Source organism: Rhineura floridana, chromosome 6 (genome assembly GCF_030035675.1).
Source record: "Rhineura floridana isolate rRhiFlo1 chromosome 6, rRhiFlo1.hap2, whole genome shotgun sequence".
Classification (NCBI taxonomy): domain Eukaryota; kingdom Metazoa; phylum Chordata; class Lepidosauria; order Squamata; family Rhineuridae; genus Rhineura; species Rhineura floridana.
In genome coordinates this window covers 81,472,962-81,761,319 of record NC_084485.1, presented here as the reverse complement: position 1 = coordinate 81,761,319, position 288,358 = coordinate 81,472,962, and the positions used below count along the sequence as shown (strand labels likewise).

Here is a 288,358-nt window from a genome sequence, read left to right as displayed (position 1 = left end):
GCTTTATTAAAATAATGCAAACAGAAGCATATCAGCACAGGCCTGTAACCTGGGGGGGGGGAATGGGGATGCTGCCCCTGCTATAGCTGTGCTATGGGGGGGCAGGATTTTTTGGGGGGAAATGTCTTCTTTTCGTTAGTGATATGACAGACAATGACAACCTCCATTTAAAGAATAACAGCTTGTTTCAAGAACAGGAGCAATATAAGAATAGGACCCTCTGAAAAATTCAGTGAATAGGGCAGAGAGTGCACAACAAAAGCCTAATCTGGAAGAGCCCTCAAAAGTCTGGTCACTCAAGACTTTCCCTGAGGGTGGATTTTTCATTATCACAATCACCCTATAATAACTTAGGTGATTCTGAAAAAAACTGCCTGTATAACAACATGACCCTTTAGGAGTTAAATATTAGAACACTATATTATGGTCTAGTTAGACTCCACCGCTTGGACTTTCCTTTGCTCTGCTTTTCATTTTCAGTTTTAGTTGTGCTATCTACCCAGACAGCATTAAAGAAGCATGCTTGTTTGCCTTCACTAAGAAGTAAGAGTTTGTTTATTCTGCAGTTATAATGAGCAAAGCAGGATTAGGTGTTTATTGCTAAAGGGTCAAATAAAGAGACACAGTTATCATAGCAGCTATTTTTTCTTCTGTTTCTTGATTACTTGATGGCTGGACACCTAGGCTGCATCTCAGGTCTAATTTCTGGGTTTTTTTTTTCAATATGTGCAGCTCAGCATGAGGCCTTTTTGGGCAGAAAAATCAATCCAGCAATCAGTAAATTTAAAAAATCCAATTGCTTTCTACAATTAGTTTCCAGTTGCTTAGTTGGTGTAGTGGTTAGAGCAGCCTTTCCCAACTAGTGTGCCTCCAGATGTTGTTGGACCACAATTCCCATCTTTCCTGACCATTGGCAATGCTGGCTGAGGCTGATGGGAGTTGTGGTCCTACAACATCTGGAGGCACACTGGTTGGGAAAGTGTTGGACTATGACCTGGGAGACCAGGGTTCGAATCCCCACATAGTTATGAAGCTCACTGGGTGACCTTGGGCCAGTCACTGCCTCTCAGCCTCAGAGGAAGGCAATGGTAAACCACCTCTGAATACCACTTACCATGAAAACCTTATTCATAGGGTCACCATAAGTTGGGATTGACTTGAAGGCAGTCCATTTCCATTTTCATAGTAGCCAGTTAAAATGTTTCCCCTTAATTATCCAACAGGAAGGAAAATCTAAAGAACAGGAACAAGTCTAGCAGGGACTCTCAAGGAGGAGTTAACAAACACAGCCTATAGTATTTATTTTCTCTCTGCCCTTCCCCAAACTTTTAGAATGGACAAGTTTGTTTTTCAGGTGGAATCTAAAACTGAGCTATCTAATGCAACTTCAAAGCCAAGTTCAGTAGCTCATGGTCTTTACCAAAGTAGTTCATTTCATGAAGCATCAGAACATGTGACAGACCACAGGTGAAAGGGGACTGTAGCTACAAGCAAAACCAAGCTTCTGAGTCTGGTATTCCTGGGGTTCTCCCAAAAAAGGGTGAGACAATTCAACAGATTATACTTGATTCATGTAAGTTAACACACACTCCGGATTGAGGAGGAGCGAGGGGGAAGATCATTGCCTTTCCCTTCCCCTGGCCTGCCCCTCACGTCCTCTCCACCAGTGGGGGTGGGGGTGGCTACCGCTATGTGTCTCTACCCCCCAAATACTCCTCCTAGAAATGTGGCTGCCCACCTAAAAAGGAAGACTTCCTAAAAAGGAAGACTGGAAGGGCTGCATCAGGAGCCACTGCAGGTTGCCCAGAAAAGCAACAAAATTATGCTTTATCAGCTTCTTGTTACAAACAACCAGACTGCCCCCCTTGGAAATGTCATCTGTGGGCTCCCAGGTCTTCTCATTTTACTGCAGGAAAACATTCTACCTGGCACGAGTAGATGTTTTTCCAACATATAACTGAAACATTCATAATGAAACATTTGTAATGAGCATATGCTATTCTACCCTAAATCTCAAACTATAACAAACCATATGATTTCAAGCCAATTCTGTTTGTAAAAGGACATGCCGATGGCTACCTTTTGGGTTCCACCTTGCATACCTGAACCTGATACAGATAAGAGATGCTTGTTTTCCTTTTCAGGTTGTGCATATTTATGCATGCCTGGATATGTTTTAGTAACACTTGGATTGGTAACTTTCCTATATCTTACCATATGATCTTTCTCCTTCAGATCTTAGCTAGAACAGTGTGTTAGGGGAAATGCATTTTATGTTTCCTTTATTTTCTTATATATCTAATTTGATGTTGTCTTCTATTTTTTCTGAATAAACATTCCCCTTTTAAAATTACTCCATTTTCTGAGTTGTACAGAAACTCTAGACTAAACCCAAATGAACTTCACTACTTAAGACCCAATGGCCCCTGACACCCAGGAGACACGAGCAGGGATTTGAACTCACAGACTCTGGACTCCCAGCCAGGCTCTCCTCCCCACTGTGCTATACCCTGCTGTGAGTTACTGCAGTGGTTGATGCTTCCTCCACCCACCCTTTTCTCTGTGTAAGGTTTCCTTAGAGTGAGGTATTTGGTATGCATATGCAGAGTAATTCACTGTTCTGAGCTGCATGTGCCATTGTGTATATGTACCTAAGAAGCAGGCTTTTACCCTGCATTTATTTATTTATTTATTTAAAATATTTCTATCCCGCCCTTCTACCCTATAATAGGGCACTCAGGGCGGCTTACAAAAATAAAATAAAACACTTACATAATAAAATTGTAAACAGTAAAATCACAAAAACATTAAAATACATAAAATACAATATATGTAGATGGTATAAAATCTGTGTCAGGCTCTACCTTCAGTCCCTCCCAAAGGCTCTCCGGAACAAGATCATTTTCAGAAGTCTCCAGAAAACCAACAGGGAGGGAGCAGAGCGGACTTCTTGGGGTAGGGTATTATTATTATTTATTATTTATTAAATTTATATACCGCCCGACTAGCGATAGCTCTCTGGGCGGTGAACATAAAATAGTATAAAAATACAATGAATAACAAAACAATACTAAAATACAAGCAACAATCCAACACAATAAACATTTTTAAAATTAAATCAGTGTAACTTAAAATGCTTCAGAGAATAGGAAGGTTTTGACCTGGCGCCGGAAGGAGAGCAGAGTCGGCGCCAGGCGTACTTCCTCAGGGAGACTGTTCCATAGTTCGGGGGCCACCACTGAGAAGGCCCTAGATCTTGTCATCACCCTCCGGGCCTCCCTGTGAGTTGGAACCCGGAGGAGGGCCTTCGTAGCAGAACGTAGTGCACGGGCCGGTTCATATCGGAAGAGGCGTTCCGCAAGGTATCGTGGTCCCGCACCGTATAAGGCTTTATAGGTTAATACCAGCACTTTGAATCTAGCCCGGAAACATATTGGCAACCAGTGCAAGCTGGCCAGAACAGGTGTTATATGCTCGGACCGCTTGGTCCTTGTCAGCAATCTGGCCGCCGCATTTTGCACTAGTTGTAGCTTCCGAACTGTCTTCAAAGGTAGCCCTACGTAAAGCGCATTACAGTAATCCAAACGTGAGTTTACCAGAGCATGTACCACTGATGTTAGGTCCTCTTTACTCAAATAGGGACGTAGCTGGGCTACCAACCGAAGTTGGTAAAACGCATTCCTAACCACCGAGGCTACTTGAGCCTCAAGTGAGAGGGAAGAGTCTAAAAAGACTCCCAGACTACGAACCCGGTCCTTTAGGGGGAGTGTAACCCCGTCCAGGTATTCCAAAGCTTGGAGGCACAGCTGAAAAAGCTCTCTCCCGCGTGCCTGTCCGTCTAACATCTTTCACTCCAGGCATGCAGAGGAGATCAGAGGCAGATGTTCTTAAATCCCGGGCAGGTACATATGGGCGTAAGTGGTCCCACAGGTATATTGGTCCATGGCAGTTTAGGGCTTTAAAGGTCAGAACCAGCACTTTGAATTGGGCCCGGAAACAAATTGGGAGCCAGTGGAGTCGATAAAGCACAGGGGTGACATGCTCCCTGCACCGTGCTCCAGTTAACATTCTGGCTGCTGCATTTTGAACCAACTGCAATTTCCGAACCGTTTTCAAAGGCAGCCCCACATAGAGTGTGTTACAGTCATCAAGCCTTGATGTCACCAATGCATGTGTCACTGTGGCCAAGTCAACTGCCTCCAGGAACCGAAGCAGCTGGTAGACCAGTTTGAGTTGGCCAAAAGCACTCCTGGCTACCACAGCCACTTGATATTCAAGCAGCAGGGCAGGATCCAGGAGGACTCCCAAAATGCGGACCTGCTCCTTCAAGGGGAGTGCAACCCCATCCAAAACAGGTTGCAACCCCATCCCTGGTGCAGTTTTTCCCTTGACCAGCAGTACTTCCGTCTTGTCTGGATTAAGTTTCAGTTTGTTAGCCCACATCCAGCCCTTCACAGCCTCCAGGCACCGGTTTAGGATGAGCACTCCCTCCCTGCAGTCAGGTGGCAGGGAGAGATAGATCATTGAGACCAAAATAAGAAAAGCTACTTTATTTATAGAAATACATTTTTTGTTGTTGCTGTTATGTGCCTTCAAGTTGATTTTGATGTATAGTGACCCTATGAATCAGTGGCCTCCAACAGCATCTGGTATAAACCACCCTGTTCAGGTCTTGTCAGTTCAGGTCTGTGGCTTCCTTTATGGAATCAATCCATCTTATTTGATCTTCCTCTTTTTCTACTCCCTTCTGTTTTTCCCAGCATTATTATTTTTTCTAGTGAATCATGTTTTCTCATTATGTGTCCAAAGTATGATAACCTCAGTTTCATCATTTTAGATTCTAATGATAGTTCTGGTTTAATTTGTTCTAACTCCCAATTATTTGTCTTTTTCATGGTCCATGGTATCTACAAAGCGCTCCTCCAACACCACATTTCAAATGAGTTGATTTTTCTCTTATCCATGTTTTTCACTGTCCAACTTTCACATCTATACATGGAGACTGGGAATACCATGGTCTGAATGATCCTGACTTTAGTCTTCAGTGATACAACTATGCATTTGATTTGCATTTGAGGACCTTTTCTAGTTCTCTCATAGCTGCCCTCCCCACTCCTAGCCTTCTTCTAATTTCTTGACTATTTTCTCCATTTTGGTTAATGACTGTGCCAAGGTATTGATAATCCTTGACAAGTTCAATGTCCTCAGTGTCAACTTTAAAGTTACATTGGACTACGACCTGGGAGACCAGGGTTCGAATCCCCACACAGCCATGAAGCTCACTAGGTGACCTTGGGCCCGTCACTGTCTCTTAGCCTCAGAGGGAGGCAATAGTAAACCCCCTCTGAATACCGCTTACCATGAAAATCCTATTCATAGGGTCGCCATAAGTCAGGATCGACTTGAAGGCAGTCCATTTCCATTTTCAAATCTTCTGTTGTCATTACTTTAGTCTTCTTGACCTTCAGCTGTAGTCCTGCTTTTGTGCTTTCCTCTTTAACTTTAATCAGCATTCTTTTCAAATAATTAATGGTTTCTGCTAGTAATATGGTATTGTCTGCAGATCTTAAATTATTGATATTTATCCCTCCAGTTTTCACACATCCTTCATCTTGGTCCTGCTTTTCCTATGATATGTTCTGCATATAGATTAAACCAATAGGGTGATAAAATACATCCCTGTCTCACACTCTTTCCAATTGTGAACAAATTGGTTTCTCCATATTCTGTCCTTACAGTAGCCTCTCATCCAGAGTATAGGTTGCACATCAGGACAATCAGATGCTGTGGCACCCCCATTTCTTTTAAAGCATTCCATAGTTTTTCATGATCTGCACAGTCAAAGGCTTTGCTGTAATCTGTAAAGCACAGGGTGATTTTCTTCTGAAATTCCTTGGTCCGTTCCATTATCCAACGTATGTTTGTGATATGATCTCTGGTACCTCTTCCCTTTCTAAATCCAGCTTGGACATCTGGCATTTCTCACTCCATATATGGTAAGAGTCTTTGTTGTAAAATCTTGAGCATTACTTTACTTGCATGGGATATTAAGGCAATTGTTTGATAATTACTGCATTTCCTGGGATCCCCTTTCTTTAGAATTGGGATATATATTGAGCGCTTCCAGTCTGTGGGCCATCGTTTAGTTTTCCATATTTCTTGACAGATTTTTGGGAAAATTTGGACAGATTCAGTCTCAGTAACTTGTACATAACTTGTAACTTGTAGAAATACAGTTGGAGGTGCAATGCCCAGACATAAGTATTGCCCTCATGTTTTAAGAGAGAACAAAGACAAAGAAGTCTTCTCTTTCCTGAGACAGTCAAAGAAGAGTAAACAGGAAGGAGGGTCAGAAGTGAGGTTAGATTCCCTGAGAATATCAGTTTAAAATTGAAGGAAGATAGAGAAGAGCACAGGTACAGAGCTTGGAAGTAACTCGTTAGAAATAATGAGTTACTTGTAATTTGTTACAATTTTGCATAACGAGTGGGTAACTTCGTTACATTTTGTATGTAACAGAACGAGTGGTAATTTCACTACTTTTGAGCTGCAAATGTAACTTTTTTGTGTTACATTTGGACGTTACTGGGGGGGGAAGCAGGGGAAATCATCTGCTGCTGTGATTGGTGGAATGGTGGGGGAAAGATATGTGCCTCAAACTGGGCTTCTGCGCTGTTTAGCTCTTCCCTCGTGCTCTATGGAGTCCTGCCTCCCTCAGCCTGCTTGCCCGCCCCCTCTGCTCTTCCTGGCACCCCCTGCTTGTCCTTGCATCCCCTCCACTTGTCCTTGCATCCCCTCCGCTTGTCCTTGCACACCCTCCGCTTGTCCTTGCACCCTCTTTGCATCCCCTCCACTTGTCCTTGCACCCTCTTTGCACCCCCTCCACTTGTCTTTGCACCTTCTCTGCATCCCCTCCGCTTGTCCTTGCACCCTCTTTGCATCCCCTCCGCTTGTCCTTGCACCCTCTTTGCATCCCCTCCGCTTGTCCTTGCACCCTCTTTGCATCCCCTCCGCTTGTCCTTGCACCCTCTTTGCATCTCTTCCGCTTGTCCTTGCACCCTCTTTGCATCCCCTCCGCTTGTCCTTGCACCCTCTTTGCATCCCCTCCGCTTGTCCTTGCACCCTCTTTGCATCCCCTCCGCTTGTCCTTGCACCCTCTTTGCATCCCCTCCGCTTGTCCTTGCACCCTCTTTGCATCCCCTCCGCTTGTCCTTGCACCCTCTTTGCATCCCCTCCGCTTGTCCTTGCACCCTCTTTGCATCCCCTCCGCTTGTCCTTGCACTCTCTTTGCATCCCCTCCGCTTGTCCTTGCACTCTCTTTGCATCCCCTCCGCTTGTCCTTGCACCCTCTTTGCATCCCCTCCCCTTGTCCTTGCACCCTCTTTGCATCCCCTCCGCTTGTCCTTGCACCCTCTTTGCATCCCCTCCGCTTGTCCTTGCACCCCTCCAGAGAGGGTGAAAATTGGGAACTGGCAAGAGACTAGGAGGTAGGTGCAGTCTCATACTTCTGTTTGTGTGTTTTGCTTCAGTTATGTGCCTCTCATAGAGCGACTCTCACTAGGCAGCAAGAGATGACTACCCCAAGCAACTAATTTGGGGCACCATGCAACAAATTATTAGCTATTTTAATTTTTGGTTGTTGTATATTTACTGTCAGGAAGAGGTACTTGTGAGATTTTCTGCCTCAAATGCCAACATAACTTTTCAAGCTATGGTACCAAGACCTTGACTTGGGGGCAGGGCACCATTTGCTCTTCTGCTTCAAGTAGCAAAATGTCTTGGGCTGCACCTGCTTGCAGTCATTTCACATACTGGACAACTAACATGGCTTTTTGGTGAAGGGCAAGAGAAAATAAGACTGTTATCTCAAAAACAGTTGTGCTTGAGGAAAAGATGGCAAACCTATGTAGAACTGAACTTTTCTGCAATAATATAGACATTTGCATAGGGTAATTTTTTCTACTCATGGAATATTAAATCTTTAAGTCCTAAATCCTTTGTCATCCCCTCCCCCTTGTGCACATCCTTTACACTGTCTTTCTCCCTATGCATGTAGGTCAAAATGACAACTGGTGTAGTTTGGGAATTAACAGAACGAGAGCTGAATTACAACTCAAAAAAGAACTTCCCTGCTGGTGTCTGCTACTGATGTGGGGGGCATTTTGTTAGGGAGAAGTGATGAGAGGGGGTAATTTGCTGCTGAAACTTTTTATCTGCAACCCCTTCCCTGGCCACTTTTCCCTAGCTGATGGAGGTCAATAAGGAAAAACATGGGGCATTGCACTGGTAAAGTGGCAAGCATGGAAAACAGCCCCTTCCATCTATCTCCTGCTTCACCTACCCAAATGCACCCCAGCAAATGCTTTGCACATTGACACCACACATTTAGTTGGTTTTCTGGTATTTGCTGCTGAAAGTGTAGTTCCATGCTGGGTGCAGCTGGGATGTTCTGAGTTCATATCTTACCACAGCCATGAACTCGCTGGATGACCTTCTGGCCACACCCACACCAGACATTTATGCCACTATAAACAGTCATGACTTCCCCCAAAGAATCCTGGCAAGTGTAGTTTGTGATGGGTGCTGAGTGTTATTAGGAGACTCCTATTCTCCCGATAGAGCTCCAATGTCCAGAGTGGTTTAACAGTCAGCCCCTCTTCTCAGACAATTCTGTGGCTGGAGTTCTGTGGGGGGAATTGGCCTGTCAGGTGTGCTTTAACTTGGATTCCTGCATTGAGCAGGGGTGTGGACTCGATGACCTTAAAGGTTCCTTCCAACTCTACTATTCTATAAATTTCTGTTAGCTGAGACATCTCTCTCTCTCACACACACACACTCACTCACTCACTCACTCACACAGCCACTGAGCATTTCATAACAGAGCATGCTCAGTACTCATTTGGGCTGTTTTGGGAGTCATCCCCTTTCTGTTTTCTCTCTCACTTTTTTGTATTCTGCAATGCTTGGGGTTCCCTGTTGCCCACTAATATTCCTTATTATGTGTGGTATGGATGGTGATACCATGGCTACATAAGCAACAACACTTCCTGCCTGAGCTTCAGAAATAGAGGGAATGACACTCTGACCAGTTTAAGTGGTTAGTATTTAAATCTGATTGGAAACTGTTCAGTTTGACACAAGGTGGCTATTAAGCATGACCTAAAAGCTGCAATTCCAAGCATACTTACTTGGAAGTAATTCCCATAGCAGTAAATAGGATTTACTTCTGGGAGTATAGAATCAATCCGTAAGAGTCTCCCAGTAGACACCATACATGTAAGCACATGGCTTTTCCCCAAGAATCTTGGGGACTGTAGTTTACTCCTCACAGAGCTACAATTCCCAGCACCCGTAACAAACTACAGTTCCCAGGATTCTTTTTTGGGGTGGTGGTGGAAATGTGCTTTAAATCTGTCATGTGTATGCAACTTTGGTGAGATAATAGCTGAAGGTAATCAGCCCAAAATGATAACAAATAATCAGTAGGCATTCCCAAAAGACATTCAAACAGTGGGTAAAAAAAAGTGAGAATTACAGAGGCAAACACAATGCAGTTAAGCAATAAAGTAATCCAAGAGAGAGGAGACACCTTTGTCTCTGCTCTCTCCCTCCTGAGCCAGGAGGGCAACTCCCAAACCTGAGTGTTGCGCCTCCAAGTTAGTTAGAACTAGGTATGCCTTTCCTATCTACTATGTATTTCTATAAATAAAATAGCTTTTCTTATTTTACTAAGTCTTAAGTCTCAGTGATCTCAGTGCAGGGTAAAAGCCTGCCACTTAGGTAAACGCACACATTGGCACACACACATCTCAGACTGTTGACAATCTCTGCTAATATCTATACAAATTTACATAACATGCATCACCTGAACTCACATGATCTAGAGTTACCTTAGATCTTGCAACATTTGCAAATGAGAAGCAATAGGGTTTTATATTAGTTCTGATTGTCTATTGGGCTATCATAGGGTATGTATTTTTTGCCTTTTCTATGGCAAAAACTCCAACTTCAGTGGAATTTATGTGATGTGTTCTAACCATTTGAATGTGGCTAATGAATGCTTTATTCTTTCATCAGAACTTTAGCAGTAGTACTAAAATACTAATAAAAAAGGGAAAGAGAAAAAATACTTTACATACATCATTCAGCTGTATTGTTAATTATAGATATAGATATAAAGGATAAATGGCATTTTGTCAAAAGTATTTTTGCCTACATTTTATACCTCCTCCTTGGTTTTCCAAGCTTGGCATGGAATGCTTGTCATACAGAATTAATTTGAAATGCTGCATTATCATAATCATCTTCTTCAAAATAAAAAAAATAAATGTACTGCCTTCAAGTTGATTCCGACTTATGGTGACCCTATGAATAGGGTTTTCATGGGAGGCAGTGACTGGCCCAAGGTCACCCAGTGAGCTTCATGGCTATTATTTATTATTTATTTATTTTGTTCAATTTATATACCGCCCACAGCCCGAAGGCTCTCAGGGCAGTGTACAGCATAGGATAAAATACAATAACATCACAAGAACAATAGAACATAAATATAAACAATAAATAACCTCATATACATTAAAAGCTTAAAAGGTAGATTAAAATGCCTGGGAGAATAAAAGGTTTTCACCTGGCGCCGAAAAGATAGAAGTGTAGGCGCCAGGCGGACCTCATCGGGGAGACTGTTCCATAATTCGGGGGCAGCCACTGAAAAGGCCCTAGATCTTGTTACGACCCTCCAAGCCTCTCTGTGATTCGGAACTCGGAGGAGGGCCTTAGATGTTGAACGTAGTGAGCGGGTAGGTTCGTATCGGGAGAGGCGTTCCGCCAGGTACTGTGGTCCCGCACCGTGTAAGGCTTTATAAGTCAAAACTAGCACTTTGAATCTAGCCCGGAAACAAATAGGCAGCCAGTGCAAACGCGCCAGAACAGGTGTAATATGCGCGGACTGCCTGGTCTTCATCAGCAGTCTGGCTGCAGTGTTTTGCACTAACTGAAGTTTCTGGACTGTCTTCAAAGGCAGCCCCACGTAGAGCGCATTGCAGTAATCCAGTCTAGAGGTTACCAGAGCGTGCACAACTGAGGTGAGGTCGTCGCTTTCCAGATAGGGACGTAGCTGGGCTACCAACCGAAGGTGGTAGAACACATTCCGTGCCACCGAGGCCACCTGCGCCTCGAGAGACAGGAATGGATCAAAAAGAACCCCCAGGAGGTCCATTCCACACAATATAGGAAATGGACCTTTAATATGGCGGCACCTACCCTGTGGAACTCCCTCCCCTTAAATATTAGCTAGGTGCCATCTCTGTTATCATTTCAGCGCCTATTGAAGACCTTCCTCTTTCAAGAAGCCTTTTAAGATTAGACCCCATCCCACTCCACATCTGTGTTGGAATTGCCTTTTAATATGTTTTTAAACCTTTTTTAAAAAAAGATGTCTTGAAAGCTATGTGGGGATTCGAACCCTTCTACTACCCCCTGTGTGTGTGTGTTTAGTTTTAATATTGTTTTAGGCTACTTAGATGTGAAGCAGCCAAGGCCAGCACCTTGTAGGCATTTTTTTAAAAAAGTAACTGAAATGTAATTGTAGTGATTACTTTTGAGAAAAGTAAAGTAATCAGTTACTTTCAGAGCAATTGTAATTGTAACTGTAATTACTACTTTTTTGGCCAAGTAATTGTAGCTGTAATTTATTACTTTTTAAAAGTAATCTTCCAAGCTCTGCACAGGTAAAGGTAGGCAAGCTTAGCCAGCTGGATGACTCTAACTCTATCTTCCTTCTGGAATGCAAAAAGAATCCAAACAGGAGTTGCTCTTGCCGTGCTTCCAACAGCATTGTAGTTGAGGTCGCCACAGAGAGTGCCTGCTTTGCTGCAATGGCAGCAAACACTGTTTAAAGTTTAACAATCTTTGTTAAACTTTAAACTGCCTTTGCTACTGTTATGGGAAAGCGACAGTGGTGCAGACACTCTCTGTTCCACTTCAACCACAATGCCTCACTCTGAGGAAGGACCCATTTTCCAAATCACGCTGCTGAGGGTGAGGATGGCCTTGGATTGGAGATGGTGGCAGAAGGAGAGGAGAGGCCACAGCAGGCAGGAGGATGTAGGAAAAGGCAGAGTGGCAGAGAAGGTAAAAAGTGGTGTCAGCAACAGGGCATGGAGGAGGGGGAATGCAGCAGGTGTCAGCAACCATGACCTACCTCGGGTGATTATTTTGTTACACCAACCCTAACTAGGGTGCCTAGACCTCAGAACTGTTCTAGGTACTTGAGTGTTTGTGACAGTCAATATTTGCACGTACCTACAATTACATATGACAGAAACTGGTGCCTGCTACCCTTACATGGAGCAAGTGTGAAAGCTGTCCTACTCTTGTCCTATTGTGTGTTAAAAGTCATCCCAAGAGTCTAGATCAGTCCTCTATCAATGACAAACCCATTCCCTTCATCTAGTCCTTGCAAGCAGCACTCACTCTAGGTAGAATCCATGATAGTTGCTTCCCTATCAGAAGAGGAGTGCATCGTTTGCTTTAAATACAATGGAAAGTATATATAGCACTAGTGCAATTGTTGCAAGATGAGATCTTTAACAGCCCTTTTGTACATCTCCAATAGTGATATGTCTATTGTGGCAGCATGTCAGCCCCTCTCCATTTAGACTGTTTGCCCTGTACCAAGTTAGTGTTCCTAAGGTCCGCTAGAGTGAGTGGGTGTAACTGTTCTCCAAACTCTTCTCTGGGAGCAAAGTCGGAAATGCAGCTGAACACCTGAGCCTGGCGTGGCTTGCCTTCCCCATGCAATGTGCAAAAAATGGGGAAAGGTCACAGTTCCACTAAATACATCCAAACCTTGCATTCATTAGCATTAGACCAGCCAGCAAACTGGTTCTTCTGCATTCAGACCCTGGCTCCTGGCAGCTGGCATGTGTGGATTAGGTTGCACTGAGCTGAGAAAACTGCTCACGTGCTCAACACGTCAGCCAGAGCACTATAGAATTTGGTGCTGACCCCGCAGCTCGGCTGTTTAGTCCCTTGGTTGCTAGCAGCCAACATGCCAAATCACAGGAGGAAACAGCATGATAAAGGCCCAGTATGACCATACTGGATGGAAAATTAGGTCCATCTAAAGCTCTGGGGGGGGGGGAATATTCTAGGGAGGGTGAGGTAGCTCAGTGAACATCCAGCAACCATGAAGTGATGCAGGTTGTAGCAAGTCTTCTGGGCACTCACAACAACCACCTCTTTCTGTTTACTCACTTTTCATAGGTCCCAAATCAATCATAGGCTGACTGTTAAAGAACAAGCAAACACAGAACTGAGGAAGAAAATGAAAGTAACCACAAGAACAGCCTGAGGGTGGTGTCTTTAGCTCTTTGAGAAAACAACCTTTAACCCTTTAATTTTCTATTATGACATTCTTCCCTCTTAATTCACAACCTCTCCGGAACATAATTTTTCCAGTAACTAGGAGCTTTTCATCCCTTCTCAGAAGTAGATTTCTTGTCTGGCCTGAGGGGGGATATGTCTAACTCAGGGCCCCTCCAGACTGATTTTTTTTTGGTGGGTGTATTCTGCAACATGTCATTGATGCAATAATAGTGCATTAGTATTGGATTTATACTGGACTGTTCCAACATCATTCTGCTTTATTAGTTGTTCTGTGATGCTTCTCCCATGTTAGTACATTATTGCTGTCTGGAGAGGCACTCTTGCACTCTTTGTCCTACAACAAATGTAGGACAAAACATAAACTGGAACATTTGTGGCATTAAAAAGGTACAGAATTTCAGCAGAAAGCTGTGGAAAATGCACTTTTTGGAAATGAAGCAGTATGTCTGCCCTGAAACTTTTGCAGGTACAAACAATATTGAAAATGGGATAACATATAACCACCCCAATACCATCATGGGCACAAATCATAATGAATGCACAATAAAAAGAATATCTGGAGGGGCCCTCTAACACCTCTGAATTTCTGATCAGAGCTGCATAACACTTACCCATTCATAGCAACAACAACAAAATGTAGTTTTTCTCAATATAGAATCGTTCATGCCTGTCCTCAACATGCTGGTTTTAAGCTAGATTAATTGTAGATCCTTCCGTCCAGATAGATGGGTGTGGTTATTTGATATGTGTTTGAACCCCTTCCCCTTGTATAGATTACACATTTGAAAACCTTCCTCTGGCAATCTTGATATATGCCCACCCACAATGTCATTAGGCAGGTTACATCCCTTATTGCTGGGGGATGACCTACTTCTGTTTTCAAGTGGAAACAATGCAAGGTAATGCAGGATTAATCTGCAATGAGCTTTTAATTTTTTTAAAATAAGCCAGTTAGTCAAGAAGCACTTTTCAGGGGCAAAAGAATATGCAATAGGTCTAAGTTGTGTGTAGAGACAACCAGAAAACCACTTGGTAGAGAAAACCAGAATTCAGTCTCCAGGCTGTGTAAGTATGACAAAAAATTGTCTCAGGTTTGTTACACTTTGCCTCTGAGATAGTGGAATTCATGGTGTACACTTCCAAACATTTTAAATTAGCATATATTAGGATCAAAAAGATCTTGCTTATATAGGGACCAGGATAATCTAGATGGAGATGAAGCCAACACTGGCCCAGTCAGTTGGTGTACTTGACACCGGGGGCAGTGCTTGACCACCCTTTTCAAGCCTGCATCCAGACAAGGCCACAATTCATAATTATGAGCTAAAGTTTTAATGGGAAATTCCCAGATATGTCACATGCAATTCCATCAATACTTTCTGTTGTCCTTGTGAGGGGACCACCACTCACATGCCTCACAAAATAACATCCATCCTCTGTGCTCATTTGATTACTCCTGGTACAAACGGCGCAAAGTTCTTCTCCAGGATTCTGTCCTGACCAGCCCTGTAGAATGTAATGCATCACCATTTACTTATTTCATTTTGTTTGTGGTCTAGACATAAATCCTATAAGTTTGTTGTTGCTGCTTCCATGACAATTGCCACCTATACAGCTTTGTTCCAGGTCAGATCTGCCTCAATTTCCTTCTGGATTTTAACATTACCAACTCCACCAGGGGGGTGGGACCTGTCCCTCAACCTCTCTAGAACATTCCCAAAACAACAGTGTTCAGCTAGGTTTCTGAGACCAGCTGTATACCCTGATGGTTCTGTAGCATCTGCAGAACCATCTTGTCCTGAGGGGAGCGAGAAGCAGCAACAGCAGCATCTTCTTAAACAAACAAGCTGTCTATTCAATTTTATTGTAACTTTTTTAAAAAAAAACTTGTAACAATCTTATGTAAACTGCTTTATGAGGTGCTTCTGAAAAGTAGTATATAAATACCTTACATAAATAAATAATAAACAAATATAAATTTGTGTTCCCTGGTTATGGAATTAGAAACATTTCAAGTATGGAATTTGGAACATCCCTGTGAGCTGGGACACTTAGTGGGCTGGAACCTTGAGTGTGCAGAGTTCCAGCTCACTAGGATACCCTACCTGCATTTGACAGGTTTGTCCCCTTTCAGACTTTCCCCCAACATATCAACAGTGTAGGGGCAAGGACAGCATGAAGCACAACAGTGCACATGGGCTGAGTGTGCATGATCCCACTGTCTTTCAGTGTCTACATGATGAGATTGTGTGATGAGAAACACCTGAAGAGGGCTAAGAACTCCTGCAATTTTACCAAACTTTTATCCTCTGACTTTTGTGGCTGCAATGAACCTGTGATACCAATACATTTTACTGCCACATACACTAAAAGATATTGCTTTTTCGTGTTTTCATCAGTGACTAATAGTCAGAAAATAGTGGCCAAATCTCTCCACATATTGCTGCCATGCCCCTGTCTGTGGAATAAATTTCTCAGTTTTCTTATAGTTATGACAGATTTCCTCATCAACAAGTTCCTTGCTTTGAAAGAAGGCACAGTTTATTCACTGTTTCTTGGTCCCAAATAATAGGCTTAATAACCACAGATTTGAACAAGAAAATGCAAGTAACCACAAAAACAGTTTGAGGGTGGAACCTTTTATTTCCAGCCCAAATGTAGTGAAGGCTTAAAATGTAACCCTATCCTTTTCTATTACTACATGGAATATGCATGTTTGGATTGAAGGAAAGTAAGAAGGATCAGTGTAGATCAACTAAGGGCTTCTGAAGCTTGGATCGCTACTAGTTGTGTGTTCATGTTCATGTTCTCACTTATACCAAAATGAAAACACTGAGGAAAAAGCTGCAGTGTCTGGGAAATAGGCTTATCCACATGGGAGCATTACTTTGTACTACTAAAGATGTTGTTTTTACCTCTTTTTTCTGTTTGCATTGTCTATAGTAAGGGCTCAATGCCAGCTGCAAACAGGGTGTTTTCTATTCACACTGAGAAAGATCAATCACACATTTTCCAAATGACCACAGCCTCTAATTTAACATTTCCACTCCCTCTGGTTGCTTGGCAACTGAGCATGCTCAGTTCTCCCAGCTGCAGTGGGTTCCATTTTTTTTAAAAAAAACCTGGAAGTATGATTATTTGTATTTTCACTGGTATGATATAGCTGAAACACAAATCTTTCTTTGAGCAATGTTATGCTTTTGCTACAAGTTAGGGGGGAAAGAAAAATAATGGCACCATTTACAGCAACGTAAAAAAGGCCAGGAGAACAGAGGAGAGCAGCTGGAAGTTGCTCGTCAGCCCACATGAAATGAAATGAATGAAGGGAGGAGATAGTGGGCATGGAGAGGTGAACAATTGACACACCCACCTAAAAGCATCGGAGGAACGCAGTGCAGTGGAGATGGTTTTTCCTGCACTTTTTGTATTATCAGCAGATTGGGTTAGTACAGATTTACAGGGGGAAAACTGCATGATAGCTTTTGTTTGTCGGTAATGTTATGTAACTATGCAAAATAAAAGGAGATGTGAGTAGCACAAAGCACACAGTAAACCACCATGTAGATGAGCCCAAAGTGGATCAGAATGATAGGGAGAGCCCATTGGCAATGACTCCTTTTTGCTTTTGGGCTCTGCCATTGCACAAATCTGTGCTCTGGGCCTATGATACCCATTCTAAGGAGCAATTATATGATCTGCAATAAAGGACATCCTGATTATGTGATATGGATGATATTGGTCCTCCTTGACAATACATGGTATTAAGCAATCCTAATATTCATGTTCCCAGCTGTGATTTATCCCCAGTTGCTGTTCCTACACATGTGATATTGGGGCAGCAAGCAGGAGTAATGCAAGAAGAAGGAACTGAATCAGCTTAGACCAGGCCATATGGGAGTTGGCTGGCTTGAGATAGGCAGCCAAACTCTCCCAGCCTGCATCTATGCATATTAAGGGCTGGTTTTACAATGTTTGCATGTCCATGGTCAATTAACCTGTGCTATTTTCAATGGATTCCTTCACTGATGGACTTTGTGGCAGGGGTTGCTGGGGTTTGGAACCCACAGCTCTGCTCACAACTGCCCTAATGGTGAGACACTAGGATTACAAGTTGCAGCATCTTTCTTTCCAGTAAAGATTTCCAGATATTGGGGTGACTCCACATATCTAGGCTGGTTGTTGGAGGATCTCAACAGAAAGGGCCATAAAGGCTTCCCACAGCTCAGCTCTAACGCTGAGTCATGGATTTGATAAGTTCTAGTCCACAAAAGCATATGCCACAATAAAATTATTAGTCTTTTAAGGTTCTTTGTGTACAGAATGAGTTCACAGAAGGGACAGTCATCTCTGATGGTAAACTATTCTTGAGCTCAGCTTTCTCATTGGGCAATATGGCTCTGCATGTACAGCTGAACTTATTTTACAAGCTAGGTGGAGCTGGACTCCATGCATCCATGCTTTCTGGCTAGATCTGTTTGTGAATTACCTGGCAAACAGAGCACTGAGACACAATCTGAGAGATTCTGACCTTTTTCTTGATGTTCCATGCTGAGTTGGCAACAAAGTACCATTCTCTCTTTGACCTCACTATTTCTTTTGCAGTGATCTTTTTCCTAATCATGTACAGATGTTTTTTAAGCGGGCCTTTAATATTGTACTAATGAGAAAGATGCTTCCAGTTTTGGGCTTTGTAGTTAAACGATGACATTGTTAAACTGCAAAAGCTGTGGTAAGGATCTTCAGGAGAGATCCAAGGTCTGGATTGTAAGCTTTCTGAAAACAGACTGTACAAAAACAAAGAGATTCAAATAATACAGGTATTGTACTAATGTAAGTTTTCAACCATATACAGAAATAAATACTATGGATCACCAATAAAACATCTGTTTCAACAAACAGTCTTTTTCAAGTACCTACAGATGAATGATAACTTCTGATTCCTTGTGGCAGAGGGAGTTTCTTACCATTCATCTGTAGAAACTTGGGAAAACTATTAGTTGAAACAGACTTTAACTGGTGATTTGTAGTATCTGTAATTTTTTCTATAAGGTTGAAAACATCCATTAGTACAATACAAGTACTGTTTGGATATAATTTGCGTCTATTTCTTGTGCAGACTATTAGTGTGAGACTCTCAGAGGGTGTATTCTTAAACTTTGTGAAAATAGATGGGTGCTGCTTTGAATATTACAAGGGGCAGTGAGTACATTCATGCTTCTGCTTATAAAGTGTTAAGGAGCCCTTCAAATGCCCAGTCAGTGTGATTTTTCAAAAGCCCAATCAATACAAACATGCAAAAGAACATCACAGAATACTTCCTTTATAGAGTCAATATATAACTTTACATTTTTGCTGTACCGGTTTGTCAGCATTACAACACTGATTGAAACATTTGGGTGGGAGATACATTCCTGGTGTTCAGAAGGGAGAAGAAAAAGAAAAGAAGCTCTGTCTCTTGTTATACATACCTCTTCATGCCCACACTCAAGCCCTAGCACAGAAAGGTTACAAAGATGGGTTTGTGTGCTTATTTTTCACATCTTATTCTGCTTCCAAGAATTGCCAAGCTAGCATGGTCAGCACCATCACCCATCCTGTAGATTGTCAGCTTTGGGTTGTAATGGTGCTGTAGCCCATATTGCAGCAATTGTGAAAACATCCTGAATATACAGCAGGTGCTAGCCACAGGTTTCCAGTTCATCCTGGCAAGTTGTAAGTCTGTGTAAGTTCAGTGGTATCAGTATTGTTAACAAGCAGGTTATAATTTTTTTAAATCAGGGGCCACCAACCTTTTCGGCCTCAGGGTACATTTGGATTTTGAATGAGTACTGTGGGTACCACCCACTCTGATCACTTCTCTCCCCACTATCCCAGATCAGCCCCCCCCAAAGAGACAGAAAGAGAGAAAACATGCATGCACATACACTGTGCTTTCCCAAGAGATCTGAGTAAAAGTTGGAAATAGTAAAATTAATCTGAGCCTTGAAAAGCACATAGAGCTGAAAGAGGAAAAGGGAAAGAACATCACTCTTCCAACATCTTTCATCTCTATGTACTTTTTAAGGGAGAAAATACCCTCACTACCTCATGACAAAATGGGCAGTGAGTTGCAGGGCTCAGAGGTTTCTGTTCGGTATTATGAAAATACCAGAGAGAAATAGGAACTAATTTGGTTCATCCTATTTCTTAGCATAGATATAAAAACACAAGCAGCAGAGTGAGAATGTAACCAGCCCCACCTTTCTCTATATAAATAACAACAGACACAATCTTCTTAGGTAAAAGATAAAAACATTTACTCACGACCTCTTCATATATTAGAAACATAGGCTGTAGCTTAGATGAAAGAAAATAGAAGGTACTCAGTCCATGTTAGGGTTTGGTATCGATGCTCTCAGCAGAGAGCATCATTTGTCATGCTGCCTCTCTCAATGGTGGATAGATCAGCAAATGGAGAATATGCAAGAAATCCCCCAGGACAAAGGAGGAGGAAACCAGGTAATTAACCCCACCCACTAGGAAGTTACATCATGGTAAAACAGGTACGTGGGATATTCCCCAAATATCCCTTAAAAGGAACATGCAACATTTGCCTATTCCAACAGTTTCATGGGTGCCAAGGAAATGGGGATCACATCGGAAAGCCCTGTTTTAGATAAAATAAAATAAAAAATGCTGACATTCTTACAGGCCAAATTATTGGATTCTACACCTGTATACTGCAGGAACAGTGATGTAGAATAGACATGACTGTACCAATACGATACTGTTGCCAATTTAGTAATCTAGTATCTCAGTTGTGAAGAAAGAAGCAGAAATTAATGTAATGAAACCAGCCATCTGGAAAAGGAGAGAGGGTGATTTAACTATTGGCACATATTGACAGTGGCATAAGTCACCAATGCTTGGCCAGAACCAGGTACTATTGCCAGCCCTGTATATTCTGCCTTGTACAAAACAAATAGAACTGCCTTGTGGTCATGAACAAAAAGCCTTAATTTTCTCAGATGCCCTGAAAGTGTTTTAAACAGACTCACTAAAAAAAAAAAACCCTGTTAGCATTTCCTACCTCAGACATTAATCTTACTACCCCATCCTTCCCCTTTGAAACCTCTTCTTTTAGATGGTGACAATTATCTATCCTAAGGACCAAATCTGCCACCTTGTTTCCTAGGCAACCAGCAAGCTGTTATTGTAATATTGGAAGAGACAGCAATAACACTGCAGTAGCGACCACTTTTCTGAGAAATGTTGTGTTTGAATAGCATGTAGCAGCAAAAAAGAAGACATCCTAAAACAAACCAAATGCAGAAACTAATCCACAATGAGGTGGTAGCATGTGTGAAGGGCTATGACTCAGAGTGCATCAAATCTTTCTTTGTTCCATCACATTCCCATTATATAATGGAGAGAGCTGGCAGGGCATGTTAGCCTGCCATGTCTTTTCCTTTCTATATGCTGTCCTCTTCAAAAATGAACACATTAGCAGTGTTTTTGCACTGAATACAGCAATAAATACTTCCTGGAATATGGCAGCCACTATTTCCAAGCACTGCCACACATTTTCTGCATGCAAACATCTGCTAAAAAGCATTGCCCTGCAAAATCCCTTGGCTCAGCTAGCCAGCATGGCCTGTATTCTGAACACTACACAGGAGGAAATCCGTCAAGTGGAGCCATTTATTTATTTATTGTATTTGTATACCGCCCCATAGCCGAAGCTCTCTGGGTGGTTTACAATAACTAAAAACTTTAAAAACAAATATACAAATTTAAAACACATCTTTTAAAAACAATTTAAAAACACATGCTAAAATGCCTGGGAGAAGAGGAAAGTCTTGACCTGGCGCTGAAAAGATAACAGTGATGGCATCTGGTGCACCTCGTCAGGGAGATCATTCCATAATTTGGGGGCCACCACTGAGAAGGCCCTCTCCCTTGTTGCCACCCTCTGAGCTTCCCTCGGAGTAGGCACCCAGAGAAGGGGCTTGGATGTTGAGCATAGTGTACAGGTGGGTATGTATTGGGAGAGGCGTTCCATCAAGTATTGTGGTCCCAAGCCGTGTAAGGCTTTATAGGTTAAAACCAGCACCTTGAATCGAACTCAGAAATATATAGGCAGCCAATGCAAGCGGGCCAGAATCGATTTTATATGTTCGGACCATCTGGTCCCTCTTACCAATCTGGCCGCTGCATTTTGCACAAGCTGCAGTTTCCGAACTGTCTTTAAAGGCAGCCCCACATAGAGTGCATTGCAGTGATCTAACTTGGAGGTTAGCAGAGCATGGACAACTGAAGCCAGGTTATCCCTGTCCAGATAGGGGTGCAGCTGGGCCACCAACCGAAGTTGGTAGAAGGCACTCCGTGCCACCAAGGCTACCTGAGCCTCAAGTGACAGAGATGGTTCTAGGAGAACCCCCAAGCTACGAACCTGCTCCTTCAGGGGGAGTGCAACCCCATCCAGGACAGGTTGGACATCCACCATCTGGTCAGAAGAACCACCCACTAGCAGCATCTCAGTCTTGTCTGGATTGAGCCTCACTTTATTAGCCCTCATCCAGTCCATTGTCACAGCCAGGCACTGGTTCAGCACATTGTCAGCCTCACCTGAAGAAGATGAAAAGGAGAAATAGAGCTGCGTGTCATCAGCATACTGATGGCAATGCACTCCAAAGCTCCGGATGACTGCACCCAATGGTTTCATGTAGATGTTGAACAGCATGGGGGACAAAACTGACCCCTGTGGAACCCCATACTGGAGAGTCCAGGGTGCCGAGCAATGTTCCCCAAGCACCACCTTCTGGAGGCGACCTGCCAAGTAGGAGCGGAACCACCGCCATGCAGTCCCTCCCACTCCCAACTCAGCCAGTCTCCCCAGAAGGATACCATGGTCGATGGTATCGAAAGCCACTGAGAGATCCAGGAGAATCAACAGAGTCACACTCCCCCTGTCTCTCTCCTGACAGAGGTCATCATACAGGGCGACCAAGGCTGTTTCTGTGCCAAAACCAGGCCTGAAACCCAACTGAAATGGATCCAGATAATCGGTCTCATCCAAGAGTGTCTGGAGCTGGCCCGCAACCATGATCCATGAGTAATGGAATCCTCATCAGTGAAAAGACTGCATCAGTATGGTTTTCCCGCAGGCTCTGTGAAATACAGGATTGCATCTGCATTCTCCTGTAGGCATAGCCATTTTACATTGTTCCATGGGGAGTTGATCCCTACTATGCAAATGTTTCTGGAGAGGAGTTGGACCAGGGTAAAATAGATGCTGGGTAGACACACATACAGACCTCCACACATTATGTTCCATTACAGTCTGGGGCTCTGCTGTCCATGTTAGCTGGAAGCATGTGGCCCCTCAACAAGACAGGTTTCCGTAGTGTCCATTTGGATGGTTGATGGTTTTTGTTTGTTCTATTCTACAAAATTTGAAGGGGAAATTGTTTCTCACTTAGTTACAAATTTTTCCCTTCCTGCGGCACTCATTATTATGGAAAGCTCACGTACACCCAGTGGCAAATACAGAGCACTCAGGCTCTCCTTCGATATACAAGAGATTGTCATCCCAGGAACAATGGCCTCACAATCTTTTCACTTGGAAGGTGGACACATGACAGTGCTCCTAGGTGTTGTGCTTGTGGCAGAGAGTGTGCCATGGCTCTCTCTGCACTGGCTGTCATTCCCAGAGGGCAGCGCTCAGCTCTCTGTGCTGCCTTGGCAAGGGGGTGAGATGTGGCCTGGATATCATTGTTGTGACAGGCCTGTGGGCATTGTGAAAGCCTGTTTGGTGTGGGAGAAACCTTGAGCTCTCCAGGTTTGGACTGTTTGCATGGGAAGGTGCCAACCAAGGGGAGACCAGAAACAAGGGGTGGGGTCCCAATAATGCTATAATTAGATGAGGTAAGACAAGAACCTTTATTGGGTCAGTTTGCAAGAGTGTACAAACCTCACTGTGGGCTTCCAAGGGCAGAATGAGAAGATGAACATTAGTTTTGACCTTCTATACGATCATTTAGCAACGCTTTAATCTTATTGAGTAAACCAGATCCTCCTTACCGCAAACTTAGAGAGACACAAATCAATGGTTTCATCATGAAATATATTCACTAATAGGCAAAAAACCTTGCAGTTTAAGAACGTACCTATAGCCAGGAACGTACCTATAGCAGGGAAATTGGGCAGTTATAGTGAATGCAGCAGGGGAGCAGGAGACCTGACCTCCTTTCTAAGTTATTATACTGCCCTACAAATTTGTCAAAATGCAAACACAATTTGGGTTGGTCTTTCACAGTCCAATCTACTTCCTGTGTAGTTTGGAATAATTTCAAGGGCAGGATATAAATCAAATAATAAATAAATAAATAAATAAATTGGTAATGTGCCTCTGAGCATATGGTGAGTGGTGGCAACAGTTGCCATCTCCAAAGATGGATAATTACATTTGTGTATGTTTGTTGGTGTTCTTACTTTGCTTCTTTTCTGCGTTACTACTGTTTCTACAGAGAATCTAATCTAGAAAATTATATTTCTCTCATTATTCATGCTAGAAATCTGGGTCAAATTTATTTTTATTAATTTCAAAGCCTTTTTACTGGTCAGTGTCATATGATGGTGAAGACAGCCTTTTGTATTTCAAACTGGAGGTTATGCTCTATTTGTATTTTGGGTGCATTAACAGTTGAATCTGAAACTGCAGTTTGATGCAAAATCAGACTGATTACAATATGTTGCTACTTAAGCAATGACTCTAGCTGTTGGAAAAAACAAACTGGGCCTGCCCAAGATGCATGATTTCAGCCTGCTATGCTTAAACTACTCCACTTAAGGAAAGGTGGGCATGGTCAATTAAAAACATAGAGCACACCAGAATTTTGCTAGAATTTATTTCATCTCCCGCTGTTTTATCTTGTGCAAACTGAGATACTCCTCATGTCCATTGGGAACTATTCTGCAGAACAGTCAGTGCCATTATTCCACAATTGTTTTTGGAACTTTTTTTTAGTTTTCCAAAGTATTGCTGTACTTCACATATTCACAGAATCAGAAGCAAAAGAGAATGATTTACTATAGGAAACTTCAATAAAATTGTAAAGTAAATCAAATATATTTAAAGTGACTATCTGAACTGTGTCAACTGTTTTAATATTGTTGCTTCTTCTCTGCTAAAATAAGATCAGCACAGCACATGTCTTTTTTCTGTTATTTGGGCTGATTGCAGGTGTTGCCACCACTCACCATATGCTCAGAGGCACATGTTAGCAAATTCCTTCAAGCTACACAGGAAGTGGATTGGACTGTGAAAGACCAACCCAAATTGTGTTTGCATTTTGACAAATTTGTAGGGTAGTACAATATCTGAGAGAGGAGGTCAGGTCTCCTGTTCCCCTGGTGCATTCACTACAGCTGTCCAATTTCCCTTCTTTTTAAAGTTTGATAGAAATATCTCTTGGCTATAGGTACGTTCTTAAACCACAAGGTTGTTTGCCTATTAGTGAATTTCTCTGCTTTTTAATCCAGGAGGTAAGAAATAATAATAATAATAATAAATTTTATTTTTCAGCCGCCTATCTGTCCGGGTTAGGGACACTCTAGGCGACGAACAACAAGAATAAAAACAATCCATATACATCAACATAATCAAATTTTAAGCTAAAGAAACCATCCGTTAATTCAGTTATAACATAAAATTAATCTGTCCCAATCTTGTAGGCCTGCCTGAACAGCCAGGTCTTCAAGGCTCGGCGATAGCTGGACAGGGAGGGAGCATGTCTGAGATCAAAAGGGAGGGAGTTCCAGAGGGTGGGGGCCACAACAGAGAATGCCCTCTCTCTGGTCCGTACCAGCCTAGCTGTTCTCACCGGTGGGACTGAGAGGTCTTGCGAGGCTGATCTCGTCAGGTGGCATAATTGGTGATTCTGGAAATGGGATCCTGTGCAAGTTTGCTGAGAATGGATTGCCCATTTGCATGTTTATTGAGTTCAGTGAGATTTACTCCCCTACAATCATGCTTAGGATAGGTGAAACTGACCACAGGGGATGGGGAGGGGTGGAGGGGGGTGGGAGCAGGCAGGCAGGAGGGGGAGGAGCAGGGCAGGTTTGATCATTTGCATGTTTATTGAGTTCAGTGGGAATTACTCCCCTACAATCATGCTTAGGATAGGTAAAACTGACCATGGGGAGGGAAGCCTGGAGTGGGCAGGGGAGGAGGAAGAAGGAAAAGGGGAGGAGAGGAAGAAGGGAGAAAGAAGGGAGAGGAGAGGGGAAGGAGGAGAAAGGCAAGTCTGATCATTTGCATGCTTATAGTGTTCAATGGGATTTACTCTTGTGCAATCATGGCTAGGATAGGTTAAACTGACCATGGGGGAGGAGGAGGGGGAGGCGAGAGTAAAGGGAAGGAAGAAGGGGGGAAAGGGAAGCAGAAGGAGTGGGAGGGGGAAGAAGGGGATTGGAAGGGGAGGGGGAAGGAGGGGATTGGAAGGGGGGAGAGGGAAGGGGCAAAAGGGAGGTGATGGGAGGGAGGAGGAGGGGAGGGCAGGTTTGGTCATTTGCATGCTTTATTGAGTTCAATGGGATTTACTCCCGTGCAGTCATGCTTTAAAATGAAATGAACTGCCTTCAAGTCGATTCCAACGTATGGTGACCCTATGAATAAGGTTTTCATGATAAGTGGTATTCAGAAGTGGTTTACCATTGTCTTCCACTACCACTGAGAGACAGTGACTGGCCCAATGTCACCCAGTGAGTTTCATGGCAGTGTGGGGATTTGAACCCTGGCCTCCCAGGTCATAGTCCTAGGATAAGTAAAGCTGACCATGGGGGAGGAGGAGGGGGAGAGAGGGTGAAGGAAGGGGGAGGGAAGGGGCAAGAGGGAGGGGATAGGAGGGAGGAGGAGGGAAGGGCAGGTTTGATCATTTGCATGCTTTTTGACTTCAGTGGGACTTACTTCTGTGCAATCATGCTTACGATAGGTGAAACTGACCTGGGGGAGGGGTGGGGGGGGAGGAGGGCAGGAAGGACAGGGGAGGGGAGAGGAGGAAGGGGGAGGGGATTGGGTGGGTGGGCACTGGGCAGAGGGGAAGCCCCTTTCCAAAAGGAAAACATTGTGAACAGTATAATTCTTTTTCAAGGTTTCACCCACTTTTTATTCTACAGCAGGCACCTGTAGCCTCCCACCCAAATTTAACCCACCCAAAGCTGTGCTTGACCACATCCACACCAGACCTTTATTTCACTTTAGACCAGCCTTTCCCAGCCAGTGTGCCTCCAGATGTTGTTGGACCACAACTCCCATCAGCCGCAGCCAGCATTGCCAATGGTCAGAAAAAATGGGAGTTGTGGTCCAACAACATCTGGAGGCACATTGGTTGGGAAAGGCTGCTTTAGACAGTCATGGCTTCTCCCATAGAATCCTGGGAAGTGTTGTTAGTGAACATAAGAACATAAGAACATAAGAAGAGCCTGCTGGATCAGGCCGGTGGCCCATCTAGTCCAGCATCCTGTTATCACAGTGGCCAACCAGGTGCCTGGGGGAAGCCCGCAAGCAGGACCTGAGTGCAAGAACAGTCTTCCCTCCTGAGGCTTCCAGCAACTGGTTTTCAAAAGCATGCTGCCTCTGACTAGGGTGGCAGAGCACAGCCATCATGGCTAGTAGCCATTGATAGCCCTGTCCTCCATGATAGCCCTGTCCACAAAGAATCCTGTTTGTGAAGGGTGCTGAGAGTTGCTAGGAAACACCCTGTTCCCCTCACAGAGCTTCAGTCAGAACAGATGACTGTTAAATCACTCTGGCCACTGGAGCTCTGCCAGGGGACTAGGAGTCTCCTTTCAGCACCCTTCACAAACAGGATTCTTTGTGGTCTCCATGACTGTCTCAAGTGAAATCAAAGTCTGGTGTGGGTGTGGCCCCCTGATTAGGCAAGCCCAGCAGCTGGGAGTCTGGCTTTTAGAACACTGACAGTTGATTCTTACTGAGCGTTCCTGATGTTATCATTGAGTTCAATGCAAATTTTCTTAAATTAATTAAAAATCAGCCAGGTGTTTTTTCAACTTTTAAACTGCAGAAGATGAAGGTCAGAGTATGGGGCAAGGTCAGTAATAGGAATACAGGTACTCTGTGAACATGGCTGATATTTAATTAATTTCCACAGATTTTAAGAATGCTGACTGAAAAAAGTTCAAAAGGGGTCTGTTTTTTCTCTCTCTCTTTTTACATGTTGAACTCTTGATTCTCTCTGACTGTTTTTTGTATCACCATGAAAAATTTAGATGGTTGTTAAGCACATGTTTCTGAGTTCAGGACTATAAGTTTTGTATTGTTTTGTTTTGAAATAAGCTTATGATAAGCATCAGAATGGCATGGGGGTATTTTCAATTTAACATTGCGGAATGCAAAAAATCCATGCTGACTGTAGTATACAGCCACTCTTGTGGCTGTATAATGTTATACAGTGATGACTTGACTCTTGCATCTTACCTTTTTCTGCTATTTTACTTCATACAGTAATTCCTCAGTTAATGAAGTAGATGTGTTCCTGGACATTACTTCTTTTAACAGAAACTTACCAGAGGTAGGAATAATATGGAAAGAATAGGGATAGGTTCCTACACCACAAAAAAGAAGAGCCGTTCAACATATTTCAGCAAACATTTTATTGAAAACTAACAATGCATATGTCTGAAATGAAACAACCAGGACAGGTAAGCCTTGCACACAGACCACTTGAAGGCTTTGTACACTCAAGCAGGCAGGCAAGGGGCAGTCACCACCTCCCCTACACTTGAGCAGATGCGTGTGCAGTAAACAGTGCTTCTAGGACACCCAAAACACTGTTTACTGTGCAGGTGCTTGCACCACCTGGCAAGGAGCGCCCTTCCAGCCATTATTATTATTATTTATTATTTATTCAGCTTATATCCCGCCCGACTAGCAAACAGCTCTCTGGGCGGCAAACATAGCAACATATACAATAATAAAATTACAATGTCAGTATAACAAATATAAAAATACATCATCTAAAATAGAAATTACAGCATTTACATAAATAACTTAAATTAAAATGCCTCAGAGAAGAGAAAGGTTTTAACCTGGCGCCGAAAGGATAATAGTGTCAGTGCCAGGCGTACCTCCTCGGGGAGACTATTCCACAATTCGGGGGCCACCACTGAGAAGGCCCTAGATCTTGTTACTACCCTCCGGGCCTCCCTATGGGTCGGGACCCGGAGGAGGGCCTTCGTAGTAGACTGTAGTGTACGAGCCGGTTCATAACGGGAGAGGCGTTCCTGCAGGTATCGTGGTCCCGCGCTGTATAAGGCTTTGGTTAAAACCAACACTTTGAATCTGGCCCGGTAGCATATTGGAAGCCAGTGCAAGCGAGCCAGAACAGGTGTTATATGCTCAGACCGCTTAGTTCTTGTTAGCAGTCTGGCCGCCGTATTTTGCACTAGCTGTAGCTTCCGAACCATCTTCAAAGGTAGCCCTACGTAGAGCGCGTTGCAGTAGCCCAAACGTGAGGTTACCAGAGCATGAACCACTGATGTAAGGTCCTCCTTACTCAGATAGGGACGTAGCTGGGCTGAGAGAGCTGCCTGCAGCAGCAGCCACCATCCAATAGACTATGTCAGAGTGTGCACCCACACACACATGCCCCCTACACCCAAAAAAGACTTTGTTAAAAGGAGCTTCTTTCCTGGAGGATTTGTTAGCTGAGGTATTAGTGTATTTTGTTTACATTGTTAAATACTTTTCAAATTGATTGCCATAACTCCTGTTGGCTGATTTGGAAACTTTTTCTGAAAGGTTAGACAGAAATGGCCATTAAATGAATAAATTACCACCTTCTCCCAAGAAACCCAGTCTAAACCAACCAGCCTGAAATAAAATATGTATAGAGTTACTGAGGGGTAAATGACATTTGGGTTCAATTCTATACACACTTACCTGGGTACAAGTCCCACTTGAAAGGGGTAAAAAGCAGACATGTATACAGTTGTTCTGTTGGGGTTTCTTTGTGCTTTACACAGCAATAGTATTTCTCAGGTGCAGGAGTGGAAAGGAGGGTTCATAGCCACCTGAGCAATATTGTGATACCAGCCCAGAAAGCTAGGGTTATAAATTATAAGGCACAGATGAAACATATATCATTTCCTGTCGCATCTATTGGACCCAAGTGGTACAAGTTGTTGTTTTCTTCTTTTTTTAAGTAAAAAATGTATTGTGTATAAGTGTTTGGCTGTACAACTAGAAACTACCCAGTTGCAACCTGAACTTGGCCACAGAGCTCAGCTGCCACTGAAAACACAAGACCTTTTTAGCCTAGTAATAATACAATGATTAGAATTTACACAATGCTTTCCCTGAATACTCAGTGTGCTGTACATACACTGTTACAACAGTTCTTACAACAGCTTTGTAAGGTAGACCCATATTGCTACTATCCCAATATTTAAGATTGAGAGAGAGGTGAGACTGAAAGACTGTTAGACCATTTGCAGCACAATCCTTTGCATTTACTCAGAAGGAACCTCACTGACTTCAATGGGACTTACTCCCAGGTAAATGTGTGTCGGATCACAACTTCAATGAGTTCATGGCTGAGCTGAGATTTTAACTAGGTACAATTATGATTATTGACCGGATGAAAAGGGAAAGGTCTTCAGTGGTCTGAGTTACTATAGTATTTGTATTCACATACACAGTTTCATTAAGATGTAACGTTTTCACTTCTTTGTATCCAAATGAACATTCTATGCTGAGAAAGATGTAATGGGCTTCTTCCCTCCCTTTGTCTCTGCCTCCCTCAGTTCTGGACCACAATAAAGAAGGATGCCACTGAGCATCCTAAAAAGACCACTCTTATGAGAAGATATATGCTGAAAAGATAATGTATGTGAATTGGTTCTCTGTGCATGATCCTTTAATAACTGCTAAACCAGAGTATAACAGCAGAGCAGCTGTTTTTTAAAGGATCATTTCAGACCTTATTATAGAGAAGCTTATTTTTTTGTTAAATAACGTACTTCAGATTAATTTTTTTAGCAAATTGTTACTCCCAAACAAGCATTTATTTTAGTGAGATAGCATAACAGTGTTTTTCTTCTTCCTGATATTCACTCAGCAGAAAATAATGTGTAATATTCTCAGATATATTACACTACATACTGGTCAGAAGGATGTGGCGTGATCAGGGCTTAATTTGTGCCAGGTTTAGCCCCAGAATCTAATGGGTTTAATGAGGGAAAGCAGCTAAGGAGTTCTATCTCTTAGCAGAGTGTAGTTGGCAAAACTAGAATTGAGCAATAATCCAGCTGAACTTCCCCTCACACAGATTATTTATTTCTTTATTAAATTTATGTCCTACCCTTCCTCCCAGAAGGAGCCCAGGGAGGCAAACAAAAACATGAAAAGCACTCTAAAACATCTTAAAAACAAAAGACTTAAAAACATATTAAAATAAAACATCTTTAAAAACACCTTAAAAAGCCATTCCAACACAGATGCAGACTGGGATATAGTCTCTTCTTAAAAGGCTTGTTGAAAGAGGAAGGTCTTCAGTAGGTGCCAAAAAGATAACAGAGATGGTGCCTGTCTAATATTTAAGGGAAGGGAATTCCAAAGAGTACGTGACACAACACTAAAGGTCCGCTTCCTATGTTGTGTGGAAAGGACCTCCTGATAAGATGGTATCTGCAGGAGGCACCAGCAGAGTGCAGTGATCGACTGGGTATATAAGGGGTAAGGGTGTGAGACAGGGGTGTATTTTATCACCCTATTTGTTTAATCTGTATGCAGAACATATCATATGGAAAGCAGGATTGGACCAAGATGAAGGAGGTGTGAAAATTGGAGGGAAAAATATCAATAATTTAAGATATGCAGATGATACCATACTATTAGCAGAAAACAGTAATGATCTGAAACGAATGCTGATGAAAGTTAAAGAGGAAAGCACAAAGGCAGGACTACAGCTGAACGTCAAAAAGACTAAAGTAATGACAACAGAAGATTTGAAAATGGAAATAGACTGCCTTCAAGTCGATCCCGACTTATGGTGACCCTATGAATAGGGTTTTCATGGTAAGCGGTATTCAGAGGGGGTTTACTATTGCCTCCCTCTGAATCCCTTTGAAACGAATGCTGATGAAAGTTAAAGAGGAAAGCACAAAAGTAGGACTACAGCTGAACGTCAAGAAGACTAAAGTAATGACAGAAGATTTATGTAACTTTAAAGTTGACAATGAGGACATTGAACTTGTCAAGGATTATCAATACCTTGGCACAGTCATTAACCAAAAGGGAGACAATAGTGAAGAAATCAGAAGAAGTCTAGGACTGGGGAGGGCAGCTGTGAGAGAACTTGAAAAGGTCCTCAAATGTAAAGATGTATCACTGAACACCAAAGTCAGGATCATTCAGACCATGGTATTCCCAATCTCTATATATGGATGTGAAAGTTGGACAGTGAAAAAAGCGGATAAGACAAAGATAAACTCATATGAAAGGTGGTGTTGGAGGAGAGCTTTATGCTTACCATGGACTGCGCAAAAGACAAATAATTGGGTGTTAGAACAAATTAAACCAGAACTATCACTAGGAGTTAAAATGATGAAAATGAGGTTATCATACTTTAGACACACAATGGGAAGACATGATTCAGTAGAAAAGACAATAATGCTAGTAAAAACAGAAGGAAGTAGAAAAAGAGGAAGGCCAAACAAGAGATGGATTGATTCCATAAAGGAAGCCACAGACCTGAACTTACAAGATCTGAACAGGGTGGTTCACGACAGATGCTTTTGAAGGTCACTGATTCATAGGGTCGCCATAAGTCGTAATTGACTTGAAGGCACATAACAACAACAACATTATCTGAAAATGACCCTGTAGATAGGATCAGAACCACTGTGAAACAGTGCCTCCAATACCTATCTCACTAAATTGGCTCAGAAGGATACCATGGTCAATGGTATCAAAAGCTGTTGAAAGATCAAGTAAGAATATCAGGGTTGCACTCTCCCTGTCCTTCTCTTGATAAAGGTAATCCATCAGGGCGACCAAAGCCAATTCAGTCCCATAACCAAGCCTGAACCCAGACTGGAATGGGTCAAGATAATCTATTTCATCCAAGAGTACTTGCAATTGCTGTGCCACAACCCTCTCAATCACCTTCCCTAAGAAGGGGGTATTGGCGACCCGGTGGTAGTTGTCACAAACCAATGGGTCCAGGGCGGGCTTTTTCAGGAGCAAGCAAATCACTGCCTCTTTCAGGGCAGGTGGGACCACTCCCTCCTACAAAGATGCATTGACCACACCCAGGAATCACTCGGTCATATCCCCTCTGCAAGCTTTAATAAGCCAAGAAGGACAAGGGTCAAGAGGACATATTGCTGGCTGCATAGTTGCAAGCACTTTGTCCATATCATCAGGCCACATCAACTGACACTGATCCTAAGAAGTTGCAGCAAATGTTACACTGGACACCTCACTGTGGACTACAGTAGATATGGATGGGGCATCAGGATTTGTTATGGAGGCAAGCAACTTTACATTCAAAGTGTGTTGCAAACAATTCGCAGTAGGCCTTGGAAGGGTCTTAAACTCCATTTCTTGGAGTTGATGTCAACAGACGCGACAATTCAAAAAAGCTCAACTAGACGTCTACTTGAGGATGTGGTGGAGGCACAGAAGTAGGCCTTCTTTGCTGCTCTCACTGCCACACTGAAGGCACGTTTACGATGTTTTACTTGTGCCCAATCAACTTCATAGCACGCCTTTTGCCACTTGTGCTCTAGCCATTGTGCAGCCTGTTTCATTGCCCTTAGTTCACTGGTCTACAAAGGTGCAAACCATCTGAATTAAGACTAGCTGAATAAAGGAACACAGTCTTTTTAGTGAAAAGTATTAAAATGCTTACTCATGACCTTTCATATTGTAATGGACCAGCCCAAATATTAGCTTGAAATATGCATAAAATGTGCTGAAATCATTTACACTTGCTTTTATTTGCTTATAATGTCTTAGCTTATAACTTAGTACTGTGTAAGTGGCATACAGGAAAAATGTTCTCTTTTGAAAATGGGCTTCACCCTTCTGAACAAAATAGTGTTTTGCATGAGAATGTTGACATACAGTGTAAGATAAGACGTCTAGGCAGTCACCCTACACTCCGGCTGTTTAAGAGGAAGCTCCTTATAAGGTATGGTTAACACCACAACATTCAATAGTTGTTGACAAAAGGGTTGGTTAGTCACACTTGCCATCTCTAGGAGAAGGCATAGAGAAGCAGCTAGTGCTGCTTCTAGCAGGCAGCATAACTGATAATGGCCCATGGGGACACGCCTTTGTGACGCCCTTCCCTGGCTCTCCCTGTCAGGTTCCTACCTGCTCGTGGCTACTGCCTGTCACTAGGCACCACCAGGGACTCCACCAGTTTGGACTGTCCTTTTTTATGGTTTCTCTCCCCGCTCTAGCACAGATCTCAACAGATCCCCCTGCTAGGCACCACCACCAGTCACGTCCTAATACCAGTATTCCCAGAGACTCAGAATACTTGTGGTGTTATTCTCTTCTCCACGCTCTCCTGGCAAACAACTCTCTAAAACCCACCAAAACAACCCACTCACTTTCATCACATCACATCCACACTGATTCCACTGTCACTCTTCCTTTTATACGCTCAGCCATTTTAAACACTCAGCCAATCATCCAGCATTCTACTGCCCATTCACTCCCCCTCCTCTTTCATTCCACTTACAATGTATCTCCTATACAAACAGCACTTACCCTATTTACACTAATACAGGATCATCACATTTTCCCCCCCTTAACATAACGGCAGAGTATTATTCCTGCTCCAGGATTTATACGTCGCGTTAACAATTAAAACAAGTCTCTCTGGGGAAAGTGTCTTTCTTTGTTCTTCCGTCTGGTCACGTCACTGCAGTCCCAGCCACCTGCCTTGACAGTCCATCGGCCAATACATTGTCCTTGCCTTTGATGAACTGGAAGTCCACTTGATAGTCTTGTAGGGCCCAGGACCACCTCTGCAGCATAGTATTATGGTTTTTCATAGTCTGTAACCATAACAAGGCCCGATGATCCGTTGTTACCGTGAATCTTCGTCCCCACACGTATGGGCGCAACTTGTTCAGTCCCCACACGACTGCTAGGCACTCCTTTTGGACCGACAAATAGTTTTTCTCCCTCGGCGTCAGCTTGCGACTCAGATACGCCACTGGATGTCTGGTGCCTTCTCTCTCCTGCAGCAAGACGACTCCCAGCGCGAGGTCTGACGCATCTGTAGCCACGATGAATGGTTGCTGATAGTCTGGTGCTATTAATATGGGTCCTTGGCACAAGGCTTGCTTCAGCAGATCAAAAGCCTTCTGACATTCATCCGTCCATACCACACACTCAGAACACTTTTTCTTTGTCAACTCATGCAAGGGGGTTGCTATTTCCCCAAAATCTTTCACAAACTTTCTATAAAAACCAGCCACACCTAGAAATTCCCTAACTTGCTTTTTGGTTAAGGGGATAGGCCACGCTTGTATTGCCTCCACCTTGCTCCATAAGGGGGTGATTTTCCCACTCCCCACCCCATGTCCTAAATAGACCACCTCCTTCAACCCAAACTGGCATTTCTTCGCTTTTATTGTGAGGCCTGCCTTTCTTAATGCCTCTAATACTGTTGTCAGGTGTTGGACATGCTCAGGCACCGACTTGCTAAAAATGGCCATGTCATCTATATAGGCCACTGCAAAATCTGACATGCCTCGCAACACAGTATTGATTAGCCTCTGAAATGAACTTGGTGAGTTCCTTAGTCCCATGGGTAAGGTCACAAACTCATATAACCCATCTGGTGTACTGAAGGCAGTTTTGGCTCTGGATTGCTCGTCTAGTTCCATTTGCCAAAATCCTTTACAGAGGTCTAACGTAGAGATAATGGTTGCTGCCCCCAACAACTCTAACATTGCGTCTACCCTGGGCATAGGATACGCATCTGGGACCGTAATTTTATTGATTAGCTAATAATCAATGCAAAATCTTGTCGTTTCATCTTTTTTTGGAACCAGGACAATACTTGAGGCCCAGGGACTGATGGATTCCCTGATCACTCCTAATTCCAGCATATCTTCCACCTCCTTTTTAATCTCACTCAAAACTTTCCCATTCACACGGTACGGCATAGATCTGATTGGGGCATGATCTCCAGTATTAATGGAATGTTTGGCTATACTGGTTCGGCCAGGTTTATTACTAAAGAGATTCCCATAGTTTTTCAAAACTCTCAGAATCTCTTCTTTTACTTCCTCCTTCACCTCCTCTGACCATTCCACTTGAACTACCCCTCCTTTGTCTTTGCTTTCCTGTACCAGATCTGGAAGTTCAGGCCCACTTCCCTCAGGGAATAAGGTAACTTGCAACACCTGTGCATCCCTGGTATGGTAAGGCTTCAACATATTTACATGAACCACTTTGCTTTTGTTTAATTGGTCTGTGGTGATTACATACGTCACTGTGTCAAGCCTTTCTCTTATGGTATATGGTCCTTCCCAGTTAGCCTGTAATTTGTCATGTTTCCTGGGTATGAACGCCATAACCATATCTCCCACATCATACACACGTTCCCTGGCTGTTCTGTCATACCAGTAACTTTGCTTCTGCTGAGCTTGACTGAGATTCTCTTTCACAACTTCCATCATTGATGTTAATTTATTGCGGAATTCCAATACAAAATCTACTACAGATGTTTTGTACTCTCCCAGGGTTCCTTCCCATGAATTTTTTAACAGTTCCAAAGGTCCCCTCACTTTTCTAGTGAACATCAGTTCAAAGGGTGAGAAGCCTGTTGACTCCTGAGGGACTTCTCTGTATGCAGATAAGAAGCATCCCAAACGTTCATCCCAGTCTTGTGGGTGATCTTGAACATAGCTTCTTATCATGCCCTTCAAAACTCCATTGAATCTCTCTGTTAGCCCATTAGTGGCGGGATGGTAAGTAGTGGTCTTTAGATGTTTTAGACCACAACATTTCCACATACATTGCATCACTTCTCCCATGAATACACTGCCTTGATCCGTCAGCACTTCATGAGGGAAACCCAGCCTCATAAAGATTTTTAATAAAGCCTCTGCCACCACAGGGGCTTCTACAGATCTTAGTGCTTCTGCGTCTGGGTACCTGGTGGCAAAATCCACCACCACCACTAGATATTTCTTGCCATGCCTTGTGGGTTTGGAAAAAGGGCCCACCAAATCTACTCCCACTCTATAAAAGGGTTGTCCAATTATAGGAAGGGGCTTTAAGGGTGCCTTAGTCTTTACTCCACTTTTTCCCACCTTTTGGCATATACCACAAGATAGACAATGTTGTTTTACATCTTTGGAGATGTTTGGCCAATAATAGTGCGCAGCCAATCTCCTCTTGGTCTTTTTTATTCCCAGATGTCCTGCACATGGGACATCGTGGGCTACCTCTAGCAATCTGGTTCTGTATTTGCTAGGTACTATCAATTGCTTCACTGGTTCACATCCATCCTTTCTCTCAGCAGGCATCCACAGTCTATATAAAATCCCATTCTCACACACAACTTGATTCCTCAGCTTGTCAGTGAAAGGAATCTGTTGGGTCAGGGCTTGTTCCTTTATTTGGTTCAAACTTATATCTTTATGCAGCTCTTTCCTGAACTGCTCTGCTTCTTTATTATCAGAGACCACTTGATACAGTTTGTCTCCTTCAGCAGGCCTGCTAGTGGTTGCTATGGTGACCTGAGGCTGGCTAACAGATTCCACCCTGTTCTTTTCAGCCTGTGTTAACATGGCTTCTGTTTCTTTGCCCAGCTGCTGTCTGGTCACCACATATATTTTTCCTTGTGCCCCCATAACATCTCTTCCCAGTATCATTGGTTCTTGTTGTTGGGCATTAATACCGACTTTATATTCTCCCCCTTTTCCTCTCCACTCCATTTTCACTAGGGCCATAGGCAAGCTTTCTGGTTGTCCCCTCACTCCTTGGATAGTCACAGTTTCCTGAGGTAATATTTCCTCAGATTTTATTAAATCTGGCCTCAGTAATGTCTGAGCGCCACCAGTATCAAGTAATGCCCAATAATTTGCCCCTTGAACACACACTTCCTCTCTTAGACTCGAATCCAAGTCTGTTACTTTTGTCCAGTTTATCTGGCAGAACTGAACCTTTTTTGCTGTTTCTAAAGCCTTGGGCTCTGTTTTCACTGCCCTTGTCTGAGCAGGATTACTAATGGGGTTGGCAACCTCACATTGAAAACGTAGGTGCCCCGGTCTACCACATTTGTAGCATAATTTCTCCTCACTTTTAGGGTACACAGATCCACTCTGGGGTGTCCTGTGCCCTTCAGATTTTATTGGAGGACTCACTCGCTGTGGTACCACATCCCTTCTGCCAGCATTATATGGTCTGGGTTTAAAATCTCTTGATGTTTTCCCCACCCAGCCAGTTCTATTGGAGGCAAAGTGATCCGCCATCTCAGCGGCCTCCTGCACCGATGTAGGGGAACGGTCTTTGACCAGGAGCCTTATTTCTGGTGGTAACTGATGGTATAATTGATCCAGTATTATGAGGTTTTTCACCTCCTCCACAGACTGAGCTTTTGCACTTGTCAGCCATTTCCCAAATATGTCCATCAGTTTTGCCCCCAGCTCCACGAAAGACCTCCCTGTCTGTATCTGGCAGTTTCTGAAAAGCTTTCTAAAATAATCAGGCCCCAGTCTGAATCTTTTGTAGACTACCTCTTTAAACTCAGCATAGGTGACGGGCCTGTCTGAGGGGAAATATTGGTATACCTCTGCCAATTCCCCTTTGATCAGATTTGATAAATACTGCATGTATTTATCTTCAGGTAGCCCCCACAACTGAGCTGCCTTTTCAAAGGTTGTGAGATAAATTTGAGGATCTTGTCCAGGCTCATAGACAGCAAAGTCCTTTGGAGTAATTTTTATTTTTGCTCCATCTCTGTCTTTCCTTGTCTCCTCAGAGTGAAATTTCTCTCTATCCAATTTTAATCTTTCACCTTGTATCTCGGCATCCACTCTCATTCTCTCAGTTTCCATCCTCAATCTCTCAGTTTCCAACTCCCTCTGTTTATCTTTTTCCTCAGCTTCCATCCTCAACTTCTCTCTCAAATACTCTATATAAGCGGGATTGCTTAAGTATCTTTCTGGGGTCTCCTCCCTGACAGGTTGTTTTTGCTGGGCAGTTGCAAATCCTATAAGTGCTACCCTCAATTCATCTACCCCTTTACCCTCGTGAGGTAAATTGAATGTTATGCACTTCTCCACCAGCTCCTCTCTTTTCATTTTTATGTATTCAGCCATGGTGTTTGAGTTCGCTCACTCTTTGCCACACACTCTTTGCCACTCACTCTCACAAGTAATCTTGTTTTGTTATTTCTGTTTGCCACACCACTGTTAGGAATTCTCTAGTATTCGTACCACCGCTACAGCCAACACCTGTGACGTAGTCTCCTTTGTTCGATCCCACCGCTACTGCCACCATGTGTGACGCCCTTCCCTGGCTCTCCCTGTCAGGTTCCTACCTGCTCGTGGCTACTGCCTGTCACTAGGCACCACCAGGGACTCCACCAGTCCAGACTGTCCTTTTTTATGGTTTCTCTCCCCACTCTAGCACAGATCTCAACAGATCCCCCTGCTAGGCACCACCACCAGTCACGTCCTAATACCAGTATTCCCAGAGACTCAGAATACTTGTGGTGTTATTCTCTTCTCCACGCTCTCCTGGCAAACAACTCTCTAAAACCCACCAAAACAACCCACTCACTTTCATCACATCACATCCACACCGATTCCACTGTCACTCTTCCTTTTATACGCTCAGCCATTTTAAACACTCAGCCAATCATCCAGCATTCTACTGCCCATTCACTCCCCCTCCTCTTTCATTCCACTTACCATGTATCTCCTATACAAACAGCACTTACCCTATTTACACTAATACAGGATCATCACAGCCTTCCCTTTGATAAGAAAGTGTATAAAAGGCCAGGTTTTATAGCACTCATTACCCCTCAGCTCCAGCTGGAGTGGGGGGTCGAAGAAAGCAGGAGAACCATCCATCTATTCCATCCATGACATCTGATGGGTGATGTGTCATGACATGTATTTCCATGTACTTTGTAACTTTAGCTCTCTAATATGACTTAGAGTTTAACTTGGTCTCTCATCTTTTGTAACTTGTTTTACCTAAGATGTGCCTGCAAAGTCTTATACTTTGATGTTAAATGGATATCCAGCAACTTTTCATGTTGACATGTATTCCTATTTTTCTGTTTCTCCAATGATGGCTAAGGCCACGTAGAATGCATTTTATTACTTGTCGTATGTAAGATATGAATAAGTAGCATATATTATAAAGACTGTTCTCCTGTCTGAAGTCTGACTCCCACATAGAAAATTTATGGTACCTCCCAAGACTCAAGAATTCTTGAGTGGGCTCTCCTCTATCCTTCACCTGCACTGGATGGCTGCTATTGATAACCTATAAGCTTAGGTGAACTAACGTTAAACCAGAGCTTGGAAAAGTTACTTTTTTGAACTACAACTCCCATCTGCCCAATCCAGTGGCCAAGCTGGCTGGGGCTGATGGGAGTTGTAGTTCAAAAAAGTAACTTTTCCAAGCTCTGCGTTAAACATACAAGGACTCTATGTAGATATGGAGAAAGTGAGAAAGCAAGAACCCTTGACTCTGTGCATTCTCTGGCAAGGGGCCGGTCTTGCTGGAATCAATATGTTCAGGAAACATAGACTTTAGCTTGTAAAGAAAATAACAGAAGTAGGTAGTAGATTTTAGTCCATAATTAGGATGTTCTGACAGAGATGGTTTATCTCTCCTGTGGCTTAATGGAGAATATGCAAACTCAACTTACTCACAAACAAAGGGGAAGAAAAGAAGGGAGAGGAAGAGGAAGTTACATCACAGTTAGCAACCACAGAGCTGTCCCCAAAATCTAGCTGGAGGGGTCCCCAAAATCTAGCTAGAAGGGTTATCTCCCTACATTTGTACTAAGAAGGCCAGGCCACAAAGGAAGACAGACAGGTATCAAGGAATTGCAGGGATGGTGTCAAGAAGGCTAAAGCTGAGAATGAGCTGAGGTTAGCGAGAGATGCTAAAAGCAACAAAAAAGCTTTCTTCAGGTACATCCATAGTAAAAGAGAGAGAAAAGAAATGGTGGCACAGCTACTCAATGAGGAAGGCAAAATGATAACAGATGACAAAGAAAAGGCAGAAGTGCTCAATTCCTACTTTGGCTCAATCTTCTCCCAAAAAAGGGTCTATAACCCTCCTGGGAAACATGAAGTAGAAGGGGCAGGGTTGGAGCTTGAGCTTGACAGACAAATGGTCAAGGAATACCTAATCACTTTGAATGAGTTCAAATCGGCAGGGCCTGATAAACTTGCATCCTAGAGTATTGAAGGAACTGGCTGAAGAACTCTCAGAACCGCTGCCTATTATCTTTGCAAAATCGTGGAGGACTGGTGAAGTGCCGGATGACTGGAGGAGAGCTAATGTCCCTATCTTCAAAAAGGGCAAAAAGGAGGAACTGAGGAACTACAGACCAGTCAGCCTAACATCAATCCCTGGAAAAACTCTGGAGCAGATTATAAAAAAGCAGTCAATCTGTAAGCACCTTGAAAACAATGCAGTGATTACTAGGAGCCAACACGGATTTATGAAGAACAAATCCTGCCAAACTAACCTTATCTCAATTTTTTGATTGGGTAACCTCCCTTGTAGACTGTGGGAATGCTGTGGACATATATCTCGACTTTAGCAAAGCTTTTGACCAAGTGCCCCATGATATTCTGATTAGCAAGCTAGCTAAATGTGGGCATCCAGTTCTGGTCTCCGCACTTCAAGAACGATGCAGACAAACTGGAACAGGTTCAGAGGAGGGCAACAAGGATGATCAGGGGACTAGAAACCAAACCCTATGAGGAGAGACTGAAAGTACGGGGCATGTTTAGCCTGGAGAAGAGAAGACTGAGGGGAGATATGATAGCACTCTTCAAGTACATGAAAGGTTGTCACACAGAGGAGGGCCGGGATCTCTTCTCAATCATCCCAGAATGCAGGACACGGAATAATGGGCTCAAGTTGTAGGAAGACAGATTTCGACTGGACATCAGGAAAAACTTCCTAACTGTTAGAGCCATACGACAATGCAACCAATTACCTAGAGAGGTAGAGGGCTCTCCGACACTGGAGGCATTCAAGAGGCAGCTGGACAGCCATCTGTCAGGAATGCTTTGATTTGGATTCCTGCATTGAGCAGGGGGTTGGACTTTATGGCCTTATAGGCCCCTTTCTACTATCCTATGATTCTATTATTCTATAAAGAATACAAGCTTGTTTATTTGCAACACTCCTCCTCAAGGCTGTGAGCAAGAATCCTAAAGTCCCATCTTTACTCAAAGGTTCTAGAAGCAATCTCTTGGCAATGGTTTTGTCGAGATGTCTGCTGTCATCTCTGTACTTGGACAGCAGTTTATTTATTATTTATTTATTTATTGTTTGATTTATATCCCACCCTTCCTCCCAGCAGGAGTCCAGGGTGGAAAACATAAATGCTAAAAACACTTTAAAACATCATATTATTTATTTATTTATTTAAAATATTTCTATCTCGCCCTTTTGCCCTATAATAGGGCACTCAGGGCAGCTTACAAAATAAAATCAAACATGTACATAAAATTGTAAACAGTAAAATCACAAAAACATTAAAATAAATTAAAATACATAAAATACAATTAAAATACATAAAATATACTATATATATACACACACGTATATGCATATAAATAGGAAGTCATGAAAACAGATCTTAAAATACATTAAAACAAAACAACGTTAAAAACATTTTTTTAAAAGCTTTAAAAACATCTTTTTTAAACGGGTTAAAAACATATAAGAAAACCCACATATTAACAAGCAATTCTAACACAGATGCAGGTTGGGATAGGTCTCAACTTAAAAGGATTGTTGAAAGAGTTTATCTTGATACATCCCTTTTCAGTCAGCTCACACACTATGTGGTATTTAATTCCTATGAGCTTAGTGCATGGTGTGATCCTCTCAGTCTGAGAAAGTCTTAATACAACTCTGATTGTCTTCCATAATCAGAATTGGCCTTTGTACACTTATTCCAAAGTATTTTAGAAGTCAGTTAAGCCATAGCAGTTCTTTGCATGCTTCTGCTGTGGCTATGTATTCTGATTCTGTGGAAGAGAATTCTCTTATGTCTTGTTTGCAGCTGGCCCAGGAGATAGGTTCACCTCCACATGTAAACAAGAAACTACTAGTAGATTTGGAGTCTGAACTGTCTCCAGCCCAGTCTGCATCAGTGTGGCATACAGGTTATGGATTACCATTCGCTGGCAATCTCAGCTTAAAGTCCATAGTTCCTTTAAAGTATCTAGCCACCCTCTTGACAGCAATCCAGTCCTTTTGTGTGGGTGTGCTAGTTTTCTTACTTAAAATCCCTGTAGCAGCTGCTATGTCAAGTCTGGTATTACTAGTCAAGTACAGAAGTTTCCCTTTTGCTGTTCTAAATTGGCTGTTATTTGGTAAAGGTTCACTTACATCATTGTCTTTAAGAAAGTCTGTCACCATGGGCGTTGCTACAGGGTAGGCATCTTTGAGTTCTAGAGTCTCTAAACATTCAATAATCTTTTGGCTTTCATTGAGGAGGTATGAGCCATCTCCTTCCCTTTCAGTTTGGATGGCAAGGGAATATATTGCAGTGCCTAATTCTTTTATTTCCACTTCTTTAAATTATGTACAACTTCTATGTAGTCCTGATCTTGCTTAGTTGCTACAATCAGATCATCAACATAAGTCAAGATAAATGTTAAATGTCCATCTTTGCTTTTGGCATTCAGGCATTGGTCTACCTCACCTTGCTTAAAGCCTTGCTGCTTGAGCATTTTATCCAGTTTCTTATCCAGGCCCTTGCAGCTTCTTTGAGTCCATACAGGCCCTTGTCAGGTTTACAAACAAGATGTGCTTGCTTCTGGTTCACAAAGCCTGGAGGCTGTTCCATGTATAACTCTTCTGTTATTTCTCCATGCAAAAAGGCTGTCTTCGCATCGAGGTGTCTGACGTGCATCTGTTTGGAGGCTGTCACACTTAGTAGCATTCTTACAGTGCTGTGTTTGACAACAGGAGCAAATATTTCATCATAATCTTCTCCATATTTCTGCCGGAATCCCTTGGCAACTATTCTTGCTGCCTGTGTGAGGTAGGCCAATGCCTTGTGCTGACTTCACCAGTTTTCAGGTTCATTACTCTGTAGCCTTTGCTACCAGGAGCATAGCTAATCAAAACAGTATGTTCTGTTCTGGCATCTAGCTTCTGCCCCTTTTGTTTTGCTATGTATGCAAATACAATGCTCCCAAAAACATATGTTCTGTGTTTGGGACTCTACCATGGCATAACTGAAATGGTATATGTGTAGTGCCCTTGGCTGATAATCTGTTCTCCAGATATGTTGCAGTGATGATCACATCACCCCAGAATTTGCTGGGGAAATCACTGTCAGCCATTATCCATGTAGTCATTTCCAGGAGAGATCTGAGTCTCCTATCAGCAACTGCATTAAGCTTAGGGGTATGACTGACAGTTCTCCTGTGCAAAATGCTTTTCTCATTCAGGAAACTGTATGGTGCAAGATAAACTCACCATCATTGTCCATTTGTAGAGCCTTTGTTTATTTCTTAGACTTGGTGCTGACCATTGCAACATATTTCTTTAGTAGGTGTGTGATACAATACCTTAAAAAATCATCCACAAAGATTAAAACACATATATTCTTCCCAAGTGAGGGTATATTAAATGGTCCACAGAGCTCACTGTGTATAAGATCTAGCACCTTGGTGCTTTTCCTCTTAGTTCTTGGTAGAAATGAGGGCCTAGCTGCTTTTTCTTCTATACAGTTTATGCACCTGCTTGTGCTATTACTGTCCTTTGGGTTTATCTTGGTTCTGTAGTTGAAGGATTGCCTTTGGATCATGATGTCCCAGACACCAGTGCCAGAGATCTAGGCTGATCTCTTCCTTATGCACTTTGGCTGCATTTGCTTGTTTAGCTGAAAGATCAAATTCATAAATATCATGATTTTCAAAAGCTTGTACAAACAAAACATTGTTTTTGGTTACTGTACAGACCAGCGTTCAAATCCCCACATAGCCATGAAGCTCACTGGGTGACCTTGGGCCAGTCACTGCCTCAGCCTCAGAAGAAGGAATGGTAAACCACCTCTGAATACTGCTTACCATGAAAACCCTATTCATAGGGTCGCCATAAGTTGGAATTGACTTGAAGGCAGTCCATTTCCATTTCACACTTTCCATTCTGAAAATAATATTGCAAATACTTTCTTGACTAATGCAGATTCACTCAGCATGTTGCAACTCAATTCAGAAATGAACAAAACATTGTCTGCTATGTTTTCTATAGCTTTATCAGGTAACTTGCATTTTAGAACAACACTGCCGGCTCAGTGAATCTCCATGTGTTGGCTGTTTGCACTTTGGTTTTTTCCTCGAGTATTTCTATGTCATCAAAGAAAGCTTAAGAAAAGGTACTATGGCTTGTACAGCCACTGTCAATTATCCAATTGCTTAATTTTGGCTTACAGTTATTTGTCATCAGACCTTTATGCATTAAAAAGAAATTGCTCCCTTTGGGTCCTACTTTCTGAGACCTTTTGTTATGATCAGATAAAACATGCTGTCTTTGTTCTCTCTGTATGAAACTTGGAGAGTTACCATTGATTGCAGAGCTCTTGGTTGAGGGACATTGCTTAGCCAAAAGGCCCCTCCCACCACAGGAAAACAACATTGTGATTGGCTCATGGACGGGGCTTTCCCTCTGTCTTTCCCACTGGCCAGTTACTTGGAACCACTTGCAGCTGAAGTTGACTAAGGAGAGTATGTCTGGTCAACACATTCCTCTCTCAATCAGGCAACATCAAAATCCTGTTCAAATTTAATTTCATGTTTGCTGTCCAAAACAGAAATAAAAGTCTAAAATTTCTCTCCCAAAATTCCCATAAGGAATCCCAACTTCTGTTGGTCATTCAGTTCTAGTCCAGTTAACTTCTCTTTGTGAAATATAGTAATCAAAGAAGTTATATGCTTTTCACAATTTTTCTTTGATTTCAGTCTCTACTATCTCTTTGATCCATACAGTCTGAGACTTGAAGTTGTAAAGCCAAATGAGGCTTGAAGACTTTCCAGCATTTCTTTAAGTGACTATATTCTCTATAAAGATCAGCTGTTCATCTAGCAGAGAATAATAATGGCATTTTTCTTTTCCTAATCTCTTGCCTCTTGGCCATCCCCCTGTGGCCTTGAGTTATCAACACAGGAATAAACTTCATTTGCCTGTAGGGCAATAGTGATCCTATCTCTCCACTGTTCGTAATTAGATGTTCTTAACTGTGGCAGCTTTCTGGCAAAAGCCCTATTGTCTTGTGAATACATTCTTTATTGCTTATTTTATTCGATGACTGCTGAACTTACTCAGGAGTCTTTGGTAAGGTACTTTATCAAAAGCTTTTTGAAAGTCCAAGTCTGCATTGTCAACTGGATCACTTCTATCTATATATTTGTTGACACTCTCAAAGACCTCTAATAGGTTAGTAAGACAGGACTTACACTTGCAGAAGCCAGCCTATGTACTCATTGCAGGGAAATCAGGGAAAATGGAATCTTCCTCTCAAGATTTAATGTCGTTTGAAGAAAACTACATATTCCAGGCAACGAACTGCATTTTTTTACCATTAGAAATAATGCTTTCCCCAATCCATCCTCAACTATTTATTTATTATATTTATACCCCACCTTTCTTTCATGCTAGAAACCCAAGGCAGCTTACATATGGTTCCCAGGCAGTCTCCCATCCAGGCACTGAGCAGACCTGACCCTGCCTAGCTTCAGAAGGGTGCTAGCCTCATGTGCTTTCAGACCATAGCCTGAGAACTAGCATGTCTTCATCTGTTTGGAATGTCATGGGTACACTATGGTTGTGCTAACAATACATATATCCATTAACTAGCATTCTTGACATCAGTTATGACCATTTACACATGCCTCCTCCCCTGCAGCAAGACTGTCACTCACCTTCCCTGGAGGAATGCCCCACCATCCCGTGAAGCTTATTTCTTCTCCCCACTTTTGAAATTTCCCCCCCACTTCTCCCCTTCTCCAGTGCTGGGCCTTATATGATTTTAAAAGAAAAAATAAAATTAATAGGGACTTTTACTGCAGAATGGCTAATTCCCCTACACACAAACCCCAAATCTGAGGGTAAGATATTAGCATTTCTTAGAGTGAATAGTGAATTTTTGCACACATCCTTTTTTGGTCATCATCTGGAAAGACTCTGAGACTTTAATCTGTTTTTTTTAAAAATGTCAAGAATATGATATAACCTGAAGCACTGCAATGTTTATTCCTGTTTCTTTGCCTAATGCTTTTAACTGCCAGTCCTGCTAATGTGTTCCAAACACCTGGTTAAACAGTTTCCTGAGATTAAGATCTTATCTTTCTCACTCATAAAGTCATTATATATCCCATTAGTTGTTCAGAAGCCCCTACAGCTCCATTATTTGCAGTGCAGTAAGGTGTGTAGGCTTTAGAGCTGGATCCTTTGGGGAGGGATACAAATCTGCTAATGCATGAGGTAAACGTGCTGAGTATAATCTCCTCCATAGATCATATTCAGGAAGCAGCAGATTGTAACATTCTGTCCTAAGAATGCAAGAAAAGGTATTACAAAATAGGTACTAATGTGAGGGCTGATCAGAAATGTGGACTAGATGCCAAGCAATGGAAACTGTGTGGCCAGCCACACATTTACACAGGAAACCTTCCTACTATCATCAGGTCTGGAAGCCAAAGGATCCACAGCCACATATGTATGGCTGTAGCTTCACTTTCTGCAACTGCCATCTTGAAAAAAAGATAAAAGATCTGCTGGACTGAAAAAGATGATTAGGAGAAGTTCGCTACCCCAAATAGCTGCTTATGGATGGATTTCTGTGCATTTCCATGATAATTTGAAATGTAAGGTGCTACCTCTTCCATTCTTCCTTAATTTACTCTTAGATCAAGGGTAAAAGACTTACTTGTGCACAGGCTCTTTTTTCTTTTTCTTTGAGATTGCCAGAGATGTGAATAAGCAGCTGCTACAAGTTTCTGCATGCTGCACGCTTAGCTGTTTCTTAGCTATTTCAAGCACAATTATGCATTTACTTTCATGCTTCTTGCCCAGAAGGGCAAAGTTAAGGGCCCTGTACATGCCAAGCAGTGCCATTATCTGGGCCAACACACACCCAGTTTTGACCCCTCAACACGTAAGCTCCCATTCACACATGCACACACTTGCTGCCATATCTGGGTGTTGGAGAGTGCCTCTTAGATAGCATGTTAAATGTCTAAACACAGATCAGGCAACTTTCAACACCATGTAATATCTCTGTTGGGCTGACAACTGGGTGAGAGGTAAAAGGATGGGTTTTCCTACTTTCTCGACACATCCTTAAACTGGGGTTCTAACCTGTACCTGATCTTGTGAGTACCGATGTAAGGTGGTAGTTATTCTGCATAAGAAGCACATGCTGCATTAAACTCCAACAGTCCAAGCCTACATATGTTCACAAAGTCATTGAACTGTGTCCAACCAGGCTTATTCCCAAGTGCATAGGATTGCAACCCAAACCACTATCTTGGCCAGGTTGCTAATTTCCACCAGCTCCTTCAAACTTATTATTATTCTCAGTACCCAAAACAGTATGAGTGGGACTTAGTGGACACAAGCTGCTTCTCATGGGGACTGCAAGCATCAGGTTAATCACAAGCATGTTTGTAAATGCTAAATTAAGATTTTTCTTCTCCTGTTCACACAGTTATGGTTGTAATTAGATAGGAATACAATAATATAAGAAGAGATCTGCTGCATCGACTACCTAGTCCAGCATCCTGTTTCCAACAGTGGTCAAGCCAGAAGCAGAGAATGAAAGCAGCTGCCCTCCCTGAAAGTTTCCCCCACCACTGGCATTCAGAGTGCATCTTCCCAGAACCTGGAGGTTTCACTCAGTTATCGTAGCAATTGATAACCATAGCTAAATGGAACCTAGGGATCTTGAATGCAGAAGGAACTTCTTCAAACAGAACCAGCTCTGGATGTTGGAGAAGACACAATGGATGGCATCTCCTAGACAGACATCTTCATTCCATCAGGATTCAGCTCCTTCCATTCCTTCTTGCATAGTTTAGCTTGTCTTCTTTCTACCTTCCCACCATTGGTTGCATAGACTGGGCACAAAAGTGGCAATGAGGAGTTCCTCTAGAGCCCATCTCTGGGACAACTGATGCTAAAGACACTGGGAGCACAGTCTAGCTTGCAAAATAATAATCAGAAGGCCAACAATGCTACAGATCACTTTTCAGAATGATCCCACCAGCTATCTTACTGCAGTCACACTTTGAAAATTAATGCTGGTTCTCCTACAGAGTAGCATTGGCCACAGACTAGAGACTAGAATCAGAAAGGGTGGGGGAATTCTGGTTCTAATAAGCACAAAAGAAATGACTGTACAGAAGGGAGAGGGGAGGCAGCAAGTCACGCTATACTCCAGTGACTTGGAAATGAAATGCAAGAGAAAATTATTTCTTCCTATTTCTAGTATGCCCATCCACTGTGCATCTAAAACCCTGCAGTCTTCGAGGAACAGAGAAAAGGCTGTGATCCTTTACCTCCTCAGTTGGATTTACTTTCAAGTAAACATGTGTAGGATCGAGCTGCAAGCATAACACAGCCATAGAAGGGAATAAGAAAGCACAGGAGCAGGGGTCTGTCACAGCGGTGATTGCGGGCATACGCTGCATTCGGTATTGGCCCTTGTGGAGCCTGTCCTATAAAAGAAGTGCCAGTTCAGTATCATGATGGCTTTTGCATTTGTAGGGAGGAAGAGTCATCAGCACCCCCTTGAGCCTCCTGTCTCAGAGCAAAATGCCTCTTGCCTTTTGGGGGAAACCACAGCCAGTTGCCCCTTGCTCTGACTTAGAGGAGACATTGTTGCAGGCAGGGGAGCACTGACAGTCCGTCAGCCCCCCCCATTGGAAACTCATTGGATCGGCGTGATTTACAGAATCTTTGGCCAAAAGCTGCGGACTTCGCCCCAACGCTGAAGCCCTGTTTCCTGCCCCAAGCCTCCCACCCCGCTATCAGGCCGGCAGGGGGTGTCAGCGCACAAAATCCCGAGGTTCCCAAGGACACATTGAAAAAGGAGTGTCACGTAGCAACACCCAAACCTAGAGCAAATTCTGTGGACCAATTTAACTGCGCGGCGGGGTGTGTGTGTGTCAAACATCCTGGGGCTGTGGAGAGCTGCTTCATCCCTCCCCAAGTAGGTGATTAACAACATCTTGGAAGAGCTTTGATTGGAGGAGGGGCCGTTTGAGTGTGGAACTGAGTCCTCCGTATGTCTGAGGCGCAGAGAAGGCTTAGACATGCGACCCCCTTCCTTCCCGGACACATCGGGTTTGAGCTAGCTGGCAGAAGATCAAACGGTTCCAGGAGAGCTGGTTCGAGATAGGGCAGTGGCGAGGACGCTCTGTAAAGGTGCTGCGAGCAGATCGCAGCGATCGTCAGGTACGATTGGGCCAGAGGCAACAAAGTTTCCCGGGAGAGCACCTTAAAGACTTCACAAGCTTATTGTCGGCAAGAGCCTACTTCATTAGATAAATGGCTGGTATTAGGGCAGGACCAGAGCATCCACAGCTGCTGTGCGATGTCCAACCAAAATACCTATGTGTGTGTGTTTGTTTTTCCTCTGCGGTGTGACTGTCCATGGTGCTGCTTGGAGGTGAGATGCGCGGGTTTTCTGTAGTATTCTGAAACGTCTTCGTAGGCTAGCGTGTGTCCAGGGAGCGGGAGGGGAGGCTTGCGTATGTACATGCCAAAGGCACTGCACATGCTACCACGAGAAAATGTGCATTCGCCCCCGGCTCTCTACGTCTGCGAGCGCGAGGGCAGGCTACGCCAGAGTACGCGCGTAGCCACGGCTATATTTTTGCCCAACGCGATCCTTTCGTACGTTCACGCCCCAGTGGCTGTGTGTGTGTGTGCGCGCGCGCGCACCCCTTTTCTAAGACCAAGCCGGAGCATGTCCTGAGGTATATGTCCTGAGGTATACGGTTTCCCTGTCATGTGGGTGGCTGGCGACGGTATTTATTTACACTGCACGCGGGAGGAATGTGGCCGCCGCTGGACCCTTGCAAACCCTCTTTCTCCACCGCAACCAGGAATCTCTGCGGCCCCCTCCCCAGAGCCCCACGGCACGGCTAGACTGAGGCAGGGCGGGAGCGTATCGGAGAAACAAGACCGTCCCAATCAACGAGGGGGGCGGGAACGGCTGGGCGGAGCCGGTGCAGGGAAGGCGGGACGTGCCTGCGGCTGCCCACTCGGAATCCTCTACCACAACTTTAATTAAAGTCAGCGGCCCCCTCCCGAGCCCACGGCAGACCGTGAGTGTCGGCTGCCACGCGTAGACGCGATCTCCCCCACTTGGCGCACAGGCAAGCTCGGACGGAGCGCATCGACAGCTACTAAGCCGAACCGAGGCCGAAGGAGTACGGTTAGAAGGCTGATGCAATTTTCCTTCTAAGAGGAGCCACCTTGACAGCGTGCCTGAAAAGCCTGGGCGAGGCACGAGCTGCGATCGGCAGGAGGAGACGGGATCGGCATGGAGAGGGTAAGCAACGGACAGAGCAAAACCTATGGGGAGGGATTTGAGATGCGAGCTTGTGTGTGTATATGTCTGTACACGCAAGAGAGAGAGAGATCGAGGGGGCGGGGGAATGTGGTAATTTACGGAAAGTGTTGAAGAAAAACGTGTTGTTAGGGAACCGAAGATGAGGGTCCGGAAGCAATCCAACCTCCTTGCCGGTTTTCCAGTGTGTTACATCTACAGCTGTCACTGGGCAACCCAGAGCTGCCTCGAGCCTAGTCTTCTAGGGTAAGACCCACGGGAAGGGTGTTCGCAGCCCAAGAGATTGGAAAAGGGTGTCCCGGGGCTTACGGAAGCCGTGCTGGGGAATGAAGCGGTTGTTCAGACCTAGGGGGTATCTGGCCTGGAAAAGGGGTAGTCGAACGCTCCCGAGGCCGGGGGGGGGGGAATCCGCGCGCTGGAATTTTCCACCCCGGCATGTGCAGGGGCGGAGCGTGGAGCAGCTCCCACGTGGCGGCTGATGTAACCCCCCTTTTCTTGCCCCCTCCACTGCTTTTAAAGAGATCGCACACCCTCTCTGGCCAGGTGTTCTGGGTTTCTATGGGTTTGTGTTTACCCACTGGGAGGAGGCTGGGGGGCTTTCTTCAACCGATGCTATGGAGGCCTCAGCACTGTGACATCAAACCATGAACAGAGAGATGATGTCAGAAAGTATCTCACTGTATCCTTGCTCTAGTGTGGCCACAGTAATACTGTATAAACAGGCATTGCCAACCTGTAAAACTAGCAGGCTAAAAGTGAAAGGTGTTCAGAGAGTAGGAAATCAATTAATACAACAATATGCTAATTATATGGTAGAAGAAATTTTGCACATAATTTGCATATTATTAATTGCAACAACTTTGATGGCTGCAGACCATTTATACTACCTATAAATAAGTGTGCCCAAGAGTCCAAATTATGGATTCATTAATGAAGATTGGCTGAGAGGCACAAAGCGCACTCCTCACTCAGAAGTGGAGACGGTTCAGTTACAAGAAAGACTGAAACAGAAACTTTCTGTTCACAAAATTACTCCTGAACAATCAAAACAACAAAGACCCTTGTGACACCTTAAAGAGTGACATATTTATTGTGGGCCAGGGCTCACTTTGTTAAATGCATGATGTGATCACCTAAGTGGTAGATATACACACACTCCCTGAGCGTAGATGAAAGGGAGGAGGAAATATATCACTATTATTTTTTGCTACAATATTACTTTTTTTGTTTATGCTGCAACAAAACTAGAATGGCTACACCTCTGGAATTCTTAATTCCCCCCCCCCAAAAAAATCAGAATTTATACAGTGTTTTATTTACAAATATGAGGAGTAAAATTCCACTAAACCCTGTTGCACACTCCATTGCAGCCTGGCAGCAGTACAGAACCAACACTCATGAACTGGGATGAGCAAGAGTCACTAGATCAAATCCCAGATGCAGCCTTTATTCTGAGATGGTCCCATCTATCTTTGAGGAGATACCAGTACAGGTTGCCCTATTATACATAATGATACTTATGGAACATATTTCAGCATCAATGTTGTTTACATAACTGAGATGTGGATGCTGCCAGTGTGGTTGGGATGACCTCCAATTTCCAAGGATTTGGGTGCAGAAGCTTAATAGTCAGACACATTGGGCAGTCTTCATTGCATCGTGCTAGCCCTGGAGTAGTGAATCAGTGGCAAGTGTAGAGATCTGATTACTGTTAATTTAGTACTTTGGCTGAGTGAGGCCAAAATGTTTTCCATAGTATCAAGTGTGATATATTCCCATCATCTCTCAAAAGTTCCCTCCCACAAGTCATTGCTGACTCTTCCAAGGTAACTTTGTTGGCTTCCTCACAAGACTTCTGATCCACTTACAGTTGTGACTTGCAGCAGCTAAAATCTATTCAAACGATAAAGACTACGGTGTCAGGAGAGCCCCTAACATCAGGCCAAAATGCAGGGGAAAGCTCTTTGCTGTGTCATGTGGGCAGGGTGGGTGGTCCACTTGAGAGAGCATGGGGGATCTGGGTCAAAGTGGCTGTGAAACATGGCTTTCCCTGCTATTTTGCAGGGTTTCTTATTGCACTTCCTTGCTTTTGGCATGGCAGAGCAGGAAAACTTTCCTATATCCCAATTCACTAGGAGTTTGTTGGCAGGACAAGGACTGCTCAAGCATGAAAAGGGAGACATCATTCCGGTCTCTGTCTAGAGTGGGGACAACTCACTTGAACTTAGGGGTGGGGTTAGATCCCCTATCACATAATGCCTTCTGTGTCATCTCGTTCCTGTGCCTCCCATTTAGAGGATATAGTTTTTCTTGTCTGATTCCTGACAGCTCGAGGGAGCATCATTCACATTTTCTTCATATTTAGGACACTGGAGCAGAAAGGGCCTCTGTTCCAGCCTCTCCTTAGTGTGTCTGGTTGCACAACCTCTTCTGTAGCCTCAGAGTGTCCGTTGTGCTGCATTTTCACCTTGATTCCTTGACCAGTTGCTTACTGCAAGCATAAGAGTGTGATTATTATGATATCCTCCCTTGAAGTGAAATGGACATTTTATTTTCAAGTATGCCCTGGGCAGGATCCTGTGTTGTTTGGATATTTCACTGAGAGCAGTTTGTTTGCTGAACTGGTGCTTTGAATGCTTGGTTGTGAGAGTTAGGCTGTGGTGGTAGAGAAAATTATGTCTCATGTTTTTTAACAGGGCCTATTTCCTGGTTATAATGTTGTGGAGACTTCACCTTTTACCTAAAACAGGGCTGACCAAAACTCCTAGTAGCCACACACCCAAGACTGTGCCTACTCTTTCACTAAAAAAAACACAACTTTTAAAAAGGTTGCCCAAGTTTTGTGTTAGGAAGCATGTAAATCAGACACACCTTTTGTATATTTCCCCTTCCCTGATTTCCAAAGAGATTCACAGGGCACTATTCGTCCTGGACACAAGAAAGTGTGCTTATTTTCCTTTCTGGCTTTTGGGACTTTGCTTTTCAAGCTAATCTTTGCCTTCCAAACTGCCAGAAATTTGCGTTTCCTCTCCTCTTCCTCATTATCAACAACAGCTAAGTTTCTCAGAATGCTGAAATTTCTGCCACTTCTACACTGCTGCTTGCTGTTGTAAGTATTCCTTCCTCCTTAGCAAATTTCCTTATGTTGCCCCAAGGGGCAGCCCAAGACATTTTACTGCCTGAGGTGAAGGACATGAGAGCCCCCCTCCCCCATTTGAAGCCAACCAGATTAGCAACTGAATCTTACTTCAGTGCTGGTGACAGGATAACATCCTCCACTGCACCTGAGGCAGCAGCCTAGCTTAGGGGATGTATCCTTGCTGCTCCCCACATCCCAACAACTGTCACCCAAGGTGCCTGCTTCACTCTGCCGAATGGTAGAGCTGGCCCTGTGCCCTGCTGCTGCTGCATATCTTTTCCCCTCCTCAATACACAGTTGCTCCCTCCCTATGTTCTTCGGGAACTCACTACTCTGGGTCTAGAAATTGTTCCGCACTTTTTTTTAATGCTCTCCTTCCCAGTCTCAGCATATGGGCTCATAAGATCACACCCTTGTTATTTGTGTTCATCTGGAGTAACTATTACCCCTTCATTTCATACTGCTGATCTCTAGTGCAAAATGAAGTCTCACTTCATCCATTATAGCTAGTACAGTGTAGCAACTAATGACTGAGCTGTGAAATCTCACCCTTGCCATATAGTAGAGTTAGATGAGCCATGATCAATCTCTTTCTCCAGTCTGCAATACAGGGCTAATCATTCTGGCTAACCTAGGGGGCTGTTGTAAGGGCAACTGACAATGTGTATAAAGTGCCTTGAAAACTCTAAAATGCTAAATATTAATATCAGTATATATCAAAATAATGACAAATGCCCTGGTTATGAGCATATTTCATAGTAACTAATCTACAAGAAAATGATCTGGAGAAGAAATAGGATGAGAAAGGCAAGTCCACATACCTCTGGTGTGTGTATGTACTCCTAAAGCTTCTTTTCCAGTTTTCTGTTTCAGCTATTCAGGAGTTCCATTTTGAAGTGTCCAGGAACAAAATGCACCCATGGTGATGAGGTAGCCACCTTTGCCCTAGAGATCTAAAAACATGGTAGTGAGCACTTCCTGTTTTTCCATAGTGTATGCCATCTGTTTAGTTGTTTTTCTACAGTAAGTTATCCAGGATTCCATTTTATGTTCACCATCCTTTTCACAGAAAGTGTAGCAGAACTTGTTCAATTCTACACTTGCTGAATACAATCAGCAGCCATAGGATGTCAAGCAAAAGGACCTGCCCTTTTCCTGAAGCTAAAGTGAAGCCCTAGCCCCTATCCATCCCACAGCTCCACTGATTTTCCACCGAATTAGCAATTCTGCCACATTGTTCATAAGCGCCTCTCTCTTTCACCCCTCCCCTAAATCTGCAAAAACTAAATTGCACACATTTGCTTAATTATATTGGTTTTCATAATTTATATTTGATTTATGATCCTATGGTCTCGATGTTATTTAGTTCTCTGTGTATCAGAAATTGGATTTGGAATTTTAATTTAAGAATTTAGAGTGACTTAATTATGTCCTGGGTCTTCTTACTGGTCCTCCAGTTCTGCTTTCAGTGCCAGTTTGTCCTAGTGCTCAGCACCAAGTATATTATGGAAGTGAGGAGAGGATTGGGATGCTAATGTTCATGCTTACATAAGCAAATTGTTCTTACTGGAGCCCAGGTGAGGAGAATGAGGTGATGTTTGGTCCCTGATGATCAGAAATTTCTGATGCAGCCAGGTCAGCCCTCCAGAGGATAAGGCATGGCACGTGGGGCCCACCATTGTAAGGCACAGGCCAACAGAACTCCCAGAGCCCTTTCCTTACAAAAGCCATGACCTTGGGATATCTGTAAGTACAGACATAGTACATTAAAAGGATCTGTAGCACCTCCCTTCATTGTGTATATTTGGGGTGGGGTGCTCAGTCTCCAATATAACACTGAAAGTAACATTTGGGCCACTTGAGTTGAGGGGCTAAGGTCAAGGGTTAACAGAGGTTTGTTTTCTCCAAATCACCTCCTCTGGAGTCACGTCATCACAGAAGAAAGTGTCAGGGTTTGGGTTCCCATTATGTGAAACAGTGGAGAAGAGCTTGAGTACTTTGCTCAGCTCTTTATCTCACCGGCTCAGGCAGCGGCAGCAAGGGTCCCTGAAACACCCACCCTGTCCCTCCCCGCTCCACCCTGTTCACCATGGGCTACAGTTTATAAATACATCTTTTTATGTTGCATCACTCCAGGCTGTGACCAATCATGCCAGCAAACAATGCAGTTTCGTTGCTGGTATATTGCAAATTGTCTTGGGCAAAAATGCCCTTTCGTGCCATGGACAGACACACAGACATCATGGCTGTCTCTTTTTTGTTGCCTGGCCTTGGCAGTACCACCTGGTCTCTGGCACAATGGCAGAGCTAACCTGGCACATGACTAGGTGCATCAGAGTGGAAGACAACCACCTCCCATCTGTGTCCCTTAGTGGCAGTTGTGCCCCTGTGTGTGTGCAGTGCCCTGAAGACTTCCTCTCCCCTGAGCACTGGCTATGTTCTTTTCAGCCATGTGTGTAATTCTTGTGGCTTCTTCCCACTACAGAGATGGCAGAGGGCTGAAAGAACCAGGAATAACGGGTCAGATATAAGTGCTTGTTAACCCAAACTCTACATTCCCTTCAAGTCCTGCTCTTGTATTACCATCTTTGGACATGTGCTGAATGTAGGCTGGGAAACGACAACATAATTTTTGCCGTAAAAAGCGATGGCCCTTGTAGATGCACCAGTCTTGGTGACCTGTGTGTGGCTTCTTTCCTTTGAAGATTTAGAGGAGGGTAGTTAACCCTTGGCCCAGAGGCCTGATCCAGCACCTCCCTTCTGCAAAATTTTCTCCTACCACCAAGAACCCACTAACTTCAGTGGTGGTGGCAAAAAGGAAAACAAATGCCATAGATGCAGCGCTTGAGCAATTTAAACCTCTCCATCCAGCACCCTAATGGGGATGCAAACCCTTCTTTGGTCACCAGATTGGTCATTTTATGAGCAGGGAGGGGCAATTATGGATGGATCAGCTGAGTGAGGAGCTGTGTTTGGCTGCATACGCAGCATATACTTAAGGCACATTCCCGCACTACTATCAAGGAATCCTGGAAATGTTATCTTATTCCTCACAGAGCTACAATTCACAGAACCCTTAACAAAGTACAGTTCCCAGGATCCTTTGCGAACGGGCGGTGGAAATGTGTGCTTTAAATGTATGGTGTGTATGCAGACTGAGGGAGTGTGTGTTCACACATGTGTGCAAGAATGTGGAGTAACCACACTGTTTGCCACACCCACCATTGGCATGTGGCCCCTGGAGGGCTGACTAAGAGTGATTGTGGCTCTTGGGCCAAACATTTTAGCCATCTCTAATTTGGAGGGATGGAGGCAAGGCTTCTCTGTTGTTGTTTTCATTTTCTCTAACCAGTGCCCTTTTGCTTCTCCACAGCTTTCTGTCTCTTTGGTCTAGTTTGCACTGCCATCTGAGCTTTCTCTGTAGCCTGGGAAGTGTAGCCAGCAAGACGGATAGCGGGCAGGTGGGCGCCCACATCACGGCCCTCAACCATGGCAGAAAAATGTAGCGAGAGCTTGCTGGTGAGTTTGTTGGGATCCTTTGTGGATTCTGGAATATCAGGACTGGGTTGGAATATGTGACACCTTTTTGGGGGATGAGAGGATCCATGGGTCTGGGGCAGGGAGGAATTGTTGTTATTTAATTTAATTTGAGAATGCTGCTTTTCTACATAGATGTGCCCAAAGTGATTCCCAACACAAAAACAGGAATACATATCAAAGCAATGTTATAATAAACTTTTTAGGACCAGTTTATTTCAAATCATGATACAGCAGTCTACATGAAGCAATTTGTTTCATTAATGCTATTGTAACATAAAAAAATCATTGCAAAATAGACAGCACAAATCAATCAAATTCAATAACAGTTTATATCATTTATCCATTGTTAAAATTCATAAGCCAGAATCAGATACGATAAAGCTTTCCAGTGCCGTCAGGTATCAATAAACGATATAATCAGCAGCAGTTCCTCAGAATCGTCAAGTGCAGGAAAAAGCATCCCTATATCTTAAAGCAGTGATTCCCAACCTGGGGGCCGTGAACAGTAAAGAAATGAATTATTTATTAATTTTTTTAAAAAAAGTTTTTACTCTCTGGATGCTGTCTGCTCCCCACTGCTACTGCAGATGACACCTTCCCCTTGCTTCAAACAAGAAGGGAGGACTTTTGCTAAAGTGCCAGAACATCTCTCAGGCGTGCCGAGGGCAGGCATCTCTCTATAAAATTTGTGGCAGATGCCAAAGGAGAGGAGACTGAGGGTGGAACTACCAGGAAGAAGTGGGGATTACTATCGTTGACTCGTGTCTCCTTGCACTGCTGCTCCTGATGACGCCGTTACTCAGAATGAGACGAGAGGGGTTTTTGTGAAGCAAAAATAGGCAAGGCTGCAAGGAAAGGCTGCTTTCTCTTTCCTGATAGCCTGCCTGCCTGCCTTTCTTGCTGCTTCACTGCCACCTCCTTTTAAAAATTATTCTTATTTGCAAGGCTGCTCAGATCTTGCCTTTGGCCCAGACTGAGCCAAGGAGCAGTGAAGAAGGACTTGCTTGCCCCCCCATCTCTGGGGCTAAGTGTGTGTGCCAGCATCCCCTCTTTCTTCCACCTACATTCTGCCCCCCAATCACTCCAAGATGCTGTGGCAGTTGAGCGTTCCCCCCTCCCACATGCCCAAATGCATGCACGCCGAAGATGCTTGCAGGAGGGGCAGGTGTGTTTGTGTGTCTATGTGCTGATCTGTCTTCTGTCCCACTCTCATTCCCCAAGTGCAGGCTAACCAAGTCATCAGTTCTGATGATCATCCCAAGGCCTAAAAGCACTAACCTCCATCTGTCCACCCTTTTGTCTTCACAATCTAGCATCCCCACCACTACCACATTGCTGCTTCTTGATTGTTGTTGTTGTTATTTTAAAAAAACTCAGCAGGTTGGCTGAGAGTGGGGCCCACATAATGCAGCTGAAATGTATTTATTTATTTAATTATTGTATTTATATCCCACCTTTCCCCCAAATTGCTCAAGGTGGTGCACATGGTTCCCTCCTTTCCGTTTTATCTTTACACCAACCCTGTGACATAGGTCAAGCTGAGAGACTGTGTCGGGCGCAAGGGCACCAGTGGGCTTCATGGCTGGGTGGGGATTTGAACCTGGATCTTAGTCCAACACTGTAACCCACTGGTGTTAGGAGACAGGACTGTACATCTTCAGATTATGTGTGTGTGTGGGGGGGGAGGAGGATACCAGTTTGATAAACCTTTGCATTAAGAAAAGAAAGCAACTCCTCCCTATCTGCAGGGAGCTTTTTATGCAAAGGGATAATTGGAGATGTGATTTTGCCACACACCATTTTTTCAGTTAGCAGAGACTAACATTATAATTAGCATGGGGGGTGTCACAACATTTTTTGAGCTTACAAAGGGGGTTCCACACTCATAAATGTTGGAAACCACTGTCTTAAATTATAAAGAGTGCTAGATGCAGATGTGTCATAACAATCTTAAGTACAACAGAAGTGTTGTGGACATAGAATTGGAGAATTTCCAAAACGAAAACCCTCTTGGGGTAAGGCTTTCTAAACAACTCAGCATCACCTAGTCCCTAGACTTACCAGGTACTGTTTAATCTTTAAAAACCCAAGGTCACCCAGTGAGCTTCATGGCTAGGCAGGGATTTGAACCCTGGTCTCCCAGGTCCCAGTCCAACACTCGAACCATGACACCACAAAATCAGGACGGGGAGAACCATGTTTGTGTACGACCTTGAGCTCCTTGGAGGAAAGGTTGGGTATGTATGTATGTATAAATAAAAGAAATCCAGCCATCTTGGGCCACAGTCTCCTCATCTGGGCTGAGGCATGAGAATTTGCTGATTATCTTATACCTACCTATAGCAGGGGCCCCTCTGTTCCACTGGAATGCATCGTGCCATTATGCTTGGAGGGAGCATCTGTGTAGGCCCCTCCCTAATCCCAGTTCCCAGATTGTGCACCTGCCCTTATCAGGCAGAAGGGTGGGAAACTCCAGGACACTATAAACAGCATTTACCAAATTATGTCCCAACTGATTGCTGTTGGAAGGAGCGGAGTCAAAAAGTGAAGGAAGCTATCCTGAATTCAAGTCTTGCCTGTGCTGGGTGATACTTACTGCTACATTTGGGGACTGCCAAGTGTCTTTATGTATGTGGAAATATCAAAGGTTGGGTCTAAGTATTGGGGCATGCCCAGCCCAGATGTGGTTGGATATTAGGTTGTTCTGCTATTTTCCTGGGCTGTGTACTCTGTCAGTGGAAACTAAGACACCAGCTTCGCTGCCCCATTGCTTCTTGTGTCTGTCCCTTTCTTCTACCTCCCAAAAGCCTGGGAAGAGTAAGGCAGGATGTGCCTACCTCAGCTGTCTTTCACCAGAGTTATTTTTCAGTCAGAGGTAGAATGATGGTGCTCCCTCTGAAGTGCTGTAATGTCACCAAATATTGTGAGGGAAACATGCAGAGTCCAGCAGGTGGGGAAAGTTTGCCTCCACCCACTCCGCTACTTTGTTTGTATTTTGTATTTCCAAGTTTACTGAGAACAAGGTTCCCAGGAGATGCCTAAAATAGCATGCACCCCAGCCAGGGGGCACCATGCCAGTTTCAGGCCTGGAACATGTGGGGGAAGGGGAGCTTGGATAGCTGCAATAGATACACACACACCACAGAGTCCCTTGCATTCCATCCATAAAGACTGCAGGTCTTCTTTTCTGCAGTGTTTCAGAAACTCTTGCATTCCTTTGCATATTTCCTCTTATGCAGCTGCTTTATGGTTTTTCTTCATATTGTCCAAGCAAACACAGAGGACTCGAACTCTTGCTTTCTTTCATACAGTCTGTGATTCTCTCACATATATACACACACATCATTCCCCGCCCCCACTATACACACACACATACAGTATATGCAAGCACACAAGGCAGTATGCAACTAAATTAGACAAGCGCAAGTATTTCCACTTGTGCAACAGGACTTCCCCCTTCTCCTCCCCCCTACTCATGCCCTGTGCCATCCCCAAATGTGCTCCAGAGGATTGGGAAAAAACCCTGAACATATTTAGGGGGTGCCCAGGTACAGGAGAGGGAGAAATCTTTGTTGTGACTGAAGTTCACCTTAGCACTGCATACAACATGCACTCACAGGATGGTGCCCTCCACAGTGCTGCTTTCTGGATCATCTCCGTTCAACTGAACGTGGATCAGCTGATTAGGATAAACAAGCCAGACCAGCCAGCATCAATCCAAATAAAAGGTGGTGATGGTCACAAGGGAGCACCATCCCACGTGCTGTTCTGTGTTGTGCTGCAAGTTGCAACCTGGATTGGCTTGATCTGAGTGTGAAAGTACTCAGATTCACATGCTTGCCTGGCTGTGGGACACTCTGGACTGTGCACACTGCTTTTGGGAAGCATCCCAGCAGGCCTGCTAATGTATGCGTATGTTTGCACATGCACAGATACAAAGAGCACCCTCTATATTGCACTGCTGCTTGTGTGCATGGTGTGTATTGGCTTGCACACCCTTGCTTTCTTCCCTTGACATGGCTCTAATACTGCTGTGAGGCAGTGCTCTAGCTGCTGTTTGTACCGCTGGAGCCCTTTGTCAATGCCATTTTGTTCCCTGGGGTGGGTTGTACAGGGTGTGCAGCGGGAGAGCCCAGTGTAGCTTTGCAGCGCCAAATCTGTTCTGAGTCAATCTTTTATCAATTCTGGGAGTCAAATGTTGTTTTATTTTTATTTATTTATTATTTTATTTATATCCCACCCTTCCTCCCAGCAGGAGCCCAGGGCGGCAAACAAAAGCACAAAAAACATTTTAACCATCATAAAAACAGACTTTAAAATACATTAAAACAAAACATCTTTAAAAACATTTTTTACATAAGGTTTCAAGACTTTTTTAAAAAGGTTAAAAACATTGGTATTTTTTAAAAAAAGTTTTAAAAACATATAAAAAAGCAATTCCAACACAGAAGCAGACTGAGGAAGAGGGGGTGGTGTTCAGTGCTAATCCTACTCAAAGTTAACCCACTGAAGTTAATAGACATGAATAACCTAGGTTCATTAACTTCAGTGGGTCTACTCTGAGCAGGACTTAGTTGAATACAGCCCAAGAGGTTCGTAGAGGCTACTAGGACAAGGAAAGAAGGGGGTGAATCAGAAATGCTCTGCAGTTCTAACCTGTTGACCCTTCCATTCAGGAGCCCCTGCTTAGTCCCATGTAGTGTCTCTAGGTCACTGGGGCAGCAGAGCTTTCTGGCCACAGGAAAGAGGCTAATCTCCTCACTGAGCTGTCTCAACATTGTTGAAATAGCAGCACAAACTGATCACCCACTAATCCCCTATCCCAAGACAGGAATAGCATCTTGGAGTCAACAGCTTCTCCTTGAGGTTCAGGGAAAGAATGGGACAGTGCTCTTAGACCCTTCTTTATTTATTTATTTATTTAATATATTTGTATGCCGCTTTTCATCACCAGGTGACCTCAAAGTGGCTTCCATAGCAAGAACAAAATAATATCTTCTTGATGGAGGAGGAGGAGGAGGAGGAGGAGGAGGATCATTAGGCAGCTCCCTTACTTAAGGACCTTAAGGTCTGCTCTCACCTTACTTGCTAACATCTACATGCCTAAGCAAATAAACAGGACCCTGAGAAACTGCAAAATTTTCCAGAAAGAGACAATCAAAGAGGTGGTCAAAGGTGCATAAAACCCTGTTGGTCACCTCTTTCATCTCTTTGCGTCCTGGTCTTCATTTCCAAATCATCCTCTTGGGTAGTTCTTCTTTCCTGAGATGAACATTGGCCTATTTGTGGCTAGATGGGATTTACCCCCAGAAGAAAATCCTCCCTGGCTGTTTCCTAGATTCTCCATCATGAAGATATACTTTTTATATCTCACTACATGTTACACTTGTCATAATGCCTATTTCTGAGAGATATAGAGCAAGATAATGATGGTGTTGTGGGTGAATAGTTTTGGGGTACTTCTTTCTGGAGCAAGAGTAGACTCTTCCCTATCTTATTGCATGTGTCATCATGAAACTGGCTCCAGCAGGAACTCTTGTTTGGGGATCTTTCGGACTGACTGTGATCTGCAAACTCTGTCTGTGCAGCTGCACAGTCACTTTGCTCTATGTTGGCTGTGGATGGACATAAAGGCTGTAGACTAAGAGACATTGTTGACACACACTGAGATCCAGAGGTGGTAGTGATAAGTAGCTTTGGATGGACACTTCCAATCCTGTACTCCTCTGGCACTCCTTGGGTTGTATTCAGCTATCCTACACAGAGTATACCCATTAAAATTAAAGAGCCTAAGTTACTTGTGTCATTATCTTCACTGAGTCTACTCTGAGTAGCATTGCATACCACCCTTTGCGTCCAGCATCAGCTAACTGTGCCAGTGGGGGCACTGCTGTAAACATGGATAGAATGGCCAGGTACTTGCTATGCCTAGAGGTGCCTTTCACCAAAGTGACGTTGCTTGTATCAGTCTGACATTGTGGAAAATTATAGTTTTTCAGCCCATAGAGGAGACAAGGCAAGCTGGGCACAGAGCCACACACAAGATTGTCCGTACCAGCTATGTCATCCCCTACCCCCTACCAATTGCTCAGTAGTAGCATCTATTTTGTGGACTTGATTAGTGTTTCAAGAATTGGGTTTACATGTGTCTGTGGAGCAATCAGGTCTGTCTGTCTGGCCTCTGCCCAACTCAGTCAGCTACTGGGCAATCTGTGGGTGCAGAGATTTTCTGCCACTCGGGCTACTGTGTATTTCTTGCTTCCAAAAACTATTTTTCAGGGAGAAGGAAAAAGGCAGGCCATTGAGGAGCATCTAGGGTGGATGCCTGCCCAGCCATTGCTGAACTCTGTGTCTATTCCTCATTCTGTATGAATTTATTATGCTCCTCTCTGGCATTTCAGGTCAGCCCCACTTATTCCCCAAACTGGCATGGATGTTTCTCCTTGCATTTTCTTGGTAGTGGCACTTTGACTCTAGACATTTCAAGAATGCTACTCTAGGCCTTGTACTGGGCTTGTTTTTATCATCCAGGGAACTGCAGCAGAGCTTGCCTCAAACCCAGAGCCCTCCATGGTGCATAAGAAAAATGAGAAAAAGGATTGTAGCCTTTTTTTTCTTTTTTAAAAACCACACCCCTTAGCAACTACTGCTTCTTGTCTTACATTTTCATAGTGAGACTGATAGAAAAAATCATGTGTTCCAATGTCCAACAAGAATCTTGGTTTTTTTTTACCCATTCCAAACTCTTTTGTAAAAAGTAAACTTTCACACTATTATTGTCTCCCAAGTTTCCCTTCCCCATTCATTCTCTCTCTTTCTGAAGAGGTGAAATCCCTCAGAATTGAGCTGTTCACCTTAGTAGTATATTGCCCAATAGGCACTGTGTCTGTTTATAATAAACCGACAAGATTTTATAATGGAACAGATGTGCATCAAAATAAAAAAACCCTCACATTATCTAATCTACATTTGATTTCCTAATCTCATATTGCAACACTTACCTTCCAACGTATCGGTATGGGGGTGAAGGGAGCATCCTCCCATTTTAAGATGTCTGCTAAAACATGAAATGACAGATTTCTAGTCTTTGTTGTTGGTGTCCAAACCAGAGAACTCTTTCCCTTGCTGGAAAAATGCTGCTGCTAAGATCAGCTCAGCTCTGCATTCCCCTATTCTCCCCTAAGCATCAAATACATACCCTGCTTCCTGCAGGAAGATGCGTACATGCTAGCTTTAAGACATCTTTCACACGCTGGGTGGAAGCTCACAAAAAGTCTTGAGAAGATAATTGATTTAGTGCAGGTACTGGGGAGCTGGGATGAATTCCTGCAAATAAACTTGTTGAGGAGACAAAACACGAGGAGCCTGAGTCAGAGTCTAGTTACACAGAGCAAACATCAAGAGTGTGTATCATTAGAGCAGAGCTTGACAACGTGGTGCCCTCCAGATGTTGCTGGACTCCCAACTCCCACCATCTCCAACCATTGGCCATGCTGGCTTGGACTGATGGGAGCTGGCTACCCCTGAGTTATTGCATAGCTATTTCTACACACTTTGCCCATTCTAGCAGAGCACACAGAGGGCATTCCCATACTTGTTATTTTTGGGAGGGATTTAATCACATCCTGGCAAATTCAGGTTGTGAAATTATAGGTGCTTGGGAAGACTTGAGCAAGAAACCTGCTTCTCGAAAAGATCAGACTTTTTGTAATAAGAAAAGGTATAGGAAAATGTATTAGAAAGAGTGGGGTGACACTTGCTTTGATGCAGCGCTATCTAACCTCCATGCAAACAAGTCAGAATGAAATGTCCCTGCATACAATCTGGAATGAATTTCCAATAAACATGTTGTCTGGAAGCATCCAGAGATAACAGAAAGGCACAGTGGTGTAGTTATCTGGGGGTGCAGGGGTTTGTATACCCCTTACTGTTTGGGGAGCAGGATCCCAGCACGGTCCCAATGCACAAGCTGATCAACATGAAAGGGGAGCATGTGTAAGTGAAAAGTGAGCTTTGTGGCAAAGTATCTTGGTCTCCCAAAGCTTGCCCCACATTTGGCTTCATTTCAGAATTCTTAAAATCAAAACGTTTCTGGCACCGTTTTAGCCCCTAGAGCAGCCTTTCCCAACCAGTGTGCCTCCAGGTGTTGTTGGAGCACAATTCCCATCTTTCCTGACCATTGGCAATGCTGGCTGAGGCTGATGAGAGTTGTGGTCCAACAACATCTGGAGGCACACTGGTTGGAAAAGGCTGCCCTAGAGAGACAGATTGAGTGGGATGGAAGCCTATGCACACAGCAATTTTATTCTGGTTCTGTCTGTAAATGCAGAAGAAATGGTGAATCTTAGGGGTGTGGCTGTGAGGCGGCATGCTGTGACTATCATGCAGGGACCTTGCACTTCTGAATTTGCCATTACACTACTGGAAAGGCAATGGTATATTGAGATGGGAAACTATTATCTGTTGGGTGTTGGCTCTGCTTCTTGGGACTGTGCTCTGGAGCTGATTTTTGGAGCAGTTCGTGTCAGTTCTCACTGAGAAATTGATCATAGGTGGGAGAAAAACGTGGTATGGCATTTCTCCTTTTCAAGGGCTTGCTGCGGTGATGGAAAAGGCTTTCAAGTGCCTTGGTGAAAGGCAGTATCAACACTTTCGGAGCCCACTGAAGGGATGGCAGGGAAATGTTTAAAGCCTTATGTGCCAGCAGGATGTCTTTGAATGACTTGAATCCTGCTCTTCCTCCCACCCCCACCCCAGTTCTGCAAATGGGGCCATCTTAGTACAACTTGCAAACACCAGGATGTTGGGAAGACCTGAGAAAAACAGCTCTATCCCACTGCTTCCTGAGTCCGGATGGATAAGACTTGGGCTCCAGCCAGCTACAGCATTCCTCTGGGCTGTCCTCAGTGGGATTGGGGCCCAGACAGTGCAGGGGGGTGGGTAGAAGTTGCAATATTGTATAGCGGACTGTAGCACCTCTGATACCACTAGGAGCCCTGATTCCCAGGGAGCTGTCAGGAGACACAATGAATCCTGGAGAGGGTACTAAGCAGAAAAGAGGGAGTGCTGGGCTCTTGAGGCAGCTGCCTTTTTTACTGGAATGGAGATCCATTCACAAATTCGCTTTACTGCCCTGACACTGCCTGAGGGGTATGTGCGTGTGTGTGTGTGTATATATACGTGTGGTTTTCTTCTCCAGATGAGAGGATGCATTTCCCAACACCCCAGCACAAGTCAGTGCCAAACACTCTCTCGCTTGTTTTAAGGACATTATGTTTTGTCCTCGGATTTGCCGTTGCTTTGTTTGTACAGCAGCCCCTGCCAGCGCCTCCTGACTCCTGGGCAGATTCTCTGACTGTTTGGGGGCTTGCAGCATCTGCTGGGGGACTTTTGGGGGGGGCAAAATGGCAGGGGCATTTGTAGCATATCTTCCAGTGGTGGCCCAGGCAGTTGTGTTCTGCTTAGCTGTGGGGTACAAGCCTATGGGGGAGTTTTGCTTCTGATGTTGAGAGATTTAAGTAGCAGCCCCTGGCTCATGCATGCTGGCCTCTGGCCAAGACACCCCCCACCGTGGGTCCTGAGTCTTTACTAGACTGCGGAAGCTCCTCTGCCTAGAATAATAAGGGGGGAGCAAAAGGAGGGGGGTTGATGAGGATTTTCTGCCTGAGCAGCCCTAGAGAATTGAGGCCCAGCCTGTCAGCAGGGCCTGAGAAAGTCGCCTGAGGATGTATGCGTCTGGCACAGGCCTCTTTCTTCCCCACCCCTTGCCCCATGTTGTCCCCCAGAATGGAAGAGACAAGAGCTACCACCTGTGAGTAGGGCGACTAGATAGATCCCCATTTCATCCTTTTGAAATGCTCATACCATGCCCTGTTCCTGATATCCACAGTGTAATCCAGGATCGATGGCACTCAGCTGCACCAGCTGTCTTTCTGGTCAGGCATTGGTGTGTTGGGGGGCGAAGCAGGGCTTCTGTTACCCCAACATCTCAACACCTCCATTTGGGCCTGACGCTAGTGTTGAAGCCTTGCATACTGAGAGTTCTTCTCACATCAGTTTTAGCCCCTGTATTGCAGTGTGGTTCCAAGAGGTGTTCTGCTTGAAATAATATTTGTGGGATCACTCTTTCCCTCTTCCTCTCCCCTGATCTGCATGAACTGAATGGAAACTTAGAGACTGTTCCTTGAATCATAATCTGGTCGGTGCTTTCCATAAAACTCCTGTCCACCTATTTACCTCTTATCTATCTGTGTTATTGGTCGGTGTCCCATCACATTGCATAATCATCCTGGCATTCCAGTCAGGGGTTCTGCAAATATGCTTGGCTGTTGTCATGCAACAGAATACAGAATAAACAGTTAATATGCACAAAGCTCTCCTCCAGCACCACGTTTCAAATGAGTTTATTTTTCTCTTATCCGCCTTTTTCACTGTCCAACTCTCACATCCATACATAGAGATCGGGAATACCATGGCCTGAATGATCCTGACTTTGGTGTTCAGTGATACAACTTTGCATTTGAGGACCTTTTCTACTTCTCTCACAGCTGCCCTCCCCAGTCCTAGCCTTCTTCTGATTTCTTGACTATTGTCTTCGTCTTGGTTAATGACTGTGCCAAGGTATTGATAATCCTTGACAAGTTCAATGTCATTGTCAACTTTAAAGTTACATAAATCTTCTGTTGTCATTACTTTAGTCTTTTTGACGTTCAGCTGTAGTCCTGCTTTTATGCTTTCCTCTTTAACTTTCATCAGCATTCGTTTCAAATCATTACTGGTTTCTGCTAGTAGTATGGTGTCGTCTGCATATGTTAAATTATTGATATTTCTTCCTCCAGTTTTCACACGTCCTTCTTCTTGGTCCAATCCTGGTTTCCGTATGATATGTTCTGCGTATAGATTAAATAAATAGGGTGATAAAATACACCCCTGTCGATAACAAAGGTTAAAACAATTATAAATTGCACTTCTCATACAGTCCCATTCAGGTACATCCCAACCCCATATTTGTGCCAATATTCTTTCTTCTTCATCACTTTTGATGGAACTGTGGAGTTGAGGAACTGTGGAATTTTGCTTGCAGAATCCTTTAATGCACAATTCTTGATTCTACCTGTGTTCTCATTTGGGTTCTTCTTCCCTTCTGGTTGGGTGGTTGTGGTGATGGGCGATGGGAGATTCATTGAACTGAGTGGTCTTATTCTATTAGATCAAGTCCATGGAAACTATATCAAATGCCACTAGGGTATAACTGACTATCTGGAGAGCAGTGTGTGCAGTTAGCCAGTATGATGGGCACAATTCCCAGTGCTTTAAGACACATGCAAGGTTAAAAATGGTAACAACCTAAGAAGTCCAGACTGAACATGTGTGTATATGTGCATGGAAGAGGAATGTCCCTTTGCTTGTGTGTTGCTAGCTTGTTCTTTTTGGTTTTCTCTTGACCAAATTATATCCATGTTTTTCTTGTTATACTCGCAGAGCTGGATTTTAAGCTTTCAGCTGGCCATATCCACTTGTCTAGATGTGTATTACATAAAATCCATACACATTCTGTTTTGCTATTAGCAGTTTTTAAAAGCTGTTTTATTGAAGTGTGCAAAAATCCATGGTTCCAAATTGATGGTCTAAGTAATAATGTTTGATTGGCTAATTGCTGTTACATAGACATCCCTTCCAGATGCTCTCTAAGTGTTTATCATCCCCTCCTGGACAGTAGCCTTACATCCTCCATCATGGTAACTCACCCTTAAGCCTTTGTCCAGTGTGTATAATCAAGGCTGCATACACACCATACCTTTAAAGCACATTCCTCCCTGCCTGAAAGAATCCTGGGAACTATAGTTTGTTAAGGGTGCTGGAAATTGTAGATCTGTGAGGGATAAACTACAGTTCCTAGGATTCATTGTGTGTCTGTGTGGCAGGGAAATGTGCTTTAAGGTGTGATGTATACATAGTCAAAAATGTTTCTCCCCTCTGTTTATTTATGGGGTTTTCAAAGATACTAACAGTAACAATAAATTACTAAGTGTTGAGCCCCAGGTGACCCAAGGGGGGCTGGATCAGGAGGTAGGGGACCCCCAGGGCCCCTTCCCAGCGCAGAGTGACTCTGGGGGGGAGCTCTTCAAGGGCGCATCCCCAGCTCTGCAGATGGGAGAGTTGTCAGATGTGGAGGATGCTCCTGAAGATCTGGGGGGAGGAGACACGACCAACCACTCTCTGATTCGCACGGAAAATTTGCCCGCTAATGTGGAGACTCCTCCCTTGCCAAGCAACCCAGGAGAGCCGTTGGAGCAAGATGTTGCGCACGTTCCAACTCCGCCCCAGGATTCCTTGTCTGGCCCTTCAAACGCCTCCCTGCCAGAAATGTCTCCTCCCCCTTCAATGGAGCCGGCACCTGAGGAGTCTAGACTGTCCGATGAGCAGACGTGTGCTCTGTCACCTCGTGTGCGCTGCCGAGAAAAGAGGCTTGGCCAGAGGGTGGTCCCGCGCAGGAGTCAGAGATTATGAGCGAAAACCTTTCCTACTTCAGCCTGCGTCCCCCTGATGCTGCTGCTGAGTCAACTCCCCTTACATGCTGCAGAGTAAGACTGAGTAGTTTAGTTAGGAATTACAGTGAGCTAGTTAGCGAAATCTATGAGACGCCTTGCCTTCGATGTTACTCTAATAAAACAGGAATTAATTCCAGTCTCGCCTCCATTTCATGATTCTCACTCTGGGCAGGACACTAAGACACTAGCCCCTCCACTCTCTCATGCCCCTCCACACCCACCCACCCATTGTTCCTTACAGGCAGCCTCTATATTTCACTCCCTACACAGAACTTCAGGGAGAGTTTTAAATTAACTATAGAAATTTGAGTGGAGTTGAACTTTGATAATGGCTATGTCAAAAATGTTTTTTATTGTTTCATTGCGACTCATGAAGTCACTAGCTATGAGCTCCCCCCTCCAAAAAAAAGGATGTGGAGAAAATTGAGTAGATACCTGCATGGCTGCCCTGTCATTTTGCTGCCTGAGGCAAAGATGGCGCCCCCGCCACACACACTCTTCATGTACAGAAGCCAACTTGACTGGCAGTGGAATCTTCAAGCCTGGTGATGTGGTCAGCATTCTCCATTGCTCCTCAGGGCAGCAGGGCAGTTATGGGAGGTGCAGGCCAGGCCAGACACAGCAGAGGGGTATCTCCAGCAGAGGGGAATGGCCAGGGGAGCTCAGGAGGAGTGGTTGGGAGGGCTGCTGCCATTAGCTCCCAGCATCGACCACACGACTGATTCCCTCACTTTGCATAAGGATAGGGCTGACCTGGATACTTGTTTGGAATCCACCTTGAAAAGTGCTGCAAATGAGGCTTGTTTCCTCTGTAGCCGAGACACTATCCAATGCACATTTCCTTTGGAGTCAGTCTTGCTGAACTCATTGAGGTTTACCTCTATTTAAACATGCATAAGGGCAAACTGTAAGAATAATAACATTGTCTACATACCAATAGAATAATGCCAGCCCTTTACATTGTGATGCATGATCTCCTTGTTACTATGGAGGTTGTGTTGGTTTCCTATAAAGGGTTTTTAAGGGTAGGGTAGGGTTTGTTCAGATACTGTTGAAGATTGCCCAAATGTTTCTCTCAAGGGAAGCTGTTCTCCTGTTGCTGGCAGGACTCCAAGACTGAAAATAACCCCCAGCTAGGAGAAAAACAGTTGGGGAGAAGCTGTTTCAATAGAGGAAGCTGGATAGAAGCAGAGTTTTGTGCTCCCTCCTACCTCCCCTCCTGTCTACACTTGAAATGGGCCTCAGCCTCCTGCTATGTAGGAAATTAGTACAACGTGAATTGTGACACTTGACTCATGCTGCCAGAATATCTCATTTAGTATCATATTTTAATCTTTGTTTTCTTATATGCGTGATACTGTTACATCCCCCCCCCCATTAATAAACTTTATTTGCTCTTCAAGAGCATTCTCTTTGCTCTGGGATGTTGAAAAGGTCTTGCCTTCCAGAGCACCTTATCCACAATATATGCAAAGCATTGAACTGTTCTTCTGGATCATGGAAGATGAGATTTAAAAGTCCGTTGTGTAAAATCGGAAGGAGAAAAATGCATAGACTTTATCAAGCTCCATAGGATCCGCACCAGATATTCCTGCTTTGATGTTAATCAGATTTGTTTGTCAGACTAGATACAAATGTGTAAGGAAGTGGTGACAGCTACCCTGGTTGAGAACCATAGTAAAATTTGGTTACCTCACCATTGTCTCATTCATTAAAAGTCACCCCAAAGCTGGCTCTGTGTATCACAAACATGTTGGCACCAGCTGATCAGCCTTGAGTCTGCGGTAGCAAGTGATTTAGAGCATTTGACCTATGCATACAAGATGCAAACTGAGTAGAAACTAACTTTGGAAGTGATGTTTGTTTACATACATTCACATCTGAAAATTCAAAGTTTCCATCATGGAAGTTTGCTGAGAGATCCTCAAAGGTTAGGTCTTTCAGAGACGCATAAATTGGGACCCATAGATTGTTCCTTTCACCTGTATAATTGCTTGACTCTTTGCATAAGTGTGGTATATATCATACAGGGTGGTTAGAAACAGAATACTGACCTTGACTTCTATTTTAAGTTAGTGCCATCATAAATATGCTAATAAGAATAAGGCTGCAATCCTGTGCCCATGTACCTTGGAGTGAAAGCCGTTGAACTGAGTGGACTTAGGGTAGAGACACATTTACTACTCTGCCAGTTCCAGTGTGTTTCCACCCCTCTTTTCTGAAAACAGGGGCCTATGAAGCTAGTTGAACCCCGCTCATTTTTATTGTAAAACCTGGTGGGATCAGCTTGAGTGCGTTTTTTTCAAAAAAAATGCTTCAAAAAGATTTTGCAGCTGATCGGCAGATCAATCCATTGCCCTTCCAGGTGTAGCCAATTGCTGTAGTTGACTAGTGTACTCACAGCCTGAGCAGGCAGGTATAGACTGATTACTGAAATTAGAAAGTAACTGATTGAAATCATGGCGGCTTTCTGTAATGCTGTGGGACCAGATGTTCAGCACCAATATGCGTAAGTTCTTTGATGTTGCATGCTCAAGGTGTGTTTAAGGTGTGTTAAAGCCTGCATCCTTAGTCCCCCCTCCTTCCTTTAACATGTTTTCCATAATCACAGTGTATTATATCCTCCTACCCCTGCAGTTACATTGATTTGGGATCATAAATGGACTGTATTGGAACAGGAGTTTACCTTGATGATGACCTCTTTACATCTCCCAGGATCAAGCACATGCAGCTCTCCCTCTGTTGACTTCAGATTGTGAAGTTGTAGGAAAACACTGATAGCTTGAAGAGCTGCCACACATTTCCTCATATGGGAGACCAGGAATATAAAGTGCAGTTTTTTTTCCTGATAGAAGTAAAATAGATGGAAGTCAGGTCTTAGGTGTAAAGGGCAAAAAGCATCCTGGACATATTAAATAACTTTAAGCTGTTCAGGGTTTCTGATGGTCTGAAATATGAGTGGAAGATATTTTAAGATATACAGATCTGTCTTTATTTTGGCATAAACATCCACTGCCAGGTTGCTCCCAGAGAACTTAAAACATGTAAAAGTAGATAAGTTAATTGGATTGTTTTCTATTGATATAGCATCCAGAACTGTTCATCTGCCAGAGGGGAGGGTTGTGTTATCTTCAGAGTTTGCATACTACTTTACCACAAAAAGTTGCTCTAATAAAAGTCATCACTTTTTGATTATGGTCACTTCTAACTCAGCTTCCAAAAAGCTTGACTGAATTGTAGTTGCACATATGTCGTTTATCTAATCTCTATATGTGGCTTTGGTCTTCCTATGTTGTTAATATATGACAGTTAATTGTTAATATATGACAATATCAACAGTACTGGATTGGATCTAGACTCAGTCTTGCTTAGAGTAGGCCTGTTTATATCGGTGGAACTTAATGTTTACAAAATAACTGAATATGCAAATATACCTCTTTGGGTCAAGAGTTAGTGGAGAAGTACAGTTTACAACCATGGGTGACTACAGCCATTCCCTGACTTTTGACTCCAGCATCTGGCAGTTGGGAGCATGCTGCCTCCAAACATGGAGGCTCCATTGTTAGCTATCATTCCAAAAGCCACTTATAGATGCTATTCCTATTTTTCCAAATCTTATTTATAAAAGGCATCTACAGTTGTAGCCATCATCATCCTGTGACAATGATTTATAGAAATTAATTGTACATCAGGTCTGAAATCCTTTACCCACTTACCTAGGAGTAAGCCCCATTGAACTTGGTAGGACTTATAGGATTATTCTGCACCTTGTACTTTCTGACCAACACTATATAGAGACCAGTCCTTCTAAATCACTTTTGGCAAAATTTGCATATCTGGCCATGGCAAGGAAATATTACTGAACTGAAATGGAGCAAAGATTTCTAATTTTCTAATCCTATCTTTTTCCACAAGAGATTATGCAGACAAAAGGTTCCATAGCAGCCAAGCTTGTTGATAGATTTGTATTTGCTCCTTACCATTGACTTCTATGTTGATGTGTTGGTCATGGGCTGCATGTTTGAGCATTCTCTGGCCTGGCTTTCACCACAGTTCAGGAAGGCTCTGATTCATGGGCTGGCAATATGTTTGCATTTGTGTTTAGGTTTCGATCATGCAATGCATTGCTGGTTGCTTTGTTAAAGCTACATCAGAAATGGGAAACTTTTTTGTGTTGAGTAATTGTGTTGAAGGGAAGTGTCCTGAGACTCATTGTCAGCGGCTGTTGTGGGAGTTCCCATATGTAAGCCATTGCATAAGGTTATTTCAGTTGGTCCCTGGATTTCGCACCAATGAAGCAGTAAACCAGACTTGATGGTGCTGCTCCAACACCAGTGCTGTTGGAGGATGAGATACGTTTGCACTTGGTGATATGTATATTCAGAGCTTGGAAGATTACTTTTAAAAAGTAATACAGTTACATGGCCCCCAAAAGTAGTAATTACCGTTACAATTACAATTGCTCTGAAATTAACTGATTACTTTTTCTCAAAAGTGATCACTACAGTTACATTTCAGTTACTTTAAAAAAAAAAGCCTATAAAGTGCTGGCTTTGGCTGCTGCACATCTAAGTAGCCTAAAACAACATTAAAAATAAACACACACATACTGAGGTAGTAGAATAATTCTTTTTATTCATGATAGCAATGGTGGTCTCTCCCCTGGGAAGGGAGGAGGGAAGGGAGGCAGAGGCCACTACTCAGATCTTTGCACGTCAAACCAAGTGCAACCCTCCCCCTCACTCAGCCAGCAAGCATATAATCTCTCTCATTTAACCACCTCCCGGACCCTGTCCTGCCACCAACTAAGGGACACTCACCCAAGCAAACATTTTCCCCTGGGATGCAAAAAAGTTAAAATACTGCAAATGCAGCACAGTAGCCAGAGAGGGTGGTGGAGGCCACTTTGTGTGCCAAGTGCAAGCACACACATGTTGTCATCTTTCATCTCCACAGTTCTTTATCTCCATTGTGCTGCTGCCTCCTTCTCCTCCTTTATCCATGTTCTTGCCCTCCGGCTCCTTTTCCCCTCCACTCCATTCTTCACCACCACTATCCATTTTTTTAAATAATTGTTTTCTCCACTCCACCCTGTCTCACTCTCCACCTCCTCCCTTGTCACCTCCTACCCACCCACAGACCATGATGATAATGAAAGTTAAAGAGGAAAGCATAAGAGCAGGACTACAGCTGAATGTCAAGAAGACTAAAATAATGACAACAGAAGATTTATGTAACTTTAAAGTTGACAATGAGGACATTGAACTTGTCAAAGATGATCAATACCTCCGCACAGTCATTAACCAAAATGGAGACAATAGTCAAGAAATCAAAAGAAGGCTAGGATTGGGGAGGGCAGCTATGAGAGAACTAGAAAAGGTCCCGAAATGCAAAGATGTATCAATGAACACTAAAGTCAGGATCATTCAGACCATGGTATTCCCAATCTCTATGTATGGATGTGAGAGTTGGACAGTGAAAAAAGCTGATAAGAGAAAAAATCAACTCATTTGAAATGTGGTGTTGGAGGAGAGCTTTGTGCATACCATGGACTGCGAAAAAGACAAATAATTGGGTGTTAGAACAAATTAAACCAGAACTGTCACTAGAAGCTAAAATGATGAAACAGGTTGTCATACTTTGGACACATAATGAGAAGACATGATTCACTAGAAAAGACCATAATGCTGGGGAAAACAGAAGGGAGTAGAAAAAGAGGAAGGCCAAACAAGAGATGGGTTGATTCCATAAAGGAAGCCACAGACCTGAACTTACAAGATCTGAACAGGGTGGTTCATGACAGATGCTCTTGGAGTCGCTGATTCATAGGGTTGCCATAAGTTGTGATTGTCTTGAAAGCACATAACAACAACAAAATTTGCAAGGAAAATAGTGCCCTCATACTGATGAGGCTGAAGATTTTAACTAATGAATTCTAATTCCAAATATAAACTAATGAATTCTAATTCCTAATACAATCTTGTCATGGTTGTAATACTCAGTGGCATGTAAAGTGGGTGACTATTTATTCAAATGTTATTTTCTGGTTCAGATCTTAATCCACGCTGGTCGGCATCTCACTCTACCTCTCTCTCTACTGAATGTTGCCATGAAAGAATTCCAGGTATCTTGGGAGCCTGGTACACAATTTCCAGGGTGCCTAACAGGACTTCTTGTGCTTGGGATGCAGCTAAATTGCTAGATTACGGGGGTGGAGAGAATGCAGAGTTTAATTCTGAACTGAGATGAATACACCCTGACTAGTTATAACAGTGATCCTCAGAGTAAACAAGATTTTCCTTCCAGTTTATATAAAAATTCATTATATGGCCCAGGGCAGGGGTTACCAATACTGTGCTCTCCAGATATTTTGGACTACAACTCCCATCAGCCTCAGCTAGCATAGTCAATGGTGAGCAATGATGTGAGTTGTAGGGCGAGCGGGGGGTGGGTGAGCAGGCAGGGGGCTGGCAGAGTGAGCAAGGGATGGGCAAGCAGGTGGGGGGGTGCGGGGCAAGCAGGGGCAGTAGGGCGAGTGGGGGGAGGGCAGGGCGGGCAGGGCGGTGGAAGAGCAGGGGTGGTGGCAGTAGGGCGAGTGAGCGGGCAGGCAGGCAGGTGGGGGGCGAAGGAGGGCAAGTGGAGATCCACCATCCGGAGTGAGTCTGGAGTTCACCCCTGCAAGCCAGAAAGGGTCTGTCTGTCTGTCTGTCTGTCTGTCTGTCTGTCTCTCTCTCTCTCTCTCTCTCTCCCTCTCTCTCCCTCTCTCTCTCCCTCTCTCTCCCTCTCTCTCTCTCTCTCTCTCTCTCTCTCTCACACACACACACACACACACACACACACACACACTCACACACACACACACACACCATCATCATCACTCACCTCCATAGCTCTTCACCTCCATTCTGCTGCTGCCTTCTCCTCCTTCATCCTTGCCCTCCAGCTTTCTCCCTGCACTGTCGAGTTTCATAGCAATTTTTTTTCTCTCTCTCCCCTCCACAACCCATGGTCTGGAACTTCTACCCTTGTGCCTCCTAACACAGAGCACAAGGGAAGAGTGACGCTACACAGAAACCCAGTTTGAGGCACATGTCTTTCGTCCACCAATCAGAGGAGTAGAGACTTCCCCTGCTCCCCCCCAAGTAACACCCAAAAGTAACGCTGAAAATGTTACCGTTGCTGCTCAAAAGTAAGGAAATTACTAGTTGTTCTATTACTAGCAAAATGTAATGAAGTTACCCACTCGTTACTTTAAAAAGTAATAAATTACAAGTAACTTGTTATTTGTAACGAGTTACTTCCAAGCTCTATGTATATTCCACAAAAATTCACTATACCATTTTATTCTGGTGGGACGGATTTATTATTGGCCCCGCTTATATGTAATGTGAGGAGTGAGACCTCATATCTGCAATCTCTTTTGCATCTTTTGGAAGTTGATGGTTCCTGCCACTGTCTCACACTCACTCTCATGCACATGCACGCATGCACACACACAGTAATAGACATGCCACATCCCCCTACTGTCTCTCTTAGTGATATAGATCAGGAGTTCCACCAGCTTCATTCTCATGGTCTGCAGCATGTCCACATTAAATATTCCTGTTTATTTTTTAATTGAATTTTATTACTTCTTTTATTTCTCATATTCATATTGGAATTCAAATTGTAATACAATAAAATATAATATGAGAAATAAAAGAAGCAATAAAAATACAATTAAAATCATACATCTAGCAGAGTGCACTACGATTGCTACAACAGGCAGAAACATCAGTTAAGTTATCCACCAAGACTATCACCAATTTTCAAGCAGTTGGTGTGTGTGTGTGTGTGTGGAGTTTGGGAACCTCTGGTATAGGTGAAATTATGGCCTTACATACACACAGTGAGGAATGTATCCAGACCCCATCTGTCTTCAATTGAATAGTTCTCTTTTTTGTACTTCTGTCTTGAACATTTACAAGACTCCCCTCCCCCACATTGTGCAACAGAATGTCAGCCCCCCTTTACTGCCCCTTTTAATGGTATGGGTGAAATTATGGCCAGATTTTCAGTTGACAGCAGGAATTTGGTTTCTGAGTAATGGAATGGAAGCCTGGCCACAGCAAAATGTCAATTGGAGTTGCATACCCATCTTTCTTTGCTTTACTAGCTGTTGGCCCATGTTTATTTTATTTATTTTAATATATGTACCTACTTTTTCCATTTTATAGTGAAATACATATTAAAAATAAAAACCACATAATATCATAGGTTAAATTTTTAAAAAGATAATAAAACAATTTTGGGTGGAGAGAAGAAAATGAAATCATGTATTAATTATGCCAAAGGCCTGCAAGAGCAAAAAAAAAGGGGGGGTATTTAAAATCAGTAAAAACAGGACAAGGGAAAACTCCCAGGGAAAGGAGTTCCACATCCTGGGTGCCACGACAGAAAAGACTCTTTCTCTTATTTCTACTAGCTGTATTTCTGAACATGACAGGCCCTGAAGAACAGGCTCTCCTACAGAACATAGTAGCTGAGTGTCGCTGTCATATGGGAGGAAGTGGCCCTTTAGGTATATAAGAGCATAATCCAAACCCCCACCTTCTGCCAGCAGGGCTGGGCAGAGTGGCAGAGCCACTGCCACTGCCACATCTGCAGCCCAGCTGCTCATGGTGGCAGAAGATGTGTGTGTGTGTGTGTGTGTGTGTGATTAGGCTTAGTGCTGTCGGATGATGGCAGCAAAACCTGCTCAGTCATCCAGAACTGGCTCAGCCTCAGTCCCTCCCTGCCCTCAGAATGCCCCATTCCACTGGCCTTTGCTGGCGGGGATACTGGCTGCCTGGCAAATGTTACTCTGGCGGGAGGCCAGCTCATGTGGCAGCAGATAGTGGGAGTGCACCTCTGCTCAATCCAGCCCCAGCCCCTAAGCCTGGCTTGAGATGTGTGGGGATTGGATTGCTTTCTGAGTCCTGAACCATCAAGGGCTTTAAAGGTGATAATCAGCATTTCGGATTGTGCCTGGAAATGAATAAGTAGCCAGTTCACTTGGTACAAAAAAAGAGTCACATTGTCTAAATAAACCAGCTCCTGTTAAGTGTAGCTGCTGTGCTTTGATCCACCAGCTGGAGTTTCCGGATACTATTCAAGGGCAGTGCCATGTATGTGTTACATTAATCCAGTCTGTGTAAGTAAGACATGTACAACTGTAGCCAGATTCCTTCCCTTCCTACTCTTGCCTGGAAATCTCCTACTTGTCACTAACAGTCTTTGGTCAGGGCCAATGCTCGTTTGTTATATCCTGACCCTGAAAAAGAACCATGTGCCTAGGAGTTAAAAAAAAAACTTTTGAAGCTTGCCCCCACTCTTTCTGGATTCAGGGAGTATGTATCCCTTTCATGGACACAACTGGGAAAGTGAGGCTCAGGGAATAAGAGGGGCCTGCTAGAAAGAGTGGCCTGCTATAAGGCGATGTGCTGACAGGATGTCAGAAGAAAAGATTTTTGTGGTTTAATTCTTGCTTAATCTCTTGGGATGAAGTTGGTGGGTGTGCCTAGTTGTGGATGCATGGAAGCCAAAATGTACAAACCACATGTGTGAGGGAAGAGTTAGTAATTCTTTTGTGGAGAATTTTAGTGTACATTTATTTAGTTTTGATGTATGTTCATTAACAAGTGACACACATAAGCACACTCCATTGTCCCCAGTGTATTATTTATTATTTATTTAAAATATTTATACCCCACCCTTTTTCCAAAGAACCCAGGGCGGCTTACAAAAATAATCATGAAGAGTTAAAACAGTAAATATACAGAATTAAAATAGTTAAAATGAATTAAATCAAATACAAGGTAAGAGTTAATTACCAATTCAATTAAAAGCCCGTCTGAATAGGATCGTCTTCACCTTAGCACGGAAGGAAAGAAGTGAGGAAGCTAATCGTACTTCACTGGGGAGGGAATTCCACAATCTGGGGGCAGCCAGTGAAAAAGCCATATTTTGTGTCTTTACAAGAGAAACTTGTGAAAAAGAAGGAGTAGAAAGTAAGGCCTCACCGGATGATCTCAGAGTCCGGGCAGGATCCTAGGGGGAGATACGATCTAACAGATTAGTCATTGTAATGTACACACATAGCTGGAAATGTGTTTTATAGTCTAGAGAGAGGTGATGGATACATGGCACTGTAGCAGTTATTGTGATATAGATTGACGCAACACATGATACGACTTTAAGGAGATTGAGCTACAGAGAATAGCAAAGAGCACAGTTGTCCTGAGCAGTGATAGCAGGTGACATGGACTGGTACATCATGGCTCCTGCCTTGCATTTCTCTCCATGAGAAAGATGAGAAGTCACCGCAAAGGGGCTCAAAGTTAGAACCCCAAACCCAGTGTGAGGCTGTTTGTAATAATGTCGTGAAGACTTATGTGGTGGTTTCAAATCCACATCTCTCTTTTTCCTGCTTTAAGTTTGCTGTTGTTAATTATTTATGATTGAATTATTTAACATTGAAGACTGAACTGGAGGCATTCAAGAGGCAGCTGGACAGCCATCTGTTGGGAATACTTTGATTTGGATTCCTGCGTTGAGCAGGGGGTTGGACTTGATGGCCTTATAGGCCCAACTCTTACTATTCTATGAGTCTATATTTCTATGAATTAGCTCTATGTACATAATGCCACTTTTAGAAGAATGACTAAGCTTCTGCTCAGCTCAAAAGTTTATAACCAACCTAGGTTTCCCTAGACTGACCCATCCAGGATGAGGTCATGCATGTTCTGTGTGCTGGTCATAGGTAGCTCCCATAAAAGGATGTTGTCTCCAAGGTCCATGCAAAGTTTCATCTTGCAGTTTGGTACCAGGATAATGGGTTTCTGAAATGCAAGACACTACACTGAAAGCATTTTCATTCCGCTGACTGTATTTTTCCTTTTTCACGTGAGAATGAATATACAATGATGGCTACATCTCCCTTGGTCTTTGCTTTTCCCCCCTGACATACAATTCATATCCTGCCTAGCTCCACCATCTGGCTGAATTAGAATCTGCTGCTGGCATGACCCTCACTTTGCATTTCTTGCAGCAGTGGTGTGGAGTAGGCTTGCAGAGTGGGACATACTGGTTCTAAGTTTGCATTGTGTGCTGACTGCCCCGCATGTGCCAGCAAGTGGCAGCTCATCACTGGACAGTGCCCCATCCATGTATAGCAATGGCAGACTCCCAGACCCCATCTGGTCTCGCTTCCCTTTCCCTTCTCCACACTTCCCTGCCATGTTCTGCCATCTCATTCATGCCTCATTGGGCTCCTTGAACAGTTGATGCTCAGGAAACAGCTGGGGAGCATGAAGCCATAGTAGGGGAGATGGGGAGAGTTAGTATTCTATCAAAAACAGTAAGGGCAAGAGCATCCCAAAAGAACAAGAGAGGCCAGGCTGAGACCAAAAGGGAGAGTTGGGGCTTATCCAAACGGAGCAGGATAATCCATGGTTTCCATATTCAGTTTGTCATCTGATAGTCCTCACTTTGTCTTTTAGTTCGCTCTTTCCCAATTAAAAAAAATGTTTTTTTGCACCCGCACATGCAGTGGTAAGACCCCTACATTCTTTTTGCTTTTTCCAAGCTCCGCCTCTAAAACCTCCCCCTATCAACCAATTGGTCAGCAAAAAAATTACGTATGCTCCTCTCCCCCTTTGCAACGAAGCACAATATGCCTGTAAAGGAGTTCTCGCCTCGGAAGGAAAGGCTGCTGGTCGGTTTCACGCCTGCCTTGTTTGTATTTGCGATATTATGCTTAAATGAATGTATGCTTTTCTGCCTTTATTGATATTTAAGGAGATACACACGCTGGCAATTGCACTTATTTCTCCAAAAAAGCAAGAAATGTGTCACCGCCCCCTCCTTCTCCCTTTCCTTCCCAGGAGAATGAAATTGACAAAGCTTTCCAGAGCAGGTGTGAAACCGACCAGCAGCCCTTTTCTTGTTTGTATTTGCGGTATTACACTTAAACAAATGTATTCTTTTCTGATTTGAAGCAAAAACCCCAGCAAGTAGAATGAAATTGACAAAGCTTTCTGGAGGCAGGCTGAAACCGACCACTCCCCACTTTCTCGCTTGCTGTGCATTGCAGATCTCACCCAGAGTGGCTGCCCAGTTTGCAGGCCGGCAAAAAATAAAATGCATCTGCGCAGTAGTTGCAGACACCCCCCCAACACCCCACCATTGCGATGATTGGTTCAATTTTCCCGGGCTTATTCTCGCACATGCGCAAAAGTGCAGATACGTGATTGGCTGGAATGAGGAGAAGGGGCAAGGGGAAACGCCCAAGAACTGCCCATGAGCTGTAAAGTCTGCGGTATTGCATCCTAACTCCTGAAGGCACAGCGGATGTTTCCCGATTTTAAACAGCCAATCGCATTTTTGCCGGTATTGCAAGGAGTGGATTTAACCTGCGAAAATGCGTAACAGCACGAGACGTCATTTGGACGACCGAAAAATAATGAACACACATAGCAGGCGTGTCACACATTTTGCAGTCGTCTGGATGAGCCCTGAGAAACAAGTTTTTGGTGCTCCTAGAGGGAACTCAATTTAGGAGAAAATATGAAGTGTTTGTTGTGCCATCTTAATTTGCCCTCCTATCTGCTGCTCGTTGTTGTCACCAGATGGTAAATTCAGTGCATGGTGACCTCACAAATGATTCTGATGAAGATGGCTGTGATGGCATCTAGAGGAAGGGAGAGCAGCAGCAGGATATGGCAGAGGATTTGTCCTAGAGGAAGGACACCTGGGATGGCTCTGTGGGATCATGTGTCACTAAAGCAGCCTTCACTAACCTGGCGCCCTCTGGGTTTGCTAGCTCAGGAAGATGGGAGTTGTAATCCAAAACATCTGGAAGGCATCAGGTTGGTGAAGACTGCACTAAGGAATAGGCTTTCTTTCCCACTTAGAGAACTATGGAGATCACATTTCTCGCTCTTCTTCCCTCCCCCTCCCTGAATAAACTCTGGAAACAGCTCAGGATGGTGGAATAAAGGTTCAGAGTTTTCATTTAAGTGTTTCTGGTTCATCCATCTAAAGACCCAGTACTAACTATAAAGAAGAGACACTGTTAGAAAACAGGACATTCGGGTGTACTTAACAGCCGTGTGCCTTGACAGAGGAGATTACACCCTGCCTTCCTACACCCTAGTACTACTGTGATATAAAGTCCGGAGATTCCAGTGAGTTGAGTGGAAAGGTTTAAGGCTAAAACAGAAAACTGCCTTATACCAAGACAGCCCGTCTAGCTCAATGTCCGCACTGACTGACTGAGATTCTTGAGGGTTTCATACAGAGGTCTTTCTCTGCTCTACCTGGAGTTGTCAGGGATTGAAGCTGGGGCTGTGTGCGTGCAAAGCATGTGCTCTGCTACTGTGCTACAACCCTCCCCTACAGGAAGGAGAATCTGCAGGGGCATAGTTAGGGGGAGAACCCAGGCAGCAAGCTCTGGATCTTCTGCCCCTGTGTCCTTTTTTAAAAACTTTTTACAAAATTTTGCATATTGGGCAGCTAGGCATACTGCAAAGCTCACTTCTGGGAAGACCCTAGTCATCCATCATCTTAAATTCCCACAAGCATCTATACATATATGTTAGCATATGCAAATTGTATGCAAATTTGTCATGAGCCTGTGTCTCCAGTCTTTTTAGTACCCAGCAAAACCCACCAATCCTCCAGCCGTGACCTCATAATTTACAATATGCTCTCAGCAGCTGAGCTATCTGGCCAGGGCACGGCTATAGAACACACACACACGTATTCCAGAGTGGCAGGGGGAATGAGAAATATTGGCTCTCACAATCAGGCCTTGGACACCAGACCAGGCCCAGCTCTACACAGCTGCATACCAAACAGGTCATGGCACTATATACATACAAGTCCAAGAGCTGTCTCTTTACAACACCACTTTCACCTCAGTCTGTGACTGGCTGGGTTTTTTAGGATACTCTGCAACAGGTGTGTGCAGGCAGAAGTTCCTGTGAGGCCAGGGGTAGGCCAGGCCAAGACTTAAATAGCCCAGTTGCGGTGGGGGTATGTGAGCACTGTGAATGAGCTGTTATGCAATCAGATCAGGCCCATGATGCCGGTCTTTGCAGAATCCAGCATGGCTGCAATCCTCTGCCTGTGCCAGGTATTCCTGCCTCTGAGGAGCCAGACCAGGCTACAAACACAGGCAATGAGCCTGCACTGGGCTCAGGAGAGCTGGCTGGGGACAGTCGCCACCATAGCCTCAGTACAAGAAAATTGAGCCCTTTTTGGCTGCATTTCCCTCTTAGTGCCCGGCTGCTTGCCCAGGCACTGTGGGGTCTGAGCCCATCCTCCCTTCTAATGCTAGCTAATTGAGAGGGAGGGGCAGCCAACAGCTGGATTCTGCTAATGAGGCCTCATTAGGATGAGGTCAGGCTGAGCTGGCTCTTTCACCACAGCGAGTGCCTGCTGGGCAGATGGGAAAGGGTTGCGCCACTGTTGGATGCAAAGTGGAGCAAGAGGCCCCACTTAGAACTTCAGCCCTGTATCCCAGTGTTCTTGTTCTCTCGGCTTCCAGCTGGGGTTAGAGAGTCAGGGGGAACTTCATGTTATTGTCTGAGTTGGGATGCTGGCGTTCAGGGCCTGGCTTCAAGTAAGCCAGATTCCTGCCTTGGTGCTATTTCCCGCGGCTCTACCTGAAGGAGCTTATTGCCCAACTCTGCTAACTCCACAGATCTGGGGATATAATGGAAATTTTTTCTCAGCAATACAAAAGATCCCAGGTTCAGTCCCTGGCATCTCCTGGGAAAGCATCTTGTCTGAAACAGTGGAGTGTTTCTGCCAATGAGTGTAGAAGTTACTGAGCTAGATAGACCAACAGTCTGGCTCAGTATAAGGCAGCTTCCTATGTCCTAGTTCAGTGGAATCTGAATGCAGGACCAATAGCTGGGAAGGAGTGAGCCACACTTGGGAAGAGGAGGGGCATCAGCGCCTCTCAAGAGCAATTCCACATAGCAGCCTTGGAGAGCAAACAGAAGGGGCTGCCCAATTGGGATAAACTTCCATGTAGGTGCCTGCTCATTTTGCATGTTCTCTGAATGGGGCCTGGAGCTATTCCGGCACCGCCTGGCCAGCCCCATTTGTTTGTCACCTGGAGGCATGTGGGTTTTGCTGGGATCCCACACTCTGAGCCTTTACCTCCATTATGTTTGTTCATCATTTACCATGTACGTTTTCTGCAGTGGGGCAAATAACCTGTGCATGATTTAGATCAGGAAAATGGTGTGGAGGAGAAAGTTAAATGCTCCCTCTCCCAGCAGTTCTGTTCTGATCCACTTTGGAGGTCCCCATGGCTACATTTAAATGAGAATCAAAACACTGGGAGATCAAGCCATAGATCTCTTGGATGACATGAGGTCTGGCCTTGACAAGTTTCCCATCTAGGTTAGCACTTGTAGGGAGGAGCCACCTTTTGTCCATGAGAGTGCAGTCTTAATAACAAAGAAAATGGGTGTTGATAGGTCCTCCAGGGAGCTGAGAGTTCCTGTCAGAGAGAGAGGGAAGGGGCAGGCTGGGGGGGGGGAGAGAGGAGCAGCAGCAGCAGCAATAGAAGAAGAAGATAAGTATGTGGCTGGGTATAGAATGTTGATGGGTGCTGGGTAGGGCGGTGCTGGGCACTGGGCAGGCGGGGGCAGCCTGGTGCTGGAAGAACTGAGCTGAGAGTAATGCCAAGTTAATGAAGGAGAGGCAAGCACACTATCACCCCAGTAGCAGCGGGGCTGGATGTGAAGAAAGCAGCAAGCAGCAACAGCTCCAGCAGCAACACCCCAAGATACCAGGAATGAGCAGCCAAGGGGTTCCCTGCCCCCAAGAGCAGGTCAGTGGGGAATCTGTCCTGAAGCCTCCAGGGGCTGGGAGGGAGCCGTTTTCTGATGGGGAGGAAGGACTGGTGAGTTTGTGTGTGTGTGCATGATCCACAAAGAAGCAAGGCACCTCTCGAAGGGGTACTGTTGCTGTGGCTCCCACCGCAAGTTAAAAAGGGGATAAAGGGGAGATGTTAATGCTGGAGACTCAATGAAAGCTGGTAACCGCACTCTTTCAAAGCCTCTTTGTGCTGACTCCCGGGGAGACAGCGCAAAGAGGTGAGGAATTGCCAGACTCAATGTGGCTCACGCATCCCTGCCAGGCTTTTTATCATGAGGGTGGAGATGCATAAAACAGTTTGAGGGCTCCAGCACATGAACATATAGGGAAGAGGCTCTTTAGCTGCTGTGCTGTCTATTTTAGGAAGCCATGAAGTTGGCATTAAACGTTGGATATGTATGTAGGTGTGAACTTTCTGTGGATGCACATGCACATTACAACTCCACTGTGGACTCCAGTGAAGTGGCCTTCCTCTTCTTGAGGAGCCTGTGTCTCCTTGTAGGGCTCCCTGCTCTCACCTGGTGGATTCTCTGTGTGTTGCCTAGAAGCAGGAAATGCTCACCACCACTGCTCCTGCCCTACACCTTTGGGTTCATTGTTGTTACCCTTATTGCTTATATATTAAATTGCATCTGCCAGCCAGAGATATGGGGACCTGCTGTGTTCTTCCTTGGCCTCTAACGAGAGCCAAAAAACAGCAAACATAAATTGAGGCTACAAAATGAAATGAATGAATTTATTACAGCAACATGTGACACATCCTGCCAACATCCCTGTACAATGACCTTCCCCAGTCTGGTACCCTTCAGACCATAATTTCCATCTGCACAGCTGTGCTGGCTGGAGCTGATGAGGGTTGTAGTTTAAAACATCTAGTGGTCACTACATTGGGAAGGCTACCATATAAATTCCCACTTGTACTTCCAAGGCTACCTGGGGAAAATCTTTGGATCTGTTCTGGGGACATAATTTAAACACAATCCCTTCCCCAAACTAGTTCCTCTCTTAGGGTTGGTTGTTTTTGCTAATTTGCCCATCCCTTCCCTTTAGACAACTCCAAAGAAAGAAAACCTAAGAGATGACTGCATGGGCGGCCCATTAATTCATTCCCACTTTTTATCAGTAAAAGGATTAGGAATCACAATGGGTGGATTGTGCATTAATCTGCTTAATATGTTCTGATACCAGATTTTCTCTTGAGCTTTACATCCTCCCATGGCAATCACTTGTGCAGAAGAACTGTGTGCCATGTGAACAGGTACTCCTTTGTTTCATGGCTCTAACCAGCTGTGTGATAAGCAAACCTTCAGCAGATGAAGCTTTTCCAAAAATGTAGATGTAGCGAGGGTGCGAACTTTACCTGCTGAATGTCCTCTTGTCTAAACAGCTGTTAAAGGTAAAAGATGTCAATTTAAAAAGAACATAGCTACCCTAAGGGGGGTGGGGAATCAAACATCTCTAAAGTCATACAGATTATATGTTGTGCGGTTTTTTTGTGGGTGACTAACTTTTGTGGACTCATTAATAAGGCTGCAATATAATGAATTAAACTGAACTGAGGGAGAAAGACCTACTAAATAGAATGGGAAGTGAATTAATCATAGATTCATAGAACAGTAGAGTTGGAAGGGTCCTATAAGGCCATCAAGTCCAACCCCCTTCTCAGTGGCAGGAATCCAACTTAAACCATACTTGACAGGTGGCTGTCCAGCTGCCTCTTGAATGCCTCCAGTGTTGGAGAGTCCACTATCTCCCTAGGTAATTGGTTCCATTGTTGTACCGCTCTAACAGTTACAAAGTTTTTCCTCATATTCAGCCAAAATTTGACTTCCTCTAACTTCAGCCCTCTATTCCATGTACTGCACTCTGGGATGATTGAGAAGAGATCCTGTGTCCTCCTCTATGTGACAACCTTTCAAGTACTTGAAGAGTGCTATCATATCTCCCCTCAGTCTTTTCTTCTCAAGTCTAAACATGCCCAGTTCACCTAATCTCCTCATAGGGCTTTTTCCAATCCCCTAATCATCCTTATTGCCCTCTTTTGAACTTGTTCCAGAGGTGAAGGAAGACTTCAGTATCCCCCTTGTTGTGTAAATGGATTGTTGCATGACCTTGTGCAGTGACCAAAAATTCACCCCTTGTGATCAGAGGGTTTTAAAAATGGTAACATGTAGGGCAGGAATTAACTCTATCAAATGTATAAATATTTGCTGTTTAATTAATCTAATAATTCAGATTTCACACTCTTTGAACATAGGTGTCAATTCAATTTTCCCTTTTAAATTCAGACAATAAGAGTATAAGAGAGTAAACCCTACCCTGATGCACCTCAGTCCAACATTTTACCATTAGGAAAGCTACATGAGGGACTGTGGATGCCGCATAGCTGTTGGTGACTCCGCATCCTTCTCACCTCTAGAGCTTCTGAAGTTCCTCATGGAGTAAATGGGACGCTTCCAGCACTGAAGCACTCTGCTGGGCCAGTGCCTGGGATCAGGACTTTCAGCAAGGAGTTCAGCTGAGCCTTTGAAGAGGGGAATTCCTGAGCCAGATTGCAGGATCCATGCTCTCAGTAGCTTCTAGAAAGGGAAAATGAAAACAACTAAAACCAAGAAGGAAGCTTACACAAAGCCGACCCTACTGTTAGGCACAGTGAGGTGACTGCCTCAGGTAGCAGGTGCTGGGGGGGGGCAACCCCTTGGGTGTTCCTCCTGATGACGCCCCTTGCTGTGCCAGTTTGTTGGAGGACAATTCTGTGTGTGCCATATGGTTTGTCCTTCAACTCCAGAACTAGTCTGCTGCCCTCAGGTGTGGTGAGCACTGTCCTGTTGCCAGTACTGAAATAAGTTTCAAGTGCTGGTCCACTTGGCTTCTGTACATGGAATGGCGGGGGTGCCACTTTGTTCTTTGCCTTGGGCAGCAAAATGTCTTTGGCAGTCCTGAGCAAACAAACAATATTGTTTGTTTATTTATTTATTTATTAGATTTATATCTTGCTCTTTCTCCCAGTAGGAGCCCAGGGTGGCATGCGTAATATGTTTTATGTTTATGCAATGTTTTGCATGGCTTCTATCCCACATTATAGAATAGGCGGGATGATGGCACTTCTGGTAGTTTATCACCAGTAAATTTAAAGGAGAAGAAGCTGAATCTTTTTAGGAATACATCAATACTGGCCTGGTCATACCAGCGTTTTAACAAGAGATACTAGCAAGAAATTTCAAATACTAGAAATCAGTTGCAATTTATAAGCTCGACAGATTGTCTTTGAAGTAAGGGGAATGCAACATTTTTGCACATAAAAGAAGTCCCAGAGCCACCAAATATGATCTTTCAAAAAATCACATTCAGTTCCCTTAGATTTGTGTATAACCGGAAATTTACTCATTAAAATTATTTGGAAAACTGGTTATTGAATTCTTTTCACAGCATCTTCTAACTGATTTCAACTTTGTGGGAATGAAATCTAAGGGCTGTCTCTAGAAAATGGAATGCACACTTCACCAAATCCCCACACATGCTGTCTGCAAGCAAATATATGGTTTGCACTGGAACTAGTCTAATTTCCTTCCTTTCAGCATTTAAAGATTTTTTAATTTCTGTTCCCACTTTCCTGAAACAGCTCTGACTGCACTCTTCAGAAGACTAGAGGCTAAACCATGGTTAGAGAACCTCTGCCCTCCAGGTATTTGCTGGACTAGTAACTCTCAGCATCCCTGACCTTTGGACATGCTAACAGAGGTTGATGGGACTTGTAGTCAAACATCTGGAGGGTCATAGGTTCCCCGTCCCTGGGCTAAACAAACAAGTTATTACCACCCCCACCTACAATCCCTGGACAATCACAATATTTGTTTCTTCCCATCTGACTTCTAGGGGCTGTGATATTGCAATAGAGTTCCTTGTTGTATCCCTGAAGGTAATGACTGTCAAAGCTGATCTATCCTTTTTAAAGGAAGCATCAGGCCAGACGGGTTGCAGTTGCAGCCTGTGGATGGGTTGGGGTGAAGAGGAGTAAAGATATGTCCCTGGCTAATTCCTGTATGGCTCTTTGAAAGGCTTAGTTTGCCTATTTATTTTTATCCTGCATTTGATGGGTTGATGCATAGATTTAATCAGGTCATATGTTTTCCCTCAATTGCTTTCTGTAGCAATTTCAGGTTCAGCCTGGGTGCCAGATGGAGTCCAAAGTGTTGTTATAGTCAGTGAAACAAATTCAAAAAAGAAGTTTTCTTATCAATACTTTTGGGGAGGAAGGGGGAGAGGGATTCTACAGATGGTGTCTTATGTTCCAGGCTGGAGCAAATTCGGCTTTCAAAGGTTTATCTGAAATGGGATTTCTCATTTTATGAAGTTGTTATAGTTCGCACAGGTGATTCTCTACCTGCTTGAATTGAGGGATGGTCTTTGGGGTCACGAGTTGTGCAATGAATTCACCATACACCTGTGTCTCTCCCCCAATCCGGTCTCAAAATTTTGCTTTTATTGCATTGGGCTAGCACAATTTGATGCTGTCTTGTAGAGGACACACTTCTGTGGTACATGTGCGTAATTTTTGATGATCCAAAGCTTATTTTGGGATACACACCCTCTGTTCCTTATGCTTTTCTTTCTGTTTTGGCTATTATTCGCATGGGGGTGCCATGCTTGTCAGTGTCCTGTGCCCAAACAAAGAGCTGGATGCAAGTCAATACCATCTCATCGACCAGAGGACATTTTTTTCTGGAAGTGTGGGTGTTTCATGTGGAATGTAGAGTGCCCAGCCCCACTTTTTTTTGTAATTATCATCTGGGGTCATTACACATTAATGAGTATTGCACAAACATGATGGTTTTGATTGGTGAGCATTATTGTAGATCTCAAAGGGGATAAACCCTTGGTCATGGATATGTAACATACAGGATAATCCAAAGGTTATTTTAGGGTTCAGGAGCATATACATTTTATAGATTGAGCTGTGTTTCAGTTGTGCAAATAAGCAACTAACCTCAGCATAATCTCTTAGTAATTAGAATGCCCCAGCTCCATCAAACTGACAGCAGAACTTGAAACAATAACGTATTTTTGTTCAGTTCCATGCAAAGAGATGCTACAAGCTTTCAAAAAGTTATCTCCACACACGGATTACCAAATCAAAATGTCAAAATAAGGGGCATTACAGACTTCTGGTGTCTGTGTACCAATGATGCTTTGAAGTAAAGGACATTCATGTCAAATTGGGGACAAAACATAAGAGCTATCTTTGCGGGTGGTTTCATTAAAAAGTGTGTAAAGGATGATCTGGATAAAAGCAGCTGCATTTCTGAGGATAATAGATGTACTCATTGCATAATTCATAGAACCATAAATGATAGCATTGGCACCCTGGAAGTCATCTAGTCTAACTCTCCTGCTCAATGCAGGGCCTGCCATTTAAGATGAAGCTATGGCATCCATAGCAGATGGCCACCCAGCATCTGCTGAAATACCTTCAGCAAAGGAGAGGAGAGCCCATCACTTCCTGAGGCAGTCTGTTCCACTCACACAGTTTGGACTGTTAGGAATTTCTTGTAATGTTTAGCCAAAATCTGCTTCTCTGCATCTTCCACCCATTAGTTCTAGTCCTGCCCTCTGAAGCAACAGAGAGCAAAGCTGATCCATAATTCTCTCTCACCCACACTTGCCATGGCAAACCCCACAATCAGGACAGTTGTGTTAGCAAGGACATTAGAATAGGGTGGTGCTAGCTGAGTTGTGCAGTATCACATATGGATTACCTTAAAACTGAGTGAGTAATCTTGATATAAGACAGCTGTGTGGTATAGGATAGGACCACACTATTAAGCAGACTCCTGTTGTGTATTCCCAATCCTTTCTTTACTGTTTCCAGATGAAGCAGTAGGTTCATGCTGTTCACTGGACTGGACCCTTGCACAGAGATGGATTCAGCAGCAATCAGATTCTTTTTGGAGTATTTAAGATTTCCTGTCTTTGTCAATTCAACAGGTTCACCTTACTCAACATCCATTAAACTATACTGCATTTTGAATTAAGAGTGTGGTAATACAAGCAAATAATTCATGAAGGAATGCATAGAATAGAGTTTAGGTAAGATTACATAGAAGGAAGCAAAAGAGCTGGACCAATCTTGAAGCTGGCTGAAGGCCCCATCACAGGGGGTGAATATGAAGAGCAATTTAGGGATGAATGATTTTGTCCAAAATATGCTGCCACTGGACCCTAACTTTTATAGCTCCAGCCCCTTGAACTGACAGATGAGAAAGTGTCTTTGAGATAAGTACCAGGTGAGCACATTGCACGCAACATTGCATTTCTTTGAGTGCTCCATCTAGAGCAGCCTTCCCCAGTCTGTACTCCCATTACCCCTGGCCATTGGACATGCTAGCTGGGGCTGATGGGAGTTGTAATCCAACAGATCTGAAAGCAATTCATTGGTGGCACCAAAGGAGGATGAGATGGAGCAAGCATCCTTCCTAGATAAGTAGCTTGCCTCTTCCATTCCCCCAATTGCTGGATCCCTCTGTTTACTTGAAGGAAAGGCAACCCTTAGCCTGTTAATTGAAAATTAACTCTATCAAAATCAACAGGATTTTCTCTGAAGTAAAATTAATGTGAAATATGTTTATTTATGTTTCAAAAACTCTGATGTGTGAGACAAAATTTTCCCCTCCCATGTACTTTGCCCCTTCTGTGCCCCCTGCAGTATTGTTAGTGGCAAATGCCCAGCATCATTTTGGAAGGCTGCTCCTACTACAAAAAGATCCAGGTGCAATGGGAGTGAGGAAGACACTCACACACTGTGCTTATGCTTGATATGCTGTCCTCAGTGCTCAAGGAGGAGAAAGCCAATCGGAAGAATAGTGAAGGCAACTAAATTATTATTTTTATTTTGCCTTAAACAGCAGAAAGAAAGAAAGATCAGCCCTGTCCATCAGACACTGAATGCATTTGTATTTGTTACTTGGTTCCAATATTCTTAATGTTAACTTCTCACCAGCCTAACAATCCACTATTACAACATCAGCTCCCGATTCTGTCTCCAATGATAGATGCCTTCATATATTGCGTGGATAGGATTTATTTTATTTTATTACATTTGTATCTCACCTTTCTTCTATCATGGGACCCAAGGTGGTGTACATGTGCTCCCACTTAGGCACAGACAGGGCACAGACCTGTTTAACTTTAGCACATTGGTGACTTTGTGTTCCTCCGGCCCATACCCTGAGACCTGTGGACTTCTTGGTAGCCACACTTCTGGGGGAAATCCCATGTGACTTTACTAAAATGTATGGGCTTCAGGCTCAAGTGTGAAACCCCCACTAAGCAGAGAAAGGAGGCCTCCTCTCTGTCCCACTATATATCATGTGCAAAGCTGGTACAATACAGTAAAGGTGCATTGTGAGTGTGGGAACTCTTTCACCAGCAAGTGCTTCTATTCTGGACAAATTTGGAATTTTTTTTCTGGAAAGGTCTGACACTGTCTCCTTTTCTACCGAATCTCATGGGAGACTGGATATTTAGAAACATTAAATTAATGTATATAGTCCCTAGCCTGGGATGAATTTGCTCAACCCATAGCATATAGTTGGCACTCCAAACGGATGCTTCCCTGGTCCCTTAGGTACTGAGGGCATCATATTGTGAATAGTTTGGATCCAGCACATTCTAGTCTGCTTGTTGCCCATGTAAAAAATGACTAGCTCATTGTCTTCTGGCCTGCGATGCACCAGAGTTGAAGGCTTTGTGGGGTAATATGTGGGAGTTAGATGAGGCTCTAGGTGACCCAAGCAATATGTAAAGTTGGGATCAAAAGAGGGATTTCCCTTGGCTTCTGGCTACTCCCTGCTTGCCACCTGGATTCTAGCCCAGACCTTCTTCTCCTCCCTCGCCACTGCAAGGGCAGCATGTCCCTTGAGAACCACTCACCGGAAGGGTTTGTGCAGCTCACAGGAGCTTCTCAAGCTTAAATCTGGCCCTGATTGAAGTCTGCTTCTGGAAACAGCCCAATGGCCCTGCAAGCTCAACCGTGAGGTTTATCAGTTGAGCCAGCAGGTGAATTAGCACAAGAAAGGTAGTTCTGCCAGGGTGTCCTGATGGATTAGCATGGGGTAGCATAAAAACTTCCCTTTCATGCCTATGAAACCCTACTGTGTCTCTGGAAGAAACCACTGGGGACTCTCTCATCTGTGTCATCACCTGGGTCAAATTTAATATGAACTTGTACCACATTTCTTATGCATCTGACTTGATTCTGATGCACTTGATGAAGTGCACTCTAGTTCACAAACATTTCTGCCATAAGAAATGTGTTAAGTCTTTAAGGTGCCACAAAATTCTGCTAGTTTTGCTGCAACAGAGTAACACAGCAATCTTTTTTCTCTTTTTTATGGGTGTGTGTCTATAGGGATGTAGAAAGAGAAGAGGGTTTCTTTATTATTCAAATCCAAACATATATGTGAATGCAGATCCACGCACACATTTTCTTGAGTCTGTTAACATTGTCAGTAAAAAGTAAACTTTCTGGTACTTTCACCTTTTGTACTTTGGCTGACTCAGAAGAGAAGCAGGTTAACTGCAGCCCCAGTAATTGATGGTCTGGGAGTACTTGTGGGTAAATGGCTCTCCTAGTTCTGTCATCTCAAAACTATCACTCAGGATCAGTTCCAACACTGTTCTAGCTGTGTATGCTTTGTCCAATAAAGCACTGGGTCTCTTAGCAGTAGTCGCAAATTATAGTGAGGATAGGTATAGTGCCAGTCGTGGGGATAGTAGCAGTACCAGAAAAAAATATTGGACTTCACACAGCAGCGACAAAATGCACTTCTGGAGAGGTGAGCATGTAAAAACACATTTTCTTCAGGGTTCTAGTAGCAGAGGGGGGTGAGCTTTATGTCTGGACAATGGTGGCTGTCAGCATCCACCCCTGGCGTGCCGCCTTTGTGTGGAGAAGAAATTCAGACAGATACCACTTAGAGAAGGCTCAACATTCAGCTCAAGGTGGAATTTGGTTCCACAGCAAACCATGAACTTAGTAGAATCCAGGACGATTACCTTTCACTTTAAGAAACCTTTAGGCTTTTCTATTCATGCGCCTCTTGCACCAATATAACAAAATTATGTATATATACAGGAAGAGGAAAGGGTATGTGCTGTCACATCTGTGGTTTGTTGGACCTCGATTATTGTTTATTAATTTATGTATCACCTGTTTATGTCTGAACCAAGCCAGTTGGTGGAATCCTGTGACTCCACATGTGTAGTGTATGGAACTTTCTCCATAGAAGCTAGAATAGCTGTACCTTTCCCTGCTGGATTAACTTTGTGGTGAACTGCTGACTGTACTGCCAAGAACATGCACTTGAAGGAAAAGGATTCCATGCTGCTCCTAGGAACATCCAGCAGCTCATTCTTGACCAGGATCCCAGACGTGGTTCTACTCCTTTTTTTTTCCCCAGGAGGACCTTATGCATAGAGATCTGGAGGAAGAATGAGCTGTTAGAGCTCCCTGGGGAAGCTTGACAGACCTTGCTTAGAATGTGTGGCCTGGCCACATTGCTGACTGCCCGGGCAATGTGGTGACATTCTGTCACAGAATGGTGGCAAAATGGACAAAAGTTGATGTTAAACAAACAAACAAAATAATCAGAGAAACAGTGTTCCATCCAACCACTACCAGCCCTTGCTTCTGGAGAGTTTTATGCAAAAGTCTTCAACTAAGTGATTTTAATCATACATATAGAGAGAATGCCAAAGAGAGATCCTTAACTTCACCATTGCTTCCCTAAGTAAATATGAATTCTGCAGTGTTTGAAGGCTGCATGACCAGATTATACTCCTAGGTAGTATAAGGCTGAGTCAGTATTAAGTATAAAATATACACAATTACATTGGTTTTCATCTATTTAGTATGCACGCTTGTTCAGTAAATATGTGAATTAGGAAGCTGGAAACTTTATATGGACCATTGATTTAAATCAGCCCTTGTTCTTGATGGCTTAAACCAGGAGTGGGGAACCTTTCCCTCCAGATGTTGCTGAACTACAACTCCCATCAGTCCTAACAGGCATTGGCAAATGGCCAATGGCCAGGGATGATGGGAGTTGTCGTTCAGCAACATCTGGAAAGCCAGATTCCCCACACCAGGTTTAAACCTTGCTTTGAATCAGTAACTTAAATCACCTTAATTTAAATAAATCAACCCTGCCTGAACAGGAAGGGACAGGTTTGCACACTGTTCTATTTATGCTATCTATAGCATTTTATATCATTACAATATTTCCAGTCTGGTGACACATCCTGACTGGGCAGTGCCACAGAACAAGAGGGCAGGGAAATGTCTGGCACCAACACATGATTTGGCCACCTCCAAATATCTATTTTCCTGCCAGGAAGCTTTTCTTTAAGGAAAAGTTATTCCGGGCTCTTACAGAGAAAAAATATTGGCCAGTTGGCTTAATACCAAAAGCCACCTGTCTGGCAAAGAAATTGATCAGTCTAGTTCAGGATAGGCCAGGTAGTAATCCTAGGCCTCATCTGCTTTTCCCTTGTCGCCTGTGACAGAGTCATCCATTCTGTTGTGTGAATACTGAAGGGGAGACATTACAAGGCAATGTCTCTGGTATATGACCCTTGTGATGAACCGGGATGTGAATCAGGCCTGTAGCCAGCCTAAAAGTTCAGAGGAGGCACCCAAGGAAGTAGACGGGCCCCAAACAAAATCTGTAATAAATTTAATTATTTTTTTTGTAAAGAAATTTAGGGGTCACAGAAAAAAAAAGTAGAGGAGCAGTCCTCAGCCCCCCCCCCCCAGTATGGGTCTGGTGTGAATGACACTATGTGAAAAGGACTTGCTAGAGAAATAGAGTTGCCCACCAAGTACCTCTAATAATTTAATTTCTGGCCTGCTCTGGGAGCCAGTTCACGTTTTCCTGCATCCATGGTAATGCATGGATCCAATCCTGCCCTTGCTAAAGCCACAATTTGTCTTGGCTGCCAAAAAAGGCAGTGGTACTAGTTTCTTCTAGTAGCTGACAAAAGGCAATGATGGTTGGAGAGTGGTCCCAGGACTCACCTCCCCCTAATAAATAGTAACAAAAGCAGGAGGGGATTGATTCCCTGCATTTCCTCATCAAGAAAGTGAAATGAATTGGTCCCAAGTTTCCACAGATTGACTTGGTCTTAACAGCCTAAGAAGCAGCAGTGCATGCTATGAGTTGCCCAAGTCAATGCATTAGCTCCATCAGTGTCACTCCAGCCCTCTATTTTGTGCCTGTTGGGAGTCCTCTGCCCAGTCGGCTACCACGTGGCCAGAGAGAGCCAAGTTCCCATTAATTAAGCAGAACAGAAGCCTCATTTGTGCTCCCTTTGCAATTCAAGTTGAATTAGCCTGCTCAGAGCAGGCTCCTTTAAGAAGCCAGCCATGGAAGATTTTATCTGCAACCAACACTAACACTATCCATACTCTTGAGATCTTCTTTCTTCAGCCACAGAAATCAGTGTATCAGCTTGGGCAGCTGAATTTGTATATCAAACTATGACCCTTTTTTTCAGTGCTGATAGAATAATCATTTACTGTCAAGCTGACGCAGATGGAATATATAGAATCAGTTGCGTTTTGGGATACCCTGGAGCTTCTTGTTAGAGTACTACCATATCACAAACATTTCAACTACCTAGATCAGGACTGGCCAAGGGCCCTTGTGGCCCAGAGGGGCTCCTGAAGGGCCCCTCCTTAGGGTGGGAGGGTGGCACTCCTGTTCTGCAATCCAGGCAGCATCGGGTCCTGCAACCCGACCCTGTTGTGGAGAGGGAGCTCTCAGGCACGCCCCACCTACCTCTCCCATCAGTGTGAATGTCGTGTGTGCTGCGTGTGCATTCCCTCCATCACCCAAGATGACGGTGGGAGCTTTCCTAAGGGACTAATCTTGATTGATGGCAGGCATGCGTGCTACATGTGCACATCATTCACACAACACTAGAGGAATCTGGGGCACGCACATGGGCTCATTAGCACTGGTCTACCTGTATGGGGGAGTGTTGGGCTACAGTGCTGCAGGCCCAGGACAGGCCCAAGGGCCCATTCATGCTTGGTACCGGCCCTGACCTAGAGCTCTCTTACTGACCTTCAAGTGGCCATTTTTGAGCAAAGGAACTTCAGAGGGAGACTTCCAGCATGAAACTCATGAATTTATGAAAAGTTCAATTCTATCACCTGTGGCCAGAATTGAGATAAAAGTATATTATCCCAATACGGGGTTAATTAGTTTACCAGTGCCAGAATATTTGTGTTATGATAAATACTACTTTGTTAATGGTCACAGTCATGATTTGACATACATTTAACTTTTATTGTAATTATTAAAGTCATAGTCTGTACTTTTTGCATTTCATTTTCCTCTGATTTCACTGCTTACAGTTCAACTTCAACCCCCTCAACCTGTGTAGGTGTGGGTAGCCTGTTTTGCTGAGTCCAAAGCTGTGAGCACGCTAGTCACCTACAGCAAAGTTTTTCCATTGGCCACACCTGGAGGGGCAACAGATCTGCTGAACAGTTGTGAAATCTCTTTGCAGCTGATTTTTTTTAAAAAGTCAATCAAGCTGATCCTACTAGGTTTTACAGTAAAAAGCGGCAGGGTTTGACCAGTGTTGTGTGCGCCCGCTTTCAGAAAAGGGAGGTGGAGATGCACTGGAACTGACAAAACAGTAAGTGTGTCTCTACCCCAAGATTGGGCTTGTACTTTGTTTCTCTCCAAACAAACTGTGAGTGGTAGTCAAGTTTTATTCTTCACTTACCACTTGTTTAGAGGAAACAAATCACAGCTCAGGTTCAGACTACACGGTGGGCCAAGGCTTGTGGTTTGTTGCTCCCAGCATGAGATGACCAGGAGAAAAGCAGAGACTTTTGAGCAGCATGCTCCAGGTATGGTTTAACTTGACATGCAAAAACAGTCTGTATGCCTGCACACGTGCACACACACATCCCCATACACCTGTAAATACAGGATAACACTTCATGCATCTCACGAAGTGGACTATTCCGCAAGGCTTTTAAGATGCCACAAGATTCTTGCAGTTTTTGTTGCAACAGACTAACACAACTGCCACATCATCATGACCCTTTATGGGGTAGGCTACCAGGTTGTGTATGTTATCTAATTCCCTACAAATTTCTGTGTAGCCAGGCTGGCAACCCCATTAACTGCGCAGGTGAATGCAGTCACATGTGGCTGCTGTCGGAACATCTCGTCCTGAGCCCATGGTCAGGGTACATGAATGGTCACAAGCACCCGGCAGGGACTCAATCACTGCAGGAGGAATAGGGGACAGAGCAGAAGGGCAGCTGGGAATGCACTAGCTATTTGATTTACAGCATCTGGACTCCCTGCTTCATGGGTGAGAGAAAGGGAGGGGGGACTAGCACTTCCTCTCTGTGCCCCAAATTCCCTGCTGTGCCATGGTGAAAGGCCTATTGGTCTTAGTGGAAAAGCACTGAGGAGCCTCTGCTGTCTATTGTTATATGCATCTTACAAAGCCAAAGAAGGAAGCTACCTTCAGGTGCTTACAGACCCAGGAATAAATATCCTGTTATTTCTTGGTGTTTGTTTCAAAATCTGCTGGCTTGTGCTACAGATTGTCATCATGGGGAGACACACACACACACGTGCAAGTTGTGCTAAACATCCAAGTGAGCTGGAGTTGTTACTAGCTCGGGTCTGATATCTGTTAGGATCCACTCTATTTTTTGTGATGTTATGTTTTTAGGTTGTTTTTAATGATGTGTTTTAAAATTGTTGTAATCTGCTCTGGGACCTTTGGTGAAGGACAGGTAACAAATTTAAATAATAATAATTATTATTATTATCAGAAACCAGTGAGAGAACATTTCATTATCCTAGGACACTCCACCACTGACTTGAAAGCTGCTATTCTTCAACAAGAAAATTTTAAATGCAGATGCCAAAAACTGAGCACTGAATTAGAACTTATCAAGAAGTTTATTTGTTTGGGCAAAAATAAGAATCAGTAGTTTCCTGCCCCATACAGAGTGCTAATAATTTAACAATGCTAGGATGGTTGTGTTTTTACCAGTTTCTGCTGTTGTGAATGCTCCTTCCCACCCCCATAAATTTAAGTTCAACTCAATTGTTGCATATGTTTTTTGAAGTTCATTGCTATTTCACTCCACTGGTTACCATTTCTCTCTCTCTGTGTGTGTGTGTGTGTGTGTGTGTGTGTCTGTGTGTCTGTGGCATACATGACAATTGAGGATTACACTTTGTGCCATAATAAATTTGTTAGTCTTTAAGATGCCACAAGACTCTTTGCTGGTTTTGTTGCAACAGATTAACAGAGCATCCCCTCTGGGAGCTGCATTTTATGCAATAATAGCTTAGCTGTAACTGGAGGAAGAAAGATGTTTGGCTCAGAGTAGCCACCTGTATTAAAGGTCCGATGTGGCTGGGCCGATTTAGCTTTAGCTAAAAGACACAAGGGAGTGTTGCTGGCAGTGCTTGGACTGTCAGCCTTATCCCTCTGTAAGCAAACCCTGAAACATTATGTGCACATACACAGATGCATATTTATGCATACATATATGCATTTGTGTAACAGTTACACAGATACATACATGAAAACAAACATTCAGAGGAGCCTTGGACAAATATACATAAATACATACATACACTCACTGCTAGTCCTGGAATCTGCTGGGGCTGTGTTCATACTCTTTTTCTCAGATTAGAATAGGTGAAGGATCTCCTAAAGGTTGCATTATGCCAGGGCTTCGAATAAGCAAGCCATAAGCCCCTAAAACACAGACATCCCCATAAGAGTAACACCTGCAACTGCTAGGTCTAACGTGGCCATGGTACTGGACTGTCATTAGGGGCCTGACCCCCTTATCTTGCAACAATAGTTGAGGTGCAAAACATTCACTGATGCTCCCTCCCTGCACTCTTCCCCCACAAGACTTTCATTATCATGGGGAAAGTACTTCATGCCTCCCTTGTATCAAGAGTAGAGGTGAAGACTATGGAGAAAGATTGGGATAAGGATATTCAGGGCATGGTCTTACTCCCACTCTGCTATTGGTGAATGAATACTTTTGTTTTGGAAGCAAAGTGGTAGGATTAAGAGCTGAGCATGCAGGGGCTCCCTGTGCCCTGCAGACCAAGCAGTTCCTTGGAGGTAATCCTGCAGGTTGTCTCTGTGTCTCATGATTCGTGGCTCTGACCAGGCTCCATACACTGGGTCCCCAGCATACTGCAATCCCCCCCTCCCGTCTTCCACTACCAGGGCTCAGCAGAGGTCAGTTCTAGCAGGCATGGCTCTCCTGTACCCTGCCGGTCCCCCCAATTAGCGCAGCAGATGGCTCCTTGGCAGCACTGTGCTGGAAGGGCTGTTGGCTCTAATAGAATGACACGGTTAGGTGCACCACTCGCCAGCTGCCAGCTTCCTCCCATCCCAGTGGCTGGAGGAAGAGCTGAAATGGTGGCTTCCATTTGCTGGGTGCCTACAGTGATTGTTAGCTATCAGTGGGCAGCCATGTGTGTGTACGTGGAGTGTGCTGCGTGCACTAGGATGGGAGCAAAGGAGGAGCTTCTGCTGGAGAGGATCCTGTGAAATGGTCTTCTTGGGAGCGTGTTCATTTCAGAATTCCTGAGACATAACAGACCCCAGCAAGCAACACCCTCCTCAAACCAGCCTACTGGAATATAGGGCAGTGGCAGATCTCTGGATCCTCAACCAAGAACTGGAGGGCCCACAGAAGCCAAATGTACATTCCTATGACACCCACTTTTTTACAGTACCCACTTTTCTCTGTTCCCATAATGAAGCTGATCACTGTTGCAGGAAGAGGATGCTGCACTTGAGTGCCTAACACAGCAACAACTGTAGGTATCATTGACTGGGTGTAAGATGCAAACTATGAGAGGCAATAACTTCTATTTGTTAAGGAAAATATGAGCAGAGTAGCTCAGTGGTCTGAGCTGCGTGTACCAATGTGTCTATTTACCTAAGAAGCAGGCTTTTACCATGCATTTAAATCACTGAAGACTTTGTAGTCAAACACACTACCATCAGAACTCTTCTAAAGTCTCCTTTTGATCTCTTTTGTAAATCACACACAGTACTTAGCCTTTTTAGCTTTCAGTCACAACTCAGTTTAGCTTGTTGTTACGTGCCTGCAAGTTGATTTCAACTTATGGCACCCCTATGAATCAATGACCTCCAACAGCATCTGTTATAAACCACACTGTTCAGATCTTGTAAATTCAAGTCTGTGGCTTCCTTTATGGAATCAATCCATCTGTTGTTTGACCTTCCTCTTTTTCTAGCCCTTCTGTTTTCCCCAGTATTATGGTCTTTTCTAGAGAATCATGTCTTGTCTTTATGTCTAAAGTATGATAACCTCAGAGTCATCATTTTAGCTTCTAATGATAGTTTTGGTTTAATTTGTTCTAACACCCACTTATTTGTCTTTTTCATGGTCCATGGTATGCGCAAAGCTCTCCTCCAACACCACATTTCAAATGAGTTGATTTTTCTCTTATCCAGTTTTTTAGCTGCCCAATTTTCACATCCATACATAGAGATCGGGAATACTGTGGTCGTAATTATCCTGACTTTAGTGTTCAGTGATACATCTTTGCATTTGAGGACCTTTTCTAGTTCTCTCATAGCTGCCCTCCCCAGTCCTAGCCTCCTTTTGATTTCTTGACTGTTGTCTCCAGTTTGGTTAATGACTGTGCCAAGGTATTGATCATCTTTGACAAGTTCAATGTCCTCATTGTCAACTTTAAAGTTACATAAATCCTCTGTTATTATTTTAGTCTTCTTGCCGTTCAGCTATAGTCCTGCTTTTGTGCTTTCCTCTTACCTTTCATCAGCATTCTTTTCAAATCAGTACTGGTTTCTGCTAAGAGTATGGTATCGTCTGCATATCTTTATTGATATTTCTCCCTCCAATTTTCACACCTCCTTCATCTTGGTCCAATCCTGCTTTCTGTATGATATGTTCTGCATATAGATTAAACAAATAAGGTGATAAAATACACCCATCTCACACCCTTTCTGACTGGGAACCAATCGGTTTCTCCATATTCTGTCCTTAAGTAGCCTCTTGTCCAGAGTATAGGTTGCGCATCAGGACAATCAGATGCTGTGGCACCCCCATTTCTTTTAAAGCATTCTATAGTTTTTCATGCAAATGCTTTGCTGTAATCTATAAAGCACAGGGTGATTTTCTTCTGAAATTCCTTGGTCAGTTCCATTATCCACTTATGTTTGCGATATGAACTCTGATACCTCTTCCCTTTCTAAATCCAGCTTGGACATCTGGCATTTCTCTCTCCATATATGGTAAGAGTCTTTGTTGTAGAATCTTGAGTGTTAATTTACTTGCGTTGGATATTAAGGCAATAGTTCGACAATCACTGCATTTCCTAGGATCCCCTTTGTTTGGAATTGGGATGTATATTGAATGCTTCCAGTCTGTGGGCCATTGTTTTATTTTCCATATTTGTTGACAAATGTTTGTCAAAATTTGAACAGATTCAGTCTCAGTAACTTGTAGTAACTCTGTTGGTATGCCATCTGTTCCTGGTGATTTGTTTCTTCCAAGTATTTTAAGAGCAGCTCTCACCTCACATTCTAAAACTTCTGGTTCTTCATCATATGGTTCCTCTGTGAATGGATCTGTCATCCTGGCATCTCTTTTATAGAGTTCTTCAGTGTATTGCTTCCATCTTCCTTTTCTTTCATCTCGGTCAGTCAGTGTGTTCCGTTGATTATTCAACATCCCTGCTCTTGGTTTAAATTTCCCTTTAATTTCTCTAATCTTTTGGAATAGGGCTCTTATTCTACCCTTTTTGTTGTCCTCTTCTATTTCTATATAATAACTATTGTAATTGCTCTCTTTGTCCCTACATACTAGTCGCTGTATTACTGCATTTAGGGTTCTGACCATGTTTCTGTCTTCTGTTGCTTTTGTTTTCCTTCTCTCTTTAACCATTTTAAGAGTTTCTTCAGTCATCCATTGATGTCTTTCTCTCTTTTTAACTAGAGATACTGCCTTTTTACATTCTTCCCTGATAATGTCTCTGATTTCAATCCATAGTTCTTCTGGTTCAGTTTAGCTTACTGGACACATTAACCCTTTGTTATGGAAAATATGAGCAGAGTAACTCAGCAGTCTGAGCTGCGTGTGCCAGTGTGTGTATTTACTTAAGAAGCAAACTTTTATGCCACTTTTGAATCACTGAGTCGTAAGACTTAGTAAAATAAGAAAAAGCTACTTTATTTATAGAAATACATAGCAGATAGGAAAGGCATACCTAGTTCCAACTAACTAACTAAGTTGGAGGTCCAATGCTCAGACTTGGGTATTGCCCTCATGGCTCAGTAGAGAGAACAAAGACAGAGACGTCTCCTCTCTCCTCAGACAGTCAAAGAAGAAGACAAAGGAAGGAGGGGCAGATAAGCTTCCCTGAGTATATCACTTTACAATGGAAGGAAGTTAGGTAGAGAACAGTACAGGTAAAGGTAGGCAAGCCTAGCCAGCTGAAGGATCCTAACTCTATCTTCCTTCTGGAACACAAACAAAAGAACCCAAACAGGAGTTGCTCTTGCCCCACTTCCAACTTTATTAGACCAGCCTTTCCCAGCCTTTGGGTCCCCACGTATTGCAGGACTACAGCTCTAATAATTCCTGACCCTTGGCCTTGCTGGGTGGGGCTGATGGGAGTTATAGTCCAGCAACATCTGGGAACCCAAAGGTTGGGAAAGACTGTATTAGACCAATGGAAGTTTCTCAGAAGATAAAAGCAAATGTTTTGGACCCTCATTAGCAGCATCATTTGGCTGGGGTGGTTTAAACCAAGGGTGGGGGAACCTGTGGTTGGACTACAACTCCCTGCATCCCTGGCCATTGGCCGTGCTGCTGAAGATGGTGGGAGTTGTAGTCCAAAAATATCTAGAGGGCCACAGGTTCCCCACCCCTGATTTAAACAGTCAAGATACAAAGACTGTTATTGCAGGGCTGACCACCGATCTGTACAACAAGGGATTCCAGAGGGTCTCAGCTGCACCTCCTTGATCACTGTCTTTGGTTATTATTTATTTATTTATTTTATTTATACCCGCCTTTCTTTTCATGAAACCCAAGGTGGCTTACATATGGTTCTCAGGCGGTCTCCCATCCAGGCACTGACCAGACCTAACCCTGTTTAGCTTCAGCAGGGAGCTGGCTTTATGTGCCTTCAGACCACAGCCTGGAACCACAATTATCACAGTTCACTCCACAGTTATCACGTTTCATTCCTTCAACTGGAGGTAACAACTCTGTAATTGTTTAATTGATTGCTTATAGAGTGAGAGATGAGAAAGGAGATTGAGGAGCACTTGAGTCGTTTCACAAATTGTTGACCCTCTTATTGTATGTAAACAAGAGGCTGAAGTGAATTCAGGCACTGATATTTCAATCAGGCACTTAAGTCTCAAGCAGGAAAAATGAACTGCCCAGGGCCCAGAAGCATTTGCAGGTGATGTGGGTCACTCACCTCTGCCCAACTCCCAATGGGAGGAGAGGGCAGAGTGGGCACAAAGACCACCAGGGAAATGTTGCTCCAGAGCAGTGCCAGATGTTCATCATCTTCTCTGAGCAGAGGGAGGGGGAAGTCCAGGCTGTGTTGTTGAGAGGCATCTCCCATTCCTTAGATCTGAAAGCTGTTATTGTTATCGTTGGATAGTACAGGGAACTGGTGGTGCCAGGATGGAGCGAGATGCACAAAAGCTCCATTTTTGTCCTAAGGAGAATGGTTGTGTTTGATGTCAACATCCTATCCTATTTGGTGCTTGGGCTTCCGTGCAGGGCTGAACACTTCCAAATAGACTTGGAACTAGCACTTGCCAGGGATAACTCAGTGTGGCTCTGTCACCCCTGTGGCAAGTAGTCTCTGTCCCTCCTATTTTCTTCCCTAGGGGGATAGAGAAATTGGGGGCATGTCCAAGGCTTGGGATAGCAGTGGACGTCTTTGGAAAGGAAACTCCAGAGCTATGGGTCAAGACTGCTTAGTATTATTTATCTAACCGACCTTAATCCACAACAGCACAGCACTAAACTGTAGCAATTGGAGAGCTGGTATGATTAACAAAGACTGAGGGTCCCTCTTCCGGCTATGTCCTATCACTACACCCAGTAACAGACTTCCTAAGTTGGACTGTGTATACATCATACGTTTAAAGCACATTTAAAGCACGTGACTTCCTTTAAAGTATCATGGGAACTGTAGTTTACCACTCTGTTCCCAGAACCCTTAACAAACTACAGTTTCCAGGATTACTTTGGGGAAGTCATGCATTCTAAATGTACTTTAAATGTATAGTATGTATTCAGCCCTGGTCATAGATAAATACATTGTGGGCATTTCCATACAATCTGTTTATTAAGCATTCGTCCTGATTTGTTTGCAAGGAGATTTTAACGGGGCACTAAAAAGAATTCAGCATTGGTTACTACTGATTTTTCTGTTCTTCCCCCTGCTGCTTAGGAAACAGTGCCCTGTCTCTGCTCTGCTGGGTTTGTTGCTAATGCCAGATTTAAGGAATATGCCCTTTAACTTCAGGTTTATTGATATTTTGCCCTACAAAGGCCCTGCTTTGAATTTTGCCTCTACTGTGTACTCGTTGGGTTTCCTTAGCCATGACACTTTCTCAGACTGAGCACATATGCACCATCTGCAATTTGGAAGATAATGATACTCATTACTCACCTGTCTTCAAGGGCTGTTATTATTTATTTAAAGCACTGAAAATTTTAAAGCACTGTATAAATTCTTGTTAGTACTAAGTTGATCGCCCTAATTCCAAACAGAAATAGTTAATAGATTACGCTAGATTCTAACGTATCCAGCAGTGCTCTTCTTACGCTCTTAATAGGGTAGAATGGATTTTTCATTTCACTCCTAAATGTGTGCTGAAAGGCAGGGGCAGCTGATGCTCCATGTCAGCGAGGCACCTTGGACAGCTCCTTGAAAGTTCAGACTAAAACCCGGGGCGGATTCCACTGCTGCACTGACATGGAGCCACCAGCCACCACTGCCAAAAGAGCAGAGAAAGTCATTCACCCACTTTTGCTGTGAGTACAAAAGGGGGTTAGCATATATAAAAAGGCAACTCAAGTGATGGCATCTATGTGCCCATAGACTGTATGCTCTGTAGGCAGAGACCTATGTCCTGAATTAGCTGCTGAGAGCTGAAAAGAGGTTCCAGTTTTCTCCTGAGATGGCCAGCAACAAGCAGGAGTGTATTTGTGTTCCTTTTTCACACAACACATAATTAACCTGTGGAATTCACTGCCACAAGATAACAGTGTTGATCACTGGCTTAGAGGGCTTTATAAGGCAAGGTAAATTCTTACAGGATGTATCTCTCAACAGTGGTTGGTCATGATGGCTTAAATGGAACCTCCACATAGAGAATTCATCCATGAAGTAATAAAAAAATCAATATTCAGGTATATCTGTAAATGCAAGGAGTTGGGGACAAAAGAGCAGGCCCTTTCATGCCCTCTCTGTTTCTGGGCTTCCCAAAGCAACCTGGCTGGCCAATGTCGGGGGGGGCAGGAACAGAGGCTCCTTTGTGCTGACTCCTTGTATGCCTGCTTTGTATGTGCTGCAGCTGCCAGCTTCTCTACAGCCTGACCCAAGGCTATTCATTTGGGCAGGCAGGGGGTAGCAGCCCCCTTAGCATAATCAGACTCTCTGCCCTGCCTGCTTTTTCTCCAGCAAGGGACGGGGGAGTGACTTTAGAGCAACATAAGCACAAGCATCCTGAGCTGCAGTGGGGCGTGTACATGACTTATTTTGATGTCCATCTGTTGCCTGTTTTAGCCCCTTTTTCTTGGGTTATTAATTCAGCTTTGGGAAGATCTTATAGGACCAACTCTAAAGAAGACCCAGAGGACATGACAGAAGAAATGAGCTGCCTGCCCCCTCCCATTCCCACCCACCCTACCTGTAGTAATTGACTGTCCTCTTCTGGCAGAATGGTGCTGTCCCTGGTGAGACGGGTAAGCGAGACGAGAACATCAAACGTGGCAACTGGGGCAACCAGATCGAGTTTGTTCTCACGAGTGTCGGCTATGCTGTTGGACTTGGCAATGTATGGCGCTTCCCTTACCTCTGCTATCGCAATGGGGGAGGTGAGTATTGACTGGGAAGAAGGTGAGGGATGCAGCATGTGAGGAAATGTTTAGGAGAGCCTACTGTGTTTTGCGCTTGGTGGTAGTTGCTTGACCCCATCATGGTCTTTGGCTAGAGCGCACAGTGTTGCAAGTTGTCGGGTACCCCCACCTCCCACCCCAGGCAATGCTCAACCCAGTGCTCTGGCATAGCATTGGGTGCAGTAGGGATATTATGATGTTGTGTCCTGCCAGTTCTGGAATTCAGCTTTGTTCCCTTTGGCAACCTCATGCTGAGCACATATGCGATCTTAGGAACCTTATCCACAAATATTTAGTGAGTATGCAGCCCCCCCCCCGGCAGCAGAGGACTGGGATTTCTTGCCACAAGCTGGGGAGCTTACTCTCCACCAAGAATATAACACCCAGGGCACATACCTCTGTACTTCTTAAGAGTCTTGAAGCTCCATTTCTGCTCACTTGGAGCTTACGAATCTGCCTTGTACTATGTCAGACTATTTGTCCATCTATCCCGGTATTGTATGACTGTCCACAGTCTCAGGGAGATGTCTTTCCTATCATTTCCTACCTTGACTCTTTTTCACAGGAGATGCTGGGACTGAACCTCAGAGCTTTTGTATACAAAACATGTGCTCTACCTGTGAGCTATGGTTCCCCTCCAGTGCTCATTTCCTCTTCTCCTGTCTCTAGGTGCTTTCATGTTCCCCTATTTCATCATGTTGGTATTCTGTGGGATCCCTCTCTTCTTCATGGAACTCTCATTTGGACAGTTTGCCAGCCAGGGCTGCCTTGGCGTCTGGAGAGTTAGCCCCATGTTCAAAGGTGAGAGGTAGCACATTCAGTGCACACGCTGCCCGGTGACTGCCACAGACACATTCAACATCTGCATCCTCTGTTTCCCATGTGCCGGTAGAGACTTGTACACTGCACGTTTTGTCTTCACATACTGACCCCTGCACAAAGACTTTACTTTGTTGATAAAGGGCCTGATTGAAGGAGTGGTGATCAAATCCATGTTTGCATTTCATCCTGAGTTGATAAGAGTAAAATCAATTTTAAAACAAACAGATAATTGGTATTTAAAGGCAGCAAATCTGCAGTATCTCGGGCAGGATTAAAAGTAAAATACAGAACATCTGATACAACACATTGCTTCCTTTTTATCGTGCTTACTCTCACCAGTTATACATGTATGAAACAATGACCTTCTAGTCTGGGCATTCTACATTGACCCGTACAGCCATTGTGTTCCTCCCCCCATCCCTGGTGCCTTCTCGCAGTTTTGCCTCTGCTCTAATGAACCAGGAAGCACAGGCAGCAGCATAATATAGGCATGTGTGCAGACCTGTCTATGTGCCATAAGCAGACCTGTGAGCTTTCCTAACCCTGTCCAGGTATGCCACAGACCAAAACTGTTTGCAGGTTAACCCCTTGTGGCTTATATCCATAGCCTCAGTAGTTTCCCTACCTGCACACGGCATGTGTTCTGTTTGGCTGCAAACTCCCATACCCAAATGTCTTAGAATTCTGTCCCTTCCAACTTCTCATACTTTGCTTTCTCTCCAGGTGTTGGGTATGGTATGATGGTTGTGTCCACCTACATAGGAATTTACTACAATGTTGTGATCTGCATCGCCTTCTATTATTTCTTCTCATCAATGACACGGTTGCTACCCTGGACATACTGCAACAACCCCTGGAACACACCTGACTGCACTGGTGTGTTGGACGTTACCAATGGCTCAGCTGGGTCATCACTCAACCTCACCCATTTCTTGAACCAGACACTCAAGCGCACTAGCCCCAGTGAGGAATACTGGAGGTGATGATGGAGGGGGACAAATGGGTATGGGATGAAGAGGGAACTAGCTCATCAATGGGAATGGAGGGCCTGTCTCATAGAGGACAAGCTGACCACCTTGGAGGCATCCTAGCTCAAATATGGCAGATGGAGATCATGGCCCTGGTCTTTTCTTTCCCTATGTTATTAAGGATATAAGCCACATCCTCAGTCTTTCTGATGTTGCTGGTGTTTCTAAGGCAGGTTGCATATTGGAGAGATGTTGCCCCAAACATGGACCAAAAACAGGAGTTTGGAAGGCAGCTGTCCTGAAGTTCTATGTGTTGTCAGAATGAATATGGGGAAATCTTGGATTAGATTATACATGAAGAAAGAGTGTCTAAGGATTTGCAAACAGAGGCAAGCACATCTGGATCACTAGAAGGCAGACCAGTTTTTCATTGCTGAACCAAGGGATGGAGATAGCGGGTGTGAGAATGAGCTTGCAATATTGTCACATTAAAAGTTTGAAAGCCTATTGAATTACAGCATTAGAAAAGAATAATGCTGGGAATTATTTATATATTCATCTTCTGATTGACCTCAGCTCCAGTTGTGCTCTGAAACATTTCTTATACTGTGAGGAGGATTGTAAATGGACTGTTTGCATAGGAAGCTGCTTGTAATTTTTTTTCTTTTTGTAAGACTTATGATGCAAATGGTCTAGAAATAACCAAACCCTTGAAGCTACTGCAAAATTGTATGCATTGACTTGCTTGCTATAGCTTGCTTACGTATGCAGAGGATCCTATCTCCCATTTTCAATAGTCTGTTCAAAGCAGCTAACAACATAAGACTATTACGCCAACATTTAAAATAATAGACTGGCAATCCTGGCATTGTTGGTGGCCCTGCTTTCTGGGATAGGGTCTTTTGGTGGGGGCAGGTTGGGATAAGTAAGTGTGGTGGGTTATGTTTGCTAGAGCACCTGTGAACTGTGGTTTTTGCTCCTGTCTTCTACCCCAGGCGGTATGTGCTAAAGTTGTCTGATGACATTGGGAATCTGGGCGAGGTGCGGCTCCCTCTTCTGGGTTGTCTGGGTGTCTCTTGGGTTGTCGTCTTCCTCTGCCTCATCAAGGGCGTCAAGTCCTCAGGAAAAGCAAGTAGCGTTCCTTCTCTTCTAACTTCTGCCTGACCATCCAAAGCCCACGGACCCCTCCCTGCCTCCCAACATGACCTTCCCAGCCATCTGCAAACATTCTGTCCCTTCTCTCTCCTTCAGGCCTAGTTAGTCTCCTGTGCAGGAGCCTGGGAGAAACCTCTTTGTATATTTACCTCAGAACTGCTGCCCTGGGCTCCTTCTGGGAGGAAGGGAGGGGGGATATAAATTAATTATATAAATAAATAAAAAATAAACTGCCCTTCTAGATCCTGAAGAGGTAAGTTCCTCTTAAGAGGGAGAAGGGAGGGGGGAGTAGGAGTGAAGATGCAAGCTGACAGTGGCTAACACAGTGATGAAACCAAGGTCTCAGGGGAAGGAACATCTCTGGGGCCACCTTCAACATATCTGAGTTCTATCCTACTTTCCCTCTGTCTCCTAGGTTGTATATTTCACGGCGACCTTCCCGTATGTGGTGCTGACAATCTTATTTGTGCGGGGGATAACGCTTGAAGGAGCTGTTACTGGGATCATGTACTATCTGACACCGCAGTGGGACAAAATTCTTGATGCAAAGGTATTTGTGTGGAATGCCTTGACAGGCCCTAGGGTCATGATGCTTGTAGGGGTTTCACAGCTGCAACCACGCCACCTTTTCCCCTTCCTTCCTCACCATAGGAATTTGGGGTCAGTGTAAGCTAAGCCAGGAGCCATGCTGATAATCCCCCTTTCCTCAATGACATCTTTGTCTTTGGTAGGTATGGGGAGATGCTGCTTCCCAGATCTTCTATTCATTGGGCTGTGCCTGGGGTGGACTTATCACCATGGCATCATATAACAAGTTCCATAATAACTGCTACAGGTAAGGCTCGTTATATAAGCAATGGCGAAAAGATGTAGAAATAATTTGTTGGGGTGGCAAAGTTCTTGTCTCTGGAAGGCATCTACAACAGGTGGGGATCCTCTGGCCTCTGAGCCAATCAGGGTTCCCCAAAGGGCTGTTTGGTCTCCAAGACCATTTTTGCCATACCATGTCCATCTGCCCACCAGCTAACATCACTAGTGAGGGCAAGCATTTGAAGGTGTGCTTCCATCCGCCCATCATCTAGTGGGCCCATTGGAACATGCCTTTAATCCCCTCTGTGCTTCTCTAATGTGGAGGATGGAGCATTTGAAGGCATGCTCCCATCCTGGGCAGATTGGAGACTGTCTTCACATTTGCTTTGAAGTCCTGAAAATTGGGGCTTCAAAAGGAAAGCATCACCTGATGTCAAGTGATTGAGTGGTGGGCATTCCCCCTCCCCGACTGCTTTGGCCTGCCAAGGGTTGGGGAGACGAAGATCTAGCCCTCCGGCCAGAAAAGGTTCCCCACTCCTGTTCCACAGGTAGATGCAGGAACCACAGTAGATAATAGTCTTGACCATGGCTACTAGAAGCCCCATCTATCCCATTTTTGGGTTGCTCAGTTTTAGACACTTCACATGTCAAGTTGTTCCATGCAACCATGAAGGCTAGAAACTGTATTCTTTTGGCAGAAAAACCTGAGGTATGCAACTAAATTCTTAACCAAGCATATAAGGCAGAGGTGGCTAACCTGTGATCCTCCAGATGTTGTTGGAGTCCAACTCCCATCAGCCCCAGTTAACATGGCCGATGGTCAGGGATGATGGGAGTTGTAGTCCTACAAAATCTGGAGGGCCATAGTTTAGCCACTTCTAATAAAGCATGTGTTCAGAATTAAATAAGGCAGATTAGTTACCTCTTACATCAGCCACATGTTGTTACTCACAATCTGTCAAAAGAAAAAAAAGGTGAGTTTTTTCCTACTCTTTTTTAAAAATTGAAATGTTGTGCCTTATACTTTTGTATTCCTTCTTTTCTCCAAGAATCTGAGAGTTGCATACTTGGGGTTCACCAGACATCTTTGGAGATATTGGTAAAGGTTAGACATGCATAGCTTTCAAGAGTGTGAATTACATAAGAAACCTTGAGGCCGTTCTCTTGACTTTTTCCTCATTCGTTCATTGATTTTTCATGGCTGAAATAATGTCTCCTTCCCACCACCTCCAAGCCTCATGAAGTGACCCTGGTGTCTCACAATGTGGTATGTCCTCCCACTTCCTACAGGGACAGCATCATCATCAGCATCACCAACTGTGCTACAAGTGTCTATGCAGGCTTCGTCATCTTCTCCATCCTTGGCTTCATGGCCAACCACCTAGGTGTGGATGTTTCCAAAGTGGCTGACCACGGTCCTGGTTTGGCCTTTGTGGCCTATCCAGAGGCACTGACACTGCTTCCTATCTCCCCTCTTTGGTCTGTTCTCTTCTTTTTCATGCTCATCCTCCTGGGACTGGGCACACAGGTAATCATGGAAATAGGCACAAAGGACTTGGCAGAGTAGGAGAGCGGGCATAGGTGCCATTTGCAATTGGGGTGATTTGGTGCATCAGTGTTCATGGAGAACTGTAGTGTGGCCAGATACACCAATTCTCAAGGTAGATAGAAATGGCTTGGAGCATGAGTAAGCCCTAGTCATGGGTTGATGGGTATGTGAATTCTGTGTGGGAGAGTGGGAACTGGTATGCAGGAGCATTGCTAGGTACTCAGGGCACAGGCCCATGACACAAATTTGCATATGCTAATATTACGTGTAGATGTATCTGAGATACTAAGATGGTGGATGGGTGGAGCTCACCAGAACTGCATTGTGCAATGTACCCATCTGCTCTATAAGCAAAGGAAAAATAAATAAATAAATTTTACAAAGAGGGGAATGGATAGGAGATCTGGGGGCTGCCGCAAAAGACCTGGGGCTCAGAGCCTCTGGACCACCCTGTAACAATGCTCCTGCTGGTATCTATAGGACATATGTGTTGATGGAGAATGACATGCTTTTAGACTCAGGTGCTAGACAGCCTAGACCTTTCTAAACTTGTTTCATTGAGCTCAGTGGTAAGCGTGAATTACTAGTACAAGAGAGGAGGCAGAACTGGGTGATAGAGAAATCACAGGGGCCTGGAAGAATGATTTCTCCTTCTTCACAGCTGGGTAGAGCAGGGGCAAGTTGAGTTACAGTGCAGCTAGGACACTAGGGGTAGCCAAGCTGGTGTCCCCCAGATGTTTTGGACGACAACTCTTCCATGAGCCCCAGCCAATAAGCCCAATGGTTAAGGATAATAAGAGCTGTAGTATACATCTGAAGGGCATCACCTTGGCTGCTCCTGCTAGAGACAGAAAATTAATATTACATTTTTAAAAAATGACGTTATATAAACATTTATTAACACATTCTCCCAAAGAATGAATAAAGCATCGTTACTTACAGGCTGGGCTACTTTCCAAGTAGTACAGATCCTAACCCTTAAAAGTGTATTAGAATTGATGCAGGTGGAGAAAGACAGCAGGTCCTATTGCTAAAGGGAGGTGGGGTGGGGGAGGGAATGAAGAGGTTGGAGCCATGCCACCATTCCTCACGTTCTGTTTCTCCTTGATCAATTCTCTCCTTAGTTCTGCCTTCTGGAGACTCTTGTCACAGCCATTGTGGATGAAGTAGGAAATGAATGGATCATCCGTCAGAAAACCTTTGTGACTCTTGGTGTGGCTGTGGTGGGCTTCCTGCTTGGTGTTCCACTCACCACTCAGGTATGGAGCACAGGGGCATTCTTAGTGGGGTGGGGGCAGAAATCACTCCTTACCAGGGTCCTGAGCTGAAGGCAAAATGTCTTGCCCCAGTCCCATACTGATGGATTTCCTTCCCTCCAGGCTGGTATCTACTGGCTGTTATTAATGGACAACTATGCAGCAAGCTTCTCACTTGTCGTCATTTCATGCATCATGTGTGTCGCTATCATGTACATCTATGGTAAGTATCCCGACAGTTGTCTGGAAACCTTCTGGAGTAATGAATCACAGTACTGCTTATTCTGGAGCTAAGTAAGATACAGGCTCCTTGCACTTTGTCCTTTTCAGAAGCCAGGTCAAGAATAAGCCAGGCTGTAATTGCTTGGTGTGCCTAATCAGTATTCAGCCAGTTAGCCCACAGTCCAACAGATAGAACCTCTCACTGCTAGTCAAGATTACCAGGGTGTCTGCCTTCACCTACATAGTGACTGACAGCTAGGATGTGTTGGGGAAATTGAGTTAATTATATTAGAACAAGAATAATGGACACTGGTACCCCTGTATCCCACCTCCAAACTTAGAAATGAGAAACAGAGCACAGAGTAGGACGAAAGAGGACTCAGCAAGTTTTCTGCTCATTTTTAACTTGTGAAAGCTTCACCATTGATTAGTTTCTCCAGCCTAGTGTTGAAGGCAATGTCTCCCTCTAGCCCTCAAATCCAGGTAGGACTAATGGTACTTAGGCAGGGCAGTCAGGAATTTGTTGAAGATAATGGGCAGTATTCAACTAAATAATAGTGCTAGCACAAGGATTAGCACTAGTGCAACAGAACTTTCCCCCTCTCCTCCCCCTGCATGCCCCGCACTGTCTCCAGATATGCTCCAGAGGGTTTGGGGAAAACCCAGAATAGATTTAGGGGGTGCAGGGGGGAAGAGAGGGGGAGAACATTCTGTTGTGCTAGTGATACTATTTAGTGGAATACCACCCAATGTGTACAACGTGAGGCTCTTGCTGAGGCCCAGAAGTGAGAGGCCTTGCTGACCCATTATGCTGGACCTATCGCTCATTTCCCAGTGAATTAAATGGTTGTTGGCAACAAAAGAAACAGTATAAAAGCGAGCCCTGTGTGAGCATCTGACATCCTAGGACGACTGCTGAAGCCCCAGCATTGTGTCAGGGCCCACCAGCGCTAATGCCTGGCCTAGATCTCTTATGCCAGTGAGGTGGGACTGCAGGCAGCCATTTGCATTTCCCACAGTGCCCTGGAGCTACATCAGAGACCCAAGGGCTTTGTGGGAAATTACAAGGGTGTCTCCTAGCTGCCTTGGCATGCGGCTGCCAGGTAAGTCTGAGGGACCCCACAGATATGGAAGTGGGTCCACTAGAGAGCACTTTGCCCAGGGCCCTCTCAAACCTGGAGGTGGCTTTGTGCAAGAATTTAGCTCCATTGTCTCATCCAGGCCTCTCAAATGAAGCAACAGGAACTTCTGGGGCCAAGCTACCATGTGCAACAAAGGCAGGGAGGTACTGTGGAAGGGAAACATCATGATTCCTTTCTATCATAATGGTGGGGAGAGGGACCCATCATGCAGGAGAGTGTGCGATCTTCAATGTTGAGTCCCATAAACACCCTGCTAACCACAGGGCCCATGAATACCTTCAACTGACTCTGGCGTCCACTTACAATGTCTCTAGTTCACTCCACTCTGCTGACCCTCCTTTGCCTCTGCTCCACACAGGGCACCAGAACTACTTCAGGGACATTGAGATGATGCTGGGTTTCCCACCACCCATTTTCTTCCAGATCTGCTGGAGGTTCATCTCTCCTGTTATCATCTTTGTGAGTGTGTGAAGTAAACACTGCTAGAGAGAGGGGGTTGGAATAGGGCAGCTGTGTGAAGCAGAACTGGGAGTGAGGGGACTGGGACCAGCCACTTGAATGTTGGGTGGTGGCGGCGGCGGCAGGGAACCAGCATAGGAAAGAAGTTTCAAGAAAAGAGTCAAGGGAAATGTCACACCTGCAAAGGGAAGAGGGGCTTCCAAAACAGCAGTTGGTGAAATATTGGGAATGAGCACCACCGAGTGAAATGGATGAAGGACATGAGGGTGTGGAATTTGGGCAGCAGCCTGATTCCACCACCCCCGATCCCTTTGGGCTTTGTTTCAGTTAGTGTTGCTTCCTCTCTCTTCCCCTCCCCATCCCCAGTTTATCCTTGTGTTCACAGTGATCCAGTACCGACCTATCTCCTACAATACCTACGTGTACCCTACCTGGGCTATCACCATTGGTTTCCTTATGGCGCTCTCATCGGTCATTTGCATCCCCATCTATGCTGTGTTCTGTGTATTGCGCTCAGAAGGCGACTCGCTGCTGCAGGTGGGGCTGTGCATGAGCAGGCTAAGAGGGAAGGAGGCTGCTGCTTCCTAGAGGTGCTGGGGCCAATGTGCCTGCCTACCGGGGATCCCAATGGGTGAACAAAGGCTTTGAAACCAGTAACCTCTTCCATGCCTTCTGTTTCTGCAGCGTCTGAAAAATGCTACCCGGCCAAGCTATGAGTGGGGCCCAGCCCTTGTGGAGCACCGGACAGGCCACTATGCACCAGCCCTCAGCTCCTCCACAGAGTCACAGCTGGAGGTGCAGTTGCTGAACCCTGAAAAATCCAAGAGTGACGAGGCTGGTGTGCCTGTTGCCATCTCAGTTGGAAGCAATGGCTCTACTCACAGTCAGGACTCCAAGATCTGAACCTTAGCCTGGGAGGCAGGGCAGGGAGCCCGCCTTGCACCTTCTCTTTCCCACCTGCCCTGGTCCTCCAAACCCTACTCTGCTCAGATATATTTCAGCGCCTCCCACTGGGTGGGGGAGCCTTGGCTCCGAGGCTGTGCCGGACTCTGGGGGAGGGGGTTGTGAGGTCCCACCCCATCCACCTTATTTGTGCCCCTGTGCCATCTTGTAACCCCTTATGTTTACAGTAATGTTCAGATGGCCCCAATTCACAGCCAGGACCAGGGTCAGAGATGGGGAGGATGTCCACTGGCTGATCTGTTGTAGGTGCCTTGAAGAGCACCAGCAGCAGGATTGTGTGGAGCCTCTTTTGGTCAGCAGCCTATTTGGGGTGAAATCTGGCAGCTGCACCAGGGCCCAGTAGGACTGGAATCTACTGGGGATGTATGCCCTATACTGCCCTGGATTAGGGCTCTGGGAACTGGCTTCACAGGCAAGCAAATGGGAAATTTGTGGGGAAGGGGAGGAAAGAGGGTTGGTAGTCATCATAAATGTAATCTAGACATTCTAGGCACAGCTTGGCCACAGGCTAGGCAGCTTTCAGCTAGGCTGTTGCCTCTGTGAGAGCTCTTCCAGAGATGCATTGAAGACTATACACCACCCACCACTGCATATCTCTTCCTAGCTTCCTTACCTAGGAGATATAGCTTCCCCACCGCTGTCAGTTTGCCCTTCTAGTCATGGTCTCTATGAGAAGAAATGCTCTTGCTAGATACACTGTGGTTGGGTTGACAGATTAATAATTTTTGGGGGGTAGGGGTAAGAGAGCTCTCCTTAACTGGATTACAAGCAGGGAGGTAATAGAAGTATCACTGATCTATGAACACAAGCAGACATATTTCTCCTACTTGATCTCAAAATCAAGCCTTATTTGCACACCATCCAGAATCACACATGCATGCATACAGAGAAGCATAAACACACAGCATCTCCCATAAATAAATTTGCACAGCTGACAGCTTGGATACACTATATGGTTGTGATAGAAATCTAGTGCAGTGCCACAAGCTCTGGGCAGTGCATGCAACCCACTGTTCAAATTTTGTCCAGATATGCACTGTTGGTCTAGACAGCATCTTCTGGATCTCTGTAGGGGTGGGTGGGTGGTGGCTCTGAAGCATTTTTCTACGCTCTTCCCCTAAGAAGAGCAAATTAATTCAAATTGGTCTCCACATAAGCAAGAGACCACTGGGACCTAGCCCTGCCCTATTCTCTAGGGAAAGGGGCAGAGCCAACCATGGTGCTAAAGGCAGGCGATGTGCCAGATCCTATCCATACCATTTGGGGGAGGGACACACCAAAAACAAAAAGCACAACCTTTCCTAAAGGTTATCTCAGCCAGGCCTGGGTTCCATGTTGCCCAGTTCTCCAGTAGTAGGGGGATGGAAAATGTTGGCTTTATTCTGGAGCCATGGAGAAGTTGGCCAGAGGCACCAACCCCCATATCTAGCTGCAAGGCATCTCTCCCTAATGTAAAGCAGGGCCTATGCCGGCTCATATGGATAGAAGGTATTAATGGTTCCATCTTCCGGCCTCATCATCCTGTGTTTCCATTTCAGTGTTGCTGCCTGCACTTTACCCCTAGAAATGCCTGGGTAGAGGAGACAGGAGACCCTGGCAGCCACTATCCTGTCCTGTACCCTGATGCCATATCTCTTACCAATGCCAAACAGTGCATGTAGGGGGCACCCCTCAGCTCCCAACTATGCACGATTGCTGCAGTATAGCCATGGTGCCAACAGCAAGGGCACATCTGGTTCCTACCCACATGGTACCTGCTCCAGCCAGTGGCATGGGCCCAATGGCCAGTGTTTAAGTGCCAAATGTCTGCATCATGAGCAGATAAGAGGGGGAGGGGGACAGATGGCTCCATGCCCCAATGGTACTTTTGCTCTAAGCCTCCAGCTCCCCTATCCTTCTCTCCTCTGCGCCGAAGATGCACTATTTAATGCATGGTTCCCATGTCTGTCCTCCTCTCCCTTGTGAGTATGGCAACTAGCATTGCTGCCTCTCATTGTTCATAGCAATAATTGTGACGCGTCTCCCATACTGTGACTCTCCTAGTTGTAGATTTTTAAAGTCTGATAGATTTTAATGAAATTTATATTCCTGAACCTAGGATGGTACAGTCCTTTTTTGTGTGAATGGGAAAGGGGGGGTAGGGGTCATTATCTCCCCACAATGCTTCCGCGAAGCCCATTGAACCTTTTTTCAGATGAGAAGAAGAATCTCATTTGCATTGTTCCACTTGCAGGAGGATTGTCTGTATTAATGTGGAGCCGTTCCTGCCTTTTCACTTTCCCTGGAATCCCATGACCCTGTTCACAAGGATGAGCAAAGGCAACAGCGGCAACTCAGACCAGCTTAGGCACAGGATGCTACAGGGCAGGGTCCCCTTAAGACACTGCAGCAAAAAATGAGGTCTGTAAGGGAAGGAAGCAGCTCTCCTTTCCCTAGCTGGGCCCTTGGCATCGCAACAGCCTAGAGCGAGGGCAGAAGCGGGGCACTGGACATGGCTCTGTTGGAGGCATGGGGTGGAAGGCAGGGTCCAGCCCTACTACCATCCCATAGGCTGAAGCAATCGTGCCTGTCTTGGGAGATGTCAGGATCACAGGCCTGGGCAACAGAGCAGCATTGTCCTTCCTTGCTTGGTTAGATTCGTCACCATCTCTCTGTAGCCATCCCAAAGGGCCTCTTACTGAGTGGCCCCACCAGGCTAGGGTCTGATGGGATAAAGGAGAAGTCTGGTCTCTGGGATTTGGTGAAGAAACCACACTGGAAGCAGGACTGATCTCCCCAAAGTTTGGTCCTTTTGCTGAGCTTCTTGAACCACTGCAAAAGGAAGAGAAGGGGTTAAGAAGCAGCAGGAGGCGTTGCCTATGTAAAGCAGCAAGCACAGAGAAGCCTCAATCACTGCAAAGGAGCTAATGAGGCCCCCAGTAGATCCTGCATAGAACACACTGTAGACACTGTCTAATTATGACAGGTTTGCTAGACAGCAGGGGTAGCCAATGTTGTATTCTCCAGATGTTGCAGAACTCCAAATCTCATCAGCCCATCTGGCACGGACAAAGACTGGGTATGATGGAAGTTGTAGTCCAACAATATCTAGAGGCTAGCATTTTAGTGACCTCTACCATAGAGTAATAAACCAATTCTGAACTGTGCTTGTATCTCTCTACCACAGTTCCTTCTAGCTCTACAGCTACCTTTCAGTTGTAACCTGCAGCATCATGGTATCGTAGCTTTGGTGCTTCCTTGTTACCTGAGCTGCGAATGGTAGCTGCTACTCCCAAGATACTTTGACATCAAGGAAGGGCTAGGGTCTGGCTTGGCCTGGTTTAGGTGCAAATCTCGTTCCATGGCACGCTTCTCTTCTTGTAGTTCTGTGGAGAGAAGACCATTTCATTGGGGGGAAAGCAACAATCATGCAGAGCATTGGAGCTAGCATTCACAGAGACCATGCACTGCAAACACCACTCTTTCCTGGCAACACCTGCCTAAAGATGGTGACTGTAGGCACCGTGATGCTCTGTCCCTTCCCCACTTCCCAGCCCAGCCTTACATAAGACCTGGGCTCTGCATACCAGCCATGGTGGGCTCATGTGTTGCCTCTAGCAGCTCCGTAGTTCGCTGATATGCCTCCTCCAGCTGGCACTGCAAAACAAGGAAAATGCTATAGGAAACAACATTGAAGAAGCTGCTCCGTTAATTGCATGATTTCTCCAAAGGACTTCACATTGGAAGGCCTCCCCATATTAAATGCTTTATTTTCCCTCCCAATCCTGTAGTTGCCTGTCACTGCAGAAAGCTAATGGGATAGCATATCCATCCCTTTCAGTTGAAGACACCAGTTTCTTACTCCACTGGAAAATAGTTTGGCAATCTTCTGCCTTGGAAATGTGTGGGCTGTCCCTTGTTAGCAGCTTTTAAGCAGAGGCAAAATGCCCACATCAAGGATGATGTAGCAGTGGATTTCCTGCATTGGCAGGGGGCTGATGACCTTAGGAGGTGGTTTCCACCTCTAGGATTCTGCAGTTACAAGTCATTGTGGCAGAACTTTCCAGCTCTCAGGACTGCTGTTGTAGTGTTACAAAGGCATTTTTTGTTGTTGTTTTGTGAGTAGACACTGATGACAGGAAATACTGTTGCAGCAGTCCTGAACACCAATGTGATGGTATTTTCACATCCAAGATGCTATACAGGTTTCTTGACACACATCTCTCTCCTCAACCCCTCCCCCTGCCACAGAAGAAGGCAAAAAAAAGTTGGCCATTTAGGCAGTTGTAGAACTGGGATTGAAGCCAAATACATACCCAATCATTATCACTCATCTCCTGATGAACACAGGTGTTCTGCCCTAAGCGCACCTACACTCTTTTCTAATCCATTCGGGCAGGGCCATAGGAACATATGTGTGTGCATGTAGAGAAGGTATTAGAGCAATAATACTTGGGACCATCCAATAATTTTTTTATTTAACAAAATTTATCTACCACTTGATTGAAAAAAACTCTAAGCAGTTTGCAGAAAAACTGAACATTAGAAGATTTGGGACAGACAACTATGCAGTTTGCTCCTGTAAGGAGTAGTGATGGCCATCAACTCAGATGGCTTTAAAAGAGGATTATTTTATTGATTGATTGATTTATTTATTAGATTTATATCCTGCCCTTCCTCCCAGTAGGAGGATAAGATTATCAGTGACTACTAATCATGATGGCTATGTTCTACCTCCACTGTCTGAGGCAGTATGACTTTGAAAAGCAGTTGCTGGGAATCACAAATTGGAATTGTCCTACTTGTAGGCTTCCCATAGGCAACTGGCTGGTCACCGTGAGAACAGGATGCTGGACTAGATGGCCCTTCTTGTGTTTTTGTGGGGTATTTTAGAAGGGCTGAGGAAACGTTGCCCGAGAAGCGCAGCCTAAGGCAGAGTATAAACCACATACCCATTGGCCATGATCTGAAGCAGACTCTTGAAAGTGCATGGGATAAACACTGATCATGAGGAATATGCCTCTAGGCACCCTACTTGAAATAAGAGGGTTCAATCCTTACCTGTAAATAAGGGATGTGTCTTTCCAGAGCATGGCACTCATCCTCTAGCAGGGTCCTAGGAGAAGTAGAACGGCCAGTGAGATCCATGGGAAGTGAGAAATTTGGGGCAAAAAGCAACTTTGCAGACTTAGGGTCTCCATAGCTTCTTTGTGTTTGTTTCCCTTCCCAATGCAGGGACTGGCAGTTCAACTGTGAATTAGATGACAGGATAGCCATCACCTCTTTGCAGGGCTGCTCACTGTTCTTGGGATGAGAACAGAAGACCGCCCCACTTTTGAAGCACTTCATGAGAGGGCTCTTCATATGCAAGGGCACAAGCATCTCTAACCCTGACAGTGTTCCTAAACCTCATTCTATACTCTACTGGTTCAGAGTCTCCCAGGTTACTGGCTAGCAAACTCTTTCTGGGGTACCTGCCGGTGGAGTATAGTAAGTTCCCTTCCCTTGCTACACACACTGCCTGAAATCTGCACTAAGTGGCACAACGTGGAATAATCTCTACAAAGCTATTTGTGTGATCCCCACTGGAGACTGAGCTGGCAGCCAAGACGATGACTTAGACTCCACACTCCTGTGTTGCTGCCCTGGCTACAGGGTAAAGACTCTAGAAGGCATTCTGCTTCTTGACCCTTCCCCTTGAGGCTCCCAGCTTCATATGCTATGGAGATGAGAGAGATGCTTTCCCTTCCCCACCCCACCACATCCCTTTCTATACATAGGAAGGAGTGAAAGCTTACAAATTCTGCCAAAATTGATCTGATTCAGTCCTTGTACTGACACAAAGCAAAATCTGCAGCAGGAACTATGTGCACACCCAGAGGAAGTTTGGAAAGGGACTCTTGCAAATCTCTCTGGGCCCCTCCTTATTTTCATACTTGTTGCATAGGAGAGACTGGGAAGGAGCTGATGGAGGTTATATATTAGAATGTAGCTGCTTGGGCCCATCTGCACATTTTCACACACTGCCATCCTCAGCCCCCTTCTGTCTCTGCAATGAATTTACCATTCTCTGCCACTGTGTTCTATATTAAATCTGCCTTCCAGATCCACAATACAGACACCTGTAACCCTCTTGTGTCTTCCTCCCTTTTACAACATCTGTCACAAGAAGAAAATGCTGGAGCAGAGAGCAAAAATATATAATGGAACAAAACTTACTGCAGTTGAGAGGCTACCTTGCCAATATGGGCAATATTCAGTTTATTACAGAAGAATCCCAGTTCATTAGTGGTTTTGGAGGACAATGGCCTGAGAAAACAAGAGACTGGGTGAGCTACAAGCTCCAGACAATCTGAGAAGAACTTGCTGTTTCCTGTGGCCAGATGGTCTCTGTGCCTGCAACTGGGCATTCCTGCACTTTCCAAGGCAAAGCTTGTTATGGGACACTCATAAAAGTATCAGGAAACAGAATTTGGCTGGAGATGTCAGTCATTCTCTTTCCAGGACCCCTGGTTTCAATGAGTTCTACTTCCAGCCCCAATGTGTGGATGTCACAGCACAGGGGCTGATTAAATTGAACTAGCATGCTTCTCAGAACTCAGACTCAGCCCTGAAATTACTAGGCACAGGAGCAGCATCAGGATAACTGGTCCCAGTCTATGGTCTGAAGGTATATAAGGCCAGCTCCCTGCTGAAGCTAAGCAGGGTCAGGTCTGGTCAGTGCCTGGATGGGAGACCACCTGGGAACCATATGTAAACCGCCTTGGGTTTCTATCATGAAAAGAAAGGCGGGGTATAAAATAAATAAATAGCTTTCACCCAGGCATTTTGAATAACTATAACCATCTTGCCACAGCTTTGGATCTAGGTAGGCAAGCATATCTGGTAGGTACATACTTGCTGGTAAGTAGGAGTACTTGAAGCTGATACAAAGTTTCTGTGAATGTAATACATGGGGCTTCCGAGTTCACATCTAAACTTTTCATCTAGAGCTCAAGCATAGGGGTTTAGACCTAAGCTCTTGAATCCTCAAGATAAGTAGATTCTTAAACAAAAGGAAATGCACATTTTGAAAAAAGCAAGCATAAAAATCAGGCATATAAGAAAAACATCACATGCTAACTAATTACTGGCCTTCGTTTAGGCATTATAAGCTGGGGCAGGAGGATACAGCTGTGAAAAGGGTGCTCCATGTTAAGGATCATTAAGAAACAGATTGAAAATGAAACTGCCAATATCATAATGTCATTATACAAATCTATGGTGAGACTGCACTGGGAATACTGTGTACAGTTCTGGTTGCCTCACCTGAAAAAGGATATTGTAGAGCTGGAAAAAGTTCAGAAAAGAGCTACCCCAATGATCAAGGGGATGGAGCGACTCCCTGTGAGGAAAGGTTACAACATTTGGGGCTTTTTAGTTTGGAGCAAAGGCAAGTAAAGAGGGACATGCCAGCAGCATGTAAGATTATGCATGGTGTGGAAAAAGTGGGTTGGGAGGCTTTTCTGCCTCACTCAAAATAATGGAAGCCAGGACCATCCAATGAAGCGGAATGTTGGAAGATTCAGTACAGATAAAAGAAAAAAATCCTCCACATAACATATGAACAATGGAAATGACTCCCACAAGATGTAATGATGTCTACCAACTTGGATGGCTTTAAAAGAGCATTAGACAAATTCATGGAAGACAAAGCTATCAGTGGCTACTTGCCACATTGGCTATGTCCTGCTTCCACTCTCAGAAGCAGTGTGTTTCTGAATGCCAGTTGCTAGGACTCACAAGTAGGGAGAGTACTGTAGCACTCAGGTTCAGCATGCAAGCTTCCCATAGAGAACAGGATGTTGAACTAGATAGGCCTTGGGCCTGATCCAGCTTGGCTCTTTTTTATATAGTTACCACATGTGATTAGTCTAGACTGCTCATAGCTTCCTCAGCTAGAGATAAGAGGGAGGCATATTAGATTTTTTAAGAACAGCTGATTCCTGAGTCACAGGTTTCTCAAGGAAAACCACTGCATTTATCAAATAAAATCTTTCACCTCAGCTGTCAGAGAGAAAACAGCCAAAAGTACTTCAAATTAGAACAAAAGTTTAATTTAATATGCAAATTTGATCCCAGTAAAAATAAGAAGGGAGATTGGGAATCAGATCAGTGAGAAATCAGCCTTTCAATTTTTCTTTTTTTTTCTTTTGGAAGACTGAGCAGAAAGGATGGAACAACTTGATCAAACTAAGAAAAAGGGACAGATATGATGTGTCTTCAACATCAATTTTTGCTGACTGGGTCTGTAATTTCACAATCCATATGACCTGACTGTAAAATTCCATCCAAAATGGAGAGACTTATAATTAAAGTGGACACACCATAGCTAATTCTACACATATTTATGTAACCAATACAATCATATTTCAAGATTAATACCACAATAGGACTGAAACTACTTGCAAGCCCCCAGCCCCAGAGTTTGTATAAGGGTCAAAAATTGGATAGTAGTGATCAGCTCCAAAACAGCCCATTGAAGCAGCAAGAACCAATCTCTGCTAGGTTTCTGTGTGGTGTTAGGCTCTCATCAGACAGAATCAGTCCTGGATGCTGGGACCCCTGTGTTGATACAGTGTACAAAATCTGGATAGGAACAAGGCACAGCTCATCAGCTCATTCTTTGGAGGTCCTACTTTCCCTTGGTCTTACCTGATGACGGCACTGCTCCCAGAAGAAGGCCGACCATTGCCAGCATTTGTCTTCAATGCAAAGGTGACCACGTGAGGGCTGTATTTACCGATGGCACAATCTTGGTCCCTGTTAAGTAGAAATAGCGGAGCCATAAGGGAATGCCCCATCCCCAGTCTTTGGACTGACAGGAGAAGGCCAGTTTTTTCTGTAACACAGCAATGACACCATCCAGTAGCTAGAATGCATACCAGCCAGATAAACCTCTTCAACCTAAAAGGCAGAGCAGGCTGGACTAAAGAGGCCAACTCCTCTCACCTTCTAGAGTCATCACCTCTGCTCATGTCAATGTGGAGAAAGACAGTGAGAGGAGAACATTTCCAACATAAGTGCACAAATGCAAGGCTTCAGACTATGACTGAGGGATAGTGGCAAGCTTTGAAAGGCATGATGGCAATCCTGTGATAGGGCACATGGTATAAAGTATGGCTGAAACAATGAGAGAAAGGCCAATCCCTACTGACCAATCTGTTCTAATCCATACCCTCACTGAGCTCTCCGTTGGTTACACAGGGGCAAGGCAGGGAGCTAAGCCTCTGGCCAGGGTTCCTGCAAGTGCTGATCCCAGCTCTCACTTGGATGAATGGACACTTTGAACTTAGAGGGGTGAGGACATGATCCCAGCCTCAAGCTATGGACTGAACACACCAGAAAAAATAAAAGCAGTAGGACTAGCATTCCTGTGAGGAGTGCTTAGCAATAAGATTCCTGCACGGAAGGGAGCTAGGCAAGAACAACAAGCTGTATGCTTGATCCCAAAAGAATGGTAATATAAGACTGGGATGAATTACACTGATAAGGAAAAAAAACTAGAGTGACAAACAACCTTTATTTTCTGGTAACAAATTGAACAGGTGCACTTGAATAGTGGGGCCATGATACAGGTGAGGGATGTCACTCAAAGTGTTGTAAGCACTGGCCATTTGAGTGGTAAGCATGTTTAACTGATACTAGAACTGCCAATCAGATTGCATTCAAAGTGGCATTCCTTGTGAAGGATTTCTGGAACAGTCATCGTTTGGAAGATGAAACAGTACTGTGTGCATAGTGTAAATTATACAGTTTGGTCACAAGGTGGCACTGGACTTAGTTGTATCTGAGTGGCAACAGAAGTTACTTGTTCTTGTTCTGTCCTTGTTGGAGAGAGACAATGAAGTTCTTGACTAGCTTCTTGGCTGTTGTCTTTTCTACGTCTTCTATGACAAATACAATTATGGCTTCTCCAGCCTAGACTGTCTTGGACAAAAGATGAGAGAACTCACCCATTCCATACTCAGATACATCACCAGCCACATCGGCTGGAGACTGAAGGGTTATTCCTTCCCCAAAAAGGCTTAAGGCCTTAAGATATTCTGGTTCTTTTTCTTCCATCCCTACTACCTACTCCCCCGCAACTCAGCCCATAATTCTCTGAAGTCCCTTCCCTCCTGATCCCCAATACCTGCCCTCCTGAGATGCCTTCTGCTGTAGGCCAATCAGAAGAAGACGGATTTCCTCCCTCACCAACTCCTTGAGGTGGGGAGGAGCAGCCAGCAAGGCCCAGCTGTCAGCTGCTTGTAGTGGACTCTGTTCTAGTCTAAGGTGTCCTAACTGCAACTCCTGGTGGAATTCCAAGAGCGTCTGTACCTGTAAATAGGGAAGGGATTAGACTGCATTAGGGAGAGTGTACAACCCACATGCAAAAATTCACACAAATGCACATTGACACAAACTGCAAGAGCTTTCTCCAAGTAATCTGCCTGCCTCCCTCCCCCTCCCCAAATGATGGCAGGCACTTGCACAGCCTAGAAAGACAAATTGCAGCCCCTACACAACTTTATATATCACTGCCTGCTCAAGGGGATGTGATTTCGAACCACATCTGAAAATCAAGCTAGGTGCCTTTTTGCAACAAAAGAAAACAAAACCACTTTAGCCAAACTTATCAAGCAAATGTATTTCAGAAAGTCCTCGTCTTAGCAAGGCAAACAATGAACGTGTGCAAGTGAAAACCTAGCCATGGGTTTATCCCTAACTTGATGGCAGACAATTACATCTCATGTGCAGGCCACAGCATTTGTGTAATGATGATGGAGGCAGGGACCTGAAGTATGCCGTGCATTAAGGGAACAAGAAACATATGCCATGCCTCAAATTATGGCAATTGTGTGAGAAGAACTGAATGAGTATTGGCTGAATTGTGATGTGTCACAATTACATACTTTCCTCTCCAGCAATACACTATTACTATTCTATTAGTATTCTAGTAATACTACTCTAGCATATTCTACTAGAATATTCTAGTACTACTAGAAGCATCACTACTGCTCCTTAGCACACAATTTCTTTGTTCAATAGGTACATTTCCATGCTTGGCCTCAGTTCTCCCTTTTTTTGCATCATCTGCCCTCTGACAGTCTTTGCCTATGCGCTGCAATTCTCTCTCTTCTCTTGTCTATTTTCTGTCTCTTTGCTCCCTTCTCTTCCCAGACTTCCCTCACACATCCACACACTCTACTTCCTTTGTGTAATGTGATAAATTTCAAAAACTCAGACACTGAATTCATTTCAGTAAATCTTCGATGTTACTGCTTACACCAACAAAGATAATATGTATTTTAAAAAGTGTGCTAGAAAAAAAAGTGTTGTACATGTGATATCCTTTGGGGCATGTGTATCTGTCCTGGCCTGAACAAGATGTCAAGGAAGAGATAATGGTTTAAAAGCAGTATTCTTCTAAAAGTATGATCTACTTTATGAACAATAAAAGCAAGAAAAACTACAAGAACCAGGGCTGCACTGTATGCATAAATAAATATATATTAATAGTCTGCTTAAGTTTTACTGATTTCAGGTAACAGCCTAAGATTGCCAAAGCAGACTGCTGTTTGGTTATCTGGTTGGAGCACTATCCATTTATTCATTTTTACTTTTCTTACATTTATATCTCACCTTCTTTCTGCCATGGAACCCAAGGTGGTGTACATGGGTTTTACAGGCAATTGCCCCTCTTGGCACTGACAAGACCAAGACCTCCTTAGCTTCAGCAAGATGGTGGCCTCATGTGCCTTCAGACCCTATTCATTTGCCTATATACAATGCACTCCTAGTGCAGACTCCCTGTTTCCCCCCATACGTATCATACAGGAACACACCAAATTCAGTAAAATGTTGAATCTGCCAAAGACTTGGAATGGACTATGAGACTGTAAGTTATATGAAGAGTATTCAGGGTAAAGAGTGAAGCTTTTAGGCTCCCTGAATCCTTTAGAAGAAAGTGGGCAAAGTTGCCCTGCAGATGGCTTATTGACAATAGCATCAGCCAGGAGACTGTCATTCTACAATAGTTGTCACGAGGGCACTATATTGTTGCCATCTGTACTACAGACACTCCATAAAAGGTGCAAGGCTGAGGAACTCCCCCCTCCCCTGATGAGGAAAGTCAAGGTCATGCAGCAAAAATATCTGCAAGGTATTTGTAGGGCAAGCAAGCTCCAAAACTCCCTTTCCGGCCTCACACATTCACAAGAAGTTGGCTACAGTACAGCTGCTTCCCTGGGCAGCCTCTCAGATATGCACTTGGAGAGAGGAGGGGAAGCATACAGAAGAACACAGCAGAGAGACAGGCAATATCTGTGCCATTCATAAGGCTTGAGATGAAGCAGTAATACAAAGCCAGATGCGAGGTGGGGCTTACTGGCCACAATGGGGGTGGGGTGACCCAAATGCTCAGCTTTGGAAACATGGATCTCAAGCAAAGCCACAACATGAAGAGGTGGTAGAGAAAAGGGTGCCATCTGGTCAGGGTATGCTGCTCTTGCTCTTCTCGTTTCAAAGGGAGGTAAAGTAATTAGCATGTGAAAAGCCTCAGGGTATTGACTGTTCTTCTCAGCCGCAGTCAGGACCATGCTGAATAAAGGGCATAAATGGCTGGAGGAGAACAAAGGGCTTCCAATAGCATGGATAAAGACTCTGGCCAAGCTGTAGGAACTAGCTGAGCTGGGAGCTGGCAAATGGGGATCCAGCAGAACAGGGAGGCATCATTTCACACACATCTACAAACACCCCTGTCTGGCCTTCTGAGAGATGCTTTCCTTTTACAGGAACCAAAAAGCACTTAAAAAGCAACTGGGCTGCCGGATGTAAGTGGCAAACCTGAGCCATATGTCATACGAGATGATTTTCCTACAACAGTATCACTGTCTCTGAAAAGACATATATGTCATAAATACTGAGCAGCGCTTGAATTATGTAGAGAAAGGTGGGAGGGGAACTTAATAAAATTCAAAAGCCCTCCTCTATCTCCACCCAATTTTAGCTAAATCACAGCCCCCCTTCAGCATTCTAAGAACAGTTGCTAATGAGAGTACCAAAGAAAAGTCCCCCCTCTAGGCCTCTGCAACTGGTCACAGCTTCCTATCATATATGCTCACAGTGAAATGTATTAGTGTTTTCCTATCTTATAAATGGTAATGGTCTGCCTTCAAGTCGATTCTGACTTATGGTGACCCTATGAATAGGGTTTTCATGGTAATCAGTATTCAGAGGGGGTTTACCATTGCCTTCCCCAGAGGCTGAGAGGCAATGACTGGCCCAAGGTCACCCAGTGAGCTTCATGGCTGTGTGGGGATTAGAACCATAGTCTCCCAGGTCATAGTCCAACACCTTAACCACTACACCACACTGGCTCTCTTATAAAGTAGACATATTTGAACTACACTAGTATCAGTGTTAGAAATAATTTCTGTTGTGTATGTTGTACAGTAGGGGTGGGCAACCTCTGGCCAGTGGGCCAAATTTGCCCTGGCATGAGTCCTAATTTGGTCTGCAAGGCCATTTTTTCCAAACCATGCCGACCTGCCCCACACCTGACATAATATGTGAAGTCAGGTCTGCAGTGATAGAAACATGGCCGGGTTGGCTACATGACCAACTTCCCTATGGGGAACTTGACCATACAGCCAATCCCTGCAGAAAGCAGGGTTCAGCTGATGGGCAATGAGTTGAACTCTGCTGGATCGGCTGTGCAACCAAGTTCCCTGTGGAGAACTCAATTGCATAGCTGATCCCTGCAGAAAGTAGCTTTGCTAGCCATATGCTCCACAGTTGAGAAATGCTGAGTATAGGGCTTGCAAAGCACATTGCGCAGTGCTTCCCAAGTGTCAGATAGCTGGTTAGAGTCTAAGGAATGGTTTTCACCTAACTTTTTTTTAAAAAATGTCCACTTTCTTATAAACATTTTAAAACAAAACATGTAATCCATTTTTACCATTGCACATCAATCTTGAGCTCCTCCAGAACTGGTTAAGAAGGACAGGAAAACAGACAGATGTATACTTACCCTTAGGGGTAAGTGTGATATCTGTGGGAATCTATACAAGATATATATATTAATCTGGGTTTATTCTGGAAATTTTAAAAAAGTATTTATACTTGGCACATTTGCAGTGGATGTTTGAAAATTACAGCTAGATCATATCTTGTCCAGATCTTAATTATCTGATGATTGGAGAATTTGTCACCATATTATTTTCTTAAAAATCAACTGATGAATCAACATGTTTACTGTATAAGGGAGGGAATGTAAGTTTAAATCAGAAACATGTAGGTGCGGAAGTCAGTAACCTTTGATCTCACTCCTGAAATCAGTTATAAAAATAGAGATAATGAGAAATCAAGCTGTATTAGTCTGCATTCTAGTGACAGGAATAATGATGACAAAATTTCAGGAACATATCCATATTACTCAAATGGGTCTTTTAAAACAAAAATTTCTGGAAAGGGGTAGCAAAAGGACTAGATCAGGAGACAACAAGATGGGACACAAGAAAAAAATGTTCAGAACCAGCTGGCAGTAAATTTATTCCAATACACCTTTACAGAACTAGAAATAAAGGTATTAACGGAAGGTTTATTGTTTGAATTCACCTCAAGACATAATTTGTTTTAGATGATGGAGATATACAACAGTTATTTAGGAAAATTATTTTAGCTAATTGTAAGTAGCTACATGTAGCTACTTACATGAGGATTTGGAAGCCTTTAGGCCTAAGTAAACATTTAAACCATCTACATACAACTTTTTGTCTCAAACTGATGACAGGATGTCACAATTTTACATTCTCCCTTTTACCTTCTCCCTAAAATACTTAAGGGAATATACCCTGTTCCAGGCTGGCCTATAGTTTCAGGTTGCAGAACTGTATTTGAATCTTTATAGGCTGATTCATTTTTAAGTGTTTCATCTCAGAGACAGAATACTATTTAAGAGAGACTACCAATTTTTTAAAGTTTTATTGAGAATCTAGAATTGCATAGCACACTGCTAACTATTTTATTACTTATTTATTATATCCTGCTCTTCCTCCTGAAGGAGCCCAAGGCAGCAAACATATTGCACTATGATAATACGATGGATATACTATAATTGTACACTAACATTCCACAGGAGAAGGCAGTTACATTAATTGAAGAAGCAGCACCCCCTACTATTTTTTTATGATCTTTAGCTGAACTGATACTGAAGAAACATTTCTTTCAGTTCATGGATAAAGTGTTTTGGTAAATTTCAGGGACAGTAAATGAATGTAGCTTTTCTCTAGAATTGGCAAATATTTTTATGAATTGGTTTGAGCCACTGTTTATGTTATATGATAGCAATACACACACGCACACACACACACAGGGTATCTAGATAATATTGTACCTAAAAGTAGGTACACACACAGACACTGAGGGTACCTAGATAATATTATCATGATTTGAAATGGTACTGAAAACACACTTAAGGGGGTTGATATATATGTAAGCTCCAAACATAACAATACTAAATTTGACTTAACATACAATGGAGAGAACATATATTTTTTGGATGTTAAGATTAGGAACATCCATGGGCATCAGTTACTGACATTTGCAGGTAACCAACAGATGAGAACTCATGCTTGCACTACAAAAGCTGTCTTTGTCCTCCAGGTCCCAGGCGCAAACATCAAATAGAACGTGAGATCAATCACTGTGTACATGTATATATCCATGTTATGACTCTATAGACATGAAAGGTGAGCCCTTTCATCAATCAAGCCCCTTTGCCAAATTGGTGCTGCCTCTTTAGCTCATGAGACCTTGATTTGATGATTCACTAAGATGGCACTTTGCCACAAGCCACTTCTAAGCTGAGTGGTGAGAAGTTTTTTGCTCTCCTGTGTATCATTTGGAATAGGACAATGAAAGGCATACAACTCTGTGTCATACATTTGGCCTAAAGTCCTCATTCAGAGGAGGTCCAGTGTTTCTGTACCTAACCTCAGCATGAAGCTCCAAGCTCTGTTCCACAAGGTCATGACCCAAGATGGCTTTTACTTCGAGCCTCTCACTGGGTACCAGCTGTTCCTCTACCATTCTCCAGAGTGATGGCACTTCCTGCAAAGGTTCCCCAGGTGCACCAGACAAGGGAAACATGGGGGCCGTGTCGGATTCCAGCATAAATATCCCAGGCTTTAAAGAAAAAAGAGATATTGTGCAATGAGACAGCGAATGGAAGGTACACACTACAGAGATCCAGTATCAAATGCAGTGGTGTAGGTTGGTCATTTCAGAGCCAGAATGTAACGGTCTTATGCTCCCCTCCCCCATTAGGCAGCAACATATATTACGTCAACTGTGAAGCATGCAGTTAACATTTCTCTTCTACACACACAACACACAGCCATCTCTTGCTTTACAACTGCTTCTACATTCCTGATATATTAGAGTAATAGATACATAGAAAGATATGAAATACTCTGAGCATGTGCAGCTTCACATTCTAAACTCACTTAACCGATAGCACCATCATTATGGGAATGAAATGGAATTTGCTTCTGCTGCCCTCATACTAAACACATTTATTTGGGGGAAAGCACCACTTTAGTATAGAAAAAGATAATATATTTGAAAAGGGAAAATAACAAAATGAGCATCAGCAACCATGTACGTGTCTGGCCAACCCCCCTCTGACTAAATTATTTTATTAAAAATAAGGATACTATGGCGACTAGCATCAGCCCCAGCGGGACCCAACATGCCCATGGCAGTCCGGGTGCTGACAGGGGTCTTGTTTGTCATTGCTTTCATAACCTGCCACTTTCTGGGTGGTGATTTGGGGCAGGCCTCCTTGGTTGTGGGGCCCTGGACTTTGTCCCCAAAGTCCAATCCTAGTACTGACTACATAGCATATTACTTGCACTCCTGCCTTTACCTCAGATCAGCCACAGGAGAATACAATGATATAAAAAAATCCTGCTGCCTATATACAAACGTATCGCCTCACATTAACGTGGAGGATCATACTAACTCCCATGAATCCTTGCAGCCCGCTACGAAACCTATTGCCCATTGCCCCACATCAGTCTCTATGCTCTAGGAACACCTCCCCCTCCCACTACTCCACATTTTCCTTTGTGCTTAGCTCATCTACGCATAATCCCACCAAGTCTAGTTCTACCCCAGACTCCTGGTTCTCTCATATCTCACGCTTCTTCCGCAGACCCACGAATACCACTCGACAGTAGCCCTTACATGGAGCGCCTAGAGGAGGGACGCGCCGGCTGTTGCCCCATCCAATATCTCTCTCCAGCCCCCCGCCCGCTCTCTCCAACATAAACTCCCCGTCTCCATGGATACACCCCACCTCGTTCCTCGGAAACCGCGCCTCTTAAAGGAACCGTGCCCAGGAGGCTGAAAGGATGTCAGTCGAGGGTGGAGACAGGGATTCCGGGAAACCGTGTGGTAAAGCTCTTCGCGCGCCCGCACACGCACACAAGTAGCGATAGGTATAGAGCAGCGAGACGTCTGCCTGTTTTCTTTCGGAATGGATTCCACCCGCTTTACGCTTTGGCTACACTGTAGATAAACTTTTTTCTCTGCCAGTTAATATTCCTAGCAGGGAAAAATGAGATCTAGCGCCGGCCGTGCGCGCGCGTGTGTTTGAGGCCACAGAGGCTGGGAACTGGGGAGACGCGGCCTTCGCTATCTAGGCGAATGTTGGTTCGAAGGATTGACGGGGGCGCAGGCGGGCACGAGGAGGACTCTGGCAAGCTTTGCGGGAGGTGCAGTCAGGGGGTAATGCAGCTAGTCCCTCCCACCGCCGACGTCCCGCCCGCCCCGTTGGGGAGGGGGTGCTGTGTCCCTGGACGGGCTCGGGTTGCACTAAGGGGCGGGCCGGGAGGCGGCTGCACAAAGGCCGAGGCACGCCAAGACGATTATCAGTCCCAGCTTCAGCAAGCACCTTTAGGCTCAGGCGGGATCCTCCGGCGCTGGGGCAGATTGGATGCCCACTTTCCCCGCTACCTCTCCTTCGCTTCGCTCCCTTTCTTCGGCTCTGCTCCCTCTCTAACTTTAGCGACCAGCTTATGCCCCAGCCGCGGTCACTTGAGTTTAGCGATGCCCTTTCCGTTGCTACTGCTCAGCGTAGCTCTGCTGCTAACTCTGGTGCCCATCCCAGGGCTGGCAGGGCCAGTCACCACTTGCGATGCCAACGGGAGCCTGTACTACGTCGGGGAGTGGTATTTCCTAGACACTGACCACTGTACCCAGTGTGAATGCACGGCCGAAGGACCAGCCTGTGCTCGCACTGACTGCAGCGCTCTGCCACCTGCCTGCATTCACGTCAGCCACTACCCCAGCGATTGCTGTCCACGCTGCGAACGTGTTGGCTGTGAGCATCGCGGACAAGTTTATGAACTGGGACAGAATTTCCAGGTGAGGCATCCCTATGAACATTTGGCACAGAGGTGGGATGGGGCTGGCATGAGAAGTAACCTGCAGCAGGATGGGTGAGATGGCAGGGATGTAAGGTGATGGGCAGCACAAAGTTGGAAGCCAGACTCTTCATAAGCAGAAGAGGCAAATGCTGCTAGGTACTCTTTAAGAACTGAAAGCAGCCACTTCGGTTTTTTATATTTTGTTCTCAATGGGAGGGCCTAGGTGGGACAGTAAGGGACTAAAATCAGGAATCCTGGCTCTGTCTCATATTTTTTTTCTATACTGGCTGATGCAAAAAAAATATAAATGAAACCTAGAAATTACATTTTTCCAAAGTACTGTAGATGAGAAGCACCTTATCAAGAGTGCTTTATGAATCTGGAGGCCATATAAGGATGTTCCCTTAAAATAAAAGCTCTTTGATAATTCTAAATATTATTGTATGTAGTATCTTCTTTGACCAATTGCCTTCCATTTTTGTCTGTTTCTTAGGCCTGACATTGGCCAGTTCAGCACCTTGTTTCTGGCTATTGTCTATTGCTGCTAAAATTGTGTGCAGTTTATTTTAGGATCTGAGTCAGACCAAGCAATCTCTGGCATGGCTGACTTGGACAATAGGGAGTGATTTTTGGCACTAAGCCTTCATTAGTCCCAGGGAGTCAGATCCTGCCCCCAAGGCTTCATGTGGAAGGTCAAAGCCTGTTCCATTCCTGGGTTCCATGTTTCTTGCATTTGCAAAAATAAGTGCATTAATGTATTGGTGCACTTGAAGGGCCAGTGAATGGCAGTTGACTCTTTCCTAGGTGAATTGTCTGTTATCCAAAAGACCAAATACATTGGGTGTACATATTTGATGAGAGATGTCTCTTGGTCTGTCCCATCTAATAGCTGACTCACCCAAGCTCAGAATCCCACTGAAAGGCACACAGAAAGCAAAGGCAGACATACTGAGACATAAGAAAAATCCCCAAATCCATAGTAGGGCAATACTTTTATTAGGAGTACCAAAATTTCATAAAATAGCAAGCAAGCATTTTGAGTTATTCAGAACCCTTCGTCTGTGGCCTAACTTGCCCTGAGATACTTTGCTCAGACATGGATTCTCAATTCTGTGCTAGTGATGGCCAGATTTTGCTCTAGGTCCAAGGCCTTTGGGCTGTGGATAGAACAACATATGGCTGCTCACCAGCAGCTCTTGGAAACAGGGTATCTTGCATTTGCATGAGAGCAGACAGTGGGATTCAAGTAGATTTAGAAAAATAAGACTGGTAATGAAAAGGTGGAATTAACTGAGCTGGTTAGTTTCTACTATTACAAAAGTCAAGGAAGAGAGGAAAGGAACATATTAAATTTAGCGGTGTACTCTAGATTACAATTTGTAATAAAAACAATGTAAGAACTTGCCAGTGAAGTTGTGGAATCTCCTTCCCTGAAGTTTTAAAGAAGATCCTGGATAATTACATAATTTATGTACAATTTGGGGAGGGGAATGTTGAGGTCTTGCCTGGCTTTGTGATTTTAACAGAAGTTGTGTGGCAAGTTACCTGGACCAAGTGACTTTTTTTTTTTGCAAGCACTTGAATTTTAGTGGAATCCCAGTCTTTATCATCACTCATCCTGCAGGTGTGAATTCAGACAACCATCACTGGCTCTGGAGGCAGGGAATCTGACTCAAGAAGGCAGAATCTGGGACCCTTCCCCTTAGATGGGGATGCTAGCCTGCAGGCAAAGGAGAACAGAGAATAGGACCCAAGACTGGATAATGGCACTGGTAGCTGCTCTCCTATTTCTCTTCATTATTAATAGTTTGGCTTGGTCAGTATTCGTCTCCTGTTCTGCTAGTGAGGAGGTGAATGAGGGGTGAGGTGCTTAAAATGATACTAGTATCCTAGAGGTGATGGCTTCCTAGAGAGTTCAGCCCCCACATTCATGGACCTTTCTGGTATATTTGTATCCCTTGCAGTTCTGCCCTACTTTGAACAATGATAGTGTTCTCTCTCTCTCTGCCTCTCTCTCACATACACACATGTGAATAGGAAACAATTTTATCTATTCAAACTTTTCTAATAATCAGTAGATTTTCCCAGTGACCAGCCACAAGATTTGAGAGTATGGCTAGTGGGTAGTGTCCCAGTTGGCCACAGCTGGCAAGAGACAAACCCTAGGGAGACTGAGTTTTTATTTCTCATTAACAGAATCAATCAATTCTTGGTCGACAGAGCCCTCTGATGGTACAATCACAGTACTATCATGGCTACGCATTCAGTTTGGAATGCTCAACACATTAGCCAAAAAAGATGGACCTTAGATTTCTTTTGGGATTGCCCTCCCACCCAATACTTAAAGCAGAGATACAGGTATGTAAACATGCAGCCAATTTAGATCTCTGAGGCATATGTTTCCCACCTGCTTGCATACACGACTTTCTTTCCAAGTTACAGAAAAAACAGACATGATCGACACTATGGCACTGCAGAATCTGGTCTCTTCTGCTACAAGAAAATGTGAGGAATGGTGGCTAACCTATCACCTACAGCCCAATTTCATGCAGGTGGCAGAAGGGAAAAAACTGGGGAAAGGGGTGGTGGTGGAGAAAGAGGTGCTGCACCCAATTTCACTCTTTCCCTGCATGCCGTTGGCATGCAAACCCCAACAGATTATCCCAAGGGAAGGCAGCCCTCAACAGGAAAAAGGTTTCCCATCACTGATGTAAAATAATCCCCATGCCCATGTGCATGAACATGATGATTGCAAAACACTGTCCAGGAATGGGGAGCCCTGGAAATGTCAGTGGTTCTGGAGCTGTGTCACCATCATGATGCTGTCTCCATAGAGGTGACTGAAAGCTGCGTTTGCTATATTGATCAGCCTTTTTCTCTCACAGCCCTCAGAGTGTGAGCAGTGTACCTGTGACCTAGATGGCATTGCCCGCTGCCTAGTGGCAGACTGCGCCCCTCCACCCTGCGTTAATCCCATCTACGAGAAGGGCCACTGCTGCCCCACCTGCACAGATGGTAAGAAATGGGTCACACCTACAGATTAAAAAAGTACAAATGTGCCACTACAAGCGGCCCAGAAGGGGAAAGAAAACCTAGTATTCCTCTCTGTTGAGGTTCCATGTCCTAACAGAGCGGGGAGGGGGGGAGGTATCTGGCCAAGATGACCAGACACAAGTCTGTTTAAGAGAGCTTATCAACATCTTAACAGGAAACCTCATACTTAGCCTTGCCAAACACCTGCTGATTCCTTCAAGGTGAGGTATGAGCTACCAGCTGTTGGGGGAAGAGCTTCACAGAAAAGGAAAAAATGCCCTCCTGCCACAGTGAGAGCAGCCTCTAGCACACAGCCTGTGGTAGCATAAGCACTGGGTGGGCTCCAATTAGGGGACAGGGGTGCAAGGCTGGAGAACAGCCACTGGGGAATCATCTCTCAGGACTCTGAAGCTGGCCGCCAATGTTATTGCCAAGATTCATGATGAGACTTCTGTGAGGCGTCCTTCCCTGGCTCTCCCTGTCAGGTTCCTACCTGCTCGTGGTTACTGCCTGTCTCTAGGCACCACCAGGGACTCCACCAGTCCGGACCGCTCTCTCTTATGATTTCTCTCCCCGCTCTAGCACAGATCTCAACAGATCCCCCTGCTAGGCAACCACCAGTAACGTCCCAATACTAGTATTCCCAGAGACTCTGAATACTGGTATTGTTATTCTCTTCACCGCTGCCACCATTTGTTACAGTTCCCCTTCAGCCTTGGTCATTACCTTACCCTCCCTTCTGGTCTGTGAAACCCCAGCCAAGGATCAGGCCTTTGGTAAACCAAATTAAGTATTTATTACAGATAACAAAGCTAACAAGATTAACAAGATTTCTTCTTAAGGCACATAAGCATATGGTTTTACTCAATACTAATCCGAACTCCACCTCCCTCCTTCTTCACTCTCTCCTGGCAAACAACTCTCTCAAACCCCACCAAGCAATCCACTCTTTCTCTTCTCCCCCCCAGATTCCACAATTTACCACCTCACATTCACCCAGATTTACCTGTCATCCTTTCATTTATACTGTCAGCCATTTTAAACATTCAGCCAATCATCAAGCATTCTATTGCCCATTCACTCCCCCTCCTCTTTCACTACTTACCATGTATACTCTAAACAACCAGCACATACCATATATACACTAATATATAGGAACATCACATTCCCCCCCCCTTAAACAACTGCAGAGTATTATTCCTGTTCCAGGATTTATACGTCGCGTTAACAAATAAAAGTCTCTATGGGGAAAATGTCTTTCTTTGTTCCTCTGTCTGGTCACGTCACTGCAGTCCCAGCCACTTGCCTGGAAAGTCCATCGGCCAGTACATTGTCCTTGCCTTTGATGAACTGGAAGTCCACTTGATAGTCCTGTAGGGCCCAGGACCACCTCTGCAGCATAGTGTTATGGTTTTTCATAGTCTGCAACCATAACAATGCCCGATGATCCGTAGTCACTGTGAATCTTCGTCCCCACACGTATGGGCGCAACTTGTTCAGTCCCCACACGACCGCTAGGCACTCCTTCTGGACCGACGAATAGTTTTTCTCCCTCGGCGTCAGCTTGCGACTCAGATACGCCACTGGATGTCTGGTGCCTTCTCTCTCCTGCAGCAAGACGACTCCCAGCGTGAGGTCTGACGCATCTGTAGCCACGATGAATGGTTGCTCATAGTCTGGTGCTATTAATATGGGTCCTTGGCACAAGGCTTGCTTCAGCAGATCAAAAGCCTTCTGACATTCATCCGTCCATACCACACGCTCAGAACACTTCTTCTTGGTCAATTCATGCAAGGGGGTTGCTATTTCCCCAAAATTTCTCACAAACTTCCTATAAAATCCAGCCACACCCAGAAATGCCCTTACTTGTTTTTTGGTTAAGGGGATCGGCCACGCTTGTATTGCCTCCACCTTGCTCCATAAGGGGGTGATTTTCCCACTCCCCACCTTATGTCCTAAATAGATTACTTCCTTTAGTCCAAACTGGCATTTCTTAGCTTTTATTGTGAGGCCTGCTTTTCTTAAGGCCTCCAATACTGTTGTCAGGTGTTGGACATGCTCAGGCACCGACTTGCTAAAAATGGCCACGTCATCGATATAGGCCACTACAAAATCTGACATGCCTTGCAACACAGTATTGATTAGCCTCTGAAATGAACTTGGTGAGTTCCTTAGTCCCATGGGTAAGGTCACAAACTCATATAACCCATCTGGTGTACTGAAGGCAGTTTTGGCTCTGGATTGCTCGTCTAGTTCCATTTGCCAAAATCCTTTACAGAGATCTAGTGTAGAGATAATGGTTGCTGCCCCCAATAACTCTAACATTGCGTCTACCCTAGGCATAGGATACGCATCTGGGACAGTAATTTTATTGATTAGCTGATAATCAATGCAAAATCTTGTCGTTTCATCTTTTTTCGGAACCAGGACAATACTTGAGGCCCAGGGACTGATGGATTCCCTGATCACTCCTAATTCCAGCATATCTTCCACCTCCTTTTTGATCTCATTCAAAACTTTCCCATTCACACGGTACGGAACAGATCTGATTGGGGCATGATCTCCAGTATCAATGGAATGTATAACTATACTGGTTCGGCCAGGTTTGTTGCTAAAGAGATTCCTATAGGTTTTCAAAACTCTCAGAATCTCTTCTTTTACTTCCTCCTTCACCTCCTCTGACCATTCCACTTGATCTACCCCTCCTTTGTCTTTGCTTTCCTGTACCAAATCTGGAAGTTCAGGCCCACTTCCGTCAGGGAATAAGGTAACTTGCAACACCTGTGCATCCCTGGTATGGTAAGGCTTCAACGTATTTACATGAACCACTTTGCTTTTGTTTAATTGGTCTGTGGTGATTACATACGTCACTGTGTCAAGCCTTTCTCTGATGGTATATGGTCCTTCCCAGTTAGCCTGTAATTTGTCATGTTTCCTGGGTATGAACGCCATAACCATATCTCCCACATCATACACACGTTCCCTGGCTGTTCTGTCATACCAGTAACTTTGCTTCTGCTGTGCTTGACTGAGATTCTTTTTCACCACCTCCATCATTTGTTTCACTGGTTCACATTCATCCTTTCTCTCAGCAGGCATCCACAGTCTATATAAAATCCCATTCTCACACACAACTTGATTCCTCAGTTTGTCAGTGAAAGGAATCTGTTGGGCCAGAGCTTGCTCTTTTATTTGATCCAAACTGGTATCCTTATTCAGTTCTTCTCTGAAGGGCTCTGTCTCTTCTCCAGAGACCAGGTGATACAATTTGTCTCCTTCAGCAGGCCTGCTAGTGGTTGCTATGGTGACCTGAGGCTGGTTAACAGATTCCACCCTGTTTGTTTCAGCCCCCCTTAATATGGCTTCTTTTTCTCTACCAATTTGCTGTCTGGTCACTACATAGATCTTTCCTTGGGCGCCCATTACATCCCTTCCCAGTATTACTGGTTCTTGTTGCTGGGCATTAATGCCTACTTTATATCGGCCCTCTCGGCCTCTCCAAGTCATTTCCACCAGGGCCACAGGCAAACTTTCTGGTTGACCCCTCACTCCTTGGATAGTCACAGTTTCCTGAGGTAATATTACCTCAGATTTTATTAAATCTGGCCTCAGTAATGTCTGAGCGGCACCAGTATCAAGCAATGCCCAATAATTTGCCCCTTGTACTCTCACTTCCTCTCTCAGACTTGAATCAAGGTCTGTTACTTCTGTCCAGTTTATCTGGCAGAACTGAACCTTTTTCGCTGTTTCTAAAGCCTTGGGCTCTGTTTTCACTGCCCTTGTCTGAGCAGGATTACAAATGGGGTTGGCAACCTCACATTGAAAACGTAGGTGCCCCCGTCTACCACATTTGTAGCATAATTTCTCCTCACTTTTAGGGTACACAGATCCACTCTGGGGTGTCCTGTGCCCTTCAGATTTTAATGGAGGACTCACTCGCTGTGGTACCACATCCCTTCTGCCAGCACTATATGGTCTGGGTTTAAACTCTCTTGATGTTTTCCCCACCCAGCCAGTTCTATTAGAGGCGAAGTGATCCGCCATCTCTGCGGCCTCCTGCACAGATGTAGGGGAAAGGTCTTTGACCAGGAGCCTTATTTCTGGTGGTAACTGATGGTATAATTGATCCAGTATCATGAGGCTTTTCACCTCTTCCACTGACTGAGCTTTTGCACTTGTCAGCCATTTCCCAAATATGTCCATCAGTTTTGCCCCCAGCTCCACGAAAGACCTCCCTGTCTGTATCTGGCAGTTTCTGAAAAGCTTTCTAAAATAATCAGGCCCCAGTCTGAATCTTTTAAACACTGCTTCTTTGAATTCAGCATAGGTGACGGGCTTGTCTGAGGGGAAATATTGGTATACCTCAGCCAATTCCCTTTTAATCAGGTTTGATAAATACTGCATGTATTTATCTTCAGGTAGCCCCCACAACTGAGCTGCTTTTTCAAAGGTGCTGAGGTAAATTTGAGGATCTTGACCAGGCTCATAGACAGCAAAGTCCTTTGGAGTAATTTTTATTTTTGCTCCATCTCTCTCTTTCCTTGTCTCCTCAGAGTGAAATTTCTCTCTATCAAATTTTAACTTTTCTACTTGTAATTCAGCATCCAATGCTCGTTGCTTCTCCCTCTCCTCAAACCCCAATCTCATTCTCTCAATTTCCAACTCCCTCTGTTTTTCCTTCTCTGCACCTTCCATCCTCAATCTCTCAGCTTCCAACTCCCGCTGTTTATCTTTTTCCTCAGCCTCCATCCTCAATCTCTCAGCTTCCAACTCTCTCTGTTTTTCCTTCTCTGCACCTTCCATCCTCAACTTCTCTCTCAAGTACTCTATATAAGTGGGATTGCTTAAATATCCTTCTGGGGTCTCTTCTCTGACAGGTTCTTTTTGCTGGGCAGTTGCAAATCCTATAAGTGCTACCCTCAATTCATCTACCCCTTTACCCTCATGAGGTAAATTGAATGTTATGCACTTCTCCACCAGCTCCTCTCTTTTCATTTTTATGTATTCAGCCATGGTGTTTGAGTTCACTCACTCTTTGCCACACACTCTTTGCCAGTCACTCTCACAAGAAATCTTGTTTTGTTATTTCTGTTTGCCACACAACTATTAGGGATTGTCTAGTATTCGTATCTCACTGCTACAGCCAACACCTGTGACGTAGTCTCCTTTGTCACCACGTGTCTTTGGGACTCTCTTTGGTTCGTATCTGGATTCTCTGTTGTTCGTATCCCACCGCTACTGACACCACATGTGAGGCGTCCTTCCCTGGCTCTCCCTGTCAGGTTCCTACCTGCTCGTGGTTATTGCCTGTCTCTAGGCACCACCAGGGACTCCACCAGTTCGGACCGCTCTCTCTTATGATTTCTCTCCCCGCTCTAGCACAGATCTCAACAGATCCCCCTGCTAGGCAACCACCAGTAACGTCCCAATACTAGTATTCCCAGAGACTCTGAATACTGGTATTGTTATTCTCTTCACCGCTGCCACCATTTGTTACAGTTCCCCTTCAGCCTTGGTCATTACCTTACCCTCCCTTCTGGTCTGTGAAACCCCAGCCAAGGATCAGGCCTTTGGTAAACCAAATTAAGTATTTATTACAGATAACAAAGCTAACAAGATTAACAAGATTTCTTCTTAAGGCACATAAGCATATGGTTTTACTCAATACTAATCCAAACTCCACCTCCCTCCTTCTTCACTCTCTCCTGGCAAACAACTCTCTCAAACCCCACCAAGCAATCCACTCTTTCTCTTCTCCCCCCCAGATTCCACAATTTACCACCTCACATTCACCCAGATTTACCTGTCATCCTTTCATTTATACTGTCAGCCATTTTAAACATTCAGCCAATCATCAAGCATTCTATTGCCCATTCACTCCCCCTCCTCTTTCACTACTTACCATGTATACTCTAAACAACCAGCACTTACCATATATACACTAATATATAGGAACATCACAACTTCTGCAAAGCAAACAATGACAGATTCTAATATACAGTCATTATCTCCATAGGGCCCAACTGCTATGTGGACGGGAGCCAGCAACATGTCATTCCTGCTGGGGAGAGCATATGGGTGGGGCCCTGCACCCATTGTCGCTGTCATGATGGCCAGGATGCCGGCTACTGGGAAGGAAACCGTTTAGCCAAATGTGAGCGGCTACGGGGATGCTGAGCTACAGCTGCGCATCATGCTTGAGCTTCTTCAAATACCAAACAATCCCTTAACCAGCTACCCTTCAACCCCTGTAAGGCCTCTAATTATACAAACAAGCTTCAATGTTCAGCCCAGACCCAACGGGTTGTCTTCAGTGTAGAGCTAAGGTGAACATCCCATCAGCACAAGGATTTTTCCTTGTGCAATGGAACATTCTCCCCCTCTCCTTCTCCTGCAAGCCCCCTGTATCTGTTCTGGGGTTTCTCCCAACCCTCTGGAGCATATTTGGGGACAATGCGGGGCATGCAATGGGGTGGGGGAGGCAATCATGTTGTGGTAGCGCTAGTTCTTGTACTAGCCCATAGTTGAATATTGCCCAATATGTCCTGCCATATACAACAGCAATTGCCAATTCTAGCCACTTATCCAGATCTGCTCCCTTTCTTCTTCAATATCTTGAGTTGCTATGCATAGGAGTAGCTCATAGGACAAGTGTATTGCCAAGCCCCTCCAGACAGCAGTCCTTCGTTTTCCTTTTATTTAGGACAGGGGTAGGGAACCTGTGGCTGGCCTCCAGCTCCCATCAGCCTCAACCAGTATGGCTAATGGCCAGAAATGATGTAATCTAGCCACATCCAGAGGGCCAGGGGTTTCCCATCTGATTTACAGGATAACCCTCAATAACAACACCCCCATATTTTCCATTAGTTCCACTGCAGCTGTCACCAAACATAGTGTGTTTTGCAGATCCCCCACTCTTCTATTGGACAGTTTCATGTGTGTGTAGTCCTAGAACATGCATCAATAAAGGATCCTTGTAGAATCATTCTCTCGTTTCCGGGGCTGAGCCGCTATGCCCACAGCTTCCTCTCTCAGAGGACCCAGCCCCTGCAACAGGATGGGGAAGTGGGATGTGCTGCAATTGGTTTGAAGTGTCTCGCCTTCAGTTCTTCAGTTTGGACCTTGCCAAGATGAGCTCAAGAAGGGGAGTCATTAGTTGGCATAAACCTGCAGTGTTTTCTCTATCCATGGACCCCACCTGAATTCCATATGCAAGGAGACTTCCAAGTTTGGAAACTTTATTGAATACAAAAGTCTGATCATAGTAACCAATGCTGCATTCACCATAGGCTTGAAAAGGGATCAAAACATTCAAATGTACAAAAGTCACCAACACCTGGGCTGTGCAATATACTGATGCCTGGCTTCAAGCCTGGCCCAGCTACCATCCCAAAGTGGACAGATGTAGGAGATTCCGCCTGCCAGGCACCATAACCAGAGTTGAAGGACACCAGCAGCTTCCTAGCTCCAGGAATTAGGCACAGGACCACCATGTGTCATGAGCAGACAGTCAGACCCAGGGGCCTGGCCTGAGGTGGTGGCAGATGACAGCTTGACAAAGAGGGCAATATGAATGGTTGATGGCAGATTGACTGGCAGATGGTGTGTGTGGGTGTGTGGGGTAGGATGGCTTGGTGAGTGGGGGTTGGTACAGGAATGGTGGACCAGGGGGGAAGCAGGCAGCAAGAAGCCAACTTCACTTTCCTCTGTTCTGTAGCAATGGCCACAGGCCTATTAGTGCCTATGCAATTGAGAAGCCAGCTGACACTGGAGGAGGCCAAACTACACCATCAAGAATCCACCCTGCTAAGAAGTGAACAACACTGCCCAACCAACTTGCCTCATTCACAGACAGAAGAGTAAACACTGCTAGGAAGAAGTGCCTGTTGGTCCTTGACAGACAGGCTACATGCCACACTAACCCAGGAAGCACTCGAGTATTCTAATGAATATTTGTATAAAACACCCCTGTATTACTGGAGCCAGAAGTGACATCCAGGGCCCAGCAGGGGACAGCACCAAGCCATGAATGGAGGTGGGCAGTGGCCAGGCCCATTGGAGCTTCTCTACTGATGGAGCTCTCCTCAACTGGGCAGAAGGGAACCACCTCTACACCTTGTGAGCTGGCATTTGTTGTAAGACCAGGCTACCCCCTGGAAGGAAGGCTCAAGGGGCAGTAGTCTTGCACACTGCAAGGAGAAGAAAACGGCTACTATACTTCTGGGATCCTTAAGGGACGCCACCCTGTTAAAAGTTCAGGGACAGGATGGCGAGGGTCAAGTACCTGTACAAGGCTTCTCTGCTCTCAGCACCTTCCAACCAGGAATGGGGCTTGGTCTGCCCAGAATCCCCAAGCACTGAGCCAGGTGACATGACACACTCATATTTGCTTTCCGACCTATGAAGGGCACTGTGGAGAACTGATTAGTGATAAGGAGATCAGCTTCAGCCAAAGGCTGGGGCAAGGCAAAGATGTATTCTTGGCCTTTCCCGCATCTCCACAAAGGAGGCAAACAGGTCCTTCAAGCCAGGGCACAGTCCTCTGAACCAGTCAGGGCTGGGATCTGCACAGCTCCTCATGCATGGGGCCACAGGCAGAGCCAGGTAGCAAAGAGTCAGCCCCGAGGGGGGCGTGGTGGTGGATGGCCAATCTCCACAGTAACATTGGTGTACATAGGACGGCGAACCATTTCCACCAGGCGGTACTGCAGTGAGCCAATGCCATCACGTTTCATGGTCACCTTGGTATTCTGGATTTTGGTGAACCTGCCAGGAGAGCCAGAAAGAATGTCATCTTACACATTAAACTAGGCCTTAACAGTTAAGCTAAGTTCAACAGCTTGTCAACCATTCCTCAATGAATGGAAGATCTAGTGACAGCTCAGGTCACTTGGAAGGATTTTGAGTTGGTGCCTCACATGAGATAGCTAATACACAATAAAGCGATTTCTGATGTCATATTTCCATCCTACAAAGCACTTACACTGCATGGAAAAGCTGAAACATTTTTTTTCTTCTGAATACATGAACAGTCACCATAGCCACACAGCCTTCTAAGTTGAGAGTCCCAAGTAACGCATTTAGCATCTACCCACAGGTCTCAGTTGTAAAACGAAAATCTCTGTCAAGTGATATAGCATGGCATAATGGGATCCTGGAGGACCATGGATGGTGACTACATTTAGAGCTTTCATGATAGGAGATCACCCACCACCACCACCTTTTCAAGTGGAATGTCAATGCACTAATGACAGCCAAGGTTTCATAAAAGTTGGTTTTCTTAAAGACAGTCCAGAATACATGTCCTGCCAGCTGTGGCATGTCTCTGATTCTAGACAATAAATGCTAGGGCACAGGACAACAGCACCTTTCTAGCCCCAGCAAGCATAGGTTTAATCCAACACAGTGCAGGGTTGGGCCTAATTCATGCCTGTGGCTCTTAGAGTAACAGACAGAGTTGAAATTATGATGGGATCGGAAAGGGGAATGCAAACACAGCAGTAGAAAACAATCTGTGGGGGGATGCCAAGGACCTCATGGACATGCTATGAGGAGGTACACAAATGTGTGGCACCTCTCTTTTGAGGTGTACTGTTTGTGGTATGCCACAAAAGGGAAGAGGAGTTTAGAAAACTATTTTCCACTGGAAATCAGACCTGCAAACCACTATGTGCACCGGGAGATGATGCAGTAAAGTCGTGGAAACTTTCTATCTCATTATGTAGTTTGCAGGGGACTATGTAGGGAAGTAACATGCCATCTCTCTCACCGCTGAGGATTGGGCTCATTGTGCCGGTCACGCTCATGCTTGATCATGCGGTAGCGTCCAATGCGGGCGTCAGGACGTGACACTTTCATGCCATTAAGTGAGATCCTACACAAAGAAAAATTACAGCTCAATGATCAGCAAATGAGTGGGGTTCCAAACAATAGTCTTTTCTGACCTTATCCTAAATAAAAGCAAGAATTAGTCCTCATCCTCCAGTTGCCAGCACCCCCCTTCCTGTCTTTCAGAGTACTGACTCCACAGATCATAGAGACAAGCCTTGTATTTGGCCCTGCCTACTATGTGCTATGAAATTGCTACCTGCCTGTGTCCTCTGTCAGATTTGGGAACACAAGTTAAAAGGCAGCTATATTTCCAGGGGACACCACATGGAAAGTCATGGCTACTACAACCAACTTGCAGAGAACAAGTTCTGGCTAGATTAGGCCCAGGCTAGCCTTTCACGCACCGGTTAAAGATGTCATCATCTTCTCCACCCCAACCCCAGTACTCGTTAGGGAAGCCATTGATCTTCAGAAACTGTGTCTTGCTCAGGCCAGAGACACCTCCAAAGTAGCCAGAGTATGGCAGCCTGCAAGGGATAACCAGGAGAGATGGGGATCAGTCAGGCCAGGAATGGGTTCAGGAACACAGAACCAGAATGGTTCAACCTATACCTGCTACAGTTTAATCCCAGTTTCCAAGACAACCATGTGATGCCAGCCATGTCACCCATTGCTCCCACCCTTTCTAACCCTTCCTAAATCCTTCCCAGGTCCCTTCTCCTTAGCTGGAGAGATTCCATTTTACACGCATACCTCATCAGTCTTCTTTTGTTTAGTTTGGCAGGTACAAGAGATGCCAGTGGGCTGACCTATACAACATGGAATATTCATGTGGAGATCCTGTCTACATCACAAGCACAAGTACTTCCCTGGAGCATTTCATAAACTCACATACGAGGCAGCAAAGCCTATATATTTTTAATTAGGGGTGTGCACCGACCAGAAGATTCAATTTGGACCTCAAGTCAGCACTTCAGAAAAAAATCTGCCACAATTCAAAGCGCTTCAGAGGCACAGTCTGGTTTGGGAAAAATAAGGCTTCATCTCCCCTTCATTCACTATTGAGAAAGCAAAAAACAGCTATAACTTTTTTTTCTTTTTGACAGAACTGGTTGAAATTTGCAGGCACAGTAGTCCCTCCACAATGCATTAAGGCAGGGTTTTTTTTTCTAAATGATAGCATCACTGGTTTTCCCATAAGGCCAGGCTTTATGGTTTGGGGATGGGTAAAAAGAATTCACTTAATCTTTCCATGTGTTTTGAGGGCAATTGCTCTGAAAGCAAATATGAGAGAGGCACATAAGAAGAAACCTTTGCCAATTTCACACAAAATGGTCCATTTTTCTTTGGTGCTAAGTGCCTTTAAAGTGGATTTTGGGGAGCAGGGGGCAGAACTAAAAGGGATTCTCTTTCCTCCCCACAAAGCACTGGGATTGGAGAGTCCAGGTAAAATCATTCCTTTTTTTTACAAGTTTGACCTGGCAGTTGCAACAGAGCTCTTCCAGCATTTGTTCTACTTCTCCTCTCCTCTCCCGTGTGCTTTCCTTATATGGTAAGCTTAGATAGTTTTGCTTTCAGTAGATACTTTTGCCAAGGTGACATGAGACAACTTGGGCAGTCCCCACTATGTGTCTGGGTCCTTGTAGAGGCCCTGCTTTGCCTCGGACAAGCCGAGGATCCTTCCAAAGCACCCTGCTTTGCTTGGAATTCATCCAAAGCTGCTGCAGATCCCTACTGTTAACCACAAACCCCACTGTAAACGCCACAGAAATGGGATATGGTAGTCTTACGAAAGGAGGTTCCAGGGTGTGGTCAATGCGTCTTTGTGGGAGGGAGTGGTCCCAGCTGCCCTGAAAGAGGTGGTAATCCAACTGCTCCTGAAAAACCCCATTGGTCTGTGACAACTACTGCCTGTAGTAGTTTTTAGGGAAGGTGATTGAGAGGGTTGTGGCGCTGCAATTGTAAGTACTCTTGGATGAAACAGATTATCTTGACCCATCCCAGTCTGGGGTCAGGTCTGGTTACGGGACTGAATTGGCTTGGTTGCCCTGATGGATGACCTTTATTGGGAGAAGGACAGGGGGAGTGCAACCCTGTTACTCTTACTTGATCTCTCAGCGGCTTTTGATACTATTGACCATGGTATCCTTCTGAGCCGACTTAGTGAGAAGGGTATCGGAAGCACGGATTTATAGTCATTCTGGTCCTACCTCCAGGGTCTTTTTCAGAAAATAGCATTGGGTGATTGTCTTTCAGCCCCCTGGCAGTTGTGCTGTGGGGTGCCACAGTGTACCATCTTGTCCCCAATGCTGTTTAACACCTATATGAGGCCCCTGGGAATGAGTTATCAGGTGATTTGGGGCGAGGTGTCAGCAGTATGCTGATGACACCCACCTCTATTTCTCTGTAACATCTGAATCAGGAGAGGCCATGCAAGCCCTGGACCACTGCCTGGACTCAATGGTGGGCTGCATGAGGGCCAATAAATTAAGTCTGAATCCTACAAGATGGAGATGCTGTGGGTTGGTGGCTCCCGAGTTTGGATAACTCGTCAAATGCTTTGGGGTGCTCCTGTATCCATCCTTGTTGCTAGAGGTTGTTTGCTAGACCTCAGTGGCTAGGAGTGCTTTTTACCAGCTTTGGCTGGTAAGACAGCTACAGCCATTTCTGGACCAGGATAGCCTGACCACTGTTATCCATGCACTGTTAACCTCCAGGCTGGATGACTGTAATGCACTCTATGTGGGGCTGCCCTTGAGGTTGGTCCAGAAGCTGCAGCTGGTGCAAAATATGGCACAACTGCTCACTGGGGCAGGGTATTGCCAACATGTCATCCCACTGCTGAAAGAATTGCACTGGCTGCCCATTAGCTACTGGGCTAAGTTCAAGGTTCTGGTTTTGATGTACAAAGCCCTATATAGCTGGGGACCAGGATATCTGAAAGATCATCTTACCCCTTATATACCCAGTCGATCATTGTGCTCTGCTGGTGAGTGCCTCCTGCAGATACCATCAGGAGGTTCATTCCACACAACATAGGAAGTGGACCTTTAGTGTTGTGTCACGTACTCTTTGGAATTCCCTTCCCTTAAATATCAGACAGGCACCATCTCTGTTATCTTTTTGGCACCTACTGAAGACCTTCCTCTTTCAACAAGCCTTTTAAGTAGAGACCTTATCCCAGGTTGCGTTTGTTTTGGAACTGCTTTTTAAGATGTTTTTTAAAAAAGATGTTTTTTAAAAAAGATGTTTTTAAAAAAAGATGTTTTTAAAAAAACATGTTTTTAAAAAACATGTTTTTTAAATATGTTTTAAAACCTGTTTTTAAGATTTTTAGAGTGTTTAGAGTGTTTTTAGTGTTTTGTTTGCCGCCCTGGACTCCTTCTGCAAGGAAGGGCAGGATATAAATTTAACAAACAAACAAACAAACAGCCTGCCAGCATTCTAGATGAGGCCCATTTCACAGTCTGCAGGCCTCCACAAGGTCCTAGCCAAATGGAGTGTAAGCACACTCTGCAGAGAATCTCTGAAGAGAGATTTAATTATGTTACATTGGCAAAGTAAATTGTATGAGCAAAAAAGTTGTGTCCCCCCTTTCACTTTTTAAAGGACCTCTGGTGTCTCATAAAAGATCAAGGTTTATAAACTCACCGGAAACCAAACTTATCCATGGCAACAGCAAAATGCCGTGGTTGATCATAACAGCGATAGATATTCCGGTCATCCATGGGCACCAGGTCAACGTCGCTAAAGATGAAGCAGTCATAGCTCTCATCATCTCGAAGGGCTTCTAGAAAGCCCACATTCAACAGTTTAGCTCGGTTAAAGGTATCTTCACCAAACTGTATGGAAAGATCACAAAGGGCCTGGTCACCTGTGGAGTTTCCCTTTAAGACCTCTTTTGAGACAGCTGAGAGTAATGGTCAGCTGAAGGGATATAGCTCATTAAAAAGAGGTGGGAAGCATAGTGCACTATGTCTAGAACTAGGTATACCCATGCTTGTTTTGCTTTGTACTTAAGAGTACAGTTTTTTTATTAACTACCTCTTGCCTTGCCTCTTGGACACAACATATTTGGTGACAAAATATGGCTCTTGTATCACTGAACCTACTGGTACCTTTCCTTCAAAGTCCAGGTGAGCCTCCAATTGCATTCCCTGTTTGGATCCAGATGTTTGAAAACTATCTGCTTGCAGCTAATGATATAGAAATCTCTGAAGCAAGAAAATATGCATTGCTTATCCGCTGTTTGGGAGCTGAAGGACAGCATATATTTTACACACTTCCTCTTGATGAGAGACGCAACACAGCATGCATGGCTTTAAAGAACTTTTTTGTGCCAAAAGTGAATGTAGTAGCTAATCACTACAAATTCCGTCAGCATGAACAGAAACTGGGGAAGTCTACAGTACAATGTATTGCAGCTCTAAGAGATTTAATGAGCGCTTTTTTGGAGATATGGCAGACGAGATGATTAGAGACCAGTTGGTTGAAAGATAACTATGCCTCATGTACAGGAAAGCTTGCTCCTAGAGACTGATCTTACATCGGAGAAAGCTATGACTACCGCGACCTAAATGGAGACTGGTTTGGCAAAAGCTAAAATAATGAGCTCAGATAATGGGGGCATGGTGCAAGCAGTAGACTCCCAGTGTAGAAGTTCTTGTCCAAGACAGACAGAGGATCCCAAAGAGAGAGCCAGCTGGAAACAGCTGATGCATCAAAGTGCAATAAAATGTCATTTTCACTGTGGGTCTTCACAACATCTTCCAAGTCATACAGGATGTCCTGCTAGGATGGCTCATTGTAATTATTGCAAAAGAATGGACACTTTGCTAAAGTATGTAGGTATAGCCACCAAGAACATGCAATTATAGTTCCAGATGTTACTATTTTGAGTGTGGACAGGATCAGATCCACACACACTGCTGAAAAAATTATGTGTACTGTTAATATTTCTGCTATACCTGCAGGGGTGTCAAAGAACATTGAATTAATGCTGGATACTGGTTCAGCAGTTTCCATATTACCTGTAACAGTTTATTTGCATTACTTTGGGAATGTGCCACTTAATCAAAATTGCAGTTGGTGTGTTATTTGAAGAACCAAATTCCTGTAAGTGGATGTCTGTTTGTAAAAGTGACTTTTGGGGCATGTTGGGCATCTGTAGAGTTTTATATTGTGCATAAGAGCACTCCTATCTTTGGCAGGGATGTATTTGCTGCATTGAATCTTAGAATAGTTGATGGACAAGTTGTTCCTCCTCAGTTAAGTGTTACTGCAGAGCAAACACAAGTTCCCATGCAATTGAAAGATCAAGGTGAAGGCAACCTTGTTTGTGCATATGGATTTATTCATAAAATTAAAATGAAACAGAATGTGATACCTGTACACCAAAAGTTACGACATTTACCATTTGCAATGAGAGATGCAATGTCAGAAGAGATTAAGAACTTAGTACAAAAGGATATAATTGAGGAGGTTGATTCCTCAGAATGGGTTTCGCCTATAGTAGTGGCATGGAAGAAAAATGGTGGTATCCGCCTTTGTGTGGATTTGAGGGGGCCAAATAAAGCCATTGTGATTGATAGCACCCTCTTTCACATATGGAAGTCTTTGTAGCACTTTGGGGAGCAAAGACGTTTCCTACTCTTGACTTCCAGAGTGCATATCATCAAGTCATGCTGCACAGAGATAGTAGAGATCTTAGAGCATTTATTACACATGATGGATTAGTTTTAAATGTGTCCCCTATGGATTGGCATCAGCACCTAATGCCTTTCAAAAATGATGTCATCAAGTCTTAGGAATGAGAAGGGGGTTCAATGTTATTTGGATAATATTATCGTGTTTCTGGTAATACTCCTGAACAGCATGAGAGTAATTTGCAGCCTGTATTAATGCAGCAGGCTTGAAGCTTAATTTGGACAAATGTAAGCTTAGACAAACTGAACTTTCTTTTCTGGGGCATATATTTTCACCACTGGGGTTGAAGCCTGACCCAGATCATGTGTTAGCAATCCTAGACACACCAGTTCCTAGAGATATGCAAACCTTGCATTCCTTTTTGGATCATGGTATGCCAAATTTATTTCAAATTATGCATCTGTTGTAGAGCCTGTTTAGGAATTGTTATGAGGAACTTCAAGTTTGATTTAGACAGCAGCTGAAGTCAATTTTGAGAAAGTGAAGGACCTGACTGTTAATAGTCCTGCATTGCTTAATCCTGCGTTACCTGTAATTGTGACAACAGATGCTTCTGATCATGGACCAGGAACTGTACTTATCCAACTTCATGGGGATAATACTGAAAGGACTGTGGCATGTGCATCAAGAAAACGTACTGAGGCTGAGAGGAAATATTTAACTACTGAAAAAGAAGCACTTGCTTGTGTTTGGGCTACAGAAAAGTGGAGAACATATTTATGGGGCCATATATTTAAATCATGTACTGATCAGAGGCTTTTAACATCATTACTAACTACAAAAGGAGTGGGACGACTAGGAAACTATTACTAGGTGATCAGCAAAATTACTTTCCTTTACATATGAAATGGAGTACAGACCAGGGTCCCAAAATCTGACAGCTGACTATCTATCTTGGTTGCCTTTACCATCATCTGAAATCCCACTGGAAGGTGATGAAGAAGTAGTTGCATTTATTACTCCTACTCCTACTGCAGTTATACAAGAGCAGTTTTTAGCTGCATGTCTGGCATGCCCAACAAAAGTTATGGGAATTCTTGACAGGCAGATGGCCAAATAATAATAAAAAAAATGTTGACCCTGCTCTGCTGCCTTATTTTAGAATATGTGATGAACTCTCTTTGCAAGGGGGTGACATATTATGAGAGCACACCAACTACTTGTCCCAGAGGAATTACAATCTATCTTATATGTCTGGTACATGATACCCATTAAGGGATTGTTAGAACTAAAAAGAGACTGAGATATTTGTATTGGTGGCCAGGGATGGATTCCCAAACTGAGGCAGCCATAAAATCGTGCATTACTTGCCAATCACATCATAAGACAGCAATCACTCATGCAGTACCACTACAGCCTGTTCCATTCCCAGACTCTGCATGGGAAAAGATTGCAATTGCTATTGTAAGACCTTTTGATGCTGCCCCAATGGATTGTCGTTATGCTATTACCTTAACTGATTAGTACAGTAAATGGCCTGAAGTAGCTTTTACAACACAAGTCACTTCTGCTACTGTGATTAAATTCCTTTCCATTGTTTTTAGTAGGAAAGGGAATCCTAAAGAAATGATTTCTCAGTTTATTTCATTGGAATTTGAAACCTTTTTAGTAGAGTGAAATGTTATACATAGATCATTGGTGTATTACCGTCAAGCAAATGGGGAGATTGAAAGGTTTAACAGAAGTTTGAAAGACAGTTTGCATACAGCTAAGTTAGAAGGAAAAGCATGGAAAGAGTTTGTCACTGAATTTTTGCAGGTATATAAAGCTATACCTCATGCAACAACACAGAAATTACCAGCAGAATTATTACATGGGAGGGAGATGCATAGTAAATTGAATACTGCTGGAGTTTTAAAATCTAACACAGACATACTCTCCAAATCTGTTATGAAAGAAGTTGTTGAGGAAAAACAAAAGAAGTCTAAAGTGTAGACAGACTATTGTCAGGGTGCTAAGGAATAATAATCTGAATGTGGCTCGTTCGAATTAAGAAACCTGGAATGTTATGGAAGGGAGAATATAGATTTACATCTCCTCATAAAATTGTTGAAAGAAGAGGCTCTTATAAACTTTCTGATGGTCGTGTGTGGAATGCTTTTTATTTGGCTCCTGTAGAGTATAGCAGATAAGCAATCTGTGTTAGATGATTTTTCTATGTTGCCAGCATTGCAGACAGTATCAGAAGCTGTCACAGATCAACCACAGAAAGATGGAAGAAAGACGGCCTGTCCGAGTTAGACAACCACCTACTTGGACTAAGGATTATATTATGGGGCTGTGACAGTATGTGGGTTTCTTACGAGAAGGAAAATGTGGAATTTCCCTTTAAGACCTCTTTGAGATAGCTGAGAGTAATGACCAGCTGAAGGTCGGCTGAACGGATGTAGCTCATTAAAAAGAGGTGGGAAGCATAGTGCATTATGTCTAGCACTAGGTATACTCATTATGCTTGTTTTGCTTTGTACTTAGAATAAAGTTTTTTTTTATTAACTATCCCTTGGACCCAGCGTCACCTCAAGTGGCACTCCCCTGTTACCTGATGCAACTAGCCTGTCTCTCTCTTTATTGGAAAGAATATTCTCAGATTTTCCTAATTTTCCCAAAACTGCTCCATCTCCCTTTATGGATCTTGCAAAATCCCACCTACTATATTTTACATCTGTTGTCATGTCAGACCATAAATGCAAAGGCCATGGCCCATTGATAAATCACTGTAAGGGCCACACTCTGCTTCCCCAAAAAGCTGGAAGCCTCAACTTCCAGTCAGGACAGAAAAACCTAATTTCATGAAAACAGACCTACAGACTTCCTTTATCAGGTTCTTCCCAAAGGAACTAGACAGCACCATGTTCTAAACCCAACCATCTTGTTCTCCCCCCATCAAGGCAGGACTTTGGGACAGACTTCCAGGCCCTCTCACAGAAGAACAAATAGGAAGCCTCCCAAACATGGTAGGTCTGGCTTACCACATTTTGAAGTAATACACATCACCATCTAAAAGGAGATCCCATTATACCATTAAGCTCGGAATGTAAAATTACCCAACTATACAACTCCACTATCTCCCCCCCCCCATATCCTCACTCTCTGCACACCTGGTTAATGATATAGATGCCATAAGACACCTTCTGGCGCCGCAGGATTGGGTGCAGATAGTGCAGCCAGTACTTCAGGTGGTGCTCACGGTGCCGGAAAGGGATGAGGATGGCCACCTTCTGACGAGGCACACAGTCTGGGGCCGAGTACTTGCCACCATCCCGTACATCTGGGTTTTCCCGCTGTACCCGCTCCATGCTCATGGGAGAGCTGAACTCGATAAGGAGCCGGCCCACTGCAGGAGAAAGAACTCCCATTATCTATGCATCAACCATGCAAGACCAGCACAGCCTCATCACTAACACAAACAGGCCATGTCCCTTTCATCAGACAAAGTGATAGGGCATTGCCCAGAAAAATTCAGCAAAGAAACCTACCCCCCCCAAAGACCCCACATACATATTTAGAAGTTATCATTCTGCTGCAGGCTGCCCAAGCAACTCTGAGTTGTCCTGAGAACCAGGCACGATTATCATTACTCACAGTGAGCAAGGGAATGGGGCAGGGTGCAATAGCATACTTCAAGGAAATGTCAAGAAAGCACTGGATGGTTCTACCATCCTGAGATAAGGCTGGCCAGCAAGGTTTGAGGGCACAGCTATCTTTGGATTCCATTCTGAAGCAGTAGCAAGGCAATCTGATACTGGCAATATCCATATGGGAGATGAGGGTGAGAAGGATAAGCATGGCCCACTGCCTTCATATCCAGGAACAGCGCTTCTTCCCCTGCCACTATGCAGTGAGTGGTTTGGGTGTGTGTGTGTGTTTGCATGGTTTCTCAGTTCATCGCAGGCAAATATACAGAACCAATCAATGAGATTGAGCATCAGCTAGGTATTTAAGGTGGGGTGCCTTCCCCACTGATCTAGTTTCTAGCAGTTCAGTACCCACCCTCAGCAGAGGGCAGAATTAGCTTGTCACAAATGGGCTGAGTAGGATCCTTCCCCCACAAACCGCATTGGTGGGGTGGAGGGTGTTGTTGTTTTGCCTACACTGACAAAGCCAAAGCGAGATAGTTAAGTGAGATAATTTGGCTTATGCATTCAATTTTGGTCACAACAGGCTGGGACAATGTAGCAGAGAACAGAATGAGAAATATAGGTGAGCACCTGGGAAGGGGTCAAGAAGACCCTTGGGGCATGCATGATTCTCATATTGAAAGCTTATAGGCTTGTGGGGTAGTGATTTGGACAAGGCCTCCTTCAATACACCATAAGACATATGGCAAGGATGACATGGAGGCTGTGAATTAACTGCCACTTGGTCAGAGCCAGGATCCAGCTCACCCAATAAATTACTCTCTCTCAATGGGATAGTTTGCACTGCTGCATTAGGCAGGAAAAGTTGTTTGCTGCAGATCACATTAAGTGTTTAATAATGTTTTGGTCCAATTTTATACTAAAGGTAGTGCCTTCTTATTCACCTGTCAGGATTAAGGGCACTGGGCTCTCTGTGCCTTAAAGGTTTTGCCCCCTTGGGCAAGGAGATGGTTTACTTCAGCCTTTGCCAACCTGGTGCCCTACAGATGTTTTGGATTACAATCCCCATCAACCCTGGCCAGCACGGCCATGTTGTAGTCCAAAACATCTGTAGCGCACCAGGCTGGTGAAGGCTGGTCTGCTTCATGCATTTACTAGAAAGGATCAGCATAAGGAGGAGTCAACCCTTTCAGCACCTACTAAGCCATGTCTAGGCAGACACTGTGCCCTCTCCCCTACTGTTTATAGCTCATATGGAGAGGTCCCACCTACCCTTATTTGGGAACTTACCCCCAGTTTTGCAAGCAGAATCCAAACTCATCTGCTATGTTATGCCAACCTGACCAACTTGCAATATGTCTGAGTCCTGTATCCTATCTGAAAATATGGCCAGCAGCTAGTAGGAGGGCCCGCTGGGAAACTCGTGTATGCAGCACTAAGATCCTTGAAGGAAGGACAGGATACAAACTCTGCACAGAATAAATTGTGCCAGAATAGATAACACTGATTAAATTAACTTGGTTTCACAATGTAATCTTTTGCAGAATTTAATCTATTTTGTAAGGACAGGCAGATGAAGACGTGAAGGAAGGAGAGTGAACAGGGAGAGTAGAAAGTATAGGAAGGCAGCTATGAGGTACTGTGAGCAACAGGGAATTGGCTACACAGTAAAAAGAAGAAAAAATCCAATATCTGATCACTGTAAATACACTAAAAACATTACTTCATTTTGAAGCTTTCAGCAAATACTGCCCAAACATTCTTAGCTGTTTCTTCACTATGAGACAGATCCTCTATTAAGAAGCCATAAAATTCCATGATTTGCAATACCATGCCTATTCTGCAGATTCCTAGATCATCCAGGGCCTTCCTGTGCCTGTAGCCAGAGGCCACTTGACATATTTTATTGACAGGAAATGCAGACAGAGAGCCACAGGTGGCAAGCAGGGCACAGATCAACCCAATGATTGTAATGCTGGGTCACCACTAAAGGGCCTTACTTGGGATAAAGCACAAGGCAGGCAGGGCTCATCAGCAAACTCACCTAGGCCAGGAGGCATCTCTGGGCAAGGTGGTAAGGGCTTCTCGGTGACAGTGTTGTTGCTGCTGACAGGCTTGGCACTCAGGGTCAGGAGCTCAGGGCCCAGAGGCCCAGCAGTCCCATTGGGCCGAGAGACATTGACATAGGGCAGAGTGCGGGAGGAGTTGCGCACATTGAAGCGGCTGAAAAAGTCCAGGCGCTGGGCATAGACATCAAAGTAGAGGATCATGATGATGAGGAAGTGCAGTAAACATAGGAGCAGCACAGCTTTGCAGATCCTCTCCAGGGTCACTCCCACCAGCAATCTGCTCATCTTCTGGACACAGGCCAGCCAGCATCAGGGGGACACGGCGTAGGGGGCTTTGGCCCAAGCACCAAGCCTATTTGTGAAAAGATGAAGGAGTCAGAAAATGCCTCTTTCCTACTAGCAGCATTCACCAACCCCTCTAAGATGTATTTCTTTAAAGAGTACAACATGTTAAAAGCAAGCAAGCACTACCACTGATATCTTCCCCACAAATCTTGGCAACATTTTATGGGGAAAGCACTGCCATACTGCCCCCATCAACACCCCAACCCGCAGAATGACTGTGCATGCTTATGCTATGGTATTGATTCCAGCCTATGTAGATGAGCTCTTTCAGTCTAATAACTCTCCTGACAGTCTATGTCCCTCTACAGAGAAATATTGGCAACCGGGCAAGAACAAGCCCAGCCAAAGGAACAAAAGCAAAAGGGCTGCAGGACTGGCACTCAACAAGGGGGTATTGAGGAGGAAAAAGCCAGGATCCCACTTACCAGCGCGATATCCTCCTGCCATTAACATCAAAAAAGAAAGAAGGGGAGATGTCCCTTGAGCACTGGGAATGGCAAACATAGGAATCACATGGGGAATAACCCAAGTTTGACACTCTGCCCCTTCCCAGGAGCAGGCCCTCTCTTATCTCACCAACAACAATGCAGCCAGATTCAGCTTCTAGCACTACATGAACAAGACAGTTTCCACACCAGACTCAGACCCCCTCCTCTTTTCTATATTCAATTATCTCTCTAAGTCCTTAGCTCTCTCAAAGATCTCTATGGCACACAGAGACATAATGCAGATCAATCACCCCTCACCACACCTCTTAACAGAAAAAGGCACCAGTTCTATAGCATTTAGAAAAGAACAATTCTCAACACTGGCCGTATTTAAGAGGAGCTCTCTTCCACTTTTACTTTGAAATCCTGCTGTTCCAAGCTGCGAGTCCCATTTTTTTATTGTGGAGGGGAGAAAAAAGGATCTAAGCTGGATCTAAGGCACAATTGCATGCTTGTAAAGAGTGTCTGATCTTAGCAGGTCATTTTTTGACAATGAATTCATAGGATAATAGCAGAAAGCAGGCAGAAGGAACAGAAAACAAAGTGTGGCTGCAATCCTAACCCCAGTTACCTGAGTGTAAGCCCCATTGAATTCAATAAGACTTACCTCTGAGTAGGCATGGTTAGGCTTGCATTGTTGACTAGTATTCCCAAGGATTCCTTTGCTTCAATCTAACATCTGACCCACGTTGCGTCTACAGTGATTTGATGATAGCTTATAAACCATGGTCAAACTGCTGTGGGTGAGGCATCAGCACTTTTTAAATAACCTGCTTCTTTACCCTTTTTTGGCTGTTTGAAATGTTCTGAATACAAGCAGGATAGATAGATTGATTGATTTATTAGATTATGCCAAAGTGAAAAATTTCACTGAACTCAATACCACTGATGAAAGGAAATAGAGGAATTTTCAAGTACGTAACACTACTTCAGGCACGATGAAAAAGCATCTGATTCTCAGCTTAATATAGAGGAAAATTATAAGTATAATAACAAACAAGATTAAAATAAGCTATTTTCATTCAGGCAATTTGTAAGCAAAGCAGTTAGCACATCAGACAGCTGCATATATACTACATTCACCCACATACCTTTATCCCATAAAATCTCTTTTATTCTTTGTGACTAAAACAGCAGATTTTCTGGGCCTTACTACTATATTACAGAGATTTCTGTGACCCTTGTAAAAGGGGAAGAAGCCGTTTGCTCCTCACACTAAAGGTGGGGGGGGGGAGAGAGAAGGCAGTGGGGTATCAGGAGAAATTTTTGGGGTGGATATGGAGCGATCACTCTTTCCAAATATTTATTTCACAATGGTGAGTTGATAACTACCAACACCACTCCACTGCCTCCAAATTCACAGTTACTGTGGGTGGTATCCAATACTCTGGTTTTGCTAGCACAAGAGACTTGCGCTAGAAGAACAGGATGTTCCCCTCCTCTCGTCTCCTCTACAGCCAGCTGTGTGCCCTCAAAATCAGCACTGGAAGTTTGGGGGGCCCTCTGGAGAAGATTTTGGGGGCATGTAGAGGGAGAAGAAATAGAAGTGCTGCTGCACCAGCGGAACTCCGCTGACAGTGCTTTGAATACAACCCTGACTAGAATTTTCACTTCACTCAAGTCTAGCTCGCACAAATAGCAGATGAAATTATAAAACTATTCTTCATGTCAACTGACCTGATGATTTGAGGCAAGGTTGAATGTTTTTCCATGGGGGAAAAATGCACACACATAGAGACTCAGATGCCAGGGAAAGCATGTTAGCCTTCTCCCTGACATCCACATTTCTATATGCAGGGAATGTTTATATCAGCTGTGAACTAGCAGTTGAAAAAAGTTGAACTCCCTTCCAAACCACAGCTTTTTACAAGTTCAGAAATACATGCTCGGACATTATTAGGGGGTGCTACAGAGGTCCTGAGTCCTGGATCTTTCGCATTGGGCTCTGGGTCTCCTGCCCCTTCTCCTGCCCTGCCCTGTTTTTTAAAAACAACTTTGCTTACAAGGTAGCTTTCCTTCTAAAAGGCAACCTACATTTGCACCTATAGATATACATTAACATATGCAAATTTGTATCATGGGCCACTGCCCTGTTTTAAGGATCTAAAACCCCTTACTAGGTGGATTGTGAATGCAGCACAGCGGCAAGAGAATTTAAGGAACTCTCTTTCCATTTTAACCTTGCGTGATCCAAGCATCTTACCACTCCCTCCAGGAAGAAGAATCAAATGAAAAGAACAATATAAACATTTGGGTTGAAACATCTGGTATTAATTCCCAGTCCAGAGACTCGCATCTCTCATCTACCAGTACTATGGCATACTGAACAAAGTATTACAATGAGCAGAATTCAAGAGTAGAAGACAACATAGCCTGCAACATTCTGATGCAGACTGGGACAAATGAAGCCCCGTACAAATGGGCAGCTTCTTTTTACTGTATTCTATTACCTTGCCAACCCTATTGACCCACTGACCTCCTGCACAACAGCTGTACTAGGGTCATGCCCCAAGCAAAATTCGGGTGCAGACGTGCACCAGGGCCATGTAGCTACCTAACAGGGAGCAATGGGCTGGGCACCCTTGCTCAGTCACGTTCCAAAGCTAGAATCGCAACAGTAGCCATTTCTCATGATATCTGTCAGGATGGCATCCTAGTGCTTGCTCAGTGTGCTGAAGGAATAAACTGGCCTCCACTGTTATCAATGCACCCAGCACGACACTATAGTCACTTTATAAAAGTAATAGGGGAAAAGCCAGCTTTACACACCCCATATCACCCCAAATCTCACCAGCGTTTGCTTTGTTCATAGCCAAGGTAAAGCCCTGCGTGGGTGGGAGGAACCTCAAGAGACTTAGAAAACCAGTTCAGATACATCCTTGTTCACAAATTCTCAGCAAGATGGCTGTATTAGGGAACAAAACAACTCACAATAAAACATGTGGATTCCCACTGGCATTCTAGAATCACTATGTTTTGCCTGTTAACCAGATGTCCTAGAGTAATTTGAACATAATTTCTTCAAAACTATGGTTTCCTGGAGTCTGGCTGGTGCAATGGGCCCCAAAAGGATATAATTCTCTCATCCCAGGAGCTTTGCTAGTCCCTGAGATCTTCCCATATACTTCCTTTGCCAACCTATATCCATTGCACTCAAGAAGATACCTGGTCTCCTTTCACACAAGGCCAAGGAAAAAGTCAGAAACTGCTGAAGTAGCAATTTGACCCGTGTGTCAGGGACTGCTTATCTGAAGAAAATCCCTTTGTGAAGCTAGTGCACAAAGCAGGGGCTTACTGGCCACTATCATATTCCTACGACGTTATCTACAATAGCCTCTTAAATTAGATGGACAAACTGAACATCCAAGGGTTAAAAGCATCCCAGGTCTGCCTGTGTTTCCCCGACAGGAGTCTCTCTACTCCTTTTCTCCTTGATTAAGTATGTAGTTGGATGTCCCATTGTACAAACAGAGTGTAAGCAAGCTGTGCAAAATACAGGTTAGCATAGCTGGAGAGATGGGCTTTTTGCAATGTTAACAGTCCACTAATGGAGCCAGACTGCAGCTGGGCTGCTCCTTGGCTGTGAATAATTTATCTGGAAATTCAGTCCTCTCTTCCGCCTTTTGATCACCAGAGAGCAGATTCTAATATTTACCCAATTTGTTGGCATTTAAAAAGTTAGGTTTTAACATAGCCCTGGGTTAGTAATGTTCCTTACAAACCAGACTTGGCATAACAATTCCAAACAGTTACCTGTTTGGAAAGGTACATACCTGTGAAAACAGGAATGTGAAACATTTGTAAACTGTGTCTGCAGGAAGACAGGCTGTGCTGATCTCTCTACTTCCCAGCTACACACCTTTCTAGGCTATCTAAGGATACAATAATCTAGGAAAGCCTTTTCAGACTAGGCAATCTAGTGCTGGCCCTTATTCCCATATGGGGTCCCAAGGGGCACAAAAGCAGTTGGTTTAAGTTAAACCCATGGGTAAGTGACAATGCTGGGAAAGGTAAGCTGATACCAGACAAGTTTGTGCAAAATCTATCCAAATGCCAGTGAAAAGGCCGTTCTATTCCACACAGAGCACACAGCCTGGTAAACATATACACACTCCATTATTTTCCTCTGTGCTGCCATCACTATGAGGCCCCTCGCTCCTAAAAGCAGCTGTCCCTTCCCTTCTCCTAAAAGAAAGGCTACATTGTTCTCCCAGAGATCCCCTGCCTGGAACAGGAAATCCCCCGTCTTGTCAGGAACCTAAAAGGGGTACAAAGAACCTCAAAAGTGATCCTGCCAGGGACAGGGGGATGGAGAGAGAATTAGCCTGCGTAGCAGGTGCCACCCCCTCCCCTTCCCAGGTGGCCCAGCCACAACCCCAGCCTTTCTCTGCTAGAAGGGACTTGGGGATTGTGCAGGAGCCATCTTGGGGGAGGGAGGCTGGCTGGGGGAGGGGCTCAAGAGCCAGCATCCTAGAGATACACACAGACAGACATACAGAAGCACACCTTTACTTTCACCCACGTACCTGCTTGTAAACATACCTCAGTAGATAACTGTAGCTAGGAATACCCATTTATTCGGTACACGCTCAAGAACTTGTACACATGGGAACATCCACATCTGTACCTCTCAGACACTATGCAGAAATCCATAGGTCCACCCAATGCCCAGTTTACCCAAGGGTGGATAACCAGGCGGCATCCTACCAAAACACAGCTGAGGTGCCGGAGGATGTGGCCGCCCAGGGATGAGCCTCATAACCCCAGGGATAGGCGCAGTTGCTGGAGGACCCGAAAGGCAGATATGCTGGAAACACACCCAGCCCCCTCTCCAGCAACAAAAGGAGGCTGACGCCGGGCCGGAAAAGCAGGGTTTCTATCCCCTCCTCCCACCGCGATCTGCTCTGCCCCTCCTTGCTTTCCTCCGTTCCCCCTCTAAGGACGGGGGACGCGGTTCAGTCCTCGACCCCGCTCGCTCCCGCTCACCGCCTTCTCTTTCCCCGCCGTGCCTTACGCTCTTGCTGCCGCTCTCTCTCGGCGCCCGGGCCGGGCGGTTCAGGGGAAGGCGCGGCGGCTCCCCCGGCCCCAGCCCAGCCCGGCCCGGCCTCAGAGCGGGCGGCGGCTCGGCCAGCAGCAGCAGCGGCTCCTGCGCCCCATCCCGGACAACACAGCACAGCCGAGGCAGCAGGACGGACTGGCGGCCACACGGGGTAGTTGATCAGGCCTGCTTGGGCGCGCCAGCAGCTCCGCCTCTTGCACACTCAGCACCACCCATGCCAACCCCTTCCAGCTATTCCCATCAAGTCCAGCCCCCCGCCGTCGTTGCCTTTTCCAGCCCCGTTTAGTGCAACAGGACTAGGGAGGGGGGGCTTCTCTCCAAGAAGTCACATGGGAGATGAGGGAAGGCTGCGAGAGAGTCTTCGGGATTGGTGGAGATCACGGATTCTTCACCGGGTCTCAGTCACGGTCACAGGAGAGGATCCTTGAGAGCCACCCTCTCGTGTCACACACGCGCGCGCACACTCCGGCGAGGCATGGTAATGAGTTTTTCTGGTTCCCGGATCTCGCAGGACTTGGTCACCCAGGCTTTCTCTGAGGGGTGAACTGGCTTATTGATCTACTCTACCGATTTGTGGTATATTTTGGACTTTTAAAAAATGTAATGTTATTGTTGACGCTATGCTATTCACCGCCATGATTCCCCCCCCCTTAAATGTTGGTGGTATTTTGCAAATAAAATAAATAGAATCAGATTGTGTGAGTTCAGCCCCATGGAACATGTTCCCTTGTTGTAATTAGACTGGTTGTAATTAAGTGGCAGGGCTCCCAGGTGGGTGCAACTTCCAGGAAGGCAGAAGTCCTGGTCCCTCATTTTTCAAAATTAGCCACTGTCTGGGTTACAAAGTTACTCTGAACATGAAGAATGAAAGTGCCACATTTTAAAAAGAAGGGACATTTAGCTTGGTATCCTGAAATCAATGATGTTCTGTGGGGTTTTGAGCTTTTGAAATGCGAGATAGAGTGGTGACCCACCTTTTCCTTCCACAGATCTTGCCACCTTGGTTTGTATCCAGTGGGATTGTAGCTCATTGGCTGCCATGTTTGAGCTTGAAGGTGGTGTTGCCTAGGGTAACCAAAATCAGTAGGAAGCCTGGGCCCATCTGGTGAAATGCAATGATGAGGCAGGTTTAGGCCTTCTTCCAATTTGAACCACAGTAGAATGAAAAGGAATCTCATTGGTGCCACTATGGGGGATGAAGAGAGGGAGACGGCCATTCCATTCCTGCTGTTTCTTCTCTACCCTTCTCTGAATTTGACATATAAATGTACAGGTGGCAAGTTTGTCAAAGTGTCAGCTGGAGGCCCCACGATAGTGCAAACCCAACACTTCCTCTAAATGTGGCTGCATGGGACCTCATATCCTTCTCTGGGCAGGGCTATAGCCAGAAATGATAAGTGTGTCTGTCACCATGTTAGCATTTAGCATCTTGGGAGGGAAATGGAGATGCAAAGAGCTTTCATGCCACCAAAGGCAAGATTGGGTGATGCCAATGCCACCCACAGAAGGGACACTTGGAGAGGAAAGTTATTCTAGGCTTATCAGAGTAGAGTAGGGTCAGCAAGATATATTTGCTGCCTGTATCTCTAAAACATCCTCTGTATTAATGAGTTCCTTGGGCTATCACTTGGACAACTGCAAACAGAGTGGAACACATCAGGCCATTTGGAGGCATAATTGGGGGAAAGCTCAATGCCTTCAGACCCACATACCTAGGTAGAATATAGATGTGCCCAACAGCACTGATTTGGCCTATTTATTTCTAATATTTATAAACCACTATATCAGTAATTAAAATATGTAAAAATATATAAAGCATACATAAAATAATTTATTATCTGTTGTAGCAAGATTCTTATTTGGGGATTTCCCAAAATTCTGTGTTTAGGAGGCTCACACTGTGTCCACTAGGATACTGTTATCTTCCTGTCTGGCATAGACAGCTCTTTCCACAGTTTATCTTATTCCACCCACAAACACACACACCAGTTTGATTTGTGACACCTTTCCCCAAGTTTATCTTCCCAACCACTTTTTAGAATTCATCTGAAATATAAGTGGAGGTTAACAAACATTTCCAGATATCTGGACAATGAATTAATCCCTCATGAGGGATGAGGGAGTCTAGGAGGGAACTGGCTTCCTCTGAGGAGCTGCATTAATTGAGTTCATGGTTTGGAAGAAGGGTGGTAACAATGGTGAGAGGCTCAAGAAAGCTGGATACTGAACTTTGATCACAGCATATGCTAATATGGACATAATCATTAAGAATGTAAGGTATAGGTGGTTTGCACATACTATAAATGCACTTTATTTCATCTCTGTATTTTTTTGAATAAACGTAATTGCACTTGTGAAGGCACAGCTTCCTGAAATGTTTTGAGCAAGCAAAGAAATACCACTCTTTCATGTTAGGCTTACAGGAGAAGGGCTGTTTCCACAGTTGCATGGTTTGGCTCTGGGAAGGACTCACATGAATTCATATAACAGGCAGCATCAATGGAACATGTGGCTGCTTTATATACGTTCTGTCTAAGACAGTATTGTCCTTTCTAGCAGTGGCTATCCAAGGGTTCATACTTTTCTCTGTTGTGCTCTATACCTGAGATATTTTTAGGTAGAAATGCTAATAATTGAACCTGGGACTTTCTGTGTGCAAAGCACGTGCTTCACCCAATAGGACTGTACTGCTGTTTTCAAGACAGTGCCACTCAAGCTGCCCTCCAAAGTTTCCCCTTCCCAACATCCTCAAGAATCATCAGTATGTGTTTGCCAGTCCTCCACTAGGATTTGCAGTACCTTCCTAATTAAATGTCCTCAGGTTGCAAATTCTGAAAAGAGGAATTATTTTTCTCTCTCCCCCCAGCCCCACCTATACTGCTTGCCTGTTTGCACTACAGCCTTCCCCTACAGCTATCATGTAATGTAACCTGATGAGCACAGTGATTCCAGGCACTCTACAAACCATGCCAGCATTCCTGCTCAAGTACATCTGAGCTCTTTGGTCCCAGTGCAATATTGTAGGGCTCATGTGTTTATGGTTTTCTCTCTCCCTATGTTGTCAAGCACGCCAGCTCTTTACAATTTTGCTTGCCAGTCCACTGCCTTGGTCGGATAAGCTTACCTTGCTACCACACCCAGTACTGTAAATTGTGTGCTCTCTATGTGCGTGTGGGGATACAAACTTCCTGTAAGACTCAATTCTTTCCCTATCACCCCCCCCCCCATGCTGCCAGGATCCCTGCCAGCTCATTAGTCTGATGAGCCAACTTGGCTCCTTATGCTGGGTGCTCTACAAACATCCAAAATGAGTGGATTTGCTGCATCTTATAGCAGATTTGCAAGGATGTGGCAGAATCACCTAGGGAGCAGACACTAAGCCAGCAAAAAAGCACTGCAATTGTGCTTATGCCTTCTAGAGAGAAAAATTGGAGGACTTCACTCCCTGAACAATCTCAGTCCCAGTCTACACTGCCTTAGAGTTCATCCACATGACACACAGACTCCAAGACTAGCAGATGGGGCCTCATTGTACTAAGCAAAGAAACATCCTAAGAAAAATTGTAACAATTCCTGAGAGCAACAGTTCCTGGCATGGTCTTGTACAGGTGGACCTATCTTGACATGGGGAAAAAATCACACCAGATGGGGGATGGCAGATGGGGACCACAGAAAAGGCTTTCCTAGTTGTGTCACCTCATCTCCGGAATGGTTTCCCCCCAAAAGCACAGCTAGTGCTAGGATTATGCATCTGCAAGATACACCAGCCCAAGACAGTAACCCCAAACTTTTGAGTGAGGGCAAGTGTAGGGCTACTGAGCAGTAGGCCCTGTCTAGGTCATAGGACAGCAAGCTACCTTAATCAGGAATCTTGAACATCCCTCAGTGGTTCCCTAGTATATGAGAATAAAGACTTTGGAATAGTGTCAGTTACTATGATTCCAGATATAGCAATAGGAGTGTAGGCGCTTTGTGCAGATCAGCATACATCTTGTGATACTGACTGCTGACCAAATGAATGTATCCAAATACACAGAAGTGGGGTATACATAATCAAGTCTTAAAGTGACTAGTTAAATATATCTCAGTGGAAAAAGAAATGTCATGCCAGGACCACTGGGCTGCATTCAAAAGCAGTTAAAACTTGTGGTATAGCTTAAAGGTTGACACAATAAATCCATCATCTCCACCTATAGCTACTCCAATTTGGGTAAGGCTACTCTAGGCATTCTGTTATAGCCCCATATATGTTTAAATAGTCAGTCAAAGATTTTATAAATACCTCTCCAGGATCAAATATAGGCAGCACTAGATAGATTGTAAAACAGTGTTTATCTTTTGAAATCAATGTCTTTTGAAAGCAAGATGCTAGTTTGTCACTTATCTAGTTGAACTGAAATGTGAGGCTATCTGTCCTCTAAATTTATACGGGCCATCACATCTAGCGTTCAAGTCATGAACGTATCTGAATTAAGGGACCTGTCCTTGACATGACAATTTATTGGAGGGCTTCCCCACCGTCCAACGTACTTATTTTTTTGGGGGGGGGTATCATCCAATTAGTAATTTAGGCAGAGAATTAACAAAATTAATCAATTTCAGTCAGCCTAGGAGAGAGCATCAGAATATCAGCAGCATAAAGATTATGTTCTCTATCATTTTATATTCACATGCTGATAAAGCTAGCAGTTGACAATCAAATTATGGAGAACTAGGGAAACATGCAAGCCTATCTGATAGCCTGCTCTAGCTTAAATGGGTCAGATCTTGCCCCGATAGCAATGTTCTTAAAAGCTTCATTTAGATGAACACCAGTTATGTCATTGCAAAGTGCCAAGAGAGTCCCACAGGAACATCTGTACTTTCAAACCAACAGCAGAAGACCTCACACATGTAAATTAAAGTGTTTTTACTCAAAGTAGTGGGAAACTTGGAAAAGAGGCTAAATATACAGTTGTCAAAAATGTTCCAGGAAATCTCTTGCAGCAGGGCTTTGTACCAGCAAACCCAAAAGGTGGCACTAATAACCTGCTGCATAGTTTGTAAACTCCTGAAGGAAAATAAGTGCAGTTTTGTCTCTCTAAAAGCACCGAGCCAATCAGAGCACTGAAGTTTTGCCATAAATAATGAAATAGCTAAGAACAAACAGGAACAGGTTATTTTCTATATTCTTTAAAATAAGGAGATATCACAATCCACCTCCCCCATCTAAACCTTTAAGTAAGGGCAAGAACAGACTGCTGGGCTTCCACCCTCATCTGTTTCTTTATTCACTTTATGGTGCAGTTGTGTGGTAACTTTCTCTTCCTTGGCTTTCTATGATTTTTGCCACCTGGAATCCAGCTCTCTCCCCCCCCTTAGCAGTTACCAAGTAAGGCCTAAAAAAAAAAAGATATAATATTGGATTACAGATGGCAAATTATGCTCAGGGCTACCAACTCTGAGGAGGTACGCCTGGCGCCTACGTTGTTATCCTTTCGGCGCCAGGCTAAAACCTTTCTATTCTCCCAGGCATTTTAATTCATGTTAAAGTATTTTAATGTTTTAATGGTTTAGTGATCTTAATATTACATTATTGTTATTATGTATCTGTATTTTTATATTTTGTGATTTTTGTTGATTTATTGTATTATCTTATGTTGTACACCGCCCAGGGAGCCGTTGGTTATGGGCGGTTTATAAATGAAACTAAACTAAACTAAACTAAAACTCCTGGGAAGAATATCTGCTGGAACGCCTCTCCCGATACGAACCGGCTCGTACACTACGGTCTACTATGAAGGCCCTCCTCCGGGTCCCGACCCATAGGGAGGCCTGGAGGGTAGTAACAAGATCTAGGGCCTTCTCAGTGGTGGCCCCCGAATTGTGGAATAGTCTCCCCGAGGAGGTACGCCTGGCACCGACACTATTATCCTTTCGGCGCCAGGTTAAAACCTTTCTCTTCTCTGAGGCACTTTAATCTAAGTTAATGTGAGTAAATGTTGTCATTTTATTTTAGATGGTGTACTTTTATATACTTCTTGTATTAGATTCTGTAATTTTATTATTGTATATGTTTTTATGTTCACCGCCCAGAGAGCTGTTTGCTAGTCGGGCGGTATATAAGCTTAATAAAATAAAATAAATAAATAAAGAAGTTACAGGAGTATGCTTTACATCAGGGTTGGGGAACCTCCAGTCCATGAATCTAAAAAGAGCCCAGTAGGGGTCCCAATGTGGCCCACCAGGCAGTTTTTCCCAAACCACAGCCACCTGCCCCACCCTACATCGTATGGTACCATTGGGTGACAAGCAGGGTTAAGGTGTGGCCTTCACTTTAAAGTGCGTTTTGAAGTGGATTCAATAGAACTCACTTGGAAATGTGCTTGAAAAACATAGTTTACATGGATATACATTACCATGATGGGATCCTGCAACTGTTTGGGTGATCACCAATTCCATAGCACAAGAGCATCCACTTCAACTTTCCTGTAGTACGTATTTGCCCAACATGCTTAATTGGCTTAGCCCACTGTTAAACTGGTGCAAGCCTATTTGCCAAGGAAGAGCTTGTAGCTGTTAGCAAATGTCATGTTAGGGGCACAGCCCCATCCCCAAGTTAGCTGCACAAGCTGCATTTTTAATTTTATTACATTTATATCCCACCTTTCTTCAAAGGAGCTCAAAGTGGTGTATAAAATGGTTCTCCCCCTCCTGATTTTATCTTCACAACAAACCTGTGAGGTAGGTTAGGCTGAGAGACACTGACTGGCCCAAGATCACCCAATGAGCTTCATGGCTCAGTGGGGATTTGAACCCTCGTCTCTCACATCCCAGTCCAACCACTACACCACACTGGCAATTGATTTCAGAGCTCCTTAAGGATCTTGCTCTTAATTAAATCTATAAATACTCTTTTTCTTCCCCGTTTTGGCTCGCACAAGGAAATTGACTTCACATCATCGAGCCCCTCTTAAAGTTTCCACTTCAAAACCTCAGCTCATGCATTCTACCTGTTGTTTCTGAAAATACAGGGTAACACATTCAGAAATTATTACCTTGAATCTGGGCCTAGTTGCAAGTTAGTCCCACTGATTTCAATGGACACCAATTTCAGCTATCTTTGTCTGGATCAAGCCTGATGTCTTACTTTTATATCCATGGAGCTCAATATGACACATACTGTTCTTTTCTCCACCCTATTTTAGCCGCATAGCAACCCTGTGAGGTAGGTTAGGCTGAGAGATAACTGGCCCAATCACCCAATGAGCTTTGACTTAGGATTTGAACTTGGGTCTACCCGGTCCTAGTCCAACACTAAGTAGTATATCACATTTGCTCTCTTTACTATATACCTGACTTCAACTATTCCCATTACACACATTATAGAGTGGTGTATATGGAAGGACTGATTCAAACGCAGCTCTCACTACCTCTGTAGAGAACAGTGAGACTAGAAGGCAAACTTGTGGTAGAAGTTTTGAAATCCTGGGTAATTTCCAATCTCTTTGAAGGCCCAATTCTGTTAATTTCATATTCATAATTCAAGCACTTCTAAAGGCAGAGATCACATGGTACAGTATGACCCTATAAACTTGGTTAGGCAACAATAGCCATCCACTCAGAATGCATTTTGTTCCAAGCTGATGCCTCTGCAAACAGGAAATTATGATGGAACTGGTCTACGTGAAAACTAGAGGGAGAATGGTTCCCTTAAGTAGAAACCTACAGCAGATACAGATCCCAAAGATTTCATGCAACAGCTCCTAGAATTCACTAAGCAAGATGAGAACAAACATTTGGACAAGAAAGAGTGTTTCAGTGTAAGCATAGGCGAACAAGATAATCGAGCTTGGTATGCAAGACCATGCATTTGTTCCAGGTATACATCTAAGGTGTTTTAAGTGTACACCTAAAGGATGTGAAGTGTGAATGTAACAAACAATTATCATACAAGTACAATCAGGAACCCAGGATTGCTACCTGTTGAGTGTACAATGGTAAAGTTGTGTTTGCTTTTGCATAATGTGTAAAATGGCCCCAGGTATCTCAAGATGCCTGGCTTCTAAGACCTCAATGGAAAAAAATCAGGTTGGGATTTATTTTGGTCATTTTAAAAGGAAGACCATTTACCAACAGTAGTTCAAATGAGACATTCAGTATTTGAGGTTAATGTTTTATCCTTTCTTCCATTTTCCACTGAGGTACTGTGCATTATCCATAGTAGTGTGTTGCCTGTTACTACGTTTTGCCATGAACAACTGCTTGGCACATCCAAAGCCAAGGGGTGGGCAGAAGATGGATCAGGATCTAGTAGTAAACTTCTGGGTGATTTGCAGTAGATCAACAGGGTTTTCAATTCTCAGTTGTCTAATAGCAACAAAATTATTTTTTCCATCTAAATTAGGCTGCTGCAATGATGAAATCTAATTAGGAGTGGACTTGTGCGGAAGGACTGTGCTCAGTTCTGGTACTGAACACAAACTGCTATTGTCTTTTGCCCCTGGCTCTGGTTGATAGATCTTAGATTCCCACAAAAAGCGAAGACAATAACATAAGCTTGAAGTTTGCCCACCCTTACCCTAAGCAGTTCAAGTGAGCAGCAGGAACAATACAGAGAAACAGCAATTATTAATCACAGTACAAGGTATTTCCCATCATTAATTTTAATAAAACCAATCATTTGTGATGCTTCAGAGAACTCCAAAAATTACCACTTTCAGCTCCTTCAGTATGGACCAGATTTTTCTAGGAGGGCACCTTCTACAGTCCGCAGAGCCAAGACTTTAGCCAGTACCACTAGCTATTCCAGAAAATGTGGACCATCAGAGCCAGCAGGAACTGGAGTCATAGGAGGGGCACAGCAGCAGGGGGCACACAAGGGCAACTACTTTGGACACAAATGCGTTTATTTCACAGGACATGGCATTGCAGTTGTTAATAAGGAGTGCCATAAGGAGTACAAGGGCTGGAGGACTTTAGGCTCCTTTTACCTACATATATCCAGCTCCTTTCTTCAGGGGAAGAGGAGTGGGAAAGGATGGGAGAAAAGGAGGACAGATTCTCACACATACACATCAATTGGTCGAGTTCTTCCATGGCCCAGCAGGTGAAGATCACAGGAATAAATTTATACACCAAGCTCCACCCCAAGCCAACAGAAGACATTAAATAAATATGTACAGAATCTGCAGTTGGCAGACAGACAGGTAGCAAAGGGCTTAGTCACCCATTTTCACCTTAGACACCTGCAAACGACAAAAAGGAGAAGTCATCAGAAAATGTGTGCTCCATGAATTACACCCCTCTACATGCCCCTACCACCTCCAAGAATAGTACCAATGTTTGCTCTTGGCTTAACGTAGTAATTTGTTTGGAATGAAGCAAACCGCAATCCCCAGATTGGATGTAACACTATGGCAGGAATCATGGTTTGTTGCTTCTGTTGACTAGAAGGGAGGAGGAAAGTGGGTGCCTTCTGTGCACTCACAGTAAGCCTTTAACTATGGTTTACTCTAGTCATGTTATCACATTTGTTTGCACACACTGGCTTTTTAAAAAAAAAGAAAACACTGCAAATGCATCCACTTGCACATGACATACATGGCAGTTCAGGACAGGTGCACAAAGCAACAGAAAAAAGTGCAGGGGCAATAGTTGCAGAAGGGGAAGCTGAAAAGACACATCCATAGTAGGCTTGATGTGACCTGGAGGCTCTCTCTCAATGAAGAGAGCTGAAGTCAATCAAGATTCAGAATCACACATTAAAAACCTGTCTCTTCCTTGCCTTGAAATAAGGATGGCTGGGGATTCCCAGCATTGGGGATAACAGCTTTTTCCTATTGTACCAGTAAATACCGAGAATGGCTGGACTCAACACAACATAGAGGAACTCAATAAGAGTAGATGCAAGTTCCTTTGTGAACAAAGGAGTTTTTGCAACATTCTTTTTTGTTTTGCTAATCCACAGTGAGCAGGCTAGGCCTGACAGCTGGTGTTTCCAAACCTTCCCCCTCTCTATGTTCTTCCTTCTGCCTTTGCTTAGAGAAAAGAGGAGGTTGTAAACCCACATAAATCCACCAGTCATTTGGTGAAGAGCAAGTTTTTAACTTCTACACAGTCATTGGGAATTAGGATATTGGGAATGGGCAAGATTCTCTAGGAGCCCCACCAGGTGTGGCAAGGCAGGAGGGGCTCACCTGCAGGATAGCCACGATAACGCCAAAGAGTCCAATGGCACTGCCAAAGATTTCCACGATGAGGATCTTGACAAAGAGGCTGGCATTCTGGGCATCTGCCAATGCTGCACCACTGCCCACAATGCCCACACAAATACCACAGAAGAGGTTGGACAGGCCCACAGTCAAGCCTGCCCCAAACATGGAGTAACCTATAGGAGGAAAGAGCGTTAGAAATGGGCAGCATCCAGTTATATTTTCAGTTGATCCCTGTAGGCTTGACATATTGGCCTCAGGGACTGACTGTTAAGATGAAGGCCCTATCTTCAACAGAATGCAGACAGGCAGCAGGGAGAAGGCACTGCTTCACTGCCAAGTCAGGACTTATCAGCTGTGGGAGAAGGCAGAAGAAACCTCCTAGCTTCTCTGGCTAAGCCTATCCTTATTACACATATAGTTGTCCTAGGCCTGAAATGACCTAGGGATAGAAATAAGGTAGCTATCTTATTTCTTACAGAAAATTATTTCTAACAGAAACTGTAGCTATCTTATTTTTGTCCCTAGACCATTTCAGGCCTAGGAGAACTATATAAACTGTAACAAGTTTGTTTCCAAACTCTCACATACAAGCCTAGTTTCCTTTCTGTCCTTGTTTAGGGAGAAGAGATGTATATTCTATATATTAACCATTGTTTTCCATATACAAACCTTTAAATTGACAAATACAGTACGCCACAATTTCAGGATTTAGTGAAACTGTGGTGTGCCTCCTTAATGGAGAAAAAATTCCCTCCCCTCCTCCCCCACACCACCTTTTTCTTTGACCAGACTACCATGCTCAGATGTATAAAGTCTAAAAATATTTCTGCCCCAGCCAGGGGAAATGCAGCAAAACCAAGAATGGTGGCAGTAACCCCACCTGAGCAGGAGATTGGCTATATCTTCCTAGGCCACAGGGGGGTATTAGGTGTGCCAATTTGAAAGGCTTCAGGAGAAGATACAACCAAAGACAGTATCTTGGTCCAGCTCGCATCTCACAAAGACTTGCATCCTTGACATGCCATGAGAATAGCATTGCTATTGCAGTCATCCAAGAGAACAGCCACTGCCCGCAAAAGTGTTGAGACGTGTTGGTCTCTTGTGTGATGATAAAAACCAGACACCTGTCACCCCAAGGTGACAGCACAGATATAGCTGGCACATCAGGTACTGCAATATGGAGTAGGGAATAGGGAGCTTTGCAAAGCCGGAAAGGGGGCAGAGGAAAACCCAAGTGTAGAGAATCCATAGATTCCCTGCCTATCAGATACTATTTGGCAGTCTTTTGGGGAAATAGCATTTCCTGCTAGAGTCAATCTTGGGCTGAGACACAGTTCAACTAAGGAAACCTGCAGCTCAGGGGAAGAACAACTCTGTTGCATGCAGAAGTTTCCAGGTTTAATCTTTGGCTCCAGTCTGAAAAAGACTCTTCTGAAACCCTGGGAAGCTGTTGCAAGTCAGTGTCAAGAATACTGACCTAGATGGACTAATGGGCTGACTTAGTATAAGTTTCCCATGTAACTAGGGGCACCTGATGATCTCACAAAGACAAGAGCCATTCTGCCTGCCTATCACCAATCCCTACAAACACTGCCTACCTGCATGATAGTTCCGGGAACCAATATCCTTAGGAGTTCTGCCAGTGAATTGCTGTAAGAAAGGGAAGCATTTTAGGAAATAAAGAGGCACAACCCAAAATAACGTCCCAACAGCAACTTTCTTCCAAAGACATTAGGTGCAGCATTAAGGGAATGCCCAATAGTTAGGAAATACCCAGATTTGAGTTTACAGAAGCCCACATCCTTGTCAGCATTTCAGAAGGGGCAGAATAGAGAGTAGAGATGGTGACAGACTGTGGCCCACCTAGCTTCCTCATCTCTCATCAGCGGCTAACTCTAAGCATCTGCCAGAGACCGATTAACCCTGTTCAGAGCTCTTGGGCACTCAAAAGCCCAGTAGTTGCATTTAATTTCTGCTCTCAAAAGTAGGATTTATCCTAGAGGAAGAGAACTCTTCTTTCTCCCTACGGCAATGTGGCAGTACTGTCCTGTATTTTAAGAGTAATTAGCCAGGTCTTTATCTACCTTATCAGGATTGGGAATTTCTGCTCAACAACTTGACCAGGATTGCTTCCTGCAACTGGGCTTCTACCCAGCATGGCACTTGGCACCCACAGTTGCCTGGATTTGATCAATACCTCTCTCTTTGATCACCTTCTTTGGTCTCCTCTGCTTGGCAATGGCTAGGGTATGCTACCTTCAAATCAGATATAGCAGAGGATGCAGAGAGCTAGTCTGAGCACACAACAGTGTCCCTCCCACACAGGCCAGGTCCCCGTTACCTCAGCCATGTTGGTGATCACAATGGCCATGATGATCCCATAGATGGCCACAGCTTCACAGAAGATGATGCTGCCAGGAGAAAGGGCAGATTAGCATCTGGGACATCTCAAGGGTGACAATTTTGGCAAAGGACCAGGGAAAAAGAGAAGAAGGGATGGACTGGCTTCTAATGATGAATCTACCGCTTGACACCCTGCATGTCTAAAGATACAAAGTTGTGTACCCCAATTCTTAAGGTTCTGTGCTAGATGACAAGGAGATAGATGGCTTCCCTACTGGACTCTGCATCATATTAGATCAGGTGACTAGCCCCAACTATGTTTCGATGGTGTGCGTCTTTATGCTCACTGATGAAAATGCTTTGTCTGCATGCCACACTGACCTTTAAGCAGTCTCATTCCGTTTGGTACCAAGCCAGCCTACTCGTCTCAGGAAGACTATTCCTACCAGATAGCCCAAAGTGCACATATGCTGCCAAAGGGCAGCAGCACCTTGTGATGTTGCGGTTCTGATGAAATATCTCTGCTTTGCTCTAAACCTTATTCCACTTTAGATTGCCCTGTTACTTTCCTTAGCATATTTATTTTATTTTGCATTAGATCAGCCATGTAAATAAACAATGTAAATAAAGTTACTGGTCTGCTAAGGAGTTAAAGCCCTTCCCCCTACCCCTGCAGGTGAGTAAAAAACATTACCTTCTACTAAATGGAATGGAGGTAGAAGGGTGGAGTGAGCCTTCCCTCCACCACCAGCCACTCATTCACCTGCAAAGAATTTCTGGTCATCAGTGGCTACCGGGCGGGTTGTTAACCTTGAGGCTGCATTATCCACTGACTGGGCACAATGACTCTAGAGAAACCATGAATTCTGAACATTTCTGCAAAGGTATGGTATCGAGGGCAGATCCCAAAAGTTTTAGATTATGCTCACACTAAGACCCAGGGATTGTGGTAGTGCAAGAAGAGTCTAGGTTATTTATTAATTTTCTTACATTACTATCCCACCTTTCTTTTACTATGGAACCCAAGGCAGCATATATGAGATTCCCAGGCAGTCACCCATCAGTGCACTGGCCACATCCAGATCTGCTTAGCTTCAGCAAGTGGTGATCTCATGTATGTTCAAACCGTACCCTGGGAGTTGTTGCTTGAAACTTTTAGAATCGTATGTGTGCAATTTTTTTTATCATTTAGGCTGCAAGTGAAGGCTGAGACAGATGGGGAGAGGGGCTTGGGCAGGCTCCAGCTAAGCAGGATCTGGCTGCCGCTCAGCAGGTTGGGTGGGGCTACACTTCGCAGGGCAAAGGCGCAACAATGGCTGGTGGCTCCCTGGCCAGAGTTGAGCCCCAGCAGCTGAAGCACAGCCTGGATTAAGAAAAATTGAGGTGCAGGTTTCTTTTGCTGTGTCCTGCCTGCTTTGCTGCCCAACCGCCCACCTGTCTTTCCCTAGCTGGCTAGGGATGAGGCAGCAGCCTGACATGGAAAAGGCGATCAAGATGGCAGGATGTTTCAGAACACACTGCTCCCCAAAAATGAAAGCTATCTCTTCATTTATTTATTTAAAGCCTGTGTTTGACACTTAGGGCAAAGTGCTTCTGAGCATGGGCAAAACAGATCTTGCCACAATACGATCACGCCCCCTTTCCCACACCCCAGCCATTAAATCAGGGGCAGGGAACCTGTAATGCATTCCACAGGAGGAAATTTTTTAATTTTATTTTTTATTTGTCTTTTGCCCTGTCCATCACCATCTTTTGCCCCACCCACTACTGAGGTTCACCATTCCTGAGCTGGATCAAACTCAGTGCCCAGCTTAACAGTGATTTTTAAGGCGTATAAAGACAATTCAGGGACTTGCACATTCTCACAGCTAAACAAGGCAACTTTATCTGCCCAGCAGAAAACAAGGCTTATCAGTGTTATGCTATCTAGAGCAAGATTATAGGAAGGATGGGCAAGTGAGCTTTCTGACTAGCAGTACCTATACCATATGTCGAGAAAAGGGCTCTTTCTCACCTGACCAGATTTTTGGTTTTGATCCTAGGTGCTTTGACACCACCGCCGATGATGCTGGATCCAGTAATGTAAATGCCCCTGAAAACACATCCACAGAAGTGGTTAGATGAGCTGCATTCATTACATGAGCAAATGCCAGTAGGCAGCAAAGCGGGAAATGGCTTCTTTAAATTGTGCCCTGACAACCTTTATTTTTATTCATTCATGCCCATCCGTAATTTAAGTACATTTATATCCCAACTTCTTCCATTGTGGAAGCCATTGTGGAAGCTAAATGATAAATGATGATTTGCATCAAGAATAAAATAAAGTAATAAAAGTACACACACACATTAAAAACATGAATCAGAGTAAAAATATCCAATCACTGGTGCTGCCCAAATGACTGAGTAAACAAAAATGTCTAGGCCTGGCACCAAAACAATAACAAAGTTGGTGCCACATTCCACAGACTGGGAGCTACTACAGAAAAGCCCTCTGGACTTTTCTTGGAGGTGGCACATAGAGAAAGGCCTCAGATGACGATCTCAGGATCCAAATAAAAATAAAATAAAATAAAATTTTATTTATTAGTCGCCCATCTGTCCGACTTAATGGACACTCTGGGCGACGTACACAATATAAAATACAATATCAACATATTCATAACAATCACAGTATTAATATCATATCATCTAAAAAAAAAAAAACCATCCTACACTGATACAATAAAACCTAACCCACCCCAGAGATCCCATAGGCCTGCCTGAAAAGCCAGGTTTTTAAGGCGCGGCGAAAGGTCATCAGGGAGGGAGCATGCCGAAGGTCAAAGGGAAGCAAGTTCCAGAGGGTGGGGGCCACGATCGAAAAAGCCCTCTCCCTGGTCCGCACCAGCCTAGCTTTTTTCACCGGTGGGACCGAGAGAAGGTCTTGTGAGGCTGATCTCATTTGGCGGCATATTTGGTGATACTGGAGGCGTTCCTTCAGATAAACTGGGCCGGAACCGTATAGGGTTTTAAAGGTTAATACCAACACCTTGAATTGGGCCCGGTATACAACTGGCAGCCAGTGTAACTCAATCAGCACTGGGGTGATATGGTCCCGGCGACGGGTCTGCTTTATTAAGCGTGCTGCCGCATTTTGTACCAGCTGGAGTTTCCGGACCGTCTTCAAGGGTAACCCCACGTAGAGCGCATTACAGTAGTCTAATCGAGAGGAGACCAGGGCATGTATTACTCGTGGGAGCAGAGTCTCGGCATCTACCATGTAGGCACTGACCCAACTCAGACCCGCTTAGCTTCAGTGAGGTGGCTGGATCATGTGCCCCCAGACCATGCCTTGAGACTAGCTGCAATAAGTGGACAGCCAAAGGAGAACTCAGCAGTACTGGGGGAGGGTGATGTCAGTCAGCAGGTCATTGGGGGGGTGGGGGTGGAGAGAGGAGGAAGAAGTACTCACCAGGCTGCGCCTACCACTGACATAGAGATGGCCAGCCCAATGCCCAGGTTGGACCACAGGTATGGTGAAGTCTCTGTCAGGAACCTGTATATAGAAGAATGTATAGAAGAAGTATGGACACTCTATGCTTCTATCCATCACAGCATCTGAAATCATAGCTTCCACAGAGAAGGAGCAGCCCTAGTCAAAACAATCGTCTTCATTTTTGGACAGAACCTAGCAGGTCAGAACCCATCCTCCACAAGTGCTAACTGCTAAAAGAGAACTAATATCTTTTACCCAATGCAGCAGCCAGAAGGTCTTGCTCCTGCAACAGGGTCTTGGAGTTTTGATATCTTTTGATATAGTTGTTATGGTTTGGGCAATAAAAGAGCACTGTAGAAAAGCTGTGCTGAGCCCAAGCAACCTTAGTCTAGTGTAGGCAACAGTACAGGAAGCCCATGAAAGCAGGATGAGCAACAGGCTTGCTTACGATGCTGCTCAATAGAACAGTCTGAGGTCAGCTCTAGAACTAGCAGAAGCAGGATATGGGTCATGGAAAGTCCTCTGGATTCCTCATCCTGTACCATTTTAATTGGTGAATGCACAGAGAAGCATCTGTTTCCAGGCCCAGCAAAAGTTCAGGATCACAGAGAAAAGGGCTTCAGAGGGAAGAGAAAAAAAAATGTTTAAGATGTGCCAACAAAATCTGAAAAGGGCAGGGCCTGCAAACCTAACTAAGCACAGGAACAAGTGGCTTGCAACAGTAGTGGAAGAGGAGAGGCAGCCAGCTGACCTGCAGGCAGAGTGATGCAATTAGCAGAATTGTCTAGTGAAATGGGACACTGCCATAAATACTGTTGTCAACAAATGGGACAAGGGAGGGGACATGTCTGCCTATGGATGCAACCATGCCAAGTTCTGCCTGCCTACCACTCCTTGGAGCAGAGCACTATTGGGCTTTCAGTAAAATACAGAAAAGAAAAAGCATGCAAGCAAATCACTGTTCTACCCGATGCTCTCTTCCTCAAGAGATGTTGAAGAACACCCATGAATCACTGAACCCCCTGGTACTCCCACCCCAGCCTCCAAGAGAAAGTGCCATCTTACCATGCCACATCAAAACGGAAGCCAAGGTCAAATATTGTGTAGCAGATTCCTGGAAAACAAGAGTAACACCCATTGAGTCTGCCCTTTGTCCTTGCCTCCTCAAAAGCCCGTTTATGACAGCACCAACTGGCAGCACTGAAGCCATCATCCCCACACCGTGGAACTAGTGCCAGTCCTCGAGATGTGAAGGCCTGAGTGGAAAATGGGAAAAATTCAGGAGGAAAACAGGTCCCCCCCCTTTCAAGGTTTCAAAAAAAGAAACACTTCTAAAAAAACAAACAGTTGTCTCCCAAATTTTCCCATTCCCCCCCCCCTTCATATCTCCAGCTAGACTTCCCATGGGGAGAATAGAAAGGGGGCGGGCTTTGATGATGATGATGATGAATAAATTAGATTTATATCCCACAAAACAAAAGCAGTAAAAACACTCTAAATCATCATAAAAAACAGACATTAAAATATGTTAAAACAAAACATCTTTAAACATATTAAATGTTTAAACCTTGAGACCAGGTTTGTTGATTGTATGTACTGGAGGTTGGGCCCAAAGGGCAGTTTAGGGATCCTGCTTGTGTACCGCCCACCCCGCTGCACGGCAGACTCCTTGACCGAGGTGCTCAAGGTGGTCTCGGATGTGCGGTTGCTCTCCCCCAACCTGTTGGTTTTGGGGGACTTCAACGTACACGCTGAGGCCACTCTCACGGGGGCCCCTCGGGATTTCCTTGAAACCATGACTTCTTGGGAACTGCACCTGAGTAATACAGGGCCCACCCATGTAGCCGGACATGCTATTGACCTTGTGTTTGTCTCGGGAGGCAAGGGAAGTGTTCTGAAAGTGGGGGCTGTGTCTTCTAACCCCGTGTCATGGTCGGAGCACTACCTGGTGAATATGGATCTCTCAATGCCGCACACCCTCCGCAGGGGACAAGGACCTATTAGGATGGTCCGCCCCAGACGCCTGATGCAACCTAAGGGATTCCTGAATGCGCTGCGTGATTTGGAGCTGACTGAAGGACGCCCGGTCGAAACCCTGGTGGTGGAGTGGAACAGGGAGATCACCAGGGCGATAGACCAGGTGGCCCCGAAACGTCCTCTCCCACTGAATAGAACTCAGACAGCACCCTGGTATACACCACGGTTGTGGGGTCTGAGACAGGAGGTGAGATGACTAGAACGCCGGTGGCGGAAATCCTGCGCCGAAGACGATCGGACACTGGTTAGAGTGGCAATAGCGGCCTACCAGGTGGCAACAAAGGCAGCAAAGAGGCAATTCTTTGCTGCCTCTATTGCGTCAGCAGAGTGCTGTCCCATGAGGTTGTTCCAAGTGGTCCGGAGCCTGGTCGGTCCAGTTGCTCAGGAACCCTTGGAACATTCTAAAGCCTCCTGTGACACATTGGCTAAACACTATGGCGATACAATCGAGCGCCTGAAGAGCACGATTCCGTACGCCGTGGATACAGGCAGTGGGCCAGAGTCGGCCAGTTGCATTCCGGTCTGGTGGGATCGGTTTCAGCCTCTTCCCTCTGAGGAAGTGGACAAGGTGCTCTCTACTGTGAAGCCAACCACTTGTTTGCTTGATCCTTGCCCTTCGTGGTTCATTATGAGCTGCAAAGAGAGACTGGGCGAAGGGATCAAGGCAGTGGTAAATGCATCCTTGGAAGAGGGTGCAATGCCATCAGCCTTCAAGGAGGCTGAGATTAAGCCCATCTTAAAAAAGCCCTCCTTGGATCCCCAAGAGTTGAATAACTTTCGCCCGGTCTCTAATTTGCCATTCTTGGGCAAGGTGATTGAGCGAGTGGTGGCCAGACAGTTACAGACACACTTGGAGGAAACAGATTACTTAGATCCTTTCCAATTGGGCTTCAGGACTGGACATGGAACTGAAACAGCCTTGGTCGCTCTGGTGGATGATATGAGGAGGGCGTTGGATAGGGGAGAACACACTTTCCTCGTCCTCCTGGATCTCTCAGCAGCTTTCGATACCGTTGACCACGGTATCCTTTTAAATCGCCTAGAGGGATTAGGAATAGGGGGCACTGTTTTACGGTGGTTCCGTTCCTATCTCTCAGACAGGCATCAACGGGTGGCATTGGGGGATGAGGTTTCAGACCCTTGGCCCCTCAATTGTGGAGTGCCACAGGGTTCTATCCTCTCCCCCATGCTATTCAACATCTATGTGAAACCGCTGGGAGCCATCATCAGGAGTTTTGTGCTGCTGTGTCACCAATATGCGGATGACACTCAGCTCTATCTCTCATTTAAGTCCTCACCAGAGTTGGCTGTGAATACCTTGTCCAAGTGCCTGGAGTCCGTAAGTGGATGGATGGGAGAGAACAGGCTGAAGCTAAATCCCGACAAGACTGAGGTATTGCTTGTGGGTGACAAGGGAAGGTTGGGAGATTTAGACTTGGTGCTTAATGGGGTAAAATTGCCCTTGAAGGACCAGGTCCGTAGCCTAGGGGTCATTCTTGACTCCCAGCTGTCCATGGAGGCTCAGGTCTCGGCAGTGAGCTGGGCAGCTTGGTATCAATTACATCTGATACAGAGGCTGTGACCCTACCTTCCTGAGCATCTGCTCCCATGAGTAATACATGCTCTGGTCTCCTCTCGCTTAGACTACTGTAATGCGCTCTACGTGGGGTTACCCTTGAAAACGGTCCGGAAACTCCAGCTGGTACAGAATGCAGCGGCACGCTTGATAAAGCATAGCCGTCGCCGGGATCACATTACTCCAGTGTTGGTGGATCTACACTGGTTACCAGTTGCTTACCGGGCCCAATTCAAGGTGTTGGTACTGACCTTTAAAACTCTATACGGTTTCGGCCCAGTTTACCTGAAGGAACGCCTCCAGTATCACCAATTATGCCGCCAGACAAGATCAGCCTCAAAAGGCCTTCTCTCGGTTCCGCCAGTCAAAACAGCTAGGCTGGTACGGACCAGAGAGAGGGCATTTTCAATTGTGGCCCCCACCCTCTGGAATTCGCTCCCTTTTGACCTTCGACATGCCTCCTCCCTGTTGGGTTTTCGCCGAGCCTTAAAGAGCTGGCTATTCAGGCAGGCCTACAGGATTTCTGGGGTGGATTAGTTTTAGGTTGTATTAATTGAAGGGTGGTTTTAGATTAATTGATGAGTGTGATTTATGCTTTGTATATTGTATTTATATTATTGTAAGTCACCCAGAGTGTCCGTTAGTTCGGACAGATAGGCGACTAAGAAATAAAATTTTATTTATTATTATTTATTATTATTAAAACAAAACAGCTTTAACACACATTGAAAAGCAATTCCAACACAGATGCAGATTGGGATAAGGTCTTGTTGAAAGAGGAAGATCTTTAGTAGGTGCTGAAAAGATAACAGAGATGGCACCTGTCCAATATTTAAGCGAAGGGAATTCCAAAAGGTAGGTGACACTGCTCTAAAGGTTCACTTCCTATGTTGTGTGGACTGGCTCTTGATAAGATGGTATCTGCAAGAGGCTCTCACCTACAGAGCATAGTGATCGACTGGGTATATAAGGAGTAAGATGATCTTTCAGGTATCCTGGTCCCAAACTGTATAGGGCTTTGTACACCAAAACCAGCACCTTGAACTCAGCCCAGTAACTAACAGGCAGCCAGTGTAATTCATTCACTGGTGGGGTGTGTGATGTTCCTGTATGTGAATGTAATGTAAATATGGTAAGTGCAGGTTTATTATAGGAAATATGGTAAGTGGAGTGAGTGAGAAGGGGGAGTACATGGGCTGTAGAATGCTGGATGATGATTGGCTGTGTGTTTGAATGGCTGAAGGTATAAATGAGAGGATGACAGTTGAGTCGTGGTGGGGGGTTGGACAGGGTGGTTGTGGACAGGGAGATTAATGTGGAGAGTAAGAGGTGGCTGTTGAGATATTGGATTGGGAGTTCTGAGGCAAATAGTAGGAATTAGGAACATAAGAGAAACATATATGAAACCATATGCTTGTCAATGAAATCTGTAAGTAATCTTGTTATTCTTAGTGTTATCAATAAATGTTTTCTTGGTTTACTTAAAGCCTGATTCCTCAGCTGGGGGGCACAGACCAGGGGGGAGGCAGAGTAACCAAGGCTGAAGAAGAAATAGTATCGAATGGTGGCAGCGGTGAAGGAAGAGATATTGTATCAACATCCAGTACCACAGAGCAACCCAGAGCTGTGAGCTTCATAGGCAAGAGGCATCAGGGGGGTTGAGAATTACCTATACATACAGACACAATGTATCAAAATAACCAGGAAGAGACTAAGGCACAGTCTACAGGTTATATTGGATACACAGATTGTTGGGTAGTGTGGCCTAGCAGGGGGATCTTTTGAGATCTGTGCTAGAGCGGAGAGAGGTAAAAATAAACACGACAATCCTGACTGCTGGTAGCCACGAGTGAGAGCAACACAGGTGGTGCCAGGGAAGGATGTCACAGGGTGACATGTTGACGATACCCTGCCCCAGTGAACAGTCTCGCTGCCGCATTTTGCACCAGCTGCAGCTTCCGGACCAACCTCAAGGGCAGCCCCACATAGAGTACATTACAGTAATCCAGCCTGGAGGTTAACAGTGCATGGATAACAGTGGACAGGCTATCCTGGTCCGGAAACAGCCGCAGCCATCTTACCAGCCGAAGTTGGTAAAAGGCACTCCTAGCCACTGAGGTCACCTAGACCTGTAGAGACAAAAATGGATTCAGGAGCATTCCGCAGAGTACGGACCTGCTCTTTCACAGGGAGTACGACCCCATCCAAAGCAAGCAACTGATCAATTATCTGAACTCAGGAATCAACCCACAGAGCCTCCATCTTGCTAGGATTCAGAGTCAGTTTATGGCCCTCGTCCACCAAGTCCAGGCAATGGTCCAGGGCTTGCACGGCCTCTCCCAATTCAGATGTTACAGAGAAATAGAGCTGGGTATCGTCAGCATACTGCTGACACCTCGCCCCAGATCTCCTGGTAACTGCTCCTAAGCATTGGGGACAAGATGGTAGTCTGCGGTACCCTAAACTAAACTCCATTTCCTGGAGTTGATGTCAACAGACCCCTGACAATACGGAAAAGCTCACTGGACAGCCACGTTAGGATGTTATGGTGGCAGAGAAGTGGGCCTTTTTTGCTGCCCTCACTGCCACACAATAGGCATGGTTATGTTTTACTCGTGCCTGATCAGCCTCATAGCATGTATTTTGTCACTTGCGCTCTAGCCATCATCCAGCCTGTTTCATTGCCCTTAGCTCACTGGTGTACCAAAGTGCAAACCGGGCTCCACAATGCTGGAGAGATTACTCAGGGGCAACCATGTCAAAAGCCCAATGTGCCTCACTAGTTCAAAGTGTGACAAGGGCTTCAACAGGGTCACCTGCTCTATCTACTGGGAACTCCCCCAGGGCATTCAGGAATCTTGTGGATTCAAGTAGTATCCGGGGGTGGACCATCTTAATCTGTCCACCACCATTGCAAGGAAGAGCTGTAAGTCTAAACTTCAGCAGGAAGTGGTCTGACCATGGCAATGGAGTGACATCCACCCCCAGCCCCATCTCCAGACTACCCCTTCCGCCATCTGGAGCAAAAACCAAGTCGAGGGTGTGCCCTGCCCTATGCGTTGGGCCGGTGACAACTTGAGACAGTCCCATGGTTGTCATGGAGGCCATGAAGTCCCGAGCTGGAACACTAGAGGCAGCCTCAGCATGGGCATTGAAATCACCCAAGACTATCCTTCTGGGCTCCTCCAACACCACAGCCGAGACGGCCTCTGCCAGCTCGGTCAGAGAAGCTGCCGGGCAGCAGGGTGGATGATACACCAGCAGCAACCCTAGTTTAATGTCTCCTTGGCCCGACATCAGGTGCAGGCCAGAGATGGAAGCTCTGTAGACTACAGCAACTCCCTCCACGCATCCCTGCAGCCTATGCTGGTGTTGCACCAAGTATCCAGGTGGGCAAAGCTGGGTCAGATCAACTCCTCCCAGTAAACCCACCCAGGTCTCTGTAATGCACACCAAATTGGCACTTTCATCCATGATCAGATCATGGATGAGTGTGTTCTTATTGTGTATTGATCTGGCATTAAACAACAGCACACACAGACCAGTGGGCACAGCAGATCAGCAATGAGGAATTCGTCCATGGGAGGAGTGGGAGTAAGGAACAAGGTGTAGATAGCCTTGCCTTTGTCTTCTATGGTAGCTCACCACCTGCTCGTGGCTATACCTCCCTCTACCCATGATCACTGAAATTGGGATGGCATCACCCATGTTCCTCCTTACCAGGACTCCTCTTAAACACCTGAAACACACACAATAAGAGCCCACCAACAAAACGTACCTGAACCAGTTATCCCAGTAGGACTGTGAGAGAATTGGGAACAGTCAGACCCACTCAATATCTTTCACACAGGGCACATCTACTCCCCCCCATCTCACACCCACGGAGGGCTAGCCTTCTGCCAGTTGCAGACATTCACTCTGAAGGCATCTGGTGACTTTCTCCTATCATTCAGTTCACTGCACAGGCTCCCACCCTGTGCAGGAACTACACATGCACCATAAACCCTCCCCACTACCAATATCCTCTAGATTGGTTAAAAAAAAAAGGAGGTAGCACCCTCACCCTCGACTCCCCAAAGGACAATCCCCTTTGATGTTGTCCCTTTGGTGATGACTCCACCAGCGGCAGACCCACCACCCAAGGGCAGCTGGGCTTTTGTGCTTCCTGACCCAGCTAGGAGCTGATGCAAGTCAATCTTGCAGCCTTTCTCTGGAGTCAGGGTCCGGCAGAGGGTCCCAGTCCTTGCATCACTTACATGGGATCTCAGCTGTCTCAAAAGACAACAACCCAGAGGAGTGAGCAAGCAACCGCCCAAATGCTCAGGTACTCACTCCCAGGGCAGGTCTTCTCCAGTCCCCCAGTGCTGCAGCTGGTCATATATCTTACACTATATTCATATATCTTATGCCACAAAGGTCCGTGATGCCAAATCTCTTACATGGTGAAACTATCACTGATCCCTTTGTGCTGTGCTCTGATTAAGAGGATCTAAAAAGGCATTGAACACAAGAAAGAAGGGACTGTGCTAAAGAGGATTCTTATCCTGAAGGTTTCCTACCATAAATCAGCAAAGTTCTAACAACAACAACCCTCAGTACTCATAGGAAGCCCTGGCCCTCTCTGTGCCGGGGCAGCCAATGTGGGCACCTTCAAGATGCTGTTGGACTCCAATTTCCATCATCCCCAGCCAGTAGGGCAACAACATCTGCAGGAACCATATTGGCATCCCTGCTCTGTTTCTTCTAAGTGCTGCAGCACCGACCCACATAGGAATACAACACCTTGGATCTGAAACCATCACTTTCAACTTCTGTCATCCCCATGCAGAAACCAGGCTCTACTAAAGGAGAGACAATAGCTACCAAATGTATGGATGGGATATACTGTGTAGCTGTAATGAAAGCTTCCTAATCTCACAATTGGCAGTTATAGAAGAACTCAGAAAAGAGATACAGCCACCCCGCACCATTCATTCATTCATTTATATCCCACCCTTTCTCCCAGTAGTCCATTATTATGAATAGACTGTTGGAGTCCAGGGCTAAACCTAGACCAACAGCAGCTCCTGATACATCACCATCGTCTTCAAGTGATTTAGATTTTTATCTTGATCAGAACTTAAAAAGTCAATTTATTAGAAAAGAATAAGGTTGATTGAGGCAAAATTATATATATTAAGATAGATATAGTTTATTATGACCATATGGTCAGCAAATATATATATTAATACTATGGTGAACTCCTATAATAGAATCACAGCTTTGATGGAGGGACAGTGTGTGCCTTATCAATAAATTCAAAATTACATCTTGTTTGAATATGCAGAAAGAAAATGCAATATTCAGGGAGACAATGGTGTTTGAAAAACTGAGTGTGAGCTCAGGTAAGAAAAAAACACCCTTGTATCACCTACAATTAGTGCACATGGTCAAAATCTTTAATGATAAACTGGAAAAGAAACGTACAAACAAACATCCTGCTGAAGTGCAGTAACTTTTATTTACAAAAGGTCTGATGCTTTTGTAATGCTTGAATTTAAGGGAAAACTACTTCAAAATAGCAATCCAGTGGCATCCTATGCTGTGGAAGTCTGTAAACCAGATAATGGAAAGCTATTGGCATCAGAAAACAGGAGATTGTGTAAGAACTAGAGAATTTTGAGAAATGTTAATGAAATTGAAGATTGAAATGTTAAATATGTAGTTGTGATTTGATCCTCTATGTCTTTTGAATTATGTAAAACAAGAGCATGTGAAAGATGATATGAACTGATTTCAAATGTATCAGTTGCTGCAAGATTGATTTACGCTAGCTATTGGGAAACTCAATCAATACCATTAGAGAACGAATACTAATGGTCTGGGAACCATATTATCTAGGCAAAATGTCTGTTGTCAAGAGAAATAATGTAATTTCTAACAGAAATATGGAACATAGTGCTCTAATACATACATGAATAAATTTGCTATACAAGGTAAGAGTTCTTGGTTACATTTGATTTAAATAATGATCTGTGTCTAGCAATGGAAACCCGTTTCTTCATTTTTCTATATGTATGTATCGGCAGAATAGCTGCCTGTAGGCAAGGGGGGCTTGTATTCCCCCCTGCCTTAGTTCTCTTTAGAGTTTAGCATTCAGCGTCTAAGCATGTAGGGAGATGTGTCAAGGACGGCCAATGTGAGATCAGAGCCACCTGGGGTCTAATCTGGGTTGCTAAAAATGATGCTCTGACAAGAGTATGCTGGGAAGATGCCTTGTTAACTAGATAGTGTAGGCCTTGGTGCAGTTAACTCCCTGCCAGGCAATCAGGGGCATACAGCTTATCAGCTATTGTTATGCTGTATGATCCTGGGAAAGAGCCCAATCACTGGATGGCTAAGTGGTGATTTAATCCTTTGTAGTAATTAGTAGCATGATGTAGCCTTTTCTAGTAATTAATGCTTATTTGAAGTTGCCTTGTTAATCCAAAGATTAATAGAATAGATGCAATGATTTAATGCTTCATAATAATCAATGCTTATGTAACCTCATTACTGTATTGTAAACATGTATCCTATAAATGGTTTCTCTGGTGCCCAGTTCGGAGTTCAGAACTGGTCACGCTCTGTGCAAGACGTGCTGTCTGTTCCACGCTGGGTGCGCCTGAGGGCTGAAAGTCACCCAATAAACTTTCTCCTTTTAAGTAAACCTGCGGCTGAGTCTGCCTTATCCATCTCTCTGGTACCTCGGAAACCTGAATGCCCATTGGCCAGGGCATACAATGTAGCAATGAAAGTATTTTTTACTGTAATATTTGTTGGAAAATGTCTTTGTATAATAACAAAATGACCACATCCACTGAGCTTACTGGAAGGGAAGGGCCTCTTTGCATTAGACCTAATGGGCATTAGTATGAAAATGTTTCTTATCTCTCTTGAGACTGTCACCAGTTCAAAAAAGAAAAGTTAACTATTCAGTGTTTGTATAATCAGATTACTGTACTCAAATCAGTATTCAAGTTGCATCTTTCTTAACTAGCCAGTTGTTCAACATCAGCTACACACACATATAAAACACCCTCAGTCATATAGGGAACGTGCACACTCTTTCTGAAAGAGATGATGCAGCATATATGAGAGGGATCCATACAGCAGCTTTCATTCTTAGATCAGCAAGGGATCAACTCTGTATTTTCATACCCACAAAGATCCTGGCTCTAGGCACCTTTGTAACCAAACTGTTTCTTTATTTCTATAAAAGTATTAATATACTGTCCTCTTACAAAATATCAGGGTGGTATACAACAGCATAAAACACTTAAAAGCAATACAAAACTATTATGAAAATGACTGGGTACTCAAGAGACATTTTAAACAACTGCCTGTTGGCATAAAAATGCCTTCAAGAGACGCCTAGAAGTCAAAAGCGAGGATGCTGGCAGGATCTCCACTTTTAAATGGCTGGATAAAGAACATGGTTGGGGGAAGAACACCAGATGCGAAGTAGTTAGCAGCATCATACATTACACATAGGTAGGGAAATCACATGCACAGCCTCAGACTGGGAAGCAGAGTGGAAGAACAGGATGGGAGCAGTGCACAAGATGAGTCAGTGACATGATTATGGGAACTATATTTTGGGATATATGAATAGAATATGACAAGAGAGTCACAGGATACAAGCTTCCCCTTCCATTCACTGCCAGATCCCAGGCGGAACTATTCTACTGTGATTCTGACAATTTGAGAAAAGACAAAGAAAGACACAGAGGTGGGAATGAGCTTAGAAAGAAAGAGCAAGGGTGAAGAAACAGTGTTGCGGGCAGGATAGAACACAAATGAGCCATAGAAATGGGGAAGAATGGATACATTGGCTCCTGTGGAGATTAACTAAAGAGAAAATGCAAACAGGTGACACCTTGACTTAAAAAAAAGTGTTAACATTAGGAAAGGCTAGACAACAAAGCAGTTCAAGGGAGGGTGTGAATATCAGCAGATATTGTAGATATAACACACCCACCAAAAAACAAGTGTGGTGGAAATAACTCCATATGGGGAAGGAAACTGGAGACTGTATTCAATGGCTCAGAACTTATTAGGGTCATATTCACGTCCCCGTGAGCACAAGCTTCTGTTCACAGGTGGGCAGCCTGTTCCGAGCGACAGCTTCAAGCCCCAGGCACTGCCAGCTCCAGCAGGCTCTGATCTCAGAAAAAACTGGCACCAGGAGCTGACAGCCTGCTTCCTTTCTCTGAACATGCAAGCTTTGAAAGCAAACCTGGAGACTGAGATAATGGGCTCATATACCCCACACCCAAGTGCTATGCTCTTCTTGACATTTAGATAAGAGCTAGGAGCAAAACAATATTTAAATTGGTGTTCTCTGCAGGAGTTCATTCCCTGTGTCCAAAGGGCCTACATTTGTTTCTGTCAGCAAGTTAAGACACTCTCACTTCCTGCTCCATGAGGACAAAGTGTGTGTGCTCTTTTGGGGGCAGTTACTGCCCAAAGGAAAGTGTTTTACTAGAGAAGGGAGGCATGTGACATGGCAATCCTTCCTCACTAAGCTGTGCCACCAACATTGAGAGGCAGTATAAGACATAACCTGATGCCATTTTGAGAGAGGTACTTTCTGCTTCTATGTCCAACAACAGATTAAAGGCTTTCCCCATCAGACACCAGAATAAAATTTCTAATCACCACTGGTACATATATATAACACACACAAACACACAGCCCAAAAGAGTTGGGACTATCAAACCAGAAATGACCGTGATACAAAGAAGTTGCTGGGTTTGCACATGAGACGTTCAAGTTCCTCCTCAACCATACAGCTGATACAGTAAAGTACCCAGAAGCAAATCATTTTCTTACAGCTTAACCTTTATAATGAAACTAATGTATAATATAAATATGCCACAGTTCCCAATGGACTGATAACAGCCACAGTAAAAAGAGCAACATAAAATTATTTTCAAAGGCCAGTGATTTATTATTTTGTGGAAACTTTTTCCATGTCATAAGTTTTTTAGTAATAATGAATGGATACCAACTGCAAATACAGTATTAGGCAGGCTTGGCAGTTGTTTGCTTTGTTTACAAAATACAAGTAAAATCAGCATGCTAAATTAGATCATTCTTGAGGGCATCAGAAAAAGTTTTTGATGCAAACTGAAATTCTTTCAATGAAAATTAGCCTAATTTGCATAAGAAAGTTTTCCCATTCAAGAATTTCTGGAAAACCCACACCACTGGTTACAATGTATTGATAAGCATGGCTAAGTTCTCCAGAAAGAGACACAGCTACACAATATTGTTGATTAAGGGTGTTCCTGACAATCTCCAAAATCTTCTTATCAAAAAGTAATGCAGTCTCCAAGAGTACTTCTAGACACCCAGCTTGGTCTGATGGGATGAGTGCCACTCCCATCTACCACAGGTAGGACCGCCCCATCTACAGTCTTTGGATAACCTACTGGAACTCTCTCCACCTTGCCTGAATTCAGATTTAGCTTATTTAACCTCATCCGCTCCACCACAACCTATAAATACTAGTTCAAAACTGAGATGGTAGTGTCTGGTTGTTTGGTTAACAACATTTACAGCTGGGTGTCATGTCAATGATATCCATACCCCATCACTTGTGACATCAGCTGATGGGTGTGGTTCCATTCTGCCTTGGTTGCCGAGCCTGTTCTCAGCAGGGAACAGGTGTGTGCAGCCCAAGCTAGCAGCTCTTGTGTGTTTTTTGCAGGGATCTGCTGCAAGAGAAAATTCTCCCTCACACAGACAATGTTTGCAGAAAGGAGGGTTCTTTCTCTCCCTCCCTCATCAACTGATTCGGATTGGGGAAAGAAGCACTTAACCAGTCCTATGCTCTGCATTTGCCAAAGTGCTGAGCACAGGGCTGGCAACATCCCTTGTGTTGCAGTTTCCAAGTGCTGGACAGCCGTTGACTGCTTGGGAACCCCAAACAAGGGATTTTGAAAGGTGGGTGGGACTTGTCAATCATGTGATATTATAAAGACAAGTGAGTTATCCCATCCACCTGTCAGAGCCCAAAAGATAAAATAATCAAGGTCATGTGTTCCAATTATCACATTGTGGGGCATCTGTTGCATTCACAAATGAAATAAAATGTATCATTCTTCAATGAAATAGTCTCTGTTTCTTTGACCCTGAGAAGCTTTCAGCTTATAAGTAAGTTTTTCAGCTAGTGCTAAAAACCAAACTTGATCACACCAATATTCTAAATTGGCTCCTTTCATATCCTTCCAAAACATGGCTATGGTCAGTTATGTGGCCGTCAGCAGATGTCTTAAGAGTTCCTTGCTACATACATACCTCTTTGTTCTCCCCCTATCCAGGGGCCTCCCAATGATCTTCTGAATTTCATCAAAGACAGTCACCCAGAAGTGGGAGACCTCTGCACAGGCCCTCCACATATGAAAATATGTACTTCTGATCTGATACCTCCACCAATACAAAGAGGAGGCAGCAGTGGAAACTCTGGAAAGGTGAACCAGTGTAATATACCAACAAAATACTAGTTTTAACATGTTCTTTTATTTTGGGTGGCAGGCATATGCAGCAAGGGTCTGCTCCATAATTTAATCCACTCCACATCATCTATTTCTGTCCCGAGATCAGCCTCCCAGATTCATTTTAAGCGGTCTAGATTTCCCAAATCCTTTCCCAATAGCAGCGAGCATAAGGGGCAGTGGATTATATTCAGCAGAAAGAGCTTCCCCCTACTCTTTGAAGATCTAGAAAGGAGCCACACGGGGAGCCTTGACAGCCCTTTGCAATCCTTCCCTCTTCCCCTTTGCATCTCCAACAATGGGGGTACAGAGGAGAAGGGGGCAAAGATTGCAAAGCCCTTGCCCATGCTCCCCCTTTCAACCTCCAATGTTGGAATTTTGACAGGTGGACATGGCAACCCACCTGTCAGTTGTGTGATATCGTAGTGGTTATGTGATTGACAGGTGGGTCGCACTACCCCATCCATTAAAGCTGCCCCACAGGGTGGGGCCAAATAAACATGTGGTGCTCCGGAACCTAAAAGGTTTCCCATCCCTGCAGTAGAGAATGCACTGAGTATACTGGAGAGTCTTTCTGTACTTTCACAAGGTAAGAAAATCCCATGGCACACCACAGGGACCTAACAGGAAGTGGATAGAAGATCCCAATCCAGAGGTCTGTTCTTGACTTTACAGATACAGTCTGCTGATCTTGACACAACCTCCAACAGGGCCAGCTCCACTTATTTGGCTCTTGTGTGAGGGGCCACAATCAATGTTTCTTGCCCAAGCCTTCCATTCACTTTCCTCCTCCTTGCTTTATATAATAAGCATATATTCCGTAGCAAGGACAGAAGATGCAATTGCAAAGGAAGGTCACCAACTACCACTTTCAGCCCCCATGTCTGTTTCAGAATGTGTTCTTTCAGGATACCTGTATCTTTAAGTGCTGCATAAAGTGTAGCATTTTGCCAGTTTTGCTCTTCTCCAATGCTGTAGCAATGTGTGAAGCTACGCCTGGTGAAATTCTGTTTTCTGTGAAACTCCTAAAGCTCAAAATTTGGGCCAGGCAACACTAAGAACACCTCAGACTTTGGAAACATTCCTCTTTCCTACTTCTGTAGGTCCAAGGCCAACTGGTTCACAGTTGTCCAACTGTGGCATAAAAAATCCAAAGGGGTAGAACACTGATTGAATCTTCATTTACCACACTACTTCCTCACTATTGTAGGCTACCCCTATGTTTAAATGCACCATTTAATCATTCAAGTGGTGCTCTGCTCTGCTTCTTCTCAAGTAAGTTTACTCAGAGAACAGAGACAGTGCAATGAAGTACAGTACTGCAACAGGAAGGAGACCTTTCCTATTCCTTTCCTTCTATTTCCCCACCACCACTCTCTGATTGTAAGTTAGCTGTACTTTGGGATGGGGTGATGGATTCCTACCTCTGCAACCCACCTGTAGGTCAAATAGGTGCTCATATTATTGGACAAAGGACAGCTATCTTATGACTTGTGGCACATTCTTTCCTGACCTCGATCCCCATTAGCCAGTTTGGCAAACCCTAACTCAGACACATGAATGTCCCTCAGCAATAATAGGATCGTGCTTGGTTCAGGGTCCATGGAATCCAAGACAGGCTGATAACTCAGAGACTCACCATAAGACAGCTATTCTCAAATCTGACTGAAAAGAAAAGAAGTTAACTTCCTCCCTGGCATAGCTGTGGCCATCATGGCCAGAAAAGGGGAAACTTTGTTCTTCCCATCCACTCTGAGGGGAAAGAGGAACCAAGAGCCACTCATGCCAGCTGGAAAGTAGCATAAAAAGAAAAGGAAGGGGGGGAAACCCTGGCTACATATAGATGAAGGTGGGGACGGAAATAGAGCACCATTGAGTTGAGAAGTACACCTGAGCAGCCTTGCTAGTCCCAACAGGAGCCAGTAAGAAACTCTGCTTCCAAGCATCTCCTACGCCCAGCTTGAAAAATGACCTTAAAGGAAGAAAGTTTGAGTTGGAAGGTCAGAGCTAAGTTTGCTGTTTATCATTTCCTAATCCTGACTGGTGAAGTCTGAACCACATACACCGGGCTAATCCAGTTGAGGCCACCAATGGATCCCAAGTAGCTGGCACAGGACTCTTGCTTGGACAGTTGTTCCAGAGCATGTTGACAAAACAAACTTCAGGAAGGAAACAGAGTCCACCAGGCACCCTCTGCATGCAGTAAGTGGAGAATAAAGAGATGCAGTATGCCTCCACAGGCTCACCAAGAAGGCCCATGTACCACCTGAACAAGTGCAGAGCCTGCCAAAAAAGCCTGCAGAAAATGCAAAAATCTCTCCAGCAAGAAATGGAGTATCTGGGCTGCCATTGACCCAATTCTTCTTCGTATGTCGAACCTCTTACCAATGGTAGGATAGTTACCAATAAAACTGGTAGGGAGGGCAAAGCAGGCATGTAAGCTACTGGCAAAGTGACTCACTGAATACTGGTAACTCATTAAGCAACCGGCAAAGGATAGATTTTTAACTCTTGGGGTTCTATTCAGATGGCAGCTTCCCCTCACAGCTAGTCTTGCCACCCCACACTAAAACAGAAGTGAGTGACAAGTTATACAAGAAAGATATACCAAGGGTGGATTTGCATAATAGTCTTTCTTTAGGACTGTGTTATCTGTGCTGATCCTACTGGTCCCAGTTTGTCATTAAGTCTAGCAGGATCAGCACAAGGAAAAATCATTGAATGATTATGTGTGACACTAAAAAACTTCATCCTGAAAGTTCTGGGCAGTATTCAATTAAATCCTTGCGCCAGCAGAATGACTTCAACTAGTGCAACGTGATTTCCTCCCCCCCCCCTTGCACACCATCCCCAAATCTGCTCCAGGAGGGTTGGAAGAACCCCCAGAACAGGGGGTGCAGGGGGAGGAAAGAGGGAGAATGTTCCATTGTGCAAGTAGAAATCCTTTTGCTGACAGAACGTTTGACTTAGCGGTATGCTGCATACAACCCATCCTGTCCAGTCACCAATATGTCATCTCTGAGAGTTTATGAAAGCAAATTCTTTCTTAAAAGTTCTTTAAATGAACTGAGTCAGAACACCATGCAAGAGAGCCCTGTGGCACCTAAAAGCTGTACGCTGTAGCATATGACTCTAGACTTCAAAAGTGAACACTGGATGCTGCCTTATATCAAATCAGACCATTTGTCTACCTAGCCTTTATTCTGACTGGCAGAAACTTACCACAGTCTATGCTAGTCTTTAAACTGCCATAGGGCTTGGGGGGGGACATTGTTCTATCAGATGGAACACTTCTCTATGTATGAATAAGGATTGCTTGCTATAGTGATGAGCTAGACACACTGAGTAAAAGGTTTTGAAATTCTTTTTTTGGGGGGGGGGTCAAACACACCTCAAAGCAGTTCAAAGAAAACTCTTCAGAAGTCTGACACTGACCCCCCCCAATATTATAGGTCACTGGAACTTTGTTGCTGAACTAATTGATTAATTGAAAACCTTCCTTGGGCAGAGATAGTGCCTACATGTTTTATGTGAGAACCTAAAACAATCTTGAAGGAACTTGTGACAAAAATGAGCACAAATAACCAAGGACAAAACACAGGCTCCAGATCCTTCCAGATCTATCTCAACAAATATGTTAAATACCCATTTACCTTGTCTATGAGTTAATATTTGCACTGCTAATCACTTCATGAAAGCACAATTGATTTGATATCAAAGGTAACCAAAAGAGAGCAGCTGCACACACTGCCATAAACCTTCTGGTCCCATGACTACTCTTCTCTAGCAATAAGAAGCAAGCAAAGGAACTGAAAGTGCACTTTTAGGAAGTTCCTCCAAATACATTTCTTTTGATTTACTTACAGACAGGAAAATGTTATTGGCGTCCACAGAATAAAAATCCACAACAAGCACTAAAGAGCCATTAAGAAAGCCTCTTTCTCCTCTCTTTCATACACGCTTTTTCTGCTGCTCCCACATAAGAGGAAGCAAGCTCCTAGCACCACCAAACCAGATAAGGCGGGAGTCGTAGTCGCCTCTCAAATTACTCTTATTTTTGCGCTTTTGATCCATGATGCAGAGAACAATCCCAGGTGGGGCTGCAATGGAAAACACACAGAAGCCACTACTAAAATCCTTCCTATAAGAAGGTCAAAAGCAAGGAGATCCAAGTATCATCTGGACCAAGCCTGAAAACAAATATCTCCGCCCGGGCAGGAGAATACGATTTTCTCCTATCGAGGGATCTTACCCATCCCCGAGAACAGCCTGACAGGGCGACTAGGATAGGGCAAGACAGCGTACCTCAGAGCAATCAGTAGCCATCCAAATGCCCTCTCTCCCACGATAAGCCATTTCCCAACAACCGTTTTATTTACTTGCGCGCACACACACACACACTGCCACCGCTAAAGGGTAAGGGGAACACGAAGAACTACGCAAAATGGAGTTGTTATTAGCAGTAGCATTCAGATCACCCTGTTCAATTACTAACCGATGCCGGTGATGGCGGCGGCCGCGGTCAACCCCAGCCCGGAATACAGCAGCGCAAGCCCGGACATGGCGGTGGCGAGTCCTCAACATGAACTGAACCCGACCGGGAATCACCTGACCCACTGAATGACTTGACCTCCCCTTTGCGTCACGTGATCAGACCCAACTCTATCAGGCGGCTGTCATCCAGTCGGATGATTGGTTAGCTCGATGAGAGGCCGAAACTACAGCTCCCACAATGCACCACACAGGCAGGCTCCCTTTTGGTCTGCTCTCTTACTTTTCCAAGCACCTTTTTGTGTCGAGATCTTTTATTGGGTGCGACGTTCCCCGTTAAATAAGTTGAGCTAAGCATAGCGATAGAAAAAAGACGTGTTCCTATAGGGAAATGAGTCCAGCGTTCTCATTGAGTGGCTTTAGCCCCACCCAGGAAGTAAGAGAGTAGGGGTATCCATATGGCTGATGTAAGGGATTCCTGTAGGTGAGTAAGAGGCAGTAACGGGGTATGGGAGGCAATGTTTTCTTTTTTAGGATCTGTTTCGCATGGAGAGGAGGTATAATTTGCATGCGAAAGATAGCTTGTATCTCCAGGTAGGGTTGAGAAATACTTCTGGCCGAAATGGCAGTGAGTCTTGAAAATCCTGAGTTAGACCAATGGTATGACTGGGTATCGGGCACCTACATATATTCCTAAATACTAGTGTTTCCCTGCCCGCTTCAGTACCATTCTCTAGCATCTCTCCAAACTTCTTTCAATGCGTATTTCTGAACAAAGGCGTTCTAATCTGTGCTAGTGATGGTAAGTATGGGCATAGAGGGTTTTAGTTCTGTCCGTTCCACACTGATTCACACAAAATAGCGTAAGACGGGTTGCTAACCCGTTGCCTGTGGTAAGGGTCTAGCCCTCCTAGAAAGTTATGAAGCAAAATATCATGCACCCTTCTGAATAATTTCTGTGAAATGAGCCAGCCTGGCTGCTGCTGTCTGTCAGTGTCAGTAGCCAATTTATTATTATTATTATTAATAATAATAATATTTATATTCCACTTAATATGCAAAATCCCTAATCGGTTTACATAAAATACCATAACATCATACAAAAGAATATACATACAACATTATACACAGAAATATATCAATAAAAACAGAGAATCCAATGAGTACAGTCAGAACTGTGACAGGTAAGTGAGTTGTTTGGACACCAGGCAATAGGAATCCATGTGGTCCTAAAGAGATACTGTTTTGTTCTCCCTTCTAATGTGTTTTTCCTGCTTCTGTCATTTTTTCTAGGCCTTGGAATATCCATAATTTGCCCTTCTCTTTTTTCTCTAGCAACCAGGATGTGCTTTTTGCGTGTGTTGAGTTCATCTGAGATCAGGTAGTGCCTAAAAGTTATTTTCTGCAAATACTACTACACAGTAAGTGTTGGTGGATGTTAAAGAATCCCCCTCCTTCAAAAGGCAAATGTGAAAAGTTTGCAAAGAGGCTTAGGCATGTCTCCTGCTTTGCAGGAGCTGAAGACCAGAGACTCATTAAGAATTCACTGTATTGTTAACTTACAGTGCAATAGTATATATGTCTACTCAGAAGTAAGTCTCTTTGTGTTTTAATGGGGCTTACTTCCAGTTTACAGGATGGCAGTCTAGGATTTGGTTTAGGGTTGGTATCGGGGGAAAACCGGGTTCTTGTACATTTAACAGCAGTATGGCAGGATGAAATTTAACTGGTCAAGCCTCTTCTAGTGTGGTAATACAACTATGAGAAAACTTTCACCATAACTACTCTCTTTTTGTGTTGTCATGCCCCCATGGCAGCCATTTTGTATTGTGCCATGCCTCCATGGCAGCCATTTTGTGACTGGTGGCCCCAGCACTCCCTCAAAATTTGAAGTGTGCTCACTGGTCCGAAAAGGTTGGTGACTCCTGTCTTAGAGGGCTGAAGCTCAAGATCATCCTTGCCTTGTATCTTGCTAGGGATATTGTCGTACTGCTGAAAATCACCCTTTTTGTAGTTTGATTTAGGCATGATGGCAACAGCATTCAGCAGTGATGGAGCTGAAGTGATGCAGCGGACCCCGATTCCTGCAGGAGCAAGTGGATGTCCCCCAAACATGGGGTTACAAGAGTTCTATGAACTGGAAAGAGCAGCTGCATTCATATCTGATAATGGCTTCACTAAGGTGAGATGATACTTTGCACCCTGCCAAAAGGCTACAGGCATGAATGCCAGTTCTGCCCCTAGAGTTGGGGGTTAATTTCCCCCCCTACTGAGTAACGTAGTTGCCATACTGTGTTCTGTATTGCAAGGTCTGTGCTTAGGTCAGGTCCATGGTCCATGGCCTGAGACTGATCCTGTATCTTTAGGAGAAGGTCAGCCAAGTGCAGGTGTTCTTGCAACTCTGTAATGGGAAAAACCACAAGGTGGAATTCTCCCTCCCCTCTCCACAACTTTTAAAGATACAGAAGACCTCTTGGAGGCCGGGCCTGGCAACCTTTCACTCAAATGACACTTTCTAAGGCTAACCATTGGATGTGGGGGATTTTTGAGGAAGTCATGACATAGGGGGAGGGTAAATTTAACCCTTCCTTCCCCAGGTGCCACCACCCTCATTCCCCCAAATCCCCCCCCAAGGCTTAGGAGAAAAAAATCCTAGCCATGTGGATGGGAACTTTTTTTGCAAGTCTAATTCCCCAGGACGGGAGAGAAGGGAGGGGGAATTGTGAGTTGGATGCAAAGGCCACATTCATGCCACAGACCAGAAGTCCCCCATCTTTAATTTAGGTAGAAAAATTTCCGTAACACCCACATCACTGCTAGCTGCATATCATGAACATGCCTGGAATAATTATCTCAGGTTCCTGTCATAGGTTGCTCTTCAGTTCCCGGATGAACTCTTGCCAGATTCAGGAACCATTGCTGCCAGGATGGAAGCAGCAACTGGTGCCAAAATGTATATCCTAGGGGACACGTCATATGGCAGGTGAGGTCACAGGGAGAATCCCCTCCCACATAAACACACCAAGGGAGCTCAGGTCATATCCACACCTTGAACATATGGAACTTACTGCTGAGTAAACAAGCATATGATTCTGTTGCCACTCTTACATTTTCAAGGAGTTTGGTAATAAAATATCAGCTCAGTAGTCTCTTTCCTGCCTCAGTAGGTTGCCTTAGTTGAGGTGGGGGCACTATTTTCAACAGTTGGACTTGAGGATCATTAATTGCTCCCCAGTTACTACAGCCTGGGTATTGGTAACTGAGTATTGTTCCCATGCACTGTCAGGCTTGGGTCTTCTAGCATGCTGAGCAGACTGGTTACAAGAGAAGTCCAGTCTGTATACCAGCAACTATTTTAATATAAAGGAAGCATTTTGCTGCATGGTAGAGGTGGCAGATGTTTTGAGGAAAGCTGACCTCAGATTTTCCATAGTTAATACTGTTGCTTTCCTTTAGCTGTTGCGTGGATGAAGTGGCAGCGGAGCATGTGGATGCTGAGGCTGTGGTGCACTATGGACCTGCCTGCTTGAGCCCCTGTCGCAAACTGCCAGTGCTCCATGTGTTTGGCCACAAACAGCTAGATGTGATGCGCTGTGCAGAAGTCTTCCAGGAATTGTATCCAGATCTCCAAACTCATGTGGTTGTGCTGAGTGAAGTGGCTTATTCTCATGCCATTGGTGAGACCAGGTGGATTGCTGTGTGGAATCAAACCTTAAACACATTCCAGAGTTCCATGGGGGTGGGTGGCATTCAATTGATGCATCAGACCAAGATGGGAAAAGGCTACTGTAGATTCTGTTGGCATTCTCTAATCCCCAAATGTGCTCTCCCTACCAAACCTACCATTATGTCTTCTCAGCTTTGCCTGTGTTACTCAGTCACAGCCTGCATTGCTCTTCTGCTACTCTCAGGGCTGGATTCACTAGACAGAATGTCCGTTTCTCTCTGTGCTGCCACCCCATTTGCCACTAGCATGTTAGCTTGCTGTTCCCTTAACAAGACTATACCATACAGCAAAGTTAATAGCATCACATGCTAACATTAAGGGGCAAAACCATGTAATACATCAGTGCAGTTTATTATTTTGTAGTTTGAATGAATCTAGGAATGTGGCCAGTTAGTAAATAGCTGTAAGGAAATTGCAAATACCTGCCAAAGGCCTTGCATAGATACTGTAATACAGGGAAGAAAAGTAAAAATGATATTCCAATGAGAGTTCCAATTTATATTTCTGACGTGGGGGCTCATCCTCTTTTAAAGTACATCTGAAGTAATTTTTCCTTATAACTGTCATCAATCTTGATCTGGCCTTGGGTACTAAAAACTTATTGTCTCTGCTTATATCTTTTAAATCAGGGATGGGGAACCTGTTGCCCTCCAGTTTTTGTTGGATTAGAGCTTCCATCCTCCCTAACCGTTCCCCACCCCAGCTTTAAACCAAGTTTCTAGCACAAGGGCTCTTCCCTATCCATGAAGGCAGCCTGCTGTATATCTGGAACAGTGAGAAAAAGTTAGGCCACATTCTGTTACTGGCTCTCTAAAGTCACTGCATATGACTGACTTATGGTATCTCCTCTCTTCTCAGAGAACCTGGCCTCTCAGCTGCACCCCCTTTATCCCAATGTAGTTTTCTCTCAATTAGATAGCAAAGAGCTTCATGACTCAGCCCAGCCAGTTTCTGGGCTGGTGCAACAATTTGGGCGGCACTTTGCAGTGGACAATCAGCATGGACTTGACAACTACACCATGTTCTATGTGGGTTGCGAAGGCCCAGAACTCACAAACTTCATGCTAACCTGGAACCGGTGCTCTTTCAGTTCCTTTAATCCTCAGACAGGACAAGGCCAATGGGAAACACTGGATGTGAACCGGGCCCTGCGGCGGCGTCTCTATCTAGTGGAGCGGGCAAGGGATGCCCAAGTAGTAGGCATTGTGGTGGGCACTCTTGGTGTGGCAGACTACTTGTCTGTTCTGGAGCATCTGCGAAGAATCATCGAGCAGGCAGGCAAACGTGCCTATACCCTGGCTGTGGGGAAACCCAACCCTGCAAAGCTGGCAAACTTTCCAGAGGTGGACATCTTTGTGTTGGTGGCCTGCCCACAGAACTCTTTGCTTGACTCAACTGACTTCTACCGGCCTGTGGTTACACCCTTTGAGATGGAGATAGCATGCAATCCAGCACGGACCTGGACAGGCAGCTATGTCACTGACTTCCGCCACCTCCTACCAGGTAATGTTAGGTTTTGTACTGGAGCTAGTCACATTTTTAAAATTCTCTCAGTAGACATAAGGGTTTAAGACTTGCTTTATTATAATGTAAACTTGAGAGTCTCATGATGATGAACTGCAATTTCAGACTTATGAAATCTGCACAGCCCTACCAGTATACTTGGGCCTGCCCTAAAGGCATAGCCTGCTGTAGCAGCAGTGACTGAGGAGTTCCCTACTGCCACCACTGTTCCCCTCTATCCATACAGAGATAAGCAGCAGGAAATGCTTTTATACTGGGAATCAGTCTATAGCTCCCTCTACGCTTGCCCTCTGAAGTGGTACAGTCCAGGAAGGGTTATACCATGTGCTACTTCTGCATGTTTTCATCAGATGGGTAAAAGTAGGGCATAATTCTGCATGGGCCAAACCTGGCTATTACTTTTCACTCCCTGTTGTCTGCAGGGGCATGTGAGCACACCCCTTTCCCAGAGGAGGTTTCAGAGGCTAACAGAGAACCCAGTATTTCACTAATCACCGGAGAGCTGCGCTCAACTTGTCTTTATACAACACTGGACCCAGAGCAAAGCTCTGGAACTGCTGTGACTTGCCGCAGCCATATGCAGATCGTGGCTCAGAGTAGCCCAGCAGGTACGGGCCCCAGGGAAAAAATGACCCTTTTTCTGGATGTTCTTGGGAATTAAAAAAAGCTGTTTTGAAGTCAGTTATGTGATGAAGGCTTCAAAGGTTTACGCTAGCGTGAGAATCGCATTTAGCAGCCTGGTGACCTAAGTCCACTCACAGTTGCCAGGAACGGGTGGGGCAGAGTGACATATAGCGGTCCCCATGGGATCTCCCATCTGTAATATTGAATATGCTGCGAGCCCTCTTCCTTGCCAGAGTGGTGTCTGGGATTCATGGTGGGGAAGTAGTTTCCCCATGATAATGGCTCTTCCTTTCTGTTTATCTTAGCTGCGTTTCTGGAGTCACGAAGCTGGCGGGGGCTGGAGCAGCAGCTGGGCCAGTCAGCGGTCACAAAAGCTGTGGTGGGACGGCGGGGGATTGCCATTGCATATGAAGATGAGCCCTGTGGATGACAGTCAGAGCAGTGCAAAGAACAAGTTGCCTTTCCTTGCAGCATCGAGATGATATAGCCAAACCTGACTTTTGTCCCGTTAACCTACAAGCAACTTGCTTGGCAACCGCTCCCCACCAGACACATGCATAATACAAGGAATATCATACTTTTCCTGGCATGTCATTTCTCTCTCAATAGATAGCCAGATCAACATATTAAATAAATTGCTGACACATAGAACAGTAATAAGTTCCCCAAAACCTTAGTCTTCTGGGTATATATTCTATCTTGGGAAGCTAAGTACAACTGCTCTCCATACTGTGCTGGCAATTGCACTCATGTTGATTAGTGCACATAAAGCTGTCCTCACATTCCGGGCTAAGAGTGGCAGCAGACTGGATCTGCAGCTGAGGGGTTGGAGCTTGATCATCCACATGTGAAATCACACAACAGATTCTCATTTATCAATCTTTCATAGGCAGTTAGCTATGACCTAGGCAGGCCTTCTAAACAGGGAAAATAGGATATTGAGCCTGCCTGAAGAGTGGTTCTTACTCTCTGGCTGATATTTGGGCTAATCTACCCCACCCAATGTTAAAGGAGTGACTAGAAGTCAGGAAAAGGCCTCCTATTGAGACTAGAACTTTATCTCCTGGAGAAAAAAGTTTTGCTGATAGCAGCAGGAATTGAAATCTGGCACAGATTAGGAGCCAGGTGGGAATATTCAAGAAGTTGGCTTTGAATGGGTGGGGTATAAGTATAGTCTTGCTGCTTAAAAGCAAATGCCCATTTAGTCCAGCATTCTGTCATGCACATTGGTCAACCAGATGTCTATTGGAAGCCCACAAGAAGAATATGAAGGCAATAGCATCCTATAGTAACAAGTAGAAATTGAGCCCAAAAGTTTATCCTATCATTATGCTCCTATAATGTGTGGTCTTTCTGCAGTGCTGGAGGATATATGTTTTGCAGTTCTTTTTTGAGCTTAAAAGCACAAAATGAAAAAAGGGATGGCTGTTTAATCTGTCAGTTTTGTACAGACATCTTTTTCCCCAGTAGCAGGATAAGAGATGTTTACCCACCCTTTATTTATGATCCACAGCCATAAACTACTGCCATCTATACCATCTAATATAAAATTCAACAGCTATTTCTATTGACTAGAGACTATAGATAAGTAATTACCTATCAAACAGAAAGGAAAAACAGCCTTCCATATCCTAACACAGAAGGAAAAAACAGCTGTCACTATGTTGTGTAGGCAACTGCCATCCAGTCAAATATCAAACAGCACTAGTTATGGATATATGTATATACCCATATGTCAATGCTCTATTTCACTTAAAAGCTAGTAACTCTTTTAAGACTTTGAATATTATTTCTTTTAAAAAAACACTAGTTGTAAATCTTGCTGTGCCAAGTAAAGTTATCTTTAAAGTCAATTGGTATCTTTCTCCTTATTTAGGCCACTTCTCTGAAGCACTAATATATCCAAATCAACTTCAAAATTGTTTTATCAGATGATAGGAGGTACCCTGTACACTGTGCAAAATACACTCCACCTGGCCAATGCTCTTAGTGCTGCCATCTGGCATGCATATGTGGGATCCTTGGAGTGGGGGATTGTGAATGGGAGATAAGCGGTACACACTAGTAAAAAATAAAAATGGGTGGTGGTGCTGGAGGGAGAGGCAGTGACAGAACTGTATGTAGGAGGGAGAATGGGAAATTCCAGAAATGGTGTCCAGAAATGGTTATTGCCAGCTAGTATTAAAAATGCAGGGTAGTATACACCACGGAGATAAAACTGAGGAAGTCCTTGTTGGCAAATGTCTAAGGAATGGAAAGCCTTAACCTGGTTTTGCTGAAAGCTGCTGTTGCTGGGTTAAGCCCCACAGGTGCTCTTAATACTTGTTATTCAGTACCAGCAGTCCAAGGAGAGGTATTGGTATGGAACAGGTATCCTCTGTGCAGAGCAGTTCCCTTCACACAGACAAAGAAAGGCTTGTGTTTTGTACCAATTCATGGCTGCTTTCCCGTCCCCCTGCTCACCATCTGCTGCTGTTACAATGTTTTGCTGCAGTGGCTGAGGCATCCTGTAACAGGCCCAAGTCCTAGAAACTGCCAGATAAGTTATTTTATGTCAGGGTAGCTAACCTGTGGCCCTTCAGATGTTGCTGAACTACAACTCCCACCAGCCCCAGTAGCATGGCCATAAGTTATATCCCATCATCATCTGGAGGGCACCACATTGGCTACCCCTGTTTTACAGGGCCAGCTATTATGTGAAGAATGAATCTAGAATGGTGACACAATACCTCTGCCTTTCACCCATGGACCAAAAAGTGAAGAGAGAGACTACTACAAAGCAAGAGCTTAAGCTTGGGGCTCTAGGGCTCAGGGTAAATGACATGTACCTCATCAAAACAGAGTCATAAAATCCCTTTACGTTTCAGACAGATTGAGACAGACAGGAGTGGGGCAAGGAATAATACTAAATATAGGCATACAGTTCCACAAGTCATACTACAAGATGCAGTATAACTGTGGAGAATCCATGTTTGGGCACTATGCTCCTAATCTCCTTTCACCACAGAAACTGTAGATGTTTCCTCAGAATACTATTTCCCCCCACGTTTAGTACTAATTACATCACTTCCACATTCAGTCCTCTAGCTGCAGCAGCCACACTATAACAAAGCACAAGAAAGGTATCTAGGGCAGTCTCTTGCACAGACCAATAATGATAATGTTACTTTTTGTAACATGCTGCTGCAAAGGCAGATTCAGTTCCTCAGGCTCTTTCAGTCCCTTGGCTGTACCTTCCATTCTACTTGTACCACCTATGAAGACTTGGGGCCAAGTGCAATGCAAGCTCAGACAATGCCCTGGGCTGCATGGGTATCAGATTACCAAAAGCAGTACCACCATATGCCAAACACTCTACTAGCCCTTGACCACACTGTCCAATGATGGATACCTTTCCTAATGAGACAAAAGTGTAAACTGCTTAGATAAATAGCATGAAAGCAAGAGCTTCAAAGACATAACTAGAAAAGCATGCACACAACATCTCAAAGTGCTCATTTTAAAGCAATACCTCAGTGCAGAGAACACCAGTCATGAACACTGAAATCAGTGGATAGAAGCAGCAGCAATGCATGATATGCCCACCAAACCTAGAAGGCAGTCTCTGGTGCTTTAATGTTGATACTTCTCTTTACTGGGGTGTAATCATGACCACTGATATGGAAAGATACCAGAGCACTACTTTCCCCCTAATATATTCAACTATCATTTTTTCTCCCCATGTGTATTATGAAGGATTCACAGCTATTCAAATCATGCCATCCAGCCTATTTATAGATTCTGCTTCATTACTGATCACTAATCCAATTTCTGCCCAAAATGTATACAATTCTTTGTTGCCTTGATTAGTTAAAATCAACTTATTAATGACACCTGATTTGGAGATTTTGGATCTTTTTTTTTAAGCAATGAAAGCAGTGACTAAGAAGCCAGGATTGCACAAAAAGTTTACTTTGCTTTCCAAGCTCAGAGTACTCTGCCTGCCTAAACCTGAACATCCCTTCCTTTGAAGAAATATAAACAAGTTATACCGTTCTTCAGTTTTCAAGATCTAACCTAGAATAGTGCACCAGGTAGCATACTGCTGTTGTGTTTACATAGATACCTGATTTAGTTTTAGCTTCTGTCCTATAAGCCTTTCTTCCCAAGTACATTCTTTGTTTTACAGTGGTTCTCTTTTTTTTCCCCCATGGACCACTTGAAAATTGCTCTGAGGGGCTTGGCCAGGAACTTTTTTCTTCTATTACTCATACTCTTAAATAATAGCATTCTTGCATTTCTAATGAAATGGATGTGCCTGTTTTGTGAGCAAAGTTCTGTGAAGTTGATCATCATCAGAAAAAATAAATCCAAGTGCAGAGCTAAATACAGATTCTCTTGACTGTTCCACTGATCATGTCAATGGAGTCTGAACCACAGATTGAGAACATCTACTCTAGTACTTACCACTCTAGTATCTATTATTTTCTTTAGATTGTTCAGTGGTTACTTTGGTAAGCTCCTATTAAACAGAAGAGGAGGATTTACTCCATCCCAAGGTGCTCCTATGTTAATTGACTTTTACCTACCTAGGGGCAGGAAATAGGGGATCGGTACAGTAGCAAGTCCTGAGTTAGGAGTCTGTATGAAGCTGGTTAAACTCGTCCTCCTACGGGAGGGGTAAAACTGGCCCTGGAGTCATTCTGAATTGCACATTCGCTCAACTTTAGTCTCCAGTCCTGTGATACCAGCAGTCCCCCATATGAAAATGACTTCTTCCTCTTCCATCCTCTCAACACACACACAAATGGTGTAACACATTCCCAAATCCATTGTTGCATCTTGATCTTCAGTAGTTTCACCAAATCCCGTGAAGGTGGCTGCAACCCTCTCACATGAACCTAGCAACTATCATTCACATCTTTATAATTTTGACAAGGCTAGTGTAATATGCCCTCCACAGGATGCTCCTATAGATTGTTCAGTGCCTACAAGAAGTAAATTTGAACTGGTCATAGCAATTGCTCTCACTTTGCCAGCACATCAAGGAATGCAAAGGCTGACAGGGATGCTTCCCTTTGAGAAGCTTTCCAATAGACTCTGGATTTCAATTTTGTTCAAAAGGACATCATACCCTTATTTATTGCCCCAGTTAGGCTAGGGCAGCTAGGAGTATAACTGACTGTTACAGCTTTCACCCTCCTCTGGCCCAATGTTGTCCAAAAGTTACGTCTCCTCCCCCAATTCACCAATCACCGCAGCTTAGAAATAGCCTTAATATAATTCAAGGCTGCAGGGCCTTCCACTTCAGTCATACACAAACTGCCTCATGCAGGGCAAAGGCAGACTCTTTACGAACAGACAATACCACATATATGTCTACAGGAGTGTGCCAGGGAGACAAGGGGCAATCATTGCACCAGTCCAGCACGGGGAGGAAATCTCCTCAGCTCCAGTCTGTACTCAAAAGTCCTTGCAGCCTGCTGCCTCTGAACATGCAGAAGGGATGGAGAAACAGCTCATTCTTGAGAGGAGCAGCCTCAGCAGGTTAGTGGTAGTTATTGGACTATGAGCTGGTTCCGTAACAACGTAGAGCAGTGGTCAGTAGCCAGTGGATCTGTTCATGCTCCTGTTTCTTGCTACATTAGTAGTCTGCTGTGTATTCAGTACCATGCAGTCCCCGACACAGCAGCGTGAACTCCTTTACCATCTCCTTCACACGTCGTTTGTTCACACGCTCTCTGCTAACACAGAGAAAGGATGATGAAAGACTGACACATAAGAATGGTGGATAGAGAATTATGGGATTGAGCCACATAAAGGCAATAGCTAGAGCTAAGGTCAGTGGTTCCTACACACAACAGCACCTCCCAGTGTCATGCCCATGAAAATACCAACAAAGAGCTGCCCACTACTGGTGTGCTCCAAGCACCTACTATACTAATTGCTGCCCTCCACTATGACATCCTCTTTGTATACTGAACTCATGTATTTCGGCCTCCCAAATGATAATTAGTCAAGAACTCATCTCAGCTCATCGGTGGCTGGATTAATCCAGTGGCTCTTTCTCCTGCTGCCTTCCCTAGCAGCTCAGACAAACAAGTAGCCTGCATATAAGTAGTGCTGTTACTTAGATCAGATCAGAGCAGGCAGAGGCATTTTTGATCCTGTGTGAGGTTGAGCTGGACGGAAGTAGACTGGAAGAGTTTGAGAATGGAATTCTCCAAGGGATGTGATCAAGTAAATCACATGGGCAGCCCAGAGAAGAGGTATTATGAATTTTTTGAACAACTACAAATGGTGGTGAATTTTTGGTTCCAAACACAGAGTAACAGATGCTTAAAGGGGAAACCAAAACACTGCCAATAGAGATAGCCATCTCATTACAAGGATAAAAACCCAAGTACCAACTTAGAAACTACATTCATATTTAGTTTCCATGCTACCTTTTCTATTTCCATCTATTTTATTTAAATACCATGTATGTTTCTGAACATCTTAATTTGTTTTAGTAAAAAAAAATTAAGTTTTGTTTCCTTGGTGGATTATTATACTGGGGTAAATGAATTATCCTTAAGATGCCTGGCTGTGCAGAGCCAATGAATATTTCTAACTGATCTCCAGGAATCCTGGGCTTCAAGTAAGCTCTTTAATATAACAGAATCTGGGGCAGGACTATTGAACCCAAGGAGCTGCTCACTATCTAGAATGACTGAATTATAGATTTCTAGGGCTTAGACAAAGAGCATACAGGGGTCACGCATGACAATTTTGGAGCACAGAGAAAGTTTGAGAGCTGAGGACACATACACATTCCCCAACTCAAGTCATAAAAGCCACCAAAAGAAAATGCACCTGAGAATTTGCTGGCTGAAGATTTCCTTCTGTTCAGGGCTGACCCGGGCTGATGGAAAACCATCCTGGTGCATCACTTCCTTGATCCAGACACTCAAGTAACGGAAGCAATGCTTGTTGAGAGCAAAGAGGATCTCAGCAAAGTGATCCATCAAATTGCGTGAGGCTTGGCCACCTACACCCTGTAGGGATGGAGCAAATTCAATTAACAACCCTTCCAGGAGAGGGATTTACAGATCTTCCAGCACACTGCACCAAGTCCTGGTTCAGGGCTCCAGTATATTTAAAAAGGAAGTGGCTAAGGCTGCAATCCAATGCACACTTACTTGGAAGTAAACACCACTGAACTCAGTGGAACATATTTTCAAGTAAACCATGTATACTGGATCAGGCTGCAAGTCACTCAGGGATATTGTTAAAAGGGGGGCTGAATTAATAGAACACACAGGGATAAGTACAGCTTATCTATCAGGAATGAACCTTCCAGTTATCCCCTATTATCATCCCTAACCTAGCTTGAAAAGCCCACTCCTTACCTCAAGTACAGCCTGCAGCAGCATTTTGCCATTCTCATGTACCACTTGGCCCACAGGTGGAATCTCCCCACAACGTGGCAGCAACTCCGTCTGTAAGAAATAATTTACAAGAAAGGGGTGATGCAACATGTCTTGCTGTATCTAGTCTCTCTCTCTCTATATATATATACACACACGCACATGTATATACATATATACACACATATATATGGGCTCCTGCTGGGAGGAAGGGTGGGATATAAATTAAATAATAAATAAATGTATACACACACACACACTCGTATATACACACACACGCGCACACACACATATATACACACATATACACCCAACTTGGGATACTAGCACCTTCCTGTGCATATGACCCAACCATGCTCCCAAATGGCAACTTATGAAAGGAGAAGCTCCTTCCTGGAATTTGGAGAAGGAATTCTCACCAGTTCTGGGTGCTTCTCTATCCTGTCCAAGCACAACTCTGCCTGTACCACTAGCCAACGACAGATCTAGCAAAGGCAAAATACTCACAAAAAAGCCACAGGCAGCTTTGACAGTTGGTGCTTCGGGAAATTTCAAGGAGATCACACCTAGAGGGAGAGCAGCACTTCAGGACTCAGCTAGCACAATCCACAGCTTTCTATATAAGAAGGGAAGAAAAATAGCCTTCCCTTCTCCAAACATAGGAACTTTACATGGAGCTTTAGTCTGTCTCATTTACGGGAGGTTGCTACATAAAAAACACAGCCTTTTGCCATTCATATGAACCTTTAGGGAGCACAGCCTTATTTGGCTACATCAGCTTCCCAATCACAGCAAGGGAGTTCAGTTTCAGGCAGCTATGGGGCCTGCCTACTCACCACAGTGGAATACTGCTTTGACATCCAGGCTGCTACACAGGAACAAGTCAGGTTTCCGTTTGAGCGCCTGCAAGGTACATACACACAGAGAATAAACACAGTTCTGGCAAGCCAGGGGCAAGCAAGTGCCATAGAGCAGCTCCCTGGCCAAGGCCCCCATGAGCACTTACCTGGCCATAGCCATGGTGCACAGTAAGCCAGATATAGCAGGAAGGGAAAGAATATAATCAGGGCCCTTTTGCAGTCAAGGGCATCAAGCACCTAAGGTAATTAAGAGGCTTTGAAGATACATGCAATTGAAACATTACCTAGAAACAACTTTCTAGAATTCCTATTTTGCTACAAATGAAGATATTCACAGGTGTGGAAATTCTTTTCAAGACCACCAGGAAAGGGGAACAATCAAGTTTCAGAATCCTTGTTATGCCCAAAAGATACTAAAAGCTGGCTCTGTGTGTGTGTGTGTGTGTGTGTGAGAGAGAGAGAGAGAGAGAGAGAGAGACAGAGACAGAGAGAGAGAGAGAGAGAGAGAGAGAGAGAGAGACAGACATGTGCCTTCAAGTCGATTACAACCTATGGCGACCTTATGAATCAGCAACCTTCATCATGAACCACCCTGTTCAGATCTTCTTGTAGTATGTATATATAAACATTGCTGCTTGGTAGCATTTCAGCACCATAGACAGCAAGTACAGGCTAGAACTTTGCAGTCCAAGTTATTTCAGCACCATGGACAGCAGTCACCTCTGTTGTTCCCATTCTTGCAGGACATGAACATCTACTCCACTGTGGCATTCCAAAAAACAAGATGTGACCTATTAGCAAACAGGCCCCTAACTAAATTCTATCCCTACAGATCCATGTTAAGAATGTGTTCAGATACTGAAAGCACCATCTCCAGAGATGGCAGAACTCTTGACTGTTGTACCTGTAACTGGATAATCATCGTTGCAATAATTGGTTTCAAAATCTTTGCCTTCCCAGTTCCCTCTCTCCATGCCTTGATTGTCCACTTCTTCCCCACCAAATGCAGAGATGAAAGGAACAAGTAGTTATGTCTATTTCCACCACGCATTAGTAAATATAAGCAACAATCCAACTGAACTTCAAGCTTGTCTAAGCTGCTGATTATCTCTACTCAAAAATTGCCTGGTGCTAATTTGCAGGGTTTGCAATGCCTCTGTATTAACAGGTGTACTATTAAGACTGCCACTGGTTACTGCAAACGCTCTCCATGGATTTTTAAATGACTTTTCTTCCATTACAGAACTAGAAAAGATTTTGCAGCAAACTAAGTGGAAAACAGGTTTGCTTGGTACACAGTTGCATTTTGAGCCATACAGTACAGAAAGAGATAGCAAGACCAATTAAATCAAATGTCTGAGCCCAAACATCTTTGTATTTACATTCAAAGTGGTACAAATTGAACCATGCAGAATAAACATCTATTAATAATACGGATTTCCAAAAACATTTTAGCAAAAATACTGCAGATTAACTATCAGTTAAAGCTGCCAACCCAATGATCTCATTTAGCAAACTGATCCTTCTGCTTGGCCTGGTATTCCAGTCTTGCTATGGTGGCTTCCAAGTAAATACATACCAGATACTGCTGTTGTGAAGAATCTTCCTACTGATCTGTTTCCACATTACAAGTATGAGGGGAGAATATGTCACTGGGATATCAGACTTCTCTCATATCCACATAACCAGGGCCTTTTAACCCAGTTGTTTGGAGAAAATGAGCCAGATGGGCCACCAATTGTGCAAGGTAAACAAACAGCAAATGTTAATGCAAGCTTTCTAGAGTTTTGACAATTTAGGCTGATTCCAAGACAGAAGGGTCCAGGTGAGACTCAACAAATTTCTGCTAGTGAGATATTGCCTACAGATGATGGGGAGCTGTCAGAATCAAAGAGTTGCCTTTTCCAATACAACCCAGTCCCTTTTGCTTCATCTAGAATCTGGAACCATACAGTTTGGAACCACATTACCTCAAAGACCAAATTCTCTACCACTCTACCCAGTGTGCTTTGATCACTGAATGAGTCCTTGCACCAAGTACTACGATCATTAAATGAGTCCTTGCACCAAGTACTACAGACATAAGTAGGCTGGTAGCCACAAGGAGAAGGACTCTTTGGGTGATGGCACCTAGCCTTTGGAGTTCTCTCTAGACAGACTGCCAAGTTCTATTGATACATTTTGGTTCATGGGCCAAGCATGTTTTAGCAGGGCAACTGGAAGATGAAGATTTTCAATTGCTGGACTGCTGAGATGAATCTTAAAACTAGAAGAGTTTTAAACACTGTTTTAGAATTTTATCGTACTTTATTGTAAGTTGTCTTGTGGGTCTGCCAGACCAGGAGAAAGGATATAAATTTGGGGTAATAAATAAAATAGATATCTTGCTTTTTACCAGAGGAATTAATAGAAGGGCCAATTACTACTATATGAGGAGTCACAGGTATGTCAGCTGCTTCTTGCCATACTAAGGCTGCAATCCAATACACACTTACCTGGGAGTAAGTCCCACTGAATCCAATGGAGCTTATTTTTGAGTAGACATGTAATAGATTGCAGCTTAAGTGAATATCTGGGTCTCCCACATTGAGGTTCATTATGCAGGACAGCAGGAAGTGTCCTGGAATTCTGGCTTTAAATATGATCCATGAGTGAGATTTTATTGTCAAAATACAGACACCTATATTTTGAGACTTTACTAGTTTAGCAACTTCAAGGGCACTAACTCATCATGAAGACATGAAAACAAACGTTTTACAGGTATTCTTAAGTAATATCTTGAAGGGTTTTCATGCCTGCCTGGACAGCTGCTTGGTCTTTTTAAAAATCTGCTCCTTTATTTGAACAATGTTGGAAATAATTGTTCTTAGTGAGGAAAGGTTGGACCAACACTCATTTGTTCAGAAGGAAGCTCCTATTGTGCAAATTGTTTGAGACTCAACATACAGAGAAACAGAGTGAAGTTTCATAGGCAATGCAAAATTACAAGCTGACTCAGGTCAAGAGGGCAGCCGGTATGTTTTCATGCAATTACTTCTGCTGGAAAAACCATTTTCTCACAGAGAGAGACTGCACTGAAATGGCACTTTTGGTGAAAACCAGTCTACAGGGACTCCTTCACTAACTAGGACGGGGTAGAGGAGAAACCCATAAGGGCTTTGGGGGAACTAATGTGCACTTGCCTGTTGAGTTGTCCCAGTGAAAGAACCCAGTATCTGCTATACTGAACCAGGCAATGAGGGATAATCTATAAAAAAGTGTATATGCAATGATTTTCTGGATTTATATATATATATAACATGAAGTGACATTTGTGTGATTCCATTTTCTTATCGTGGGGGGCATACGTGCTGAAGTTTTAATGTGAATGTTGAGAGACAGCAAGAGTGCAATGGGACCTAGGCTCACAGATGAAGCAGAATACCAGACAGTGAGGTTGCCAATGACTCCAATATGTAGGGTACAGCATCTCCAGCTGCTACTTTTCACATCTCAAAAAAAAAAGTGGTGAAAACCCAGTGGGCAATAGCATGCCGTCCTAGAGTAGCTAAATCAGCCCCAAACCCAGGCAACTTCTAATATGAGCTTCTCACAAATTACATGGAGGTAAAGAAACAACATTTATTCAACGAAGAGCGGAAAGGTATGTGTATGTGTGCAAGAGAGAGGGAGAGAAGGGTGGGGAGGGAGAACATACAGAATAAAGAGATATTAATAGCATTGTTTTGAGTCCAAGGAAACACCCACCCCTTTAAGCTCCAGTTTGGTCTTAGTTAAAACAACCACTGTCTCAGACAGAGTGCTCCATTTGACTCTTCAGAGTGAACGCAGGCTGGTGATTAGGCCCCATCTTCTTCAGCCTGTCTCATTTCGACTTTTTGTTTTGTGGAAGAACCTCAGGCTAGTTATAGGCAGCCAGAAGATTCGGGGGTCCCAAGATGTTCCGAGTCTAGCTGAAGGACATTTGAGCTAAGGGTCCCTCACCTCTCTCTCTGTGCACACTCGTGCGTACCCTCCATCAGGCCTCTTCCAGTCCCTCTACCATTTGAGCTGGCATTTTTCTTCATTTGACTAGAGGTATCTCCCGACTCCCTACCAGGATGAGATTATTCCAATCCTCTCCTGAGAATCGGACTCTACCTACATAATTATAACTGATTTCAATATTTTTATTTAATTGTACATTGATAGTTGACATCCCCTTAACATGACAAAACAAAAGCAAGCATTTAAAAGGGTGTCATTTTGATTTTGAGGTTTATAATTGTAAAATGTTAGAATTTTCTCAAAGTTCATTTCAGTTACTGAAGTGTAAGATGCATTAACAATATTGCTTGCCAGATCTGCAAACTGTATGAACTACCACAAGGGGGAGCTAACTACTCAGACACTTCCAACATAACAGTGCACTGAAACCTCATTAGGCAACGACAAGCCAGAGCCAACAAAAAAGCATCTTGCTATAATCAGATCAATACAAAAGATCCCACCCCATTCTGCTCCATCAGTTCCTAGTGCTTCAGCTTATTTCCAGTCTAGGCATTGCTCATCCAAATCCAGTGGAGGGTTCATCATTCTCTTACCCCAGAGACCTGACACCATCAGCCCCAGCTGTTTGTATTTCACCATCACTGCCCTAACACTGTGTATGATGTCACTACAGCATTAGAGAGTTAAAGATAGAGTTCCATGAAAGATTCACAACTTGAAAAAAGCCCAGAAACAGGAAGCCTTGGCAGAAATGCTGACGGACGGAGTGCATAAGGGCTTTGAGATCAAACAGGGAGACAAGTCAAGGCTTATCTGCTGTTCTTGCCTTGCTGCCATTCCTATTAGATCAGCTGATCCTCCCATGTATTTGGATGTAACTCACAAAGTTATTGAATATATTGCTCCTACCCAACAAAACAGGGACTATGGACTTGTCTGCATTTGTGAAGAACTCAAGAGTAATTGCAGACAAAACACACACATATATACTGCAACTGGAATGCTACTGCTATAGCTCTTGAACTACATTTATCATTTTTCAGCAGCCTCCTCCTGGGCAAGGTCACACCACATGACCTGGAGACAACCCCAACCTACAAGTCTTGTTGCATTACTAGGTATTGCCCCTTTGGGAATGGAAAGAGCAAACTCACACCTATGAAAAAGGATAATGTTTTGTTTTCTACTTCCACGGAAACAGATGGAGAAACTCGATATTCAACTAAAAGGAAAAAACGTTGTCAACAGAAAGCTAAAAATAGGTTTAAATTGAATTAAAAAAGAGAAAGAGAGAGAACAGAAAGTGAATGAATAAGAAACTAAAACACACCTGTGCCAGGAGTTGCATAAATGAATCAACAATATCAGGATGATCCCTGGGCCCTAAAAATATAATAAAGATGTAACTGAAGAGAAAAATCATACAAACAGCAACTCAACATCATATAGTTATGTGATACAGAAAGAATTTACAAGTGAAAACAGGAATAAGGGAAGGGAGGGTGCAAGGGGGTGGGTTGAAGAGGGCAGGCACATGAGCAGCTTGAAGCAAGTTAAAGAAACAAAACATACAAAAATCATGGAGCTTGGAAACCCAAGAACAGAAAGAAAGTGCAAAGGAATAGGCCTATTGCCTAGAGTCCCCTGCCAAGCACCAGGGATAGGAAAAGAGAGCTCATTGCACCCTAGCAGGGAAGGAAAGGAAAAAGCAGGAGCTAAATAGACACCAGCTTCATGTGGAGAACTAGCATATTTGCACTGGAGATATGTAATCATGAATCACTTAGTCCTGAAAGACAACTCCAGAGTCAAAGAAGAAATCCAGTATTGACATGGAGTGGGCACAAAGTCCTGGAAATCCACTAGAGTGTCTGATGGACAGTCCCAACAGAGTATTTTCCTTACACCCATGCCCAGATGCTTGCCTGGTTGGGAAGAACCCAAATTTGTGGCATTTTCACAGTGAAAGGTCAGCATGGTTGCTGGTAACCATGTTTTTGTTTCAACAAAAACAATAGTCTTGTGGCATCTTAAAAAACTAGCAAATTTATCATGATGTAAGCTTTTGTGGATCTTTGAGAATCTTCTTCTTCTGTGTTGGTCAGGCAATGCCTGACTCAGCCAGGCAGTAACAGGGCATTACTCCAAGCACTGGTCGCTCGCCAGTACTTCTGAGTTCAAACAAGGACCTGGTGAAGGAAGCAGATACCTTACCACCCATGCTATGGCATATTAATTTGACTGGATCTGTACACGTATTCCAAACTTGTCACCCCATCTGGGGCCAACATGATGTCAGTATGGCAGTACCATGCAAGTAAAGGCAAGCCACAACACTTGCTAGGAACTCAGCAGAGCTGCAAAAGGAATCCTTTGAGCAGGAGAAACAGGAAGATGGGATGCAGAGCCCACGTGACAAATATTTTATTTAGAAAGAAAAGAAAAGACTGCTGAATATGGGCGATGCTATAAGGAGCAAGGTCAGAGTTAAGCTGAAAGACATTGCAACATACTCCCTAGTAACTCCTGTTTCCTGCTCAAAGCCAAGCATTATGTGAAGGAGACTACTCACTCCACCATCCTTCGGGTCTCCAAACTAAGTTTCTGACAGGGGGAGGGTACAGTTCCAGCATGAAGGGTTGGGAGGGGGAGGAACATGGTGGCAACACTATAGTTCACTCAGGCACTAACACCTTAGCAAGAGCTTTTCATGAGTACAATCTTTATTTGTACATGCTGAAGGCCAGGCCCAGTGCCAGAGGGCTGCCAGGTTGGGCACTGGCTGAGGGCCCCTGTGGCTGAGAGGGGCCCATGCTATTGGGGATGGATAGATGTAGCTCCCACTCTGCAATCCATGCTAGCATTAGGTCATGAACCATGCATCACACAACACAATGCTAGCATGGATTGTGGAATGGGAGCCATTCTCCCAGGCAATACCCCTCCCCCCACCATAATGGGCTTAAAATAGGTCCAGCCGCACCACTTCTCATGTTGCTACATTAGCATGCCAGCATGCTCTGCTGCTGCTGTTGAGGGCCCACTGCAGTCCGGTGCCCAAGGGCCTTCTACAGTTTGGTGCTGGCCCTGCTGAAGGCTTCTGGAACTGAACAGGCACTGTGATGGTCTGAGAATTTTTTTTTGTTTTTGCCTACCTGCACACACCCTACAGTCCAATCCAAACAGCTGAAATCAGGAGGAACTGTTCTCAGTGTGGCAGCCTCACAAGAGTGAGGGTGCCCAAGCATACATACCTTGCTGAAAGAGTGTTAGCGTAACTGATGTGACGAGCAGAAAGAGCGCCTTGATGGGTGGGAAGTGGGCAGGCTCATGGGCAAAGATGTGAACCAGCTGGGGATACAAGAGACAAAAAGCCCAAGCAGTCTAGCATGACCCATTCCATCCAATATTCTTAGCCCCTAGCCAAGCCCCCCACTCGCATAAGTCACTGAGGCACAGGCTAGCTGCCTGTTCCCTGCCTGCAAACATCAGCAAAACCCTTGGTACTAACACAGCAAAGGAGACAGAGACCAGCTAGTACAGGGACACTGCAGTTGCTTCTCAGCTTTGTTTGCCCACATGCATGTACACAATCTGTCTGCGTTAGGGCTAGAGGGGGAGAACATGCTCCGAGGAATATCTGTGCTTGAAGAAAATAGAAGAGACAACCTAAAGACTCCTAGGTGGCAGGAATTGCTCAACAGGTATCAGCCTCGATTCTGAACTTGGAATTCTTGCAAGACTTACCTGCCGAGTGAGGTCAATTGCAGATGCCTGAGGAATGGTACTATACATCTGGCCCAGCATCTCACACAGCTGAGGCACCATGGGAGCAAAGTCATCTAGGAGGGTCTTCACAGACTTCTCAAAAATGGAGCACACAGACTGCGGAAAGAGGAGAGGCTGCATCAAGGGAGGAGTGGCTGAGCAATCTGTCCCTCAGGGTATTTTGTACCCTGCACTTCCTCAAAAAAGCTTGAGATGGCATATACAGTTCTTCCCATTCCATCCTATGAGTAAGTTAAACTGAGGAGAAGTGGCTAGCTGAACGTTACCTAGTAGCTTCATGGCTAAGCAGAGACATTTCTGCTTGTGTCTCCACAGTCTAAGGCTAACACTAGTCCCAAGAATACACTGGTTTGCAAGGTAGTACTATATAGCCTGGTGCTATGGATACCAACACCAGTGATTAGCTTTTGCATTACCCTCACTGCTTATTTTGTTCGTATGACCAGAACTCTGATGAGGTATTCTGAATATCCTTGCAATATTGTGATATTTCTCTCAACACCCAAGGATGTAGGGAACCCTGCTACTCCCCAAACAGTCTTATACTTGGAAAGAGTTTATACTTAGCAGAGCACCAGGTCCTTGATGCCAGCATCTTTATGCACCAAGTTGGCCTCTCCAGGTAGCTGAACTGCACTGGATAAGCAACTTACACATCCCAACCTCTGAGTCTTTTGAATCATGCCCATGTCAACCCAACACTCATTTTCATTTCCACACAGGGCCCACAGTTTTGCTCCCACATCTCCCTTCAGAGCAATATGCCTCAGAAATACAAAACACCTCACTTGAATTGTGGCAAAAACAGAAGAGTCATTTTATACAGTTGAAAATCCAGGATCAATGCAAGATTGAAGAGAGTAAATAAAATTAAAACATTTTCCCATACAAATGAAAAAAGCATTTCCTTTACATTCTAACTCTTTACTAGCCTATTAAAACTGGACTTTAGCGTGCCTCTATTGAATCTTAAACTCCCCCTACTGCAGCTCCATCTATCCTTTCCAAGCAGACAGGACTCACCCATCCCTCCTCATCCCAAAACATTCCACCATTCCTTAACTATGTCAAAGAGTAGAATACCAGATTGGGAATGTGGGAATCAACTAACAAATGAAAGGCAGATCCACAATCACAAACATGCCTACTTCAAGCTCTGCCAACAATTATTCAGTGGTGACCTGGGAATCCCCTGTCCAACCTGGGGCTCTTCCCAACCCCCTGTGTCCAAGACAAAGCCCTATCACCTAGATTAGCTGTTCCTTAATCCCTTCTGCATAAAGTTTTGGAAACCCATGAATTATTTTATTTCACAACATTTATATACTACTTGATTGTAATAAAACCTCTAAGTGGTTTACAAAAAATAAAAATAAAACAATAAAATTATCAATAAAGACAGTTAGAAACAGGTATTTGAAAAGATTCAAAAGCTAATTAAAAAATGAGCAAAAACAGATTAAAACGCATGTCAGCATTCCACATGCCTGGATAAGTCTGCCTAAACAAAAATGTTTTAAGCAGGTGCCAAGAAGAGTACAGCAAAGGTATCTGCTTGATGTCAACTGGATGTTGATGTCTATAGGATGAGGACTCTAATTCAAACCAACACCACAACCATGGCTCAGACATGAATATTTAGTTTCTAGTGTGGTATCTAATACACAAAAGGACAAATTTCTTATCTTAAGAGGAGAGAAAGATAGCTTGTTGAATATTCAAACTAGAGTGGTGAGTGCAAAAGAAAAGACACACACAAGTTGCATCCTCCTTGGGCCCCAGGACCACCACTACTGCCTCTGTCTACCGTCTACCAAGACTCCAGAACAAAATTCTCCTTCTGCATTGCTACATGATTTGCAGTAAGAGAATAAGTGAACAAACTAGTGTGACACTAAGAGGAACTAACTCTAGGACCAAAGATATGGGTGGTTCTCCTTATTCCAATCACTGATCCTAAAACACGTCCTTCCAGAACAAGAAGTATCAGAGCCATATAATTCACCTCATTTCGAACATAGCAAAAGCATTCAGCTTGGGCTTATTTTCCCATTAATCTTGTGTTTTGCAATATTCAAAAGTATGTCTGATGCTTGTATTTGTATGGAAAGAATTTCCTAAGAAATTCATGGACTGCTCAGAGGCTGGGCAAATTGCCTTGCTCTATACATAACGCCTATGTGGATCACATGTAGCTTTCCCTTTCAGTTGGCTATCCTTCATAAATGGCTCTCAGATCCCAACTATATTGGGAAAAATATTGCAACTATTGACAATTTAGTATCCCTTCAAAAAGAGGAGAAACCATGTAAGAAAAAAATGGGCAATTGAGGAGCATTGGAGCAGGGTGGGGGGAATTCTAATGACAGCCTTTCTGAGACAGGAAGGACAACAACAACTGCAGCTTTCCTGTCTAAGGCAGAGAGTGGCACTAAGAAGCTCTCTCAGGATGATGGCAAATGTTATAGCAGGATGACTGGGGCCACCATCTCCCTGTTCCTTTCACCTATATATGCACATGCTCAATAGAATGCCTTTCTGGCAACCTCTCATTCACAAGTGCCACCTACAAACAATCCAAGCCGCACCATTGCTGAATATCGACTATGTCAACTCCAATATGGGAGGCAGCAACAGATAACTTACCTGAGGCATTACTTTTCAATGCTATCTGCTGGGTTCAGCATGCAAGTCCTATCAGTTATCCCAGAAAAGAGGTTAGACTACTTCACCATGTCCTGTTTGCCTGCCCACTTTATATTGAGGAAAGGGACTTATATATTGCACCCCTTATACAAAAACAATCCAATAGATCTCCAGAACAGTGGTTAACATGGCTTCTATCTGGCAAAAATAGCTCTTATTTGATTCCAGTCGCTAAGTTTTTTTATACAGCACAACGCAAACGTATGTTATCTAATCCTATATTGTAATGTCTATTGCTTTTTTATCTTGTATGTAACTGGCTGTAATTTTATTTTCTTGACGGGTCATTGACCGTAATAAACGTAAACGTAAACGAGGTTAGACTATGAAGCCTAGCAATTTCAAGCCAGCTAAGTAGAGCTGGAGCAAATCCAGGAAACACTAACATGATCTGAGTTGGGTGGAGCCCAGCAATACATCAGATACCAACCCCAGATCAAAAGGTGTTAGCAGCGCCGGCAAGGCTCTGGGTTTCTTCCTCTTGCATAGAGGTGGACCTTTCCTCAAAAAGCATGTGCTTTTTAACAGAATACCCTGTTGTTGGCAGGTACCTTGAAGCCAGTAATCAGAGCAGCAAGTCCAATTTGTCATTAGCTACCTGGATAAAGTGTGTGTGGTTTGTTTTTTAACCTGGAAGAAGTATTACCTCCACAACCTGGGCATCATTCAACCAGTTGCTGAGCACTTTCTGGATGAGCTGGAAGACTTGCTGCAGCACCAGCACTACCTAGAGGAAGAGAAGGAGTATAGAAGATAATTCTGGAACTGATCTGCCTTTCTACAATTCTGACTGCAGGAAAGTACTCATGACCATTCAGATCCAGGGATCGAAAGACAATATTAGAGCTTTCTCTATAGATTGCCCTACAACTCTAATGCCAGCTTGGAAAAGTGTCACATTAGTAGATGTGCTGCTATTAATGGCTAACACAAGGAAAGTATACACCTCTCTGAAGAGATATTCTGAGTTTTCTTCTGATTACTCAAGCAGTCACACCAAACAACTCACAATCTGGGGTGGCTGATCTAAAGATGCTCATTCAGATATTTAAGGGAATACATATACTGTGCCATGCTGTGCACCACCTATTTTCTCATCCCTTGTTAATAGCATTCTAAGCTATTGTCGATCAAAAGAGTTATAAGAAGCTGCCTATAGTTACATGGTAGGAGGGAAGATGAGCAGCCATCTAAATGTGGAGGTATATGCTCAAATGCACAAACTACCCAGACACATAGCAACACCCACCGGATTAGGGCCCTGAGGCACTGGCAGCTTCTTGACCTCTGTGCTCTCATGATCATCATCATGGTGACTGATGTCCAGTGTGGTGAAGAGGTTGGAAAGCAGGCCCAGGATGTGGATGATGGCCAGCTTATTGGAAGGGTTTGGCTGCAAGGCAAGACATCAGTATAGTTTGTCACAGTATAGACCCAGGATATGGGCCGCTAACATCAGATGTCTCAAGCAGCAAGAACAGACAGCACAACTATGAAGCATAGTCTGGTGCCTGATATTTTCATTCCCAACAGATTCTCACTCAATTCTTGGTCCCAGGAGAAGAATGGAGAAACAGGAGAGAAGGGGAGGATGAGTAGAAACTAAAGGACAGCAATGGGGCCATTTCAAGACTATGTTGCTATGGTTAACACTACGCATAGCTTGCAACAAAATAGTATTTTGCACATAGCAGGTCCCACCCTTCCTTAAAGGAAGGAAGGAAGGAAGCCAGCCATCACCAGGAAACTGATGTATCTCACCGTTTCATCAGCCAGCTTCTCCAGTTGCTGGATGTAAGGAGTAATGAGTGAATGCAGATTCTTCAAGATCTCCTCCACTTGGAGGGCAGACAGCAAGAAGCCCAGAGCTTGCATCAGCCACATGCACTGACTTGTCTGGGGGACAGAACAAGGAGGACAAAATCCTGTTTCACCCATTATCCTCAGAAAGCCACTCTGCACTATTTCAAGTGGAGATAATCCTCCCTCCATCATTCGTCAATACCAAGGCTTAAATATGAGCAATGTCTTGTGAAAATCTCAACACAGAAACTGTGTTTAGTGCCACAACTTAGCACCAGAACAGTCACTGTCAGAGTCCTGAGTTACAGATAAAGATAAATAAGGTTTTTGTATTTAACTTTTGAGCACCAAGGGTAGGGTCATAATAGATGTCTATCTAAACTAGAAACCCATGACCCTCCAGATGTTGGATTCCAACTCCCAACAGCCCCAGACAGCAAGACCAATGGTCAGAGATTATGTGAACTGTAGTTTGGCAATTTCTGGAGGCCCACAGCTTCCTTGCTCCTGATCTAAATTCTGTGCGGGAGCTAGGCACCTAGTTTCACCAATCCCTCTAATCCTCTCACTGGCTGGAATGCTCAACTCTGCAGAAAGAATAGCTTGATAGGTAACCGTGTCTTCTGAACTTTCTTTGACCCTCTGTATCAGAGAAGAGAAAAAGCATCTTACCTTGTGAATCTGCTTCATTAGCACATCCTACAGAAGGAAAGATGTGAGAAAGTGAATACTTTTCCCACAGTAGAAATTTACAACAATGATCCAGTCTCAACATCAACCAACAAACACTGTTATGGAACATGGGGTTGGGACATTTCAGAGAAAATGACTAGCATTTCAGGACTAGGCAAGAGAAGGATAAATCCTTTCTGATTGACTTATGCTTTGCTCCTTCCATACAGGCTTTTAAGAGGGCTTTGAAAACCTCTCCACTGCTACCTTTCCTTAAGCGTGTTAAATACTTGTGTGATTCAGAGCAGCTCTCTCATAGCAGTTGTACACCTGTCTGATGTGCCTAATGTATCTTGTATCAATCTTTCTACATACACTGCCTCATGAGAATGTGATCCTAAAATGCCATTTATAAATACTTTGAATAAATAAATAAGCACCCTCTACCTCCTCCAGTGTAAACCAACCCCTCCTATTTTGGAACTGAGAAGCAGCCATCAAATATTTATTATAGGTACATGGTCACATATAGTTTGTCCTCAGATTCCCTCATGCCAGCAACAAGGGTCTACAGTTCTGCTCCCCTACAAATTCTGCAAGCGTAATTTTCTTCTTTTAGCAGGAAACATAAGGAAAATACTAGAGACTGCATTTCGGTATGTAGAAGGCCAAGCTCAATCTTGACCAAATTCCCACTGCAGGAGTCGGTCAAGTCCTATCCACCATCCCAAGTCCCAAGACATGCAATGCTGATAGATTCAAGTTATTTTCATTGATTCATGCCTTCATAAACTTATTGTTCTGACAAAGTATAATAGATATTTGCCCCACTAAATTTCTCACACACGAATACCCTTGTCAGAATGTTCCTACTGCTCTGAATCCCGAAGAATCCCTCCTGTACATACATCTCAAAACCAGTCAGTTGCTTAAAACCTTTACGTTCCTCACAGAACAATGTGTCCTTAGACTATTCTTTCAGTTACCTGAGACACAGCAACGATGTTGGCAGCATAGGGAGGCAAGTCATACTTGCATTCACGGCAGATCTTCTTAAGGGTGGAGACACTAGAGATGGACAACTCAGGATTGCCCAGAGCCTGCAGCACCAGGGGTAGAACATTGTTGATCATGACAGGGTGATCAGCCAGCCACTCTGAGAGGGCCCCTAGAGAAAGAGAGAATGCAGAGTAAGGAGCTGCTCTGCTTAATACAACAAATGCTACCAGTACAGCCCATGAAAAACAGAGGAACTCATTCCCCATCTCAACAACACCCTCTTACACACACGTCCACCAGCTATTTATTTAGTTAGTTATTTAAAAGCATTTCTAAATCACTTCATATTTTAAAGTCTAAGCAGTATACAAAAATAAAGCAGTATAATAAAAACAGCCAGTTTAGTTTCGTCAGCACAGGTTTACCACGTGCATGGGCAGGTGCTCCACTCAAACTGGCCATGGTATTCTGCATAAGATGCAGCTTCCAGACAATCTCAAAAGGGAAGACCCACAACAAGCATATTAGAGTAGTCCAATTTCAGGTGTGGGGAACATTTTTTAGCCTGAGAGCCACATTTCCTCATTGCCAACCTCCCAGGGGCCACATGCCAGTAGTAGGTGAGCGAAAAAATTGCCCCTTTCTCTTTTAACCACAAAGCAGAGTCAATATAAGGCTTTTTTCAAGCCTAATTGCAGTGCAGGGGAAGGATGGAGCAAGGAGAGGATTCTGTGGACTGGATGAAGAAGCCTCACAGACCACATCCAGTTGACAGGCTGCTGGTTCCATATCCTGGAGCTAATTCTTAAGTAGAGAGCCCACCATTAGTATTGCAAGAGCTTGACAACCTCAGGTTCTTTGGGTTAATCTCTCTTTCAACACCTCCTCCCTTCCCTTCCAATGCCGTCTCCTCACCAATAGTGAACATAACTGTATCTGCAAGCTGCACATTGCTGATGCTGATGTGAGGAATGAGCCCAATGAGGCCAGGCACTACATCCGAGTAGTTTACATCTATGGTCTCTGCGATGGACTGGAACCCGTAAAGCAAAGCTTCTGTGTGCTGCCAGAGAGAAAGATTTATTCCTTGAGGCTACAGATTACCTCTAACATCCCCCAAAGATATAGGCAATGTCCATTCAACTACGGTGCTGAGTTCTACACAAGGTGGTTCAAACTAGTTAAGCTCCATTAGCCAAATGAAGAGCAATAAGTAAATATTTTAAATTTATTTATTCAATCTGTCATTCAATCAAAGTCCGTTGTGCAGTGAAGGCAGAGACAGAATGTGATACAACATGCTGAAAGCACCCCCAACCTAGATTTCATTTTTACAAAAAAATGTGCAGAATCAGCTCCTATAGAATGTTTTAGTTGTTTCTTTACACTTAATAGCACAATAAGTAAGCTTTTTTGAACAGCATCCTATCTAGAGAGCTGATTCCGCAGGTAAAAAAACCTCATTCCCTAGCAGCATAACACACTTGCTATCCTTATCCTTGTGCTGCTCAGCCCCATCGTGATATCCTGAATAACACTTGGCTATGTAACACACGATATAGACTCCCCTGTTCCTACTACCAAGGGCTGGGTGATGGGAGAAGAAGCAGGATACACCTACACTCATGCTTCCTCTCACCAAAGGCCATTCTAGCAAGATAGCTTGAGGCTATTGCTACTGTATCAAGACTTCCGGGTGCCTGGACTGTAAATCATGGCTGGATTTTTGCTTGGCTGTCTCAGTGATGAATGAGGAGCCCCTGCGGTCACTGGTGTTTGATGCCCATTACTGTTTGCTGCACCAGCAGCGTGTTGTCAACATGCCAAGGTGAGTAGATACATGATGATTAGCTGCCACAAAGGAATATCTGGCCGAGCATTACCACCATCACGGCACAGCATACATATCTAAGCATCTTTTGCCAAACAGAAGAGACAGATGTCTCTAACACTGAAGGTAGTGGGACAACTAGACTGCTCAATTCTCCCAGTATAAGAACCTACATTTGAACCTATATAACCCCTATGGCAACACAAATCCTGTGACTAGCAATAAACTCCAATATTGCAGTCATAATCCAAGCATTCAGTATCTGAACAACAGCCAGTCAGCTACCGGCATCACTTGACTGAGCATATATTTGTGGATTCTGCATAGGATCACCATAAGTCGGAATCGATTTGAAGGCAGTCCATTTTCAATCATGCTATCAGACTTTTTGCAGAATTTGGTCACTGCTACACAATGGTGTGAGGTATGCCAAAATGCCTGCAAAAAACACCAGCTGAAAGTTGGGCCACCAATGCAAACCTGCACTTTCCATATTATCAGTTACCAACTCAGATGCACTCTATAAAGAAGATATGGTCATTATTCAGACTCAATCAACATCTAACAACTTTTCAAACTTTTGTGACATTTTATTACCCTTCCACACATACTCCTCTAAGATTTGTTATCTCCTTTAGCCAAGACTTTCTGCATCTTCACTTTACCCCATCACCTCTCTTCCACAATGTTCCCTCCCCAGGCCTAGCCAGTACTAGTCCCATCATTTCTTCAAAAATCTGCAGCACCTTCAGCCTCTCTGCTTGCTGCCTTTCTCCGTAAGGGCAGGTTGTGCCAGATTTCCATTTGAGGATGGAGCTCTCTACTCACCTGCCATGAGGATGGCTGCTCTGTGTTGGTCAGAAGGCGACCTAGCTTGTCATATAAGCTGCTCAGCAGCTCTGCTCCAAGCATTTCATACACATACATCAAGGTGTCTGAGATGTCCACTCTGAGGAAAGGGGTAATAGAGAAAACAGTTACAGAGCATTCCACCTTATAGAACAGCAGCTAGATAGAAATTGATGAAATAGTTATAACTATGATCAACTTCCTAAAAGCATTGCACAACACCTATATATTAAAGGATACTGTCAGGTAAGAGGTCATACCGGTATATCCGAAACTGCTCCTTTTCATCAGAAGACCAGGAGCTGTACTCTTCATCAGAGGGAAACTGAGCCTTGTGCAGGAGCACATCTACTAGCTGGAAATAGACTGGCCGATATACCTGCTGATACATGGCCTGCTTTTCCGGATCAAAAGAGAGGATGTCATCCTGCAAAGAGAGAGATCATTCATCAAGTGGAAGTTGGAAAAGTTGGCCTTGAACTCCAGCTCTCCTGTTGATGTTAACACAATCAGTCCCCCAGCATTTCAATGCGGTCAGGGGAAAAAAATCACCTCTCCTTTCCATTGAATTTTCCATATGGAAAACCCAGAAATGACATTTTGAAATCAGTTACTTCACTCAAATCTTCTGCCTGATACATCCTGACTATTTTATAGTGCCAGGGCACCACAGGATTCCCTTTCCATCACTCCAAGCTCCAAAATACTTCCCTGCTTCTAGATCCAAATCAATAGCAAGAGGCTGCAGCAGTATCAAAGCAAGGGCCACAGATTTCCCTTACACCCAGTTAGCAAATGAATCTATCTGGGTTCTCAACACTGAGCTGATCACAGTGTCCTCTTTAAGTCAGAACATAAAGCAGAACAGCAGTTCTACACAATACCTTGCCAGTCCAGCGTCTTTCCAGTGTCATCCCTTGTCAACCCATTGGCATCAACAAGAACAGACACCAGCACAGGCCAGCAAAGTAGCTGAATTATGCCACTTTTCCATTTTCAGTGAGCAACTCCTTGTTTCTTCCTTTACAGAAATTTTTGACCAGGTGAGGAATAAATAAGTTCTCACAATATAGCAATGCTTGCTTCAAAAATGAAGCTGGACACTCCTGTGTTGCTCAAGGCTGGCATGGACAAGATTACTTTATAATATGGGCTCATGCAGAAACAGAGATGTATAGAAGTGTAGAGCAGAAACAGACTCCAGGTCATTGAGTTCAACCCTGCAGCTTCACTAAAACTCTCGAATGCATATCTGGCTGTTGGGTCAAGAGGGTTAAATTTTCATCTCAGACCCTTCCACCAGGCACAGGAGATGATGATAGTGATTAAAGATAAGAACATAAGAACATAAGAAGAGCCTGCTGGATCAGGCCAGTGGCTCATCTAGTCCAGCATCCTGTTCTCACAGTGGCCAACCAGGTGCCTGGGGGAAGCCCGCAAGCAGGACCCGAGTGCAAGAACACTCTCCCCTCCTGAGGCTTCCGGCAACTGGTTTTCAGAAGCATGCTGCCTCTGACTAGGGTGGCACAGCACAGCCATCACGGCTAGTAGCCATTGATAGCCCTGTCCTCCATGAATTTGTCTAATCTTCTTTTAAAGCTATCCAAGCTGGTGGCCATTACTGCATCTTGTGGGAGCAAATTCCATAGTTTAACTATGCGCTGAGTAAAGAAGTACCTCCTTTCGTCTGTCCTGAATCTTCCAACATTCAGCTTCTTTGAATGTCCACAAGTTCTAGTATTATGAGAGAGGGAGAAAAACTTTTCTCTATCCACTTTCTCAATGCCATGCATAATTTTATACACTTCTATCATGTCTCCTCTGACCTGCCTTTTCTCTAAACTAAAAAGCCCCAAATGCTGCAACCTTTCCTCGTAAGGGAGTCGCTCCATCCCCTTGATCATTCTGGTTGCCCTCTTCTGAACCTTTTCCAACTCTATAATATCCTTTTTGAGATGAGGCGACCAGAACTGTACACAGTATTCCAAATGCGGCCGCACCATAGTTTATACAATGGCATTATGATATCAGCTGTTTTATTTTCAATACCTTTCCTAATTATCCCTGGCATGGAATTTGCCTTTTTCACAGCTGCCACACAATGGGTCGACATTTTCATCGTGCTGTCCGCTACAATCCCGAGGTCTCTCTCCTGGTCGGTCACCGCCAGTTCAGACCCCATGAGCATATATGAAATTAAGATTTTTTTTTGCTCCAATATGCATAATTTTACACTTGCTTATATTGAATTGCATTTGCCATTTTCCCACCCATTCACTCAGTTTGGAGAGGTCTTTTTGGAGCTCTTCACAGTCCCTTTTTGTTTTAACATCCCTGAACAATTTAGTGTCGTCAGCAAACTTGGCCACTTCACTGCTCACTCCTAATTCTAGGTCATTAATGAACAAATTGAAAAGTACAGGTCCCAATACCAATCCTTGAGGGACTCCACTTTCTACAGCCCTCCATTGGGAGAACTGTCCGTTTATTCCTACTCTCTGCTTTCTGCTTCTTAACCAATTCCTTATCCACAAGAGGACCTCTCCTCTTATTCCATGACTGCTAAGCTTCCTCAGAAGTCTTTGGTGAGGTACCTTGTCAAAAGCTTTTTGAAAGTCTAAGTACACTATGTCCACTGGATCACCTCTATCTATATCTATATGCTTGTTGACACTCTCAATGAATTCTAATAGGTTACTGAGACCAGGTATCAACAAAAGATATACATTTATACCCCGTCCTTCCTCCCAGAAGGAGCCCAGGGTGGCAAAGAAAAACACTAAAAACACTCTCAACATCTTAATTTGTTTGTAAAAAAAACATTAAAACAAAACATCTTCAAAAGCATATTCTTTAAAAAAGTTTTAAAAACATTTTGAAAGGTAATTCCAACAGACGCAGACTGCAATAAGGTCTCTACTTAAAAGGCTTGTTGAAAGATCTTCAGTAGGCGCTGAAAAAATAGCAGAGATGATGTCTGCCTAATATTTAAGGGAAGGGAATTCCAAAGGGTACGTGACACAACTCTAAAGGTCCACTTCCTATGTTGTGCAGAATAGACCTCCTGATAAGATGGTATCTGCAGGAGGCCCTCATGTGTAGAGCACAGTGATCGATTGGGTATATAAGGGGTAAGATGATCTTTCAGGTATCCTAGTCCCAAGCTATATAGGGCTTTATACACCAAAACTAGAACCTTGAACTTGGCCCGGTAGCTAATGGGCAGCCAGTGCAATTCTTTCAGCAGTGGGGTAACATGTTGGCGATACCCTGCCCTAGTTGTACTGCCACATTTTGCACCATCTGCAGCTTCCAGACCAACCTCAAGGGTAGCCTCACATAGAGTGCATTGTAGTAATCCAGCCTGGAGGTTACCAGTGCGTGGACAACAGTGGTCAGGCTATCCTGGTCCAGAAACAACCGCAGCTGTCTTACCAGCTGAAGCTGGAAAAAGGCACTCCTAGCCACTGAGGTTACCTGAGCCTCCAGCAACAAAGATGGATCCAGGAGCACTCCCAGGCTACAGACCTGCTCTTTCAGAGCGAGTACAACCCCATCCAAAGCAGGCAATTGACCAATTATCTGAACTTGGGAACCACCAATCCACAGTGCCTCCATCTTGCTAGATAAAGAATCAGTGTACTGGCCCTCATCCAGCCCAACACAGGGTCCAGGCACTGGTCCAGGGCTTCCACGGCCTCTCCCGATTCAGATGTAATTCTATTTCTTGGGTATCATCAGCATACTGCTGACACTTTGCCCCAAATCTCCTGATGACTGCTCCCAAGCATTGGGGACAAGATGGTAGTCTGTGGCAGTCCACAACACAACTGCCAGGGGGTGAAAGGCAATCACCCAATGCTATTCTTTAGAAACAACCCTGGAGATAGGATCAGAACCACTGTAAAACAATGCCTCTGATATCCACCTCACCAAGTTGACTCAGAATGATACCACAGTCTATGGTATAAGAAGCTGCTGAGAGATCAAGTAAGAATAACAGGATTGCACTCTCCCCGTTGTTCTCTCAATAAAGGCAATCAAGGTCGATTCAGTCCCATAACCAGGCCTGAACCCAGATTGGAATTAGTCAAGATAATCTGTTTCATCCAGAAGTACTTACAATTGCTGTGCCACAACCCTCACAATCACCTTCCCCAAAAAGGGGGTATTTGCGACCAGTCAGTAGTTGTCACCAACCAATGGGTCCAAGATGGGCTTCTTCAGGAGCAGCTGGATCACTGCCTCTTTCAGGGCAGCTGAAACCATTCCCTCCCACAAAGACGTATTGACTATACCCTGGATCCACTCTATCAGATAATGGAGATACAGAAGCATGATATGGAAAGCCTTCACATTATCTTGGCAGCTGATTCCATGTTATCTGGCACAAAGGTGCCAATAGTCAGCCAAAGGTTTTGGAAAGCCAATGGAAACTGCATAGGTGTGTACTGGTGTGGGGTACTTTGCAGAAAAAGTCTTCCACTGTCTGTCTCTGCTCTCCAGTAGCCTATACAAGTTGCTGCTTTGGTTTTGCTCCCTTCATTAGGAATGATGTGCCTGTGGACTGAAGTGCTGCATCAGTCACACGCTGAGACAGTGCATGACCTCATCTCATATTCAAGTTGGCACTCAGAGAAGCAGCAGCTCAACAGCTAGCCTTGCTCATGGGCAGTGCAGGAGTGTGTCAGGCTAATTCGCCATGCTAATGAGGCTTCTGGGCCCAAGAAAATGTGGAGGTGGGGAGGGCAAACCAGACCAAGCTGCACTGCTTCAAGAACTGTGTCTCAATGTAGCAGCAAGCATATACCACAACAGACACATTCTAATCTGTATCTACATTAATTATACTTGAAACTGGGAATATCAGCAGTTCTGCCTGTCAAGGCAAACACTGTTTTTCCATAGCCAAGCAGAGCCTTTATCTGTAAGGCTTTCCCAACAAGGCCACTGAAGGAATATGGGCTCCTCTAGTAACTCTCATTGCCTCGGGGAAGGAAAGAGACATCTTGCCACACCGGATAGCATCCATTTTGAAAACTAAAGGGAGCTTTGTTCCCATCAAAAAAAGGGCACTGTGAGTTAAGGTGCTCTCTAGCAGAAAGAGAAAGACTGAGCTCTATACAAAGATAGTAAATCTCTCCAAGAGCAAATGGTTTGAGTCTTGTGATGTGCTCAGTCTATCCCACATCTCCAAGAAGCTAGAATTTCAGCAGCACATAAATACTTGCAGCACCCCAGAGACCCTTAGACAGGCAAGGCTCACAAGAACATCCGGGGACATCTGTTGCCAGAAGGCATCTTATTAGAACACAACTAGGCTGGCATACCCCTCCAAAACCATTTCTATACACAGTGCAACATGGACAGAGGGCCTAGTGAGCAGCATGACTGCACATCTCTTTCACTCAGTCTGGCCTTCAATATATACATGGAAGAATACAAAAAAAATCACTTTACTAAGCATAGAACTTACATCAAATTTGGCCTTGGAGCTTCTGGTGGGGGGTTCTAGAACGTTCCATTACACTTGGTCCAGAACAGATATCAATACAATCAAGATATCATGATAAGTGTCCGCATATGCAGAACAGTTAGTGTCATCATCATCATCTTTATTGTACTAGCCATTCACCTTGACAGCTTTCTCAGGAAGAGGTATACAGAAAAGTTAATACTGGCACTAAAAAGAGAACAAGCCAGAGAACAAACCTAGTAAGATGTTACTGAGGGAGTCCACTTCAGGAAGGTGGCTAACACTTACCTGTAGCGTATACCAGAAAGTAAGTGTAAGTGAGCTTGTAGTTTCATTGACAGGATAATGTCCTGGGATCCCAGTGCAGAACATGATCATGTTGACCAGTGCAAGGAAGCTCTGCCAGTGGTCCACTTGATCTAGGAGGGCTCTGTGGAAGGTAGCAGGCATACAGAATTAGAAGTCTGTTCTGCCATGGCAGGCCCATAGGAACAACAGACACCCCACATTCAGGATAATACAGTATATCAGTGCATTGTGTCATTTGCAGCAAAATGAGCCAGGAAGCAAACTGAAAGGGATCCAGCCAGCTCATGAAATGAATACTCTAGCAAGCAAACAACCTACAGTTGTTTTAGAATCTCCAATGGCTTCAAGGTGGAAAGGGGCTCTGTATAGCACCCCCACTATCACGAAGAGATACATTAGTGTTCACCCTTTGGGTTGTTGAGTTGCTTTTGAATGATATTTTGGAGACCTACAGGATGGTTAACTGCAAAAAAATCTAGTAGGGCAGAGAAAAGACTCCTCAAGTATAGAGCTCTCAAAGGTTAGTAAAGATTGGTAGAAAATGGAGCTGTTAGATTCCATCACCATGCTCCTCACCGGGAATGATTCTCCCCCAGGGCAACAGCAATACGACAGATCCCATGAGATGTTTCCATATCCCTGCTCTGAACTGCTTGACGTAGCTGTTCCTGGAGTCCCAGAACAGGTGGGATGAGCTTCAGAAGAGTATTCACATACCTGCCAAGGAAGAAATGAGATGAATTGCTTTACACCAATACATCCCCCTAAATGAATCCTTCCTTCATTAAAAACGTAAGATGACTCCTGCTGGATCAGACCAAAGATCCATCATGTCCAGCATTCCATTTACCACAGAGTCCAGCCTGATGGTTCAGGAAGCTTATAAGCAGGGAATGAGAAAAACAGTCCTCTTCTTCAATTTGCTTTCCCTTAAAGATGAATAAATATATTGAGACAAGAGCCTATATGAAATACAAGTAGCCCAAACAGGCGATAGGTTTGTATATATCTTGGAGGAGAAAATATTGTACTGTAAGGCTAACACACACACACAATATTTATTTATTTAAAATATTTCTATCCCGCTCTTCTACCCTATAATAGGGCACTCAGGGTGGCTTACAATAACATTGAGCACATACATAATAAAATTGTACACAATAAAAATCACAAAAACATTAAAATAAATTAAAATACATAAAATGCAATTAAAATACATAAAATAAAATAATATATATACATATACACACACATACATATATGCATATATAGAGAGTGGTACTGAAGGGACTACTGAGGTAAAAATTAACATAGAAGGCATAAAATCAGTGTCAGGCTCTACCTTCAGTCCCTCCCAAAGGCTCTCAGGAACAAGATCGTTTTCAGAAGTCTCCCTGGAACCTGCCCTGCTGCTTGAATATCAGGTGGCTGTGGTAGCCAGGAGTGCTTTTGGCCAACTCAAACCGGCCTACCATCTGCGTCCATTCCTGGAAGCAGTTGACTTGGCCACAGTGACACATGCATTGGTGACATCGAGGCTTGATTACTGTAACGCACTCTATGTGGGGCTGCCTTTGAAAATGGTTCGGAAATTACAGTTGGTTCAAAATGCAGCAGCCAGAATGTTAACTGGAGCATGGCGCAGGGAGCATATCACCCCTGTGCTTTATTGACTCCACTGGCTCCCAATTTGTTTCCGGGCCTAATTCAAAACGCTGGTTCTGACCTTTAAAGCCCTAAACGGCCTTGGACCAATGTACCTGAGGGACCGCTTATGCCCATATGTACCTGTCTGGGATTTAAGATCATCTGACTCGTGTCTCCTCTGCGTGCCTGGAGTGAAAGATGTTAGACTGACAGGCATGGGGGAGAGAGCCTTTTCAGCTGTGCCCCCAAGCTTTGGAATACCCTACCCCAGAAAATGCATGATTAGCATATCCTGGTTCAATGAAGCCTAAGCATACTTATATCTGCTGAGCACAAATGAACACATAACCCAGTCAGAAATGTTATTTTCCCCAGATGAATGCCAAAGACACCAGCCCATACTAAGTGGTATTCTATCTGCAGAAGCTGAAATCAAGATTGCAACTCTTCATGGGACACAGTGAAATAGCCATGGGCTCCTTTGGAAGAAAGAGTGGGATATAAATTTAATAATTAATATAATAATAATAGCCATCAATAATTCCTGTTCATACCACAAGTTGATGCAAAATATAAAATCTGCAACCAAATCACTTGGAACCCTCTTTTAGTATGACAACTGCCCCTGGACACTGAAACATTCACTCACTTGTTCTGAAAGATGCCATTTTGAACATTTTTATTTGTAGCCACTTATTTTCTACATAAGAAAATAACACATGCATATTTGTAGACAGATTACAGTGTATATCACATGGAGGGTGAGCAAGTGAATGATGTCTTGATGGTATAGCTTACATTATTCAGTAATAATGGTCAGATATGAATTACCTTAGGCAAATAAACACTGGATGGGGTCTGAAGTATTTTAAGACCAGAGGAAAGATTTATGCCAGAAACTGGAAGCCCACTACAAGATGACAATGCAGGCAGCTGTAAGGAGGGGATCATTCATCTTCAGCAATCCCCTTTTTAAAATCCTTATCTATTAGAAATTTCACCCAGGCAAAGGACAACAAATCTCACACCTATGGCTAAAGTAGTCTAAAATAAAAGGGGGAAGGTAGTATATTTAGATCAATTTAAGATCACCTGGGGAACCAAAGGTAAGAACAGGGCAAATAAAAATTAGATTTTTACTTTTTTATATTACAAGTTGAATGATGATCTCATGTGCCTCAATTTTTGAAGTCACTTGTAGTTTCAGCCAATGAATATGAAGATCAAATTCTTAGGCAGATAGCCACTCCAAGAAACAACTCCCCAAGTTAGCCCTCTGTGATGGCACCAGTAAATAATGCTTGCCTCTGTTTGCCTGAAGAAAGATCCAATCAACTTTGAAATGTTCAAACCTCTCTTCTGGTTCCCCAAAAGTAACCTCTATAATATCATTAGCCGTACTTGTCGCTATCAGTCAAATTTAATCTTGGTTTCTGTCACTTATCAGTGCCTTACTTTCCGTTGTAAGAAATAACCTACTATTCATCATTTTTGTAATGTTTTGAGAGTCAGGCTTCAAAACTTCAGTCAACTTTGTTAAGGCCTAATCCGATTCTGGTTATCTCACTATTATTATTTTGCACTGTACTGCATGCTAGAAAACTGAGTAAATGGATGTCAGGACACATGCTAGAATCTAGAAAACAGCATGCCTAAAAGGGCTAGAGCTCCCCAGAGATTCCATTTCAATTAAGCCAGCCTTGTTCTGGAACCGAAACTACCTTCATTTGCTTGATGGATCCATTTCCTCTATGCCAGATGAACGTGACCCTGCAAAATCACCTAGATATCTCATGGCTTTCAATACCATTGAACTTGCTATTCTTCTAGACTGGCTGTGCTGGATAAGGATCAGGGGAACTGTGCTTTGGCGATTCCATACCACCCTAAACGGTCAGTTCTAAAAAGTCATGCTGGGGGACTGTTGCTCTGATCCATGACAGTCATGCCACAATGTTCCACAGAACTACAGCCTGTTCCCGCATGATATTCAGCATCTAATCAGGGGTGAGGAAACAGTGGTTCTCTAGATGTTGGACTACAGCTCCCATCATCCCTGACCATTAGACATGCTGGCTGGGTCAGATGGAAGTCGGGGAGCCCAACATCGTTAGGAGCAGAGCTTGGAAAAGTTACTTTTTTGAACTACAACTCCCATCAGTCCCAGAAAGCATGGCCACTGGATTGGGCTGATGGGAGTTGTAGTTCAAAAAAGTAACTTTTCCAAGCTCTGGTTAGGAGGACTATGTGTTCCCCATCCCTGATGTGAAACTGAGTTTTAGAATGCAGCTGACACCCAACTCTTTCATTTTTAATCGAATTCAGCTGATGGTGTGGCTGGTAAAAGTGCTGAACCAGTGCCTGGGATCAGTAATGGACTGGATGAGGGCCAGCATACTGAAGCTTGGTCAAGACAAGTCAGAAATCTATTGGTAGGTGGTTTGCGTGACTTAGGAGATAGATCAGGTTCATAGTATTGGGGTGCTATTAGATCTGGTCTTATTTTTCGTGATCCAAGTAGCCCCAGTAGCACAAAATAATGTTTACTACCCAAGGCTAGTACACCAAAGATCCAAACATCTTTGAATCTCTTCTAGATGTGTTGTATATACAGCTAATCTTGGAGATAGTTTGGAAGCACAATTTGTATAAAATATGGCAGCTACATTACTAACTGGGATCAGATTCAAGGAACACATCTTGCCAGTCTTAAACAACTGCATTGGTTCCTGCACTGTTTTCCGGTCCAAATTCACTGTGTTATTTAAAGCCCTAAACAGCTTGGGACCAGGATACCTCAATAACTACTTCCTACCACATGCATCAGCCAGAGTTTTTTTTTTTTTTATAATAATTTTTTATTATTCAAATTTTTATAAAAACAAATACAAATACAACAAAAACAATACAACAGAAAAAAATAAAAGAAAAAGAAAAACTTGACCTCCGATTTGTTACAGATCAGCTATAAGTATATAATATATATCAAACCTGTCTCCTAGAACATACGAAATTCACTTTTTTCCAAAGTCTATCTTAATTAATTGTCAAATCCCATTATCATCATTTCATTTTTTTCTTTCAACAAAAAGTCCAAAAGAGGCTTCCATTCCTTAAGAAATGTATCTGTCGTTTTTTCTCTAATAAGACATGTCAATTTGTCCATCTCAACTAAGTCCATTAATTTCAATAGCCATTCTTCCATTGTTGGTATCGCTTCCATTTTCCACTTTTGTGCATATAGTAATCTTGCTGCCGTGATCATATATAATATTATTCTTCCATATTTCTTTTCCTTTTGTTTATCCAAAAAAGCCAATAAAAAAAATTCTGGTTTTGACTGAATATTTATCTTTAAGATTTTTTGCATCATCCTACCTATCTGTGCCCAAAATAATTTTGCCTGTTTACACAACCACCACATATGATAAAAAGATCCTTCTTGTTTACATTTCCAACATACATTAGAAACATTACTATACATTTTTGACAACTTTTCTGGAGTCATATACCAACGATACATCATTTTATAAAATTTTCTTTAAGATTATAGCATAATGTAAATTTCAAACCTTTTTTCCACATATTTTCCCATTGATCCATTTGTATATTATAACCAAATTTTTTTGCCCACTTAACCATACACTCTTTTACTTGTTCTTCTTCCATGTCCATTTTTAATAAAAATTTATACATTTTTGCAATTATGCATTCATCATTTGTACACAAACCTATTTCAAAATCAGATTTATTTATTTCAAACCCATACATTTTCTTGTCCATTTTAAATCTTTCTAACAATTGTAAATAGGCAAACCATTGTGAACTATATCCTTCCTTTATTAGTTGTTGTCTCTCTTTCATTATATATTCACCATGCACATTTTCTAATAGTTCTTGGTAAGTTAACCATTTCTCTTTTCCAGCCATTTCTCTTCTATAAAATGCTTCTTGACTTGAAACACATAGTGGTATTTTCGAAAAAAACCTTGTTTTGTATTTATTCCATATATTCAACAAAGGACGTCTTATAAAATGATTATTAAAATCCACATTAACTTTTACTTTATCATACCATAGATATCCATGCCATCCCCACTTCAGGTTGTGACCCTCCAAATCCAATAATCTTTTATTCCTCAATAGAATCCATTCCTTTATCCAGACTAAGCAACAAGCAGCAAAATAAAGTCTCAAATTTGGTAATCCCAGCCCTCCTCTTTCTCTGGCGTCTTGTAATAATTTAAATTTAACTCTTTGTTTTTTCCCCTGCCAAACGAATTTAGAAATATCTTTTTGCCATTGTTTGAAAGGTAGAATAGAGGATATGACAGGTATTGTTTGAAATAGAAACATCATTCTCGGCAATACATTCATTTTTATTACAGATATTCTACCCATTAATGACAACTGTAATTTATCCCATTTTAACAAATCTTTCTTAATCTCTGTCCATAGTTTTTCATAATTATTATGAAACAACTTGGAATTTTTATTTGTCATAATGATACCTAAATATTTCACCTTTTCTTCTATTTTAAAATCTATCTTCTCCATTAACTCTTTTTGATCTCTTAAAGATAAATTTTTCACCAGCATCTTCGTTTTTTTATTATTGATCTTAAATCCTGCTAATGGGTCCAAATTCTTCTAATTTATCCATCAATACTTTGATTCCTTCCAAGGGATTTTCTAATACAATTATCAAGTCATCAGCAAATGCTCTCAATTTATATTCTTCTTTTTTTATCTTTATTCCCGAAATCCTTTTGTCTTGCCTTATGTCTCTAAGCAGCACTTCTAAAACCAGAATAAATAGAAGGGGGGACAATGGACATCCCTGTCTTGTACCCTTTTGTATTTCACATGAGTCCATTAAATCCCCATTGACAATTATCTGTGCCTTCTGTGATGTATAAATCGATCTGATCCATTTTATAAAATTATCTCCAAAGTCCATTTGCTCTAGAACCTTAAACATAAATTTCCAATTCAAATTATCAAATGCTTTCTCAGCATCCAAGAAAATCAAAGCAGCTTGTATGTCATTTCGTTGTTCTAGATATTCCAACACATTCAAAACATTCCTGACGTTATCACGTAATTGTCTTTTAGGTAAAACCCCGCTTGATCTTCCTGAATAAATTGTTGCAATATTATTTTCATTCTTTCAGCCAAAATCATTGTAAAAATTTTATAGTCATTATTCAGTAAAGATATTGGCCGATAATTTTTTGTTTTAGTTAAATCCTGCTCCTCTTTAGGTATTAATGTTATATTGGCATTTTTCCAACTATCCGGTATCTTCCCCTCTTGTAAAATAGAATTCATTGTATACTGTAAAGGTAGTAAAAGTTCCTCCTCCAAGCATTTGTAATACATTGCTGATAGTTCATCCGGTCCTGGCGCCTTTCCTAATTTAATTTTACTTATAGCCTCAGATATTTCTCTTGACGTAATAGGACCATTAATAGCTCGTCTCTGAAGATCTGTAATTTTTGGCAAATTCTGTTTGGATATATACTCTTCTATTTTTTCTGAGGGAATTTCCTGACACTTGTACAAAGTTGAATAATATTGATGGAAAAACCCCTGGATTTTTAAATTGTCTGTCAACATCTCATCTCCTTCTTGTATCTTTAAAATAAGATTTTTTTGTCATTCTTTTCTTAATTTATATGCTAGCAATTTCCCCGGTTTATTTGCAAATTCAAAAGTCCTTTGTTTAGCAAAATTTAATTTCCTTTCAATTTCTCTGTCAACATTGACACTTGTTTCTGTAACATTTTAATTTGATTTACAGTAGAAGCTTTAGTTGGATTCTTTTTCAATTCTTCCTCTTTTTGTTTTATTCCTTCCAAGATCAATTGCATTTTCTGTTGTTTCTTCTTTTTTAATTCAGAATTACATTTAATAAAATATCCCCTCATAAATGCTTTACTTGTATCCCAAACAATATTTTCATCTGTTCCTTTATGTAAATTGTGTTCAAAAAACTCTTTTAATTTCTTCTTACATTCCTGCACTATTTTATCATTCTGTAATAAAGATTCATTTAGTCTCCATCTAAATCCAAGATTTTTTTTTTTAAAGTCAATATCACTGGATTATGATCCGAAAAGGTTTTTGGTAACACATCCATCTTGGAAATATCTTTCACTAAATTTTTTGACATCCAAATCATATCAATCCTCGAAAATGTTTTATGTCTTTCTGAAAAGTAAGTAAATTCCTTTGCATTGTCATTTATATATCTCCAAGCATCCACCAATTCTAAATTTTCCATCAATTCGAAACAGATCTTCGGCAATTTGCCCTGTGTCTCTTTAATATTTTTCTCAGAAAGTCTATCCATTTTTGGTGAAATTACCCCATTCCAATCACCCATGACACACCAATGATCATATGCAAACTCTGATAGTTTTTCCATAAGTCCAGTATAAAACCTTGTTTTATCTTCATTAGGAGCATAAATGCCCACTATCAAAAATTTTGTACCCTGAATGGTGATTTCAACTCCCACAAATCTGCCACTATCATCCAATAATATCAATTTAGGAGACAATTGTGAATTAATATAAAGAACCACACCATTTTTTTTTGAATCCTGCCGAAATAAATTCTTCACCCAAATTTTTACAAATTAAATATTTAGAATCTTTCTTCTTAATATGAGTTTCTTGTAAACAAATTATATCCAATTTTAATTTTTTCAAATAATGAAATACTTTCTTTCTCTTCTGCGACGAATTAGCTCCATTTATATTCCAAGTTAGATATTTGTAATCCATTTTTAAGCATGTATTTTAGAAAAGTCTGTGCCTGTTGCTCCCTTTGATCCATCATCATCCTTTTCTTCCTCTACCTGTTTCTGTTGACTTTGTTTCCCAGGAATTATATCCATATATTTGAGTTTATCTTCTTCCATGTCTTTTGAAGCTTTTCTCAAGAAATCCCTTGCTTTTTGAACAGTATTTAATCGATACTTCTGTTGTCTAAATGTAAAAATCACTCCTTCTGGAACATCCCATCTAAATTGATTTTTACATTGTTTAAGTTTTTCTGTGAAGAAAGCGTAATCTTTTCTCTTACGTAGAAGCCTAACAGGAATTTCCTTCATCACCTGTATTTCTTTACCGTCAATTTTGAAGACATTGTTAAAATGATGTTGACAACCATATCTCTGGTCCTCTTTTTTAAAAAATAAACAAGCACATCTCTTGGGATTTTTTTTATTGTTTCATATCTGGAATTAATTCTATAAACTTTGTCTATTTCAAATTCCATCCAATCTTCATTCCTGTCAAAGGATTTTGCCAAAACATTAACAATTTTCTCTCTGATATCTTCACCTGTTTCCTCAGGAATTGCACGGAATCTCAAGCAATGTTCTTTATCTCTAAGTTCCATAACAGCAATATAGTCCAATTTTTTTCCAATTCCATATTTGTAATATCTATTCTATTCTCTATTCATCAGCCAGAGTTTTAAGATCCTCCTTTGTGTGCCCTCCCCATCTAAAGCAAGATGGATGGTGATACACAATGGGGCCTTTTCTATTGTGATGCCCCGTCTCTGGAATGCTCTCCCCAGAAGGCTTGCCTGGTGCTCATTCTATTTTCTTTCCATGCCAAATCAAGATCTTTTTATTCGCCCACACTCTTTAGTGTCTTTTAGTTCCAATTGATGGTTTTATCTGGCTTCTGTTCCCCCCCCCCACTGTTTATTTTCATTCTTATCGTATTTTAATTGAAACATCTTATTTTAAATTATTTATAGAAACTTCTTGGTGAGGATTATCTAACCTAAAATAATGAACACACACTGGATAGCTGAGACAAAAGATCTTTCACAGGCTGGAGCAAACTTCAATCAATACATAAATGCAAAAGACTAGTTTGTTGCCAATACTTAGCATCACTATTCTTCTGAAATTTACCAGCTACAGACAGGTAAAATTAAAATCCAATTGCTGCACTAAAACTCAAAAAAGTTGAGATTTTTTTTTAAGGGTGAGCATGTTCTGCTCAAACTTCAGGGGAAAAAAATCTTAATATGGTTCCCCTCGGGTCTATTCACAGTGCTCAGTACCTGTCCTCCTTTCTATATACTTCTATTACCTCTCAAGATTTCACAAAGTCCATGTTTTCATCCATTTAGGGTGAAACATGTTCTGAAATGGAATAAAAAATCCATGATGTATGCCACTCACACTACTTATTCCAAATGAAGAATCTGTTGGGGGGGGGAGGGGAAGAGGGAGGTTGAAGGAGTCAAGGCCCTTGAACATTCATTTCCTCAAATCAAAAGTACAATGCTCACACAGTGGTCTCCTGGGGGCATCCAGATAGCTACTGCCTCCCTGTGCACAGCAGCATTCCAGCACCATATAAGCAATTTCATGCCTGTCAATCTCCCTGCTGCTGCCAATAAGCGATTGTAACCATGACAACAAGCATAGAGGATATAGACGGGAAGAGCAAAGGATGGCCCCCAGAGAGAGGCTGTGCTGGCGGCTAATAGGCCAGCTGTCAGTTACCTGGCTACTGAGGCATATTATCTGGAGACACAACTATTCTGCACTCGTGTGCCTGCCCTCACCGTACATGCAGCCCACAGATACAGGTGGAAGAACACACCAACATGCATGCATACAATATTAAACAGTTCAAAAGCCATCTGTATGCTAATATCACTTTTGAGGCAGAGTTCTGCACTGGAGATCTAATTCCTTCCTAATTTGTTTAAAGTCCTCAGGACAACTGGGACCATCATATTAATTTACTAAAGTCATCTCACAGAAAACCAGGTTTTGGTTTGAAGCAAGCCTAAGCAACTAGACAGATGCCCATTCATTCACAGATACTATGCATATATTATCATCCCGCAAAGTGAAAAGTATGTGGTTAAGTCCCTGTTATTTAGAAGCTTGGGATGGAGGTCAGGCTGCTGAATAAGCTGGAAATGTAGGCTGGGGGCGGGGAAGAGGGCAGCCTGTGTGCCCTGGGGGGCAACTCAAATTAATCCAGTTCTGCACTGCTGTATGCAAGAACTGAAGTGGAGGAGGGGAAGTATGCCAGCTCCTGCGGTTGCCTTGCAGAAGACAACAGAAGAATGTGTGCACTGAGGCTGCCAGCAAGAATCCACAGACAACACAATGGGGGAAGGGACAGTAGTAGCAACAGCAGTAGTGCACTCCTAACAGCTGCCATGAAGAAGAGGGATCAAGATAGATTATTAGGAGCAGCAGAGCCTGAAAGGAGCAGCAGAGCCTAATTCTGTTGGTCCAGCCGGAATCACATTGCTATTGCCCCTCTCTTATTATCAGCTTGCTTATCAGCTCCAATAGTTTTGTGACCAACCAAAGGCTAATGTGGTTTCTTATGGCATTTGTAACAACCACTACGTTGCATGACCTTCCAACCACCTCATTTTAGTGGCTGAAACAAAACCAGCTGATTTTGTGACTTGCATCCCACTTCAGTTATTATTACTAGATTTTTATCCTGCCCTTCCTCCGGAAGGACCCCAGGACAGCAAACAGAATAAGAATACGGTTTTTAAAAACACTTAAAACAAACCAATTATTCTTACAACTTATGTCAAAGTTGCCACATACAATACATATTTAATCTCTGAGTAAATAGCAATGTTTTTACATTCTGCCTAAACATTAATATTGAGGGGGACAGATGCACCTCACCAGAAAAGGCATTCTATAAGTGGGGAACCACTACCAAGAAGCCCGTCACAGGTCAGCACCAACAGGACCTCCCCTGCTAATCATAAGGCTCAAGACAGTTGATATTGGGGGAGGCAATTTTTTAAGTACTTGAGTCCTAACCCATTTAGGGTTTTGTACACTGGTACCAACACCTTGAATTGTACCCCTCACCAATCCACCTTCATTACCATCACTCCAGACGCACAGAGAGTACAGCTGTCTTAAGCTCTCTCTCCTTCCCTCATTCATTCCCCATTGAAAACAATGCTGTCATGCATGCACACATGCATTGTTCAGGAGATGCTTCCTCCTCAGAAAGCTTATAGAGCCACTATCTTCCCCACTGCCGCCCACTTCCCAAACCAGTCACTATACCACGTTTCCTTGTCTCTGCCTGTTGCCACCCAATATCTATCGTTTTGGACTGTTACAATTAGTCTTACTTATTCTGCTACTGTTTTATATGGTAGAAAGTGCCAGTGTTATTCCATAGCCTGCATTCCAATCTCTCTCTGCATAGTTACGATGCAAGCATTTTGTAACAGTAGATTTGCTAGTGGTGTGTTTTAAGTTTCTTCTAACCTTGACTAGGCCCTTTTAAAACAAAATTTAAAATATAATACAATTACAATAAACATGCTTCACAAAAGCCAGTTAAATTAAAAAGAACGAACATCCAGCCAACCTGAAACTAAAGAACTCAAATACAGACTAATATAACCAGCACTAATATAAAGCAAAACCCAGTCTCAAGCAATGTACTGTGAGAACAGATTGATCTGTAGTGCTCTCCTAAATGCCTGTAGGGATGAGGCTTGATGAACCCACATGAGTAATGCATTCCAGAGGAGCAGAACCACCACAAAAAAGGCCCTCTCCCTCATGCCTTTCTGCCTCTGGTAAACAGACTTCTTTTGAAACAAATATTATGTCACAACTATTCTGGAAAGAGCTAGACTACATAAATCATCTTGCTGTCAAGACTCCAGTATAAGTGAAATAACTGTGGAGTAGCAGGAAAGAAACTGGATACCTTTGGGGCTCAGGAGTACAAAACACAGTTTTTTCCAGAGCAGTTACCTGCACACCATATGAATAATACAAAACCAACCAGGAGTGGCAGATAAGCTCCAGAATTGAGGACAATACTCAATTTTCCCACATTCCTAAACTAGGTATAGACCTGGACCTGAGTTTAAGGGGAATCCTCCACTAAATCAGCCTGATCCTGTGACACACATTCTGCATTTTCATTACATCTTATACTGATGCAGGGGTAAAGGGAAGAAATACCTTGTAGCAGATGGATGATGCTATGTTTGTGCACACTCTGATTCTGAGACATATGTCCATCAAGACACTATTATCCAAGGCCAAGGATTCTTTTGTTTAATCCTATATGTTTGGCACAGCTGTACTAGGTGTACAAGGAGTTTTAACACAATGTTTGTTAGCGTTTGCTCTGGAAAAGGCTTTAAACATTTTTCTCTAGTATGAGACTGCAGTGAAAATACACCACACTAAGAATCAGGCCACTGTACCTTTAAGACACTTTGCAGAGTAACTAGTTTGTTATAGACCCTTTATTCTTTCCAGAAAGACATAATCAAGGCCTACAGTCACCTTATGACATACAGTATTATTTTTTGGAGATAATTTCCTATTGGGGAACATATATTGCCTGACATTCACCATCTTACCTATTGGTATGTTTAACTGAACATTTGATCCAGGAGGCAATTAATTTCTCCTTAGGAAATGTATTATAGCTGGCCTTGGGTCAATTATGATGTCAGTCATATCAAACTTTGGGTAGCACTCTTATATAAAAGCCCACTTCTTAGAGCAACTGACTTGCTATGGAGATGGAATTATTTTTGTATGTTGACTGATCAGTTGCATGATGTAATTCTATTTTTGAGGCAGATCTACTTTCTAACCTGAAGCTAAAGTAACCAAGCACAATCTAAGCACAGATCTGTCATCAGTATTGTGGTAATTTAGCATGTAAGATCCTGCTTCCTAAATGCACCTATCAGAATAAATAGAGCAGTGAAATTTTAAAATTGAGGTTTTATTCACTCTATTTTCAGAGTTTGAAATGCTCCTGCCCATGCTCTTCAAGTTAAATGCTTCTTTGTTGAACTTTACTACATTCTGCAACCCATTAAATGAAAAAGAATATGGCTACTTCTTAAAAAAATGAACACCCAGATATCATTCTACTGCAAGAAACTCACAAAAAAGTAAATATCTTAAATCTCTGCTACGCAGTTCTCAAGGTGAATGGTTCATGGAACCAGTAATTTCAAAGTCCAGAGGGGTGGCAATCTGGGTTTCACATTCCTTAGATCTAGAAGTATTATATATTTTGGCAGTAGGGTTGCCAGGTCAGAAGCATCCCAAACCCTGGGATTTCAGGGGCAGGCCCTAGTGATGTCATTAAGCATGATACATTAAGCATCGACCACAGTTGCCAGGAGCATACAATTCAAACAAAAACATTTCTCTGATTGGAAATTAAGATAGAAATCTTAGATAAAATATGGTGTTCCCAGGTCCAGCTGAAATGATGGGATCATTCTTTCTCACCTGCTTAGCGAGCCTGGGTAGAAACATTTAATCTAGCCTACTTGCTTCTGGCAAGAAGGGTTTAAGTGCCCCCAGGCCAGCCCAGTCACCAGAAGGCCATTGTAGGAAGAAAGGAGCCTAGTTTGTGGAGATGTTAGATGGGAGCACTCAGGAGTAAAGATGGGTGCCCCTGAAGGCTGCAATTCTAAACACACTTACCAAGCCCCACAGAACTCAATAGGACCTACTTCTGGGTATATATGGTTTGGATTGTGCTGTTGGTAAATTTTGACAAAAGATCCTCTACAAAGATATCCATATCCAAACAGGGTTGGCAACCCCCTGTCTGGAATGCCCTGCCCTGCCTTTTAACATGGCCGCTCCAAACTTTACAGATTTGACCCTTCACTTCAGGAAGAGGTTTGAGAAATGGGCAGGTGTAAAACGATTCTCTACCCTTTTCTGTCTGCCCTGTGAGCTGCTATAAACTCACTTTGACAGACAACCCAATTCCATGTGAGTGAGTAATAACTGCCAGAGAGAAAACACACATGGTTTGGTCTACCTTAACAGGCAACAACTTGGGAACAACAGCAATTGAAGCCACACTTCCCAGTATGTGAATTCTCTTTTATCACTATTGGGCAAGAAACAAACCTTCATGCAACCAACAAGGTGCATCATGAGTGGGTTTACGGGGATTGAGCTGAGTGCATGGAACCACTATTGTTGCTTCTATGGATGTAAGGGAGTGAGGTTAAAGGCAAATGAAATGCAAATATAAAAAGAAGAACAAAAGACAGTGATGATTTCCTAAATGCAATACCATACCAACCACAACAAGATTCCTATGAGTAACGCAGAAAAATGAGCATCCCACAACCAGCCATGATTCCTAACCAAAAACCAAAACTAAAACAATCCTGGCAGCCAGTCAGCCAAGGTCACAGAAATCCCCATGTAGCACAATCTGACCCGGGGGCTGCAGTTAGTGCAGAATGCTGTGGCACGATTGATGACATGAATGTGTGACCCTATCAGCACATAACACCTCTGCTCTGAAATCTGCACTGGTTGCCGATTTGCCACCAGGCCAAGTTCAAGGTGTGCTTTCCATGTTATGGGTGCCACATAGGACTTGTTCTGCTCTGGTAAGAAATCAATCCTTTAGTGTGACAGCACCTACACTTTGGAACTCCCTGCCTATTGACATTAGGCAGATGTCTTCATTGTACTCTTTTTGGCACCTGCTAAAAACAATTTTGTTTAGGCAAGCCTACCAAGGCATGTAGAAGCTATTATGTTTTTTATCTGTTTTTAACTCATTGTTGGCTTTATTATTTTGACTGTTTCTAAATACCTGTCTTTAACTGTTTTTGCCAATAATTTCATTGTTTTATTCCTTCTGTAAACTGCTTTGAGATTTTTTACAATAAAGCGGTATATAAAAGTTGTCAATAAAATACATAAATAAAATTTTGGGGTCACTGTGGCCCTTGGATCGCTTTCTACTTTTAGGAACAAAGGAATCTGCCTTATACCGACTCAGGTCATTTGACAGCATCTAGCTCAGCACTAGAGATGTGAAGACCTGGAAAAAAACTGGTTTTTTTCTGAAGCCCTTTTTTGTTTTTTTCCAAAAAATTTGAAAAATTGAAAAAAAGAAAAAATGGATTATAGAATGTTTTATTTCAGCATGATGAATAAAATATGTCATTGAATCTTGGTCCCCCCCCTTTTCTCAATTCTTTTTATGGGAATGGATGCTTTATGTCTGCTTGACACTGTGGAGGACTAGCGGAGACATAAAAATTTTCTTTGTTATTAATACTGATGGTTTCTTCTGCTTTTTAAAATTGTTTTTTGCCTGCTCCTCATAAATTGGCAAAACAAAGAGGTTCCTTACAGTTCAGATTTTTTTTACAGTGCAGGATCTTGTAGATCCATTTGTTACAAAAAAAGTAAAAATTTAAAAAAGTAAATTCAATTTGTAATAATTGAATAAAATGTACTTTTAATATACCAAATGTGATAATTTTATGCCAAACCAACTTGTACACAATTATACTTTATGTTCCCGAAGTAAGAAAATGACTTTCAAGCTGTAAAAAGTACTAATATTGCATTTTTCAATTTTTCTGAAACTTTCCATTTTTTTCTGGAAAAAAAACAAAAAACCCACCTTTCTCCCCCATGGCTTCAAAATTTCCAGAAATATTATATCTCTACTCAGTACTGATGATATGGACTAGCATTGGCTCCCCAGGATTCCAGAGATTGAATTTTGAACCTTTGCATGCAAAGCATATGCCCTACCAATGACCTATAGCCTTTCCCGTTTAAAATAGCATCTTTTAAAATTATTCTTTTCAATTCACTAATGAATGCACATCATACCTAGGGCAGAACCACACCATTCATGTAAAGCACATTCAACACACATTTGAAGCACATGAATCCCACCACAGAATCATGGGAACTGTAGTTTGTTAAGGGTGGTGGGAATTATAACGGTGAAGGGCAAACTACAGTTCCCAGGATTCTTTGGGGGAAGTCATGCACTTTAAATGTGAGGCAGATGTTCTTTAAATTTATTGTGTGGATCTACTTAATAAACTTTGCCTGCATGAAAATCATTATAATTAATTTTTTAAACGGAAATGAGCTATAAAATTTACTGAGTGGCCATGCGCTACTCACCATCTCTCAGCCTAATCTGCCTCTCAGGGTGAAAACAACAGAGGGGAACCCCCCCCCCACAAGGAAGAAGAGCACACTTAAAATGTAGAGGAAATAATACTGTACAACCATAGTGTGAAATCAGATACTTATCAGGACATTTGTTATGTGCCTTCAAGTTGATTACGACTTATGGCGACCCTATGAACCAGTGACCTCCAAGAGCATCTTGGAAGGTGTCACGAACCACCCTGTTCAGATCTTGTAAGTTCAGGTCTGTGGCTTCCTTTACGGAATCAATCCATCTCTTGTTTGGCCTTCCTCTTTTTCTACTCCCTTGACTGTCAAAGATGTTTATTATTTACACAACCTGTAAAGATATTTATAATGCAATCCTACGTTTGTTTACTCAGGAGCAAGTCCCATTGTATTTAATGGGGCTTACGCAAACAAGGAAGAGTGCACAGAACTGCAACCTCAAGCAATAAGGAACTTCACTCTCACAACCCAAAATTCAGAATCATGCCACTTTAAGTTGTTTTGCAACTGTTTATACTTGTGCTTATGGTTATTGGATTTTAAAGGGATTTATTTCTTGTTGTGAGCTACCTTGATTTCCAATTGGCAACCCTACCTCACAGGGTTGTTGGAAAAACTCCACATACACACACACTGGAGATGTGAAATACATACATCCCTTAATCAATTGCCCCTAGCCTTTTTATCTTTATTTTTTAAGCGTTTGACAGCGTACATTGGCCTTTTTTAATATCAGTAACACAGAATTTTGCTAATGAATTTATAGCACTTAAAAAAAATATTCCCCAACAATAGCATCTGTAAAAATTAATGGGAATGACTCACCTTATATTGATGTATGTCGCGGCACCAAACAAGGATGCCTGTTGTCACCTCTCCTTATTCCTCTTAGCAATAGAACCATTGCACAATATTTGAGAAACAACAATAAAATAAAGGGAATCGAAATTGGGAATGAAACACATCTGGTTAGTATGTACGCAGATGATACAGCCCTACTTATTACAAACCCAGTAGAAACTGTACCTCATATCAAAGATATACTGGAAACCTCTGCAAATGTTTCTGGGCTTCGACTGAACCTTAAAAAAATCTAAAGCATTATGCTTCCATATTCCCTCCGTGGCCCAGAGGCAATTCTCATCTGCCCTGGGGGTTAGTTTATGCCCAAGGCAGTTGAGATATTTAGGTATACAGATACATAAAAATATGAATAAGCTGTTTTTTGTTAATTATAAGCCCTTGTGGTATAACATAAAGGCAGATATGAGCAGGTGGACCAAATTAAAACTTTCTCTATCTGCTTGAATAGCCACAATAAAAATGAATGTTTTACCTAAACCAACATTTCTTTTTCATGCATTCCCAATATATGCAGCCGAAAAAAATGCAAAATTTGGCAAAATGAATTAAGTAATTTTATTTTTGAGAAAAAATCTCCTAGAATTAAAAAAAACTATTATTTCGCAAATCCAATAAAGGAGGATGAGGAGTCCCACACATAAAATTGATAATAGGTGGCAAATTAAAAAAAAATTGATTCAATTCGAAAGCACCTAAATACAAGGTGTTCCACTAGGAATATGGCTCCTTAGACTAAATAAAACAATAATGCAAGTCAACAAAAACCCATTTACAACTGCTTTGCTCAGGATCTGGGGACAATGGTCACGACGACTTGTACCTAAACTTCCTTTATTCTCTCACCAGGACTTTTTCAATAAAAATAGATATTTACCATGGCAACAGTGGCACGATCAAGGATTATTTCGTTTAAGAGATTTTTACCCAAATAAAGTTTTAATAAGGGAAAGAAACTTTAAACAAATAGTGGGCCAATCAGGATTTCAATGGCTTTTTTGGAGACAAATTCATGTTTTTCTTTCCCGCCCAAAAATCAAAGCACAAGCAATAACAAACCTATCATCTTTCAAAAATATAATTTTGGCAGCACAAAACGGAGAAAAAGGGTTTATCTCTAGACTATATAACTTACAACTTACTTTTAATATGGCGTCAGAACAGCTAATAGGACTCAAACATCAATGGGAGGGAGATTGGTTGACAGAACTAGATGAGAGAGATTGGGAACAATTATGGAATAATCATTTGATACCCACTTCCTCCCATCAAGTTCAGGAGGTAATGTTAAAAATTGCCCATCACTGGTATGCTACTCGAGTATACCTACTGAGGGTGAGACCACTCCTGAAGAGACCCTACTTGGACCCAGAAAATCTTAATAACTATAGGCTGGAAGCAAATGTTCCATTCCTGGGCAAGGTCCTTGAACAAGTGGTGGCAGGCCAGCTCCAGACACTCTTGGATGAGACCAATTATCTGGATCCATTTCAGTTGGGTTTCAGGCCTGGTTTTGGCACGGAAACAGCCTTGGTCGCCCTGTATGATGACCTTTGTCAGGAGAGAGACAGGGGAAGTGTGACTCTGTTGATTTATCTTGATCTCTCAGCGGCTTTCGATACTATTGACCATGGTATCCTTCTGGGAAGACTGGCTGAGTTGGGAGTGGGAGGGACTGCATGGCGGTGGTTCCGCTCCTATTTGGCCGGTCGGCTCCAGAAGGTGGTGCTTGGGGAACAGTGCTCGGCACCCTGGATTCTCCAGTATGCGGTTCCACAGGGGTCAGTTCTGTCCCCCATGCTGTTCAACATCTACATGAAACCATTGGGTTCAGTCATCCGGAACTTTGGAGTGCGTTACCATCAGTACGCTGACGACACGCAGCTCTATTTCTCCTTTTCATCTTCTTCAGGTGAGGCTGTCAATGTGCTGAACTGGTGCCTGGCTGCAACACTGGACTGGATGAGGGCTAATAAAGTGAGGCTCAATCCAGACAAGACTGAGATGCTGCTAGCGGGTGGTTCTTCTGACCAGATGGTGGATGTCCAACCTGTCCTGGATGGGGTTGCACTACCCCTGAAGGAGCAGGTTCGTAGCTTGGGAGTTCTCCTAGAACCATCTCTGTCACTTGAGGCTCAGGTAGCCTCGGTGGCACGGAGTGCCTTCTACCAACTTCAGTTGTTGGCCCAGCTATGCCCCTATCTGGACAGGGATAACCTGGCTTCAGTTGTTCATGCTCTGGTAACCTCCAAGCTAGATTACTGCAATGCACTCTACGTGGGGCTGCCTTTGAAGACAGTTCAGAAACTGCAACTTGTGCAAAATGCAGCAGCCAGATTGGTAACAGGGACCAGACGGTCTGAACATATAAAACCGATTCTGGGCCGCTTGCATTGGCTGCCTGTATGTCTCCGAGCTCGATTCAAGGTGCTGGTTTTAACCTATAAAGCCTTACACGGCTTGGGACCACAATACCTGATGGAACGCCTCTCCCGATACGAACCCACCCATACACTACGCTCAACATCTAAGGCCCTCCTCCAGGCGGCTACTCCAAGGGAAGCTCGGAGGGTGGCAACAAGGGAGAGGGCCTTCTCAGTGGTGGCCCCCAAATTATGGAATGATGCCTCTGACGAGGTGTGCCTGGCACCATCACTGTTATCTTTTCAGTGCCAGGTCAAGACTTTCCTCTTCTCCCAGGCATTTCAGCATGTGTTTTTAAATTGTTTTAAATTGTTTCTAAAAGATGTGTTTTAAATTTGTATATTTGTTTCTAATATTTTTAGTTACTGTAAACTGCCCAGAGAGCTTCGGCTATGGGGCGGTATACAAATACAATAAATAAATAAATAAACAAACAAACGCTGGAGAGGATGTGGTTCTATTGGTACTACCACCATATGTGGTGGACATGTGAAAAAGTTAAAACCTTTTGGAATACTATTTTCAAAGAAATTAATCAAATAACCAGTCAAGACATCACTCAAATACCACAACTTGCTCTTTTAAATTTGTTTGATTCCAATAAGAACATACAATGTAAGAACTTGATAGGTCATCTACTTATGGCAGTGCGTCTTACAATTCCCAAGCACCGGAAAGACCTAAAGGATGCTTCAATAAAATATTGGTCGCAGAAAGTATGGCATATAACACTCATGGAAAAATTAACATCTAAGCTCTGAATAGCCAGGAGAGAATTGAAGAATGAAACCTTTGTGGACTCTTAGTACCCTTTCATAATGTATGTAAGCCAAACAACACATGGATGGACCCCACCAATAGAATATGTGGCCAGATGGAATGCCTAAACCATAAAATACTTTAATTTAGATAAGGTTTTGTATACCTATTTATTTTCTCATTTTGATAACATATTAAATATTATAATAAAGTACTTAACTGCATCTATTGCAAATTCCCAGAAGATTATCTAGATGTACATCGAGGAGGTGTAGAAATGGCATGTGAATGGCCTCTGTCCCCTGATTATTGCCCTGAACCTGCAATTTAGGGGGGTGCTGATTGCTTCTGCTCACTGTTACTGCTTAAAATTAGAGTCTGGAAAGTTCAGCATTTGGGAAGTTTCCCTATGCCTGTGTTCAATATAACACAGAGTCCGAGAAGTTTTGTTCAAGTAATCAAAACAATGCAGCTTGTCCCATGCTTCTGCTCTGTCAGGTGAGATTGTTTATGGCTTTCTCAGGATTTGAAGGGATGATGAGCTAATTGAATTACAAATGTTCTCACTTGGCTAAAGTAAACAAGTGGCCTGATAATCAAAACAAGCAATCAACCTTGAGAATGCAGCTGCATTCTCAGGCCAAGCTGTACCACATGCAGGGTCAGGAGACATCACCTGAGGGAGAAACCAGCTACCTGAACGATGGGAAGATAATTATCTAATACGTGCAAGGTGCCCCTCCCATGGGGGTTTTGGGGTATAAGTATAGGACCCCTAGATCAGGGAGATTAAGCCTTCAGGGGGCTGGAGAGCCCTCCAGATACTAACAAGATCAAACCTTCAGGGGGCTGATGAGGTCCAAAGATAACATCAGGATCAACAAAGACCAAGACAACCGGCAAGAAGCAACATCAAGACTGAACAGCCATGACCTCTCCCAGGCTGTGCTGTTCAAAAGGTTTCCAGCACATATAAGACAGGGGGAGGAAGGCAAAGACTGCTAGCTATGTTGCTTGTTTTAGTGTTGTACAGCGTAAATGTAAATCTCTTTGCTCTAATAAACCTTCCATTTCTTCACCACCAGCAGTGTTCATTGCCTTTTGAAATCCGAACTTAACTGGTCTTGTGCTTGGCAAGGGGCCAGGCATTTGGTGTGACAGTGCATACAAAATACACCATTGCCTGGGAGAGGGGAGGAGTATGGTTTAGGGGGATATAGTAAATATAAGATAGTTTAGTAAGTTTTTTATGTGTAGATTGTATTTTAATTATTGATGTTGTGTTAAAGATTTGTAATATCCTAAAATTTAACAAAAATGTGTATACACACACACACACCATATAATAGTTTATTGTTAAAACCAGTTGGTCATTGCAGAACATTTTTTAAAAAAATCAGTATTAGTTTCCTACATAATAAAAGCAGTGTCTCCTGCCCAGAGTCCGAGGGATGAGACTGAGATGAGACTGGAATTAATTCTTGCTTTATTAGACGGTTACTTCAAGAGCAGTGCGCTTCATAGACCTATCTATGCTGACTCACTACTGAATCTGACTAAGCTACCTAGACATTCTCTGCAGCATGTGGAGTAAGTTGACTCAGCACCCCAGTCAGGGGGGCACTGTCTTAAGTAGGAAAGGTCTTCACCCTTAATCTGACTCCTATGAAGGTTCATCTTCTGACCGACCCGCTTCTCACGGCATCTTGTGAGGGGGGGTGAGCCTCCGCCTGCTCATCTGACAGTAGACACTTGCTAGTTGCTGGCTCAACTTCAGGGGGCGGGGCACCCACTGGCGGGGAAGAGTTTGAAGTGCCAGATGGGGAGTCCTGGGGTGTGTGGAATTGGCACACATATGAGGTCTTCCCCCAACGATTCTGTTGGGGTGCTTGTAGGTGGAGCGAGCTCTGCGTTGGCAGGAGGATTTCCGTGGGAACTGGCAGGCTGTTGACTTCACCACCTCCCTCACTGTTCTCAAAAGCCTCATCCACCTCTGGCTCCTCTCCTTGATCTATCCAGAGAAGCTGGGGCTCCACCAACTCCCCTCCCTGCTCCTCTTGGGGGAGCTGGGACTCAACATCATCCCCCCTCCATGCACCATTCCCATTCACCCCTGGGGCTTAGGTTTGCTTGGGTAGGCTTCATGGAACTCTCTCACCAAGTCCAGTGCATGAGCGTCCTCTGCTACTTCCCAAGAAAGCTCCGATGGATCATACCCCTTCCAGTGAATTAGATACTGAAGCTGTCCTCGATGCTTCCGCAAGTCTAGTATCTGCTCCACTTCATATTCCTCCCGCCCATTCACTGTGAGGGGGGTGACGGCTCCACTGGCGCTCTATGAGGGTTGGGGGGATGTTCTAACGTCAGCAGGGAACGGTGAAACATGGGGTGTATCCTGAAGGTGGGGGACAGTTTCAGATGGAAAGCTACTGGATTGATTTGAGCCTCCACTTCAAAGGGTCCCATCTTCCGATCCTCCAACTTATGGCAACGTCCCTGCATAGGCAAATAGTGTGTAGACAGCCCACACTCTGTCTCCCACTCGGATGGGGGGGCCCTCCTGCCAATGCTGGTCTGTAGCTCTCTTAGAGTCCTCCTTGGCCCGCTCCAGCTGGTCTTTCAACAGCTGTTGCATAGCTTGCAGCTCTTGTACGAACTCTGCTGCCACCGGGACAGATGGGCTGGCTTGAGGGGCACAGCAAAAGCTCAAGGGTGATATCCCAGGTTGGTGAAGAAAGGGCTTTGTTGTGTGTTGGCGTGTACAGCATTGCTATAAGCGAACTCCGCTAGAGGTAGAAATAACACGCAGTTGTCTTGCTGGTAGTTGACATAACAATGCAGGTTGTTAACTCTTTCTGTCTGTCCATCCGTCTTTGGGTGATGGGACTAGGAAAGCCTTAGTTCACTCTGCAAGATTTGCCACATCGCCCACCAGAAGTGGGCTGTGAATTGTGTTCCTTGGTCAGAGACCAAACTGTCCAGGAGCATGTGCAAGCGGTACACATACTGCACAGAGAGATGGGCCGTCTCTTGAGTGTTTGGAAGTCCAGTGCACGGAATGAAGTGCACCATTTTCGTAAAAGCATCCACTACTACCAACACGGTGGTTTTCCCCTGCAAGGAAGGGAGATCAGTGATGAAGTCCATGGTGACCATCTGCCAAGGTCCTTGGGGGGTCGGAAGGGGTTCCAGAAGCCCAGTGGACCACCCAGTCACGTGCTTGGCATGAGAGCAGATAGGGCAGGATTGGACGTAATGTTCCACATCTCGTTTCAAACAAGGCCACCAGAAGCCCCTGGTGATGCCTTGTAAGGTCTTGTAAACTCCAAAATGCCCTGCAGTGGGGGAGTCGTGACACTGATGCAGCACCTTGGCTCTCACCTCTCCGGGAGGCAAATACATGGCCCTGTGACAGTACAGCACCCCTTTCCTCAGCGCGAAACCTTTGCTACCCTCATTGGGTTGGGTTGCTAGTTCGGAGCACTTCTCTTTGGCAAAGGGATCCTGCTCTTGCGCTGCGTGCAGCTCCGTCACCCAGGACTCTTGGCATGCCCCCACTAATACATTTTTGGGAGATATGATCAGTTGGGGCAGTTTCAGGATTGGGCTCTCTAGGTATTCTGGCTTGCAGGACAACGCGTCTGCTTGCTTGCTCTGCGCTTGTGGGATGTAGTGAATTTTGAAGTGGAAGCGCGCGAAGAACTGTGTCCATCACACCTGTCTCTGATTCAATTTGCGGGCGGTCTGAAGACTCTCTAAATTCTGATGATCGGTGCGCACCTCTATCTCATGCTGCACTCCTTCTAGATGATGTCACCAAGTTTTGAAGGCATCCCGGATGGCCAGCAACTCCTTTTCCTACACGGTGTAGTTTTGCTCTGAACTGGTCAACTTCCGCGAAAAATAAGCGCAGGGTCTCAGGCCTCCACCTTTATGTGCTGGTTGTAAAAGCACAGTTCCAATGGCTTCGTCCAAGGCATCTGTCTCAACCACAAAGGGGCGTGTGGGGTCTGCGTGCTGTAAAATGGGCTCTGAGGCAAACCACCCCTTCAACTCTTCAATGGCTTGCTGCGCAGCTTCGGTCAAATGAAAGGGGCTCTGCCCCTTTAGACAGTCCATGAGGGGCACCATCTTGTCAGAGTAGTTTGCAATGAACAGGTGGTAGTAATTGGCAAACCCCAGGAAGCGCTGCAAATCTTTCTTGGTACGAGGAGGTTGCCACGTGAGAACACAGTAAACCTTGCCTGGATCCATCTCTACCTCACCTGGTAAGATGTGATACCCCAAGAAGTCCAACGTGGTCACATCAAACCTGCACTTATCCAACTTGGCATAGAGGTGATGTTCTCGGAGGCACCGCAACACAGCCTTCATATGTTCTTCGTGTTCCTCAGGAGAGTCCGAATGTATCAAGATATCATCCAAATACACGATCACAAATCAATCTAAATAGTCCCAAAAGATGTCGTTCATAAAATTTTGGAAGACCCCTGGGGCCTGAGATAACCCAAATGGTATCACCAAGTATTCGAACTGTCCATATCAGGTATTGAAGGTGGTCTTCCATTCGTCCCCCTCTCTTATTTGCACCAAATTGTAAGCCCCCCTCAGATCAAGCTTGGTATAGACCTCGGCGGACTGCAGTCACTCGAACATTTCCATGAAGAGTGGCAAGGGGTAGCTGTTGGGGATGGTGATCTGATTCAGTGCCCTGTAGTCATTACACAGGCATAACTCTCTGTTCTTTTTCTTAACAAACAGCAGAGGTGCCCCGGCCAGGGACTGAGAGCATCGACTGAAGCCTCTCTTCAGGTCCCTCAGCACCACCAACTCTGACAGGGAATAGATATGCCGGGATGGAATGGACGCTCCTGGCATTAGGTGGATGGTGCAGTCATATGGCTGGTGGGGGGGCAGTTGGTCGGCTTCTTTTTGTCACATCCCAGTATTCCACATATTTCTCGGGTAGAGGAGCTTCCTCCTGCAGTCTTTCCGGCCACTATCTCAGGGGCGGGCTTTTTCCGAGGCTGGCAGTGTTGTTGACAGTATCTCGAGGCGAATGCCACCACCGCCTCGTCCCAGAAAATGGTTGGATTTTGCTGGACCAGCCAAGGCATCCCTAACACTACTGGAAAACAAGGCAGAGAAGCCACATAGAATGACAGTTCCTCCACATGCCTCCATCCCTAGCATCTCAGACGCTCTGGTCACAGTTCCTGACTTTAGGGGCCACCCATCAATGGTCTCAACAGACAGGGGTTGCTCAAGCATCTGAATGGGGATGTCATGCTCACAGACAAAACTGCAGTCCATGAAACTCAACAACGCCCTGCTGTCAATCATGGCCTTGACTTGGAAACTCTGTCCCGTTGGCAGAGTCAATCAGAATGGCATGAGCAGGGCGGCTTGTGACAGAAGTGGTTGTTGATGAGGCTGCTTCGTTGACTTGACTCCCAACTCTTGGGCCTCTACGAGAGCTAGGATTTGAAGTTTTCTGGCACCGGGGTCTTCTCGGTTTTGGAGGGGCATCCTCAGGCCAGGTGCCCCCCTTTCTGCATTACAGGCATAGTCCCTCCCTCCTGCGCTTCTCCTTCTCTTCCTCTGACAATCATGGTCGGGCCCCGCCAATTTGCACCAGCTCCACTCCTGACGAGGTTGAGGTTTCCATGCTAGGCAGATGTCTGATGCGGGGTAGAGGTAGTGGTGCCTGGGAATGGATTTTCCTCTACTCTGTACTCCAACCGATGGCCCTCAAGCCTACTATCTATCTGCAAACATAACTGAATCAACTCAGCCAAGGTGCCTGGTGGGCAGGCATGCGTCAGCTCCTCCAGCACCTCTGGGCTCAACCCATTCTGATAGAAGTACATCAGGGCCAGGTCACTGTAATCAGTCTCTTGGGCCAAGACATGGAATGTGTTAGTGTAGACCCCCACAGATCCCCTTCCTTGCTTCAGGGTCCCTAGCTGGCAGGTGACTATCTCCTTCTGTTGTGGATCTCGAAACATTTCTTCCATGGCTGCGATGAAGGCTGGATATTGACCCAGGACGGGGTCGTTTCTCATCAGATACACGGTGGCCCACTTGGCAGCCTCTCCTTCCAGAAGGCTGATGAGGAACACCACCTTCGAGTCATCTGTCGGGAACTCGGCTTGATGTACACGCATGTACAATTCACAATGGGCATGGAACATGGTGAACTGGTCACTCTGGCCACCGTAGCAGGAGGGCAACCCCAGGGGGATTTGATTCTGACGGGCGGCGCAGCACCTCCCTGGGCAATCAGGGCACAGAGGTTCTGGTTCTCAAGTTGTAGGTTTTGAGTCATGGCATGGAGGTTCTGGAGCTCGGCATACAAGGTCTCAATGGTCGCTGGGAGTCCCCCTTCAGCGGCACCACTAGCCTCCATGTTTTCAGTCATGGGCACGTTGAAGAAGAGGGATGATGGCTGAGTCAAGCTCTCCTACCCAGAGTCTGAGAAACAAGACTGAGATGAGACTGGAATTATTTCTTGCTTTATTAGAGTAATGGTTACATCAACAGCAGTGCACTTCATAGACCTATCTATGCTGACTCACTACTGAACCTGACTAAGCTACCTAGACATTCTCTGCAGTGTGTGGAGTAAGTTGACTCAGCACCCCAGTCAGGAGGCCGCTGCCTTAAGTAGGAAAGGTCTTCGCCCTTAATCTCTGACTCCTACGAAGGTCCATCTTCTGACTGACCCGCTTCTCACAGTGTCTCATGCGAGGTGAGGGGGGCGAGCCTCCGCCTGCTCATCTGACATTACAGGCTTGCTAGGTGCCGGCTCAACTTTAGGAGGCGAGGCACCCACTGGCGGGGAAGTGTTTGAAGTGCCAGGCGGAGAGTCCTGGGGTGGTGGAGTTGGCACGTGCACGAGGTCTTCCCCCAACGGCTGTTGGGGTGCTTGTAGGTGGCGTGAGCTCTGCGTTGGCAGGAGGACTTCTGTGGGAACTGGCGGGCTGTCAACTTCACCCCTACCTCAATGCCCTCAAAAGCCTCATCCACCTCCGGCTCCTCTCCCTGATCTATCCAGAGAAGCTGGGGCTCGACCAATTCCCCTCCCTGCTCCTCCTTAGGGGAGCTGGGGCTCAACACAGTGTAACCTAAATAAGCCCTGCCTAATTGCTTTAAAAATAGAATTGAAGGGAGAGAAAAAGTTTTACAACACAAATACAATCCTTTGCTATGTTCACTGAAAAGTCCCATTAATTTATAGCACAATCCTAACCATGTCTTCTCAAAAGTAAGTCCTATTGAATTCAATGTAGTTTACTTCCAGTCTGTGGGATTAGCATTGCAGCTTTACTACCAGAAAAGCAAGTATAGAATTAAAGCTTCATATTGGGAAAGTTTTCAAAACACTGCAACAGCCCAGGAAAGTTTAAAGTTGTTTGACTCCTGCACACAAGAGAGAAAGACTTTTGCTACTGCTAAAAGCTATAAACTTACTCAGTTTGAGATTTTCAGACAAGCAGGAAAAAACAACAGTTTTCTGGACTTGCAATGGGGTCTAGCTATTGCCTGGAGGTCAACAAATCCCTTGCCAATCACAACCCTGACTTCACTTATAGGCTACATACCTGAAAGGGTGGGGTTAGAGCAACCAGCTATGAGCTCATTTAAATTGCTGGTGGGGGCTAATATTTTGGTGTATATCTCTTGAACCAGGCCACCTAGAAACTTAATTTTTTTTTTAAAAAAGCTGAGAGTCCTGAGATTAAGGTGACTTACCCGGAAAGGGCCCCAAAATCCAGACTCTACAGGCAAAACACGGAGACCTGGCAACTCTATTTGGCAGACCCAGTGGGAAGGTTCCTATTCATTAAAGGAACAATCAATGGCACAAAAATAACGCTAGGATCTATATACAGTCCAAATAAAAAACAATCCTATTTTTAAAATGATCCTAATTCAATTATCACAATTTGCTGAAAGGGTTATAATATTAGATGGAGATTTAAATTGAATAAGAGACAAAACTGGGGACAGGGAGGAGGAAAAACTCAAACAAAAAAACCCACCTTCATTAGGTGCACTTTTATCAGATGCCAAACTGACTGATACATGGAGAGAACTCAACCCTACAATTTCTTGACTACACGTTCTCTTCATCCAAACACAACACTTATACCTAGATTAATACTTATACCTGGATTAATTATGTTTTATGTTTGGATCTCTGTGCTGGCCAAATCAATTCAGCCTATATAGGCACATTTAGAGTATCTGACCATGCCCCAGGATATATCACCTTTCAATTTATTAAAGATCAGGTGAAAATATTCAAGTGGAGATTAAACCAAACACAGTTGTACCAAAAACAATCTGTAAACAGACTTAAAAAAGCTTAACTAATTACTTTACACTTAATATATCTGAAGACATGTCACAGGCAATGGTATGGGATTCAATGAAAGCAGTTATGAGAAGAGAACTAATCAGTGAATAGGGACAGAATAAAAGGAAGATAATACAATCCAAATTGATTCTGGAAATTAAAACATTAGAGGACAAATATAAACAAACTGGTAGTAAACTAACCTATAGAGAATTAATTCAGAACAGGGAGGAATTAGATAATCTAGAAATCACTTCAATTTGTTAATCAAAAATATAATCAAGGGGACCGCAACACTAAATTATTAACTTATAAACTTCAGGAAAAAAGGCCAGAAACAGAATATCAGCTATAAAGTCATCCAGGGGAGATAAAATATTTGATATTGAAGAAATGGGGCCAGAATATCAAAAGTTTTACACAGAACTATATACAGCCAAAACTACAAACAAAGATCAAATTGAGACCTATCTAAACTCTACAAAATTATCAAGTTTGAATACAGGTCAAAAATTTAGATAGACCAATGTCAAAGAAAGAAATTAAGAATGCTTTTTAAAAGATTAAATTGACTACAGCCCCAAGCTTAGATGGCTTTACAGGACAATTTTATAAAATGTTTGCAGAACCATTGGCACTTCACTTAAAAAACATTTTAAATTACATCTTAGAAGGGGTCAAATCCCACACATGTGGAAGGAATCTGGGCTAATGGTTTTATTGAAACCAAGGAAAGACCCTTTGGAGATTGACTCATACAGGTCTATAAGCATTAATCAACCAGGATGCATCCTCGCTGATTGACTAGCTTTGCTTCTATGATATCTTATAGGCCAAGACCAGGTGGGTTTTATCAGGAGTGCCATATAGTAGATCTCATCAGAAAGATAATGTTTTACACTATGGGAAAAGATTAAAAACACAACTGGCTGCAATCTCTCTAGATGCAAGTAAGACCTTCAAAAAACTGAGCTGGTCTTTTTTGTCTTCACTTTTAAGAAAAACGACAGGTTTATTAAACTTACATAAAACAGCTCAGCCACAATGAGGATAAATGGTTGAAACACTCAACAATTTAGAATAGAAAGGGACACAACACGGAGTGCCCACTGTCACCTCCTGCTTCTTCCTCTTCAACGGAACCCCTTGCAAATTTAATATGGGAAAATAAATTAAACAAGTACAAAGTCAAGGGATGAACCACATAATTAACTTATTTGTGGATGCTGCTGCATTTATGCTAACAGACCCGATAAACTAACACCCTGAAACTCTTAAGATAGTTATTACGCTTGGTTTGATGGCAGGAATGGAAATAAATTATATAAAAAAATCAGAACTTATATGCACTAACACATGATGAACTATATTTACAAAGCATTTCTAAATTTAAGCTATGTCCAAAAATATGAAATACCTTGGAGTAAGTATCCCCCCAAACTGGAAATTGCTGACCAAAAAATCTATTATTATTAGTTTGATTAGTCACTTGTTACCCAAAAGTCTCTAAGCAACTTACTGTTAAAAACAAAAACAAATATATCCTACTATAAAGACAAAACAGTAAAACAAAATAAAAAACAACATCCCTTATACAGCCACAGGAAACGCTGGCAGCACATTAATTACAAACAACATCATCTCAGTCTATCAAATGCCTGGAGAAAAAAGTAAGTCTTTACCTGGCGCCGAAAAGATGTCAAGGAAGGCACCAGACGAATCTCAGTGGGGAGCATATTCCACAAATAGGGAGGCACAACTGAAAAGCCTCTCCCCTTGTCACCTCTATTTAAATGTATAAAATCAGATTTTAAAAGACGGCAAAATTCTCCATTCTTCTGGCTAGGTAAAATAGCAGCTATAAAAATGAACATCTTTCCCAAGGCTGATTTTTTTATTCCAGGTTCTGCCCATCCAAATAACATTACAGACATTAAATAAATGGCAAAAATTAATAGATGGTCTCATATACCAAGGAAAGAGTTAGGCTAAGGAAGAAAAATCTTACACAAAAATACACAGGGAAAGGAGTTGGAAATTCCTAACATAAGCTGATATCATGATGATGCACACATCAAAGATATGTTTCCTAAGATCATAGAATAGTAGAGTTGGAAGGGGCCTATAATGCCAGTGAGTCCAACCCCCTGGTCAAAGTTAAAGCATACCCAACAGATGGCTGTCCACATGCCTCTTGAATGCCTCCATGGTTGGAGACTAGACAGCCCACTACCTCCTTAGATAATTGGTTCCATTATTGTACTGCTCTAACAGTTAGCAAGTTTCTCTTGATGTTCAGCTGAAATTTGGCTTCCTGTAACCTGAGCCCATTATTGTGTCCTGCACTCTGGGATGATGTGGTGCTTGGAGTCTACTACCGACCATCCAATCAAGGAGAAAATAAGAACGTAACTTTTGAAAAGCAAATTGCCAATGTTTCAAGGAGTCATGATGTAGTAGTAATGGGGGACTTCAATTATCCCGATATCTGTTGGGAGACAAATTCTGCCAAACATGGCCCCTCCAAGAAATTTCTGACTCGTGTTGGAGATAACTTTCTCCTACAGAAAGCGGAGGAAGCAACCAGAAGATCAGCTATCCTGGACTTGATTCTAACCAATCGGGATGATTTGGTGGATGAAGTGGCAGTTATGGGAACTCTGGGGGGAAATAACCACACCATACTTGAATCTGTGATTTTAACAGAAGCAAAAGCTGAGAGTAGCCATACGCGCACCCTGGACTTCCGGAAGCCTGATTTCAATAAACTCAGAACAATTGTAAGTATGGTTCCATGGCAAGCCACCCTAATGAGAAAAGGAGTCCAAGATGGGTGGGAGTTTCTTAAAAAGGAAATTCTAACAGCGCAATGGCAAGCAATTCCAACAAGGAAAAAAGGGGGGAAACAGCAGAAGAAGCCAATGTGGCTTCACAAAAAGCTTAGAGATGACCTGAAAACAAAAAAGGACACATACAGGAAGTGGAAAGAAGGCCAAGCCACAAAGGAAGAGTACAGGCAGGTATCACGGAATTGCAGGGATGGTGTCAGGAAGGCTAAAGATGAGAATGAGATGAGGTTAGCGAGAGATGCTAAAAGCAACAAAAAAGCTTTCTTCAGGTACGCCCATAGTAAAAGACAGAGAAAAGAAATGGTGGCACAGCTACTCAACAAGGATGGCAAAATGATAACAGATGACAAAGAAAAGGCAGAAGTGCTCAATTCCTACTTTGGCTCAGTCTTCTCCCAAAAAAGGGTCTATAACCCTCCCAGGAAACACGAAGTAGAAGGGGCAGGATTGGAGCTTGAGCTTGACAGACAAACAGTCAAGGAATACCTAATCACTTTGAATGAGTTCAAATCGGCAGGGCCCGATAAACTGCATCCTACAGTATTGAAGGAACTGGCTGAAGAACTCTCAAAACTGCTGTCTATTATCTTTGCAAAATCGTGGAGGACTGGTGAAGTGCCGGATGACTGGAGGAGAGCTAATGTTGTCCCTATCTTCAAAAAGGGCAAAAAGGAGGAACCGGGGAACTAGAGACCAGTCAGCCTAACATCAACCCCTGGAAAAACTCTGGAGCAGATTATAAAGCAGTCAAACTGTAAGCACCTTGAAAACAATGCAGTAATTACTAGGAGCCAACATGGATTTATGAAGAACAAATCCTGCCAAACTAATCTTATCTCATTTTTTGATCGGGTAACCTCCCTTGTAGACTGTGGGAATGCTGTGGATATAATATATCTCGACTTCAGCAAAGCTTTTGACATAGTGACCCATGATATTCTGATTAGCAAGCTAGCTAAATGTGGGCTGGATGGAACAACTATCAGGTGGATCCACAGCTGGCTCCAGAATCGTACCCAAAGAGTGTTTAGCAATGGTTCCTTCTCAAAATGGGCGGAAGTAATGAGTGGGGTACCACAGGGCTCAGTCCTGTGCCCAGTGCTCTTCAACATTTTTATTAACGACTTGGATGAGAAGGTACAGAGCATGCTTACCAAATTTGCAGATGATACAAAATTGCGGGGCATAGCTAATACCGTGGAAGACAGAAACAAATTTCAAAGGGACCTTGATAGGTTGGAGCATTGGGCTGAAAACAACAGAATGAAATTCAACAGGGATAAATGCAAAGTTCTACACTTACAAAAAAGAAACCAAATGCAGAGTTATAAGATGGGGGATACTTGGCTCTGCAATATGACATGTGAGAAGGATCTTGGAATTGTCGTTGATCACAAGCTGAATATGAGCCAACAGTGCGATGTGGCTGCAAAAAAGGCAAATGCTATATTAGGCTGCATTAACAGAAGTATAGTTTCCAAATCACGTGAAGTACTAGTTCCGCTCTATTCAGCACTGGTTAGGCCTCATCTTGATTACTGCATCCAGTTCTGGTCTCCACACTTCAAGAAGGATGCAGACAAACTGGAACAGGTTCAGAGGAGGGCAACAAGGATGATCAGGGGACTGGAAACAAAGCCCTATGAGGAGAGACTGAAAGAACTGGGCATGTCTAGCCTGGAGTAAAGAAGACTGAGTGGACATATGATAGCACTCTTCAAGTACATGAAAGGTTGTCACACAGAGGAGGGTTGGGATCTCTTCTCGATCGTCCCAGAGTGCAGGACACGGAATAACGGGCTCAAGTTGCAGGAAGCCAGATTTCAACTGGACATCAGGAAAAACTTCCTAACTGTTAGAGCCATACGACAATGGAACCAATTACCTGAGAAGTAGTGAGCTCTCCAACACTGAAGGCATTCAAGAGGCAGCTGGGCAGCCATCTGTCGGGAATGCTTTGATTTGGATTCTTGAATTGAGCAGGGGGTTGGACTCGATGGCCTTATAGGCCCCTTCCAAATCTACTATTCTATGATTCTATGATTTCCTCACAACCCCCAAAAAACGCACTTTGCTGATGAGCCTTTGGTCAAGGCCTCTTTCTCCCTGACATCAAGTATGTAATCTGTACCATGAACAAGCATGGCTAGGGAAGGCGGTGCAGGTGAGGAGGCGGGAGAGAGAAGAGGAAAGAAGACAGGAAGCAAACTATAAGACAGGTTCTGCCTACTAACAGAAATGTCCCATCGTCACAACAGGTGCTGGCTCTACTAGGTATTAACAGATTCTGAAATGGACTGATATTCCTAGACAACTACCCATACTGTGCCCAGAGAGGTTACTGAATTAATGCACAGTGATGAACCTCAGAAGAAAAAAAGGCTCAATTCATCCTTTCCCCCAATTTCTCCATTCATGACCGGCTTTCTCTCATATTTCCCAAGACAAGGAACTACAACAGCTGCTGCAACGAGCTAACAGCTTAAGACATGGATAAAGGCACAATGTAAGATTCTAATGGGACAGCGGCCCAAAGCTGAGCTCTCTGCCCACATTGCAAACTCTGTTGTAGTTTGTGAGAGGACGTGTGACATCCTTCCCCTAGCAGTCAGATTAGAAAACAGCCAACAGATGCTCTTGTACATTAGTCGTGGCTGCAGAAAGCCCATGTTTGAAGCTCAGTAGTTCAAATCTGCCTCAAGAGAGTGAACTGCTTGTGATTATTTAAAAGTTCATAGGATTGGATTTAGCTTAATTTCAGTGCTAGGTAATTCTGAGTTAATATGTACTAAAGTAAAAACAGATGTCCACAAAGAGTGTTAATGTTTGCTCACCAATGGCTGTTCCAATTAAGAAGTTCTTCCTCAATTACCCCTCTTCAAGAAAACCTAGGTTCTTCATGTACTTGATTCAAGCAGCAACTTTACACAATAATGAAACTCTATACACCCTCACTCTACATCCTCTAAGTTGGGATCAGGGCGTGGCTGTGAAGGATGATGGAAGTTCTGTTAATACACGTTTCTTCCACCTTGATAGCTGTATGTGGAAATGCTGTATGTGTAAAAGAGGCCACAAACCCTATGTAACCACACCAGATCTACATTGTGAAACTAACACTTACCTCTGAGCATCAGGCTGGGAAATGGCATTGACAATGGCTTCCACAGCTGTATCAAAGAGTTCCGGATCACGCAGGGAGGTGAAGGCTGCCTGGATTAAGTTCTCACACTCCATCAGGGGAATCTCTAGCTGTACCCAGCTCGAGAAGCACTTCAGCACCTTCTGTTTAATGAAGCTGGGAGAGTCTTGTTGCTGCAGCAATTGCTCTAGCAGGGGGAAGACAGAACTGCACTCCTGTGCCAAGACGCTACGCACCTGTCCCTTACGGTACTGAGGTAGACGGCTGGTTTGGAACTCCTCAGGCAGAACTGTCAGCAGTTCTAAGAGAGCCAGGCAGCGTGCTCGCCCATCTACATTCGAGTCCTCTGCCTGAAACATACGCACCATGTCAGCAACAGCACATGGCCAGGCCTCTGGCATCATGTTCAGTGCCAATGAAGCCAGCGCTACACAGAGCCGGGTCAGCACAATCTTGGAACCGCTAGCAAAATGGGTTATTTGGCTGAAGAGCTGTGACTTGAGGCTTTCATACTGGTCAGTTGGGATGTCATTCCAGTAGCGTGAAATCTTGATGTGGAGGGCACTGGCACCAAAATATTGGATCTCAGGCACCTTGTCCATATTGAGAAGCAGCCAACTGAAGTGCCAGGCTTGTGGTGACACTTGGGCTTGCATCAGCCATTTCTGAGCCAGGTTCTTGTTTTCAATGTTCGGATCATAATATAATTGGTGGAGTGCCTGGAAGGCAGGAAACAGCCACTTATCTAACATTTTCATAAGACAGTAAGAAGTCAAACCCAGATCCCTTACCATTAGTACCTGGGCCCTGAAATATTACTCTCCCCTTATTATGGATTGCTTAGTTCACCATCCTTATAGGATGTTTGCCCACACACGCTTCCAGCATCTCCTGCCACAGACAAATCTCTGGTCCAAAACTCAATTTTACAAAATCATAACATCCCTGCTCTCCCCTCTCTGGATCAGAAGAGGGCAAATATGATTGAATGGGGACAATACTACAGACAAATACAATCAAGCACAATTGGTTGGAAATTGGAAAAGTCTCAGTTGCACACAACAGAGGAAAGTCAGGATGGGTGCTTCAGGTTGGTCAAAAGAAAGGGTTAATTAAAGTTTCACATCTTGAGTGAAAAAGTAGTAGCTCTTTGCTGCAATAATATCCTACCTCAATGAAGAGCTAAACTAAATGTGAAAGCAGCAACATGTTTTTGATGGCACTGAACTGTTATAAAGGACAGGCATTTTCATGAGGATAAGTGGTAATTGGGAGAGAGGGCCTGCTCTGCCCCAGCTGCTTTTCTCAAAGTTGAGTTCCAAGACTTGAATTACGTCTCACAGACAGAAAAGAATCTGGGTGGCAATTTTGGGACAAAGGATTCAGAACCCCCTTCCTATCTTCTGCTTCTACATTTAGAATACTGCCTACCCTATTCTTTGCTTAATACCTGTTCAGCACTGTGCTATCACATCCAGATTAGATCCAGATTTAAGTGCCTCTCACTAAACACATGTGATATTCTCCACTTAGTAAACCCAATCCCCTTTTGTTCTGTGCTTTACATAAGGGAATAACCATCTTCCTTGTCTTGGTTCTGGCTGTTTCCTGGATATATTGGGTTCTATCATGCCTACTTGCAAATGTCAAAGGGAAGATTCAAGACCTCCATGGTTAGACTAGTTAAGATTCACTTTCGTTTACATTATTAGTAAGTTCTCAGTCTCTCACTCAGAAGATTTAAATGCCAAATTAAAAAAAAAAGCACTAGCACCAAGGCCTGCACAGCAGAGCTCTATAGACAATGCAAAATGTTTTAAAAACAGAGCCCACAAAACAGCTTAGCAAATATAAAACACAAAAAGACTAGAAACATAAATGCAAAGATTTTAAAGGGTAAATGTGACAAAGGAAAAATTATAATATAAAGCCATGCAGCCCCAGATGTTGGTTTCAAACATAAAGCAGCTGATCAAAGAGTGCACTGCACAGCCACGGCCAGACTTTGTGCAAGGTTCTTCACAAACTGCAGAGTAATCAGTGACATATCTCAAGATGCAGCATGCACTACACCCACTCCTTGTACAAATCTGTAGCAGACCACAAACACACATAACATTCCTATTAACTACTCAGTTTTGTATAAGGTCCCCATCCACAATGAACCTATAGAAAAATAAGTGTTAAAATGATTTATCATTTTGATCAAGAGATGTCTTTAGGTGATCATAAGACTCCTAGGAGCCACCAACATAAAAACAGGAAGTAGAGTTTTAGACAGCTTTCACAATGGAGGACAGCAAAACCCACCCCCATTTATATTTTGACTGGGGCTCTATAACTTGTTCATAATGATCTGGAGTCAGAAGTAAACCAAGAAAATGGAAATGGACTGCCTTCAAGTCGATCCCGACTTATGGCGACCCTATGAATAGGGGTTTCATGGTAAGCAGTATTCAGACGGGGTTTACCATTGCCTGCCTCTGAGGCTTAGAGGCAGTGACCGGCCCATGGTCACGACACAGAACTATTCACAACAGTGAAATCCCAGCAAGACTGTGAAGAACTTCAGAATGCTCTCTCCTAAGCAGATGAATGGACAACAAAATAGCAGAAGAGAGTCAACATGAATAAGCACAAACTGATGAACAAAACAAAACCTTAACTACATATGAAGTGATGGGAACCAAAAAAAGACTACACCACCTGAGATTGACATTTTCTCACACACTTGCTATATGTATTGAGAATTTTATTATATATGTGTGCAATTTTATTGTAGCCACCCTCAGTGCCCTATTGTAGGGTAGAAGGGTGGGATAGAAATATTTTAAATAAATAAATATGTAGTCATCACATAAGTGAGTGAGAGACATACAGTCACAGAAACATGTGAGCTGAATTGATGCATAAACCAAACCATGTTAGTCTCCCCATACATGTGTCTCATGACTTGTTCTGCTGAGACCTTAAAACTTCCAGATAACACTTCCTAAGGTGTTAAGCAGCATGCATATGCCCCTACCTCTAGACAGAGGAAGCAAGGGCATCGTAGAGTTCTTGCAAAAAAGCACTTTAAAAGTGGCAACAACTGCTGCCCAATGCTCACACTAGTTTTATGGGTTTAACACCATAAGGAGCTGGCACACACAGCGTTCAATCCTGCTACTGAGGAGAAAGGTGAAGAACGGAGTATCATAGGGAAGCCTGAAATACCGTGCTATTCTTGGTCCAACAGCAGAAATAGCAAACGTAACATTATATCTTGTAAGCAACCCAGCATGCAGGGCACTTTCAATGCAACAGAGCAAGGTTTCTTCAGCACATGAATACCACTGGGGCAGCACTAGATTAATGAACACCAGACCACATGGTATGCTAATAGTTCAGCTGATCAAGCGACACTATTGACAGCTAGAGCCTTAACCAGAGATCCAAAACAAGATTCATCTATTTTCTCAGAACTCTCAAGCAGACTGCACTATGTGTATCCCCAGCTTGTTTAAAGGGGTATTAATGAAAATGGATCATGGAAGGGTTTGGTGCTTAAGAAAACAGACTAATAGCAGCAACTGCCACAAGCTTAGTGTCCCTGATGCAGTGCCTCTTCCTTCCAGACCTCCTCCGAGCTTTTGAAGAGCAAGAAAATAGCAGTTTGTCTCCTTGACAGCACCAAGTAAATAACAGCAAGTTGAATTCTCAAATTCCCAGAGACTGAGGGATAAGTGAGAGAAGGACGTTCCAGCAGAGATCTACAATTAAAGATAGCACAAGTACATGAGACCACTCCAGGTCTGTGCACATGCACATAAACATCCCATGCAGTGTCTTTCCCTGGAGTTGTATCAAAATGGGATGCAGCTGTTTGAGACATACTACTCCTTACTCCGTCAAACCAAAGTGAATGGAGACCAACATCACACTGCTCACACCCAGGACATGCCCTCATAATCCACTGACCTATCCCTAGCACCCTCAATGGGTCAAAGAGGAACTGTGTTGCTGCTGGCTCTGCAGTGATTACTACTTTCTGGAAGGCATTCTGGGTTGCTTTCCTTTCAGCCCTGTCCAAAGCACCCAGCATCCTGATCCTCTGAGAAGCAGAGCCAACTGCCACCAAGCAACAGGAACCATAGCAACAACAGCATCATCTGTTCATTCAGGCAAAGTCCAAGACCTCTCCACTATGGCATAGAGGGCACAGGCAATCTAAATAGGAAGGAGAAAGGTTGCTGGGCAAATGCCCTGCTTCTGCAGAATTGAGCTCAATCAGCTGCTACCACAGTCTCAGTTCTGTCACAATCCAAGTCTTCTCTGAGGCTCAAACATAACAGACATCTTCCTCCCACCCACTTCAGCCAAATATTGACAGGCTCGTATTATAGAGTTCTGTGCCAACTAAGCTGCCAGACATGTTTGTCAGTAGCCAATGCCATCCTCCAACATGTCCAAAAACATTGCTTACACTACTCCCTGCCTTCAACCCCCACAGTACACAAGACACTTCTGTCATTCCACAGACAGCAAAGCATATCACAGAGGAAGATGGGCCATTCTTCAGCAGCAATGGATCATCCAACAGCTCAAGGAGATTTGATGGTAGCAATTGTGTTATTTATTTAAAGCAGGTGTGGGGAACCTTTGGCCCTTCAGATGTTGCTGAACTTCAACTGCCATCAGCCCTAGCGAGCATGGCCAAAGGCAAGTAGTTTAGCAACAACTGCAGGGCTGAAAGTTCCCCGCACCAGATTTAGAGCACTTGTATCCACTCTTCACAGAAAAGGCTCCCAGAGCAGCTTAAGTACAATCAGTTAAAACCAGACAGAAAACTAGTTTATCTAAAAAAACAATTTCAGAAGCAAAAGAGCACTTTGCAGCAATAATTCTTGCTACAATGAGTATGCCTCTATTACTGACCAAAACTACTAATAGTTTACTACTCTATAAATCCTCAGAACTTGGGAAAGAACATTAGTTCTAGGGCTCAAGCTGCCAGGGGGTTGAAGCTTTAGCATTTAGGAGACATAGAAGAAAAAGTGAGGACCTGGAACTGATTGTCTGAAGAGAAGAGTGTTCAAAGAACGCTGGGGAGAGAGAAATTCTATAGTTAGAAGGTGAAGTTCCTTAGTCTTGAACACCATAAGGATTCACATTTTCTGCTTCTGTATACTACATTTCATTTCCTTATGAAAGGACTGGAGACACTGTGTTTTTTTGGAAATTGTTGATTCACAGATTTGCAGGTAGAAGAGATAGAAGATGGTCACACAATGTGTTTAGAGTTAGCCGTATAACAGAATCAAGTCTACAAAAGTCACAACTATTCCTTTCAGGTGCTTTTTAAAATGGGTTTTAGATAGAGGCTAGCCTGATTCATGGAATAGAAGGCTATCACTGGCTACTAGCCATGAAGGCTATGCTCTGCGTCCACAGTTGAAGGAAGTATGCTTCTGAATACCAGTTGCTGGAAACCACAGAAGGGGAGACTGCTCATGCTCAGGTCCTACTTGCAGGCTTCCCACTTGAACTTGGTTCAACTTGGTTGGCCACTGTGAGAACAGGATGCTGAACTAGATGGGTCATTGGCCTGATCCGGCAGGCTCTTCTTATGTTCTTATGATTGGCCATCTATTGTCATTAAAGAAACACCTATTGCTCACTGATAACTAAGAGGCTATACAAGAACATCAGAAGATATGGCTGACTCTTTGTTTGGCACAAGAAGCAGCACTGACCAGAGTAACAACCATGGAACCAGCCTGCACAATACCACAGGCTGCACAATCTCCTTTGTAAACAAATTCAAACATACACTTAAAAGATAGAAGCCCCATTGTCTATGAGCAATGACATCTTATAACATAGGAACAAAAAAACTCTTTCTAAGCAGAGCATCAAGCATTCAGGTGCCATCAAAAATGTACACAAGACTGTCTGCAACACAATACATAATGAGCAGCATAAACCAAACCTAAGAAGCCACAATGTCCACAAGCAGTGGTTTCCTCTGCTCCTTGGGAAAGGCTTGGGGGAATTCACTTTTAGCTAATGCTGGCACAGGGGAGTGCCAATCAACCTAAAGCTGCTGGAGCTAAGACACCCTTAGAATGGAGTGTCCCTGGAGCTGCTTCTTTTCAGCTTCCAACAGTACTACTGCCAGGACTGGCTTTGTGCAAGCAGAAAGGCCATGTGCTGGTGCTATGGTTCATAAGATCAGGCATGAGACAACAACCCAGCCATCACCTTACAAGACACAGACAGTGAAGCATCGACTAAGGGTGCAATCCAACACACACTTACCAGGGAGTAAGTCCCATTGAACCAAATGGAGCTGAATAGACATGTATTGGATTGCAGCCTATGGTTTGAACATCTGGCCATTATCATTCAGCAGACTTTCATTTGAAATGCAGTGTTACTATGCCCTCAAAATCCTAGGAAACTCGCACTCTCTCATCTGTTCTGTGGAAGTTTACTGAAAAAGGAGAAAAGTCAGGAAAACTACTCCCAGTTGCACACAAGGAAGGAAGGGGATCTTCAGACTATTTTGGCAACAAAAAATCAGAAACAGCATTTTTCAAGGAGTCCAAGAGGCAGATTCACTTGTATTTCTATTCCCCAATAACTTGGTCTGAAGGCAACTGTTTCAGCTGTCACATCACTCAGCCCTGCAGCTCACCACCTCAAATTAGAAGAGATGGTAACCAAACCTTTTTATCCAGGGAGAGAGACAAGAGTGTCAATTCCTAGATGATCTAGCCCTCACGTCAAATACATTCATGCATACAAGAAAATGGGAACAGTGGGGAACCTTCAAAAAGTGGGGGTTGGGAGAGAAGACAAAATGTACAAAAAAGTAGACTTCATGATATAGTTATGAAGTTAGCAAGGACTACTGCCTAAGCTACCATGAAGATGGTTATAGGAAGGATGATATGTGTATGTGCACATGTGTATAGATATAAATATATACATACACACATGTACAGATTCAGCCTGATGTCATCCAGTAGTGGTGAAGTGATTTCAATTTCATTCCTACTACCTTTTGGTTAAAATTTTCCAGTTTTTACCAGCTTCTTCAAGTTAGAGAAACATGTGTATCATTTTGTCACATCTCTTTTGAAAATGCAGCCATCTTCACTATATCCCAAACCATCTTTGCATTATAGCATAAGAGCCAATATGTATATCTCTACACATGTGTACTGTTTAATTTCTACATCCCTTGGCCTCTGCTGGGGAACCAGTCATCCCTTCAGGTTCCCCCTAACAATTGCAAATTGGCACCTACAGGGGAACTTCCTCCGGTGCCTTTATCCGATATGAAATGTAATCAGATTACTTGGGTCTAAACTCAAATGGGCCTCAGTACTCAAACTCTCAGTACTTTTGGGTGTTGTGTTATCACAACACCCAAAAGTACTGAAATGTTTTTAACATATCATTTATTTGTTTTTTGTAAATTGTATTGTTTTTATTTGTATTTTGTATTTGTATTTTTATTTGAGTGTAAGCCGCCTTGGGGGCCTATTTGGCTGAAAGGTGGCCTAGAAATAAAATGTAACATAATGTAACATAAGGGTGTGCCTCTGGTTTCATTGGATTTTCTTCCATCCTAAGTACCTGTGTGAAAAGTTACTTTGCAGCATACCAGTTGATGTGCACTCCTAGCTTAGATGCTAAAGCTAAGGAGCAGGGTGTGATATTTATGTTACAATGTCCAATGCATTGTTCTTTTTATTTTATTTTCCTCTTAGCCAGAGAGCAAGTCTGGTATGCCGGTATGCTGTTTTGACTTTTTTTCTTCATGTTCTGTTTCCCTAAGCTTCCCTCCCCCGTTGCCCCTTTGTTTAAGCACACCCTGAAGTTTTGTACTGGTAGTTCAAAAGTTCATAACCAATTAAGCCTCCACCTTTGTTCTATGGTATTTGACATTATTCATTCATAGACTGACATGCAAGATTGGACAGCCCTGCATTGAAAAAGAAAGGGGTGCCCAGTATCAGGTCAGCTCCTCCCTGCAATAGCCAGGTATCCTTAACTAGCTGGATCTAAATATCTGGTATTGTGATAATAATAAACCAAAAATGAGGAGCTAATGCAAAAGGTGGCTTCTATTCAGTCACCGCAGGGCTGAGCCAGAGTGTGAACATAGTGGCTCAACTAGATTGATCTAGGGACACCTTCCATGAAGAGAAAGCTCCAAGACAAGAGAGAATTATTATTTACAAAAATATTCACAAAACATATAAGGAAAAAAAAGTCTTAAGACATCTGAATCAGCTCTGGCAAAGTATCGTGTCCCAGTACTTGCAGCACAAAAGTCTCAAGCTGAAGAGGCAAAACCATGGCAGATTAAGCAAAATCTGCCACGCTCAAAAACTTGTATCTTGTCCAGAGTCTTTCATGCTTCATGCAGCATGAACTGACACTAAGTAGAGTTTCCTGCATCAGGAGCTTGCACCCTTCCCCCTCAGTCAACCAACTGATCTCTACCCTTTCAGCATAATGTTGCATCTTATGGGAAAGCTTGATACAAGCAGTGCTAGGCAGCAAAGCAAAGAAGGGCTGAGGGTGGGAGGGGGGAATGGCCAAAGCATCCTTGAGTGCCAGAGCCTGCTGCTGCTCTTCCCAGCCAGTACAGGAGCCATTCTAGCACTCCCCTGATGGCTCTAACTTCAACACACCCACTTCCCCCAGCACTTGCTGAGCTAATCACCACCTGGGGCGTGCTGACCTTTCTTCATGTCAACATTTGCTCTATTGTCGGTGCACACAAAGAAGCTGCCTGTGCGTTCCCCTCCAGAGGGAATTATAAAGCAGTTTTACCCAGTAACAGATGAGGCCACAGAAGCCAGCACAGCTACATAACTTTGCAGAAAGGAGCAAACCCTTATTTCATATACATGATGAATGTGGGAGTTTTTGGCATCATGGCCTCTACGCTTTGACTAGGAGCTTGCCATTCCTGGCCATGGACCTAGAAAACAAAGAAAGGAAAACAAGCAAGTCAACCTCCATATCCAACTAAGGATACACCTTGGATAGATATCACTATCTGGGCTTTGCTAGGAAGGGGGCTGAATAACAGAATCCCCACTAATGAGCAGTCTGGAACCTGCGTATCAGCTTAACAGAAGCAGAATGACAGAATTCAGGGTTCAACAGGGAGTGGCTAACACTGCTGAGAACACAATGGGAAGCAAAGACAGGTTAAAGCTCCCTGAATAGTGGCAGGTCCAGCACAAAGTTCTCTTCAAAGCCATAAGGGAAGATGTGCTTTCTTAAAAAAAAAAACAATTTCCATTTTGCGAAGCCTTATTTAACTGAAGGGAAGAAAAGTAAACTGTTCAGAGCTAACCCTAAACTTTTTTTAAAAAAAAAATTGGACCAAGGTATCCCAACTTCAACAAGAAAATACAATTTCTGCAGTCTTCATAAACTATTCAAAGTAAGTGCACATCTTCTCCTAGACATGGGAAGGGGCAAAGAGCTATGCAGGGCACTGAACTCTCCATATCCCTGCCCAATGGGAAACTTACTGAGCCTCTCTGACTTCAAAGATGCTCACACTTTTTATGCCTATCTTCGTAAACCTGAAAGCTAGAAACTTGACTTTTAATTTAAAGAACAATAAAATTCATCATTGTGAACTCTATCATTTTACGGTGGGTGGGGGTTCAGCTGCACTTGAGTGGAATCGTAGAGCACACATAGTCCAGCTAGCTTTTTTCTAAATAACATTCTTGAACAACCTCTCAATATCAGCTCTGCTCATGCTTTTTAATGTTATTATAAAATTTTACTCTTATAAACAGGCAGGGCCACCTCACCTTCTAGTTCTTTGGTACCAAACAATAGTTAAGATAATCTGGCAAGGTGAAATCTCAGTTATTATCGTATCACAGACTGACCAGTACTTAAGATGGGGCCTTAAGAAATGTGTGTCTTTTAACTAATACCATAGTGTTCATTCTTCTGCCTTCTCCCCCGTTTATTTTCATTATACAGTCCATCACAGTTCAGAGAGGATTATAGGGATCTCTTTCACCTGGATACAGATGGATAAAGAGCTGGTTTAGTGCAGTGCAGCAACTATGAGTGTGAGCTTTGATTGGGGGAGTCCTTTGTTCTATCTCACTCCAGTCATGAACTCATTAGGAAGCCTTGAACAAAGGTACTATTCACTCAGCTTCAGCATCCCATCTGCAACATGGGAACAAAAACACTTGCCTACAAGTATTTCTGAACTCTCATAAATGTTAAGCACAATTATATTTTAATTAGCAGCCTGTCTTCAATAAGGACACTACACAGAATTTTAAGAAATATGTGCGAAAGCACTACAGTGGAGGACTGTACAATTGCAGAGTCAAGTTCCTCTTTAGTCTTCAACCAAGAGGCTGAACCACTTACTCTAGCCCAACATATTTGCCAATGCTTACAGCACAAGTGGGCAACCTGCCGCCTAATGTCTAAAACCTTCTGCAAGCCAGCTCTGGCAAGAGTGATCTGTTCCTCCCCCACCCAGCTTGCTGGGCAGGGGCAGCAAGAGAGAGAGAGGGGAAGGAAGGAAGGAGTGGCCTGGAAGGAGTGGCCTGCCACCAGCTTCAGTACTGTAGTGGCCATCACCAGCATGCAGCCATCAATAGATTACCCCCAAGAGAATGAGGTTCTCAACAGACAACGGTTAACCACCCTGGCTTTCAGTATTCATACAAACATAGGAAGCTGCCTTATACCAGGACAGACTATTTGTCCACCTAGTTCAGGATTGTCTTCTCTAACTGGAAGGGACTTTCTAGGGTCTTTCCCATCATCTGCTATCTGAACCTTTTTGCTGGAGACATCAGGAGCAAAACTAAAGGCCTTCTGTTTGCAAAGCATGTGCTCTACCACTAAGCTGTGGATCCTCTGAATGCTACTGAAAACTTTGCTTTCACTCATATATTCAACATAGATTTCATGCCCCTTGCCCTGTCAGAAAGGGGGGGGGAGGACAAAAAGATGTCAGAGAGATGACACACACTTCCATACTACCACAGACCCCTCCAGTTTTCCTCTGCCATCCTTTAAAAATGCACTTCAAACTTCTGAGGAGACCACCAAGGGCTCATGCTCTCTACTCCTATTAGCGGCTGGAGTGCAGGGTAAAGAAATAATTTCATGAGACACAGTTAGAAGGTGGTAGAGAAATTTTCTGTTCAGATTATTGAGTAGCCTTCATCAAATCTCACTTTTGCCTTTAACAAGTCATGCTGCAACATCTGCTTTGGTATCAATACCCTTTTCAGATAAATGACCGGGTGTGGTCTATTTCATAGACTGGGGGAAAATATGAAGCTGTGGACAGTATTCAACTAAATAACTGTGCTAGTCCAACAGGATTTGCCCCCTCCTCACCCCCCCTTACATGCTCCATGCCGTCCCCAAATCAGCTCCAGAGGACTGGAGGGAAAACCAGAACAGACTTAGGAGGCACTTGGGGGACAACCCTTGTGCTGATAGAACCAGCACCTTAGTACTATGCACTATGTTGAATACAACCCAGTATCTGAAGGCCACAATTTTCACATATAAGTATGGTTCCGAAAACATCCCTTTGAATTATAGCATTGATATTATCAACAAAGCTCAACAAAGGACAAGTATTCACAGCACCACCACCTATGGAGCTCCTCCTGTGTCAAAAGCCATTAGTGCCCTTACCAATGCAGAAGAAAAGCAGACATGCATACACACAACCATGCTGCTTCTGTCACCACCACACCCAGCATTGCAATGCCATTTAAATAACTCCTGTGAATTAGAAAGCAGAAGCAGACAATTACACGACTGCCAGAAGACTAAAGCTGCCATCAAGCAAAAAAAGTTCCAGATGAGTTTCTAAAGGCCACTCTGCTTTCTACAACTAGAGAAGACCTCCCAGGGGAGTGAATCTCAATGGGAAAGCCCAAAGCACCATGATGAGGAACAGAGTTCCAACTACAACATGCTGTGGATTCAATGGACTAGTAGGATACCTCCTGGGTATGTTGCCAGGGCAGGACATCACTTCTGCAAGTGCCACTTCAAACCAGCAGCAGTGTCATCCCCCTGCAAGGCCCATCATGATACTCTCCCAAAAGGAAGAATATCAGAACAACAGGACCAAGACTACTGTCACCCTAAGGAGGGTGGTGGTCGCCCAATGGGATTCAGAGGTTACAGAAGTACCAATTAAACAGTGAAGACAGTGTCAGAGACCAATAACATGCCAAGGGCACTCTCTTCTCTTGAAGAAGATCAAGATGGAGCAGCTATGCCCACTGAACAGGTGAAGTACAAATCTACTGGAACTCAGGTAGGATTGCCTGAGACAAAGGTGGGTACAATGGAAGGTCCAAATCCCAGGCAAGGTCACCCATAACAATTAAGTGGGAGATTTGATGTAGGATCAGGCACTCCCCCATCCTACCCCAACAACCCAACCCACACATGGCAGATGGAAACGGCCACTCCTCCCCACCCTGGCAGCGCTGCCCTCTCACCTTCTCCACATTCTCCACGGTGAATTCCAGGTTCCGCGGGAGGGCAGGCTCCCCTCGGCGCTCCATGGTGCTTGCACGCTGACGGACTGAACCTCGCCCTCACGGTGCACTGGGGCTCAGCTACAGTGGGGCAGGCGGCAACAGCAACAGCATCTTGAGCGGGTCGCGGGGAGGGGGCGAGAAAGAGAAAGAACAGCAGCCCCCAACAGAGAAAAAGGAGTTCTCTGTCTGTCCCCTCCCCCCCCAACTGAAGGGGGCGTACGTGTGTCTCAGCCTGTCAATGAAGTTTTTAAATGGGGGTGGGGGCTGCCTGGTTCCTTCCTACGGGGATTTTAAAAGGGGGTGTCTACCAGCTTTTCCGCAACAGGGGAGAAGCCTATCTGTCCTCAGTGGAACGAGAGATGTACTGAAGACGGGGGGAGGTTCCTACCTGCCTATCCTCATCAGGGAAACAAGGACGAAAAATCCCGCCTGTTCCCGACAAGACTCAGGATGAATTGAACCAATTGCCTCAGCCCCAGGGAAGTGGATGGACTATCGCTTTCCCCTCCCAAGCGGGATTCTCTGAGGGGAGAGCAAAAAATAAAAGGGGGGGTGCGATAAATTGACGCAAATTTTCTGAGCTGGGGAAAGCAGTGAAACCTGTCCTTCTGCCCTTAATGGCGGAGGAGGTGCCTGCCCAACGCCCGCCAGAAACAGAAAGAGGAGGACGTCTCCCTGTTTCGTAATCGCTCGACCCCTCCGCTCAACGCCCCCGAGGATGGTCGGAATATCTGCCTAAGGCAGCAACTGCCGCCACCGCCGAGCCGCCTCCCTGGCTGCGCAGTCGGACTAATTGACTGTCAGTTGGGCCGGGCACCCAGTGGGGCAACCAGGGAGTGTGGGGGCCTCACGCGCCACAGGGTTGTCCATGCCAAAAGCCCTCCTGCCAGCTCACTTGCTTCCCTTCCAAGTCAGGCGCCATGAACATCCCCTTCCTTCTGAGGACCAACATTATATTTTGCGGGATCATGGGAGTTGTAGTTCCTAGCCCCGCTAGCGCGATAACGAACAAGGCAAGGCCCAGGAATGCTCATGGGATTTGTAGTTCTTGTAGTAGCGAGTCTCAATTTACTACATGCACCCCCTCGTGGAAAAAATAGTGAATCTCAGCTAAATGATGGCATCCTATGAGATTGGGCCGACAGAGGTTATACCTGGCAACTCAGTAACGGAGTCTGGTCAGGTACCTCGCAGCAGCAGCAGATCTGAAGGTGGTATAGAATATAACAAGACTAAGGTAACCCATAAATATGGTCCGTGGACCACTAGTGATCTAGGAGCTTCATCCAGGTGGTCTGTGGATTTGTGGTTGAAGATGGGATACAGCACATCCATCGCATTAAATACTCGTACTTAGTTTTAATTGCATTTTTATTGCTGCTTTCCCCCTATATTGTATTTTATTGTATTACAATTTGAACTCTATGAAACTCATACTGTAATGCAATCAAATACAATATATAAGAAATCAAAGCAATAAAATACAACTAAATATCATACAGTATCTAGCACAGCACATTACAATTGCTACAACAGGCAGAAAGATCATTAAGTGGTCCGCCAAGATCCTCATTAGTTTTCATGTGGCCCATGGAAAAAGAAGTTTAGGAATCACTGCCATAAATCATTCAAAATGATTTTCACAAAACATTACTATTAATATGGCAGCTTAGATCTGCTGACCTTTTCAAACTTTAAGCATGGGTGGGGAACCTTTTTCAGCACAAGAGACATATACTCCCCGGTAGTCAACCTTACAGGGGCTGCATGCCAGTGGTGGGTGGGGCCAGATGTAAAAGTGGGCAGAGGAAAGGAATGACTCACCTTTGTACAGGCGGCTGCTTTCCACACACAAAATTCAAAGGTTTCTACTGTACACATCTCCCCATCTTCCATCCAGGCAAGCAAGATGCATTATCATAGGTCAAGGTCACATTCCAGCAGCAGTGTAGTGGTAAATTCACAAGCGCAGGGTCCCTTCACGATAGTCACAGCCATGCCCTTTCCTATCCTTTTTTCCCCCTGCTGGGTTGAGAATGAGATCCTTGTTAATGCAATGTTAGCTGCTGAAAAGAGTCTTCTCAGTGGCTGACTCACCTCTTTTCACTCTGATTGGCTTCAAATCAGCAGGAAAGGACAAGGTAGAATGTTAGAAGACTCTTCTCAGTGGCTAACACTCTCCTTTCATGCTCATTGGCTTATAGGATGCTGGAGACATTGGTACACTGCTCCCAAAAAAGTAAGGGGTCTAAGACCCCCTGAGCCCCTGGACTACACACCTGCATTCCAGTCCAGCAAAGGCAGTGAGGATGTGGCCTGGGGAGAAGCCCAGGGGCCAAACAGAGAGGCTGGAGGGCCACAGTCACCCCTGGACTTGAAGTTCCTCAGTCCTGTTTTAAACAAAATTTTTACATAAGTCATCAGTCTCAGCTACACCTTGGAGTGCCTTCAAGTAGATTCCAACTTATGGCAACCTTATGAATAGGGTTTTCATGGTAAGCGGTATGCAGAGGTGGTTTACCATTGCCTTCCTCTGTGGCTGAGAGGCAGTGATTGGCCCAAGGTCACCCAGTGAGCTTCATGGCTGTGTGGGGATTTGAACCTTGGTGTCCCAGGTCGTAGTCCAACACTTTAACCACTACACCACACTGGCTGTCTCAGCTACACCTTAGGTTTCTTTATTCCCTGGACACAAAGGGGTGGTAGTTACTTTACAGCTGTAACCTTATGCACTCTTACACAGAGTAGGTCACTGGGACTAATTTCTAAGTAAACATAGTTATAATCTTACTGTATAACTGGCACTAGTATAAATGCTGTTTAAGCTATCCGTGTGGTAGACGCCAGTCCAGGATCGTGTAGGAGTGAGAAAAGTGTTTGCCTAACTAGCAGCCTGAATCTACGCAGCCTAATTTGTAATGACTAGCACTTTTGTTTTAAGATTGTTTTTTATTGTTTATCCACTCCTGATCGGTAGTTGAATCTGCTGTTTTTAATTATTGTTGTAGAAGGCAGGTTATCAATATTTTAATCAATAAATAAAATAGTTTATCGCGGC

The 288,358-nt window shown here is 43.9% G+C and overlaps 7 protein-coding genes and 1 long non-coding RNA gene across 30 annotated transcripts; 3 read left to right on the top strand and 5 right to left on the bottom strand.

Moving 5' to 3' along the window:
• Positions 1-50,694: 50,694 nt before the first annotated feature.
• On the top strand, positions 50,695-120,033 carry SLC6A9 (solute carrier family 6 member 9). 2 transcript variants are annotated; one of them, XM_061632705.1, is made up of 14 exons: positions 50,695-51,206; positions 57,737-57,882; positions 108,417-108,573; positions 109,264-109,395; positions 110,140-110,395; positions 111,380-111,512; positions 111,955-112,089; positions 112,271-112,374; positions 113,640-113,877; positions 115,023-115,157; positions 115,278-115,377; positions 116,877-116,977; positions 117,344-117,514; positions 117,662-120,033. In XM_061632705.1, the coding sequence occupies exons 2-14, from the start codon at positions 57,853-57,855 to the stop codon at positions 117,878-117,880; spliced, it is 1,911 nt and encodes a 636-aa protein (XP_061488689.1). In that variant the 5' UTR covers positions 50,695-51,206; positions 57,737-57,852; the 3' UTR covers positions 117,881-120,033. The 2 variants fall into 2 exon arrangements, with proteins under 2 accessions (XP_061488689.1, XP_061488690.1); XM_061632706.1 differs by lacking the exon at positions 57,737-57,882.
• CCDC24 (coiled-coil domain containing 24) lies at positions 116,549-135,582 on the bottom strand. 6 transcript variants are annotated; one of them, XM_061632709.1, is made up of 9 exons: positions 135,303-135,582; positions 133,937-134,128; positions 128,094-128,278; positions 126,614-126,721; positions 124,139-124,228; positions 122,981-123,035; positions 121,507-121,576; positions 121,185-121,305; positions 116,549-120,751 (listed from the first exon to the last, which is right to left on the bottom strand). In XM_061632709.1, the coding sequence occupies exons 2-9, from the start codon at positions 134,114-134,116 to the stop codon at positions 120,373-120,375; spliced, it is 1,188 nt and encodes a 395-aa protein (XP_061488693.1). In that variant the 5' UTR covers positions 134,117-134,128; positions 135,303-135,582; the 3' UTR covers positions 116,549-120,372. The 6 variants fall into 6 exon arrangements, with proteins under 6 accessions (XP_061488693.1, XP_061488691.1, XP_061488692.1 ...); XM_061632707.1 differs by lacking the exon at positions 135,303-135,582 and adding an exon at positions 135,191-135,280; XM_061632708.1 differs by lacking the exon at positions 135,303-135,582 and adding an exon at positions 135,146-135,277.
• On the top strand, positions 135,342-146,389 carry LOC133387600 (brorin-like). Its single transcript, XM_061632724.1, has 3 exons — positions 135,342-136,372; positions 139,260-139,389; positions 145,424-146,389. Exons 1-3 carry the CDS (start codon positions 135,653-135,655, stop codon positions 145,582-145,584), a joined length of 1,011 nt encoding a protein of 336 aa, XP_061488708.1. The 5' UTR covers positions 135,342-135,652; the 3' UTR covers positions 145,585-146,389.
• A 234-nt stretch (positions 146,390-146,623) lies between these two features.
• Positions 146,624-166,927, bottom strand: B4GALT2 (beta-1,4-galactosyltransferase 2). Of its 10 annotated transcripts, XM_061632716.1 has the most exons (9): positions 166,411-166,926; positions 164,216-164,329; positions 162,032-162,230; positions 160,567-160,943; positions 158,043-158,278; positions 152,890-153,080; positions 149,643-149,765; positions 149,177-149,281; positions 146,624-148,173 (listed from the first exon to the last, which is right to left on the bottom strand). In XM_061632716.1, exons 4-9 carry the CDS (start codon positions 160,874-160,876, stop codon positions 148,023-148,025), a joined length of 1,116 nt encoding a protein of 371 aa, XP_061488700.1. In that variant the 5' UTR covers positions 160,877-160,943; positions 162,032-162,230; positions 164,216-164,329; positions 166,411-166,926; the 3' UTR covers positions 146,624-148,022. The 10 variants fall into 10 exon arrangements, with proteins under 10 accessions (XP_061488700.1, XP_061488697.1, XP_061488701.1 ...); XM_061632713.1 differs by lacking the exon at positions 162,032-162,230; XM_061632717.1 differs by lacking the exon at positions 162,032-162,230 and having other exon boundaries at positions 166,439-166,926.
• An 8,183-nt stretch (positions 166,928-175,110) lies between these two features.
• ATP6V0B (ATPase H+ transporting V0 subunit b) lies at positions 175,111-201,272 on the bottom strand. Its single transcript, XM_061632704.1, has 8 exons — positions 201,126-201,272; positions 183,563-183,611; positions 182,474-182,557; positions 181,037-181,114; positions 179,021-179,090; positions 178,278-178,329; positions 176,662-176,852; positions 175,111-175,710 (listed from the first exon to the last, which is right to left on the bottom strand). The coding sequence occupies exons 1-8, from the start codon at positions 201,190-201,192 to the stop codon at positions 175,684-175,686; spliced, it is 618 nt and encodes a 205-aa protein (XP_061488688.1). The 5' UTR covers positions 201,193-201,272; the 3' UTR covers positions 175,111-175,683.
• Positions 201,273-201,391: 119 nt separating this feature from the next.
• Positions 201,392-208,849, top strand: DPH2 (diphthamide biosynthesis 2). 7 transcript variants are annotated; one of them, XM_061632702.1, is made up of 8 exons: positions 201,392-201,605; positions 202,457-202,502; positions 203,136-203,303; positions 203,992-204,104; positions 204,578-204,798; positions 205,707-206,351; positions 206,795-206,980; positions 207,302-208,849. In XM_061632702.1, exons 3-8 carry the CDS (start codon positions 203,148-203,150, stop codon positions 207,424-207,426), a joined length of 1,446 nt encoding a protein of 481 aa, XP_061488686.1. In that variant the 5' UTR covers positions 201,392-201,605; positions 202,457-202,502; positions 203,136-203,147; the 3' UTR covers positions 207,427-208,849. The 7 variants fall into 7 exon arrangements, with proteins under 7 accessions (XP_061488686.1, XP_061488680.1, XP_061488681.1 ...); XM_061632696.1 differs by having other exon boundaries at positions 202,457-202,542; XM_061632697.1 differs by having other exon boundaries at positions 202,415-202,502.
• Positions 208,850-212,086: 3,237 nt separating this feature from the next.
• Positions 212,087-286,267, bottom strand: IPO13 (importin 13). 2 transcript variants are annotated; one of them, XM_061632694.1, is made up of 20 exons: positions 285,259-286,267; positions 272,708-273,444; positions 238,245-238,385; positions 237,648-237,789; positions 232,144-232,310; positions 231,863-231,983; positions 230,119-230,266; positions 229,191-229,372; positions 228,205-228,231; positions 227,491-227,625; positions 226,979-227,122; positions 226,376-226,456; positions 222,982-223,119; positions 222,489-222,585; positions 220,565-220,617; positions 215,221-215,287; positions 214,892-214,950; positions 214,367-214,456; positions 213,831-214,012; positions 212,087-212,719 (listed from the first exon to the last, which is right to left on the bottom strand). In XM_061632694.1, the coding sequence occupies exons 1-20, from the start codon at positions 285,322-285,324 to the stop codon at positions 212,620-212,622; spliced, it is 2,877 nt and encodes a 958-aa protein (XP_061488678.1). In that variant the 5' UTR covers positions 285,325-286,267; the 3' UTR covers positions 212,087-212,619. The 2 variants fall into 2 exon arrangements, with proteins under 2 accessions (XP_061488678.1, XP_061488679.1); XM_061632695.1 differs by having other exon boundaries at positions 212,087-212,716.
• LOC133386708 (uncharacterized) lies at positions 275,090-282,758 on the bottom strand. The gene is made up of 3 exons (XR_009763246.1): positions 282,691-282,758; positions 281,558-281,708; positions 275,090-275,308 (listed from the first exon to the last, which is right to left on the bottom strand). It is a non-coding gene; the product is annotated as an uncharacterized LOC133386708 (long non-coding RNA).
• Positions 286,268-288,358: the final 2,091 nt, after the last annotated feature.

What these genes read in the sequence shown, in the direction of transcription:
- SLC6A9 (XM_061632705.1), top strand. Translation starts at nt 57,853, where the DNA reads ATGGCAGAAAAATGTAGCGAGAGCTTGCTG. An exon ending in CCCAGTGAGGAATACTGGAG is followed by an intron (nt 110,396 to 111,379) that starts GTGATGATGGAG and finishes CTTCTACCCCAG; the next exon opens with GCGGTATGTGCTAAAGTTGT. An exon ending in ACAAAATTCTTGATGCAAAG is followed by an intron (nt 112,090 to 112,270) that starts GTATTTGTGTGG and finishes TGTCTTTGGTAG; the next exon opens with GTATGGGGAGATGCTGCTTC.
- CCDC24 (XM_061632709.1), bottom strand. Translation starts at nt 134,116, where the DNA reads ATGCTGGAATCCGACACGGCCCCCATGTTTCCCTTGTCTGGTGCACCT. An exon ending in AAGGCATCTCAGGAGGGCAG is followed by an intron (nt 126,722 to 128,093) that starts GTATTGGGGATC and finishes TCTACTTAACAG; the next exon opens with GGACCAAGATTGTGCCATCG. An exon ending in GACACATCCCTTATTTACAG is followed by an intron (nt 121,577 to 122,980) that starts GTAAGGATTGAA and finishes CTTGTTTTGCAG; the next exon opens with TGCCAGCTGGAGGAGGCATA.
- LOC133387600 (XM_061632724.1), top strand. Translation starts at nt 135,653, where the DNA reads ATGTTGGTTCGAAGGATTGACGGGGGCGCAGGCGGGCACGAGGAGGAC. An exon ending in AACTGGGACAGAATTTCCAG is followed by an intron (nt 136,373 to 139,259) that starts GTGAGGCATCCC and finishes TTTCTCTCACAG; the next exon opens with CCCTCAGAGTGTGAGCAGTG. An exon ending in CTGCCCCACCTGCACAGATG is followed by an intron (nt 139,390 to 145,423) that starts GTAAGAAATGGG and finishes TTATCTCCATAG; the next exon opens with GGCCCAACTGCTATGTGGAC.
- B4GALT2 (XM_061632716.1), bottom strand. Translation starts at nt 160,876, where the DNA reads ATGAGCAGATTGCTGGTGGGAGTGACCCTGGAGAGGATCTGCAAAGCT. An exon ending in AGAGATGCCTCCTGGCCTAG is followed by an intron (nt 158,279 to 160,566) that starts GTGAGTTTGCTG and finishes TTTCTCCTGCAG; the next exon opens with TGGGCCGGCTCCTTATCGAG. An exon ending in GCATCTATATCATTAACCAG is followed by an intron (nt 153,081 to 158,042) that starts GTGTGCAGAGAG and finishes CTTTCCATACAG; the next exon opens with TTTGGTGAAGATACCTTTAA.
- ATP6V0B (XM_061632704.1), bottom strand. Translation starts at nt 201,192, where the DNA reads ATGTCCGGGCTTGCGCTGCTGTATTCCGGGCTGGGGTTGACCGCGGCC. An exon ending in AAAACCAAAAATCTGGTCAG is followed by an intron (nt 179,091 to 181,036) that starts GTGAGAAAGAGC and finishes TTCTCCTGGCAG; the next exon opens with CATCATCTTCTGTGAAGCTG. An exon ending in TGATCACCAACATGGCTGAG is followed by an intron (nt 178,330 to 179,020) that starts GTAACGGGGACC and finishes CCTTTCTTACAG; the next exon opens with CAATTCACTGGCAGAACTCC.
- DPH2 (XM_061632702.1), top strand. Translation starts at nt 203,148, where the DNA reads ATGATGGCAACAGCATTCAGCAGTGATGGAGCTGAAGTGATGCAGCGG. An exon ending in CTGATAATGGCTTCACTAAG is followed by an intron (nt 203,304 to 203,991) that starts GTGAGATGATAC and finishes TTCCTGTCATAG; the next exon opens with GTTGCTCTTCAGTTCCCGGA. An exon ending in GGCTTATTCTCATGCCATTG is followed by an intron (nt 204,799 to 205,706) that starts GTGAGACCAGGT and finishes CTCTCTTCTCAG; the next exon opens with AGAACCTGGCCTCTCAGCTG.
- IPO13 (XM_061632694.1), bottom strand. Translation starts at nt 285,324, where the DNA reads ATGGAGCGCCGAGGGGAGCCTGCCCTCCCGCGGAACCTGGAATTCACC. An exon ending in TACAGTTATGTTCACTATTG is followed by an intron (nt 229,373 to 230,118) that starts GTGAGGAGACGG and finishes CTCTTTCTCTAG; the next exon opens with GGGCCCTCTCAGAGTGGCTG. An exon ending in TAATGAAGCAGATTCACAAG is followed by an intron (nt 227,626 to 228,204) that starts GTAAGATGCTTT and finishes TCTGTCCCCCAG; the next exon opens with ACAAGTCAGTGCATGTGGCT.